General features: G+C 48.2%; 3 protein-coding genes across 14 annotated transcripts; 2 read left to right on the top strand and 1 right to left on the bottom strand.

Moving 5' to 3' along the window:
- Positions 1–15314: 15314 nt before the first annotated feature.
- On the top strand, positions 15315–41566 carry TPH1 (tryptophan hydroxylase 1). Of its 3 annotated transcripts, none has more exons than XM_053672946.1 (11): positions 15315–15352; positions 25272–25408; positions 29941–30124; positions 32273–32373; positions 33534–33601; positions 33749–33945; positions 36059–36194; positions 36969–37095; positions 38770–38865; positions 39652–39785; positions 41277–41566. In XM_053672946.1, exons 2-11 carry the CDS (start codon positions 25292–25294, stop codon positions 41449–41451), a joined length of 1335 nt encoding a protein of 444 aa, XP_053528921.1. In that variant the 5' UTR covers positions 15315–15352; positions 25272–25291; the 3' UTR covers positions 41452–41566. The 3 variants fall into 3 exon arrangements, with proteins under 3 accessions (XP_053528921.1, XP_053528920.1, XP_053528919.1); XM_053672945.1 differs by lacking the exon at positions 15315–15352 and adding an exon at positions 20444–20458; XM_053672944.1 differs by lacking the exon at positions 15315–15352 and adding an exon at positions 20448–20553.
- A 7413-nt stretch (positions 41567–48979) lies between these two features.
- On the top strand, positions 48980–231063 carry SERGEF (secretion regulating guanine nucleotide exchange factor). Of its 10 annotated transcripts, none has more exons than XM_037150508.2 (11): positions 48980–49077; positions 52781–52916; positions 54802–54957; positions 57124–57218; positions 61811–61871; positions 65956–66069; positions 68025–68087; positions 72678–72836; positions 97226–97392; positions 168794–168830; positions 230757–231063. In XM_037150508.2, exons 1-11 carry the CDS (start codon positions 49018–49020, stop codon positions 231044–231046), a joined length of 1338 nt encoding a protein of 445 aa, XP_037006403.2. In that variant the 5' UTR covers positions 48980–49017; the 3' UTR covers positions 231047–231063. The 10 variants fall into 10 exon arrangements, with proteins under 10 accessions (XP_037006403.2, XP_053529004.1, XP_053529003.1 ...); XM_053673029.1 differs by lacking the exon at positions 230757–231063 and adding an exon at positions 214736–216693; XM_053673028.1 differs by lacking the exon at positions 230757–231063 and adding an exon at positions 211044–214724.
- A 5823-nt stretch (positions 231064–236886) lies between these two features.
- On the bottom strand, positions 236887–277631 carry KCNC1 (potassium voltage-gated channel subfamily C member 1). The gene is made up of 4 exons (XM_037150600.2): positions 276804–277631; positions 246142–247075; positions 239124–239312; positions 236887–237107 (listed from the first exon to the last, which is right to left on the bottom strand). The coding sequence occupies exons 1-4, from the start codon at positions 277371–277373 to the stop codon at positions 237043–237045; spliced, it is 1758 nt and encodes a 585-aa protein (XP_037006495.1). The 5' UTR covers positions 277374–277631; the 3' UTR covers positions 236887–237042.
- Positions 277632–285242: the final 7611 nt, after the last annotated feature.

Genomic DNA, 285242 nt, shown 5'->3' with positions numbered 1-285242 from the left:
CACCCTATGTACTTTCTTTGATGAAGTGCGTGCAGAAACCAACCATATACATTAAGATGCAACCTTTATTTAGGGGTCAAAAAATCTTAAGTGAATGAAATGTTGAACCATTTTGTTTTCTGCTGGATTGACAGACTGTAATGATTCTGTGTCTGAGAGTTAACTGCATTTGAGTAAATCGAAAAACAAATATTGAGGTTATAATTATCTTGCCTGTTTTAACTATTATTTATTTATTTTTTATTATTATTATTTTTTAATTTATTTATCTTTAGAGGGGAAGGAGAGAGAGAGAGAAACATCAATGTATGGTTGCCTCTAGTGCTTCCCCTGCTGGGAAATGGCCTGCAGGGAACTGGCCTGCAACCCAGGCATGTGCCCTGACTGGGAATTGAACCACGATCCTCTGGTTCACAGGCCTGCGCTCCATCCACTGAGCTACACCAGCCAGGGCTTAACTATTATTTTAAAAACTCATCAGTAAACTATTTTTTAAAGAAATGGGACCATATTAATAGAGAACTGAACTGTGTACTCTACTTGAGCATATGTTCTGTTTTACCATTTTGCAACTCCAATCTCTGCTCTTGGCATAAGTTTTAAGAGAGAATATAGGTGAACACTCTCTGGCTGACTCCGGCCAGCAGAGTCCACCTGTTGTGACTGAAGGCGAGAAGAAATGCACAGGCTACAGTGATCCTGTGGAGAAAAAGGACGGCACGGCCACTCAAGAGGAGAGCACCCTGACCCTTGCCTAGATTTATTGTTTTTCTTGGGTCTTACATCACAGAAGGATTTATTATCTATTATATGGAATATTATTGTCTACACTTTAGGTATAATCAAGGAAATGAAAATAACATGTAGAAGGGAAAGGGTGAACTGGTTAGCTCTGTCCTTGGGAAAATTCACACAGGCTTTGGATATTACCTTGTAGGCAATATACATTTACTGTTTTAGACCAGGATGATGGAGTTTTAGCAAGAGCAAATCATAACAGTCTGTATGCATTTTCTAGGCCTGATTCCCATGGGAAAGCTCTCTTTGAAAGTCAGGCTCCTGCTCACCACTTCGCTTCTGTAGGTTTTCCATACAGAGCTGAGTCACATTTGCCAGACCAGAACAAACTGGTCCCCTACGACACACCTCTTGAATTAGTACATACTAATATTTTTATTGTCTGTGAGGTTTAATACAAGAACCACTATTAAAAGGTCATGTATTTAGAGTGAAATGGTATGATATTTTGAATTGTCTGGGGTGAGGGCAAAGAAGTGGGTTAAGAGAGTAGATGAAACAAGATTGGCCTTGAACTGGAATTGCTGCAGCTGGATGATGATTACATGGGGGTTTGTTATACTCTTCTCTTTATTGTAGTATATATCCTGTTGAGGTTTCCTGTTAATATTTTTCAAAGCAAGTAAATTATACACACAATTTCAAGCCTGAATTTAATTATAAATGATGCTGCTCATTTAATTATAAATGAGACTGTTTGTTCTTTTTGTCTAAATAAAATTCACACTTGTATTAGCCTTAAATACTATGAAATTTAGTACATTTGAAACCAACACAAATACATGATAGAAAAGATTATCATTAGTATATAACCAATTGCATAAAAGTTACTGTATAGACTTCAGTGTTTTAGCTGACTTGACAAGGAAATTTATTTGTTATGAGGAATGTTGGTGACTACTAACCGGGTAGGGTATGTTTTAGCATCATAGTGGGATACTTTTACTAACAGAAGTTCTTACTGGTGATCTTTAATGGTGTATTTTATGGGTGGTGGAGACTAAGGGAGAGAATTAGGATCATGGAGTTTTAGAGACAGATTATTAGAGCTCACCTATGCCCAGTGTTCATTCCTTGGGCTAGTCAAACCTGCAAGAGCCTGGGCCAGTGTAGCCCTAAGGGTCAGGCCAGACCCAGAACAGCGACCAAGGGCACCTGTGGTAGATGCTTCCAGTCTTCCACTCCCACTTCATGGCTTGTGTTCCTCACCCTGACTGCTCTGTGTCTCTGTGGAGAACACAAAGTCTGCATTGGTAAAATATGATGTACCTTAGGTTAATGGGCATAAAGTCAAATTTGCTTAAATCCAATTTCATGCAACTCACAGAACATCTGTAATATAAAGGCTAAAGAGCCTCCATAGGTTCCAAGTTAGTTTTTCAAAGCAAGTGGCTTGGACTGTTCGGCTACTCCTTCCACTGTGATTACTGTGCACATGTGACTACCTCTCTTTGACAGCTGCATTTCCCCTGGAAACCCATGCCCACGAGACATAATTTGGCAGCATCACGGAGTAGGTTATTCTCATTTTACTCTTAATTTTCCATTTCTCAGGGCCTTGGCAGGGAACAGAATTCTAGGGAAGGGCCATGCTGCTCTGAAATCAGACCTGGAAGAGGGAACACCTGTTTACCAGGCAATGTCGGTCACTGATCAGCCTGTGGGTTGGCTACATTGGGCTCAGTGTGCACCCCTAACTAAATTACAATTAACAAAAGTTGAAATTAAGATGAATGTGGTATAAAATTTATCTAAGGATACAGCATGGTGTAGTAGACACCAGACTTACATGCCAGGTAGAAATGGCCACTATATATTGAGGGTTTACTGTGTACCAGGAACTCTATAAAGATCTTTATATATATTATCTTATTTAATTGTGCAGTGGTGTCATAAGGTACTTGTACCATTTTACAGATGAGGAAGATTCAGAGTGGTTAAGTAACTTGGCCAAAGTTACATATACAGTAAGTAGCTGGCCCAGGGTTCGAATTCAGTCCTGCCTGGCTCTATAGCATGTCCTTTTAATAACTATACTGTTCTTACATTCTGTAGGTAGACATAGGTCAGATCCTGAAGGGTCTTCTGTATCATGGGGACTAGACACCTGGATATCTTTGTATCCTTTCCCCTTTCTCTGAGAATTGTCCCAGACCTACCCAGTACCTTCTTCCTCTGGTTACAGTGTATAGTTGAACAAGGGATTGATTCTGACCCAAACTGAGCAAGTAACACTGATCCAGGAGCATTGGACTTTAAAGATCACGTAACTTGCAGGACGAAGGATTGTATTTGCGGGTGGCCAGTCATGTTTATTGTCTACTATGTGCCAGGCATTGTTCTAAACACTAGACAGCAGTGAACAAAAGTGCACACCGTAAATATTGTGTTAGATGAAGGCAAAAGTCTTACCAAATGAAACTTGCATTCTAGAGAGCATGGGTAAGAGGAACAGAGGAAGAAGCTGGTCTGCGTAGCAGGACAGACAGAGGAGGTCATAAAGCCTGTTGCAGGTTAGATCATTGTTCTCAGTTCTTTACCTCTGTACCCATTCTTTTGCCATAGTTTCTTGATGGGTGGCCTTTGAGCTTGGCCAAGTCCCTTTGCTTTGACCAATAGACTGTTAATGGATCCGATCTAAGCAGAGTACTTAAACGTACCATTCTGTTGAAAAACTGAATAATGCTATTTTGTATGTATATCCCACATTTTCTTGATCTGTGTGTTGGACACTGGGTTGCTCTCACAGCTTGGCTATTGTGAATAGTGCTGCACTGACTATGTGAGGGCAGATGTGAGATTGCTGGTTCATATGGTAGTTTTATTTTTAATTTTAGAGGGACCTCCATAGTATTTCCCATAGCAACTGTACCAGTTTACATTCCCACCAACTGTGTACAGGAGTTCCCTTTTCTCCAGCTCCACACCAACGCTTGGTATTATCTTTTGTGTGTATTTTTTATATAATAGCCATCCTAACTGCTGTGAGGTGGTAACTCTTTTTTCATTGAATTTATTGGGATGACATTGGTTCACAAAAACCATACAGATTTCAAGTGTACAACTCAATAAAACATCATCTGCACACTGCATTGAGCTCATTTTGGTTTTGATTTGCATTTCCCTGATGATTAGAGATGTTGAGCACCTTTTCACCTACCCGGTGGTCATTTGTATGTCTTCCTTGAAGAATAGTGTAATCGCTTTTAAATCAGGTTATTTGTTTTTTTGGTTTTTTTTTTGAGTTCCTGTTACAGAGATAGGATAGAGTATTTGGGCGTTAACTCCATCAGATACATGGTTTGGAAATACTTTCCCCATTCCATAGATTGCTTTTTTATTTTGTTCATTATCTATGTTTGCTTTTGTTGCCTGTGCTTATCCTGTCATTGCCAAGACGATGTCAAGAAGCTTTTCCTCCATATTCTTGGGGTTTTACCATTTTAGGTCTCCCATTGATGTTTTTATTAATTTTGAATTAATTTTTATGTATGATGTAAGACAAAGGTCCAATTTCATTCATTTGCCTTTGGACATTCAGTTTTCCCCAACACCATTTATTGAAGAGACTGTCCTTTCCTTATGGTGTATGAGGGTGGGCCCCTTGTAGTACAGGCTTCCCCATCTAGGTGAGTGTTCTAGGAACCCATGTATATCAGGGTACCAGCTGGTGTTGTTGTGAGAAGCTGTGTTTGGCTTCAGTGAATTTTTTTTTTTTGAGGCTGTCAATGGGTTTACCCATTTCTTATTTTTTAAATTATATTTTACTGATGATGCTATTACAGTTGTCCTAATTTTTCCCCCTTTTCCCCTCTTCACCCAGCACCCCTGACTCCCTCAGGCAGTTCCCACACCATTGTTCATACCCATGGGTTATGCATGTAAATTCTTTGGCTACTCCATTCCCTATACATCCCCATGGCTATTCTGTAACTACCTATTTATACTTCTTAATCCCCTCACCTCTTTACCCATTCCTCCACACCCCTCCCATCTGGTAACCATAAAAATCTATGTAGCTATGATTCTGTCTCTGTTCTTGTTTGCTTGTTTATTTTTAGATTCAGTTGTTGATAGATACGTATTTATTGCCATTTCATTGTTCATAGTTTTGATCATCTTTTTCTTAAATAAGTCCCTTTCACATTTCATATAATAATCGTTTGGTGATGAAATCCTTTATTTTTTTCTTGTCTGGGAAACTCTTTATCTGACCTTCTATTCTAAATGATAGCTTTGCTGGGTAGAGCAATCTTGGCTGTAGGTCCCTGCTTTTTATGACTTTAAATATGTCTTGCCAGTCCCTTCTAGACTGCAAAGTTTCTATTGAGAAATCAGCTGACAGTCTTATGGGAACTTCCCTGAAGGTAACTAACTGTTTTTAAGAGTCTCTCTTTATCTTTAACCTTTGGCATTTTAATCGTGTTGTGTCTTGGAGTGGGCCTGTATGCATCCATATTGTTTGGGACTCTCTGTGCTTCCTAGACTTGCATGTCTATTTCCTTCACCAAATTAGGGAATTTATTTTATTATTTTTTCAACTGGATCCCTAATTTCTTGTTATTTCTCTTCTTCTGGCACCCCTATGATGCAAATGTTGGAATGCTTGAAGTTTTCCCTGAGGCTGCTTATACTATCCTCATTTTTTTGGATTCTTTTTTCTTGTTGTTCTGATTGTTTTTTGGGTTTTTTTTTTTTTTTTTGCCTTTTTATGTTCCACTTCTCAGTGTCATCTATTCTACTGTTGTTTGCCTATAAATTGCTTTTTATTTCAGTTAGTGTGTCTTTCATTTTTGGCTGGATCTGTTTTATGCTGTTGAGATCCTCACTAAGTTCCTTGAGCATCCTTATAACCAGTGTTTTGAACTCTGCACCTGCTAGATTGCTTATCTCCATTTTGTTGAGTTCTTTTTCTGGAATTTTGATCTCTTCTTTCATTTGGGCCATGTTTCTTTGTCTCCTCATTTTGGCAGCCTCCCTGTGTTTGTTTCTATGTATTGGGTAGAACTGCTATGACTCCCTGTCTTGGTAGTGTGGTCTAATATAGTATTTGTCCTGTAGGGTCCAATGTCACAGCCTTCCCTAACACCCAAGCTGGGTACTTGAGATATATCCTTGGTGTGAACTGAGTACACTTTCTTCTTGTCATTGAGCCTTGATTGTTGTTGGTAGGTCAATGGGAGGGATTTACCCAGGCCAGTCAGCTTCAAGGACTGGCTGTGACCACTGACCACCAACCTCTACCCTCCACAGAGAATCAGTTTTGCAGGGTCAGGGTGGTGGTGCTCCAGTTTGGTCTATAACTGTCCACGGGGTGCACAGGCTCTGGAGTTTCCTGAGAGGTTCAGGCCTAGGTCAGCCCCAACCTGTGTTCAATCCCAGCCAGTGCCTGGGGCCACCCTGCATGAGCTATAAAGCCATCTGACATGGTTGCTACTTGTGCTGGGCTTGGAGATTCCCTGGTGAAGCCAAGCTGTGAACCTAGGCTGGCTGCTCCTGATTCAAGGCCTTGGGCCACTTAGCAAGAGGTCTGGTGGTAGCGAGCTTACTGAGGCCAGCTGTTGCTTGTTTGATAGGATTTAGGAAGTTTTGAAGCATGAGCCAAGGCCACACATTCATGTAAAAAAGTCCTGGTTAACAGTTTGGGTCTGTAGTTAGGTGGGACGGAGTCTCAGGGGATCTCCAGGGCAGGGCAAACAGTGTTCGCCAGGTTGGTGGGGTCTCAGATAAGGCACCTGCATGCTAGTTCTGTGGCTCCGTTGGGGGAGAGTTCAGAAAGGGGACAATGGCTTCTGCCTGCCTTCCTGTCCGGGAGAAGGCTTCCCCCAGCTATTACTACCTTGATGCCAGACACTTCAGATCCTCCTTGTATGACACTGGTTCCCTTCAATCTGCTACTCAGGTGCTGGAGCTCAGAGGGAGTGAGTCTGAGTAGATGCATCTGTGTGTGGCTTCTTTAAGGGGAACTGCTTGGGACTCCAGAAATTTCTTCCACCAACTGAATCCCCATCAGTTTTTGCAGAAGCTGTGGGGACTTATCTTCCTGTCACTGGCACCCTGGGCTGGTGGGGTGCCTGGTGTGGGGCTGGGACTCCTCACTCCTGAGATACCCCTCCTGAATTGTTATCCACCACACATGGATGTGGGACCAGCCTGCTCCATATTTTCACCCCTCCCACCAGTCTGAATGGCTGTGGTTTCTTTAATTCTGTAGTTGTCGGACTTCATTGAACTCGATTTCAGATGGTTCTGAGTGATGCTTGTTTAAATTTTAGTTGTAGTATTGATGTGATTTGCAAGGAGGTGAGCCATGTTTACTATGCCACCGTCTTCACCTTTGCCCATTTCATGATGGGTGATTTATGAGTGTGACCTGCCCACACTGGGAGGAGTGTGCAGCAGTTTTTGACCAAAAACTGCATGACCTTTGTGCCCTACCCTTCCTATTGACCCAGTCTCTCCCCAAGCAACTGTTTGTTTGTTTGTTTGTTTGTTTCTGGATGAAAAAAGTCCTCAAAAAGAAATGTTTTACCAATGGGGAAGAGGTGAAACAAAAAATGGCATAATAGCACTAAAAAGCATCAAAATCAACAAGTTCAAAACTGTTCTGAGCAGTGGAAAAAGCATCTTGATACATGTACTGCATCAAATGGAGAGCACTTTGAAGGTGACTGAAGTTTAAACAGGTAAGTAAACACAATATTTCATAAATAAATTTTTGAGGGTCCCCCCTTGTGTTCTTGGCATCTTTGCTGCAGACCGTGTGACTGTACGTGGGGTTTATATCTGGGTGCTCTGCTCTGTTCCAGGGGTCCAAGTCTGTCTTAAAACAATCTCATTTATAATAGATTTAAAAAAATGAAATACAAATAAGCTTGACCAGGGAGGAGAAAGCCTTAAAGACTTACACACTAAAAACTGTGAAACGCTGACAAAAGAAATTAAGGGAGAAGAAATAGAAAGACATCTCAAGATTATGAATTGGAAGAATTAATATCATTAAAATATTTATGCTACCCAAATTAATCTACAGATTTAATAATCACTATCAAAATCCCAGTGGCATTTTTTAACAGAAATAGAACACAATTCTAAAGTTCATATGGAACCATAAAAGACTCCAAATAGCCAAAGCAATTGGAATAAAAAGAACAAAGCTGGATGCAATACACTTTATGATTTTAAAGTACGGGGTGGGGCGAAAGTAGGTTTAAAAGTTGTGAGTACGTGAAACAAAGTTTATTCTTGTATTATTTGTTAATTATTCTATGACTTTCCATACAAACAACTATAAACCTACTTTTGCCCTACCCCTGAATATTACGGAGCATTTTAGGGATTCTTGGGTGTGATCTGAAAAGTCTTAAAAATCTGAAAATTCTACAACCGCCTTTATTTTTCACTAGAGATAAATTACATGAAGATATATATACCTTATGTGGTACTTATATTACGAACACGATTTTGACTTCAGAACAGGAGAAGCTCTAGCTCCAGTCTTTCTGTGCACCTCTGGTTGCCTCTAAATACCTTTTCTTGTGCAATGGTCTGAAATTACTTCTAAACACCAGCTTTCTGTGTTCCATTACTAAGGCTACAGCATATATTTGTAAAAACTTTCCTGCTTGCCAGGACACCTCATCGATTGCAGACTGAGTGTATATCAATATTGGGCATGTTGACTTACAGGCTGTTTTGAAGTGAAACCTTACCAGACCATCTGTCAAAAGCCTGTTATTGGGAATGCTTTTCTCTATTACTGTAATGAAATCACTAAAATCATTTCCTGTTCCCAGTCCTTGTTCAGATCTTCTATCTATTGTCAATAAGAGGATATTAAAATACTCCGCAAAGTCCACATACCCTTTTCATGGGGGTTCGCAATGTAGCGCGTGGCTTTGTGTTTTAGTGTTGGAAATAAATAATGACGTCAAGCCTATCGTAATAAAAGAAGTCTGCTTATTATTAAAAACTAAAGCTGTTTTCCCTTTGATATCATGGAATCTGTTTATAATGATTTTCCTCCTTACAGGTCAGGGTTTATATGATTACATTAGAAATTGAGACATTTTGGGAAACAGTTTCTTCCTAAAAACTGACCCTTTCCTGCTTAGTCAGACCCTTGCAGACTCCAACAGTGAGACTGTGGGAAGAGGGGTGAAGGGGCTTTCTGTGGTCCCTGGGAGGAGCCTGACTTCCTGAAGTGTGAGTTTGCTTCCAGGGAGGAGTGTATGTTGAAAGCAAGGTGGATGGCTGGGTGGGGGGATGTGTATTTATCATAGTCCACAATTCAAGAGAACGTGTATACATAGCTTTATTTTAAGTGACTTAATGTAGGAGCATGTAGTTTTGCTTTGAATGGTTTCTGTTCACCCCTTACCATTTGGCATCTCTGGAAATTCACTCTTCTTTGGGACTGAATTTGGGGAGGCTGGTGGCATTTGTCTTTCTTCAAAACGCACTCGATGTTGGACTTTTCTTCCCTGTACCCAGCAGCAAAGAGTCACTTGGCCAGTCAGCAAGCACTTCTGGAGGAAACTTAAGTCCTTTAACTTCCCCATCACAGAGAAGTCTGTACCCTGTCACGATTGGTAGAAAAAAATTCTGCTGATGTGGTGGACCCTGGAACAGAGTCCCAAAACTGAGCTCTCTAATTTCTTTTTATATGCGTTTTAGGTTTAGACAAATCAGGCAACTGTCTCATTTGTCCTAAATAACTTCCCGAAGTTACTTAGGTTTTTATGACTGTAGCTTTATGACTAAAGCGATCTGGAGACTTCCTGCTCTAAATGCAGCCTTTTGCTTCTTGGTCACATCAAGTGATCTCTGGTCTTTAAAGATCCACATTTTTAGATGAGCCTTGAGTCATCTGAAAAATCTTACATTTTTCTGTTCCATTCTATTTGGTTGTGTTTTAATGTGGGTTGGCTATTTTCTTTAGAGCAATTGTAGAAAAAGCAACTCACAAAGCACTCGCGGACTACTGTGTCCTTGAGAAACTGCCCCGGGCTGTGCCCTGAGCACTTGCAGCTGCACAGGACCCTGGAGGGTCACCCTGCAGAAGCCCTTTGTCACCACAAGCTGGCTCTCCTTTGATGGAGAGATTAATAGTTTCCATAATCATATCATCCTGGTTGCTCTGTGCCCAGAGTTTACTCGGACTTGAAAGAAAGGGAAGCTAATTGAAAAAAAAATTTTTTTTCTTTCTTGTCTCCCCTCCAAATCTCTCATCTGGAAAAGTGATGAAAAAGAGATTCAAGAGTTTGTTGCCAGAGGGGAGCCTAAATGTTTATTTTCTTTTGCGATTCTGAATAAAAGTCGGATGGTGGGGATGGGACGGGAACGGGAGGAACGGTGTCGCTCTGCTGCCTGAATAACTAAACAGGGCAGGACACTGGGAAGTGGATCCAGCACACACTGGAAGGTGGTCCTGTGAGGCCACGAGTATCTGGTCCTGGGAGTAAGTACAGGGGGCACAGAAAAGGGGTTTTGTAATCGATAACGATTGTGATCAGATGGGTTCAGTGATTTTATATGTGTCTACTACTACTGAGGGGCTGTGAGTTTATTCCCCACATCCTGGAGTTGGGGAAATTCTTACCTTAAGTTCAATTCTTTTTGAGCCCCTCCCGTCATTCTTGTCCAGTTCTCACCCTACATAGTGAGAACAAACTAGTGCTGGTTTCTGCAGTGTTGCTGTGGAGCCTTGGAAGATTTCGGTGGGCACAGGACTTGGTCTCTGGGAGAACTGGGTTATGTTAATAGAACACGGGTCTCTTGTCATATCTTCCGTCAGAGATCCACTTCCAATATGTGATCAGTATGTGCTTTGTTGGAGTTGACTGAACCAGTAAGAGAGAAACTGAATTGTAGACACCTGTCACTCATTCATGCCACAGTCTGTTGTCATTTGTTGAATTTGCCGTGTGTTAAGCACTGCGCTCAGTCAGTAGGATCCAGAGGTGGCATTCAAGGAAGGAAAATAAGAGCTAATGGCCGTTCATTCCATCAGTTTCTGAAAGTCAAGATCCACGTCCCTTCCTCTGAAGGGATGTGCTTTCACTCCTCCAAGTTTCATGCTAGTTGGAGACCTGGGGCTCTCTTGAGGCTTACATAGTTATAGGAGATAGGCAGGTTCTTTTGTGGGTGACTCTCTCCCTGCACTTCATATGCAGCCCAACAGTAAGGTGACCTTCCACTATCACCCACCGTACATGACAGTTAAGGGCAGCAGATGAGCGTTTGCCCTCATTTTTCTTGTGGAACCTCACAAGGAAATCACCTCTCAAGCTGCTCCTATTCCAGCCTAGGGATTGGCCATTTCTTGCCTGCGAAGGGAAGCTCTGACTTTTAGCTTCCCCAAGCTGTCTGAATATCCCACGTAATATTGGTGCTCAGTCAAGAGCTAGTGGATGTGCAAACAGGCCTGCCACAGCAGGGCACAGCGGTCCACAACAGAGCCCAGAGGGGAGGAGAGGCCCTGGTCCAGAGGGCTGGGGGAACGGCGTGTGTGTAAGACACTCAAGGGTTTGTGGCCAGTGGGAGCTAAGGTGAGGCCTGGTCACTCGGGGGCAGTGTGGAGCCTGACCCAAGCCAAAAGAGGCAAAATTGTGAATTTACATTAACTGTAGGGCACAGCCTCAAAGATAGGCGAGGCAGCCAGCAATCTGGAAGCTCAGAGGTCAGAGTCGGAAAGAGCACAGTTCTCTTCACATCTGCTGCGAAGTCTCATGGCTAGGCCCCTCCTCTCTACCCCTTGATAACTTCTTAGGAAGAAGCCAGTTCAGACACTGAAACTTCTTAATTTTTTTAAAAATTAAGGGCTGTGTAGTTCTTAAGGGTCTATTTAAATAATTGGACCAGAATAAATTTAAACTGAATTGGATCTTTGGTTTATTAGTTTTCCTGCTACTAACAGGTGGGGGGTGGGTTCCAGAGAAACACCAGCTTTGTTACGGTGGCAAAGGGAAGCTGGTAACCTTTTCTTTCCACATCAGTAACAGTGTGCCTTGCCTTTTGAGATCCTGTAACAAGGGAAAGAGTCAGAGGTGATGGAGTTGCCCGAGTTGTAGCAGATAAAATTCTCACAGACTTCTGGAATTTCTATAGGTGGATATACTCGGTATTCTTCCACATAGACTCATTTCCAAGAAAAGAAAGAGGACAATCGACAAAAAAGATACGTTGTGACATTTCAGGAGGCTGACTGACTCAGTAGTGACCACCTGATGTTACAGAGTGTTCCTATAAAAGCTAGAACATCTAAAGGAAAAGCTAAACTGAAGAACTCCAAATTCAGTTTACAGCCGGTCTCCCGTGTGAAACTGGAGGGACTGCCTAACTCGTGCTCATTTATATTCAACAGGCTTTTACTGATTACTAGCCACGTGCCAGGCACAGTGCTAAGTGCTGGGGACACAGTGCTTGGAATATGGCAATTGTTGTTCCACAAATGTTACTTACATGAACCAAATGTTACTTAAATGAGAGAAAACTATGTTTCCTATCTAGAAACAGACTTATGTGAAGCTAATGAAACTTAAGCTTAAAGCAGTGGTTTCCAGATTCTGATGCAGGTAGGACTCACCCAGGAACCTTTTAAAAAATACTGATGCCTGGGTTCCATTCCTGGACATTCCGATTTAACTGGTGTGGGGTACAAATTGGGTATGAGGATTTTTAAAGCTCCCCAATGGTTCTTACGTACCACTGGGAACCACTGCATTATGGGACCCCCAATTGTTGAGGCCCTTTTGAAGATCCTAGAAGGTGCCTTGTGTTAGGCCTGGAATTAGATAAAAGTAGCCAAGAGGAACCCGAGGCAGGCTCCAGACTGACTCAGCAGGGAAGATAGAAAGTACAGAAAGTACAAAGAGTGCTGAACAAGATAACCGCCTTGTGCATGACCTTGTCTTTGCAGAAAAGTATCCATTGTTGCAAGCAGAGAACATAGCCATGTGTGTTCTGTCGAGATAGCCAATTGCTAACAGCTTCGTCTACTTCTGTATTTGCTTGCTTGCTCACCCCAATAAAAACCCTAGGCTGTAAGCGCCAGGCGCAACTCTCATTTGCAGCCATTTCTGGGCACCGTGTCTCCGGACTCCTCGAGAGTTCGCCCCTGCGCAGGTAAAGCTTTGGCCAATAAAGTTCCATCTTAAACTCCTGAAAGCTTCCGACCATTTGTTGCTCGCGTTGGTGGATGCCACACTAGCACTTTTTTGTTTTCTTTACTTTTTTTATTAAAAAAAATTTATTTATTTATCTTTAGAGGGGAAGGAAAGGAGAGAGGGAGGGAAATATCAGTGTATGGTTGCTTCTCATGGGTCCCTTGCTGGGAACTGGCCTGCAACCCAGGCATGTGCCCTGACTAGGAATCGAACCACAAACCTCTGGTTCACAGGCCCTTGCTCAATCCACTGAGCTACACCAGCCAGGACACTTTTTTGTATTTTTTTCATTACTATTTAACCCCCTTATACTCTCTTCCCTCGTGTTATCCGAGTCTGTAAGTCCTTTTTCCTTTTGCTCAATCCTCTACCCACTAACCAACCCCCCACCCCAAATAGCTGTCATCCTAAGAGTGTCTCTCTCTTGCTTGTTAGTTCAATTTGTTCATTAGATTCCACGTATGAGTGAAATTGTATGCTGTTTGTCTTTCTCTGGCTGGTTTATTTCACTTAGCATAATTTTCTCCAGGTCTATCCATGCTGTTGCAAAGAGTGGAATTTTCTTTTTTACATATGAGCAGTGTTCCACCGTGTAGATGTCCCATAGTTGTTTTATCCACTCATCTGCTGATGGAAACTTGGGTTGCTGCCACATCTTGGTGATGGGAATAATGCCTAGCACTTCTGAATTTGAAATTTTATGTTCTTTTTTTTTTTTTTAACAGGGCCCCTACATTGAATAAGCTTCAGGTGCCACAAAACCTGAATCTGATTTTCTCTATCCGTGAGATGGTCTTAGTCCAAATCAGTGGGCTCCTTAGCTAGCACAAGCTATTTTCAGAAGCATAACTTGGCCAAAAGTTGCTGATTAGCAGTCCTCTTATGGCTACTACCACGTGAAAGCTAAGCCATTACAAGCAACAGATGCCACTTTGTGTGGTCTCGTCCCTCTTCTTATTTTTTTTTGGGTCCATGACAGAGAGCGATTTTTGCAATGCTTCTAGAAGGAAGTCGCTTTTGGTGGAAGAACTGGCCACTGCAAGTGGCAGGGTACTGTAGTGTTACTGGCTTCTGCACCATATTGATTGGATTTCATGGTCAGCTAAGTTTATGACTTTGTAGCATTTCCGGTGCAAGGCCTTTACAAGAGACACACTGGTCCTCTCGAGTGTCCCTGGAGCTCTGTACTCCAGCATCCCTGCTGCCTTTCCCAGAGGAGTTGCCTGGTGATGCTTGTAAGGCTGGTTTAAAGCTCTACAAAATTTATTCAGTGATTTTATTACCGAGACAAACAATAGCCATTTCCACTGCACTTGTGGGCCAGGTGCGCACCTGGGAGCGTGTCTCCGTGGCTCTCCCTCAATGGGGGCACGGACCCAGCCCAAAGAGGGCAGAATGAGCAGCTCGCTGTGCAGGAGCTGCTGGGAGGCCCTCCCCGATGTTTGGAAGTGGCTCTGAACTTGCTAAATGGCCAGGTATTTACCGTATTTTGCCATATATAATATGCTCCCATGTATACTATGCACCCATGTTTTTGGCCCAAACTTTCAGGAAAAAGAATCTTTCATTTTAATTCAATTTTTAAAATTTATTTACATTTAGAAACAAAACTGATGATCATATTCCAGGGTATTATTTTGCATATGGATATTGTCATTGCTTTCTAGAGTTACACTTTTAATGCATAAGCATAAATAAAAGAATTAAAAAACCTTATGTAGATACAGAATTAGTACTAACCACGCATCATGCACATCCTTATTTTTTTCCTTCAAAAATTTGGGCAAAAAATTGTGCATTATACGAAGCAAAACATGGTGCCCACATCATCTACAGGGTACAAAGGCTGTTCCCAGGTTCCCTGAGGCTTCCTTTCCTGGACATGCTTTATTGTCAGTCCTCTTGGCCCCTTCCCTGTATCAAATACCTACTTAGCAGGTCACATTCAGGCTATTTACAATCTGATTATCATTGGCCTTGTTGCCCTCTGAGGAAAAGTTACGTAATATATAAGCCAGAGCCCTCAGCAGATTTAAGGCATAGCTGCTTCTCTAAAAGGAAAGGCTGGGGCTTTAAAAAAATTATTAATTTCTGCCACAATACACCCTGTAACATCTAATATCTGGCACCTAAGGAAAACTAACTTCTGGGGTGAGGTTTGGGGTATTGACATGTAGATGGGATTTTCCTGAAGATGGAAGGACAGTCGCTCCAGATTTCTGTCCATTTGGACTTCCAGGAAGGGCGTCTGCTGTCTGTCCACTTGGTGTGGTTTCCTCCTGCGACCCTTCCAGATGGTCACATTTAGAGCCTTGCAGAGTCGTCCCGATTACTCTGAGAGCTTGACTGCCCCACCTTGAGCACAGTTGGAGATACAAAGAAGGGAGGTTAGTCATCAAGTTTGCTCATTCTCCCTGATGTAGACTTAGTGATACCCTTTCATAAAAGCTTCAGAGATCGTTAATTAGACAAATGGTACCGGCTTTGCTTTCCCCAGCCTCAACAAATGCTGTTTGACTTGCAGCATAAACGACTGGTTACACTGAATGAGAAGGGTGATCATGCCTCTTTCAACAGTGCAGAACAAACACTAGGACCTCCGCACTGGGGGAACCAAGTGTGCCCACGAAATAGGCCCCTTTCCCCCCAGCACAACTGTCTCCTGTGCTCCAAGTCGCCCTCTCTCTCCAGACCTGAATAGCCAGCCCTTCCTAATGATTCAGACCTCTCTGTATTTCCAAAGTTGGGGGCATTTTCTCACACTGTTTGCTTTATTAACTTGAGCAGGAATGCAGTGTTGAAGAACTCCAGGGAACAAAATTCCCAGTATCTTTTATGGAAATTATGTTCTGGACCTAGAAGTCTTGGTTTTCTAGGTCCAAAGAACACATGGCATTGGGTGCTTTCATAATTCTCTTTTTAAAAAAAATGTAATTGACTTTATTGGAGTGATAGTGATTAATAAAATCATATAGGTTTCAGGTGTACAATTCTGTAATATTTCATCTATATTGTATGGTTACCACCCCAATATATATTTCTCTTTTTAAAAAAAGATTTCATTTATTTACTTTTAGAGAGAGGGGAAGGGAGGAAGAAAGGGAGAGAAACATCAATGTGTGGCTGTCTCTTGCACACCCCCAACTGGCGACCTGGCCCACACCCCAGGCGTGTGCCCTGACTGGGAATCCTATTGGCAACCCTGTGCGTCTCAGGCCGGTACTCAATCCACTGAGTGACACCAGCCAGGGCCCCATAACCAGTTCTTAATAATGGATTAGGAACTTTCCCTATGTCTAAAAATCTGAAGAACTTACAAAAGAAAGGAATCTTTTCAGTTCCTTAACCCATTTTCTTTTTTTGAAATTTTGTGGTACATTGAGGTGAAAATTCCCTGGGATAAGTGAGGTCTTGGATTTTGGTCCCCGTCTGCCACTAACTGTCTGACTTCACACGAGCTATATGTACAGCAGATGGAAGGCTTTGTCACGACGGATACTAATTGGGCTATTTTGCTCACTGTGTCCAAAATGACCACAAGCCAACATTTTTTGGAGTAATGTGTTCAAGCAAAAATGCTTCCCAGTCGTAACTGTTAAAAGTGTAATGGGGAATTGGAGCAGATTTGGAATGTAACTTGCATAAAGTCTTGTGTAAACAGACCCTTCCACAGCCCTTCCCATACACATTCAGGAGCTCTCACTGAGGAGCGCTCACTGCAGGCATCAGGGTGTAAAGGTTACTGTGCTTTTGGAAAGAGAGTGAGTGGATTTGGATCTTGAGGACTCAAGAGAATTTGCCCTGGCCTGATCAGGCTCCTTCATCCCTTTGTCTCAGCAAATTACTTTCCATTTGAACATGGACACAGATGGAGTCCCATATGGCCTCTGACATTTGAGGTCTTGTAGAAATAGCCCGATTCATACTCAGATACATACATGAGTTTTGATCTTTCTGATTAAGGATTACAGAGAGCAGCGTGTTTTATTATCGCGTCTTTCATTTCTCTCACACGACCTTGCTCGTTTTTGTATTCATTCATTCCTTCTCAGCAAACATGTACCGAATAATTATTTATCGAGCACCTTCTCTGTCACAGGCCCTGTGCTGGATTCTGGGCTGCAGAGATGAATGGCACAGTTCTCATGCTCAGGGGGTTTGTGGTAAAGGAGGTAAAGAAGGACAGAAATAATTACGGTGCCGTAGACTGGTAAGCTCAGGGAGCAGGCCCACTGCAGCGGTGCTTTCTGGAGGATGCCTGTAGCTGGTTTCAGAGATCCCCTTCCATTAAATTCAAATAAAGGACCCCTAAACTAAACCCACTCATTCACTGGAATTCAAGCCAAGTTTCTGCTTAAAAATGGTACCGTGATGGATAAACAATAGCACAGAGCTGAGAGAACATCTTGTTTCAAGTACTATATATGTCATTTACGAGGTTTGGACAAGTCTCTGAACCATTCTGAATCTCATTTACTTTAAGGACCAAAGTAAACGATATAAATATAAGTTCTTTGAAAACACTATACAAATTTAAGAGGAAAAAAAAACCCCAGTTTTTAAATAAGCACGACTTTTACTTAGGGCCTATTTTTATTTCCTGAAAGAATTTTTTTTTTACCCTCAAAAGGAATTTTTTCTTAATCATATGTATAAATCATGTTGTGATATCCAAACCAATTATTCCTTTTACTTACACCTTCAGCAATGAACAACACCTGTTACTTTCCCAATTTCCCTTTTGAATATGCTAAGAAGCCAATGTGTCATGGAGGTAGAGACATAAAATAAGTCATTGGATATAAAGGTCTGAATCTGAAGTTCAGATTTGGGTGTGAAATACATGTTTTGGATTGTTAGCACAGGAAAGGGGATGACATTCACAGAGAAAAGGGCATAGACTGAGAAGAGAAGAAGGCCGGGGTCCTTGCCCAGAGGAACCCTGAGTATCTAGAGGGCAGGAAAGGAGGAGCTGGCAACAAAGAGTAGGGAGAACCAATCCAAAGCCAGTTTAGCAAGGAAAACTGGAGACTGGGATGGGTCCCCTCTCACATATGTTCTGGTGAAAGTCTGGGGGTACCGTGAGGTGTCCTTCTCTACCATCCATGAAGGCAGCACTTTGAAAATCTCAAAAACCATGTCACAGGGTCAGAAAACTCCTTTGCCATAGATTCCACCAATGAAGAGGGTAAGACAAACGGAAGGGGAAAGCCCATTTCCCATCTGGGCTCCATCCAAAGCTTCTAATTTTGGTTCAGTGATGTCTGTGTCCTAATCCCTGGAACCTGTGAATAGGTTATCTTACTTGGTGAAGGCACTTTGCAGATATGATTAAGGATTCTGAGGTGAGAAGATTATCCTGGATTATCTGGTAGGCACAAAGTAATCACAAAGGTCCTTACACGTGACAGAAGAAGCAGGAGAGTCCAAGGCAGACTCAAAGATGCTATGTTGCTTTTTTTGAAAATGGACAAAGGGTCACGAGCATGCAGGTGGCCTCTAGACGCCAGAAAAGGCAAAGGAACATTCTCTCCTGGAGTTTCCGAAAGGAACACAGCCTTCTGACCTTTAGATTTTAGATTAGTGAACTCGTTTCAGACTTCTGACCTCCAGCACTATGTGATAATAAATTTGTGTTATTTTAAAACAGTAAACTTGTGGTAATTTGTTATGGCAGTAGTGAGAAGCCAATTAAACACTTCTGATTAGGCAAATATATGAGTATATTTTCTCCAACCGACAGTCTTTTCTCTGAACCTTCTCAGAGTATGTGAATTTTAAATTGTATAGTTGAGCCCAGTGAGATTCTTGATTGGTGGAATTCCAGGCACAATGCTGGAGATGTTTTCGAAAGGGTCACAGTCATCTCAGAATTCTGTCAGAGAAGTGGGAAAGTCTAGATGCCTGCAGTCCCCGGGTTGTGGGGTCGAGGCATGTTCAGAGAGGCTCAGAGAGGCCTCCCGCTCTTCTCAGGCCTTCACGGTAACCTTTAATGGGCTTCAGAGATATCAACCACTCAGGCCTCTCCACCTCAGAGCCCATGTCCCACCCATTATGATCTCCATGGGGATGGGCCTACTGAATGACTTGGCCCCATCTCTCTTCAACAGAGCCATGTGGTTCAAGCCCTCCCATAGACCAAACTTGAGAAAAGCTGTCTTTGAACGCAGCCTGGTTCTGAGCAGTGTTTTGCAGTGAGAATACCAGATTAAAAGTCAGAATGTCTTTGCTTGATTCTTGAGTCTACTTACTAGCTAGCCCCTGCCAGAAGGGGGTCATAGAGCCTCCCTGTGCTGAGTTCCATTACCTGTAAAGCAAGATAGTATTTATTTATCTTATTAGAATTATTGTTCAGATAAAAGAAAATATGCATGTAAAGGCTGTAAGTGCCCTGCATTTTAAAGTACACTCATACTCAGCAACAAAAAGGAACAAATTACGGATAAGTACAATGAAATGGATGAAGTTCAAAGGCATTATGTTAAGTGCCAGGAGTCAAAAACACTATGCATTCTGTATGATTCCATTATGTGACATTCTGGAAAAGACAACACTAGAGGGACATAAACAACATCAGTGGTTTCCAGAGGCTGTAAGTTGGGGGACAACACTGGGACAAGGGAACAGTTTTGAGACGATGGAAATTTCTGTATGCTGATTGGTGGTTGCCCAAGTGTATGTGTCTGTCAGAACTCACAGAGATGCATGTACATCTCAAAAGGATGAATTTCACTGTAAGTTATACCTCAACAAACTTGACTTTTTAAAGATGAAAGGGGAAAAAAAGCCCTACAATATAATGTGTTGCATAAATAGCCCTTTGGGGCAGGATCTAGTGCACTGAGCACCCAATCAATAAACAGCCTGTCCAAATGTTTGGTTTCTGGGCCACGTTGTTCATATAGCATATAACAAGATTTTCTTCTAATAGGCTCATCTGCTCGGGGTTTGAAAATTTAAGTGGCAGGATACTGAACACTTCCCTTCTAAAAAGTTCAATGATTGCCTTGCCTCAAGGAACAAGGGAAACCACCAAAAGAATGATGAGGCAGGACTGGACTATCCAATAACCTAGAAACGGAGAAAACATGCTTTAGTCACCATCCCGGAAAAGCAGCTCAAGGCCATTGGAGGTCATTATGCTGATAATAGACCTTGTCTTGGTTTGGAGGCAATTTCCAGCTCTGGGTATTAGTCAGACTTCGGTAGTTCAGGATGGCCTAACAGTTTAATAAAAACACCTGTCAGAAAACACCTAAAGGCTAAGGCGTGCGAGTCTCAGCGTAGGCTGGCGCACAAGGTCAGCACCTGCCCAAGAAATCCCCCGCTACCCCGCCCCCTTCCTCCACTGCTGCCCGCAGGAGAACTCCCTTCTTATTGGCCACTTCCCGGCTGCCTCCGGCGCCCATTGGTCCGCTCTGACGCCCGCTTCTATAAAAGGCGGGCTAATTCCACCCGCGGGCTAATCCAGCTCACCCCTAGCAGCGCCACAGGTAAGTAGGGTGACCCCATCCTTTCCGGACAAGGGACCGTCGTCGCGAATTTGGGGACGCGGCGTGGGTCGGAAGCGAGATGACCCTCCAGGGAGGTAAATACCCATGGAGAACTGGGTCTGGGAAGTGGGAGTTTTACCCTAATGGGCACTCTTCTTTCCTCCTATTCCATTTGGGGGAGAAGACTATTTTTGAAGGTCTCTTTTGTGTGCCAGAAGCAGGCTCTTCACACTCATCTCCCTGTCAAGTAGATAACTCTTGCATTTTACATATGGGGAAACTGAGGTTCAGAATGAAGCCAATTCTGTGTAACTCCTCTGTGTTAGCAGAAGCAGACCACCATTCCCTCCCTTCCTCTCTGTCAAAATGCAACCCCCGTTTTTCCTTCTCCTCTGCTAAATGAAAGCCTCCCGAAGGAAAGAGAGCCTCAGATGCAAAACCTCTTAGCATCTCACCTTAGCATCTCATTTTTCACCGCAACACAGGGCTAAGAGCTTAGGTACAAGGTTATACAACTGACAGAGGCATAGTGCAGGTAAACTTAACCTTGTCTATGACCATTTGGTTATCAGAGGTTTAAAATTAACTCCCTGACTCTGGTTGTCTCGGGGAAAAAAGACTACAGTCGAACTTTCTGACCCATTAAAGTTTGTGCCTGTGTACTAATTCTCAAAGAAGAGTGAAATTCACTTATTTGGTTTGAAAGTAGCCATGAGCACAGCTTAAAACAGCTATAAATGTTTTTGCGAAGCTGTGACCTGTGGTCTGTGAACTTTGCCACTGGAGTTCATTTGCATATGTGGGTATCCGTCATGTTAGGTTATCTTCAAGTAGGGATATGCCTTCCATGTCCATTTTCTTTGCCAGTGCCTTTATTTGCTGCATTACTGTTTTTCAGGGGCAGTGTGTTCTTCTGTATTTCATCATCACTTTCACCCTCTTTCTCTTCCCCCCTTTAGAAAAGAAAATCAAGATTCTCTGGAGAATTCTCTCCTTTCACACCAATCTTCCCCACAGCGTCTGGTTCTGTCTTCAAACAGCATCCGTGCTTTCAAAATACTTTAATTTGGTAGTTATTCGTGCTTCCTGGATCAGATAAATCTAAATTATACTTGGTGCTGATTTAGCTAAGGGGAGAGAAAAGTTAGTCAGTGTATGCACTTCGACCTCTACCAAAGAGCCGTTGAGCTTCTGCCCTCCTCTTTGGTTTGTCTTCCTTATTCCCAGTGGCGTGTCCGCACACCAGTGCACCTCCAGGCAGACCCGGAAATGCAGTGGGAGAGTGACTCCACCTCTCACAGAAAATGGGGGAATACCAGTTTTTATTGGCCTGTTGAAGTTTTGCTTTAAAAAGAAAATATATACTTCTCGATGAGCCATGGATGGAACAGGTGTGACCCACTGACACTTGATAGACTTTCATCTTCCCAGACTAGTACTGTGGGTGCAAACCCTGATGAGTAGGAGTTAGCAGGTAGGTTGAAGGGGGAAAGGACAAGTGTGACAAGGGAAAATGTAGAGGTTCTGAAAGGGGTCAGGCGTAGTTAAATAAAGAAGAAAAGGACTGATGCCTCAGTCAACCAGGCAAAGTTATAGCCAAATTTTAGTAAAGATCAAAGCTCTGTAATCTTATTTTGGAGGTGGGGGAGATGTGAGAATTCTACTATTGAGCACTTCATGTTTATATTGACTAAAACAAGAGGGATATGAGTGTTTCCAAATCTCAATATAAAATGCCTTACACATTACAAATATGCAATGAATGTATCCTTCGCTCTCCTCTGCCCCCACCCACTGGAGAGATGCTGGTGGCAAATCTAGGTCCATCCCAGAACCAGGGAAAGGAGAGAGAATATGAAGCCCAAAGGGTTTTCTTGGACTTGGACCAGCCATGAGTGTTAGTGCCCTCTTATCATGGCTTCTGCCAGGGCAGCTTAGGGGATGGTTTTGAAATGTAAAAGAAAATCTTTGGATAGTGTTATATGAAGAGTCGCACTCTAAGTGCTGAGAGATCGTTGAAGGATGTAGCTCTGAAACTCTATCGTTGTTATCACTGACTGGCAAAAACCCCTTTATTGTTCTCTGATCCTTGCTTTCCATTGTTAAAGTTTACTTACACCATGAAAACAGTGTAAGCTTATATGTGCAGAACCTCTTCCTTTAGCATGTCATGGTGACAATGCCAGAGGGACTTGGTGACTCCCCCGACTCAGTGATTGTGCTTTGGGGTCTTCTCTAGCTGTGTGACTGTGGACAGGTTAATTTCTCTATGCTTCAGTTTTCTCATTTATAAAATGGGTATAATTCCTATCTCCTCCTGCTAAGATTTTAAGATTAGATGAGATAATATTAATGCATGTTATTTATAGACACTTGACAAATGCTAGTTCCCTTCCCCACCTGTTATATTGCCAAGAATGGATGGAACCTGCCATCACAGAGTGGGGAGTTTCTCTCTTTCTTATCTCCATACTCTGAACTTATATGCAGGAGTCCTTCAACTTAGTACATACCTGATAAATATTTGTTAAATGAAGTTCCAAAAGAATCATAAGGACTGAACAGAAAGTTCTATCTGTTCTGTTCCAGAATTCTGGAACAGAAAGATGTATCTCTTTGGAAAGTTCAGTAGCAGACCATAGTTTATGACCCTATGATTGAAAGCCATACTTGGCATTTTATACCCTCTGCCAAACCAGATGAGTCTCTTGGGGCTGCCTTTTATAAGGGGCCCCAAAATGTTATACGGTTTGTATGTGTTAAGAAAAAGGCTTTATGGAAGGAGGAGAAAATGCCCAAGAGCTTTCTGGTCAGAAAGACAAAAATGCATCAAGCCCCTCATTTTGCATCATCCTGTAGAGAAGCATTTCAAATCCAGGACTTTGGCCTCCAATTAGACAGGCCATGGTCCATAGATGGGTATTGGATGGGCACCAAAGATCAAATCCAAACTCCCCTGCATTACCTACGTGCACACAGCCTCTTAAAGGATCTACCCACTTGCCTAAATGATTCCGCAGTGCTCTGTATTGGTTGGTCATGGCCTCATCTTTACTTTAACCTCCTCACCTACTGCTTCCCCCTTTTTCTTTAAGATCTATTTCAAACGCATCTTCAGTAAAACGTCTCTGAACATGTACCAGAATAATCTATTCACTGCCATCACTTACTTCTCTGCATTGCCACTCTCTCTCTACCAGACTTTCAGTTCCCTGAGGTGGGGACCTTGTCCTTAAGAAATCTTTTATTCCTTTGTTGATTTAATGACATCTGTCCAGTGCCTATTAGGTACAGAGATGGTGCTGGGTGCTGGAGATATAATGGTGAGTGAAAGCATACACATTCTCTGCCCCCAGCGGAGCTCACGGTCTTGCTAGAAAGGCACACCTAACCAATAGTCATTGGAGCAGAGCTACAACCACACCTGCCACTGCTGTTATGAATGGGAGTTATATGGTGCGATGACAATCAGCATTAAGGGGAGGTGACTTGGGGAAGACAGCGGAGGCTTCCATGAACCAGTGGAGTGTAGGGCGGGGCATTGGACACAGTGTATTTGGCTTCAAGCCCACACTGTCACCCCTGTACCTGCTCTGAGTGGTCGTGCCATGGGCTTGGATCCATGAGTGAGAGGCCAGGAGGGGCAGTGGAACCAGCTGCCTTCATTTAAATTGTTAAAGATTAATTGCACTAAAACTGCAATATGGAACTGGGTAATTAGGAAGGATTAATAACCAAATGAAAACCAATCGGAAAAAATCCTGAATATGCTGTTTCGATTTAATCCAAATCTTATTTCTGAAATGTGTATTTCTCAATTGAAAGCCACCAATCTGAGGTTTTTATGCCCTATTTCTATCCCCCACAATAGTTTCATCTCTCCCTACACACACACACGCACATGCACATGCACGCACCCCACTGGGATTTATAATCGTATAGCTCTTGTAGGCCAATACTGAAAAGACTTCACGGCCCATGTCCTAGAGGATTCCATAGGCAGAGAGGAAAGGAATAATGTGGAATAATATGGAATCAGAATTCTCTAAGCTAGGGGTTATCCTTCCAGTTCACTTGTGTCCACGGCTGCTCAGGCTCGTGAATTTACAAAAGAAATAGAAGGCCTTGTCCCTGTTCTGAGGGAGCTTGCTGCCTTGTTAAAAGACAGGCTTGTGTGAATAAAACATTTGGGGAAGCCATTCAAGACCCAGTACAACAAAGAGCTGAAACTGTAGGGAGGAGAGCAGGTAGGCTTTCTTAAAGGGGGGGCGCTCAGTTCAGTCTACAAGTCAGGAAGACTGCAAGAAGCTTCAGGCATGCTCCGAAAGAAGGATTCGGAGAGAAAAAAGGAAACTACTAACATGTATTGTATGCTTATTGCATTCTAGGCACTGTGTCTGACAATGTTTTATCTTATTTTGGTCTCATAATAGTCTCGTATTTAAAAAAATTTTTACTTATTTGTAAAGAGGGGAAGGGATGGAGAAAGACAGGGAGAGAAACATCAGTGTGTGGTTGCCCCTCACACATCCCCAACTGGGGACCTGGCCCACAACCCAGGCGTGTTGCCTGACTGGGAATCAAACTAGCAACCCTTTGGTTCTCAGGCCAGTGCTCAATCCACTGAGCCACACCAGCCAAGGCTGGCCTCATTATAGTCTTGCAAAGCATATAAGCATATCCATGTTTTATAGATGAGGAAACTAAAGCTTGGTTAGTGTTACTGAATGTTGTCTCAGTTTCAAAAATTATAAAATATTGTCTACACTGTACTTTTTAGAACTTTTCTTATATTTTCATACTTTATTTTTAGAGAAGTACACCAAATTCACCATGATTGAAGACAATAAGGAAAACAAAGACCATGCTTCAGAAAGAGGAAGAGCAACTCTGGTTTTTTCCTTAAAGAATGAAGTTGGAGGACTTCTGAAAGCACTGAAAATCTTCCAGGTACCCGCTCTCCATACTGCTACATCAAACTCCCTAAAACAAGTCTCTAAAATTATATTTAAAGTATAGAATACTGTAAATTCTTCAGAGATAGGCTACAGAAATTTCTTAAGCACTTACATTTCTAACTTACTGCCTCATTCTAACAAATGGGCAAGAGATAAAAACAGTTTACAGAGGAGGAGATACAAATAGCCAATAAAAAAAGGGGGGAAGAAAGTCTTAATAGATTTTGGAAAAGCAAATTTTAACTTGAAAATATTAACATTTTAATGACATCTAATGATGTCTTAATAATATAGTTAATGATATTTCTATATAGCAAAATAGCAACTATTTTTGTAATTATATCATTCCCCATTGGCAAAGCTTCAATGCACTTGGCACTTAAACACACCTTTGGTGTGAGGGCAAATGAGTGCGCTGTGTAGAAAATCAGTCTGGTAATATATATTGTGGACCTTAAAATGTTTACACTTTTGGACTCACTAATTCCACTTCCATTAATCTATCTTAAGGAAGCAGGGATCTGTGCGGTAGACCGTAGCATTTACTGAGTGCTTAGCATGTGCCAGGCACCCTGCTAGATTCCAAAGATGCAGACCCGAGCAAAGGAGGCCCAGGGCCTGCCCTCCCAGCGTGTGCAGTCTGTGGACACACAGACACCAGCAAGTAACTATAGGAAGCAAATAATTACATGTGTGTAAAGGGACCTGAAAGCGAAGCACCAGGTTCTGTAATAGCATTGAACTGGGGGGCTGAACTTACCTTAAGGGTTTAGGGACACAAAGATTTATTTATAAGAACTAAATATTATAAACAAACTACTTATCCTAAGGTAGGGGACAGGCTAACTGTGCTACTCAAATATCTTTGGGGTTAAGCTTGTAGCTCTGGGAGCTCAAATCCTTGCTTTGTCACGTACTAGCTGGGTGATTGTGAGCAAACTAATGTCTCTTTGAGATAAAATGAGAACCCTACCTATCTATCTCATAGGATCATTGTGAAAATTAATAGAGTTAATATATGTAAGTGGTTAGGATAGTTCAAAGCACCTTATTGGTAAATGTTAGTTATTTTGAAAAATGAAGTTTAGATCTGTATGGCATACTATTATGCAGACATTTGAAATAATATTTCAAATAATTAAAAATTAAAAATACAGCCCTGGCTGGTGTAGCTCAGTGGATTGAGCTTGGGCCTGCGAACCAAAAGATCGAGGTTCGATTCCCAGTCAGGGCACATGCCTGGGTTGCAGGCCAGTTCCCAGCAAGGGACACACGAGAGGCAACCATACATTGATATTTCTCTCCCTCTCTCCTTCCCTTCCCTTCTAAAGACAAATAAATAAAGTATAAAAAATTAAAACAAATTTTTAAATAAAAAATACAGACAGATAATCTAGAAGAGTTTGAAAAGCATCATTTTTCCTACCCTACACATTATATCTTCAGTCCCACTCCCTCTTAATTGCTCTTTTGATGATGAGTTTATAAAATATAAATAGTGTGCTCTCATATCTCTGTATTATCAACTTTACATAATGTTAATTTACTCTCTATTGTAAATGATACCGATAGCTCCTCCCTCCTACTCCTCCCTAGATTTGATAATTATATAATTATTTTAAGCTAGCCAATCAATTACCCTGGGCCTTTAAATATTGTATTTATGTTGCTTCTTTCAGCTTTCTTTTTAATTTTATTTTCTGTCAAAGAATACTTGTGCATGTCAAGCATGACTTAAAAAGTCAAGTCACACTATAGAACTTGTAAGGTAGGAGCAGTCTCTTGCTTCTCCTCTCTTCCTTCCTCAGTTCCACTTGAATTTTTGTTAACCTTGGGTGCAGAGGGTTGAGTTCATCTTTCTCTTTAAATCGCAGGTACGCCGCCCTCCTTGATTTACACAGCCTCCTGGTTGATGTCATTGCTCCATTGCCCCTCACTTCTCTCTTCTGATAAGCAGCTACTTTGTTTGATATGTGCATTGAATTATTTTAATGTACACTTTAGACTATGTGGAGTTTGGTGGATGTGTTGGTAATTTACATAAATGTTGTTACACACTTTTTCTTTCACTCAACACTGTGCTTTTAGGACCTCCCTCTGCTGCTCTGTGTCCCTCTGACTTCTGTGTGGTGTTCTGGGTGCAGATCCAACCGTTTTGCTTATCCTCAGCCTGCAGGGGGTAACCAGTTTCAACTCTTTCAACTATATTTTCTAGTCTTTACTTTCATAATTCATATTTATAAATAATCTGCTTACTGTGCTCCTATTTCTTAATTTTTTTCAGTCGTAGTTACTATCTATTTCTTACCATGGAAGTTAAGATTCAGTTTTCTTGCCACAAACTCCTTTTCAGTGGTGCCCTCAAGTCCCCTTTTCTCCATCTTCCCCATGTAGCATGTCCCAGTGTTTGGCTATGTCGGTCTTCAGTGTTTTCATTAGTAAGATGATGTAAATCTTGTCCAGAGACGATCCGTACTACCCGTGACCCTGACTCTCCGTTTCTCGTGGAGCAGAATTGCAACACAGTGGTTGGGAGCATGGACGGTGCGGCCGGACTGCCTGGGTTTGAGCTCCAGCTCTCACACGTATCGGCTGTGCGCCTGTGGGAAAAACTGCTGACCTCTCTGTGCCTGTGTGTGTACCCGACACATCTGATCGAGACTGTCTCACTAATCCTGCTTCATCTGAATTTTCCAAGGTCTTCTTGCCTTAGTTTTTCTTCCAGATGGACTTTGAAATCATTTAGTTTCATTCCCTCACCAAACTCCATCAAGGTGTTGATTGGATAGCATTAAATTTGTAGATTAATTTAGGAAGAATTAACATCTTTTTCTCAAGAAATATAGCTTAGCTTTATATTTATTCAAGTTGCCCTTCAGAAAGTATTGGAGAATATAGTCTTACTGTAAAAACCCATAAGAAATACATTTAATAAAATTCTTCTTCACTTCTAGCCAATGCCAGTGTAATTCGTAACTGGCTTTCTTCTGTGGCTTCCGTGGTAAATGCCCCGCCCCGGGATAAACCCCGCCCACTTCAGTTTCCCAGCATCCCCGACACTCACTTTTTCTTTTCAGTTCGTATCCCCTGATGATTCTCATCTCATCCCTGCTTTTGCTCACACAGTTCTCCTGTTTGGAGGCCTCCTTCTTCCCTGGGCCTTCCTGTGCTGTCTCCACTTTAAGACTCCTGTCAGCTCCTATCTGCTCACGGAGCCTTCTACTCTCTCTAACCCATGATGCTTTTTCGGTTTGCCAAACATTTTTGGCACCTGAATGCTTACCACTTGTGTTCTCTCTTAGTCTTTTGTGTGTTAGAAAACAGCGTTATAAACTCCTTCTGTGTCTACTCCTTCATGGGATGCTCCACAGCCCGTACCTGGCTACATATATGTCCACTATGTTGATTTAGATGGAAGTAGTTAGTATTGGAGATCACCTACTCCAATCTTCTCATGTTTTAGAGGAAAAACTGTTGGGTGACTGGTTATTGTGTTTCATTATATCCCGACACCGGTGCTTTTCCTCAGCTACTCACACCGGTAAGAGAAGATCCCCTCCTACAGGTTTACACATTCGTTGTCCACGGCCCAGGCCGGGCGGGCAGGAGGAGACCAGAAGCAGCGATCTGGCTTAGCTGGTTACCTTGTTGCTTAAGAGCTTTGAGGTGCTCAAAGTGTTCACCTAATTTATTGGATGCATTTGCAAAGGAAACTTTTCTAAAAGACTAACAGTAGCATCACTTTTCAAAAACTGGCTTTAATTGGTAAGAACTTTCAAAAGATTCTTTTTATCTAGGAGACTTGCTATTTTCGTTTGAAGGTCAAATCAAACGAATTGAGCAATTCATTTGATTGCTCAATTATGGCAATCTGAGAAACTTCCAGTGGGTGTTGTTTTATTAGTTTCTGGAGGGTGTGATGAATTTTTAAAATTTTCTTGAATAGTGCCTAATACTGCCCTGACCGGTGTAGCTTGGTTGGGAGTTGTCCCACAAAGCGAAAGGTGGCCAGGTTGACTCTCGGTCAGGGCACATGTCCAGGCTGTGAGCTCGGTCCTGGAGTCCCAGGCAAGGCATGCACCAGAGGCAATCAATTGAGGTGTCTCTCACACATCAGTGTTTCTCTCCCTTTCTTCCTCCCTCTCTTCTCCTCTCTCTAAAAGTAAATAAATAAAGTCTTAAAAAATAGCAAGGAGAGAGGGTTTGGGGGAGGGATTGAGCAAGAAAGAAAAAGGACTCATGGACCTGGACAACAGTGGGGTGACTGAGGGGGGTGTGGTGGTGGGAGGGGACGGGTGGAGGTGGAAGAACGTATAAGGGGGATAAATGGTAATAGGAAAAATATTAGTACCTAATATTTAGGGGGATTTACTTAGCTATTGGCAGCACTAAAAACATCCTTTTCTCCCTCTGGCCATTATGACAAGTGTGAAATTGATTTTTGGGGGTAATGAAAGTCATCTGCTCAGAGACTGTCACCATTTGAGGCAGTCACACAGAAGCATCACCCTCTGCTTTGCACAGGAGAAGCGCGTGAACCTGCTACATATCGAGTCCCGAAAATCAAAGAGAAGAAACTCAGAGTTTGAGATTTTTGTTGACTGTGATATCAACAGAGAACAACTGAATGATATTTTTCATCTTTTGAAGTCTCACACTAACGTTCTGTCTGTGAACCCGTCTGATCATTTTACTGCGAAGGAGGATGGTGAGTTTGAAAAGTAAAAATAATGTACTTAGAAGAATAAGTATGTAATGTGTGTCTTATCTTTTTTTAGAATGGTACATTGTATTTATTTTCTTTTTAAAATGTCTATCCTTCAATTAAAGTTGACAATAAATAATACTTTGTATTAGTTTCACGTGTACAGCATAGTGGTTAGACAATCACATAGTTTATCTGGTGTCCCTTGATATTTCCAGTACGCACCTGGCATGATACAGAGTTATTACAGTATTATTGACTGTATTCCCTATTCTGTACCTTCCATCCCTGGGACTATTGTGTGACTGCCAATTTGTACCTCTTAATCCCTTCATCTTTTCACTCAGTCCCTGCCCAATCTTATCTTTATCTTGAAGGATGAAAGTAAAAATAAAACACTGTCTCTTCAAATTGCTTACAGTCTGTTAGTGAAGGGAACACAAAATAGAATTTCTCAAAATTCTAAGTAAAAATGACAGAGCAACAGTTTATCAGGTGAGAGAAGTGAAAAGGAAACCTTGAGTATACAAAAGAATTCAGAAGAGTTAGAAATCTATTGCTATCTTCGTTTCCAAATCATCAAGCATTTCTGGATTTCACAAACCTCCGAGTCCCCGAGTGCTTACTTGGTAGCTCCCACAGGGCTTGGCTCCTGCAGATACTGAATGCATTTGTTGAGGATGTTGACAGTGGCTGGCAGCCATGATGTGAAATACACTGCATACAACATTCCTCTCTACCTGCCCTCCTACAAAAGCAGATGAAAAAGCAGTGAAGCCTTCTGAGGCTGCAGATACTCAGAGAGCAAAGACATAGGCTAAAATCTTCCTTTGTGAAAAAAAAAAAAAAAATCCGGTAGTTTACTTGGGGCAAAAGAAGAATAGATAATTCAGCCACGTTTTATAGATGGCACTCAGTTTAAAATACTCCCTTCAGATTATGCCGCAATATTTGGGGTTTAATCAGGGCCAATATCCATTTGTATCTGTATGGCTGTATACATTATTAACATACTGATACATTTTCGTCTTTGGCTGCTTCCCAGCAGGTGTGAAGCCCGTGTGCCCCAGACCCTTCCTAGGGGCCCCTCACCTGCCACAAACAGCAGTGGGGGGTGGGGTTAACGCCTGGCAGGCAGGAGCCTAGGGTTCTGCTTGGGTCTATTTCCAGTGATGTGATTGGTGGCCCTGTTGTATTTGTTGTTAAATCCCTTGAGTATCACTTCTGGGCCTGTTTGAAAGGGTGTTAGACTAAGGTGAGGAGGTTCAAGTTCTAGTGCTCTCTTTTCCATTAGGGAGGATGAGGTACGTTAGTAAATTACTTTTCTGGACTTGGATTACCTTATGTATAAAATTCAGAGTTTTATAGAGGCTAAATGGTTCAGTTGATATTTAGGGAATACCAACTTATGTCAAATATTTCTACTGAGAAATGGGGATACAAATAGATAGTCCCTACCCGAGAGTAGGTCCCATTTTTTTCTGTAAGTCACATGTCACAGACATTATAGGGAAACACAGAGAAAGCTTTTAGAAAATTAGAAACGGTGTTCAGGGAACCTGGATGACAGGGGTCGGGGAAGGCTCCTCCAATGTGGGCCTTGAGGGAGGAGAAAGACTCTCTCAGGAAAACAGAAGGATGGGTGGAGGGGAGGGCGGGGCAGGAGTTTCAGATGGAAGAACAGCTTGTGCAAACCCAGAGTCCTATGAGGGACGGCATGTCTGGGGGATGGCGAGAAGGTCGAAGTGGGAAAGGCATGAATGACCTTTAAGATCCTTTTCATCATCAAAAGTAAACATTCAAATTTCTTATTAAATTTGCACCTTGGTCTGTACATCCCTATTCTTTTTTTAGGGTAGTTAAATAGGTAGCTTAAAAATGTGGTTTTTGGGGAACTTTTGGTCTATTAATAAAGTATAGCATTTCTCCAACACTTAAGAAATCAAGGTTTATACATTTGAAGCTAAAAAAATTTTGCATAATATTTACTTATTAGAAATAGAAAAGTTTACTTGTATAAATTTTGCCTCAATGTACAAGTTGAAATTAGAAATCTCGCCTAAGTGCCTTTATGACTTTCCTGATTTCTTCTTCCTTACTGCCTTGTTTAAGGTTGTCTCTCCCGCTGTTGGTGGCTCTTGTGTTTTGCAGACATGGACATGGTTCCTTGGTTCCCGAGGAAGGTCTCCGACCTGGACCAGTGCGCCAACAGGGTTCTGATGTACGGCTCTGAACTAGATGCCGACCACCCGGTAAGTATTTTTAATGAATATTTTCATGAACATAATTCACAGGGAACAAAAAATTACGGTTAACTTTTTCATTTTTGGAGAAAGTGCTTATTCTAGACTAAATAGGATCTTGTTTTAATTTGGATTTCAGGGAGTTTAGTAGACTCCACGTTGGTAGAATCGAGATTAACTGCCTGAAGAAAACTAACTTCGCTGGATCCAAAACATCTGTTCAGTGCCTGGCACTCCTGTTATTAAGAGCTATTCTAAGAGTTACACTAAAATAAAGACAGTATCTGCTGTCAGTTTTTATTAAAAGGGGCATGGGTTATTGGAAAGGGGAGTAAGAGTAGGATGAATAAGTCTTATCACCCATGCTGCCCACCCTAATTGGGTTATTAGGCTGTTGATGAACTACGAGGTGTTTCCTTGGGGAACCATATGGGATACAGTACGGGCATGAGTCGGAGTATTTAGTGAGGCCGGGGTGTCAGGATTGCTTATGGAGCTCTAGGATCTTGCAAGGGGAGGAGCCAAGACAGGGCGGTGTGAAGTTACACAGACCAGGGCTTTAATGAAGCTTCCCTGAGCGCTGTGAGAGTGACCGCAGGCTGCCGTAGACAGCCCCAGACAGTCCATCCTTGCCTCCTATAATATCTTATTGAGGAGCTGTTGCAATTTATGAGTTATTATACCTGCCAGGGAAGCTTGCAGTCCATTTGAAAAGATAAAGCCTGCATATGAATAAACACAATCAAGATTAAAATGTGGAAAGTGTACTAAGTGGCAGGAACAGATTGTTTTGTAAGATATACACAAGATAGCCAACACTTCCAGCTGAAGAGATCAGTTGAGTGATTAAGAAAAAAAAATCTTACCCTTGGCAAAGAGCCTGTATTTAACTAGGACAGTGCTCATATTATTCAAACCATTTTATTTTTGGAAGGCATTATACTATTTTTGCACCTTGGTATCTATAGTATCTTGTGTTTTTGTAGCTACTATAGTATAAAGCTATCATGTAACACTGACGTTAAAATAAAAATGATCATAAATTGCTAAATAATACTTGCTCAAAATAACAATTATGTAGCTCTTTAATATAATAAAAATGTTTCCCAAATATCATTTGTCAAGTACATTTTACTATGAATATTCATAACCTTTTCTTTAATTATCAGGGCTTCAAAGACAATGTCTACCGTGAAAGACGGAAGTATTTTGCAGACTTGGCTATGAACTATAAACAGTAAGTGTGTTAGAAAAACAACTTACCTTCAAAATAGTAAAATCAATAAAGAGAGTAAATTATGCTCATTTAGTAAATAGAGAAAAAGAGAAATGCTACTGTTTACTGAATGCTAATTCAAGTAACTTCTTCCCTTTATCTTGCTAGTGGAGACCCCATCCCTAAGGTCGAATTCACTGAGGAGGAGGTTAAGACCTGGGGCACCGTGTTCCGAGAGCTGAACAAACTCTACCCCACCCATGCCTGCAGAGAGTATCTCAAAAACTTACCTTTGCTTTCTAAGTATTGTGGCTACCGGGAAGATAACATCCCACAGTTGGAAGATGTTTCAAACTTTCTAAAAGGTAATAAGCTAGTTCCTTTGTTGTAAGGGGAATGTTAAACTCTGTGGATCAGGACAGAATTTTTAACAAAGGAATAAAGTCCAGCAATGGGAGATCAGAGTTCTGGGTGCCCTGTCCTGGAGTTTTGGATTCTGTGTCGGGTGTCACATTTGAAAAGGGACAGCCATAATCAGGACAAGTGTAGAAGAAAGTGGGCAGAATTATTAGGGGATTGGAAAATGTATCATATGAGTAAAATCTGAAAGACTCTTAGGTGTGTTTACCCTGGAGATTAAAAAGACATCATAGCTTTATTTAACTATTTGAAGGTCATCTAACATAACGGATTACTCTGTGGCCCTAAAGTAGAGAACTGTGGAGTAGAAACTGCAAGGTTTTGGCTCAAAATGGAAATGGAACAGGCTCATGAGGCAGTTGGTGCCCCCTCCAAGGAGGCGCTGACGCGAAAGCTCCACACCTGTTTGTCAGGGACGCGGTGGGAGGGTCCGGCTCTCGGGGAGGACTGGAGTCGCTGGGCCGAAGCCCTTTCCACATTGGGATTCTACTGTTCCCCACAGAGGCAGATGTGCTAGCGGAGGCATAAATAAAGGGTGAGCAGAGTTTTGTTCCTTTAGATCTTCACTCTCGCTTTGTCCGGGCCTTCTTATTTTTTTTCTAGTTTGTATAGAAAATAAAATGATCAGTGATCTCCAGGGCTTTCAATAGCTAAAAAACAGAAATACCTTCTTTAGTCTCAATAGATTAGGAACTTGGGAGAAAAAGAGAAATTAAGTCTTTGACTCAAAGTGAGTTTAGTTTATTTCCATTATGGTCTGAAATTACTATCTTTGAATTTTTAACATAGATTGTCATAGAAATCTGCATGTTTATTCAACTCTACAATTCTCATACCTCTATATACAAAGGAAGAACTAAGCAGGAAAGGACAATATTATTTTTTCATGGGATAAACTCATGTAAGTGGTTCCATAGACACTAGATTTAAGAAAACATAGTGATTACAGATGACAGAGAACCGATGCACATGGTCTCACGAGACTTACAGAGACAGACAAGCGTGTGCCAGCAAAGCTGTCATCAATCAAACTTGGGTGAGATTTGGAGCAAGTATTTGTTACAGACACAAAACTGAGAGCTGTTCACTTGGGGTCCAGGGCTGGAGCTGGCAGCAGAGCGTGGCACTGAAGGTGTTTCAAGGGAAAGTGTCAAAGAGAAACCAACATTCAATGATATTTTGAACAAAACATCCTTTGTGAGAGGATGTCCTGTCAAATAGGGTAGCCGTCAGATACCTGTGATTGTTTAAATAATTAAAATGGATTTAATTTGAAATGTTAGTTCTGCAGTCACACTAGCCCCGTTTCAAGTGCAATAGTCACACATGGCTAGCGGCTACCTTATTGGGTAGCCTCAATTTTAAATGTTTCCATCACTGTGGAAGGTTCATTCGGACCATGAAGTCTGCCTGTCCAAGTGGGAGAATCCGAGTACAGAGCAACCAGGTGTAACTAGAACACAGGAGTGCGAGGGCTTGAAATGAAGGGTGAAATGGGGGCGTTGGCTGCCTACTGGAGGCACTGGTACTATGGGCATGACGTCTTGGCTGTTGGGGTTATGGTCGACCCCCGTCCAGTGTAGATGAAGTAAAGAACCTGCTTTATGAGAGGTAGTACTGGCTAAGCAATGACATAGATTTGAAAATGGCTCTAACCTAAATTAATAGGTTCTGTCCAGGGGGATATTCTAAACTCTTCAGGGAGACAACAAGTTGTAGAATAAGGAGACCTGGGTTCTCATCCTGCCTGTACCCTCCACAGTGTGGCCTCAGGCACATTATGAGTCTCTGATCCTCAGTTTTATAGCTGTTACAACAAGGAGAAACCAACTCATACAGTAAATATAAAGGGAGGTGTGGTATGTAAAAGGTGTAATTCATTGCCTGGTCATACTAAGTGCTTAATCACTATTACTTCCCCCTAGTACACCTAGGATATGTTTTAGTTTTCTGTTCTCTCTCAGTGTGTAACTTTGTGCCACTGACAGAATTAAAATGCTGCAGTATGTGGTCTGTTCTGGTGAAGGTTTACTGTGGGTTCTCTCCCTTGCTTTGCAGAACGCACAGGTTTTGTTATCCGTCCTGTGGCTGGTTACTTATCACCAAGGGATTTCTTATCCGGTTTAGCCTTTCGAGTTTTCCACTGCACACAGTATGTGCGACACAGTTCAGATCCCTTGTATACCCCGGAGCCGTAAGTACTACATTGATTGATTGATTGATTCATTCATTCAATACCTGTTTGTAATATAGAACCCACCTCATGATATTTTTGGGAAGATTAAATACATTAGCACAAGCAAAACATTTACAATGGACCCTGGCATATAATAACATGCTTCATGCTCTCTATAAGTTAGCCATTATTATTATTATTATTATTATTATTATTATTGTTATTGTTATTGTTATTGTTATTATTCAACCTGTTAGGTGACAGGTGCTATTCTAAGCATAGAGGATGAATGAATGTATAAACACTGAAAAAAATCAGACAAAAATTTCTGCCTTCATAGAGCTTCTATTCCAGTGGGGGGGGTACAGATAATAAACACAGATATATATTCAGCTAGTGATTCGTGCCATGGAGAAACATGAAGCAGGGAAAGAAGGAGGGGTGTGCATGCGTGTGTGTGTGTGTGTGTGTGTGTGTGTGTGTGTGTGCGTGTGTTATTGCTATTTTAAAAAGAGTGTTCAGGGAAGGTAGCTTTGGAGCAGAGACCTGATTTGGGGAAGGGGCATGTCTGTGGGCATCTGCATGTACTTATACGTGCGAGTTTGTGAGTGGCCAGCGTTTGGAACCAAAGCTGTTTCTTTATTTGGTTAGTGTCCTTTGTGATCCTTTTCCAAAGTAATACCACTTGATCGATTTCAATGAAAGTAAGATCAGACTTTAACTTGATGGAATGGCTGATTCACGTGCTAATGTTAAGCATCACAGTGTGACAGGCATGCACCTCTTTTTCAGCGATACCTGCCATGAACTCTTAGGTCACGTTCCCCTTTTGGCTGAACCTAGTTTTGCACAATTCTCCCAAGAAATTGGCCTGGCATCCCTTGGAGCGTCGGAGGAGGCTGTTCAAAAACTGGCAACGGTATAAGTCTGGAAATAACTGTACAGATCAGTAATTCTTAACTGGGGTGGGATGTGGGCACTTGCACAGTTTAAAAGTGCATATTCAAGATGACCATTAGAAAATATGGCTTGGTTCATACTTAATTTAATTTAAATCACTTATATAGCATTAAAAGAGGATGTAGAGATTTAAGGTTTATCAAAAGGAGACATGAGCTTAAAAAGACAGGGAAACACTAGAGTACAATCATGTTAATAGTTGATGTATCTTCTTCTTCCAGTAAAAATGACAGGTTCCCCCCAAATGATGCTATCAGTATTTCTGAGTAGTAGGTACAAGACATCATGCTGCGAATACAAAGATGAGGAAGGCCTGGTTCCTGCCTTCCAGGAACTTCAATGCTACTTTAGGAAACAGTTATGTTAGGATGGGAGGAAGGTGCAGAGAAGTTCAGAGGAGCGCTCTGGGTGTGCAGGGCACTGCTCGGGGAAGGTTTCATGGAAGAGGAACATCTGAACCAGCTCAGGGAAGATGAGTAACATTTCCATGTGCCAAGAAAGGAAGGAAGAGCCTCTAGGGATGAGGGCACACGAGGAAAGGCAAGGAGGTGCTTGGTGTGTCTGGGGAAATGACAGGAAGCTGGGGTGGAGAGTGCGGGGTGGGGGGGGCTGGGGGGGGAGGGGTGTGAAACAGGCTCGATGGTTAGACAGTGCTTCCCAGATTGTGGTTGGCGGTCCCTGAGGCCCTTTCAAAATCATGTACAGGTAACAGATCCATTCAAAGCTCAAAGTGGATTTTAATGTAACAGACAGAGTTCGCTGATGTGGTTTCAGATTCCACAATGCAGCTGAACTTTAAGAAACTGCGGCTTTTTGAGTTTTGACGTAATATCAAATAATAACATCCACAGTTCCCTGAAAAGACTGTTACAATATTCAGCCTCTTCCAACTACTTATCTGTGTGAGGCTGAATTTTCTTCATATACTTTAATCATATATGTTAGCCATTATTATTACTATTATTAATTGTTAGCTTGTTAAGTGATGGGTACTGTTCTAAGCATAGGGAATATAACATGGAAAAAATGGATAAAATTTTTGTCTTCATACAGCCTAACTCTAATGTGGCATACAGATAATAAACAAATGAATATATATTAATATATTTAAACCAAAACAACATATTGCTACAGGTTAAATACAGAGGCAGATATGAGAATCTATTTGTTTTCCAGCCACACATTAAATAATATCTATCCAGACATTAAAAAGGTTTGTAGTAATGTAAAACAGTGTTATTTATTACCTTTTTGCTTTATAAGATGTTGTTATTTTTCAGTAAAGTGTTATTTGTTACCATAAAATTGTTTATATTTTACAATTAATTAATAAACTTTAAATATTTTCTCAGTTTTAATTTTTAATATGGCAAGTATAGCTAGCTATAGCCCACAAAAATAGGTCTGAGTGACTCAGTGACAACTCGGTGACTTTGATGAGTATGTGAGGGCCCTGGGAACAAAGTTTGGGAAGTGTAGGCTTAGAATGAGGCCAGATTGTACACATACTGGTGAGTGAGTCTGGGGGTCTTCGGCTTCACTCCAGGATACTTTGGGTCAGGGGCAAAGAGTTACAATTTGTTTTAAATCGAGCCACTCAGGATATGGAAGTAATACGGATATGCGTTTGCAGTGCTACTTTTTCACCGTGGAGTTTGGGCTGTGCAAACAAGATGGGCAGCTGAGAGTCTTCGGTGCTGGCTTGCTGTCTTCTATCAGTGAACTCCAAGTAAGAGCTGCACATCTTTGCACGTCACCACATTTGCTTAATATCACCCATGTGATCTAAAATAGTTGGCAGATTTGGACGAGAGCTTGCTATGGAAGGCACTTAGGGTGACGGTAAACGTTATTTAAGGGGAATTTTTCTCTGTTTCCTAAATATTCTGATATATATATATATATATATATTGATATATTGATATATATATAATCACACACACATAAGTGTGTGTTCATATATCTTTAAAATAAAAAGTTTAAAGTTTTTGCTTATAAAGTCTTGCTGTTGTTTAATCACCATTTTTTATGTGCTAGCAATAACTTCTGTGATTTTCAGGGAGTTCTTTTGAGATTTATTATTCAGCCAGTAAGGGAATAAACAGGCTTGTTGAATGATGGATGTGTATGGCACAAATCCAAGGCACTATCTTGTTCCCAAGGAGCCTGTCACCTGGTGGTGGGTTTGGGTCATGCACATGAATAACTAATGCAGGGAGAAAGTAGGTGCCGTAATGCAAAAACATGTAAGGATCCTTCCATGCCTCCTACATGGAGAAGAGTTTTAGAACAATAGAGATGATCTTGAGGCATTTATAGAGAGAGGCAAATCACTCGTTTTGCTGGATAACAGTGTGGGTCAAATAGAGCTGTAGGAAATTAGCCTGGAATTGTAGGTCAGGGCCATTGCATTAGCAGTGAAAATCAGATGTGTGCTGTTTCTAGCAATTATGTGTAAAATGTGATATGTGGAAATAGATAGTATTCTTAGATTCACTAGCTCTTTGTCTTCTAGCATGCACTTTCTGGACATGCCAAAGTAAAGCCCTTTGACCCCAAGATTACCTGCAAACAGGAGTGTCTCATCACAACTTTTCAAGATGTCTACTTTGTATCTGAAAGCTTTGAAGATGCAAAGGAAAAGATGAGGTAGGGTATATCTTCCCCATGCCTTAATTTTCCTCTGCAATACATAGGTCCAATAATGGTAACAACTCATAGACGTAAGCAAACAGATCATTAGAAGCCTACTAGGTGCCTTCTGCCTGTAACATATCTCCCTTTCCCAACAAATATTCAGAGTACGTTGTTTAAATGAGTTGTAAATTATGAGTCAGATATACCAAGAAATTGTTTCTTCCCATTTCTTCTAATCGGAGATTTATAATGTCATAGGAAAGACAAACTTTACACAAGTGACTATACAACAACATAGAAAGCCTTCGTGGAAATACAGATGAAACACTGTTTGCATTTTATTCAGGAGCGATTCATTTCAGCCAGGGGAACAGGGAAAGCGAATGGCCATTTAGAAAGGACACGAAGGAAAGAGAAGATTTAGATATGCTAAGCTGTAGGCTTAGGGACAACATAAAAAAGGTAAGGAGGTGAAAAAAATATAAAAAATGTGGGATGAAATCAAAGCTATGTTTCAACTATTAATTAGCTAAGTGTGGTGTTAAGAAAGGTGGATACTGCAGGCAGAGCAACTGCTTCGATTCTCACAGTACTTCACGTGAAAATAAAGCCTGAACTAAGATAAAAGGTTGGAGGGAAGAAAAGGACCATCCAGGCAGAATCAACAAAATATTGGTGGAAGGGGTCATGAGATCATATTGTGACGGTGGAGATAGACTGGGGTTGAAGACATGGCCCTTGTCTTCCAGGAAGTTTCTTCTAGTTGGGGGTTTAAGCCACTCACAGAACCAAATAACAATAGCAGAAGGGCTTCCTCTAACCCCCGTGGCACCTTTTCGCAACTAGAGGAGGGGGCCCCTCTGGGCTGACCAGGTGGATTCAAGCTGGATTTCATCCCCTGCTGGTGTATAATTGTCCTGAGCTGCGCAATGGTCCTGAACACGATCGTTCTTGGGAGTGCCCAGTGAGAGGTTCAGATTTTGGCTTGATAGAGCGGAACTTTCATGCTTGAAGAAAGGGTAGAGTTTAGGTCATTTTAGAGAAGGCTAGAGGTAAACATTCTAAGCAGAAAGAATGTACATGTGCAGGAGACAGGACTGTTCTCGGCCTGTGTCAGAGAGTGTGTGTGCGCCCTTACATAAATCACAATGGAGGGGTCTGTTACAACGGTACGTGGCCAGTGTTGTCATTCTCCACTGATAAAGCTGCTGTTCTCGGTCTCCATTCTGTAGTTAAGAGGTGCATAAAGTAGTAAGTTGTTAATAAAGCCATCCACAGGACCTTTCCCTAGTAACGCAGGGGCGGATGTATCCATGACGACTTTAGGGTTTCTACTTGTGTGGGGCTCCAGGCGCCTCTGCACACGCACTGCAGGGAAGCAGGTCGGACTGGCGGCATGAACACCTAGATTTGTCTTTTGCCTCTTGTGTGAAATAGGCTTGCTGTTAGTTTTCACCGTTTTCCCTTTAGAAATTGATTGCCTTTTATTTGTTTCTTAAATAGAGAATTTACCAAAACGATTAAGCGCCCCTTTGGAGTCAAGTATAATCCATACACGCGGAGTATTCAGATCCTGAAAGATGCGGAGAGCATCACCAGCGCCATGAAGGAGCTGCGGCATGACCTCGATGTCGTCAGTGGTGCCCTGGCTAACATCAGCCGGCTGCCGAGCATCTGACCACATCCGGTCCTAATCCTGAGAGCATCTGAGCATCTGTGCAGAGGACTAGGGGCCAGCTCTTGCTTTTCTTGAAGACTTGGTCATGGGGGCATAGCAGCCAAACAATGTTTCCCACACCATTTCTTTTTAGTATATTATCTAGATTATCTTTTTTAAAAGATTATTTTATTGTTGTTCAATTACAGTTGTCTGCATCCCCCCCCCCCACTCCCTCACCCCAGACAAACCCACCTCCCTCCCTTGCTTCTCCCTCCACCCCCTTGGTTTTCTCCATGTGTCCTTTATATCTACTCATCTCTTAGTGGTCCATTAATGTTTGAAAATTTGTACCTGGAAACTCTAGCCACCACCTATTTTGGGGGGTAACAATTTTAGTGAAGTATGGTTGATATACCATACAATTTACTGACTACCTATTTTTTTAAATAGAGGTTATTTGTCCCAATGGATATATCTATTCCCAGCCTGATTCTATTTTTTGCAATCCTTCTTCAGTAAAATAACCCTTATGATCACTTAACATACTTTCAGAGGTATTATGGAGCTGGTTCATATTGTTACCTAAATCCTCTTATTCCTAAACCAGCTTACTTATCAATAAATTTGTGCCAAGCTTGATCACACCCACACACCTAAATTTAATAGGAGACCAGCTGCAGGCATGAACAAAATAAGAGAGGACCTTGCCCATGAAGCTTACCTGGTAGAGAACAAGCAATCTGGCTTCAAGTGTAGTGTCTTGTAGGGAAAGAGGAGTAGCTACGTCTGACAAGGTCAATTAGGACCAGACTAAGAATATGGGGCTTTATTTTGTAGGCACTTGGCTGCCCCTTCCCAAATGACAATCCTCCTTAAGGAACTTGGTTGGGGTACCACTTGCAAAGCCCTGCACTCAGACACGTGGCCCCAGGTATTGTGATGGATCGTCCTCAGGTTAATAGGAGGCCACGCTGTCAAAGAGAGAGTGCCAGCTGACATGGACAAGAGCAGCACCAAGTTAAAGTTGGAGTAGTGCCAGGCACGTTATTTGTAAAGTATTGGGTGAGACCATACAGAGGAAGGTGAGCCATGAGGGTAGAGCGTGGGGCGATATGGAGGAAATGGAATGTAAGGTCAGGAAGAGCGTTTGGGGACCTACATGGTCACAATGCAAGGGCTGGCTTTTGTGTGGTGTGTGTGGTGTAGGACAGGGAGTAGGCCTGCTATTGTATAAACAGACAGAGCTGGGCTCCCAAATACACGCTGTTTTTTAAAAAAATTTGCTCCTTTTCTCTCCTCCCTTCCCCAAAGGAAGACTTTCCTCAAGTGTCTGTCTTTGGCCCTCTCCTCTCTCTGTTGTCTTCTCATGGGAAATGGCATCCAAGTCCCTGACTTCAGTTCTTATTTTGTATGATTTTTATACTTGCAATCCTATCCCTGACATCGTTCTCGGAGTTTTGCCTCTTAGTTCCAGCTGTCTGCTGGATATTTCCGTCTAGGTGCCCCATAAATCAGGCCAGCGCTGTACAATGTTCTGTGGCACCGTCACAGAATGTAACAGAACCGTGCAGTGCGGCAGCCCTGCCCAGTGTCTCAAACTCAACAGGATCCAAACGAAACTCAGAATAATCTGAATGTTACGTCCCATCGGCTCCTTCTCCCAGGGATCTCGTTTTTACTGATGGTATATCAGGGGTCATATTTTCAGCCAGTTTTCCATTTCTAAGAAACTGTCCTTATATTTCACATTAATAGTCAAATTAAATATCATTTAACACGTTTTATTTCAACGGGTCACTTGATCTTTTAATCCTTATTAGACCTCAAAAGAAATTGTAAAAATCTTCTTTAAAAGTCCTTTCACTTTATGTTATGTTAGGAAATAGAATTAGGAAAGGTAATTCATGCTATTTCTTGTTTTTACCTTACTTACAAATTTTAATAGCCAATTAACTGTTAAATATAGTTTTGATAGCAGATAGATGTTAACTCAGCTAATCTGAAATCATTTAAAATATTCATTATCTAGTTTATAGTTAGTGTAGTTGGTTGCAAGGAAATGTGTCATAAGATGTTGGTCGGTGGTCAACACCAGCAAATTGCGCATCCTGTGTCTGGTTATTTTCACATGGCTTTGACCATGACGAAGACTCATAGTTATTGAATTTTAAATGATGGTATTTAGAATCACTCTAAAGCACACTAAAATCAATATCTAAAGGCACAACCATTATAATTAACAACTTCAGAATAACAGAAATATTTAAGGATTGATTTCAGTTCTTCTAATCTCTGGATTTGTGATATTTGATAGGTCAGGATTCCTGCAAGTCTTAGAATTTTCATACATTCAAAAAATATATATCTTCAAAGCATCTAGGAATAGAATTGAGCCAAATGTTTGGTTCATAATTCTTCTTTTCTCTCTTTTTCTTTTTTTCTTGCTGTGTTTGTGGTTGAAAGAACATATAATAGAGTTCATATACTAATTTCTAGGAAATATATAAAGAAAATAATGTGGTCTATTTCAGTCCAGTCTTTGTTTTATGATGTGCCATGCATTTATAATTTGCAAGTTTGTTATTCAACTGGATAATAAACGGATGCAAAGTTCATGTTCTCAACGAGCATTTATTTTCTGTCAAACATGTTAAAAACTGATTAAAATATATTCTCAATTGTATTAGTTTAAGAAATCTATCACATCTTTGTACTTCTTTAAAAGCCTATGACTGTATGAGATAAAGGAAGCCAAACACACGTGGAACCTAGTAACCACTTTTTGGAATTCTTGGTGAAGTCTCAGTCTGGTGATCCTTATCTATAAAGTGAGCCGGGTCTACTTCACTGGGTTATTGGGGGAATTATGTTGTGAGAGGACTTCATAGAGAGAAATGTACTATCCTTAACCATATGTAAAGAATAATCAGTAGCATCACCCTCCTAATTGGAGATCCTCCATACCTTCTGGATGGTTTTATCTTCCTCCAGAGGGAATTGACTTTTACCTGTAGTAGGCGGTAAGTTTAATGGCATGGAGGGATCTTCTTAGCCCAATTAGGGATTATAGCAATTTGAAACTGAACTTCAGTCTTTGTGGGCCCAGTCTATTTCCAGTTAGCCTCTACTCTTAGGGTGCAGCCCTTTAGGGAGCCCAAAGCAAAGTTCTAGGTATGTCCTGGGGCTTCCCCTGGGGAACCCTGGACTCCTAGTTTTGTCTCCTCCCTCCCTCGCATTTCCCCCACCTCCATAAGATTACTAAAGTACTGTTCAGTTTGTCAGCTTCTCAGTTCTTGCTTTCAGCTGCCCAGTTTCTTAGCCTCCAAGTCACTGCTAGCTAATTAGCAAATGCTTCAAGCGGAAAAGTGCCAAATACAATCTCTCATCTTCCAGATATTAATCCTTTAAGTTTTGGCTGCTTCGATAGTTCTCCAATGACTTGAAACAGATTTGAAACTATTTCCCCTAGCTTTTCTAGTTGATGAGAGAATTGGCCTGGTGTCAGTTAATCTGCCTTTATCTGACCCTGAAGTAAATCACTTAACTTCTTTGGGCCTAAGTTTTCTCATCTGCAAAATAATTATGATGCTAATAATACTTATCATACCAGTAATAGTGAGAGGGTCAAATAAGATAATCTAATGAAAAAAATTTCCTAACATGATGCAGAGATATAGTCTGCATGGCCCCAAATGCTTTATCTTTCCCTCTTCTGGGGAGTCAGGCGTGTGAAAGTTCTGCCATCAGAGTTTAAGTCTAGCCCCATTCAACAACTGCTACTCAACCAGGCTGTCACTAGTCAGTGGCATGTACACAGCTGAAACAGTTGCAACATCCGAACACTTCCAGGAAATTGTATTAAGGGATATAACATAACATTAGAACTGCAAGTTAGCTCAAGTATCGATGCATGTGCATTCAAGGGGTGAAAAGAGAAAACAGCTGTATCCTCCCAGGCCCTCTCTGTATTAAAACTGGCTCTGTGAGTAGTTCCTCTTTGCCCATTTGAATGAAATCTCAGGTCCTGGCCTTGAATTTTCTGCGCATGCGCAGTCTTTAGTTTCTAATCAATCTCTCTTTCTCTTTCTACACAATTCAAAACATTAAACTTTACCTGAGTTTAATGTTTTTCTTCTTTACAGCTGAGAAAGAAAGGGGTGTGCTTAGCTTCTTAATCTTCTTTTTCCTCCTCCCTCGCTCACTAGGATGCCTCTGGCTCCTCCAGGGAATGGTGGTGGGAAGGAGCAGATTTGTGTGTGTGTGTCTAATACTGTTGTGAGTTGGCATCAGTGCTTTTGTACTTGGTAAGTATTTAGTGCTGGCTCATTCTCCGTGGGCATTGTGGAAGACCTTTCCACCTTCTAATTTTTCGTGATGTGGGTAAATGCACCTCTCTGACTGGGCTGTTGAATTCCCCTCCCTCAGCCTCCAAGAATCTGCTGGTCAGCTCTCCTGGAGTGTCACTCCAGCCCTCCAGGATTCCCTTGGACGGGGTCGAGTCAATCCCTTGGCTAAATTGTTCATGCATGGGGAACACTTACATGGCAGACACTCAGACATTCTTTGTCATGGAAAATCAGACACGAAAGACCTCTCTGAAGCATCAGTGTCTCCTCACTCAACTATCAGAACAGTGATCCAGCCACAAGCCATTGGGTTCCTCAGCATGACTTGTACAGCAGCCTGTTTGGGTCCCAGTCTGGAGGGAGACATACCATGTGTTCTAAGTAGCCCTGTTGAAGTTCACCTTTAGGCATGAGATGGGTGTGGACTCACAGTACCTTTGTTACAGAACAAACCTGGAGGGTGCGAATGATATACTATTACCGAACAGTGCCCCACCCTTGTGCTCTGGGGGCTCCCCACCCTTCACTATGCCCGCTGCCAGGGAAAGATAGCTCTCCAAGCCAGAGGTTGGTGAAAAGGAAAGGGATTATTTATTTAAAGAGTTATACAAATTAAGAGTAATAAATTAATGTCTTCATCCCATTAAGGGATGAGATCCCATTAAGGGATCTTCATCCCATTAAGATCCCCTTTTGGGATCATCCCTAGATCCCAAAGTCCTTTAGAATGATGCCCACAAATACACAGTCCTTCCTTCCCTCTCTGCCCAGTCCAGGGTACTGTATCTCAGAAAAAGAGATAGAAGTCCGTGGTTCTTCTCTGCCCAAGCTACGTGGTCCCAAAAAGACACCGCATGGATGCTGCACCTGGCTTTAAATCCCAGTACCAGTCTTCCTCTGCTGCACCATTTCTGACTCCTCCCACAACTGGCCACAACTGCCAGAGTTCCCATATTTTTCCAGCTTTTCTGGGCTGCCATAGTAAGTTTGGGCAGGTGTGGCCCTGTGGTGTGGAGCCAATCATCTCTAAGCTCTTACGCAGGCTCTGCAACCAGGGGCAGTTGCCTCCCAGTTACATGGGTTGAAGTCACACCCCCCCCCCTCAAAGAATGGCCACAGCTATTTAAAATATCTATGAAACCAGTTAAAGGTTATAGATATGTTAAAGACCATTCTAGAGGTTATCTGCAAAACTGTTGTTATGCAAAACAACTCTCAATGGCTCTGCTCTAGGCATCCCATCCCCAGCGCAGACTTGTGGGGGTGAGGACATCCTATATATATATTTTTTTTCTAATATCTCCTGGACACTGTGTTCTGGACATCATTACAAATCCCTATTTGGGCCCCCTGCCCTCCTTGGCTGCACCACGTTACACACTGACAACTATTTTTTTTAAAGATCTTATTTATTTTTTTCAAGAGAGTGGAAAGGAAGGAGAAAGAGGAAGAAAACATCAATGTGTGAGGTTGCCTCTCATATACCCCTACCTGGGGACCTGGCCCGAAACCCAGGCATGTGCCCAGACTTGGAATTGAACAAGCCACCTTTTGGTTTGGAGGCCAGTGATCAAGCCACTGATCCACATTCCCCCAAGGCACACTGACAGCTATCACCACACTGCTTATCAGAATTCCTTCTCAGACTCTCCAACCTTTTCCACAGACTAGATGGCATAGGCTGGTTTCTAGACACCTCCTTCACAAGTTATGCTTGGTGGTCTTGTACCTCACTTTGTGAGAGTAATTGGCATTTATTGCCTTGGGGGGGTCTCAGCCAAAACTGAGACAGAAAGGGTCCCCTTTCTACATCCTATTACACATGCTTGAAAGGAATTGTCAGGAGAAAAAGTCCGATCTTATAAAACAACCATCAAACATGGCATAGTTTTTGCACATCAAGGTCCCCGGAGAACAAAGAGCTGCTTTGCCTCTCTAAAGTTTTTATTTTTACTTTTTTTAGTATGGTTTTCTTCGCATGGCCATAGTCTGGAGAGGTAAAGGTGAAGTGCTGCCCTCTAGTGGTCCTACAGCCAGAAACAACGAGGAGTTTTGGCGTGAAAGAAGAGGGTAAGAGCTCAGCCCAGCCACTCCCCAGGACTCCCAGGCCAACCGGCTCCTCCGGGTGATGAGTTCAGGAGGCCTGTGTCACCACAGGGGTCAAGAACTAGTGAATATGAATTATTAGCCTTAATGTGACCCCATTTGTACCCACAAAGTAAAGTGGGTATGCACAAAAAAAGGAAAAAAAAATCACCCCTGATTCACCAACCTGAGTGTGTGTGTAAAATTGACATAACACTTCCACAATATATCAAGAATATTTCCCTTATTTCATACCTTAAAAACATTTTAAAGGGGCAGCATAATATTCTGTTGCATGGTTATGCCATAATGTAATCAATTTATTTTTGGACTTCCAGGTAATAACGTCTTTCCTAATTTTATGTAATCCTATAATGAATAACTTGCAGTTTAAGACTTTATGTATAGCTGTGATTATTTTCTTGTGATAAGTGAACAGATGTGGAATTACTGAATAAATATCTATCTTCATATTACTAATATAAATAACCACATTTTCCTTCAGGAAAATTGTGCTTATTTAGATTCCACAAAAAGGGTATGAAGGTGTCTTATAAAAGCCATTTTATATGAAAATCTTTGTTGGGTGAAAATTACCCAGTACTGATGACTGGAATCGGGGCTGGGGCATGCTCGGAGCACTGAGTCGGAAGGCTGCCCCAGCAGGAATTCACGAGAACCAGCCTTCTCCGTGTAAATTCCTGCGCCATGCTAGGCGCTGAGGGCGACACTAACGATAATAAGACACTATCCTCATCTCTCAAGAAGCTCCCTCAGATTTTACAAATGCACACCGAAGCAGGCCCAACGACAAGTTCTTACCCATCAAATGGTGAAGCTCTGTAGTGGGACTCCCAGGAGATAAAAATGTGAAGGAGCGTGGTGCACCTTCTCGTCTAGAATTAATGCTAAAAATAAAGGCAAAGAGACACAGCTACCCTGCAAAACAGGAGGCCAGGGGCAGAGACGCCCCGAGCACCCGGACCACAGGGTGGCAGCGGCCAGGCTCTCGCACGTTCCTGATTCGCGGTGGCAAGAGGGAGGCCCGCCGGCCCCGCCCCTGAAGCCAACCCCGTCTTCCGCGCCGGCTCCGCCCCCTCTGGCCCCGCCCACCGCGTTGGCCACTCCCGGAAGCGTCGGTGGAGGGTCCCCCATGGAGCGGGATCCCGGCGCCTCGAATGCTACCCCAGCTCCGACCGCGCTCTTCGCCTGGGTACGTGACTCCGCCCCCGCGCCGGGGCGGCTGGGACCGAGGGGCGCACAGACGCTGGAGCTCCCGGCCTCCGCGTGGGCAGTTCTGGGTTGGACCGCGGAGATCCGAGCCCCGCTCCCGCTCTGGGTTGGAGGATCCTGGGCTGGTGGCGGAAGAGGAGAAGGCGGTAGGGAAGGGTCTTCATGGGGTGACTTAAGGGGTCTGCTGGTTGATGGGGTCCGGACCGGAGGGGCTGTGGCTTTGTGGGAAGAACCTGCTTCCAGGGCAGAGCGTCTGGTTCCGCGAGAGCTCCGGGAAGGACAGCGTGGATGGCTCTGTAGAGAGAGGATCGCCCCATCTCAGAGCCCTGTGGGTCACCTGTGATCCGCACCCTCCCATTGCCCGGAGGATGGGGCCTTTCCCGGGCTCCACCCCAGCGTGGAGGGAGCATCCTTTCTTGTGAGGCCTGCAGTGTTTGGCAGTGTGTGCACAAGGCAGAGACCCTGCATAGTTGCTGCTATTCTGCTGTGACCAGGATCTTGCCCGTATTGGGAAAGTGGGAGTCTGCGTATCGGTTTGACAGGAGCCCCGAGATACAGGGTCATCTTTTTGTGTCGGGGCTGGGAGAGAGGAGGGTCTGGGCCCAGGCGTGTGTGGCAGGCACCTGACCAGATGCGCGGGAACAAGCAGACGTTGTTTCTTAATTCTTCATAGCACATATCCCAATGGGAATGAAATGCATAATTGTTAATGCCAGTTTCCTTGGCTGGACTGCAAGTATCATAACAGTGGGTAGTGTGCCTGTTTTGTTCACGGTGCCTGTCACATGACAAGGTAAGGTGCTCAGTCAATATTTGTTGACTGACGACTGAATGAGTACCTGTTGTGTGTGAGCTATGTGCTAGCTTTTTGGGAAAAACACGGGTTGGGATGGGGGTGGGCTGGGCTGGGCTGGGCTGGGAAGATACATATATTGCTGTTCACTTATTAACAAAGGTAATTATCAGCACGAGGAAGCACTTGTTGGCTCTAAGGCTGCAGACAGAATGAAGAGTGGTGTGGCTTCAGCTAGTCTGGCTGTCAGTATTTTGGAGGTGGTCTGGCTGTCAGTGTCTTGGAGGTGGTACCTGAGCTGGTGATGGAGGTGGGGATTGAATGTGTGCCCGGGATGAGTGGTGTTTTAGGCCTTTCCCAGGCCAGAGACTGGGGTCTGTGTGGATAGAGAAAACATCTGACAGAAAAAACCTTTCAGATGGGCCTTGTCCCTTACCCCCCACTGTGCTTGGTGACCTGTGGTGTGTTCTGCGAGCTACGTTATCTGTGTGGAGGGGTGTATTAGTTTGCTAGGACTCCCATGACAATGTCCAACAGACTGGGGGGGTCTTAAACAATGGGCATTTATTTTCTCACAGTTCTGGAGGTCAGAAGTCCAAGATCATGGTGTCAGTAGGAGCTTCTTCTGAGGCCTCTGTCTTTTGCTTAGAGACGGCAGCCTTCTTGCTGTGCCCTCAGATGTAATTCTCTACTTGTGAGGGCAGCCCTATGTTTCTTCTTGTAAGGACATCAGTCATATTGGCTTAGGGCTGCATCGTTATGACCTCATTTAACATTAATTACCCCTCTGAAGGCCCTGTCTTCAAGCACTGTCACATTTTGAGCTACAGGATGTTAGGGTTTAAACAAATGAATTTTAGGGGGACACAATTCAGTCTATCACAAGGGAATTTACCTTCTTGGAGTTGTGTGTGTATCTGGAGTGTGTATAAGGAGGAGAGGCAAATAGAGGTATGATAGGTTGTATTAAAATTTCCTTTTGCTCTGTCATGGATTTAGGGCTACATCAAAAAAATTTGGTATCATACTTTGAATCCCACAATGCCAGTGCATGGCTTTCTGTTCAGTGGCCTGTAGTCCTGGTAATGGGACAGCCACGAGATCTCAGGACTGACGGAGAGATCCTGTGTGTGTGCCCTCCACTTCATATTCGGCAAGCTTTCCATTTTTTCTTTCAGAGGGAGGGGCTCATAGGGTCTTACATTCATTCACTGTAAAATATACGCACACCTTTTCTGGGCCAGCACAGTTTCAGATGTAGGGGAAATAGCAGTGAGCAAAACAGAGTTCCTGCCCTGATGTTTACTTTTTAGGAGGTAGACAGTAAATAAGTAAACATATATTACATAATGTCAGGGAGTGCTATAAAGAAAAATAAAGCAGAAAAAAGTGATGGGAGTGCTATTTTTGATAGGGTCATATAGTCAGCCTTCAGCCAGGTAAGTTCTAGGCTGGTTCACCATATATATATGTATATATATATATTTTTTTCTTTATTCTTGGAGACAAAGTATGGTATAATGAAAGGAGTGGGCATCTGACTTGTTGCCTGCCTGGCTATGTGATGATGGAAAGTTACTTAACCTCTCTGAGCCTTAGTCTTCCTCTGTACAACGAAAGCGACAGTCCCTATCTCCTCTGTTGTTCTGAGAGTTAACGGTGAATGCCATTCACTACAGGGAGGAGTACTCAGTCACTGGCAGCTGATACTGCTCATGAGGGCCTCTGGGGGGGGGCAGTCTGTGTCCCTGCCATGGCTTGCTCTTCCAGCATGGAGTCCTTGCAGTTGCAGATAACTGTCGTAGAGGCCACTAGGGGCAGGAATTTACATGTAATACATTATTTTTTGTAGTTGTTTTAAATCAGGCATTTTAAAAACAAGCACATTTTAAAGCTTTTATTACTCATCTCTGAGAAGAACCAGCAAGAAGCCGATATTTGGAGAAATTATAAGGATTTCTGAAATCTTAATTAGGTTCTCTCTGCAGGTTCCCAAGTCCTTATCTTCATGTTGAAAACAAAAAGCGCTGAATACCCCAAACAGACCTGACACAGGCTGTGTACAGTCTTTGCCCACTTACTGTGAAGCTGTTGTCATCAGTGTGAATCTGCATACTGTTTACTGCAGGAATGATACTGTTTTGCTTATGGGGCTCTGCTCCCAGACCTTACAAAAGAGCATATGATTTTTATACTGTATTACTTTTCATACCTGGCTACGAGGGTTTCAGATTAGGGATTATGGACCTTTATTGTATAATAATGAATGATAGACATATTGCTCACCAAAGGGAAATCAGTTCGCTTACAGGGATCTCACCACGTGAATCTTAGAGCCACAAAACATAGTGCTTGGAAAGGCCCTTAGTGATCGTTGCCAACCTCTTTCACTTACAGATGAAACAACAGTGATGTGCCCTGCTTGAGGGCACAAAACCCTAGCTAACTTTGATTACAGAAAGTCATTGCCATCATCCCTGTGGAGTGTGGGGAGAAGGGATAAGAACTAGTCCTAGCATATTTCACACCCACTTGTTCCCATTTCCCCTCATTATTTCTTTTCTTAGCCACTCCAGGAAATTAACTTTTATTAGAAGAACTCCCCTGTTGTCCCCAAAAGCAACATACAGGGGGCTTGGGGCACTGGAAGGGGAAGGTGCAAAATATCATCGGATAAGCCGTGGATGCTAAGGCTCCTACAGTGTGGTGGTGTCCTGGGGTGAGGCTGCCATCTAAGTGTCGGTTGCATATAACAGCCTCTAAACAATGAGTTTATGAAACCTCAGAGAGGCTCAGATACTGTTGGGGTGAGGAAGATAGGGCCCGGGAAATAAACATTGACAGTTGGGATTCTCATACTTTTTTCATCCTTGCTTTATTTTATCCCTAGGGGGCAAATAGCTACGGGCAACTTGGCCTTGGCCATAAGGAAGACGTACTCTTGCCCCAACGGCTGAATGACTTCTGTAAACCTGTGTGTGTTAGGAGGATCACGGGAGGAGGGGGCCACTCTGCTGTTGTCACAGGTAACTTTCCTTCAAGAGTAAATAGCCCCTCATTTTCTTACTTAGACATTTCTCTCTAGGATGTCATATTGCCATCTTCCAGCCTTTTGTATTTTGCAGAGGAAGACATTTCTGTGAAAGAGCCATGTTATCACCAGAGAATCCTAGATTGTCAGAGCTGAAAGGATTTCGGAGCTCTTCTAGGCTCTCCTCAGGCCCTCACCCCCAGTCTGGTGACACAAGTGAGGCATGGAGTGGAAAACGAATTGCGTAAGGGTGCAAGACAAATTAGTGGCAGAGCTGCAATGCATATCACATTTGATACCATACGAGGTCTGTCCAGTCGGTATCCAGCCATGTAACATGGAAAATAGAGACATTTATTGAAGAAGATACAAGGTACAAGAAACATTGTACATAGAACAATGATGCCTCAGCCCCTTCGAAGTAGGCACCTTGGGATCTCACATAGTCCTCCCAGTCACCATCAGCTGCCCTGTCATGTTTTCCTGAATCTTACCAATGGTCTGAAATCTCTTCCTTTTCAAAGGTGATTTTAGTTTTAGGAAAAGCCAGAAGTTGAAGGGTGCCAAATCTAAACTGTAGGGTGGCTTAGTCACCTGGATGATTTGATGTGTTGCCAAAAAACTTTGCATGAGATGTGATGCATGAGCAGGTGCATTGTCCTGATGAAGCTGCCAATCACCAGTTGCCCACAGCTGCAGCCTTCTGAATCATCCACATAGTTTCTGTGGAGGAATTAATGCAAAATTCAATGCAGATTCGTTGCTGTACTCATTCAGTCATTTGAATGTGATGGCCACACAGTGTAGGTGCTCACTCAACGGCGTGCACTCCCTGCCCTCGCCCCCCACTGACCAGTACAGTGACGTCATCATTGTTCACACATGCACATTCCAGTCCACTCTCCGTGGCTGCCAGGTTGTATGGATGTTGCACAAACCATTCTCCTTATATTAACCATGGCTGGACTTTTTCCAGACAGACCTTAGATATTGCTATTTAACTTTAACATATTAATTAGAAGTCTTCAATTAGATTGAATATTCCTTGAGAGCTAGAGTTTTGTATTTTCCTAGCAATCCCTAGGATAGGACTTAACACATGTTACAAGTGCTACAGTATTGTGAAAGAGAGCATATTGCACCCTGGTTAAGAACGTTAATTCTGGAGTGAATCTGCCTGGGTTCCAGTCCTGGTTCTGTTATTTATTAGCTGTGTGACCTTGGGCAAGTTACTTCATTCCCCTGTGTCTGTTTCCCTTTGTTACATGGGGACAGTAACTGTGGATGAGAAGAATTCTTGGATTGGTGGCCACGTAATAACTCGTATGGGTCCTTGGCACTTTTCCCTTTGTAGACTCCTTTCTCCATAAAGAAGTATGAAAAATTGTACTTTATTAACTGCATTGATATAAAGATTAATCCAGGCTAGACTTAGTATTATATATTCATTATTATTACATTTCCTTTTCTTATTTTAAAAGAATTGAAAATGGAAACATTTCTGTGGGCCTCTAAAAGTACTGTGGGGCCCAGGCATGGCACGTAAGGAAAAGCTGGCCCCGCCCCCCACACTCTGGGGACAACACTTGGCACGGTCTGAGTACAGAGTAGGTGTTGGCTGCATTGTTACAGTGGGTGCCTGACTCGGCGATTGGCCGGCCACCACCATAGCACTTGCAGTTTCCATTTAGATATTAGACTTGAGCCCCTTGGCCCAAATGCCCTGGGGTTCAGTGCACATTAACATTCATGGCTTATAAAGGTGAGTGGGGAAAAAGTTGTTGGGTTTGTAACTCCAAATAAATAGTGAGATCCTTCTGCTTACTTTGGGAATTATAATTTCTCCTGCACAGTATCACCAAAGCCTTTGTATATTGCAGATGGAGGAAGTCTTTTCGTTTGTGGCCTGAACAAAGACGGGCAGTTGGGGCTTGGTCACACGGAGGATGTTCTGTGTTTTACACCCTGCAAATCCCTCCTTCGCTGTCCCATCCGACAGGTGGCCTGTGGCTGGGACTTTACCATTATTCTCACGGGTGAGTTCACTCCTAGGCCAGTCTTTATCCCCACAAAGGCTTTGAGTGGGAAGAGTATGGTAGTGGTGGTACTTGTTAAAACAGAGCCCCCGTATGTTTAAAAACACACACAGATGTTCTCTCTGGTTGTCAAGGAAAGTTGCGAGGTGTCTTCTGCAAGAAGTTTAAACAGTAAAACTTTGGGCTGGAGCCCTGACTAGCGTGGTTGGTTGGGTATAGTCCTGCAAAGCGAAAGGTTGCCAGTTGGATTCCCAGTCAGAGCACATGCCTGGGTAGTGGGTTTGGTTTGGTCCCTGGTTGGGGCATGTACAAGAGGCAACCGATTGATGTTGCTCACATTGATGTTTCTTGCCCTCTTTTTTCCCCTTCCTTCCCTTTTCTCTAAAAATAAATGACTAAAATCTTTAAAACTTTGGGCTAGAAAACTCTTGCCAGAGACTGGGGAATGAATTGAATTGTCTTTGTGGCCACTTCCAGTCCCAGAAGTTCATGGTAGCTGAGTGACTGGGTTTGCTGGCCCCAAGTGCCGTCTAAGGGTCACTCACAGGGGAGCGTGGCTGGGAGTGTGAGGAAATCAGAGGTTGACACAACAGTGATGGTAGTTTTTTCCCAATGAGGGATGTAACAAAAATACATAAAAGCGGTTGGACAGAACCGTTCCTTCTCTGCGAAGCCAGGTAGCAGAACAGGATGTAGAGGAGTGTGGGTAAAGGGTTAATAGGATACAGTTGGCCCTCTGTGTCTGCAGGTTTCACATCTGTGGATTCAACCAAGTGCTGATCAAAAACACTAGTACATACAGTCATTTCCAGCCACGGTTGGGAATTGGCAGCTGCAGAGGGCAAACTGTATGCTTTGTCCCACACTATTTTATATAAGGAACTTGAGCATCCTCAGGTTTCTGGAACTGACCCCTGGCAAATACTGAGGGACCACTGTAATGCTCTTGGGAATCAGACGATAGACCCTTTGTCAGCTCACTTCTCCCCAGAAGGAATTTTGCCCCATCTGGCTTGCCATTCTGGATTCAAAGGGCCATCTATGATTTCTGACTAAGGTCCCTCTTTGTCACAGCCCTCTGGCAAGGGCATCTTCTGACCATGTAACCCTGCCCATCCTCCAGCCCCACCTCAAAGCCCTGTGGATTCTCACATGCACAGCTCATCCCAAGTTTCTTAGCACATGGCCTTGAATGACTGTTCCCCACCTACTCCTGTTGTTGCCTTGGCTCTCCGTCTCCTCACTCCCTGTTCTTTTCTTTCTGGTAGTACCAAACAGTGTATGCTGTTCCCTGCCTGGAACAGCCCCTCTCTTATCTGTCTGGCAAACTCTTGTCCTGCCTTTAAAACCCTGCAAGGGTGTCACCATCTCTCTCTGGGAGGGGCCCTCTACTGTGTGCTGCATTTGGTAGTATTTATTAGGGTCTAAGTAATAGCTGTCACTTATGAAGTGCTCACTGTGGGCCAGTGTTGGGCTTGTAGGGAGTCAGTAGGCAGCATTGTTTCCTGTTCACGTTCAGAACTGGTTGTGAAAAAGGTGGAGAGCCGTCAGGTAGGCGGAGCGCACACTCCCGGCTTTTTACCGATAGAGGCTAAGTGGGAGGCCAGGGTTAATTGTCAAGCCAAGGGGTTCTGTTAACATTCCTCTGATCCAAACTCATCCCCTGAACTCTAGGCCTTCCCCACAGGGGAAATCCTTACTATGTGTCAGTCCAGAATGCCTGAGAGGAAGGGACCAAGCCACATGTGTCCTGTTCCTTCCTTGTCCCAAACTCACCCCCTGGTTAGCTTATCCCTCCTCTCCTAGAAAGCAGTGAGAATGGGAAGGGCAGGGAGAAGGGCCTGAAGTGTTAAATAATGGAAATTGTGTTACATGGAAACATGAAAAGTGGAGAACAAGCCTCCTCCTGTTCCAGCCCCGAGCACTGGGCTGGGTGATCCGCACAGCTCACCCGTCATGAGCTGGCGTGATGGACAGTCCGTGAAACAGCCCAGGGCCCAGTGTTTTCATCCCCAGGAAACACTGAAGGCAGGGAACGGGGTGCGAGTGTGCTAAAGCACGGGGCGCACGCTCCCTCCTCTCACTTCCGTCGCTCCTTCAGCATTTACCCACTGGTCACGGGTATCTTAGTACTTGGATTGTAATTTAAGCATTTGTATTTTGCAGAACATGGTCAAGTTCTATCATGTGGATCCAACTCCTTTGGCCAATTAGGGATTCCTCATGGGCCTCAAAGGTGCCTGGTTCCCCGGGCCATTGAGGTAAGGACAGCACCTAGAATTCATCTTCCCCTGTCCTGTTAAAGACTTTCCCGGGTATGACAGTTACTCCTCCCCAGACTGGCAGGGTCCCTGAAAGCCCAGGGGGTAGTTAAAATTTAACTTGAAAAACTTAGATTTTTTTTTTTCCAGAAAAAATTAGGTTGGGGGTGGGAATGAAGGTTGTTAGTGAAAAAAATCTCTGTTTAGTCCTCATACACCTTATACATTTTTCTGAAGTAGAACGATAAAGGTGACGTATCTTTTAAAGACATTAATGACTTTTCACAATTCTGAGACCAGTAATAATGGTCACCATGTTAGAAACAGGGCCAGACAGAAGGGACTCTGTCCCTGGGCAGACGGTATAAGCCAGTGTCATCTAACAGAAATAGAATGAGAGCCACGTATGTGATTTAAAGATTTCCAGTAGCACCGTTTACAAAAGCAAAGAGGAACAGGTGAGATTAATTTAAAAAATAACATCTATATTGAGATGTAAGGCACATACCATAATATCTACCTTTCAAAACCATGTAATTTAGTGGTTTTTAGTATGTTTACAGAGAAGGGCAGCCTTCACCATGGTCTGATTTGGAACATTTTCACCGCCAGGAAAGAAGCTGTGTACCCTGTAGCAGACGCTTCCTATTCTCCCCTCCCCAGGGCCCTCGGCAACCACCCATCTATCTCTATGCATTTGCCGATTCTGGGCATTTTATATGAGCGGAGTTACACAGCATGTGGTCTTCTGTCTGCCTTTTTCATTTCACCTGATGTTTTTAAGTTCCATCCATGTTGTGGCATGTAGATGAAATTTTAGTGAGTTTTAAATTGATCCAGTATATCCAAATTATTATTTCATTTTATATGCCATTAATATGTTAAATTCATTCATGAGATATTCTGTATTTTGTATTTTATGCTAAGCTGACCGCGGGTATACACTTTTTACTGACAGTGTGTCTCGGTTCCATCCACACTTCAGTTGTTAGGCAGCCAGTGTTCAGCAGTCACGTGTTCAGCAGTCACGTGTTCAGCAGTCACGTGTAGCCAGTGGCTACCGTGTTGGACAGCATGAGTGTACAACAGGACTCTCGGCCCTAGTTCCGGGCTCTTTCCACTGCATCATACTTCGAAGTGCACATTTTGGTGAAGTTTATATTGTCAGTGATCATAACAGGACTGAGGAATATTTTTAAAGGAATATGCTTGGATCAAAAATGAGTGTTACTACCTAAGCTGCTCCACTCTTATCTAATCTCCTAAAAGTCCACCTGGAGAGTGGGAGATCTGTTTTCACTGATGGAGCTTGGTCTGCTCTTATGATCCTGTTGAATTTACCGTTGCTGGTCTGTGGGGCTATTATTTGAGCTCATGGCTTCCACAGTGTTTTTGTCTGTTTGAGCTGCAATAACAGAAGTACCACAGCCTAGGTGGCTTAAATAACAAGCATTCATTGTTCACATTTCTGGAGGTTGGGAAGTACAAGATCAGGGAGCCGGCAGATTTGGTGTCTGGCGGGGGCTTGCTTTCTGGTTCACGGGTGGCCGCGTTCTTGCTGCGTGGCTTCATGGTGGGAGAGGCAAAGGCGCTCTCGGGGAGCTTTCTTAAAACAGCACTAACCCCATTCGTCGGTGTCTGCCCTCATGACCTGATCACCTCCTGAAGACCCCACCCCAAAGGCCGTCATGTGGGGTAATAGGTCATCGTAGACGAATTTCGGGAGAACACAAACATTTAGTCTGCACCACGTTATACAAGGAAGTCTAGATTCTGTAGTCTGTGTTGTAGGAAGTGTTACCACTTCTAATTCCATTAATGAATAGATGGCATTTATTTATGAATAAATAGATGGCTTTTAAGGAACCTGTATGTAAATTGTAATGAATTTCATTTCAGTCACACAACTGAGGAAGACAGAGGAGAGCAATGGTTAAAATACATCGGTTGACAGAACCAGGAGGTGAAGCGTTCTGACAGGCTCTACCCTATGGAACAATGGGAGGAAAGTGCCAAAGTAGAATGATATAGAAAGTCATTTATTAGTTTAATAGTATATGTGCTGTGTTGAGACCGTGGGGACAAAGGTGATAAGATCCGATCCTAGTGCGTGAGGGCATAGAAACATCTAAATGCGTTGCCGTGTTAGAACCATGGTGAGTGTTTGAACCATGGTGAGTGTTAGAACCATGGTGAGTGTTTGGATCGCCTCAAAGGAGGGAGTAGTGGACTCTTCCTGGGGCCGGGGGGGCTGGGGTGAGAACAGGCTGTGCTGACTCTTGGAAATTGAGTAGAAGTTTTCCTGGCTTGAGACAGGATGCGCAGAGTGGGTGCAGAAGAAGAGCATTGCAGACGAAGGAACCATGTAAGCACAGAACCGGAGGGGTCTCAAACCATGGAGGGTTTGAAATAGTGCAGGCAGTTTCGCTGGGCTGGAGTATCAGGAAGGGGTGGAAGTGCCGGTGGGAAGGGGCTGTGGGGGGAGGTAGCGTGTGACCAATGGTAAGAACAGTGTGGCAGGGAGGGGCCTGATGGGGTATTGCGGAGGACAGATTGAAGGAAGATTACTCAGGAAACTCTTGCTGATAATTGAGACAAGAGATGACCATGGTCCAAACCAAAGCAGTGGCAGTGGGACTGGAGGGGAAGGAATAGTGGTGAGTTGAAGATGCTGAAGAGATTGAATCCACATTAAAGCCTGTTAGTTAATTTTTAAAGAAAAAAAATTTTAGAGGACAATGTGTTCAAAGTATATTAGCAGTACAATTTTGTCTTTCGTAAAACTGATGTGATTGTAGGCTACATTAATGAAAATAGAATCTCTAGAAAAAGGGAGGCCAGAGCCCTGTTCTTTGTGCTAGTCAGCTGCATCCAGAGTCTTGGGTTCTCCCATCCAAGTACTAACCAGGCCCGACCCTGCTTAGCTTCTGAGATCGGGCGCGTTCAGGGTGGTATGGCTGTAGACCAGGGTCTTGTGTTCTGTTGTGGGTTTGGTGTGCAGGCCCTGGACATAAAGCTGAGTAAGACTCAGATGCTGTCCTGAGAGTCCTGGTTTAGAAAGACACAGTGGGTCTGTAAGTAAAGAAATGTAAAACACCATTGGGCCTGTGAGTGATGCATATACAGAACCTTTAGAAAAGAGAGACTGAGTAATCAGAGCTGATTGAGAGGAGCAGAACCAAGAGTGGGAGGGAGTTTCAAATTGGGTGATGGCTGACGGAATTGGGATGTTTAGTCTAAAAAAGAGAATTGTATTAGTTATCTAGTGCTTGAAATAAATTAGCTTCAAATTTAGCAGTTTAAAACAACAAACATTTGTTATCTCCTAGTTTCTGAGAGTCAGGAACCTGGGAACAGGTTAGAGGGTCTCTCATGAGGTTATGGTCCGGATGTCAGCCCGGGGCCCGCTGAAGGCAAGACTGGGCTGACCGGTCCAGTGCTACCTCTTTCGCCTGGTAGGAGGCCTCAGTTCCTTGCCACACGGGCTTCTCCCCACACGGGTTCTCTGTAGGACTGTTCAGACCTGGCCTCTGGCTTTCTTCCCCCTAGAGGCCAAACAAGAAGCCGCAGTCCCTTTTATCACCTCGTCTCGGAGCCCCTCATTGCCTCCTTATTCTGTTTCCTGGAAACAAGTCAGTAAGTCTAGCCTATACTCAGCCAGAGGGGAGTTAAACTGTGCACCTGGAGGGAAGGGGTCTCTAGGAATGTGAGGACCTATATTTAAAGCCACCACATGGCATGCCAGGACGTGACAACTGTCTTCACATACTTTTAAAAAAGATTTTATTTATTTTTAGACAGGGGAAGGGAGGAAGAGAGTTAAGAGAAACATCAATGTGTGGTTGCCCCACTGGGGACCTGGCCTGCAACCCAGGCATGTGCCCTGACTGGGGATGGAACTGGTGACCCTTTTGTTCGTAGCCCGCACTCAATCCACCGAGCTACACCAGCCAGGCTTGTCTTCACATATTTGAAAGCATTGTCAGAAGCTATAGGCAGAGAGGTTTGGCTTTTACCTAAGGAGATAAATGGAACAGGTACCTGGGGAGGCAGTGAGCCTGTGTCACCGGAAGCAGGTGTTTGGCAGGGGTTGATGGCCACTTGGTGGGGTGCTGTGGAGCGATTTCTAGTGTTGGTTGGGGATTGGACTAGATCAAACATCTGCAAACTAGAACCCTTGGTAAATAAAGTTTTACTGGACCACAGCCACACCCATTCATTCATGTATCGTCTCTGGCGGTTTTTATGTTACATTGGCAGAGTATAGTAGTGTGACCGAAACCACACGGCCTGCAGAGTCTAAAATATTTACTGTCTGTCTCATGATAGAAAACGCTCATCAGCCCTTGGACTGGGTGAACTTGCAGGTCTCCCCATCCCTGAGAGGCATTGTGATATGGTATTTTTAAGAGATTTTTGTCTTTTAGGGATGCATGTGGAGGTATTTATGAATGGGAATGTTGCTGGCTGGGAGCTCTAAACCAGTCAGACACATAAATGAGCGCCCTGCTGCAGTGCATTTGGGCAGCAATCACGTAACATTTTGTAGATGGATGACTCTGAGATTTCAATCCTTTTCTCTGTTTTGACAGCTCCTGCGAGAGAAGGTTGTTAGCATTGCTGCTGGACTGAGGCATGCCTTAGCCGCTACAGGTGATCATTTTGCTTTTATTTTTCTAATTAGTTGTGTGTGATAAGGAGAAACAGAGCTTTAGGAGAAATAAACTTCAAGGAGTAATTCAGAATGTCCTGCTCTGCTGCACTGCTGATTAAAAGGAGGGGACACAAGGCCAAAGGCATGTGGGAAAGCCTTCAGCAGGAAGGGAGGAAGGAAATGAAAATTTTCAGCTCTTCATTATGTTCTGGGCATGAGGCTGCATGTTCTTGATTTAGTCAGTACCTCATTTAATCCTCACAACCGTGCAGTGATGTGAGTTACATTTTCATATATGAAGAAAACGAGGTCTGGAGAAGCCAATGTGCTCATCTAAGCTTGCACAGGGAACAAGGAAGCAAAAGGTGGAGCTGGGGTCAGAGTCTAGGATGGTCTGGATTCCAAGGCCCACTTTCTTTGCTGTGACTGCACTAGTGGGATTTTAATGGTTACTGATTTAAAGGCTTCAAATGAGCTTGTCTCCTGGACCACGAGGGGGCAGTGGAGGTAGGGCTGACAATGCATGTGCAGTTGAGGATGATGAGTAGAGAGGGACAGTGGCTGGTGGAGGAGCAGTGACCCTTTTCTCTCTCCCTTGCTCATTTTTCTGCTCCCACTCCTGGGCTGAAGGACAGCCCTAACCAGCTGTGGCCGCTGAGGCTCAAGCATTTGGTGAGTCCAGTTGCAGAGTGGGGAGAGGAGAGGAGAGGAAGAGCGTGGTGCTGCGCTGTGCTGATGGGGGCTTAGTATTGACCATGGTTAAAAAAATGAACTTTGTTTGAGGGAGTTGTAGACTCACATGCAGGTGTAAGAAGTCAGATGGCGCTCGTGCACTCTTTCCCCGGCTTGTCCCAGTGGTAACCTCAGGGCAACAGCACAGCTGTCCTGGTATCACCGTCAAGACACAAAACAGTTCCATTGCCACAGGGAGCCACTTGCCACCCTTTATAGCCACAGTCACTTCTACCGGCCCCACTCCCTTCTTAGCTCCCGACAACTGCTCTCCTGTTCTCCATCTCTACGACACTGGCATTTCAAGAATGTTATATAAATGGTATCATAGAATATACAGCCTTTCGGGGTTGGTTTTTTTTTTTTTTTTTTTTTGCTCAGCATGATTCCCTGTAGATTCACCCAAATTTTGAGTATCAGTAATGTAGTCCTTTTTACTGATGTCATGGCATAGCGGTCCCACTGGGTTGGCTCAGGCTGCCATAACAAAATGCCACAGACTGTGGGGCTCAAACATCAGGAAGGTATTTCCTCATAGTGATGGAGACTAGAAGTCCAAGATCACGGTGCTATGAAAATTGGTTTCGGGGAGACCTCTCTTCCTGACTTGTAGATGGCTGCTTTCTCACTGCCCTCATGTGGCCTTTCCTTTACATACACAAGGGCAGAGACAGGCCTCTGGTTATTTCTCTTCTTATAAGGGCACCAGCTCTGTCAGGTTAAGGCCTCACTCCTGTGACCCATTTGATCTTTGTGGCCTCCTTATAGGCCCTGTCTCCAAATGCAGCCACCTCATGGGTTGGGGATTCAACGTGAGTTTTCGGGGGACATAATTCAGTCAGTAACAACCAGACTTTGCTTAGCCAGTCACCCATCAAAGAACATCTGCTTGTTTCCAGTTTTAGGCGATTAAGAATAAAGCTATAAACATTTGTGGACGAGTTTTTATGTGAACATAAATTTTCATTTCTCTGGGATAAATGCCCAGGAGTGTGATTGCCGAGTTGTATGGCAGTAATTACACTTTTACAAAGCTGCACAGTTTCCGTGATGTGTTTGATTAAGTTAATTGTTAAATCCTCCCCTCCCCCATTCATTTTGTAACTATTTCTGCACGCGTGTCTGAAAGATGGGGACTCTTTCTGAAAATATTACCAAAATAGCATCATCAGCCCTGCAAAAATAATTCTGTAATTCTATCAAACTGTATCCAATCAGCATTTACATTTCCCTGATTGTCTCAAAAAATATATATATTTTTTCATTTGTTTGAATCAAGGTCTGAATTAGGTGTGTACATTGCGATTGATATGTATTTCAGGTTTCTCTCTTTTAAAAGATATTTATGCCTTTAAAATTTTTTATTATGCTAAAATACATAACAAAATATACCATCTTAACCATTTTTTAAGTGCACAGCCGAGTGGTTTTAAGTGCGTTCGCATTATTGTGCAAGTGTTACCACCACATCTCCGGAGCTTTTTCCATCTTGCAAAACTGAAACTGTGCCCGCTAAGCCATTATTCCCATTTCCCTCTCGCCCAGGCCTGGCTACCACCACTCTGCTTTCTGCCTCCGTGACTCCGACTGCTCATACAGGCACCTCATGTAAACGGAATCGCACAGTACCAGTCTCTGTGTGGCTTCTCTCACTCAGCGTGATGTCCCTGACGTCTCTCTGTGTTGTAGCAGGTGTCTGAATTGCCTTCCTTTTTAAGGCTGAATGGTATCACTGTGTGTGTACCACATTCTCCTGTTCCCTTTCTCTGTGGATGGCCACCTGGGTTGCTTTCACCAAATAAGGCAGCTACGCACATGGTTATATAGTATCACTCGGAGACCCTGCTTTCAATTTTTTAGGATATGTACCCAGACATAGAAATGTCCAATCAATAGTAATTCTGTTTTTAATTTTTTGAGGAACTGCCATACTGTTTTCCATAATTGCTGTACCATTTTTGAAGAAAATTAATTTTTAATTACAGTTTATATTCAGTATGATTTTGTGTGAGTTTCAGGTGTGCAGCATAGTGGCGAGACAGTCACATAGACCTTCCCACCAACAGCGTACAAGGATTCCCAGATTCCTTTACAGCCTTACCAACACTGGTTATTTTCCGGTTTTGTTCCGGAAAGAAAGAGTGTACACCCTCGTGCATGTGAAGCGGATACATCATGGTGGTTTTGATTTGCATTTCCCTAATGATGACTGACATTGAGTATCTTTTCATGTGCTTATTGGCCATTTGTGGATTTTCTTTGGAAAATGTTTGTTCAAGTCCTTTACTCATTTTTAAATAAGGTCATTTGTTTTTGTGTGGAGTTTTAGGAGTTCTCGATGTATTCTGAATAGTAATCCTCTGTCAGATATATCAAGTTACTTTTAGTCTATAAATATAAATTCCTTTTCCTATCTTTTTTCCCCTTGCAATTGATTTGTTAAAAACATGTTAACTTTTGTTTTATTTCAACACCACGTTTTGCTTATACTGTGCTTGGTCATCATTACTTACATTTCACAGAGTAGGCTTGTCTGTTTACACCTTAAGGAACATAGGTCATAGGGTATTTCCAGAGGAACAACCTTGATGAAAGCAACCTTTCCAAAAGCAACCTTGATGTTGCTTTTGGGTGATGGATCCCAGGTACACACATCTGACTGTAGGCCAAATGTGTAAAATTTCATATGTGCATTTGTATGAGGTGCAGAACATGGGTACATGAGTTAGATTCAGCAGACAGGGAAATAAAAGCCCATCCCTCTGAAATAGTGGCTATTTATTAAGAAGCTGTCTTGCACTCATACATGTATTTAGCAGAGGAATCTTTGAATTCATCTTGGTGTAGTAGAAAGAGCACTACATTAGGTGTTAGGAGAGCTGAGTTCTAGCATTTTCTCTGCCACCAGCTCCTTATATGCCAGATCACACCCCCTCTTCAGGGTCTCAGTTTTCTCGTCTAGTAAATAAACGTCAGGAATGGACTTGATCATCTTCTAGGTTCTTTCCTGCTCCGTCTGGAGTCTGAGTGACCTTTTCAGGTCAGTCATGAACGAGGCGTCATCATCAGGAATTTGACTGTGTGGGATTGTCCTGGCACTTTTTGGGGGGAGTTTTACTATGTTGGAGTTTTCTCTGGTGGTCTAAGATTGCTGTAAAAATTGGATTTGTGATTGGCTTGGTGGTGAACCCTGTGACCAGTCACAGGGCCCTCGAATTGCGGAGCTTCTCCGTAATACAGGTGTTATTGGAGACTGAATTGGGAATCTCCCAGGGCAGTGAGGTTCAAAGACCCATCTGGTCTTATCCAAATACACATTTTCTTCTTTTTTCCTCCTGCTCGATCGGGAAGTGAGTGGCATCGTGTTCCAGTGGGGAACGGGTTTGGCATCTTCTGGACGGCGGTTGTGCCCTGGGCAGACTCTCCCACTGTTTTTGACAGCAAAGGAACCCAGCAGAGTGACAGGTAAGGCCCTTTATATAGTCCAGACTTTATAAGGCCCTGTGTGTGACCCTGATGGTTGTCTGTGATGAAATCTTTATAGCAAATCTCTAACTGCTCTCCTGGAGCTGAGAACAGAGGTGGGATTTTGGAGGGTGGTAGAAAGCGGTGGGAAAAAGAGAAGGGTAAGCCATAGTGGGAGCGATGTCCAAGACATTGGGATCATTCTGATTTTTCTAAGTCCTGCTAGCCCTCCCCTTCCTCTGGGCTGCAGGGTAGAGGTCATGGTCACCTGGTCTAGAGACATTCCGTCATTCTGTAACACTTTTTCCCCGACATGTCTGCTTAATTAACTAGTGTATTAATAAAATGCCCCTCAACCTTAAAGTATCCTGTGGAATGAGAAAGGGAAAAGGCAGGCGTTTCTGCCACATTCCCGAGAGAGAAAGCGCTGGGCCCCAGCAGCCAGGTGAGGAGGGACACCCAGGGTTCAGCTCCGGGACCTGGGGTGGCGAGGTGAGATGGCAGAACGAAAAATGAAAGACTTTGAGGGCAGGCAGTCGATGATCTGTTAGCTGTCCTGCAGTCCAGGGGTTGAGTCGGGGAGGGTATTTGTAGAGGGGGACGGGGCACTGGATGCGGGGCAGGAAGTCCACTTCATGTGACATTGAAAACACCTGTAACATTTTTTCCTGCCTCACCAAGATAGTCACTGCCCGCTGGGCGTACCCCGCTTTCTCATTCCTCTGTGCTTGTGGGCAAACTGTTATCTCTGCCTTTTCCTTCTTGTTCTCTGGGGAAAATCCTGATCATCTTTTAGGGCCTGGCTCAGGTGTGGCTTTCTCTGTGAACACTCTTCCCCTCTCTCGCTTCTGTTGCCTTTTCTCACACGTGTGAGCAGCACAGTATATCGTGTTGTTATGAGTTGTTTACACGTTTTCCCACATGCCAAAGATTCTGAGTTTTTTCAGGGCAGGAACTGTGTCTGTTTTCTATTTTAGCACAGAACTGTAACTAGAAGGAATTTAGAAGTGTTTTGATTTGATTTGATTTGAACAACCTGTTTGAGATCTGCTCAGGGCACAGCTTAGATTCAGAATTGAATTAGGGGAGTTTTCTGAGGAGACATTAGAATAGATCATCAACTGCCTGCCCTCAAAGTCTTTCATTTTTCGTTTTTATTTTTTAAATTTATTTAATTGTTGTTCAAGTACAGTTTTCTGTCTTTTACTCTCATCCCAGTCCACCCAAAGTCTTTCATTTTTCGTTCTGCCATCTCACCTCGCCACCCTAGGTCCCGGAGCTGAACCCTGGGCGTCCGTCCTCACCTGGCTGCTGGGGCCCAGCGCTTTCTCTCTCGGGAATGTGCCAGAAACACCTGCCTTTTCCCTTTCTCATTCCACAGGATACTTTAAGGTTGAGGGGCATTTTATTAATACACTAGTTAATTGAGCAGACCTGTCGGGAAAAAAGTGTTACAGAATGACGGAATTTCTCTAGACCAGGTGACCATGACCTCTACCCAAGCTGACTGGGATTATACCTTGTCAGTTAAGACAGTGTAATTAAGGGGAAAAGGTACTGGGTTTGGAGATGGAAGGCAGCTAGTTCTGCCTGTGTGTTGTTCGGGAGCCTGGGTGTGTATTTCAGTGTCTGCATGTTATAGCAGCTGAATGTATGAGATAATGTTTTTGTAGGCACTGTCTGTGGACAGAGCTAGGGAATATGCATATTTATATTCACACACACCTGTGTGTCTATCTGTCCTATGAGAAACCATGAGTCTACGCTGATTTCTCCAATTGCAATCCAATATCACATGGTCGATGCTAGCCTTCCTCTCCTCTCTGATAGTGAGCTCCTTTATCCTTGATGGATTTACTTGCTTGTTCATTCCCCTGGTAGGTAACCACATTACCCTCTTCTCTGTCCAGTTTGCTCTGGTATAAGTATAGTTCCTAAAGAATTTTTTCTTGTAGGCCTAGAGAATTCTAAAGCAATATGTGTTGCTGCTGGCTCCGCACACTCGGCTTCACTGACAGGTGGGTACCGGCTCTCAGGTTAACAGGCCACTGACAGTTCTGTGTCCCTTCTTCAGGCCGTGATGCAGGAGGCAGAGGGCAGGGCGCAGGCTTTGGAGGCAGAGTTTGCGTGTTGCCCCTGTGTGGTCTTAGACGACTACTCACTTTGCCCTCCCGAGACTGTTTCCTTGTCTGTAAAATACTTCGTGGGTAGTTCTAAGGACTAAATATGGCCATACATGTAAACACTCATGTGGGCTTACTTCCTCTTCTCTGATTTTGTTTTCTCAACTGCACAAGAGGGATGAGAATATCTCCTTCTCAGGGTAGTTGTGATTACCAAATCATGTAAGCAACAGTAACTTTATATGTAACATGTTGTTCTCATCCATTTAATCTGTGTAAGTGTCTAATGGAACTGTCTGAGCTCCCTAGCTCCCCTAGTTCTTTCGGTTTCGTCTCAAATTAACCTTTCTGATCCATTTATCTCCCTGTTTGCTCTGTCTATATTTACCTCCTCTATTTTATTTATGTAACTGTATATTTCTATTTCTATTGATCTTTCATCTTTGTATTTTTCTCTCTAATCTCTGTATCCATATATCTATCTAAATTGAATTATGTATGTTTTCCTATTGTATTTTGTATTTTTATTTATTTCTCTAGTCCATATCTTTGATCTGTTCTTTTATATAACCTTTTTTCTTTCTTGTACTCTATCTGCCTGGCTGTGCATCTACCCACACCCTTGACACACCAGCTACTACAGTATAAACTCTGGTGACAATGTGGCATTTTCTTGAAAGTGAAGGTTATCTCTTCCAAAGATTGTATCTCTCAGAGCCCAGATGGTTTGTCCCCCTGCCGGTAGGCTGGAGACTGTAGCTCTGGGAAATTTATTTTGGTTAAGACCTCACACAGATAAATACAAATTTCTTAAAACATTTTGTTTATTTAGAGAGAAGGGAGAGAGAAAGAGAGGGAGAGGAACATCTGTGTGGGAAAGAAACATCGATCACTTGCCTGTCATACCCACAACTCAGACGTGTGCCCTGTGCAGGGCTGGAATCAGTGACCTTTTACCTTGCGGAACTCTGCCCAACTCCGCCCACCCAACTGAGCCACACCAGTCCGGGCTGCATTGCATTTTAAGCAAAGGGCAATGACTTTCATGCGTAGTGTTTTATGTGGAAATTAAGGTGTATACATAGTACATGTAAACTAGTTCATATTAATTTTTCAACATCAAATTTGAAGTGCAGTCCAGCTGAATAGCTGTTATTGTTTCTAAATGAGTACAGAGACATAATGTAAGAGTTTAAATACTTTACAAACTGAGCTCCATATAATTTGTTATTTAGTGAATTTAAAACAGCCAACAAAAGAAATACCTACTTTTAGCCTAAATCTTGTGTTAGGTAGATTTATACATGTGTGTTGAGAGTTGAGTGGAAATCAATGCCTCTTACATAGGAAGGACTGGAGCCCCAGGTGAGGAATGACTAGTTCATGCCCCACAGTAGGTGAGGGTTGGGGAGGGCGTTATTTTCTGAGAATCATAGGAGGCTGAGATGTTTCTACTGTTTTAATTAATTTGAAATAGTTGGCATTATATAAACCTAGAGATTCTCTCATTGCTAACATCAGCTCCTTAAAAAATAAATTCCTCCCCGGCTGGTGTAGCTCAGTGGATTGAGCACGGGCCTGTGAACCAGACAATCGCGGTTCGATTCCCAGTCAGGGTACATGCCTGGGTTGCAGGTTGGTTCCCTGCAGGCCAGTTCCCAGCAGGGGACCCACGAAGGCAACCGTACATTGATGTTTCTCTCCTTCTCCCCTTCCCTTGTCCTCTAAAGATAAACAAATAAAATCTTAAAAAAAAATAAATTCCTTACTAATTACTAATGTAGTTAGTAAGGCTACTTATTTTACATGTGGAGCACTTTTATTTTGGTGTTTTCAAAACATGTTGAATTTTTATTTTATGGAGGTGTAATTCATATATAAAATTACAATCTAGTGATTTTCAGTATATTCACAAAGTGAGTTTTGGATATTTTTAATGTCAGTTAAAAGTTGTCAACATTAATATTCCCCTTTCCGCTCTAGTTTAAGCTGTTGACACACTGGGTCTTGTTCCTTGTGCTTTTTAGACCTTTCCCCTGGAGTTGTACGTTATGTAACTGTTCGGCACTGCAGCAGAATTTAATTTTGCAACAGTGTATGATCCGCATGTGGAAGGCAGTTCGTGTTTGCAAAAAGATGGTTTAGATTTACTAAGGTAAATTGAAGCTTATTACAGACACAGGCTCATGGTCAGTGGCATCTTGGTAGCTAACCAGGCCATGCAATGGGTTGAGACTTGGCTGAGGGTCTCTTCTGCCTTCTTGTACAGGATCCTCATATTTTGCACACCCTGGTGAAGTCCAGGAAGGATGCATGAAACACACCACAGAACTGCAGAATGTCAGTGCTGCAAGGTCACCCGGGTGACAAAAAAGCTCCACCTATTACGCTCCCTCAGTTTAGACTTGATGCAACGAGGCCCAGGATGTGAAGTGATGTGCCCAATGTCCGAGTGACAGAGCAGCAGATCTGGGACTTGAACCCTGTGTCTTGGTGATACCGTTCGGCATTTGATCAGTTTTTGACAATATACCAGACTGCTCCCAGGCAAGCAGTACCATAAAGCTTTATTGGGAGGTCACAAAGTACGGTGGAAATGGAAGACCCGGCTTCTTATCCTGCTTGATTCCTTATTAGCCATGTGATCTTAAAAGTAATTTAACATCTCCTGGCCTTGATTAATTGATATTCTAGAAGTGTGCTGTCTAGTAGAAATACAATGTGAGCTGCGTTTTGAAAAGTAAAAAGAAGCCCTGGATGGTGTAGCTCAGTGGATTGAGCATTGGCTGCGAGCCAAAAGGTTGCCGGTTCTATTCCCAGTCAGGGCACATGCCTGGGTTGTGGGCCAGGTCCCTAGTAGGGGCCACATGAGAGGCAACCACACGTTGATGTTTCTTTCCCTCCCTTCTCCTCTCTCTAAAAATAAATAAATAAAATCTTTAAAAATGCAAAAAGAAATAGGTGAAGTATTTTTAAAAATATATTTTTCTTAACCCCACATATCCCAAATATTATTTCAATTTCTAATCAATACGAATGTTATTAATGAGCTGTGGTTTATTTATTGATTGATTTTTAGTAAGGCTTTGCAATCCTTTGTGCTTCTTTGGTCTTATAACGCATTTTAGTTTGGACTAACCACATTTCCAGTCTTTAGTAGCCACATGTGAAGAAATTATAGAACCTTAGAATATTGGAGTTGGAAAAGTGCTTAGAGATCATTGAAGGAGCCACAAATTGCAGATTCATAGGCCCAGTTATGGCCCATGGCCCCGTTTTGTTTGGTTTCCAGTTAAGCTTTTTGGATCTGAATGCCTTTTAAAGAAGCATGTGCCCACTGGTTTGCCAGTTGCCCACCTGTCTCTTTCTTTACCAGTGTCATCAGTCATATTGTTTGCCCTTTTAAACTAGCCTCCAATTTTCAGCTGGTGAAACTAAGGCTTGGAGAGGAAGTGATTGTCCAAGGTCAATAGTTAGTTAGCAGATCCGAGAATAGAAGCCAGTCACTTGGCTCTGAATGTGCTGTTTCTGTTAAATTACAGTGCCAGTCAGTTGCATCCCTGCTTCTATCCCAGGATTATTGCGAGGTCCAAGTGAGCTGAAGTGCTGCACAGATGTGACGTGGCCGCGAGATAGTGTCTGCCGGGCAGGGCATGTAGCGAAATGTCACATGTAACAAGTTTAAGCTTCACGAGTGAACTGTGTCAGACAAAGACAAACACCGTAGGATTTCACTTACGTGTGGAATCTAAAACACAAAACAAACACACAAGACAGAAACAGACTCACAGAGAACAAACTGATGGTTGCCAGGTGGGCTGCGGTGGGGGGCTGGGTGGAAAGGTGAAGGGATTAAGAACACAAACCGGCAGTTACGAGCACAGTCACTGGCATGTGAAGTACGGCATCGGGAACGCAGTCAGTGACCTTGTAGTGACTGTGTGTGGTGTCAGGTGGGCGCTGGGCTCTCGGGGGATCACGTAGGAAGTTGTATACACGTCTGACCGCCGTGCCGGCACCCCCGGAACTCAACAAACGTTGAATGTCAACTGCAACTGAAAAAAAATTAAAACAAAAGTTTATGCTTGAATCATATATTTTTAACCTGTTACTTAAAAAAGTTAATATATTTTTCCTAACAGGAAGTAATGCAAGCATATATTTTATAAGCTATGGAATATAGAGAAAGGTATCTTTCACAAGGTAGATGTTGAATAAATATTTGTTGAATGAATTAGTGGAAAAACCAATTCACATATTCCTATTCCTTGACAAACTACTAAGAGTATTTGGCCCTGTTTCCTATTTATAGAACTAAAAAATCTAGTATTATGCTATATATGAATTTTGTGTCTTACCTTGCTCTACTCTGCACTATAGCATAAACACTTTCAGTAACCACTTGTTTTTCAGACTTGCGTTCTTTCCCATCATTCGGGACTAATGTTCCCTCACCTCTCTTGTTCCCCTTTCTGCTTGCTTAAGATGCTGGAGAGCTGTATGTTTGGGGAAGCAACAAGCATGGACAGCTGGCTTCCCAGGCTGCTTTCCTTCCTATGCCCCAGGAAATAGAAGCTCACTGTTTTCAGAGTGAAAAGGTCACCGCTGTCTGGAGTGGGTGGACACACCTGGTCGCCCAGACAGGTAAGGAAGCAGCGGAGAACTGGTCGGCGAGAGCAGCTGTGGGGGCAACTGTGTAAACAGCTATGGATGCTCGGGATGAAGTAGTTTGGATTCTACCAATGAGAAGTTTGTAGGGCTGGGAAGGGGAGTACCTCGGATCTGGTTCTGCAGGCGGCCAGATAGATGGCTTTTCCTCTCTGAATCACAGGTTTGCACCCGAAAAGGCAAGACTGGGTTAGGTTATTGCCTTCTGGTCCTAAGAGTCCACGAGGTTTCGAAAAGGAACCCGTTGCAGCAAGCCCCACCCAGAAATGTGTGCAGGCTGCCGGGGAGGCTGCCTGGTCGCAGCTGAAGAGATGACGCTGTTCGCATGTCCACCCGAGTCTAAATCAAAGGCAGCAGAAACTGTCACCTTAACGGTAAATACCGGGGTGGGCAAAAGTAGGTTTACAGTTGTGAGTATGCGCAACAGTTTATTTTGTATTATTATTTATTAACTATTGTATTTCCCATATGAACAAATGTAAGCCTACTTTTGCCAGCTGTTGTGTCTCATGACTGAGGCAGGAGCATCACCTTGAACCATAGCGGGCCTGGCGTTTTGGGTACAATGTTTGTTGACCCTAATGAGCCATGAACACCGACTCAGACACCCCGTCCGTCCCCTGAGTTGTCATCTTCTCCTGCCATGCCACCTGCTGTGTCTTTCCTTGAGTCCTCATTTATTTCTCACCCTTCCCTTGCAGCATTTCTTTCCTGGTCTTCATGTCCCTGACTTTGTTCTTGTGGTTTGTGTCTTCACCGTCTTTCTTTCCCGCCTTCCTAGTGCTCCTGCAGGCTCACCAAGCTTTCCAGGCAGGTAATTTGTGATTCTTAAGATCTGTAATCTTGTCAAGGCCTTCTGAACTCCAGGGCGTCTCTCACGAGTCCCTGTGCCTGCTCTTGGCCTGCTTAGTAGCCAAACCTGGCTTTCTGTGCTCCCAAATATCTGGTGGCTGTTATTCCAGTACTTTCTGGCTTTTGTAGGTTTTCAGGTCAGCTTCTCTTGTCCTTGGTAAGTCACGCCTACTACGCAGTGGAACACACAGACGTGGTCTTAGGAGTATTTGTAGTTACGATGCTTTTAATCGGTCTTTTAAAGCCATTCACAACCACTTTGGAACAGAGGCCTGTATTACAAAGGTGTTTAATAAACTTTTCATGTAAAAAAACTTCAGAGGCCGCTGTAAGGAACGTGTGTTAATTTATTGGGAGGACTCTCCAGAAGGTTCTGACTGCTGAAGGATGGGCAACGTCCACATAAGTTTTTCTTAAAAAAGACTCCCCGAGCACGCTCACTGCTTATTTGTGTAATTGTTCGTGCCTGTCTTTTCCTGTAGACAACGAGCTCTGTGAGAGAAGGCACCACATGATCTCTGCTGTGCAGCAGCGAAGGTATTCAGTTCCTGCACCCGACTGGATCTGGTTAAGAGACAAAACACATTTGCGTGCACAGGAAGTGGGGTAGATGGCTGGGATTTCTGACCTCTTTCCTCGGACTCACTAGTTCACGATCAGAAGGCCTCAGTTTGTCTCTTTTGGTTGGACTCAAAAGCCCAACCAAATCAGTCATTGTTTTTAGGAACCTATTCAGTAATAGCCTTATAAACCTTGGAGAAACTGGAGAGGAGACACGGGCCATGCTCTTCCACTAGGATGGGTAGACAAGCTTAAGTGTAAGAATGTAGAGAAGGAAGACTTGGCCATTCATCCGTCCATCCACCCATCATACATATGGAGGACTGTTTATATACCATCACTGCACTAGATATAAACCCTGCACTCAGGGAGCCCACTGTCCACCAGGGGGACACATCTGTTGTGAAAATTCAGTACATTGCAGTATGAGATGTGCAACAGTAGAGCTAATACAGCGTGCAGAAGCAGCATAGGAACTAGCAGTCATATGAGTAATTGGGTATTAACAGGTAGGTGTTTTATGGTTAGTCAGTCTTCAAAGAGTTGCAGTGCAGTGAAATACACTTACTACCAAATGGTAGTGAGTTTGGTTGAGTCTGCCAGCAAACCCTTTAACCAGTTTGACTAAATGAAAGACGTGAAGATGCCGCTTCTTCGATTCTGGCTTTGAAGCGTTGTAACTGATGCTGGTTTCCACCTCTGGGCCAGCAGCCCAGCCCTCGGGTGGGGGGTCGGAACCCACGCATGCCACACTGAGTCACCCCAGCTGCGCCGGAGCTCAGCTCCAGGTCTCCGCCTCCACTTGAGAGCGTGATTTTTTTGGTAATGTTTCAGCTGTTTAATTAACTTGTTAATTCAGATCGCTTGTTTATATACTTGTCACTTCCCCCTTTCTCCCAAGTTCATAATGGCTAGGAGCTGGGATGTTTGCGTGTCCTGGTTGCTGCGCTGAGTGCGGGTAAATGGGAGCGTGCTGCCCTTTCCCTTACCGGTGTTGCGCTCCATCTGGCAGCACTGGAAGCCTTTGACCGGGCTTGGTGTCATTGAGAAGGAACACCCAGGGCCTCCGGTTTAATCAGACTCAGCTGCTCACGTTAATGGGAACAAGATTTGCTCACAGGGTCAGATGCAGCTCATTAGTGGAACAAGGAGTTATTTGACTCCAGTAGTTTTCACAAGTGCTGGTGGTGAATTGTTCCCAGGACCTAACGGCAGGCCACGTTAGCACAGAGGCTGTTCCCAGTCTCCTTCGGGAAGGCCGGGTGTGATGCTGATTTAAAAAGAGTTTCTGCACTGTGACCATGTATCTGTCCAGTAAGATGGGGTGGGGTGGGATGGGTTAGGATGAGAGGAAGGGAATGGATTTTGCTTTCCTTTCTCCATAGGCCCTAGACCAGTGATTCTCAACCCTGGGGGACATTTGCAATCTCTGAAGACATATATTTGGTTGTCACAACTAGGGGGTGCTATTACCATCCAGTTGGTAGAGGCCAGGGTTGCTGCTAAACAATCCTACAATGCAAGGGCATCCCTCGCAACAAAGAAACGCCCAGCCTGAAATGAATGTTGTTAGTTGTGACAAGATTGAGAAACCCTGCCCAAGACTCCCACCCCCAGGGGTAGGTGTTCAGCTGGGTGGTTCACAGGGTATCGGGATAACCTGACGGTGTGTCTGTATAGGAATCTGGACCCGGTCTCTGCCCTTCCCTTTCAGGAGTCTGGTGCCTGCCTGCAGTGTTTGCGATGGAAAAATACTTTTCTCTGTTAGTCAGAGGCACTTGGAAAGAGTCCAGGCGAACCTGTTCTAATCTGGGAAAGTTGGCAAGGGTACCTGTATCTCAGTCTGGGGAAGCTGCATTCTAGAAACCTTTCTCAAGCTGCTTGATGTCCCTGATCATTGTTCTTGGGAACTTCATGGGACTCCTGGGTGACTTTATCCAGGCTCAGAGACCTGCAGCTGCCTTATCTGAGAGTCACGATTTCCTGGCCCAAGGTGCTTCTAGTGAGAGCTGGATGGCAGATCTGGGTGCCTTCCTAGCTTGGTGACGTTGGCTAAGTCACCTTACCTGTCGAGGCTTCAATTTCTTCATCTCTCAAGCAGGACATTCTAACCTGCATTCTACATAGCTCTGCAATGAGGTTCAACTGAATGAATCTGGGTGAAAGATCTCAACTATTTGTAAAATGCTATGTGCACACATAAGTGAGAGGTGCCTCAGGTTGGGATATGTGGGTATGTTAAGGAGTCAGCAGTTGCTTTTAGAAAGGCTTCTATTTCCACAAGGTCTGTGCAGAGCTTGAGGTACCAGCTTCTCCCCTGGGGGCTCATGAGCTGGCCGGGAATGTGATGCTCCATATCCAGCTCTGACAGGCAAAGCTTTCTAAAACCTTTCACTTACAAGCAGCAGGCAAGTGGCTCTTTGATTTTATCAACAGTTTGGAAGGGCTTTGTGGCCTTGTAGGTAATTTTCCTTGTTGAAGTCTCTGAGCACACTATTGTTCCTTCATGGTACCCATCCCACTGTGTAACTCTGTACATCGATTTGATTTCGTATTTGTTTAATGTCCAGCCTGTAAATTCTATGCCAGCATTGTCTGTTTTATTCATGGCTATATCCTCAGCATCTGGCCCAGGCCCGGCACTTAGCAGATGATCAGTAACTAGTTGCTGAATGAATGCATAAATGGCAGAGACACACGGGCTTTGAAGCCACACAGGCCTAAGTTGGAACCCCAGCTCCGTGTGGCTGTGGGCGGTACCCCCTCTGCCCGTCTCTGTCGCCACCCTAGCGCAAGCCGCTGCCGCCTCTTGCCTGGATCCTGCAGCGGCCCCTGACCGGTGTCCTCATCTTCCCACACCCACTTCCTCTCCCTTCCAGTCTGTCTTCTTATCTCACCTGGAATATCCTTTCCAGCCCATTGTGACACTCTCCAATAGCTTCCCATGGCTCCTGTGAGAAAAAGTCCTCGGTGCTCTGCCCTCTGCTGCCCCTTCCACCTCCAGGGCTTCCCGTGCTGACTCTTGACGCCAGCTGGTCTCCACTCCCGCCTTCCTCGCTCCCTCGAACACATCGTGTATTTCCCACTGCAGTGCCTTTGCACCTGCCATCTTCTCTGTTTGGCACATGTATCCCTGCACTCCTTCATTTTAACGTCATTACATCCTTTTTTTTTTTTTCCTTCGGGCTTCAGCCTGGTCGTCACCTCCTCAGGGAGGACTTTCCTTGGCAGGCTGACTAGTCACTTTTCCCTTTGATCTGTTCTCAGATCACTACACCCTGCCCTTTGTACTGTCTTTTTTCATATTCCATGACTAGTTCCCCCACCTCCTGAGGGCAGGGGCTGCCATGTTTGTTTTGCTCAGCCTTGTATTCTCAGTGCTCAGCGAAATAATTTGGCACATGCGAGGTAGGTGCGCAGTAAATGTTGGACAAATAAATAAACCTAACTTCTCTGAGCTTATTTTTTTCATTAGGAAAATGGAGTTTTGCCGACCTTGGCTGAGAACTAAATGAGATGCTTCCAGCACCCAGTGCAGGGACTGAGTTCCCCGCTGTGGGTTCAGTGCACAGCAGCTTCCTCTTCCTTTTGAGACTCTGGAGCCCTCTGGAGGTCAGATGCCCCATAGCGCCTCTTTCTGGCAGAGGTCTCTTGAGGGGCTGGATAGGAATGTCTCTGGATCGGTCACAGGTTGATTCAGAGCTCTCCTGGAGAGTGCAGAAAGACCAGCGCTTAAACATGCCGAGTGCTGGCTGCTGGTGATTAATTAGACTTTCAAGAGGAATGATTTATTCAAGATCTGAACCTTAAAGGGGGGTTGGCCAGAATGTCCAGGATCCGGTTGCTTTTGGGATGCTGGACGCTTTCCCTGAGCCATGCGGTATCCCAAAGTAGTCTTGTGGTCTCATGGTGGCTGTGGGTGGAAAAAGTACATACCGAGTGCTTGACATTCTTCGGTTTCTTCAGTGTCACCTGAGAAAGTCCTAGAATGTTAGACCTTTCAGAGAATCAGAGATGGAATAAGAAACTTCCTCACTTTGCAAGAGAAAAAGACTGAATCAAAGAGGAGAGAAGGTGACTTTATGGCAGCATTTAAGCTAGGAATCCAATTCTGCTTTTCAGTAAATTCTTTCCCTTCCCGTCACTGTCCTCCCGGTTCTTGGTTATATTCTTTAATTGTGACATTTTTTTTACCTTTTTTCTCTAATGTGGGTAATTGCATGACATATGCGGAAGGGATTACTCTCCTTTCTTCACGTGTCACAGACCAAGAAATATTTTATTGCATTTGATATCTAAGCATTAGTGAAATCTAAGCCGAGCCATTGATTCATACTGAACCGAGTTTATAAATATACCTAATGCTGATTTTTCTGTTTTGGGGCCAAGATCCCTGCCAGAATAGGGTGACAGTGTATATTACATCTTCTTTGGGACCATATATCATGAAACCTCAACCGAGCTCAGGGAGACTCTGACCTCATGGGCTCTATTTAAAGCAGATGCTTTGGAATGAGGTTTGTGCTTTAGAACTTTGAAAACCCAGTGGCTGAAAGTCAAACCGAGCTCAAAGAACTATTATGAAATGGACAGTTTTTGCTTATTATTAAAGTCATTAGTTTTTATCCTAGAGTCCTCAGAACGTCAGGAATGGAACTGAGAGCTCAACTGGCCTGACTCCTCATTTACAGATGGGGAAACCGAGGACCGCAGAGGGAGGAGCACAGGGGGTCGGAAAAGGAGCTGGGACAGAACACAGGTCTCATGGCTCTTGGTCCAGTGCTCTATTGACCTTGTCACGGTCTCTCTAGAGAAGAGGAGAAAGTGGGGGTGACTTAAACTAATCACACCCAAGGACCTGAAGCAGGAACAATAGTTTCTTCTGTACATGAGGTTCTGCTTCAAGAAAACATCGAAATGCATTACCTGAAACGCGCAGCTGTATAGTCCCTTAATGGGTTTGTGCGTGGAATAGAAACCAGGAGATGGTGTTCTGGGAGCGAGGTTCAAAGGCTGTTCCAGGATTCATGGAAGCAGCTGCATTTCCATTTATGATGATACAATAGCAATTGGAGCTCTCACGGCCCACTTTTATCACTATCAAGTGCTTTCACATCCATTTTCTTCTATGAAGTTGGCAAGGTGGGTGTTGCTATCCTTGCTTTCACAGAGAAGGCCCTCATTTGGTTAACTGCATTGTCCTGGTTCACAGAGATGGGCAGAGCTAACACTTGAACCTGATTTATTTGTCCCCATGCTTGCTGCTCTGATTCCAAGTTGTGTGTGTCTCCGAATGCTCTAACTCATTAACTGAGCTCTTGTCAGTGGCTTTTCCAAACGATAAGGAAGGTAATTCATAGCTATCCTCGATCCTTCAGCAGGTATTTGTGGAATACTCACCTGCATGTATATAGCACTACACTTCAGACTACAAGGGGATATAAAATCTGGAACTACCTTCTGGAAGCTTATTGGGTGAAAAGCTGAAATATTTCGTAGAAGAATAAAAAAGAATGTAGCCAAAAGCTGGAGGAGTGGCCCAGACACTGCAAGGTCACGTTTGAATGGGCGGAGAGTTTGGGATTTGGTTCTGTTGCTGTCTTTTTGTCCTCTGGCAAGACACAAAACTCTCTGGTGTCCTTTTTCCCAGTTGGACAATAGAGGTTTTGGACATAATGATTTCTAAGGGCCATTCCAGCTCTGAGATTCTATCTTATTAAAAAAAACTGGCCTAAGGAAATAATTATGGATGTTAGAATATTTAGAATATTGCCATTCATTGTTGCCTGATTTATAATGACAAAAACATATACATGGACACAAATGAAACTATAGGGGGAGGGGTTAAATGTACTTTATTATTTTGGAATATATAGCCATTAACTAGAATGTTTTAGACAACATTTAATGACAGAAGGCTGTGCTTATGATATAGTGAGTGGAAAGAGTACATTACAATACATTACTACACTGTAACTTCTATTTCTTTAAAATTGGATGTTTGTATAGAAAAGACTATAAAGAAATATGCCAGGATATTATCTCTAATTGGGGGGATTATGAATGAATTTTATTTTCTTTTATATTTTTTATGCTCATCGGTAATTTCCGGTTTGACTCTGTCCCCCATAAGTGTTAAAGCTATTGAATAAAGTTCCTTGCCCCTCAGTGCAGGGATGGCGGCTTTGCCACCCATTCCTGTGTATAAGTCCTTGATAAATCACTTCCACGGGCCTCAGTTGGGAGGTCGAGTGGTAAAGAGTCAAGAGACTATAGAAGGAGGCAGGAAAGGGGGGGATCTATTTTTGGCACTGTGGTGAGTCAGTTTTGTGACCTCAGGCAAGTCCCTTCAGAATGTCCCTGAGCCTTGGTTTCCTTATCTGAATGGAGTTGGGAGGTCACAAAATGTCCTTTGAGCTCCAAGATACAGTTGTTCCTAAGGATGGATAATTTCTCCAATAGTGTGGAACCTGCTCAGAGGCCTCTTTGGTTTCTGGAGGCTGGCATCCTTGCCTTTTCTCCCCCCCTTTGCACCTGGGCAAGTCCATTTCTGTTGAGTTCAGGGTGGGATTAAATGGAGTTCGGTGGTAGGGCTGAGAGAGTGTAGTGACAGGACTTAGCCACTAGAGGGAAGCATTGTTTGATTACTTCCTCCTTTCTCATATCTGCTCTGCAGGTGAAGAGTAGCCTTGATTTGGTTTCAAATTCTAGAATTAAAAGGACTTTGAAGATCATCCAGGAGAGCCCCATTATGCCGCAGGTGTGAGGTAATAGAGTCCAGAAAAGGCAAGTGACCTACAGTATGTTTTATTCAGGGTGTGCACTGTAGGGTTCCGGTCTAGGCTGCAGACAGAGCAAGAGGGTGGTCAGCTGAGTCCACAGGCAGTCTCCATGATTACATAAGAATCCAAGGGATCTGCCTGTATACACCTTTACTGAGCTCCTCTGGCCAGGTGCTGAGAGGCCTGGAGGTAGAGAATCTCCTGTGGAGGGGGAAGCCCATGCAGACACATGCTGCTACACCAGTGTCTTTCATATCCTCTGGTGGGCTGCCTAGCCTACAGTCCAGGCTGCAGGGGTGGCTTGGGAGCTGGTTTACGGCAGATCTGCAGGTTTCCTTGTGATTGAGGTCCTCCAAAGTCAGGAGATACCCTGGGCACCTCTTCTTTGTTATTTCCAGTGGATTTCTGCAGGCATTGCTCACATATTCACATGCCCGATCTTACCATTTCTTGAGATTTGCAAGGAATCCTGACAGTTTATTTCCCACCTTTCAAAGGCTTTTTTTTTGGCTGGGCTGACTTTACTTTTGGTTTCTAGGGTGCCCACCATCCCTAAGCATTGTGCTAAAGTGGAATTGTGCACTGATCTGGAAGCCAGGCAGCTGTGTGACCTTGGGCAGGTCACTTCCTCTCTTTGGATAGGGAGGTCAGACTCTCAGCTGCAGTGTGTCATCTCCGCTAGAGAGATAAAGTTCTGGTGTTATTTTTGGTTTGTTTGGCAATGAATACCCATTGATCTGTGGTGCAGAGAGGTGCAGTGTGTGTCAGGCTGAAGCAGAAGCAGGATTCACTCTTAGAAATAGGTGCATTCGAGTAAGGGGGCTTGACAGGGGCCTGGCTAAAGCCAAGTGCAGCTGGCCGCAAAGGGCCACTAGATGGCAGCAATGGGCAGGCAGACAGCCTTGAGGGTGAGGTGGGTAGGGCCAGCATCCAGAGTCAGAATTAGCAAGGTCAGAGCTGAGAGGACCCCTTAGGCGTCACCTAGGTCCTCCTCTCTTTTTATGGATGGGCCAACTCAGGCCCAGAGAGGGAAGGGGGCTACCGAAGGTATCACCATGAGTTAAGACCCAGCTATCTCCTCGTTCGTGGGAAGAACTGAGACTGGTTTGGCCTCTAGCTGGCTGCCCTATGAGTCAGGAGACAGGGGCCTGGGCCAGGGAGCCAGAGGTAAGAAGGCAAGGGGACAGGAGTTAACTTTCTGCGTCACCCCTGTTTTTTTCAAGTGTCTGGTCCTAATGATTTCCACCCTCCCACCTGCAGGAAGGGCAGTGTCCACTGTCTTTGCTGCTCCCCCCATCTTCCCTGCTCTGCTTCAGGCCAAGGTCCTGTCGGGCTGTGCTGTGATGGAACCTTTGCCAGGGGCCTTCTCACAGCCCCCACGCCCCACATATGGGCATCCCAGGGCCTCGTCAGAGGCCCACTGTAATGAGACATGAGTTAGCACAATTGGTTGAACAAAAATTTTAAAAACATTTCCCTGGGGTGAGAGTAGGGCAGGGAACCAGTCTTTGCCCAGCATTTGCCACAGGCCGGGTGCCCTGCCAGGTGTGGCCACTTGCATTCCCCTCACAACCCTGTGACGGGGGCTTATATCTGAGGGTGAGGTACCTGTTCTCTGGCAGTCCCCTCTGCTGGGAGCGCTCGTCTCTCTGGTCCCCACGAGCTATTGCCACACTCCATTGCTTGCTGCCCATCCGTCCCCTCTCACAGAGGCCCGCCTTGTCCACCCCGTTGGACATAGCCACTGTTGCTCTGTCCCAGCCTCACTCTTCTCCCGCCTGCTTTATTTTTCACTATATCAGTTTTCATGGCCTGAAACCATAGTGTCGTCATTGTTTACTTCCTTGCTGTCCCTGTCTCCTCGCCGCATGTGAGGCTCATGGGATTAGGAACTTGCTATGCTGTGTTTCCCCCCGGCTCTCCCCAGGGTGGGGCAGAGGCTCAGTGAGGGCCAGGGCCAGGGGATGGCTCGCACTTTTGCGTGCGGACGCTGTGCTGTTTTCAGTGGCTGTGTTGAAGAGACCCAGCCTGGGGCCCTGCCCACTTCCCACCTTCTTGGAGCAGCCCCAGGCTGAGAGCCTCATTCCCTGGGGCTGACAGCCACGTCTGGTGCCCCAGGGCTTAGGGGCCAGCTTTGCCCCTGCAAGTCTACTAGGCCGTGCCATGGGTGCCCCCTCCCGCCCCCCCACTTCCCTGTCTGTCCACGGTGGTTGGGGGCAGCAGGCGTGCTGAGAGCTCACCAGATGGTCTGGGGAGGGCTCAGGTCCCTGGCAGAGAGCTCTGTCTCCATCCAAGGATCCTCTTCCTCTTTCCTGGTCGGATTGATTTGTTCCAGGAACTCTATGAAAGTGAGCTTTAAGTGACCAGGCTGTAACTTCACCATCATTTTAGGTTCCTGACAGATGGCACCGTGCTTGTCCTTTCTCAGGGGACCTTGCCCGTCTCAAGGGAACTCTCAGTAACCATAGTGACAGCCAGGGCCGGCAAGTGCTCTCAGATGTGTGCCAAGATGGAAGTGGTCCATTTTGAGGAATCTTGGGTCAGCTTTTTCCTAATAGGACAGTGACTTTCTACCTTAAAAGAAAGTCTGACATGGCAAAGTAGCCCTGAAGAGACAGGTTCAAGTTCTAATTTGGCTTTGGCTGTGCAATCTTGGGCAAGTCATTTAGCCTCTGTGGGCCTGAATACCGTCATCCATTCAATGAGAGTCTTACTCCCTAATTTGCATGCCTCACAGGGATATGTTATGTCATCCACTCATTTATACATTACTTCTTTCATTCCTTCGCTCTGTTACTGAACAAATATTTGTGGACTAGGCAGAGGTCGGGGGAGGACCTTCCAGGCATAGAAGTGGGAAGTGCGCCCTGGTGCAGTTTGCTCAACACGGGGCCAGACAGAATGAGAAGAGGCTGAAAACATGCAAGTGTGACAGGCGAGGGTCCTTATTCAGGCTTTGCTCCGGGAGCAGTGAACGAACAGTGAGGTTTCTCTGGGGAGGGGCGGGTGATAGACATGAACAGGGAGGGAGAGGCCTGCCTTGGTTGGCTCTCGAAGGCTCCCCTGTGGAGGCTGCAGGCTTGTGTTTTGCTTCAGTTCTCATCTTTGGCTGATTTTGAGGTGCTCTGGTTCTCGGGAGCCCCATCCCCCACGAGCTGGGGTAGTTACTAGAGTCCACGAGATTGGTAGGGACCAGCGTTAACTGGCTCACGGGGCTGCCTTCTGGGAAGTTGTCTTGGGCCACACGGAAGGTCACCTAGGAAGCCACCCCGAGGCCTTCCATCTTACAGCACTTCTCAGGGGCCTGGGATGAGCTGCCCTGGGGCTCCCCCCGCACCGCCCTGGGGAGATGGAGGGGCTCGGGAATGGTCACTCGCATTTATCAAGGACGAGCTCTGTGCCAGGCATTTCGCCAGGCCTTTACAGAATCCTCCGTGTCATCCTTACCCAGTTTGCCCAGTACGACTCACTCCCATTTTATCTCCACGGAGAATAGTAAAGAGCAGCTAAGGGACGTGGACTTAACTCTACCTCGTTTCTTAGCCTTGCTTTGCTCCATGAGCAGCGGAGGTCAGCGACGTCGCCCTGCCAGCGTGGAGGGTGTTGTGAGGCGCGAGGGAGGTCCTGGGTGTGCAAGCACTTTGTAAACTGCAGACGCATGTGCGAGGCAGTGCGTGCGAGGCAGGGCGGCACTGCCACTGCTTCCGGGGAGGTGATTGGACACTGGCTGGGGCCTTCCCCGCCTGGGCTGACGGAAGCTTCTAACCCTTGGTTTCTCCTTTGTGCGCTTCCTCCTGCCGGTCCCGGCGTCCGTGGCTCCATCTGCCACTTCTCTCCTTTAAGCCCACAGATATGAAGGCTTTGCTTTAAAAAAAAAAAAACCAAAACAAAATTAACTCTACAGAACAAAACTAATACCAAAGTAAGCCTACTTTTTTTTTTTTTTTTGCCATTTTGGTGAAAACAATACTAAATCATGGAATTAAAGTGCTGAAAAGGACTATTTCATCCTTATTTGTAACTTGAGAACACAGAAGCTCAGGGAGATGGTCCCACAGCTACCAGATGCATGGCTGGGATCCGGGCGCCTGCATTGCCCCACATGGCCCCTCCCGAGAGACACTTCAAGGACTTTGTCTAGAGGAAGAATCCGGTTTAATAAATTTCATTACACCAGCCCCTTTATGTAACAGGGCTGTTTCCGGGTCCTGGCAGATGGTCCATAGTAACGGTGCTCTGCTGATTGGGTTGGAGCTGTTCCTATGAAATGAAAAATCCTGTGCAGCAGATGCCTTTCCCAGTCCCTGGCCGTGGAGAAGTCAGCTTCTCCAGGGAAGGCTCTGTGGCTTTGGTCCTCTCTGTGTCTGGTGTGACTGAAGGTGAAGGCTGTCACAGGTAGTCTTAAAGTGTGTTAGGTTTGTACAGAAGGCGGGTGCCGATAAAGGGTGCTTCTTCTGGTGCGCGAGGAACAGATGGGAGCAGGGAGCAAAGTGGGAGGGAAATTAGCAGATGTGGAAGGAAAGACAGGCTGTGCCACCATGGGTCTGGACTGGTGGTCCTTCAGACCACAAGCTGTGGCCCCCCAGTGAGCAATTGGAATAGCACTTCAGCGCCTGCCACACGGCCCCCCACCTTTGACAGTGGACTTCGATCCCAAGCCTCCCCCAGTCTCTAACATCGGAATTATTGGGACTCCAAGTCTCCTGAGTGTCTTTCTTCTCCACTGGATGCTTGATCGTAATGGTTCTTCCTGGTGGCCTCCTTCCCCTGTGCTCGTTGCTGCCCCTGCTTGATACAAGGGGCAAAGCCCCAAACCACTCTGGAGTGGAGTAGGACACCGTCACTTCTGTGGGCTCTTCCTGACCTTGTCCTGCGGCTCAGTTCTCTCCTTTGAAGCGTCCTGGTATGTGGGGGTGGGAGAATGTTCCCTTATTCCTGAGCGCAGGTCTGTTAGAACTCCCACAGGCCTTTTATACCCACCTCTCAGGAGGAACCTGGGAGCGTTCCCAAGGGTGGGGTTAGAAGAAATTTGAGAAGCACCATCCGAAGTCACGTCCCAAAGCATTGTCCCTGGTTGACCATGAACTGGCACCCCAGGAAAGGCTCCCTCCCCTCCTTGCTGCTGCACCTAGGTGAATTATTTACACCAAAAGATTGGGGCCAACCTTTGTCTCCCCTGCTTGAAGATCCTGATTTGGGCCTCCCATTAATCAAAAACCAGTTTCTCTTTGGAAGCTGAGGATGCAAATAGTATTTCCGGGGGGTTTTAGGATCCCTTGGCTTGTTAACATGGTGGGCTTTGCAGGAAATCTGGCCCCATTATATCCTTTGCCTCTGGTCTTGCTCCTGCAGGGCCTCATGGTGGTCTGCAGGGGGCGCTGTGTTCCCACAGCCAGGTACTGGGGTTGCACTGAAGGAACTCAAGCAAGCATTCCTCTGCAGGCCCAGGCTTGCTTGTGAACCGCGGCTTTCCCTTGCTAAGTCTCATTTCCAGCTCCTGCCTCCAGCTCGGGCGCCGTGAGTCATCATCATCAGTAGGAAACACGGCCTCTCCAACAGCTGGGTGCAGTGCTTGGCCTTTTTTTTTTTAACTTCTTTTTTTGTAACTTCACAGAGATAGAAACTGCTGATGATCTTTCGCAATGGACCGTAACTGAAGTCTGGGTTGGGGACAGCAGTTCTAGGTGGGGAGAGGAGAACCCTGAGAAGATGGGGTAGAAGTGTGTGTCTTTTAGTCGCTGAGCCCGTGGCCTTCCAAAAAGCCACCCTGGGGAGATTGGCAGTGAGGGACCATGTGGACCTCATCCGTCTCTTGTTTTTCCCGGCCAAGGAGCCCAGGACACCTTTGGTAAATTGCAGGTAGCAATGGAAACTTGGGGGGTTAACTGGCATTTTTCCAAGAAGCTGTGGACAGGATGTACTAGAAGTCAGGGTGGCCTGGGACCTAGTGTTGCTTGGCTTCTTACTCACTATTTGACCTTGGGTAAATAAGTCACCTTACTTACTGGGCCTCACTTCTCCCGTCTAGAAGCAGACAGTAGGGTTAGGGTGCCCCGAGGTCCCTTCTTGTTGTCACTGTCTGTGCGTCTAAATGGAGTATAAAGAACTTTGAACCTTGTTCCCATAATTCCCTTGAACACCTGAAACTCATGGCTGTTTCTCCAGGTGAACAGTGCTCACTGCAGGGAGAATCATGTAGGGAAGAGGCCTGTCCTCCGAGAACCGACAGTCTGCCTTCCCCCTTTCTTCTCTCCCCGAGGGGCAGTCGTCAGAGTCTGCTGGGGGCAGGGAACCGGGATTCTGGCTCTGGCTTTGCCGAAATACACGTGTGTCCTTGGGCACATCATTTCCTTCCTTCCTTCCTTTCATTTTTCTCTAAAATCAAGGGATTAGACTGGCTTCCTGGCTTCAACTCCCCCCACTCTCCCTTCCCTTCTTGAGCCTCCTACTGGCTTTTCTGCAGGATGTGATTCTTAGCTGCAGAAGCCTTGAGGTATATAGTTTCCTTTCTTGCCTGGAGGGAGAACAGCAGGATTATTTTTTTTAATTACACAGCTAACATTAGGCAGCAATCTACATTTTAAAATGTTATTAATAAGAGTCTAAAAGTGTGTGCAAAGATGCTTTGGCGTTTGCATGTGAAATGACTTGGGAAACATCTGCAGAGGCACTGGCCTCAATCAGGAGTTTTCCTCGGGTGCTAAGTGGCTGCTGGGTGTGAGCGGCAGCCTGATGTGTTGCTGGGCCCTGGCAGGAGCAGGAAGCCCAAGCAACCAGCTCAGCCAGAGCAGCGCCCCCAGAGCTGGGCTCACGGTCCAGCCTCTTAGGACGGCCCCCTGCAGACTGACTTCAGAGAAGAGTGATGCTCATAGCATGTGAGTTTGCAGAGTGCACTCATGTGTGTTGGATCCCTTTTCATCACAGTCCTGAGAGGTTGTGAGAGTTGGCCCAGGTCTCTACAACGTAAGATTCTTCCTTTAAAAAAGATCAAGTACTGGGGGAAAGGCTCCAGACAGGAAGTGGTGAGCTGGGCATGGGTGCTGGGCTTGCCCTCCCTCCCCCGCTTCACCTTTCTGTTTCCCTACGTTGTATTTCTCTGTAACACCTACAGTCATTTGCCAGGGGATGTGGTCTATGAGTTTTTTGTCTGTTGCCTGTCTTCCATGTGCTAGACTCTCAGTTCTGTGAAGGAAGGGAGTTTTGTCTGTTTGTTCACTGCTGTGGCCCTGAGCACCTGGGACAGCACCTGATGGTTTGTTGAATATGGTGGGTGCCCAGCTTTGCTTCTGAGTAGCCCGTGTGACTTGGACAAATTATTTATTTTCCTCAGTTTTGTTTTCTCTTTGGGGAGTAGGATGGGATGGTCCTTGGTGGCATGGTAAGAGCAATGCCTGTAACTCCTTTTTCTTTCAGCAAATCCTGAGCAGCTGGCCCGGGTCAGGCCCTGTGCTCGGTGCAGTGAGGATACAGAGAGAAAGGATCCCAGTTCATCACTTTTTAATGGGCGTGATGGTTAATTCCATATGTCAACTTGACTGGGCCACAGGGTACCCAGATATTTGGTAAACAATATTGTGAGTGTTTCCGTGAGGGTGTTTTTGGGTGAGATTAACATTTACAAGGTAGGCTGAGTAAAGCTGATTGCCCTCCCTACTGTGGGTGGGCCTCATCCAATCAGTTGAAGACCTGCATAGAACAAAAGGCTGACCCTTCCTGAGTAAGAGCAGATTCTCTTGCTTTCCAGGTGATACGTCATCTCTTCCTGCTTGAGAGCCTTTGAACTGAGACATTGGCTCTGTAGGTTTTCGACTTGCCAGCCTCCACAGTCATGTGAGTCTGGTCCCTCTGGGTCTCTCTGTATACCCCACTGGTTCTGTTTCTCTGGAGAACCTTGACGAATACAGAGGGCAACAGAAGACATGTTGTCAAATAATCTTACATTCGGTGGCGTAGAATAGTTGTTGGAACAGAGATACAAGTACCATGCCAGTGGCTTCTATAGGAAGGGGTGGCTCATTACGACACGGGGACGATGGGAGGCAGTGACGTTGGAGTCAGGCCCCGCAGGGTCAGGAGGAGCTCTGTAGGTGGAACAAGCAAGCCTGCCAGCATTGCAGGCTGACCAGCACTGCGGGCTGGGGCGCAGCGTGACCCTAAGGCCGGGAGCGGGGGAGCGGAGTGTGCCCTTGACAGTAGGGCAGCCGTCCAGCATTGAAGAACATAGGTATTTGGAGGGAGGCACTGTGTGGAAGGCAAGGGAGTTACTAAACGAACTAGGACTGGGGCTTCTTGAGATCTTCTCAACCGGTTTGGGAGAAGAAAGCATTCATTTGTTTCTGGGAAGCCCCACCCCTGTGGGTACAGACAGTCCGGTGTGCAGCTGGTCTGGGAGCTCCTTGGGATGCGGACTGACTTGACTTCTATCGCTGATGCCCTGATTTGACAGCTAATAAAGTCAGTGGTGAAAATGGAGCAGCTGTGTGGAATGCTCGGCATACTTTGGGGCTCTGATCTTTGCCAAGCAGGTTCTCTTTGTGCCCCTGGCCTGCACGTGCATTCCCGTGACCTTGGACAACCTCTAGAAGTCCTTGGAAGTGTTCACTTGTGAAGAAGCACTGTGACTCAGTGAGAGGTGATGTGTCCTCTGCAGTGTAGAACTGGGGGTCTTGACTCTGGTGCCGGGCTGCTGGTTTCCCTGCGAGCTCTGCCACTCACAGCTGTGGACTCGGAGCCTGAGACTTAACCTTGCTTGTGCTTTGATTCCCTCACCTGTAATTTCAGGGTCATAATAATCCGTACTCAATGGGTGTTTTCGTGGACTAATGCAACAATCCATGTAATAAGAGTTTAGCATGAAACAAGTGCCCTCAAAATACCAGCTATTTGTGTTAGCATTGCCATTATTGTTGCGGCTTTGCCACTCACTAGCTTTGTGATCTTGAGTGAGTCATTTAACCTATGTGATCTCTTTCTTTTTCTACAAAATTGGGCTCACACCAATAATTAAAGGTTGATTAAATTATATGACTTAATAGCAGTGCCATAAGTAGAGTGTTAACGTCACCTCTCAAAAAATAAATTCTCTGCTGTTCCGTACCTTTTTGTTCATTCTCTTTGCAGGCTGCTGCTTCCCCCCTTTGTCAGTCAAGAGAGCCCTTGTTTGGCAATTTTATTCCTGTGTTAATTTTTAAAAATATTCCAAACTTTTTGTTATGTCATAATATGACTTTGGAGACTAGGGAAATTTTACTGAAAATGTTTACATATGCAGTCATATCCCAATTTTTATTTAAATTGTGAACTGTGTGTGTGGTCTTTGAGTTTAAAGTCCATGTTTTATTTCAGGACACTGGTCAGACTAAATTTTCCAAGGGTGCCAGAAACATTATATTATACACTGCTCATTTTGACACTGAAGTTCTGTAGACACCATTTATCACAGTTTAGATCAGGAAGCTGTCTCAGGGGCCATCTATTCCAGCGCTTTAATTTTATGGGCAGGGAAATCTCGGCCCTTAGAGCAGAAGGGACGTACGTGCCCAAGGTCATGAAGCCCAGGAGAAGCCAGCATCAGGATCCGGGTCTTCGGAGTCTTGGGTTAAAGGTTCCTCCCTTTCCAGCTCCCCTCGCTTTGCCTCACTGTTCCACTGCTCTCCTCTTCTCCTGTTTTTTTTTTCCCCCTAGCTTTAATTCATTTTCATCGTGCAGTACTGCAGCGGCCTCTGATGTGCCAGAGAACCCTAACATAAATCCAGAACTTCATGGCCCAGCCTTCAGTGCTCTTTCCTTTCTTGGATTATCAGTAGAGCGTTGACCATAAGACGTCGGTGGATGGGAGCTGCCTGAGAAGATTTGATGATTGGTGGGCACTGTGGGTGGAACTACAGAAAGCCTTGATAACCAGGCTGTGGTGTTCAGTTGGGGAGAGTAACGGTAATAGTGACTAACGTTTATTATCACATGTCACACACTTTCTGCAACAGTGTCCTTGTAGCAACCCCACAAGGTCCGTGTTACAATTTCCCTTTTACGGATACGGGATAATGTGCTCCAGATGGAGCCAGTGAATGATACAGATCAGCAGCAGTGAGCAAGAAGCAGGTAGATTCATTTGTTCATTCAGGCAACAAACGTTTAGTGAGCACCTGCTTTGTGCTGGGCATTATTTTTGGAGATAGGGCTGAGCAAAAGCAGAGAGCTCCTGTCATTGTAGAGCTGACTGTGTGGAGGGGGAGACCCACATTAGTCAGTCTTTCTGATCATAAACTGATATTAGAGCCCCCGAGGTAAGGAACGTGGGTCTCTGGGGTGGCTGCACAGGGACTCTGCTCAGGGGTTAGGGCTCAGCAAAGCTGAAGAGTGACAGTGATGACGAGGTGAGCAGGGTCGGGGTAGTGGAGACAGCGGGGGACTGAGGGAGGCAGGACAGAGGCCTTGGGGAAGAGTGGCCTGGTGCTGCCGCTTCCAGTGCCCGAGCTCCCGGCTCCTTCCTCCTTGCACGGAAGGTTAGCTGGGTGGCTCCAGCAGTTTGTACTGTGTGACCTAGGTGCCTTTTCCCAACATCTCTGTCTATATGGCAGAAGAAAGGGTGAGTTACAGAAACAAGGTTCTTAGACTCAAAGGCAGTGATTTTCAAACCTTTACATCTCACGGCACATCCAAAAAATCTTTCTTTTTGCTTATCTTACCAGCAAATAGGTATAATTTCGATTCATTCACACCAGACGGCTATTGTGTTGGCTGTTGTCATTTTTTTTAATTGGACTATCTAAGAGAAAAGAGGTCAGTGCCCCTGACTAAATTAGTCAGGTATCGCATGTTTTAAAAATTCTTGCAGCACGCTGGTTGGAAAATCACTGCTGTAAGGACTCAGAACTAGTCACCCTGAGAGTAACTGGTGTTTGTAAACAGGAATTATAATGAACGCACAGGTAGCGAGCAGTGTCCTCCGTAGTGTGTGCTCCAGAGGCCTCGTCCTGGGAGGGACAGAGCATTACCTGGGAGGGACAGAGAGGTCGCATGGCCCTTTCTCCGCCTCACCTGTGGGGGTTCCTTTGCTAACATCCACTTCTATTTGCTACCAACATCGTGATATCTTCCGTGACATTCTGTTCCCTTTTGGGTCAAATCTGTTAAGAAAATGTGGATCATTCCTTATATTACAATGTAATCTATCTTTTTGGTTTCTTTTTTAAAATTGTATTTTTCAACTACAATTGACATTCAATATTATTTTATATTAGTTTTAGGTGTACAACATGGGCGTTAGACAATTAGGTAATTTACAAAGTGTTCCCCCAATAATTCAAGGACCCACCTGGCACCGCACGTAGTTGTTACAGTAGTACTGACTGTATTCCCTGTGCTGAATCTGTCCTCCTGACACCTTTGGGATCCCTTTCCCTGGAACAGGGTGGAAATTCCTTACGGTTCATGTGCTCAGTTACTCGCTGTGCTTGTAGCTGTGGCTCTTCACCTGCTTTTACCTCCAGTCCAGGCCGCCTGCCCATGGAGAATAAAGGACAGGATTGCTGCCCCCTTGAGTATTCACCACCCGCCCACCTTCCTGAGTGTCCTCTGACCTCAGGGTACAGCCCCCACTTCCTTCCCTAGGGCCTTGTGCCAACCTGTCTTTCTCCTCGTCTACCTCTTTGTGTTGACCATTTGATAAGATGTTTGCCAAAGGTCTCAGAAGTGTTCGGTCGTTTGGTTTGAAGGAACATTCCATGATTCTCATTGCTGGGAACCCTGATCAAGCTCCTCTGCCCGTTTGTCTAGTTCTTTTAACGGCGCCACCGCCTTCCCACTGAGCGGGAAACCCCGAAGTCTCAGTGCGGTTTATCTCCTCCTCTCCTTCCTCTCACATCTACCTGGGTGCCACGCCTTGCAGAGTTTGACTTCTTCTCCATGTGATCCCAGCCCTTCTTTCGGTCCTGATGCATCTTAGACTTATTGTAGAGAATGTCCCCTACGTCCTTCCTGTTTCACTTACTACCACTGAGAACGAGGTGAGTGCCTTGTTCCTTGTCGGTAAAACGAGGCAGGTAAGAGTACCTGTCTCGTGGGGTTGTTGGGAGGGATAAACAGGAGACTATACAGAGAATGTTTAAACAGTGCCTGGCACGGAGTAGGCGCTGCAGAAGTGCTGGCTGTGAGTATTATTATTATGGGAGCCCTCCAATCCTTTGCCAGGTGCACCATTCCAGAACGTTCCTTTTATTGGGCTCCACCCCTGCTCAAAAATCTGCAGTCTGTCTGTCTAGCATGCCAGACCAAATTGCCATGGTATGGGAAGAGAAAATGGACTTCTTTTACATATTTTTTTTAATCTCATTTTTAAAAATTTTTGACTTTTTGAGTATGCTTTACACTGTATATTTTTTGAGTAAGGGTATATTTATAATTTATAAATGCGTGCAATACACATTTATATTTAAAGTATACTAAATAAATATACAAAAAATAAATGCATACGAACAAACAAACAAATAAGTATACATATGTTGGTGGTGGTTACACATGTGTTGCTGACAGGAGGGGGGTGCAGGCGGGGGAGTTCGGAGGTCCTGGTCCAGGAGCTGAGGTCCAGACTCCGAGCCTGGCAGTGCCCTGGGGCTGGCCCCAGCCTGGCGGTGCTGAGCCTGCTGCCGGTCCCTCCTCCTCATGGACCTCCCTCTCTCTCCGCCTGCCCCACCTTGTGCCTTTGATGTCCATCACTGCTCAGCCCCTGTTCCTGTTCCTAGAGCGTTTGCTCATTTTCTCAGGCGCAAGTTCACCTCACACGCCACTTGCTCCATCAAGCCTGCCAGGATCGTTCTAGCCTGAAGCGCTTCCTCAGGCTCCTGGGCACTCACTGTCCATTCTGCTCATTCGGCCCCTGCCGTTCTCTGCCTGGGGTTGGGATCTTTGGCTGTGTGCATTTCTTGGCTCTGTAGTCCTGTTAATTCTCGCATGGACTTGCCTTTAAATTAGGTCTTGCTCACTGGCTTTCTTTTGACCTGTTTGTCATTTATCATTTGTCTGGAGACACATACCTATACTTTTTGAATGACATTAATGTATCTCTTTTATCATAGTAATATATAATTCTTTAAGGAAAAGATGCATGTGTGACATTTGTGATCTGAATCTTCCTAGATTTGACGGTGTGCTTCAGCCTGAGGCAGACATTTATCTGCAGTACGGGAGTGAGCATCTTTCGTGTGTGGATTTATTATTTCCTTTTACCCCAGGTGACCTAGAATCCTAATCCTTGTGTTTAATGTTTGTCGTTTAGTACTTATAGTCCCAAGTTCTGCGTGTCCTCCTGGAAAGTGTGGGAAGCTGGGTGGTACACAGAACGTATCCATCTAATCTGGGTTCCCCCTCCTCAAACACTGTGCGAACGTGTCCCGTCGGCCGGGTTTTGCCGGTGTGTGATGGCGGCTGCGCTAGCGTTGGAGCGCCGGCCGGCCCCGTAGTCAGGAGGCGCAGGCTTAAGTCTTGATTCCACGGCTGGTCAGGTGTTCCCACTCGACCAAGTAAGTCATTTCACCTCTCAAGTCATTTAACCTCATCTGGAAAATAAGCTTAATAATGTATACATCACAGAATTATTAGGAGGATTACTTGAGAGAGTGCCTATGAATGTGCCAGCACCTTGGAGGTGGTCAATAAGCGTCTGTTCAAAAGAAAAAATAAGAGTTTCCTCCATCCTCTGTGTGTGAGCTCTCTGGTGCGGAATATACTTTGGGGGGAAATGGCTTCAGAAAATGCAGCCATCTGACCGAGCAAACAGCCTGGAGACTGAAGGCTGGACATCGGGCCGGCCTGGTTTCTGGGTTTGTCTCTAATAGAACGTGTATGGTCTCCCCAGGGAGCATGAGGATTAATTAGTTAATCTTGGTAAAGCACTTTGCAAGTGAAAAGTGCTATGTAAGTGGAATGGCTGAACTGCTATTGGAGATGTAATAATGGTGGCACCATATTCTGGCAGCCTTGCCTGTCTTGGAAATCAATAATCAATAGCAGAGAAGGCTCTAAGATGTTTTACTTGATAAGAAAGGATTCATTGTGGGATTTGTGATAGCACAAGTCCTTCCACAGAATTGCAGATAGCACCTTGCCAGTTTTTTCCAGCAGAGGATTCTAGGGTCACTAAAGAAATCAGTCTCCTTGTCTGGCTGCTTGGGCAGCTCTGTGCTAGGGCAGTCTGGTTGTAAATCTCAGCCAGCTCAGGCAAACCAAAAACTTCCCATTTTTGGATGCTTTTGGGGTCCTGGGCACATGGGATTTTTGGGAGTCTAACCCTACAGAAGTGAAGGCGGAGTGTTGAGTGGTTACCTAGTGATGTGGACCAGTATGAATAAGCAGTGTAGAGAGGTGCCATGGGTTCGCAGAAGGAGAGGTGGCCTAGCTGTGTGACCCTGGGCTGCTCGCTTCTCTGAACCTTAATTTTCTCAGTTGTTGAACGGGAACATAGTCGATGAGTGCAATAATCATGGGAGGGTGAGTTTCACCCTTTCTGCGGAGAACGAAGGAGTCAGGAGAGGTTTCACAGAACTGGTGGTACACGAACTGGACTGTAAAGGTTGAGCCATTGTTTCTCAGATGAGTCACGTCAGGGAAGGACATCCATGGCAAAGAGGAACAGGCACGTCAGCTGTGAAGTGGGACATCTGAGTGAACCCACTCGCAGTTCTTAAAATAGGCCTGCTACCACACACATTGCCCAGACTTCGCCCCCTTTTTTGAAGCTCAGAAGCGGGGTCCCCGAGAACTCCCCGGTGTCTGTGTTGGTGTCCGGGAGGAGACCGAGCCCGAGAACCGCGCCCTGCAGAGCCCTGTGTGTCTGCGATGCTGACATTTCCCCTGCGCGTCTGCGGCTGCTTTTCAGCTGACACTATGAGCCATATGTTGAGTGTGGGGCCAGATGAAGCTTTGATGCTAAACACAGAGTATGTAGTAGATTTGTCTAGAATTTAATATGCATTACTTGGTGTTTTGTCTCTTAAGCAAAGTTTTTCTTTGTTAAAATAAACATGTATAAAGACTTTATACAGCGCACATGGTTATGCATATTTATTGCAGAGAATCTGTTAATAATCTATGCCTCATCGGATTTTGCATTTCTGTTGAAATAACAAGTGTGGCACTTGGTACAACTGAATGAATTTGGTGAAATTTCTCTTATCTGGGAGAAGAAAGGCTATTTCTCTCTTTCCAAACTTCATTTTCTTCAATCATCTTCAGCACTGGCCGGCTTCCCAGGTGGTGCATCTGGGGAACTGAATGCTTTTCTGGCTGTAAATGACTTTGTCTTTTTTCCTTCTCTCACTCCCTTCCCTGGCACACAGAGACACTTGCCTGGGGACTGTTAGAATTGCTCCTTTGAGTAAGAGCATAGACTCTGGAAGGGCCCCTGATGTTGCACCGAGGGGAGAACACAGGAAACTGGCCATTAATTGGGCTTAGAGGAAGGCCCTAAGAGGTTGTGCCACAGGGCAAGTCAGGAGCCTGGGGACTTCAGGGTGGCTGGTGGGGGGCCTGCGGGAGTGAGAGAGGTAGAGGAGAGAGGAGAGCCTGAGAACAGACATCAGGGCAACGCGCCATGAGGCGTGGGGAGAGAGAGGTGGGTAGGTCACAGAGCGTGGGCCGGCTTTCCCAGCGTCGTGGCCGGATCTGCAAAGTGCAGGAGCGTGGGCTTTAGAGTCAGTCTCTGTTGGGGTCCAGCTCTGCCGCTCACCGCTTATTCGGTCTCGAGCGAGTTATTTCACCTTGGTTTCCCACCCCTGTAAAATGTGGATACGTGCACATTTTATTTAAAATCCTCACCTGAGGATACTTTATTACTGATTTTAGAAAGAGGAAGGGGGGAAAGAGAAAGACAGACAGACAGAGACAGACATCGATTGGGTGCCTCACAGACACACTCCAGCCAGGGACTGAACCTGCAGCCTTGGTATGTGCCCGGATTGGGGGTCAAACCCGCAACCTTTCAGCGTACAAGACGATGCTCCAAACAAGCCACCTGGCCAGGGCTACTCGTTCTTTCCTTGTAGGCAGATAGAAAGGCTCCTGGTACGTAGTAGTTGGTACTAAAATAAATGTTCACACTCTCTCTCGAAATGACAAGAGTGCCTATTCATGAGAGCTGTGGAATGCAGCCTTAACTCAAATGTTTGTTTTTAGAAACTGGCAAGGTGTTTACTTGGGGCCGAGCAGACTACGGTCAACTAGGGAGGAAGCTGGAGTCTCCTGAAGGCTGGAAACCAGAAGAGCAGGGCTCACACCTGCGTTGCTCAAGACCACAGAAAAGCACGCCTTCGTCTCTGCACTGCTTGACAGGAGCGACTGAGGTAGGAAGTGACTCTCCAAAGATGCGACGCATCCCTTTTCCTTGTCTTTCAGCAAAGTGTTTACTGAGCGCCTCCTCTGTGCATATATTCCAGACATTATGGTAGGTTCCACGTGGAAATCTGAAAAGGGTCCTTGCCTCAAGTTGTTTGTGGTTTAAATGGTAGAAAAGGCAGTTACCCCAATAATTACACTGCAGGGCAGGTTGTGTGTAAGGCCTCTGGGGAGGTTCCAGGTACGCTGGGTCCACTTCAGGAGTGAGAAATGAGTTTGGGGTGCAGGGATTAGGTTAGGCTTCGAGGAGGACATGGCTTTACGCTCTGTCTTGAGGATGGGTCAGATGTGAGTGGGCAGCTGTAGACGAGGACTTTTCGGGTGGGCATAACGGCTCAAACAGAGTCACGAAGGTAGGAGAGTAAAGAAAGTGTTTGGGGGACCCCTGGAGCATGGGTGTCCGTGGGGGTGAATGCAGGGTGATGTCAGAAAGATGGGGTGGAACCTGACCTGGGGCCTCTGTACTACTGAGCTGAGTATTTTGTGCTTCTGTTTCTATTTTCCAGTGTAGAAAACATTGTGGTTCATTTGCTTATTCAAGCCCCTGTGCTTCCCTGAATTGTCTTGAATTTCTACATTTAAGGCAGGAGCCTTAATTTCTCCAGGGTGTGTGCTTGCTTCTGTTACTAAATTTTACTTTACTGCTGCTCTTAAAAAAAAAGAAAAGAAAAAGAAAAGCCTTGGTTTGGGAGAAGAATGAGGATGGCCACAAAGGAAATGTGCCTCTGAACCCAAGCTGACTTGATAAAGGAATTCAGTTTTCATTCAGAGTCTGTCAAAAAAAATTAATAAGCTAGTGAGACTTCTGTAATTAGCATCAGACTAATTACAACCCTGCCCGTACCTACAGGGCCTCCCTTCCCCCAGGGCCTGCCTGGTCTCCTCCTTCTGGGTATGTAGGACGGTCTCCATTTCTGCCTCGCCTCTCAGCCCTGGTCCTCTTGGGCCTTCTCTCAGTGCTGCGCAGGGTCTGTCTGTCTTTTCTCTCTTTTTCTTTAATTGAAAGGCACTAAACAACACTGCAGAGACAGCTTGGACATGGCAATAATGATAATAATGATAATAAAAAGCCATCCATAATCTTACCACCTCACCCAATTACATTTCATATGTGTGTGTGTGTGTGTATATATATATATATACACACACACACATGTATATACACACATGAAATGTAATATATATATTCTTTACAAAATTATTTATAATATTTTGTATTGCCTTCATTATTTTACCACAACTGCTTGTTTTCCTTGGTCTTTGAGATCATTTCAAATGGCTGTTACATGGTTGGAAGGTTCTGGTATTTCCTGAGTCATTCTTTGAGTGTTGGACATTGAGATCGTTCCCTTTTTACTTTTATTTTTTTGGGCACTGGGGTGGACTCTACAGTGAATACCCTGCTGAGTTGTTTCTTGAAGATACAGTCCTGGGGATGAAATTGCAGGAGCAAAGGCCGCAAGCACCTTTACGACTTCCGCTCTGTTTCTCCGGATGCCGTTTGAAAGACGTCGCCTCCGCCAGCAGTGAATGGGGGCGTGTGGTATCGAAGCCGGTTTTGTCTGCTTAGTACGTTCAGGAGCTGAGACTGGGAACATAAAGGCTTTAGGCTCTTTTTGCTGAGACTTCGTGGTCAGGTAGTGAGCGTAGCAGAGGCACAGAGGCTTCGTGGATTTTTTTTGAGTCTCTGGTTTTACTGGCAAGACGAGGATAATAATATCTGCCACAGAAGGTCATTAATGAGAATTACTTGCAAGGTTCTTCGCATGTGGAAGGAACTCACTCAGTTATTGTTGGGCCCTTTGTCTTCTTCCCCTTTGAAGCCATTTAACGCCCTGTGGTGGCCACAACTGCAGTGCTGTGACAGACATGGCCGGTGCAAACATATAGCCTAAGAGTCTGACAGTGATGCGACTCTCATTTAGCTTCTTAGCAGGGCAATCTGAAGCCTGTAGCGGCTTCATTCAGAGCTCCCCTCCATCTCCGCTCCAGCCTTTGGGGTGCTGTTGTGTATACTCGCTGGTCTCACTGCAGGTTCAGACTCCAGGCTGTTTCTGTAGGTAAGCTGGGGCTGGGAATGATCTCCGAGGTTGATGTCCAGGTCTGACATCTATTTGCCTGAGGCCCACAGCCAAACCAATGTGAGCAGCTATAAGCTGTTAGGAGCAATTGTCAAGCCCAAGTGCCATTCCCAGCCCCATTCCCCTTGGACATGACAGGGTATTACCCTGGCAGGAGCTTGGCTAGGGAATTGTGGACACCTGGGGAGTCAGGAACAGCCTTGAACTGAAGTGATGATTCCTGATCTTCAAGGACCTGAGTGTGGCCCTTAGCTGACCAATTGCCTTCTTTATGTCTAAGGGATAAACTGGGGGAGGAGTGAGCTGTCTGGGCTGGACCCTCAGGTTGGATGTCTGCCCCGAAGGGTCCAGAGGGACAGCCAGGCAGGAGGGGAAAGCACAGATAGGTAGAGTTGGACTGTGATGTAAGCATCTCTTCCTGTGAACACAAGAAAGCAGATAAACGCAATGTTGCCCGGCGGTTGTTAGGGGCCAGGCAGTGTGCGAAATGCTTTCTGTATATCATTTCATCTTCTCAGTAAAGCCCGGGCACAGGTTATACTCGCAGCTTTACCACTAAGGAGGCAAAGGCTCAGAATGGGAAGTCACTGGCCTGGGATCACGCCGTAGGAAAACAGAGGGGCTGGGACTTGGACTTGAAGTACCAGAAGCTCACAATTTTTTGTGTGTAGATGAAGTAAAATTGCACATGTCCTTTTATATGTGTATCTTCACCTGAATGAAAGTTCTGGAAGTCTGAGATTCAGGGTTTCTGATTCCCTGAGGGTCTCATTATTTTTCTTTTGAGCTGTGTTTCATCTCCGGCCTGAGAAAGACTTTGAGATTTTGGACCCGATGCACCTTCCTTTAATGTTCTCACAGCGGTGAAACTGTGTTTCATGCATTGTCAACTTTGCCTCGGATGCTGGGCCTCCCAGCTGCCCTTGGAAAAGTCCAGGGGTAGCACAGCGATTGGGACTGACCCCCCACATACGTCAGAGTGTGCGGGGACAGGTCGGCGTGCTCCTTGACGGCAAATCCACTCCACAGCAGCTTTCCGCTTCCCAAGCCCTAAGTGGGGCTGCTGCCTGCATATTTCCTGTGGAATAGTGGCTCTAAATTCCACCCAGTGGTGGGAGCCTGCATTTTACAGTTTGGCAGAAGTGTTTGTGCTCACTTAGTGGGCACGTTGGGGCTCCTCCAAGGTTCTGAAGCAGGCAGAGCCAGGTACCTGGTATGTTCGTGGATCCATCGGGAGACCTGCTCGATTGAGGGTGAACAGCCTCAGAGGGACAAGGGCTAAATTGGGAGTCAGGAGATCTGGGTTCTAGGTCTGGTTTCGCCTTGACCCAGTGCATTTGGGCAATCCCCCTTTCCTCCTGCACCTCAGTTCCGCGATATGTAGGTCGGGGACGTTAGACCAGGTGATTCCTAATGTTTCTTATAGATCAAAGAGTCCCTTCCACCTGTGACTCTTATTTCATATAATAATCGTGACTTAAGTTTGTAACGACTCCGGCTGCTGGAGCCCCTCCGTGTCGTAGCCAACATCACTTAACCCCGAGCTGCTGGCTCATCTTTGGCATGTGAACCAATGATAACGTTTGAGAGTGTTAACCAATCTAGAAGTTCCAGGCTTCAGTCTCACTTGAGCTTTTTGCTCTGCCTTTTCGCCTTGACTCTGTTCTCTGCCCTTGTTCCTTGTCCCCAGGGCCTCCCGTTCCAGTTTAGGTCATTGAAACTTAGTCTGGTGCTCCCACCTGGTCCTCCCAGGACTTGCAGTTTGGTTTTGACTCCCATTTCTGTGGCTCTGCCCTTACTACCAGGGGCAGGCAGGCCTTGGGGACACTACCTTCCTGGCTTCCCCACCCACCACCACCTTCAGGCTCTGTGTGCGCTGATGCACCTTTCCTGCTCACCTGCGCTGGCCACACATGGTGGTGGGCGGGGAGGTAGATATGAAGATAAAGAATACACGTCTCTGCTCTATAAGAGCTTCTAGGAACATAAATAAATCCTTACTGTACAGAGTGAAAAGTGTTATTAGAGGTATGTTAGGCCAAGGGAGCAGTGAAGAAAGAATGATTTATTCTGAGGATACTAACAAAAAGAAGTATTGTTTGAACTGGGCTCTTAACAATGAGCAGGAGTTTAGAAAAGGTAGGAAGACATTCCAGGCAGAGGAGACGACGTGAACTAACACCGTGAATCTGACTCTGCCACAGGATCCTGCCCGTTCCTGGGGTCCCGCCTGGTTTTGCAGTCTGGCCACCTGTCTAGCCTACCTCTTCACTGCCATCCAGTCTTCTGCTAGGACTACCTGTTTGAAGGAAAATAACTTTCCCATATGTGATCTCGTTCGATCCCTGTGCGATGCTGTGCAATAGGCCTGTTGGGAACCCTCTGCCTGGTTTCAGGAGTTGTAACTGCCCCCCATGGCTAAGACTGAGTGAGTGACCTACAGAATGCAAGCCACTAAGGAGACAAAGCTTGTCTCTGGCAGCAAGCGCTGCTTCTGCTTCTTCCCCTTGACCCCAACGCTTGGTCGGTTAGTGTATGACGGGTAAGACCCCTCAGAGAGGGGGCAACCTAAGCCAGACACGATCACTTGGGAGGCCATCAAGGAGGGACTCAGGGGCTGCAACAAAGAGGGGGTGATGAACCCTCGCCGTCTGGCTATTCTGACATAACCTGAGTCCCCATGTCCTCTGGGAGAAGCGCTTCCTGGCTCTAATCCACTGAAGCCTAAAATCTATGATGGGGGAGGTGGTGCAGCCCCTTGCTGGCTAGAGTGGGGTCCAGGGTGATCAGGCATAAGAAAGAATTCCTAAAAGTTCTGTGAAGGCTGCTTTGCTAAGAGTGCTTTCATTCATATGATAAGGGTCCGAGCAGGAAATGAGTATGTCTCCCAGTTTCTGCAACCCTCTTACCTGACAGACACTGACTCAGACTAAGCCCTCAGATTTCTTTGAAATGTTATCTACTGTTTGATCCTTGCTGCCTGACATTGATTGATGAGCTTACAGCCTATGTGAAACATAATAAAAGCCATTGAGGCTTTTATTACAACCTAATAAAAGCCGTTGAGGAAGGGGCTCTTGGCTTTTCTCCTCTGAGGGATTGGCCACCTCTCCTCCCCAAGCAGATCATGTCTTGGTAGTTTCACTTTCATCCGTGGCAGATGGGGGGACTTTTTGAGCAAAGTTGCCCCCACATAGGCCAGAATAGGAATGATTATCCTAATTTCATGACTGAGGAATCTGAGGTCCAGAGAGGCTAGCTAGGACTTGAGAAGACCCGAGGCAAGCAGCCCGATTCTCAGTGTTTCTGAGGGCCTTGCTCTGGGCTCAGGCTGCAGCCACGGCCCTGAGTCATGTTGCTGGTTTAAATTCTGCCCACGTTTGGTTGAGGAGCACCAAATCCCAGGGAGGGAGCTCAGTGTACACGTGCACGTGTGCGCACACGCGCAGCCATTGGCGCAGGAGCAGGAAATGAGGAAATAAACAAGAGTTGAACCAGGGATTGGGTAATTGTCAAGCAGCCCAAATGCCATCAGCCCTCATTTTGCTGAGGGACTAAAACTGTTTGTTGGAGGATCAACCTGTGCACAGGGTCTAAGTGAAATCTGTCAGAACGAGTGGGAAAGGAGCTATTTTTAGTCTGCAGAGTCACTCACTCAGCTGTGTTAGCTGAGGTTTGAGCCAGTCCCCTACGCTTTCCACAGTGTTATTTCTGAAGGAGAAATACCACTTGAATGCTGTGTAAAACCCATTAATGAACCTGGAAGTTTCCAGGGCGTCTTTGTCCTGCAGCTCCTCCGGAAGGCTGCCTTTCCTGAATGACCTTCCTCCTTTCCTATATTTAATGCATTTCTAATTTTAAGTTTGTGTCAAGACCGTGGGACTTTGGTGCCCTAAATAACACAGAAACCTACCACCAGCAATCAGCTGAGTCCAGAGGGCTCTCACAGAATTGAAAACAGCCTGATAAAGCATTTCCAAGCCGCTCCCTGTAAGCGATTGCAGCATCATGGCCGTCCTTCGAGGAGCAGCAGGTCCCCGAGACCACGGGCCCGGGCAGCCCAAGCCTTCCCCGTGCAGCCCAAGCCGTCCCCGTGCAGCCCAAGCCGTCCCCGTGCAGCAGGTGTTAGAGGCCTCCGTAAACTCGGGAGCAGGGTTCACCCAGAGACCGGTTCGTCGGAGATTAGAAAGGCTAACACCTGTGTGCTGTAGCTGCTGACCGAACGGGAGAAATAACCCAAAACAGACCTCAAGCAGTGGACTGGATTTGTCTGTGAGGACACTCCAAAGAGAGAAAGAGCCACCAAACAGCACAACAGGGCTGTGCTGTTTGAAAGAGGTGGTAAAAGGATATGACACAAAAGCACTTATTTACTGTCTGCTGTTTTTCTCATTTATTTGTATTTATCATCTCTTCTCACTGAAATACAAGATCCAGGAAGGCCAGGTCCTCTCTCTCTTGCCCAAGGCTGTGTTCCCAGTGTCTAGCATGATTCCCGGCACCTCGTAGGTGCTTAGTAGATGTTTCCTGACTGAATAAATGAACAGTGGATGAAAGGAATGGTATTGGAGGTATGGGCCCTCTTCCCCTCTTTCTCTCTCTCCTCACTGTCTGTACTCCGCAGTCCCAGGCCAGTTTGCAGACGGGCGTTTCTGTTTTCAGGCATTGGGGCACCAGCCATCCTGCAGAGCCAGAGAACGGACCCTGTGATGTGCTCAGGCAGCCCAGACGGTTCTTACGAAGTCTGTGGATGACGAGGCTTTTATGGTCTGTCCTTTAGCACTTCACAATTTACCGAGCACTTTCACGCATATTCATCTTTGGCTTTTCTTCTTTTACTCAACAGATGCTTATGTGTGCCTGTCTGTCCTGGGGGTGCGTGAGCCGAACGGGGGAGCAGAGAAGAGCAGTGCAGTTCCCGTCTCAGGGGCTCGTGCGCTAGCGGCAGGGCCCAGATAAATTCGTGCGGGACAAGCAGACTGTGCCGAAGGCTGTAAGGGAGATCCTCACAATGAAAAGATGTTGACCCCATCCCTTCCTTGTGTCCTTGGGGACTTTTTCTCTCTTATATTCAGTCCCTCTCATTCTGTTGGATTCAGCAAGGTGGGGTAGGGGGTGGTTGGGTTGGGAGGTGGTGACTGGAAAGGCTTCCTAAATTGGAAGTGTTGACATTAAATTAGTTCTCAAGGGAACTAATGTGAAGTAACAGGGGAGACTTGGCAAGAACTTGCATTAAGAGGAAAGCAGAGGAAGAGCAGCCAGAGAGAGCACTGTCATGTCAACTGAGTATTGACAAGAGAGGGAGCAAGCAAGGCAGGAGCAGCGGTGTCTCAGGAGCCAAGGAGATTTCAACAGGAGGTCAGGGAGGTCAAGGACAGAACAGACCATGGGATTGGGTGTTGGGGGGTGCAGTGTCGCTTCAGAGAGAAGCTGAGGTGGAAGCTGAGGCAGGGGCGCAGGGAACAGAAGGGTGATGGAGATGCGGGCTGCAGGTGTGAAGACTCTGCCAGGAGATTCGTGGTCAAAGGCGGATGAGAACAACTCAGGAACTTGAAAGGAGAGCCTGGTCTGAGTTTTGTCAGCTTGGGCAGCGGCTGGAGTGTGCAGGAAAGGATTAGAGAGAGAAAGAGAAAAAGCTTGAATAAAGATGCAGAAGGGAGCGGAGTAGCTGGAGCGAGGCCCCCAAGGAGACGAGAGACGGGGTTAAAACCACTGGGAATGGTTTTGACAAGAAGGAAGGACACCTTTTCTTTCAGCACAGGAATAAAGTAGAAAGAGGACAGGCGAAGACAGACGTTCGTGGTGGAGGAGGGAAATGCCTTCACTGAAGTGTGTGTTCTTTGTCCTCATGTTACATCTTAGTTTTATTTACTTATTCAGTAAGTGTTTACCACATCCTACTCTGGGCCATGCATAGCGCAAGGTGCCCAGAATTCACAAAGACCAAGTTGCTGCCCACTACTGTAACACAGCAATAATTAGTTAAGTGGTAATTATTAATATGTGCATCTCTGGATCAAACTTGGAGTTCTTTGGGAGCAGTCACTGTCTCGTTGATCTTTGCATAATTAGGGCCGGAGGTGGTGCAAAGGGAATGATCAGTAGAGCTATGTTGGAAATAGTGCGAGAGCTCCTGTTAGGTGGTTTCAGTCTTCCTGGTTAGGGTGGAAGCCAGGTTGCCTGCCGGCCTGGTGAGGTTAGTGTGGGGAGGCCTCCAGCACGGCCTGGTGACTGCCTGGAGTAGAGAAGACACTGTTATTGGCTCTGACCTCTGAGTGGTGGGTAGGGCAGATGCGGCCTCTGTCATTCTAGAGGGGAGGAAACTGAAGTTCAAAGAGAAAGCTGTCAGAAGTTCAGTGCTACATAGCACATGGTGAAACAAGGACTTGACCCTGCTTTGCAGAGCCCTTGTTTTTCTCATTGCTGGCTCTGTACACCAACAGCTTCCTCTCTGGACAGTCCGGATGAGAATGTGAGCCTGGCTGTGGTGTTGGTTGTCACTAGGGGGTAGTTGGGTCTGTTGGAGACCCGGTGGTCCTCTCCAGACTCAGTCTGGGTCAGTATCTCATGAAGAAAAGCAGGAGGAAAGGAATCGCCTCCATGGGACGGTGATGGTGAAGTTAACTCGCGCTTGTGGTAGACCACAGTGCTTGCCAGAGTGCGAGGTCTGATGGATGCCGTCTGGAATGTGGGGTGACTCCTGGGTTGGATTTTCTGCTCCGTCACCTACAATCCGCACGGCTTTGGGACAGTGAAAACGTCTCCAAGCCTTACTTTTCTCATCTACCAAGTGGGAGTAATAATTTCTGCTTTACCTTGCCTAACCCTTGCATAACAGGGTTATGCAAATAAGGTGCAAGTGAGGTAAATAATGGATTTTGTAAACTCTCAGGTACTGTACCAAAGAGTTATTATAATTGGGTTCATAGCATATAAGCCATTCTAGGTTTCCAACTGAGAATTTGTTGTAAGTGTGGACCAGACCTACTCTTCTGTTTTAATCACTTGACATCTTAGGAGCTGCATAGAACCAACTTGGATCTTGTGGTAAATGCTTCTTAGAATCAGAACCACTGAACACAGTGGAGGCCAGTTGCTTGGTAATCCATAGCCAATCTCCACGCAGTGCTAGGGAGCATGAATTCTTGTCAACACTGAGGGCAAGGGTGTTTCTGGCTTGCTTTCTCTCTGCAGCAGAGGAAATTCGTCAGCACTGATTTAAAGTCCCGGTGACCTCTTGTGCCTGACCACTCTCTGCAGCATTACAACTGCCCCAGGCTGCACCCTGGGTCACCCAGGAGCTGTCCAGCTGTCTTTTGTTGCATTCGACCTTGACAACTGAGCATTCCAGGGTGGAAGTAAATCACACAGAGGTTGAGAGCTAGCGAACTGAAGTCAGTGAGGGTATGAAGGAGGCTGCAGTGGTTGAATGAAATGCAAGGTCTGCGAAGGTTGAGTTGTGCCAGAATCCGCGGGCTGGGGAACTAAAACTACCTCCATCTCTACCCCTTTTCCTCTGGCTTGGACCCCCATATCTGTTGCCTAGTTATAGTGACACCTCTGAGTTGAAGATTCCCTGTTTCTAGTCTGGCCTTATTCTAGCTGCCAAAATGATGTACTAAAATATAAATCTGATCGTGCTATGCTCTTAGGTTTTTTTTTTTAAAGATTCTTAGAAAATGCAGGAGGAAACCTTTATTCCCACAATAAACACTATTGGAAATCTACTGTATGGAAGAAACTTAGCCATGCCTTTAGCATATATTGGGGAATAAGGCCCAGCCTCTGCCCACAAGGGATAGGTGAAACTCAAAGCCCATAATCCTTGCAGCCAATAAGCGAAGAATGTGTTACTCCTAGAGTGTAAGTTCAGGATTGTTGCTGGCCTTGTTCACCACTGTATCCCCATCACCTTGATTAATGCCCAACACACAGTAGGTACTCAGTAAGTAAGTGTTACAGGGTTGAATGTATGCCCTTATGTTTTAATGGCTTCACATCCAGGATGAAGTCCAAAGTCTCTGGCTTGTCGTAAGAAGCTCTTTCTGATGCTGCCCAGTCATGATCTCCAGCCTCACCTTGCACCAGTCTCTCTCTGGCATTGTGCAGCTCATCCATACGAAGCCATCGAAATCGTCGTGTTGTTTGACACTTCTGCGCCTTTGCACATGCTGGTTCTTCTGCTTCCCTTTGCCCTTGGCTCCACAGACAACTACTGCCCATCCCCCAGGGGACAACAAGGATGATGTCTTATATTCATCTCAGTGTTCCTGCCACTCAGCCTGACAAACCTGCCAGTTTTTTTCCTCTATGTTGTGTTTTTATTGGCTTGGTGCCATTATCCACCTTCCTTGACTCTGTTGAGCCACTGTCCCTGAAGCCCTTTTCTACCTTCCCTCTATTCTTGTCCCCGAGCCTCTTGAGAGTCCAGATCTGGACTTTGTTGGCCTGACTCCTTGGCTGTGATGAATCCTGGCCTTCCTTTTGCCTTTCTTAAACATCTCCCCACATGGCCCCCATCTGGGCAGTGGGACCTCTCTGCCAGTCCTCCTTGCACAAGAACTCTACCCAGAACAGAGAGTGGGTTTTGCCAGGGACAGTTTCTGGGGCCTGGACTCTGTGTCCTGGACCTGCAGCCACTGTTTGGACCTTATTTGAATGGCTGCTTTCCCCATAGAACACACCTGCTTCCTTCTGAGGGTCATTGCTGCTCAGAGCATCTTGCTCAGAGCCCCACTTTGATATTGGCGCTGGCCTGAGTCAGACCAGGCCCCTTTGGCACTTTGTAGTAGAGGGCTGCCTTAGGGGCCAGCCTTCTCGTCGCCCCTCTCCCCCAAAGGTCATTCCCCTCTAGTTCCAGCCTTTTTCTGGACTGTAGTATTCTGAGCCACTGCAGCCTTGCCTGGTAGGTACCCCTTGAAGCAGATAAAGAGGAAACATTGCTGTTGTCACCCGTAAGTAAGCAAAACCAGCCCATTTTGTCAGAATGCGGCCTTTAGAACACCCAGACCCCAGGCTGGCTGGTGGAGGGACCACCAAATTATGACTAGGAGAAGTTAGTGTTGTATGATGACGTAATTCCCTTCTGTGATGCAGTGGTTCTCTCCGCGGGAACGCTGCAGGTTGCTTTTTGAAAGGGAGTACTTTTTACTGGGTGCCTGGTATCATCCAAGATTGGGGAGGCTGGCTCCGAGTAGCACAAATGGAAGGAATCAGAGATGGCTTTGCAAAAAGGGCAGCTGCCATGATAGTCAGTTGTGAAGCGCCTGGCTTTTCAGAGGGGCCAGAAGTGCAAGGGAAAGGGAAGCAGCGAGCGTGGTGGAAGCTCACTAACAGGTGCTGGGAGGTTGTATGGAGCTCCCACGAGGACCTTCCCACGTGCCAGTTCAGAAGACCCAGTTGGCTGGGGACGGTTGCTCGTGGCTGCTGAATGACGTGCAAGGGCCATTGCAGCCAGCAGTCTCAGGGCTGAGGGAGGAAAGTTCCTCAGTCCAGAAAGGTCATTCAGTCATTCTCGGGTATCTTCTCTGTGGTTTCAGTTCCGTGTGGTCCCTTTTGGGTAAGATTTCTTATTAATAGCCTGGAGCAGGCACATTATTTGAGTGTAGAGTCTGCATGAAGGAGCAGCAAATAGGAGAAGGACTTGGAAGAATCAAAAGACTTTTACATTGTGGCTTTGATTCTTGGACAAACTATTACTTTTTGAAGCCTCAGATTTTGTATCTGTCATATATAATAATACTTATTAGGCCTTCCTCTCCAAGAGGTTGTCAGATTGATGTTATGGATGTGAAAGCACTTTGTAAACTATGAGGCAATAAACAAATGTAAGTTATGTCAGGAGATTTCTTTGTCATATCCAACTTTCTATGGGTGTTCAGGTCTTGTAGCTCTTTGGAAATCATTGTCAGCTATCGTGGAGCTGGAGTTTGATATGAATCATTTTTATGATCTTTGTGTTCCTCTTTACCCATTAGTACTTACCAAATACCCAGAATGCATTCAAGCTGTGCACTTGGAATGTGACAACGGGGAGGACACAGAGTCCTTCAGCTTTTGAAAAGGGATGTGAGTGATGGTATAAATCTGCAGGTAAGACCCGAGGACTTGAGAACAGAGAGATCTAGAAGCAGTGTCGGGAAGAGCATTGCTGGCCAGATCTCTGGAGTCTTTTGGGAGATCTTCTTAGAGGAGATGAAATTTGAAGACTGAGGAGACTGAGTTTTGGTGGTTGAGAAGATCAAGCCTCTTCAGGCTTCTAAAGGACCTCTGTGGTTCCTTCTGAGTCGATAAACCTGGGGGTGGCGGCAGGCTTAGGTTTGAGCTGCGGTTGGCAGTTAGGGACTTGACTGGAAACAGTAGGGTTTTTTAGAAATAACGACGATAGCGTCTATTTATTGAACGTGGACTGTGCAGCACATATTGTGCCCAGCACTCTACAGACATGGCTTTCGGTTCTTACCGCATTCCCGTGCATCGGTGTACTCTTCTACCACCATTTCGTAGATCAGGAAACCAAACTCAGGGAGGTTCACCTGGGTACGGACACAGCTAAGGAACAGCAGAGCGCACACCGTGGCATGTAGTAGACCAGAGGACACGGGCTGACACAGCGACGGCAAGGATGAGTTTCTGAGCATCTCAACCCCGGCCCTCTGACCTGCAAACCTGACTCGTACCACTTTACCAGGCTCGGATTAGGTTTGCCCAGCTGAATCTTTTTTGAACAACTCCAGCTGCCATTTCAAGCATAAGCTGCTTGAGGATGGGTACCTCGTCTTGGTTGCAGATATGTCTTTAGGACATGGCACGGTGCCTTTCAGAAAGCAAGCGGTTAGAATTTCTTACGGAGTTGAATGGAAACCTTTCCTCACTTAGAGTCTGAGCCATAAGTTACTGTGCAATTTGACTCTAACATCTGATCATCTCGTGTGTGGTCTTCCAGGGGAGAGCAGATGGTGTTACTGAATGGGCACTGTATTTTAGGGTTTTTAAAAAATCTCATACCCTGTTGGACAGGGAGCGAGCAGCTAGGTCACATAGCGGGCACTTGTAAAAGCTGGGGTAGAGGTGGGGTTGAGCTCCACCCACCCTGAAGCAGGCGTGGAGAGGTCTGCCATGGGGTAGCTGCGGTGGTGGCTAACACATTGTGCTACATGGGTTTGGAGGGAGAAGAGCGCAACAGAATGCTGACTCCTCTAGTGTCTCAGCATGAGGGCCGTAGGAATAAAAGCATCTCTCACAGTCTGCAGTGCTCCGTTCCTCAGACGCCAATTTAAGGGCAAGAGCACAGAGGCATGCAAATGGCACCTTTCTCTTTGCACCCCCAAGGTGAAATTTCTGCTGCTGCGTGGGGACTTGTGGCAGCAGTTCCGTGGTTACTGCTGTACAATGCATTTATCATTCTGCTCCCCTGGCACGTTTTCCCAAGATTTTTTTGCTCTGGTTAGTGTGGCTCTGTTGTTTGGAGCATCATCCCAAACACCAGAATTTGGCGGTTTGATTACTAGTCAGAGCAAATACCAAGGTTTGTAGGTTTGATCCCCAGTCTGGGCATGTACGAGGCAATCAATCGATGTCTCTCTCACATCAATGTCTCTCTCCCTCTTCCTTCCTCCTTCCTCTCTCTCTTTTCCTGCCCCTCCCTCCCTCCTCTCTCTCTAACATTAATAAACATATGAACAAAATTTTTTAAATAGGATTTTTAAAAACCTCATCCTGAACAATAATGAAAGTAGAACACACCAACATTTGTGGGGTGCAGCTAACGCAGCACTGTGAGGGAAACTTGTGTCTTTAAGTACATACATTAAAAAAGAAGAAAGGACTAGATTCAGTGACTGAAGGTTCTACTCTAAAAGCTGGAAAAACAAAGTAAACCCAAAAATAAGTAGAAAGAAGGAAATAAAGGTAAGAGCAGAAATTAATGACTGAGAAAACAAACAAAAGGAGGCAGAAATAATAAAGCCGAAAGCAATTCTTTAGAAACATCAATGAAACTGATAAAGCCACGCTGGACTGAACAAGAAGACGGAAAGAGACTGCAAACTACCAGTGTCAGGAACGAGAGTAGGTGTGTCACTGCAGTGGCTCCAGACATGCAACGGTACTGAGAAAAGATTAGGAACAACTTTGTGCCAATAAATTCAGCAGCTTAGATAAAATAAATGAATTATCTGAAAAAAGACAGTTTACCAAAATGGACACAAGATGAAATTAAAAATTCTGATATCAATAGATCTATTAAAAAATCAGTTTATTATTTTTTTTACAAAGAATCATCTAGGCTACGATAGTATAACTGATAAGTTTTATCAAATATTTAAGGGGGAAACAGCACATTTTTTTATACAAAATCTGTCAGAAAATATAGGAGGGGTCACTTTCCAACTCACTTTATGAAGTCAGCATAGTTCTTATACCAAAATCCCACAAAGATGTATAAACAAACAAAAATTATAGGCTAGTATCCCTCACAAACACAGATACAGAAGTTTTTAACAAAATATTACCAAGTCAAATTGGCCAATATGTCATGATCAAACTGTGTGATCCCAGGAATCAAGCTTGCTTTCTTCCTGGGATGACACAGTTTGCTTTAACATTTGAAAAACAGTGAATGCAATTCACCATGTTAACAAAATAAAGGAGGAAAACCATGTGGTCATGTCTTCAGATGTGGTGGTGAAAGCATTGACGGAGCTGCAGTGAGCTCTCACCTCAGGCCTGTTAGGGTGACTGTCACCAAAAAGCCAAAGCCGTCACAAGTGTTGGCAAAGTTGTGGGGGAAAAGGGCCCATGGGCACTGCTGATGGGAATGTGAGTTGGTACAGACATTATGGAAGACAAAATGGAGGTTCCTGAGAAATTAAAAATTAAAAATAGAACTACCAGGTGATCCAGCAATCCCACTTCTGGCTGTACCACCCACAGGAAGTGAAATTGGTAGCTTTTAGAGATGTCTGTACTCCCATGTTCATTGCAGCAATATTCATAGTAGCCAAGATATGGAAACAACCATTGGTGGATACTGATGGATGAATGCATAAGAAAATACAATGCACACACACACGGAATGTTATTCAGCCTTAAAAGAGAAAGAAGTCTTGCTAATTGTGACAACATGGATAAAACCTGGAGCACATCATGCTAAGTGAAATAAGCCAGACACAAAAAGACAAACATTGCATGAGCTCACTTATATGTGGAATCTAAAATAATTGAACTCATAACATCAGAGTAGGACAGTGGCTGCCAGTGGCTAGGATGAGGAGGAAGCAGAGATGTTGGTCTGAGGGTACAAAGATTCCATTATGTGAGATGATGAGCCTGGAGATTGATGTGCATTCTCCATCATTAACTGCAGTATGGTTACTGCAATTAATAATTTTGTATACTTGAAATTTGCAATCTTAAGTGTTCTTATTACACACACACACACACAAATAGTAACTATGAGGTGATGGATGTGTTAATTAGCTGATTATGGTAATCACTTTACAATGTATATTCAATTATATTGTATATCTTATGTACATTTTTAAATTTGTCAACAATACCTCAAAGCTGAAAAAAATTAACACCTATTTGTGATTTAAAACTCTTGGTAGATTAGAAATAGAAGGGAACTTCTGCAGGCTGATAAAGGGCAAATGTCATACTCAGTGGTGAGAATGGTGTTCCTCCCAATATCAAAATAAAACAAGTATGTCCTCTCTCACCGTTAAATTAGATGGAGGTTGTAACCAGTGCCATAAAGCAAGAAAAGGCAATAAAAGTCTTCAAAATCAGAAAGGAATAAATAGATCTGTTTTGATTCACAGATAACATGATTGTTGATGAAGAAAATTCTAAGGAACCTATAAGATAACCTTTACAACCAAGAAGTGAATTTTGCAGGGTACGAAGTCAATATTCAGAAATCAATTATATTTTGTACATAGCAGCAGCAAAGAATTGTAATGTCTTTAAAAAGCAGTTTCTTTTTCAATTACATCAAAAAGCCAGAACTGTTTAGGTATAAACTTAACAAAAAATGTGAAAGACCCACACATAAAATGACAAAACAGTGCTGTGAGAAGTTGGAGACTTAAGTAAGTGGAGAGCCGTATCGCACACACGCATCGGAAGACTCGTGTTGTTTGTTCTCCCTAAATTGGTTCGTAGGTTTGAGGTAATCCCAGTCAAAATCCCAAGAGGCTTAGGGGCGGAAATTGACAAACATTCTAACGTTTACACGGAAACATGAAGGACCTTTTTTAAAGCAATCTTGAAGGAGAATAAAGTTGGAGGGTTCACTTTACATGACTTCAAGATTTGCTAAACAAATCTTCAAAGATGTGTTTGTATGTCAATAACAAAAATACAAATAACTTTAAAAATAGGTAAAGGACTTGAGTAGACATTTCTCCAAAGATGACATACAAATGGTCAATAAGCTTAAGAAAAGGTATGCAACATCACTAATTAGGAAAATGCAAATCAAAACAACATGAGTCTACACTTTACACACATTAAGATGGTGCCTATATATGCGTGTATATACGTAATATGTGTGTATATATGTAATAACCAGAAACCTGTTGAACAAGATGTAGAGAAATTGGAACTGTTGTGCATTATTGGTGGAAATGTAAAATGGTGCAGCCGCTATGGGAAACAGTATGGCGATTCCTTAAAATATTAGAAATAGAATTATCATATGATTCACCAGTTCCACTTTTGGATATGTAGTCAGAGAATTGAAAGCAGGATTTTGACAGGTGTTCACAGCAGCATTATTCACAATAGCCAAAAGGGTGGAAGCAACCCGGCGTGCACTGGATGAGCGGGGAGGCAAAACGCGTACATACGATGGAGTATTGTTCAGCCTCAGGAAGGAAGGAAATTCCGGCACATGCCACAGTGTGGATGAACCTTGAGGACATCATGCTGAGTGAAAGAAAGTCACAGAAAAGACAAATACTGTATGATTCCATCTATGTGAGGTACCTAGAATAGTCAAATTTATAAAAATAGAAAGTGGGATCTGTGTTCATAATCTGTATTCATAGTGGCCCCAATTGGAACAGCCCAAGTATCCCTTTATGGAGAATGGATACAAAACTGTAGTATGTTCATATGATTCCAAAGGAGTGAAGGGGATGCATCCAACAACACGGATGAAATCTCAGAAACATTATTCTGAGTGAAAGACGCCTTACACAAAGGAGCAAAGGAGTACAACTGCATGATTCCATGCGTATGAATTCTAACAGGTCAAGTCAAACCAATACTGTTCATCTCTGTTGTACCGATGGGGTTGCCAGAACCCACAGAGGCTGAGCCCCAGGCCCAAGGCTGTGCAGCAGGTCCATGGCAGAGCTGGCCTGCCACCCACATGTCCCTACTGCCAGGGCACTGTCCTTTCCCTCTGTAGCCCAGGCGGCCTTTTTAGCATTTTTGGACATTAGTACATTGTTCTTGAGGAGAGCTGCGCTGAGGGTACAGCTGGCTTGGGTTTCATTTTGGTCTGAAAAGTGCCCTTCCAGCTTCCCTGTGGAGCCTAGGAGATTGGATTCAGTTGTTTTTTCTAGATCCCTTCAGCTTTCCTCCTCTTGGCTGGACTGGAAGAGGAAAGGAGCAGCCAGGCTGGAGAGTGCACTGACTGTGTCATTAGAAAGGTTTTTCTGGTGCTCTTTCCTCTGCGAGAACACCTCTAATTAAAAATAAAATGAGTGGCCCTGGCTGGTGTGGCTCAGTTGGTTGGAGCATCGTCCTGTAAAATGAAAGGTTGCAGGTTCGATCCCCAGTCAGGGTGCATACCCAGGTTGTGGGTTTGATTCCTGTTTGGGGTATGTGCGGGAGGCAACCAATCAGTGTTTCTCTCTGACATCAGTGTTTTTCTATTTCTCTCTTTTTCTCTCTTTCCTTTCTGCTCTCTCTAAAAGCAATGAAAAAATGTCCCTGGATGAGGATAAAAACAAAACGAAAAACAAGCAAGCAAATAACTGTGTTCCTTCTCCTTTCAAATGTTACTAAGACTCTTTTTTGGCATTATTCTTGGTCCCATGTCCCCGTGATGTCTGAGCATTAACTGCACGTTGAGAAAGGGACTGACGACACTCCTACCAAGGAGAGTTCTCAAGGGGAGTGACCAAGTCTAGACTAGAACCGCCATCTGCTGCCAGATGGCCAGGGTTCCACTCAGCTCTGAACCTGACCTAGAGGCGGGCCTTTTCTGTGTGTTTGCACTTTTGGGATACCCCTCGTGTGTTTGCTCCCTGCTGGCTCATCAACTTTCCCGTCCTGGCCCCAGACTGTCTGGACGGTCACACTGCCTCTGATGTCTGGGGACACCCGAAGACCCAGCGGAAGCCAGCAGCACAATTTATTTATGCAGCGAGGTGGCATCTTAACGTGTCTGCAGTGAAATGGCCAAATTAATTCACCGTTGTTAGCAGCCCTCCCAGCTGAGAAGGCTCGGGGCAGTTCAGAGAGTTCTAGCACAAGGGGTGGGGCTGAGGAGAGCTGGGTTTTAGCGCCCACACTCGAGTGTCCTTGCGTGGTCTACCTTGATATTTAATTACCTTGAAAGCCAGCGGGCTAAGGAGGGAGGTGGAGACAGGTGGTCGGAGAGAAATCAGAATAGTGAAGTCCACCTTCCTTTCTAAGTTAGAAAAAACTCTTGTCTCCTGGCTTACCATCTAACTGGTTTACTATAAAAGTATGCTTTTCTACTAAAACTTCTTTCTTCTCCCCTAATCTTCCATTCTTTTTCTTCTCTCCCTGCCCCACCTTCTACTCTTTTATTCATTTGTTTTTCGAGAACATGAAAATAGGGTATGGTAAGAAAAATACAGCACATCACCAGATTTCTGCCCCTTTTCCAGGTAATTGAGTCGCTATCTAAAGAGGGCACCAGTCCCGACCGCTGTGGCTCAGTTGGTTGGGCGTCGCTATCCTGCAAAGTGAAAGGCCACCAGTTTGATTCCTGGTCAGGCACATGCCTAGGCTGTGGGTTCAGTCCCCAGGTGGACCACGTAAGAGGCAAGTGATCTATGTTTCTCTCTCATGTTGATGTTTCTCCCTCTTTCTCCCTTCCTTCCCCTCTCTCTAAAAGCAAACAAATAAAATAAAATGAAAATAAAATAGGGCATTCAGAATGTAGCATTCACTCATTCAGAATTTATCACACTTGTTATGCTTCGCCCCACACAGTTTGCTGTCTGATGCGAGCAAGGCTACAGCCAAGCTAAGGAGGACCAAGACACCAAGGCAGAAATGGATTAGCTTCCCTAACTCTCTTTCATTCTATCAGTTTGGCCTCCTCGGATTCCCACGAATGTCCCTGCCTATCTTCTGTGGTCAGCATTGTGAGGGATTACAGCCTTGCTCATGCATCTACTTAGCGCTAAGATGCCATTTCTTCACTTCGTAAAAACTTGGTTCTCATCACCCATCCCGAGAAAGCTGGGGTTCTTCTGTCTCCTCAGCTCCTCGTTCCCAGCAGGTCCTGTCTTTTCCTGTTTGCCCACTGTCAGTTACTCCTGAGTTTCAGTTGTGGACTTCCATATTTCCTTGTGTTTGCGTCCCTAACAGTTTAATAACTAACGCCTCCTGTGACCCTGAGCCAAGGGACCACAGGAGGTGCAAGAGTCTGGGGCCCTTCCTGGTACTTGAATGACAGCATGGAACTTCAGAGAATGTTTTTCTGGACCCCTTCTTTCACAGATAAGGAAACTGAGGCTCAGAACTTAATCACCTATCCACTGTCACACAGCAGGATAAGCCTGGCTGCCAGGTCTCCTCACTTGTAACTTTTTTCCCCTCACATTCTTGGCTTCCTCTAGAGCCAAGTGCAATAATTAATATCATGCTCCTCTGTGCTTCTAAAGTACTGGTTGACATTTTTACCAAAGAATTTAAAAACCCTGCTTGTTGTATTATTTGCTTTGTATGCTATTAAAAACACACAGACTTGCCATTAGGTTATCTTCTCTTCTGCATTAGTCAGCCCGAGTTAATGAGTTACAGCACATATGCACATATTTTTACTAGGTGTATAAAGACCTGATGGTGATGATCTTTGAGGAAACTCACCAGTCGTAACCTCTACCCCATCACCCTGCCGTCCCCACTGCCTTCTTTGCTTTTTACCTTCCGATAGCCTATATATCTGACTCACTTGTGTTTATTGTCTTTCCTCCCTACTACACTGTATGTGCCATGTCGGCAGGGTTTCGTCATCCCTCTTAACTTCTCTGTGGTTGAAGCAGTGCCTGGTACGTAGTAGCATTTGATAAATATTTATTGACAGTGAACGAAGACTAGGATCCTTGAGTTGGGGATGGAGGCCTGGGACCCAATTCAAGTTCATATTGCCTGTATGAGCTTGGGCAAGCCTTTCTTTTCTTTGGGTCTCCTGTTAGCCTCTGTAACATAAAAGTGTTGGATCTCTAAGGTTCTTTTTAGCTCTGAAATGTCATGATTCTATATACTTGTAATTTTTAAATGCCTCATAGTAGTAGAACTAGTTTTGTTTCATTTTCAAATAAAACTTTGGGCAGAATCTCAAAACGTAAAATAGATAAACACGGAAATGTTCTGACTGAGTTGAAACAGGGCTAGGGGTGTGAGGATGGGGAGATTGAAGCCTTGGAGCGTGGCTGCTGGCTGGCGGGCCCTCTCTCTGTGATAGCTTCTGAGGCTCAGCCAAGGAGCACTAGGGTTCCACAGGCCACCTTGTGAGCGCCCTTCCTTTAGATCAAGTGAGAGACGGGAACTGGTCCATAACTCAGCAAACTTCGGTTTGCGCTCAGCTATGGACTGACAGGGAATGCTGAATCGTGGAAAAAACGTGTGGCGTTAGGTGGGGGAGTTATAAAGTTTTCTTTCAACGAATAATTTATTTTTTACAAAAATAAAATGAGATAAAATTATTTGGTAATGTGTTTTTATTGGAAATGCTTTGGTTGAGATTACCCAATGATCTTTGTTTCTAGGTCCTTTTTTTTTTTTTTTTTTAATGGCGACAAATGTCCTGTAGCTTGAGGCCTAGAGATCTGCTTGTTTTGGAATGGCCAGAGGATTGAAGGTCTTGATGAGGTTCTTACGTTAAGATTGCCCCGACCGTGGCCCCACCACTGGTCCCCTCATATTGAAGCGAGCCATTGTTAGCTAATAGCAGAACTAATATCTGAGCTGTGGGTTTTACCTGGAGGAGAGCTGTCAGGTAAGTGGGTTCAATAGGACAGTGAATTAAAGGTAAATGACAAAGGCAGTTTCTTTTCTCCTGTATCAAGTAGTAATGGATTAAATCTGTCTGGGCTACCAGCTGGGAGGCAAGCTAAGCTAATATTTGTCTAGCTCTGGGATCTGAATTGTTTGAGGGATGGTTTGGCTTGTTTGAATTTGGGTATACACTAACAGAGAGACGGAAAGCTCTTGTTTTAGTGAGTACATATTTATCATGTATTCGGTTACCTTTTGTAATATAACAGCTAGAGAAACATTCAGAGTAAATTGTTGGTAGACTCACTTGATTATTATCTCTTTCTGGATAATAGCAGTGATATAAGTAACCAGACTTTTCATTCAAGGATCTCAACACTTAAAAAAATATCCTACTATTTTTATTATTCACTTTATTCTAAAAATCACTTGAGTCTTGTTAATTCCATGAGCATTTCAAAACTGTGTTTCAGAGACGTGTGAGCACATGGGGGCTACCTTTAGTGGGAAATTGCAGGTGGCAAGAAAAGCAGAGCCACTTGTTGAAAGCTGCTTTTTTTTTTTTACATAAAAAAGACATAATTGGATTCATTTCTAAAGTATGACAAAAATTAAGATGAAAGTTTAAATCATTTAAGTTTATGAGAATAGTATTGGAGAGTATAGGGATGGGCAAAAGTCGGTTAAATTGGCAGCTATCATTACCTAAAAGATAAATCATAAGTAAGACTACTGTCAAGAATGAGTAGGCAAAGCAGGAAAGGGAAGCTGCCGTCATGGTGGGTCAAGGGAGTGTGGGATCAGATACGGGCCTTGGGGCCCGGGCTTGGGGGTGTAAGACACACTCAGAAACGAAGGGTCACACGGGACACAGGCCCATGTCACAGGGGTACAGTAACCAAGGGAACGTACGCGTCACAGGGATATAGAATCTTTGTGCTCTAGTATTCTGCTGTATAATTACACCAAAGTTTATCTGCCATTTCTCCAGTTCATAGATACATGGGTTATTCCCAGTCTTTGTGAACAGGTGCTGCTGCTGTGTCGTCTATACAAGGCGTGGTGTGCACACAAGGCACTTCCTCAGGGTCTGTGTCTAGGAGAAGAATTGATGGGTTTTCAGGTATAAGATATTTACAAATGTGATATTTTCAGATGTTTTAATTTTAACTAACTGGTGGATATGAAATCGTGGTGGTTTTTTATTTGCAATTGTTTGATTGCTAGTGAGGATGCTCATTTTCATGCTCTTAGGCCATTTCGAGTTCTTCTGTGATGTATCAGTTTGTCTTTTGTTGATTTTTCTATTGAATTTTTGAGAATTATTATTTATATATTCTAGATAGTAAGTCTTTGTCAAGAATATGTGTTGCAAATACATTTTTTTATTTTCTAGGTGTTTTTATATTATGGCAGTTTTTGGTAAACAAATTTTTAAATTTTGCTGACGAATATAACAATCTTTCCTTTGTAGTTAGAATTTTTGCCACCATCTTTAAAAATTATTTTCCAACCCCAGGCTATATTACACAGGGGTTGGTAAAAGTAGGCTTACAGTTGTATGTGAAACAGAGTTTATTTTTGTATTATTACTTTTATTACTGTATTATTTATATTTGTATTATTTTCTTATTATTGTTATTATTTTTTATCTGTATTATAATTGATGGCTGTTATTAATTGTTCCAACTGAATGGTGCCATCTGTTGCTATGGTAACTCTAGCATCATTTGGGAGTATTCAGACTCAAAATTTTCAAAGACACTTATTTTGATTATAACAAAATTTGAGGATCTAACAACCCAGAAAACTATTTTCCAGTTTTTCTTTCTGCCCACCCTTGATATCTGTGACCCTTAAAGCAGCATATTTTTCTTTGCCAAATTTTAAAAGTTCTTAAAAGTAGTTTGTTCTTTCGTTGAGGGATTGTTTAATTGTTTGACCTGAATTTGGGGAAATCTAGATACTCTATCGTAGTCACTTCTTATATTCTTATCTGCTCATTATACTAATTTGGTGAATTATGGTAAAGGTTGCTGCATCATTTCATATGTGAAGAACTGAAGCCTAGAGAGATAAGAGAACTTACCCCAGGGGTGATAGCGAGTGTGCCTGAGCAAGAACTAAAACCCAGGGCTCTCGAGTCCCAGTTCAGTGCTGTTCCTAGTACGGGCTGACTTGGTGCATATAATCTTCTTCCTCAGTTTGCCATTTGAATGTCAGGAGATGACATTGATCAATCAATACAGATTAAAATGAGAGAAAATCAATCGGAACCAGTAGTGTATGGGAACGACATTATTAAATTTACAGCCTTTCTATCCCAGAGAATTGTTTAAGCTTCCGTTTAAAATGGGAAATGATAGAAATGAACTGTCTTTAGATGGATTTATGATTAACCATGTGTGTCTTTTCCTCTGTGACCTGTAGAGCCCCAAATCATCTCTTCAGGAAATTTGTTGTTACAGCCCAGCTGACTTTTCATTATTACTGTCTTCCTCAGTATTTAACATTTTTGTGGTGTGCTGGAGGAAAATTGCATTTGGACTAATACATTAGATCTAACTTGATACTGAGTTTTGTTCCAGGGAAATAGGTATTTTAAAACCAGATGTATTATCTTAAAAACTTAGTTGCAGTAAAAATATTCATGGATAATTCAGCATAGCCTTTATCATGAAGGGCACTTTTCACAGTCGTTCCCACATTGTGAAATATGATGATAGTCCTTAATTAAAGTCACTGACTGAATTAACAAGCATAAAAACAATCCATTGCTCAGTATGCTCTCCCTGGCCCCAGCCACCCAACTTGAAATTGCGTGTATCTCCATCCCCACCCCAAAACAATCAGGCAACAAGAAAGGACAAGTCAACCCAAAAGCTCTGGGACAGTGACTCAGCTGTGCTGGGTTGATTTCACCACCTGGTGGCGGAGGCCACGGACCATCTTAATATTCCTTCACGACTTCTTTCCTCCCTCTTGGGTTATCCTCTCCTCCTCCTCTTTTGTTATTCATCTTTGCACATCTCTTGCAAACCTACTTAAAAAAATCTCAGCCTCATATGTACTCATATTTCTTTCTCCCTTTCACTTTTAATTCTCCCGTCATTTTCATATTCGGTGACCTCGCAACACTTATTGCTCCTTCCTTTTTTTACTTTCCATCCTCCTTCTATTTATGAGTCAAAAAAATTTTTTTAAGTGACCTTAATTGTCGTTGGTGAGGCTGCGAGCCCTGCTACTGAATGTGTGGGAACACCCTCTGAAGTGGTGAGCTCTCAGCCGAAGGGACAGACAAGGCCTATATTTGGACATGAAGTGCCACCCTGGAAAGGCCTGGGGCCTTGAGCTTCAGAGGCTCCTCAGTCTGTGCAGACATTTCCTTCTCCATCAAAACCAGTGTTTTTGTCTCTTTCTTCCTTCTCCAATAAACCTGCTTTTCCAAAATATCAGCATTTAAGACAATCTAAACCTCTTTCTTACCCAGTTTTCTTGTTTCTCTCCTAGGTTTAGTAGACAGTTTAGTTTTCTACCATTTTTATTGCAAATATGCAGCAGTTGGAATGCTCTGAGGCAGTGATCCTCAAACTTGAGGACCAGAGCACCTGGAGGGCTTGTTAAAACAGTGGTGGCTGCCCCGCCCCCCTCCCCGCAACCCCAGGAGTTTCTGATTGAGAGTAGGTGTGGGCAGAGCCTGAGAATTTGATTTCTAACGAGTTCCCAGAAGGTGTTGGTGCTGATGGCCTGAGACCACACTTTATGAAAAGTGCTGGCCCAGGATTATGGGGCTTCTATGATGTGGATGTTGGGCCATGTTTTCTAGTTCATTCTTTGACCTAAATACTTGCAGAGGCCATTTTTTTTGGCATGTGGACTGGCTCCAGTCTGCCACTGTTTCTCCATGGCTGGGGCCATGTGACCTGTAGTGTCGGATTTTAAGGACAGGAATTGTGTTTTATCGCTGTGTTCTCCAGCCCTCTGCAGAGTGGCTAGGACACATTAAAGGGGATTTAGTCGGGTTTGTGTCTGGGGGTGTGGGTGGATGTTGTTGCAAGGCGGCAGGCCCTGGCTATTGAGTGTTATTTATAGGACTGTTTCCATAAGGAAAAAGCTCTGGGTTATGAAGGGTCACAGTGCTCTCTGTGGCATCACTTGTTTGGGAAGGAGCATTATGTGTTTGTCCTCATCTCCCTTCTACTAGTTGTCTGATTATCAGTACAGGTTAGCAGTTCGTTAAAGGTATTGCTATTCTTAATGGAAACAAAGGAAGGACAAAATCATTTGGGGGGTAAATTTTGGCAATTTATTGGCTATTTTACTGATTAGTCTTTATAATACTCTCGTTAGTCTTAAAAAAAGAAGACCTAAAATCCCCAAGCCAGTGATAAATGGCAGCTGTTGAAGGGAGTGCCTGTGATATTATCTAGCAAATTGCACATGCAAAAGGAACTGGTGCGGCGTTGGATCAGGAGACTAAACAGGATCAGGAAATATACTGTATGAGCTCTTTGGACCATTTCATCGGCTGCGTAGTTGAGAGTGCAGCTGAATGCCAGATCATTGGCATGCGCTATTGAAGAGTCTCCCTCTGCCCATTTGCTTATAGCCAGTCGACATGCATCTTTAGTGCTCTAAGGGTCCTAAGGCATTATCCTAGCCAATCCCTTCCATTTGCAGATGGTGAAATGAGACCTAGATAAGGGCTCTGAAGCACACGCCTGATAGGTGGCAAAGTTTGACCTTGAGCCTTGTCCCGTGAATCTACACCCACACTGCCCCACCTGTCTCCTCACTGGTCTTCCTCAGTGACTGTAAGCAATTTGTAGACCTTTGGGTTCCCTTTAGTTACCTTTGAACAGTATAGTTGGTCTGAATGCTTCGAAGGCAATTTTCCATGTTGAGGAAAAGGCTTAGTCTCTGCCATCTTCTCCCGTAGCTGCAGCCATTTGATTTCCAACTGTAGGCTTGGACCCAGACCCAGTGTTACATCTTGGTCAGGGAGATTGAAGAAGCTGAAGTTCAAAGCCTGGGAGTCAGTAAGATGTCATCCAGGCTGCTACCCCTGTCCTGACCTGCCCCCATTTTTGTCTTGCTAACCTGTCTGGTTTCTGTCTTGATAAACTAATAGGTTCCTATAGGGTCGGGGCAGTATCTTGCTGTCATCAATTATTTCTTCATTGTAGAAGATTTGGGAGGGGGGTAAGGGGTAATAATTTGTTGAGAATATATTTCGTACCATTTTACTCACATCATATTATTTAATCTTCACCACATTTTTAAGTACTATCTCCATTTTACAGATGAGGAAACTGAGGCTCAAAGAGATCATGGGACTTTCTTAAGGTGACATAGCTACAGAGTGATGGTACTGGAGTTCAAGTTTGAGTCTGTTGAGTTCCAAACCCCACACTTTCCCCACTGTGCATTTCAGGGCCGGTAGTTTGCCCATAAACCCTGGTTCATTCATTTGTTCAGTGCCTATTGGAGTCCTACTATATTCTAGCCACTATGCTAGTCCCTGGAAAGGCAGTCTTTGCCCACGTGGAGTTGGTCATCTATTGGGGAAGACGGTGTAATGTTGAGTGGAAAGGAGATACTATGGGAGTGTATAACAGGTAAACCTAATCTAATCTGGGGTTGGGTGAGGCTACAAATCAGGCAAGACCTCCTGGAGGAGGAACATTTAAGCTGAGACTTGTGCCAAAGTATGACACGACCTCTTACAAAGATCTGAAGGAAGGCTAGTGTGGCAGGAACATTGAGGGCAGTTGTGGACTGATGTTCTGCTGCTCGCAAGAATCTTATTCTTCCTGCCTGCCCAGCACAGTGCCAGGCATGTAATGGGTACCCGGGGAATGTTTGCTGAATGAACGTATGAATGGATGAAACAAGAAGTGAATGGCAATTCTGAAAGCTCATTTTGTTTCTTACATAATAACCTAATAAGTTACCTTGGAGTGATTCATAGTTCCAAACAGCTCTTTCCTCTGGCTCCTCATCTTTCTGTGGTTTTGGGTTTCCTCACTATATTTTGAATGTCCTCACACGTGTCCTGCCTTTCCTTCACAGCTGTGGGGTGTCTTCCTGCCTCACAGAGAGCAAAAGCTGAGCCGCCCTATTATCCTGTAAGTGGCCGCCTTGAGCATGAAGTTCGAAATAGCGTCAGTGATTTGATTTTTTCCTCTGGGGATCTGGCAATAGAAAATAAATGTAGAAAGAGCCCCAAAGGAGGTTTTTCTTGGGGGCATGAGAGATGACAGCACCAGTTATTGGTGCACTTGGACAATGCAGAGTTATATAAGTGGATGAAAAATAGAGGCTATTTCACCAAAGTCAGCCTGCCTTACTTAAGTGCTTTTATATTCCCAAAAGTGGGTGGCCCAGAGTGCTTCTGTAACTCCACTATTTGCAAATTCTCAGTTCATGACATAGAGAAATAGAATTCTATAGGCAGGTTCAGCAGATGTTAATGTAAACAATGAATATGTGCTGGGTACCTTCCCATTGCCTTTAATAACTGTAATATAACCAGTATCCAGTTTCTAAAGAATAAATTTCTGACCTAACAATTTTGGTAAAAGGCACATTGCAGAACCTGAAGTAGGTGAGAATAGCCTGCTTGTTAGTATATACCTTGGTCCAGAAAAAACTCCAAGCCAATCTGAGTCCCAATTTTTTTCCAACTTTAACCTCTCAGGTCTTTTCTTTCTATTCTTGCTTCTGGACTAAGGAGTAGGCCTAACTCACAATGAGTTTAAAGGACTGTCTCTACTGACACTGATAAAACCAGTGATCTTTGGGTCTTGCTTGTTCATTTTTCACTGGTTGGTCCCTTCGTTCATTCACTCATAAACCATCTATTGAATGACCCCTAGGGGCAGGCCACTGTACATGCACAGACAGGTTCTACTGTCCTGCCCTCACAAAGGTTACAATACACGGGTGAGACGGAGGCCATGTCAGATGAGGGAGGGAGTCTTGGGATGGGCACGACGGGTGATGGTGATGGTCAGAGAAGGATCCTAGGAGACGGTGCATCTTAGAGGTCCACCAGGGCTCAGCTCTCAGTGAGGACTCACAAAGGCAGGCCTCATCCCTTATGACGAGAGGACTGGGGCAAGCCATCGTCCATTTACTAAGCACTTGGAGTAATCTGGCCCGTGTCCCCCACCACAGTAACAGTGGGGTTATTGAAGAAGGATAATCAGGAGGTAATCAGGAATCCGGTCACCTTGCTCCTTTAGATTCTGTGTGAGCTTTGGAAGTTTTGAAGATTGATTTTAGGAGACTGAGTATAGTTATAGCTAATGGCTTATGGAGAGCTTTATAGTCAGATATGCACTTGAGATTTCTATCAGAGTTGGTAGGGAAATCAGGTGGTCAGAAATCCTGACAATGTATATGGTTATTGTGTGATACTGAAATATAAGGTGGACGAAGAGCCCTTGGCAGGTGCAACGAGGAGTTTCGGAGCCAGGCTCTGAGGGTTATCAGTTATTTTTTCACAGTGTGCTCAGGATGAAAAATGGGCACTGTGACATTGAGAATGCCCCACGAAAGGGCTTCCTTTTCGACTTGCCGATGCCCTGCAAAGTCATTGAGTCCAAGCCTCCCCTCCTGTCCTCCCTCCCTCCCTCCCTCCTCCTTCCCGTTCCCTCCATTGCTAAGGAAACAGGCAGTTGAGATATAGCCCTTGCATAGTGGGTGATGGGACTTTGCAAACAAAGATGAATAATTCTACAGTGTGTAGTAGAATCCCAAAGCAGAGAAGCAAGTGGTGACTCTTCATCTGGAGGGGAGGGGGAGAGGCAGGAGGCTGCTTCCCAGGGACACACAACACAGCAGTGTAAGGCCAGGATGAGGATCCAGGGCTCAGGGTGATTTCTCTGCTTGTCTCAAAGCCTAATTGGCTGAATAAGACTTTTTCAGCTGGATGGTCCCCAAGCCAGAACCTGTATTCTCCCTGGATTTGGAAGCAAGGACAAGATTTGTTTACTCTGTGCTGCTTCCGGTCTCTGCTTCTTTCGTTTCTGACTCTGTGGGTCGGTGACCTCAGAGGCTGTGGCCAGCACCCACCTCTGCCCTGCTCTGCGGTTCTAGGCAGCAAACCTCTAAGTGTGGTCTTGTCTGTGAGATGCCAAGGGGCCTGAAGTTCTGGGTGGCCGGGGCCACCAGGAGATTGGCGGGGTGGGAGGAGGGTGGTGGTGTTGGAAGCGACCCCTGTACTGATCCGAGAGCTCCGTGCAGTGCCTGCTGGCAGCACGCCAGCACAGCAGGAGCTCCGCATTCGCTAATGCCTGGTTCATGGTTAGACTTCCGTGCATAATTAGTGTTTTTAAGTCATTTTAACTAAAGACTTCAAATTTAGAAGGCTCCAAGCACTTGAGAGATATTTTATGGATCACAGCTGAGTTCAGAAGGATCTTGCAGCATTTCTCCCCGGCCCTTACCCCTGGCCAGCTGCTTCTAGTCACACTTAGTCAAGTCCTGTGACAGACTCATCCTTCTTCCAGCTTCTTGCAGAAGATTCAGGTTGGCCTGGCTCCTTCTGAGGGGCTGTAGAACAGCATCTCTCAAGCTTTCATGTGCATGCAAGTCATTTAGGGATCTTAACAAATGCAGGTTGGATTCTGCACGCTGGACTTAGTAGGTCTGCTCTGCATTTCCTCTGCGGTTTGAGAGCCACACTTTGAGTAGCAAGGATATTGCCAAATGTCAGGCATAGAAAGGTCCTCAGAAATGATCACCCCGGCTAAGTCTGTGCCTGTTCAAAGAAGGAGAAAGAGACCCAGGTAAGGACAGTCACTTGCCTGAGGTCACGCCAGTGACCAGAAGAGACCAGGACTAAATTTTGGGTCATCACTTTCCATTGGTGTTGTATATACTCTGCTGATCTGGAAAGAAATAGAAATCAAGAAGTAGAAATAAGGTTTTCTATTATCAGGTTTAGAGCAACATCATAAAGGCAAAATCTGATATGTTGGAGCCCAGACCTACCCAGAGCCCTTCTTTCCTAGGTCATAGTGAGACATTTTCTGTGTCAGCCTCGGCAGCTTACAGAGAGCCTCCCTCTCGTGGGTTTTGGTATTCAGCAGTGCTTGTTGAACAGATCATGAGTCCTCTCTACTACACTGGTGCCAGAAGGAGCCAGATGGCCCAGACTGAGTGTTCAGACTCTTAGAGTCTGGGAGTGAAAGGTGGGTTTGGGACACTGAGCCCACTACTAGACTTCAGAACTTGCTTAGCACTTTGGCCCTTAGAAGGCACTAGATGACAAAGGGGACATACTGGGAATGGGGTAGGTAGGTTTGACCCCGAGACCACGCCTGGGGCCTGGAGTTGTGGGAGCAGCACAGGAGCCCTCGAACATGGCATCAAGGAGGCCCTGTGAGTGGGAAGGGGCTTAGGAGCAGGCACTTCATGGTCATCTAGGCAAGTGCATAAGCTTTGGTCTCCTTCAGTATATATCATGTACCTACAGCACACCAGAGGCTGAGCTGCGCCCTGGGGGATGTGGAGATGAATTTCTAGGACTTCTGGTCCCAGGAGGCTCCGGGGTAGATTCTGCATCAAGATGATTTCTTAGAGTCATCGTAAGGCAGGACTGTGGTCTTGGTGGAACAGTTCACTAGGTGGAGATTCAGATAGAAGAAAGAGTTCAGGGTTGTAGTTGCTAGACCCCTGGCATGAAGCAGGGCATGGTTTCTGGAATAAGGCAGATGCTTAGGGGTGAAAACCAAGGAACAAGGTCAGGGCATGGATGGCTACACACCGAGCTGGCTTCTGAGCTGCTGACCTCATATGCTTTCCTAACTGAGGGCAGGACTGACTGGTCAGGGCTGGAGCTGAGCCTGCAGGTAAAAGTCACCTGGTGAGGACAAGGAGCTAAGCACTCTGGTCCCAGAAGGGCACAGCCATGCAGGCTTACCATCTGCTCACCTACTTTGACCCTGGTTGTAAGAATCATCTCATTTTGTGGTCATGGAGAAGAAGGTTCTGGAAGCTTCTCAGGTGTAGGCCCTTTGGGGTAGCAGAGGCAGCAGGAGGTCCTTGTCCTCATCATCATTTCTACTGACATGTCCCAGGGCCTGCCAGGGCTGAGATGTCATTAAGTATCTCCCGATGGAGGCAAGTGACTAATGCTTCAATGGGGAAAAAGCTGGGTGAACGGGTGGGTGGCTTGGGACCATAGACTGGGCTGCGTTTGAAACTGCCACCCAGTGATTAGCTGAAGAGGTGCAGTGCTGGGAATGATGGTAGCAGTCGAGGAGGAACAGTGCCTGGCGCATAATAGGCCCTCAGTAAATATTTGTTGACTGAGTAGGTGTTGACAAAGTGCTTTATAGTTTGCAAAACACTTCCAATTACATCCTTTCCCCCAGACTCTGTGAGACAGGCATTTGATACTGAGGAAGCTGAGGCTCAGGGAGCTACATATTTCATCCAAGATTACATGGCTGGTAAATGGCAGAGCTGGCACTAGAACTCAGGTCTTCTGAGTTTCTCTCTAATGTCCTTTGAAGTCACCTCTGAAAATGCTCACAGATGCTGCCAGGGAACTTGCCATTGTACATTTGATTTTTGGTACTATTAAACAGATATCTTTTTTAATGCAAAACATTTTTTTTAAAAGGAAATGTGCTTCTCTGTGTACATTTTTTACCAAATTGAGCCCTTGGGTGTTTTTATTTTTAATAAGTAAAAAACACTTGTGTCTGGAACAGCTGAACCAAGCACCATTGCTGCCTACTCATTAGCTCTGTCTAATTAGTTTGAAACCAAGGTAGGAAGCGGCCAAGGCAACCATTTTTGTTTAGCAGAAATGATCATGTATGGCCCTGAATCCCACTTTCCCCCCTTCCTGTCCACCCCACCAAGGCCATTAGATTGCAGCTCCATTCACAGGACAGTGGAATATTCTTACTGCAGAGAGAGAGAGGTATGTGTGTGAGTTGAGGGGAGCAAGTGTGTGTGTTTGTGACAAACAGACTGACTGACAGACTTCGGGGACCTAGAGATTTGGTGAGTCACCGCGTCCTTTTTTTGCTGGCACCCAGACATGTCAGCCGGAGAAACGAATGTTTTTTCTTCAAGAACCAGTGAGATGAGATAGAGCCATTTCTCTGAAGTACTTGGAGGACCTCGAATGCCTGTAAATGACATTAAAAAAGTACACCTAAAAGGTTTAGTTGCTGAAACTTGGGCACCAGGTTTGCATGTGAGTGGAAAGGCTGACCTTGGCCCCAGGCCTATTATGGGTGGTTTTGTCCAGTCATCAGTGGTGACCGTGACCTCTGAGCCTGCTCACTCTGGTCAAAGCTTTCAGCTGAAATTTTCCATATTCATGCTCCTCTGTAGTTGCACAAATTGTAAGGCACCAAATGTGGAGAGAGGGTGATTCATCTGACTCACAGACCCATGCTTCATGTGATGGAGTCTTGGGGAGTGCCAAGGGCCACACAGTTTTCCTGAGGCTCAGACTGTGCGTGGCTCCTTGAGCGAGCTTCATCTGCCCCTCTCTTCCCCCCCCCCCCGCCTCTGTTCCCTCCCCCAACCCAAATCACTGCCTTGCGTTCCCTCCAGTCTTGTCTCCTTTATCCACCTTCTGTGTATTCGTCAGAGTGCCTGTGCCATTCATTTTCTGCTCAGAGCAGCTCTCCAGTGCCTCCTTGGCCAAGCTCTCAGGGAATTGTTGGCTCTTACTGATCTCCTTAGCCCGTATGTCACCACTGCTCCTTTGCACACTCCTTCCATTGCTTATAGCCAGATTCTCTGTCCTGCCCATGGGCCTTTGCACATGCCATTCCTCGGACCTGATTTTAATCCCAGTGTTACATACCTCCTCTGTGAAAGTTTCTGTGTCTGGTCAGGCAGAATTAGGTGCTTTCTTTCCTTTCTGCTCTTATGGCAATTCAGATGTTTTTTAGTACAGTTTTTTATTACATAATTTTGTCACCATCTGTTTGAATGTTTATCCCTCTCTTATCCCCAGTTCATCAAGCATTTGCTTGGTGTTGGCTTTATAGTGCTACCACTACCTAATCATTGTTGAGTACTGGCTCTACATCAGGCACTAGGCTAAGTAAGGCCTCATTTCCTCCCCCTTGGTTGTAGAGATTATTATTGTCTCCACTCTACAGACTAGGAAATAGAGGTTTAGAGAGTTTAAGTGACTTGTCAGGATCACAGAGCTAGTAATCAGTAGATCTGGGTTTGTGCTAGTCACTGTGCTTGATGTGCATTCAGTATGACATAGGCTCTTCCCTCAAGGGGCTCGTGGTCTAGGAGATGACAAGTAAGTCAGAGTGTCAGTCCAGGACACTGGGACCAGTGATGGGGTTCAGGGTTGGGGCAGGCGGGGGCTGTGCACACACCCACTTCTGTATCCCTAGCACCCAGCACTGGGTTAAATTAAGTTGTTCTCCCCTGTGGCCAGGACTCCACATCCCAGTCACCTTTGGTTCCACTTTCGCTTTCTCCGTATCCTCATCAGTCCTTGCGCAGCACTTCCTTCCATTGAGTCTTGAGTCCGCACTGTCTGCGCCCCGTCCAGGCCCATTCACACAAATTGCTCCAAGTGCGAACTGTGCGGAAGAGTGGGAAGGCTCCAGGAGTCCCAGGAGTCTTAGAGATTGCCTGTGCTCAGCTCATTTGTCATTGCCTGGGCTTCCTGGAGTGCTTCCATCCTAGGAAATTTTTTCTTGGCCTCAAGACAGAACTTCTAAGAACATGTCCCGGGATTGGGCCCTCTGGCACAGTGTCCCTCTCGCCCCACCAGCCCTGGCCAGCCTCTGCTGTGTGCTGGATTCTGTGCTGCTTGTGGAACAGAGAGCACTGATTGCGGGCCCTGCTCTTCGCGGGCTCCGGATCCAGTAGCTAAACCAGGTGAGGGCCAGAAGGCTGGCGAGGCCTGGAGGGTACTCGCTGGGCCTGGGGCAGGGCTGGTCCACAGACAGGGAGAAAGCAGCTGTGAGGGAAAAGAAAGTTGCAGGGGCAGGGAAAGAGGTCGACCTCATGGGTGAATCAGTGAGGGAGCAACATGATCAGAGGTATATCCACGTCGGGTGGACTGTCGAGGTCAGAATCATTACCAAGATTTCTTCCTATAAGGTCAACCCCCAGGGGAAGTTAAAGTCAAAGCAAGCAGAGGCCCCAAAGAATAACAATTCTGATTTAAAATAAAAAAAGGGGGAACCCAGTGCCCAGACAGGAAAACAGTCTAATTTTTCCAGGACACAAAGAAAAGGAGTAGGGGAGCAGGGAGCAAAATGTAAGGGTCCCCCCTTTGCCACATTATTATTTAATAACGTGTGTTATTTCATTTTCACAACAACCCCATGAATCTACATTTATAATTAGGGAAACAGACTGTAAGCCATGCAGCTAGTAAACAGGAGAGCAGGCTTTGAAGCCAGCTGTGATCCCCAGAGTGTCACCTCAGGGTTCTGCTGGTCTTAGGGGACAGAAACATACCCCCGGGGGAGACAGCAGAGTAACTGCCTAAGTGCCACACAGGAAGCCAATGGCTGGTGGCTGTGGAAATGCCAAGGATTAAAAAGTTGTTAGCACAGTCTTCGCCAATGTGGCTGTCACACCGAGGGAGAAAACCACATTTTCCAGAGAGCTGGGTCCTCACTGCGCTCTCTACCCTGCTCTGGATGTGACTGTCTCTTCCTAGGATTCTCCAGAAGCTCTGGGTACCACATGGCCCCGTGATCTATGAGCGAGCCCTCGATCTTGCCCTGGCTGCTGGGGCCTTGATGAATAACCCCAACACCACTTAGGCTGGCCAGCCAGGGCCCTCTCTGTGCATGTGTGTGATCCGTCTTCCTGCCAGAGCTCATTTGGGCTCGTTTAATAATTGAAGGCCAACTTTAAACGTTTCACAGTTTGTCCTTCGTGAACAGGAGCGATTATCTCTATGAAAGTGATATGCCCCCGTCTCCCAAGGATGCTGTGTTTCCTGAAGTGCAGCTGATTCAGCACATTCCGATGTCGCCACTGGGTAGCTTAGATTTCGTCAAGTCCTCTTTTTAAGAGAGATCTGTCCTGTCATCTTTGAGAGCAAGCACGGGAGGCTCCGTGGTGGGGGCCAGAGATCACCTTCCTCCAGAAATTTGGACTGGGGAGGGCGGGCTGCAGGAGACACGCATCCACTTCCCATCGTGCTGAGGAGTCAGTGCATTCTGTCATTTAACACAAAGAGAGGGGCCACTGCAGGTCCGTGTGTATCTATTCTCCTTGCATTGCTCATTCTACGCTGTTTTATTTATTTTATTTTATTTTTTAAAGATTTTATTTATTTATTTTTAGACCGAGGGGAAGGGAGGGAGAAAGAGAGGGAGAGAAACATCAATATGTGGTTGCCTCTCATGTGGCCCCCACTGGGAACCTGGCCTGCAACCCAGGCATGTGCCCTGACTGGGAATTGAACCAGCGACCCTTTGCTTCACAGGCCCGTGCTCAATCCACTGAACTGCACCAGCCAGGGCAATTCTACGCTGTTTTAATTGCCATTTCTCCAAATCATCTGCTCTTTCTGCCTTCTAGGCCTTGCTGTCCTTCATGCCTTTCTCCACACTCTGTTGACCTCTGTTCTGCTTTCCAGCTCAGTTCAGGTCTTGCTCCCCTGAAGGGGGAGGGGCTCTCTCTCTGCACCCCCACGGCCCTTTGTGTCTCCCTCTTCCCTAGCATTCATCCCCCTTGTGGGAATTACCTGTTCACTTGCCTTTCCCTGGTGGGGATGATGGAGTCATGACTGAATGGACAAATTGAGGTGGCTTTTAAATTCCACTGCTGGGACAATAACAGTAACAATTAGGGACGAAAACTGACATTTACTGTGGACCTGTTAGGACCCAGGTGCGGGGCTAGGTGTGCTATCTCACTTAACTTTCACAATGGCCTTGGATCTGACAGTGGAGGTTATACAAAGAAGTCAAGCTTCCTGCAGTCTCTCATTGTTACCCTTCTGGTTTGGGCTGACTCATCATAATGACCTGCTTTATAATTTAATAATGAGGACTGTTGAAACTTAAAAAAAATGCTTTCTTTTATTTTTGCAGTTTCACAGTGTAGCATCAAGTACGGTAATATATCAGATGACTGTCAAAATGCAGCACCAACTCTTTTGCTGGAAATAATTACACTTTGCCAGCCCTGTTTATTTTGAGCAGCTCCAGTGCGTTAATGTACTGCGCTGTAAAATGAGCCTGTGCTCTGTGGATTATGCGAAGGGATGAGGTGGCAAGCCAACTGCAGATCCACCGGATGGGTGGTAAAAAGGGAAATAGAACATGCCCCTTTGTTAAATACATTCCCTTGAAGATAAGTTTTTAATTTGACAATTTGGACAGCTGGAAAAATTAGGAGCTGCCTTGCTGGAGAAGCTGGCCTGATTCTTTAAGTTCGCAGTTGGAAAATGAAGCCGTTGGTTCTCTTGGCGTGGCCGTGGTGAGGGTGCTCGTTTCCGAGACCGTAGGCAGTTCAGGCTCCGCACACCTGGACTTGCTCCGAGCGGAGCCCACTCCCATCTGTAAGAATGGCTGCCGTTGGCTCGAATCTCACATTTCTCACTGTCTGCTCACCATCGCCCCCCAGATGGGCCCTGTCCCCTCAAAGTTGACCTGTCTAACACAAGACAGCCTGGCAGAGTGGAAGATGAAATTGGACAGATTGACTGGCAACTGTGTGACTTCAGGAAGGTTGCATTATCACTGTGAGTCTCGGTTTCCTCATCTATAAAAGAAAATGGAGATAATTAATCGAACAATTGCTTACTGAGCACCCGTTTTGTGCCGGCCACTGTTCAAGGCATTTGGGAAGTAGCAATCCTTGTCCTCATGGATTTACATTTTAATGAGGGAAGATGGACCTTAAACCATAGACATAATAAGAAAATCATAGTATATGTCAGAATGTAATGAGTACAATAAAAAGAAGAAAACAGAACAGGCAAGGGACTTTGGGAATTCTGGAGGGGAGCTGGGATAAGAGTAGGTTGTAGTTTTATTTTTTTTCTTCGAAGAGAGGAAAGGAAGGAGAAAAGAGGGAGAGAAACATCGATGTGAGAGAGAAGCATCAATTGGTTGCCTCTCTCATATCACCCCAACTGGGAACTGAACCTGCAACCTAGGCATGTGCCCTGACCAGGAATCAAACTGGTGACATTCACTTTGCAGGATGATGTCCAACCAGCTGAGCTTCTCCAGTCAGGGCCTAATGTGAATTTTTATTATTTTTTTTAAAGACTTTATTTACTTTATTTATTAAAGATTTTATTTATTTTCAGAGAGAGGGGAAGGGAGGGAAAAAGAGAGGTAGGGAAACATCAGTGTGTGCTGGCCTCTCACATGGCCCCTACCAGGGACCCGGCCTGCAACCCAGGCATGTGCCCGGACCGGGAATCGAACTTGCAACCTTTCAGTTCGCAGGCCAGCACCCAATCCACTGAGCCATGCCAGCCAGGGCATGTTGTAGTTTTTAATCGGTCTCACTGAGTTGGTGACATTTGAGCAAAGAGATAGAGCTGGCGAGGGCCTTAACCTTGCAGGTATATGGTGAAGAGTGACCCAGGGCAAAGCCCAGCCTATCTGAGAAACAACAAGGCAGCTAGTGTGGCTCAAGCAGAGTGAGCATGGACAAAAAGCAGAGATGAAGTCAGTGCGGGGACGGTGATAACACCCCCGGGGGTGTAAGGGTTAAATGAAGCACTATCTGCACAGCACCTCACTCTCCTATTCGACCTCCCCTTTCCAGTGGCACTGTCATCCCCACAGCCACCCCGGCTCCTCCGAACTTCACTGAGACTTTGTTATCTTCCTTCTCTTTGTCCCCATTGCCAGTTGCCTGTCAGGTCCTGTAGCTGTGTCTCCCTCTTCTGCCCTTTTCTCTCTGTCCCCATTTCATCTTGTTGGTGGCCTCTCACCTGTCTAGTCACAGTAGTTTCCTAACCGTTGGATCTGCCGCCAGTCTGTCCATCACCATCCCTCCCCTTGTCCTTTCCCTTCCACACCTCAGTGCAATGTTGAGCCACCTCTCCTGCTCGTGACCCCTCGGAGCTGCTCATTAGTGCACTTACTCAGTCACGCCTTTGTTCATACGTTCAGCGTCTTTTGAACATGTACTAATGCTCAGAGCCAATTGAATCGAGTCTAATGGAGGAAGCGGACTTGAAAATAATACCAATTGAGCAATGTTTGTTTTTACCTGAGCTTCTTTCAAAAAGGATTTGGAGTTCAATGAGTTATTATGTAATATGATGAGTAATGTGAAGCAGCTTGCTATATATGTACAAAGCAAAGTTTCCGTCTCTCACCCTGGCACTTAGAATCTGCCCTGGTTGGCACAGACCTGCCCTGACCGTTTCATCTTCCACATCCGAGTTAAGGGAACCTTTTGCTTCAGCCCAGGGGAGTTCTACAGCACGACCCCTATCACACCTTTGTGCCTCTGTGCACACTCTTCCTTTTGCCCTCAGAATGTGAGCTCCATGAGGCAAGAACAAGCAATGGGGCAAAGACAGTCTATTCAGTAAATGGTGCTGGGAAAATTGGACAGGTGCATTGCAAATCAGTGAAACGAGACCACCTTCTTTCATCATATACAAGAATAAACTCCAAATGTATTAAAGACTTAAATGTAAGCCTTGAAATTATAAAACTTCTAGAAGAAAACATAGGCAGTAAAGTCTCTGACATCTCTTTTAACAATGTTTTTTTCTGATTTTTCTCCTCAGGCAAGGGAAACAAAAGGAATTTTAAAAAATGGGACTACATCAAAGTAAAAAGTTTTTGCACAACAAAGGAAACAATAAAATGAAAATATAACCTACTGAATGGGAGAACATATTCACCAATCATACATCTGATAAGGGGTTAAATTCCAAAATTTATAAAGAACTTTACTACTCAACACCAAAAAGCCTCCAAACAATCTGATTAAAAATGGGAAAAGGACCTGAATAGACAGTTCTCCAAAGAGAACATTTGGATGGCCAGTAGATATATGAAAAGATGCTCAACATCACTAATTATCAGAGAGATGCAAATTAAAACCACAGTGAGATATCACCTCACACCTATCAGAATGGCTATTATCAATAAATCCACAAATGACCAGTGTTGGTGAGGATGTGGAGAAAGGGGAGCCCTTGTGCACTGTGGGTGGGGGTGAAAGACAATATGGAGGTTCCTCAGGAGATTAAAAATGGAACTGCTTCGTGACCCAGCAATTCCACTTCGGGAGATTTAGCTGAAGAAACCCAAAACACTAATTCAGAAGAAATAGGAACCCCTATGTTCCTTTCAGCGTTATTTACAATGGCCAAGATGTGGAAGCAGCCCAAGTGCCCATCAGTAGATGAGGGGATAAAGAGGCAGTGGTACATACCTACAGTGGGCTATTGCTCAGCCATAAAAAGAATGAGGTCTTGACCATTTGTGACAGCATGGCTGGGCAGTGAAGTCAGTCAGATAAAGACAAATACCATATGACTTCACTTATATGTGGAATCTAAAGAACATAATAAGCAAACAAGCAAAAATCAGAGAGCAGACTAGTGGTTGTCAGAGGGGCAGGAGGTTGGGAGACGGGGTGAAAGAGGTGAAGGGATTAAGAAGTACACATTGGCGGTTCCAAAACAGTCACAGGGACGTAAAGCACAGCAGAGGGACTATAGCCAATAATATTGCAGTAACTGTGTACTGTGCCAGGTGGGTACTGGAAATATCAGGGGGGACACTTCGTAAAGTATGTGATTGTCTAACCACTATGCTGTATGCCTAAAACCAATACAAAATAATGTTGGAAGTAAACTGTAATCAAAAAATAAATAAGAAAGAAAGAAAAAAAGAATATAAGCTCCATGAGGACAAGAGTTTTCATTCAGTCGCTGTTGTATTCCAATATCTAGAACAGTGCCTGACACAAAGTAAACTCAATTCCTTTTGAAATAAAATATCTATAAAAGAAGCTAGCAAAATGACATGTCATAAAAGATATTTAGATAAAGTGCTATGGGAGCTCAGCGAAGGGAGAGATCACTTTGGACTACGGTGCTGGTTTTTAAATGCAGTTGCAAATTAGAAACACCTTAGGAACTTCAAAAAGAAAATCAGTTGTGCCTCGATGCTGCCCCATATTGATTAGGTCAGAACCTCTGGGTGATGCTTTGGACATCAGTATTTTATAAGCTCTCCCCTGGTAATGATAATAGGTAGCTTAAAACAATGGGAACTAGAATAGCCAGGGAAAGCTTTATGCAGGAGGTGGGGTTTGATAGCTTGAAAATCAGGATTTGGATAAGAAGGGAGCGTTCCAAATGGAGCGTGCAGCACGAGCCAAGTACAGAGGCAGGCACCACAGGCTGAGTTTAGGGATCAGAAGTTGTTCACTTTGCTTGGAGCCTAAAGAACACAAAAGGGAATAATTGAAGCAACATTATGAAGGTTGACTGGGGACAGTTTGAGATGGTCTTTGGATGCTAGGCCATGAGATTTGGGCTTCATTTGGTTTTGCAGTCGGTGAGAATCATGAATGATTTTTAAATAGAAGTGACGCAATCAGAGCTTGCCCTGGCCGCCCTTGGAGACTGGCTAGGAAACAGGAAGAGCAGTTACGGGCTGTACATGGTCCACATAATGTGGGCTTCACATAGGGCTGTACCAGTGTTGTTAGAGAGAAGGGCTGAGATGGAGCCAGGCTGCCAGGCCTGCCCACCCTTCAGCTGTGGGTCTCCTTTGAGGGCTCTTGGTGGAATCACTGGTGTTGCAATGATCAGTGCCTTTGGATCAAGCCGGGGGATCAGGCTGCACTGGCATCCCTACTCCAGTGCTGTGCCTGGCTAACTAACCAGTAGTGCAGGTTGGCTGCCTTCCCGAGACGATAGGCCATTTAATCCCGAGAAACATTTCCACAGGCAGAACTCGGTATCAGGCCAAGCTGCCTTTGAGATGGGTCTCTCTTGCTTTAACACAACAGTGTGTGTCTTTCCTTCACCTTTACCTAGCTCTAGCACCATGGACACCATGGGCGTGACTGGTAGAGGTCAGTTCCATCAGCATCTAGACCTTATTTCTTAAGCTCTGGGTGTACTGAGGACAGCCTGGCTTCAGTAATAATAGCTTGAGCAAGGGCTGGGGACTGTGGGCCAGGGGGTTATGTTTCCAGTAGCCTCCTAGCATAGTGCTTATCTACAAAGAGCTGAAACTTCTGGGGGCATAAGACATCTGCATAGACAAGGACACCATATGTGCGTGGGGCTGGGGAAGAGTGGAGTTGGTGGGGGAGGATGGTGATTGGGTCTAGTTTGCTGATACAGGCTTGTGCAGAGAGGACTGCCTGCCCTTGGCCAGATGCTGCCAGTAGCTGGTGCATCCCCAGGGTCAGACACTATCCAAAAGGACAGGCCAGCAGGAGTTGCCAGTGCAGACTTTTTTCTCCCCTCTGTTTTGCCAGGGCTGACCTCATTCGCAGTCCGTTTCAGGATGTCAGTCCCTCAGACATACACTGACTTCACGGTTTGCAAGGGGCTTTCACACCCTTTATCTCCTTGGAATCCCACTACAATCCTGTGAGTTTATTAGGATAGCAGTTACTGATCCATTTTTCTGATGAGAAAACTGGGGCTAGAATGGGCTTAGGTAGCTTATTCTAAAGTCATGCAGATATAAAGCATAAAGGCTGGGGCTTGTTCATGCAGAAGCCAAGAGGCGACTTGTCAGGGCTGCTTTAGATGGACTTTATGTTCGTGGTTGTTGAAGAAGTTAACGTTTTAGTGGCTTCATCACCTGGGTGGGTGACGTTGGGCAAGTCCTTTATTGTGCATCTCAGCGTTGTCAGCTGTACAATGGGAATAATAATGCTTACTTAGTAGGGTCATTTGAAGGTTAGAATGATCATTTATTTTAAAAATGTCCAGTACAATGCCTGGCATATATAAGATGTTCCTCTTAAAAAAACAAGGACAAAAACTAAAAAACTTTTTCTTGAGATAATGATCATCTCAGAGAAAGTTGCAAAAACAGAATAGAGAATTCTGTGTGCCCCTCCCCCAGCTTCCCCCAGTGGTAGAATCTCATGTAGCTCTACAGGTTAGTCTCCGACCTTCGATGGTTTGATTTACTATTTTTTGACTTTATGATGAGAAGCAATTCACATTCAATAAAAATCATAGTTTGAATTTTGCATTTTGATCTTTTCCTGGAGTTTGTTACTCTCTTATGATGTGGGCAGCAGCAGCGAGATGGTTTTGCCCAGCTGTCGGGTAATTAAGTGTTGTGAACGCACAAGGTAGGCCAGGGTCAGCTTTGATGTTCAGTAAGTTAGGTATGTTAAATGTATTTTTGATTTATGGTATTTTCAACCTATAATGGGTTTGTTGGGTCATAACTCTGTCATAAATTGAGGAGCATCTGTATGTCCCTATGAAAACTAGGAAATTGACATTGGTACAGTACCTACTGTTAACTAGACTATAACCTTATCCAGATTCCCTTTATCTTTTCAGAGAAAAATTAGTCTAGATTATTTCTGAGGTTTTTTTCCTAGCTCTGAATTGCTATATGCATTGTTTTGATTGTCCTTGACTTTTCTGTGGCATCTGACTTTCTGCAAACTTCCTTCTTCATTGGTTTTCATAGCATGGTGCGTCTCTATCTTCTCACATTTTCTGCATCTCTTTTACTGCCTTCCTGTCCTCTATCCTGTGCACCTCTCCAGGTCCAGTTCTTAGCCCCTGCTCTTTCCCTCAGGGATTTTTCCCCAGGTGGAATCGTACTTTTATCTTTACTCGAAGATTCTAAATTCATTGTTTCCACGTCCAGGGCCAGGCCCCTCTCTGGTTCCCTGTTTCTGGGTACTTGCTGAATATAAGCTTTAACTCATCAACTCTAAAACTAAGCTTGTCATTTATACAATGGCATACTACTTAGCTGTAAAAAAGAAGAAAAGTTTACCCTTTGCGACAGTATCGATGGACCTGAAGAACATTATGCTAAGTGAAATAAGCCAGTCAAAGACTATACCATATGACTTCACTCATATGTGGAATCTAATGAACAAATGAACTAACAGGCAAAATAGAGACAGACTCATAGATAGAGAGCAGGAGGACAGCTAAGCAGGGGCGGGTAGGGGGTGGAGAGATTGAACATAACGAACAGTGTGGTGATTGTAGGGGCAGGAGGGTGTATAAGGAGAACTAAATGGTAATGGAAAAAATACAACAACAAAAAAAGTTTAGTCCTAGCTGGTGTGGCTCAGTGGATTGAGTGCCGGCCTGCAAACCAAAGGGTAGCTGGGTCGATTCCTAGTCAGGGCACGAGCCTGGGTTACAGGCCAGGTCCCTGGTAGGGGGTGCACGAGAGGCAACCACACATTGATGTTTCCCTCTCTTCCCCTCTCTAGAAATAAATAAATAAAATCTTTTAAAAAATGTTTAGGTTCACGTTTTGATTAGGAAGAATTTATTCCAAGTAAAACAAAATTAGCTAATAATAGCAAGGAGAAACTTAATTAATTTTCTAGAAAGGTTAGAGAAACTCCTCTCACTGTTACAATGGTTGAATAAAGCTGATATGGATTCTAGGTCCCTATTTTTCTAGGAAAAAAAATCACACTTTCTGACCCAGAAGCTGCATAACTATACCCAGTAGAACTAGAAATGCAGAAATAAATTAAGACACAAGCCCTGACCTCACAAAGCTGAAAGTAAAGGCTCACATCATAGTATAAAAAAATAAAAATAAACTTGTCTTTATTTAAACCTCAAACTAGTGACCTTCAACCTCTCCACCTGACTTCCCCTTTCTGTCAGTGAGTCAATGTTAAAGCTGCCCCTGCTGCCTGAGGGAACTTTTGGGTGTTTTATAACAAATTTTTTTTATCCGAGGACATTTTTCTTCATTGCTTTTAGCGAAGAGAGGAAGGGAGATAGAGAAAGAGAGAGAGAAACATCGAGCAGTTGCCTTCTCATACGTGCCCCAACTGGGGATTGAGCCTGTGGCCTTTCAGTCTACAAGGCGACGCTCCAACCAACTGAGCCACAGCAGCCAGGGCTTTGCTGGCTTCATCCACAGGTCAGAGCCTATCACATTGTACACATCAATGGGCATGTCAGCCATACCTCAGTAAATATGCAGAGGGAAGGAAGGAAGGCTGCTCAGAGCCGGACAGCCTAGGCCCGAATGAATCCTGGCTCTAGCACTCAGTCAGGTCACTCAGCTTTTCTGGGCTTAATTTTCCTCATCTGTAAAATGAGGATCATAATGGTAACTTGTTATATGGGGGTTCTGGGAAGATTAAGTGAATTAATTCAGGTAAAGTGCTTACAACAATACCCGCCACACGTTTAGCTCTCCTGGTGTTTGCTGTTGTATCTTATTCATCTCAGGTTCATAGCGTCTGCACACAGTAGGTGTTCTATCAATGTTTGTGTAATGAATGAATGAGTAAATCAGTGCTGCCATAATCTTCAAGTACTATTTTCCTTCCCCAATTTTAATCCAAATACTACTTTTTTCCTTAAGGTTTAGCTTAGACTGCACCTGCTCAGTGAGGTCTTCACATACCTGAGCTTGTGAAGCCCTCCTGGTCCTGCCCCTCCCTCTTCATGCCGATATTTTATATTAATTTTATATTAGCACTTTTGGTGCTGATTCACAGCTAGATTTTTGTTCTTTTTTTTAAGTGGCTTCATATCTTTCCTCTCCATCTACATTGGACATCTGTAAGCATGTGTTATTTTCTCATTTTTCCCATTGTCCCCTTTCTCTATGTTGGGCATGCAGTAGGTGCTCAGTAAAAGTGGAATGAGTAGATGACTGGTATATGATTCATAAGGTGTTATGAAGATTTCATGCAATAACACAAATTTCTATCAGTTAGCTCTTTATTAAAACAAACCAGAACTTAACAAAATTTAGCCCTGGAGGGAAATTTTCAAAGTATGCGTAGGTGACAAGTGGTCCCAATTCTGCCCCCATCATCCTACCTTCCTTTTTGGGTCTTGAGGGATCTGTAGGCCTCCTTTAACATGTTGGCCCAGTGTTTGGACCCCAAGTCTGCTGAGCACAGCTGAGGCAGGCTGGCACTGTTGAGAGGACTCGTGCGAGGGACAGTGAAGGAACAGTGGGGAACTAAGCACAGGGCTGGAGAAGCGAGACTCACTGGTCTCTGGGGCTGAGATACCGAGTCTCTTGCTCCAGATGTTGGGCACAACTCCCCTGCCTCTGGCCTCGTCCTGTTTTCTAGCTGCACCGTCTTGCCTAAGTGGAGAGCCCAGTGTAAAATCTTATTTCTCAGGAGATACTTCTTGGAACATCCTGACATTTTTGTGTCCAAGGCCAAAGGAACCTGGCTTCCATTCCTCTTGATACTCATTTCCTTTTTCCAGTTTGAGAGCTACACCCAGGATTATCACCATTCAGGTGACACTTCATTTCCCACAGATGTGGTTCTGCCTTATCCTCTGTATTGGTCTAATAGGGAAATGATGCCCCAGCCATCTCGTTAATATGACATCCATACTGTGACAATTACACAAAAGAATGCATGATTCTGTGCCATCCCCACTGGGCCATGACCTAGTGTTCAAGTTCATCATTATTAGTGCCGTTCCTTTGGATTAAGCATTGCCCTTCCCAGTCGTATCCCCTACAGGAAATGGTAACATACCATGTCCCTCCTATCTTGGAGGATATTTATTCATCAATCAATATGCATTCTTCCACTTCACAAGGAGTCTGGAACAACTTATAAGCACTAGATGCTTTGGGACCAAAGAGTCCCCTTGTGGGTGAACACCCACAAGAACAGGTGCCGATTACCTTGTTCCTTCTGTTTACAAAGTATAATGTGTCTCACATGTTCCTTAAACAGTCCTGTGAAATGGATGCTATATTCCCACTTACTAGTGAAGAATCTAAGATTCCTATTGAAAAAAGGCTTGGTTTCTCCAGGGTCACTGAGCCGGTAACTGGTGGAGCCACCTGACTCCAAACCTGTTCTCCCCGCCAGTATCTTCCCTTCCATCTGCCTTGGCTTGTTCTGGCTTTAGCTCTGGGTTTCTTCTGTGAGTCCAAGCTAAACCGTTTATTACTTTTCTCTGCTGCTTCTCTATCCTTTTAGTCTTGGGAGAGTACCATAGACTCCAGGAGGAAGAAATTTATTTCTCTCACACCCTAAGATTCTTCTGTAGCTATTGAACAGCAATAAAGTAATTAAAAAAATTTTTTTTTCTGTAGCTTCTCATGCTGACTGTGGAATGACATCTATCTCCCTCAGCAGAGCTCCCATGGTGTCTGCCTTTCTTTTTCCCCACTGTCAAGTTTATCCTTGGTCTGACCCGTAGACCCTGCTTTGTCCCTTGACTTGTTTTCTCCCGTCTCACATTTCTCCTGGTCCTTGCTTCTTTGATAGACGGGGTGTCCTCCTGTGAAGTAGGGTTGGTTTCCCACATTTATTTATCATTTACTCATTCATTCATCAACCATTTTCTGAATTCCATTGTCAAGCACTGTACTTAGGCATTGGGAGTTTCAGGATGTTAAAACGTGGTTGAGGAGACTGAAGAATCAGGAGCCCGTTACCATTCAATATGGGGATGGTTGTGAAGACATAAACAAAAGATGTTTGTGGGAACATAGGAGGAAGGACCTGTGATCCAGATTTCGGGGGGTCAGAGAAGTCTCTTAGAAGACATCGTGTCCGAACTGAACCCTAAAGTATACGTTGAGGTTGGTGTAGAGTGAGTGGTGGTGGTGGTTGGGGAAGTCGTGGGCAGGGCAGAATGCCAGGCAGAAAGAGCTGCCATAGGAAGACCCAAAGCTGGACATTTTGGGAACTGCACAGACTTCAGCCTGACGGGAGCAGCAGTTGTGGGGGTGGTGAGGGGTGAGACAGGAGAGGTCATCTGGAACCAGGCTGTGCAGGGCTCTTACGTTGTTCTGAGGGTGATGAAGGTTGTAGGAAGACCTTGTGGAGAGGAGCGGCTTGCTGAGAATAACATTTTAGAGAGATCACTGTGGCGTTGGGGTGAAGGATGGACTGGGGAGAGAGGGAGGCAGGAGGTGAGTCTGAAGCCTATGGCAGTGATTGAAGCCCGGGTTGGTGAGAACTTGAACAAAGATTATGGCAGTGAAGAAGGAGAGAAGCAAATGGATTGGGAATCTGAGGGAGGTGGAATTGCTAGGGTTGGTAGCTGAGTTTAGAGGAGGCACGCTGTTTCATCTTACCCTGACATTTGTCTCCTGTGCCTCCTCCGACACGCAGTCCTTGTTTGCTATCAAAAGAGAAACCCGATGTTTGATTCCTGGTTGGCTCTGTTTACCTGTCCCCTGCCCCTGCAAGGTCCTTCTCCTTTTGGCTCACCCAGCCTTTATCATCTATCTGATCAATATCTAGGACATTCCTTTGACTTCAGAAGTTAACCAAGAGGTGTCACTGAGGTTTTCCTCTAGGTAACCCCCACCCCCCCTCTGCGTGGATAGTGCCGTCCTCTTCCACGGGTGGTACTGGGGTGGGGGGATGAAACAAAAGGTGACCTTATTTGCAGAGTTACTTTTAAAGGAGGAAGAGGCAAGTATCCCTCTTATATTTTTAGAATAGGAGGTCTTTGAACACAGTGGGAAAGAACACGTAACTGAATCCCACCAGGAGAAGAAGCGGCCCAGTGCCGGCAGATTGGAGTGCTCCAGGCTGGTGACATTCGGAACTGTCCTCTCCATGGTCGGGCTGACTGATTCGATCTTTAGTGCAGTGAAGCGAGCGTTAACATTGAACGGGACCTTAGAGGTCATCTAGTTCATCACCCTCACTTTGCAGATGAGGTCTCTGAAGTCACGAGGGCTGGTGTGGTCTGCCCAAGGCCACAATTAGCTGGTAGCAGAACTGGGACTAGAATCGGGGCCTCTGGTTCAGTTCTTGTCTCACTAGTCCCATGAAAGTACATGATGTTTTTTTTTTTTTTGGTCATAAGTTTGACAGTCTAGAGAATAAGATACGAACAGTCAGTTTTAATGACAGTTTTGTTTGGTAGTCCCCCTGACCTGAAAGAGCCTGTTGGAGGTCATAGGGTGAGTGAGGGTCTGGAGAGGAGCCTGCAGACCTGTAATCTAGAGCTCTTTCTGGCACCATCTAGGGTCTTGCCCAGGACCCACAACTTGGACAGCTTGGCTCCAAGGACAGCGAACGGAATTGTTCTTCAAATGTACTGCAACCACAGGTGATTTCATAAGATCCCGAAGACACGATTTCCTTCTTTTTTCCTGAGTGTTTTTTTTCCTTATTTGATAAAAGTGTATGGCTATGGAAATTACGTCAGTTTAATTAGGCTGCTCAACACAGTACTTTTCCACTGAATTTACTAGGAACTGTGAATTTGTTGTAGTGAACTGCACTGCAGGCTGCAGTATCTGATTGGCATGCCGGGAACATCACTAGCGAACAGCTAAATAGAGATTGGGAAGAAAACTGGGTCAGAAAGCAGGCCTTGAGTACCTGCAGCTGCTGCGGAAGGTGGTGCAGCGGCGGCAGGTGGCCACAGCACGGCACTGTCCCCCAGAGCCTGAGCTGTGAACACCGTCCCCGCCCCCCCCCCCCCCAGGTTCCAGTGGCAGGTCCCCCTCCCCCTGCTTTTCTGTTGCAGGTAATTGTTCCTGTGGCAATTTTGCCTTCTGTTCCTCTACAGACCACAAAGCTTTTATAACTAGCAGCTCAGGAATAGCTTTTTCTCAATAAAAAAGCCAAAGATTGGTTCAGACAGAATCATCATTAGCCACTGGTACTAAACCATTGAGCAAGCCTTTGGGCTTTCCAGAGCCGGGTCTGTCAGGGGGCTGGAAATGGGTTTGAGAGTTCTACACAGTGATGACAAAAGGGTTGTGATGTTTCCGTTTGCCTCTCTCTGCTCTGCACGCCCCGCCATTATATCACACCCATGTCCAACAGTCTCCATGCTGAGCTCTAAGACAAATCAGGGACCTTAAGGGAGAAGTGACTGATTAAGAGAAGAGTCAGGAAAACTTCTTGAAGGCAGTGACATTTGTGTTAGGCTTTAAGCAATGAATTGGGTGGAGACAGGAAGAAATGTGGAGAAGACCCAGGTGGCTTGCCCATGCTGGTCTCAGGACTGCTGTGTACAGGCTGGACACCTGCCCGGTCGTCTGGGGCTAGAATCTAGCCTGTTGGAGCTGACTGCGACCCTCAGGATCTGTTTGTCAAGCTCCTTATTTTACAGATTGGCAAACAAAGGCCCAAGAAAGGAAGGGGCTGAACATAAGCTGGCCCGGTGCTGTTATAACCAGTCATGCACTTGTCCTTATTTCTAACGTGGCTCCAAGAACGTCCACTTTCTCCTCCTGATTTCACTCCTGTATCACCTTTCTGACCCCTGTCAGGTGAACTCAGAGCTACCCAGCAGTCTCCACCTGTGAATCACACAGTAGGGAGGGAACTGGGTCTAGCTGGCCTTGGCTTCCTAGGTTGTGTGAAGCCCTGCTAGACAACGGTATCCCTTTCCTTCCTGGGGCCAGGCCTGGTTTACCAGGCGCCTCCCCAAGAATGCTTGGTGGGAACGGGTCTTCCCTCAGAGCAAGGGCCTAAATTCTCCAAGTCAGAGAAGTTGAGTGTGGCAGGAATCCGGGCTGCTGCACTTTTATGTGCTTCTGTGAGAAAATTGGGCTTCTCTGACTAAAAATTGTTTTCAATACAGCTACTGAAATCTGCTTTAAAGACAGTTTTTGTTGGACCATTTTAATTCTGTACAGCATTTCTTTCTCTTTTGAGGAGAAACCAGAGGGTGGGAATAAAACAGTCTCCCTGGTAATTTTCCCTGAATCTTTTGGATGGACTCACTTCAAGGGATTCTGTCTTTGGACCAAGCACGGATGTTATCATTGAAATGCAGAAATGTGTGCCCATTTTCTGATAAATATAGAAAAGTTTGCTAATCAAGTGAGCCATTTGCACAGGATCTTTCAAAGCCAACTTTAAGGGCAACATGTTTTGTAAGGCAGTTTGTGATTCAACAGGCAAGTAGTCTCTGGCTTGAGCTAAGTGAAGTGAAGAGAATGAGCCCATTGGGGTAGCTTTCAGGTATTCCAGTGTTGGAAATCGGGCTTTAACGGCCGTGGTAGTCAGGTGGTCCCAGCAGAGGTTTCATTTCATTTTATTTTATTTTACTTTATTTTATCATAGGTTAGAGCAGGTGGTTTTAAATGCCTCTAAGTAATTTCTCCGGTCTTGGAAGTATTTATTTATTTGCAATTAGTAGGCCTTGCAGGCACTGGGTATTTGGTGAAAGAAAGAAAGGGACGTGGGGAAGGGAGGGAAGGAAAGAAATGCTTCTTCACACTTAGGCAGGTTTCCACCCAGACGCTGACACATTCATAGAAATTTCTATATATTCTCACTTTGGGGTCATACTAGGACTTGTCACTAGAGTGAACATCATCTGAACAGTTCATAGAAGTGATTGGAATAGACAGAGAGAAGCTGAAGAGAGATTGTAATTTGAAGTTTCTCAAGAGTCACCTGTCTTCCTTGCAGGGTTACATAAAGGGGAGTGAAAGGCAGGGCTGCAGTTACAGCGGAATGCCCCGGCCAGGTTCAGCCTGGTGTGACAGCGACCTTCTGAAGTCTTTCCTGAACTTGTGCACCCCTGGCCACAGCCTTTTCTTTCCATCATGGATACTTAAGAGTGGTCCTAAGTCCTCGATCACTCATGCTAGCTATTGCCAGGGGCAGCTGGGAGAGCCCAGACTCTTCTCCGCTTTGCTCCACCAGTTCAGGCCATGGCCCATGCTGTCATTTGCAGCCTCGGAAAGGCTTTTCTGGTTTTTAGAGCCTTCATTAGCCCCCTCTAAGAAAGAAAATACATGCGGCACACAACTAGCACAGGATCTAATGCAGTGGGCTTCTTACATTTCCTCCTCTCCCCTCTACTTTGTTACTCTCCCAGTTCTTGTGTACTTCCCTAAATGTACTCCCTGGGCCCTAGACACCCACCCCTCTGTTTGGGGCATACAGCAGATGTGGGCTGACTGCACTGGCACTTTGTGGTCATGCCTTCAAGGCCTGCAAGTCCAAGGTAAGGCGGGGATTGTTGTGCTCACTGATAATGGCTTCTGTCTCGTCCATTAAGACCATCCATGGGACACAGAGACCCCCATTTCCTATTCTCTCCATGCCTGTTCTCTCGTCTCCTTTGGTGACTCCTCAGTTCTGATGCTGGAGAGGAAGCTCAAGGAGCTCCTGTGCGCCTCTTCCTTCCTTTCCTATCTATCAATTCAACAATCAAATCCTATGATTTCACCCCTTATATCCATCCCCATCTTCTCATTTTGTTGTCACCAGAATGATTGCAAATAAGCTTTTCTTCCCAAAGCTCTGCTCTGGAAATGGCTGCCCTCACTGCAGCCTTCACAGTGTCAGCTTCCACTGCTCGCTGCCCAGACCCTCATCATTTACCTGTTTGCATCTCAGGCGCTTATATTAAATGTTCATTACACGTTCTACGATCCATCCAGAGCAACCTTGTCAGAACAGAGAGAGAAAAAGCAAATATCTATCTTCCCCCTTGTCATTTCACTCAGATGAATGAATTAAATATTTTTATTGCCTTGAAGATTAATTATCTTCTGTCCCTGGGCCAGCTTTAATATTTTAGCTGTAGCTTCTTGTGACTGGGACCTGACAGTTGGAATTTCTGTCCTCATTCTCAGCGTGTGCCCTGCCAGGTGTCTCAACATCTCCATATCACGTAGGCTTCTGCAGTGAGCCACAGTCCAGGGGTGCAGAGACGGTGGAGTCTGACCTGCAGCATTTAGAGTGAGTCCTGAATCGTAGATCTTAGGACTGAGAGGCCTCTTGACATCTTCTGGTCCTTTCTGGTGCATGAAATACTGTTACAGCTCTTAACAAATAAAATACGCGAGACCCAGAGAGTTTAAGTGACTAACCCAAGGTCATTCAGCTCATAAATTTGGTGCACTAATGCCAGACTAGATTTTAGGCTGTAGTTAGACTTTATCTATGTACACTAGCTCTTCGTCTGAGGAAGGTACCAACTCTCTGAATTTCTCTTTGAGAATAAAACAAGTGGGGATCCTGTTGTGTGGTATTACGCCTTATCGGTAAAGAAGGAAAGGCAGCCTAGAAGTCACCTCCTCCCAGACAGGTGCTGTCTGATAGGCAGACCTCCCCTGATCCTCGAAGGGTCACGGGGCAGCATGCGGGACACTTTGTCCTGCACGACTGTCGTTCAGTGAGTCCGTGTAGGCCGTCGTATACAGAAGGAGATGCGTGTCTGTTTCTCGAGGGGTTTCTCGGCCCCTCAGGACCACCGAGCATGAATTCCTCATTTCTGCCCGTGCTCCACCTCACACTGAAAGAAGAAAATGTGTTCTTCCTACATGTGCTGCTCCCCGCAAGCCCTCCCCACCTGCCAGCTGTCCCTCTGTTCTCCCGGGGGTTCTTCTGTTCTCCTGAGTACCCAGCTCGGAGTCCTGTGACTCAGCGTGATAAGAGTTCTCTGGTCATTCAGTCCGTCAGCATGCACCCACCCTGTCTCTCTTCTTTTTTTTTTTTTTTTTTTTTGCTGGATATACTTGCAAATCTAACCATTCCTCTCTGCTCCCTGTGGCTGCCACAGCCACAGCCAGGTGTTTTTGCCCTGTTTTCGGGACCACCACAGCAGCCTCTTAGTGATCTGGTCCAGCCTCCATCCATCATGCAGACTGGTGGGCTCTAAACACCGCCTACTTTCTAATGTGAAACTCCCTGAAGCTGTCGGGTGAACGTTCTGGCTCTTGCACCGTCTTACCCTCCGTCCCCAGTGTGCGTTGTTCGCCCCAGCTGGACCAGCGTACTTGTGTCTTCCATATACTTAGTGATTTTTTTTTTTTTTTTTTTGCTCATCGGTTCCCTCCATCCTTCAGTGAAGGAAATATGACATTTCTTTGCAATCCATAAAGCATGCAAGGTTTCATTTGTTTCATAAGTACTCTGCTCTGTGAAAAGGAAGAAGTGGAGTTTTGGATTTGGCGACTACTGGGATAATTTGCATATATTATCTTATTTAATCCTCTCAGTAGTCCTGAGGGTTAGGTTATGTTCATATTAGAGATGCAGAAACTGAGACCCTGAGGAAACAAATGTATTTTCTTCTGCTGGGCTGTGGGCCTGGTGCCAGAGGCGAATGCAGGAACTAGACGGTCTCCTGGTTGGCAGGAGGGGAGGGCATGCGCACAAACAGCTGTGGTGGCAGAAAGAGCCTATTGTCCTGAGAACTGTGGATCCAATTCTGTAGAAATTCTGAGGATTGTGAAATTTCTTCTAGCTGGGGGATTAGGGAAGACTTCATGGAGAAGGCAGATTTCCACTGGGTATGAAGAATGAGTAATATTTTGACAGAAGGAGCTGGCAGGCTAGGACAGGAGAAGAGGGACTGTCGTAGACAGAGGTGCAGCGAGGACCGTCAGCAAATGCCCACCTTGGCTGAACACAAGGTTCCTGTGGGGGAAGACGTGGTGGGGATGCAGGCTTAGCAATGTGCGCTGTAGCCTGCTCACAGATGGACAAATGTCCGGTTAAAAGATTCATGGTCTGTTCTGAAGGCACAGGAGAGCCATTGGTACATTTTGAGCAGGGGAACTGGTAGAGCGGAGACTTAGAAAGGTTACCTTAGGCACCCAATGAGTTGGAGAGAAGCGGAAACAGCAGAGAGGGGAAATAATCAGAAACTGTTACAATTGTCCAGTACAGATGTTCTGAGAGCCTGAAATAGCACAGCGACAGTGGGGATGGAGAAGAGGGACAACAGGAGAGCAGAACCAGGGAGGCAGAATTATAGGCCTTGGTGACTGGCTGGACTTGGGGACTCAGAAATGATTCCCCGGTGACTGCAGGATGGTGAGGGCAGCACAAACAGAAAGGGGCGGAGCGTCAGTAGGAAAACCCTCTGATGGTTCATTCTGCTTTGTGCAGGCGGAATATTCGCTGCTGGTGAATTGCTTATTCACATTTGTGCTCAGTGCGCTTTACCACTAGTGCTGCTACCATTCCTGATCCCCTCTGTCCTGCCTGTTTATTAGGCGAAGTTTTGGCTGCCTTTTACCATGCAGCTGAATGGAGCCCTCAATGGACCCTGTCTGTCTTTGAATCTCTGATGTACCGTCCGTGCCACTTGATATTTCCTGAGTCCAGTCTCCGCAGCATGTGCCCCCATGTGTAGCTGGTGTACACGGGACGAACGCCTCGTGGTTTTAATGGACATAATCAGGACAGTAGTGGTTCATGTTGTTGACGGAGCACATAGAGTGGTCAGAAGTGTGTTGCATTTCCCTGCCAGTCCCTCCAGGTAGGGTCACTGATTCAATACATTGTAGAGGTTATTGGGGAATAAATGGTACATTTTAGTTTCATAATAAATGCAGTTGAAGACCTTAGCATATATCAGATGGGAAAGTTGGGGTGACTTTTAGCTGTCATAAGTAGGTAGACTCTTAGAAAGAGCAGTCAAGAGTTAAAAATATATTCCAGGTGATAGCAATGCTAAGATTGATGGTTTGTGTGTGTTCAGGATAGAGACTCTTAGCATTGTACTTGGCACATAGCACTCAATAAGTTTGGATTATATTATTATAGATGGAAGTTTTGAAATCATAAAGGGAAAAATGCCATTTTTTTAAAGATAGCACCAACATTTTGATTAATACGGAAATATAGACAGTGCTTTTAAAGTGCCCTTTTAGAGGTCTAAAATCACTGGTAGTTGGTGAATATAAAAATGTTTTGTTTGCCCATAAAATTATCATTGCTCATACATTTAGATAGAATCAAATTTAGAAGTGAATTTTTTAAGAGTGTTTATCTTTCCTAACTTTAAAAAAGTGAAAGATAAAAGAGGTATGGGGGGAAGGACCCCTTCCCCTCCTGTCAATAATTTCCCACTTCCCCTTGTGCTCAGGGCCATCGGCGCACCAGTGGACAAGCGGGCAGGTGAATTAGCATGCAGGTGTCTACTTTGTCCAAGATACAAAATGTAGGTAATTAATCCAATGCTCACGACAGTGCTGTGAAGTTATTGCTGTAATTCCAGCTCTGCAGATAAAGATTCGAGGTGTGGGAAGCCTTAATAACCTGGCCGCATTAATGAAACTTATAGGTGCTAGAACCAGAAATCAAACCTGCGTGCGCCCTGGACTGTTGCGGCAGCTTCTGGGCAGTCTGTGGTTGCAGAGCGCGTGCCCTTTACCCCCTGCCATGGAGCCTTCGTGTGGGGCAGAAGGTGGCAGCTTATGTTTGTAGCTTCACCTTAGAGCCGCTAGAACAAATCATTGTGTTAAAAAATATTTGACCTCTGTTTTGAAGGCAGGGCCAGATTCCTGACTTCCTCCGTCACCATTGCGAGTTGCCACTGTTTTAAAATACGACTTTTAAAAAAAGTGTTAAATGATTATGAATACTCAACCCTCCAAGTGTGACACCTATCAATGGAACATGACGTTAAAAAGAACTTGAAAAGAGAAATCTGTGTAACATAGCTTTTTGAAGACTTATTACTTCCCTTTGGAAAACGTGTCTTAAGGACTTTGATGGAGTGTGCTGTTTGCCCACCTCTGGGGCTACTGGGGCCCTCAGTCTTGTTAGAGTGGGCAGAGAGAAAGAAATGAGTGCACGGCAGTGTGTTTGGTGAGTGGGCCTCCCCAGCTGCAGTGCTTGGCTGAGGGTGCAGACAGGAAGGGGGTTGGACCAGGCAACCCACTTGCCCCCACTCCAGCCTTTCTGTCACTGTGAAGTTAGATTTGTCATTCTGTTTCCTGTCAGTAAAAATCAGATTTGTTTTTCCTAGAGTTTCACATTAACGAAATCATACACGATGTACTTTTTGTACTTCGCTTCATTCAGCACCCTGTTTGTGAGGTTCATCCATGTTGTGCATATCTGTAGATTATTCCTTTTTATTGATAAGTAATATTTCATTATATATTGTGCCATAGTTTGTTTATCCATTTACTCATATTAGTTTTTTTGTGTGTGTGGTCACAATTGCTCTTATTGAACATCCAAGATGAACAGGTTCTTTAAAATAATTAAACATCATCATCATCAGAAATAGGAATAAAGGCCCAGTCTTCTATTTCAGAGCATTGATACCCCAAGGTGTTTTAAGCAGCATGTATTAGTTTTTTCTTGCTGCACAAATTAGCACAAACTTAGGGGCTTACAACATTATTCTTAAAATATTAGCTCATAGCTCTGTAGCTCAAAAGTCTGTGTGGGCTCAGGTGGGTTTTCTGCTTAGAATTCACAAAGCCAAACTCAAGCTGGGCTGGGCTCGTATCGGTGGCTCCAGGAAAGACTCTGCTTCTAAGCCTATTCAGCTTGTTGCATATTTCAGTTCCTGGTTGTAGTTAAAGGGCTGATGTCCCGTTTTCTTGCTGGTGACTCAAGGTAAACTCAGAAATTAGATGATGCTCTCCAGTCCTTGAACCTGGCCCCTGCATCTTCAAAGCCAGCAGTGGTTTCTCAGGTTCTGAAACCTGTGCTTCAGATCTTTCTGAATCCTCCTTCTGCCAGCAGCCAGAGAAAACGCTCCTCTTCTAAAGAGTTTCTAGAGCAATTAGATTAGTCTCACCTGGAGACAGCCCTTACATTTTTGGTAAACTCATTTTTAGAATGGCCTTTGTGTTGTTAAGCTGAACTTTGATGCTTTAAACATTTCTATCCACCAAAACTTATGCCATTTCATTCTGAAACCTGGTGATTCCCCTTCTTCCTGTGGCCTGTGCACTATGCAAGTTTTTCTCTTTAGACTGAAATACCCATTTCCCCCTTAACTTTTGACATAACATGTTATAGCATAGCATTAAGCACTTACTAGAATCATACATAACTGGATTTAAAATCAGCTATGCCACCTACTAACTGTGATATTGGACAAGATAGCTTCTTCGAACCTTGGTTTCAAGGCATACACATAGATACATACAAATCTGTGTATGTATACCTTGCAGGATTAATTCATAGATTAAATGAACCAGTGCATGCAAAACTCTTAAGCACCTTCCCGTCACATTAGATATACACCCAGTATACATTAGTCAGTGTTATTATTCCAGTATTATTATCCTGTCCCCGTTTTGTTCTGGATGTGATCTGTGACCTGATCACGTCCAGTGACCCGATCACATCCAGTGACCCGATTAAAATGTACTGTCTGAATTGTACAAGTGCCTGAAAGAGGTTCATAGTCCTTTATTCAATAATTCTACTTTGGAAAATTTATCCTAAGGATATAGTCAGAAATGTAGGAAACTATTTTTTCAAAAGCATTCACCATGGTGCACCTTGGCAGGTTTGGCTCAGTTGGTTGGATCATCGTCCCATACACCAAAAGCTTGCGGGTTCGATTCCTGGTCAGGGCACCTGCCTAGGTTGTGGGTTTGGTCCCTAGTTGGGTCAAATACGGGAGACAACTGGTCAATGTTTCTCACCCTCCCTCCTTAAAATCAATGAACATGTCTTTGGGTGAGGATTAAAAACAATGTTCATCACAATGCAGTTTATAATGGCAAAATATTGAAGGCAATCTAGGAACCCAACAGTAAGGAAATAATGAAATTAGGGCATATTCCTATGATGCTGTAGAGCATAAGCTAAAAATCACATTTTCAATGAGAGTAATGACATGGGAAACATAACATTAAGTGCAAAAGTCATGATATAAAATGGAACATATAGCATAACCCATATACAGCATGAGCTATGCATGTGAAATTATATATATTTTATTCATGCACAGACAAATATTGACTGGGAAAAAATTGGATGGGACTATACCACGTGGGCAATGGGATTATAGAGGTTTTCAAATTTTCCTTATTATTTTGCAATGACTGTATATAACTTTTATAATCTGAAAAAGAGAACAAACTGCATTTAAAATCTCTTCTGCGTGCGTAGCCCAGAACAGAACATGATAGTCCACAACTTAGTCTTGAACCAGAAAAGTTTCAGAGTCACGGCAGTAGATCCAGAAGGTAACCTCTCAGCTGGGAACTGGACTGAAGGCGCTGGGACTCTGGCAAGCTGCCTCTGGGGTCAGGGTGGCGGTGCTCTCTGGACTGTGGGCGCGGGGCTGTGCCGAGGAAGGAAGTCTGTCCGGCCGGGCATGGGGCGCACCAGTCAGCTGTAGCAGATACAGTCATTGTTCTTAGCGTTCTGCTCATTGTTCCACTGCACCTGCTTGTTGATAAGCTTTGATCTCTCTGTCACATCTCATCTGCATTCTTGACTTTTTAATTGCAGGAAGAATAAAGCTTCGGGATCTGGCACTTTAGATTTTGTTTTGTTCTAAACAAAAAAGCCAAATTGAGGGGTGCAAGGCACCAGAGAACCTCTTGCCCAGAGGTGGTGTTCAGGGGCTCCTGTCCCTTCCTGGTGGTGGCCCAGCCAAGCTCTCTGCTGCAGCAAAGGCAAAGGTTCTCACGCTTCACACACAGATGGATCAGAGTCACTCTGCCAGCTCGTTTTTGGGGTTACTGTTCTTGGGGGTAGGATTGAGACGGAGGGGGCCATGCTGTCTCCCTCCACTGCCAGGGGTCCAATTTCTGTGTGTTCCCACCCTGGGGCATCACCCAGTGGCTCTTCCTCAGGCCTTGTGGAATCGACGTGTCCTGCCCAGGGAGGCCGTTCTGTTTATCTCCTGACTCAGATTCTGAACATTTGAGGGATCATATAATCTCTGAATTCAGCCACTACTTACGGAGCTCAGAGCATTTATGAGACCCTGGAAAGGAGCTGAGGAAATTTGTAGATAAATCCTGTGTCATTCAAGTAACATTTCCTGAATACCTACTCTGTGCTGGGCTCTGAGCCAGGAGCTGTGTGAGGTACACAGATAAGTGACTTCAAAAAACATCTGATCAGGACCTACTGTGTGCTGAACTCTGCAATGCACTGAGGAAGGAGAGTAGTTAGATGTAGTTTTCATACTTACGAAAGTTATAATTTATGTAATCTGGGAAGAGATAGACATGTAAGTCACTTAATAAGTGGAATAAATATCATTTCTATAGCAGGGCCCATAGGAGTGAGCAATTACTTCTGAAGTGGCCTGGCCACTTATTAGCTGTGTGCTTTTAGTCAAGGTATTTAACCACTCTGTTCCTCAGTTAATCTATCAAATGAAGATATAATGAGTTAATTCACGTAAAGTACTAAAGTGGGATTTAGTAGTTCATACATGTTAACGATTCTTTTCCTTCTCCCTCCCTCCTCCCCAGGGTGAGTGGTGAAGGTTTCTCTGAACTGAGGGGACAGGGCGAGCCAGGCGTGGTGAAAGTTGGGCAGGGGGGCGGCTGTGTAAGGGGTCTGATGAGGCTGGAATGCAAGGGTTGGCGGACAGTTCTACTGGGGAAACTGGAGAGCTGCCCTAGGTCCGGACCATAGCAGATCTTCAATACCAGACAGAAGAATTTGGGCTTGGGCAATGGGGGGCAAAATAGTCCACGTGGACTTTAGGAAGAGTGTTTTGGCAGAGCAGGGAGAGGTTGGGAGGGAGAGGGGCACCAAGGAAGCTGCTGCAGAATTCCAGGCAAGACCTGAGGCCAGCATAAGCCTCACCGTTTGTCTGACAGCCTCAGTGTGGCAAAGGCTGAGGAAGAGATTTAGTTCTCTTTCTGCAAGCCTGTGGGTTTCTTGAGGAACATTGGTTTGAGTGACAGATTATCCCATGTAGCCCATAAATTTTAACATCCTGAGATTATGTTCAGCCTTCTGACCTCAAGGCTGAGCCACCCATACCTCCCTGCCCACTTAGCTGCACTCACTGCATGCCATGTGGCCATGCGAGCTGGGCATACATGCAAGACCCACTGCGCATGCACTGCGCATCCACTGTGGAGCCTGCTGAAGTCTGAAATAGCCTCATTGCATGGTAGCCTTTTTGAAGAGAGGCCCAGTATTTAAAACCACAGCAATGAAAATTACCTTGATATTGATCACACGTGAAGACATTTTTCAGCGGCTTTATGATACAAAAGGAGTGGGGACATCAAGGGAGACAGAAGTAACACTGAACTCCCTAAGCACTAGGAGCTGGGTTGGGGTCTTTGGCAGACCGAATCTCGGTGACCCTTCACAATCCCGTGAGGCAAGTGTATAGAACCCACTTTACAATGAAGGCTCAGGAAAGCACAGACCTCTCACTCAAGGTCAAACGACTTAACAAGCGTCGGACTTTGGGCCAGACTCAGAGAATTTTACTCTTGCATACAGCTGGGTAATCACCCAAATTGGGCACCCCAGCAAGCCTCCCCGCTGCCTCTTCTCCAATACACCGCCCCCCCAAAGCTAGCCACTGTTCTGCACTCTCACCTTGGATTAGTTGTGCTTGTTTAAAATTTTTAAGCTTGTTTTGAAATAACTTCAAATTTATGGAAGAGTTACAAGAATAATATGAAAAACTCTCCAAGTTCTTCACCTAGGCACAGTGTTATGTTAACATTTTGCCATGTTTGTGTCCTTTCTCTCTTTTCTGAAAGTTTAACATTGAGAGACTACTGTTCTTTAATCCACAGAGCATCTTCGTATTTCTCCAGTTGCCTCAGAGATGTCTTTCCTAGAAGTTATTCACTTTGATCCAGGTGCCAGTCCAGGATCATACATTGCATTTAGTTGTCATGTCTTTTTGCTTCCTTTTACCTGGAATAGCTTTTTAAAATCTTTTATGACATTGATATTTTTTGAGAGTACAAAGAGTTGTTCTGTAGTCGTTTTGGTTACAAAACGTAACCTCAGTTTGGTTATATCTGATTTTTCCCCATGGTTAGGTTTCACTTAGGTGCTTTTGGCAGGAGAACTAAATAAGTGATATGGTGTCATTATCAGTGATGCTAATTTAGATCACTCGGGTAAGATGATGTTGCCTCCTTTCTTTGCTATAAGGTCACCATTTCTCCTTTGTAATTAAGGAGTAACCTGTGGAGAGATCTTTTGAGACTATGTAAATATCTTGTTCCTTTGCACGCTTGCCCAGTAGTTCTACCATCCATTAGTAATTCTTCCCTGAATGAACTGTTACTATTGAGAAATTATTTTCTTGTCCAACTTTTCATTTTACATTCATTATCCTTGATATCATACTATAAGGAACAGCTTCTCCTGCTTCCTATTTATTATTCAGTGTGTACTCATGAATTTTTATTTTATTCATTGAGTTATAATCTACAATTGTCATTACTCATTTTGATGCTCAAATTCTTCCTGATTTAGCCAGTGGGAGACCCTTCAAGCTGGTTCCTGTATCCTTTTGACAGGTCCCTATCACTCTTCAATCGCTTCCTTTGTTCCTGGCACAGATAGATATTTCAGGCTCAGGTTGTTCTTTCCTCACCCCAACCCTAGAATCAACCATTTCTGCAAGGAGCTCTGATTCCCCTTAGCTGAATGGCATTTAAAAGCCAAAATCCATGTACCAAGTAAACTAATTGATTCTGGGATGTCATTTCTTTTAGGCAATTTCATATTGGTTTAATGTGTGTGTATATGTGTATAAAACTTCGAGTTCATCCTGATGCTTCTGTTTTTGATCCAGTGTCCACAGGTTGCCTTTTAGCCATCGCTCATACCTGTGTCCTTAGTTCACGGTGAGAACTCCAGCTCCCAGCAACTTCGTATATTTCCTCATTTGCTGATTCCTACAATACATAGTTAATGCTTTCAGAATTGATACATACTTGCTACTATGATTTTTTAAAAATCCACTAAGTAAGGTTAAAGACTTTTTTTTTGCAGCTTTTTGTTTTTAAACAAACAAAGAAGTTTTTCCAAGAAAACCAGTTTTTAGTCAAAGTACCATATTTAAAAGGTACCAGGATTAATTCTTTTCATCTCTTCAGAAGTTACATTATTTACTTAAAATAAGTTTTGCCTACTTTTGAGCTTCATGTAAGTAGAGGCATACAATATTTATTCTTCTATGCCTGGTTTCTGTGGTTTACTGTTGTTCTTGAAGATTTATCCATGTTGTGAATAGCTGTACGGTTTTTCCCGCTTGTTGTAATGTTTTCTGAACATACCACCCTTTATCCATTCTACTGATGATGAATACTTGGGTGGTTTTATGTTTTCATTATAAATAAAGCTGCTGTGAACATTCTCGGACATGCCCTTTGATGGACGTAATGATTCATTGTGAGCACTGGGGTCTCCTGGCCCGAGTATGTGTATTTAGCTTTAGCATATACTGACGGTTTTTCAGAGCGGTTGTTGAACTTCCGTTCCTGCCAGCTATGGAAAAGAGTTCCGTTTGTTCCACATCCTTCCCAGCACTTGGTATTGGCAGTCTTTTTTAACTTCAGCCTTTCTTGGCTATTAAGGCAGCTGTTAAATTTTTTTGAGAAATGTGCTGTAGTGTGTTTGGCTGAACTGAATCTACTCATTGCCTGTCTTTGGGTTCGGTTGTTCAGCTCACATGGTTCCATCCTGCTCCCAGGAATATAAGTAACCTAAAGGTGTGTTTTAGCTGAAACCCGAACGCATGGTTGTGTTAGGCACTTTTAGTCTGCAGGGATCGGAGGGACTCTCGGGTGAATTTAGTGTTGTAAGGATGGATGTAAGCAGGGGAAATGGGCAAAGCCTCATAAAATAACAACCGACAGGCCATTCAGAACAAGGCAGCTAAAGCCTCTGGGGCTGTCCAGCCTGTGGCCTGTGAGCCACATGTGGTCCAGGATGGCTATGAGGGCAGCCTGACCCAAAATCGTAAATTTACTCAAAACCTTGTTTTTTTGCTCATCAGTTTTCATTAGTGTTTGTGTATTTAACGTGTGACCCAAGACGACTCTTCTTCTTCCAGTGTGGCCCAGAAATGCCAAAAGGTTGGGCACCCCTTTCAGACCTTAGTAAACCCCAGAACTCTCACATTTGGCAACTTAGCCACTCATCCCTTCTTTGACTGTTTCTGCTGCTTCTGACTTCTGCCTGTAGCTCCTTCTTACACTCATCTTCCTTGTGTCTATTTCTTCCAGCTAATACACTAGCTACCAACTAGACTAGAGGACTCACAGCCTACAACCACTTTCGGGCAGGATTTTCACATTAAATCACTTCAAAGCCTGGGCCGATTCATGCATTAACCCACTGGGACAGATGTCCTACCACAGGCGCAGGGAGCGGGAGCACGCAGCATCAGTGTGGCAACGCAGGAAAGAGGAGTGGCCCTAGAAGCCCACTGAGGGGAAAGCAAGCAATCTGAGTGCCCGGCAAGTTCAGCTGCCCGTGCTGTATCCTACTTACTGTGTTTGTTACATTCTGATTTGGTAGATACTTCCGAAACCCTCTCCTTATCTGCCTGTCGAGTAACTGTTGAAAAATGAAATGAACTGTTCATAGTCAACCTAAGCCAGTTCCTAATGCTTGTAGTTTTTAAAAATAACTTATAGGTTCTGGAAATGTATCTGTAGAACAGGGTTAAATTCAAAGTGAGTTTTATTTTGTAGATTTGTGGGGGGAGGGTAGGGAGGCCACAAAAGGGTTTTAGAATGTATGATATGCTGGGAGGAGAGAGGTTGAGGGGACTAAATGATATTGGGAAAAAAATACAATAAAGATTAAATTCAAAAAAAGATGAGGGAACTGCGGGCTGCAGAAGCAAAGAGGTTTGCCCAAGGTTATACAACCAGGAAGGGCCGGGGCCAGGATGCAAATCCAGGTCCCCTGGTTCCACAGCCAGACCTTCCCACTGCCTCGCACTGCCTGGGGAGACACGGCCTGCACCCCCTACGTCCCCCAGTTACTGACACCACAAAGCAGACTTGACAAAAGCAAACTGCAGCCAAGGCAGGTGGTGGGATGTGAGATAAGGCAGATCTCCTTGGGGCTGCAGCAGTCTGGGAGGCTTCCTCAAGGTGATGGGCTTTGACCTGGGCCTTGTGAGGTTGGTCAGGTAGTCAGGTTTAGAATGGTATGGAGAAGGAAGAGTGGTGACAAGAACTGTGCAAAGGTGAGGCGGCAGGTTTTCCAGGGACTGAGAAGAGACTTGTGTTGCTGGATGAGGAGGTTCCTGTAGGAAAGGAATGAGTGCAGTGGGAAGTGAGGAGGCTCTGAGGCTCTAACAACTTAAAAATGAGATCATGGCGTGACAAGAGAAGAAAGCTCGATGTTACCTAAGTGTCTTTTAAAAGAATCGGGCTAGAGTGAAAAGGACTGAACTAAGATGGTGGCAGCTGGAGATCAAGTCAGACTTGAGAAAACAGAATTGACAGGCCGGAGACAGCGTGGGAGGGAGGTGAGGAGTCAGAGATCTGCCTGTCACTGAGAGTTTGGGCCTCCTGACGGGCAGTCTGGCAGCAGCAGCAGAAGCGGAAGGCGGTGTGTGGAGTGCGTCAGCTCAGCCCTCAGATCAAGGCCAGCCTGGTGTATTCCCCAGTGTTACCTGGGGCCAGTGCCTCGACTCCTCTGGGTGAGCTTGCTGACTCGCTGGGTAGGGAGGCAGAGTCCCGGTTCTCAGAGCAGCGGAGGGTGTGAGGCTGTGCGGGTAAAGTAAAATAAATTCTCCAATGTCGCATGGCTGGCATCCAGGTACTTACCAAATGTTAGCTCTCTCCCTCCCCACCCCAGCCTCTCTATTTGTGGAGGTAGTACCTAGTGTTAGCCTCATTTGTTTTTAAGGTATATAATGTGCTTTGAAAAAAAGGAATCCAGGATTTTGAGGTAGAGGACAGATGGAGCCACTGGGCTTGGAGGTCTCATTTTTTTGACCTCCTTTGGCATCTAGGCTTCAGAAATTCAAGCCCTCACACTTGGAGTTGAAGGTATCTTTCCAAGGTTAGTGCTTCCAGAAGCAAGCGATGGGGCTGCCTTCCTACTGTCATCACGATGCGCTCTCCATTTGGGGTTATTTCTGAGCCAGGCATAAAATTCCGTTGGCTAGCAGGATTGCATTTTGCCTGTGAAACATGCCCAGCCCCCCAGCCTTGCTTTTATAACAGGTTTGGAAATTCTGGTTGTCTCCCCAGAGCTCTACACACATGGCAACTGGGTTGAGGCGGAGTTCTAGCAAAGACAGAGCAGAGGCGCCCATTCCCGTCCCTGTAAACCCCAACGGAGGCTGCCATTCTGGAGCTGCTCCCAGCACGCTTCTCCTTCCTGGGGGCTGTGCCTGCCAAGCACTCTCGGAGAGGCAGGCAGAGCGCAGGCTTGGAGTCCCTCCTCCTAGTCCTCCGCTCTGGAATGGCCGCCCCTCCCCCACTCCGGCATCACGTGCCTCTGCACTTGCTCCTTGTTGTCATAGCATCTGAGGGCGCTGGGCCCATTGGCACCAGCAGGAACCAATCAGCAGTCCCCGCCCTGCTCGCTTTCCAAGATGGTCCCTGGACTGTTACTATCTGCTTAGCAGAAGGTGAGGGTGGTCCCTGGTCCCGCTTCCGTCCTTGGCATCTTAGTGCTTCTTCCCCTGAGTCCTGTTTGTACCCTGCCCCACTGTTTCCCACGTCCCCCCCCCCCCCCCCGCCTTGATTTCCCCATGCTCAGAGAAAAATCTAGTGGAGGTCCCCGTGAGGTGACAGTTTCCACGGGAAGGGCAGGGGACAAAGCCTTATTGCCACTTAACAGCCTTTTCCCCCAAGAAAAAGTCCTAGAACAGCTTCTTGGTGGATCCAGAGAAGGACCCTCTAGTCCCAGGATGATGTTTCCGCCGTGTGAGTGAGCGAGTCTAGGACTCTCCTCCTGTGGATCTCTGGTAATTGACACAGGGTTCCCAGAAGTAAGGAACTGGGTGAGCTGTGGATTTCCATTTACTTCTTGCAGACAAGAAGGGTTAATAAACAGTTGGGAAGACAGAAAGGTTGAATCAGAACGATCACAGAATCCTGCATCTCCATTAGCTGTAAGATACTGGGTAAGTTCCTTTACCTCTCTGAATCCCAGTCCAGAGCAGTTGTAACAAAAGAGTCCATCCATCTCTCAGGTGTATGTTTAAATGAGATAAAACAGGCAGAGCAGTTAGCCAGGTGCCTGGCCATAAGCACTCAAAAGGGCCAGCCAGCTGTTTGGGTCCAAGTGTACTGCTGAGATCTAAAGTGCTCACATTCAACATTTGGCAAACATTTTCATGTTAGTCTAATTTTTGCCTATTCATTTAGTTATTCTTTTAACTCATTAATGCCTTTAGCATATATTCACTGGGCACCTACTACCAGTCAATTCTTGCGCCCTCTCCTCTGCCCCCTCTCCTCCAGCTGCGGAATGAAGCCTGGGGGAGGTCCCCACGCAACTCCCTCAGAGGAACCGGTCGAGTCTAGCGTGGCAGGAGGGCTGCCGGGAGAGCGCTGCCTTCTGGTAGCTGGGGGTTTGGAAGTTGTTTTCTGCAGTGCTGCCTCCTCAGGCTGAGATACCTGAACAGAGAAGATCCCTCTAGCATTTGAGCAGCACTGAGTCTCGACAGCTTTCCACAGCTACCTTTGTCCCACTCCTCACTCTTGGGGAGGTGTGCCCCCCATTACTTGAAGGCCCCGTCCAGCAAGCTGGAACCTACTTTCTGTGTAGTGGGACTGTGTCTCCCAGGGCCAAGCTCCGCGGCTGGTCTACTGTGCTTTGCTGTGCTAGAGTTCCTGGAAGTCTGCTCTGCTACTGATACCCTGTCATCTCCGTACTATTCTTGCAGTGCGGTTCCCTTCCTGCCCTCACCGTGCATCTCACTACCTGTCTCCAGTGGGGTTGGAGTGGCCACATTACTACTAACACTTGTTTTGGGGTTGTCTAACTGCTCTGGGCCCCTTGTATATATATCTCCCCCCCCCACCCCCGCTGCCCTTCATCCCGTACACTTGGGCTGTTTGTCAGAGACGCTCCTGGGCAGGCACTGGGCTGAGTGTCCGAGAGACAGAGACACCCAACTCGTGCACAGTTCATGAAAAGAGCATCTCATGTGTGATAGGGCCGTGGTGCTTCATGCTGCGGGACTTGCCAGAGTGGAGCATCTGCCTTTGCCATGCACAATCAGGGACAGCTTTACAAGGAGGTGATATTTGAGCAGTCTTGAAGGATTTAGCTATGTAGGCAGTGGGAGAATGGGAATTCCAGTCAAGGAGAATAATAGCATGCATACAAGCCTGAAATTGCATAGTGTTCTTTAGAGAAATATGGTGTGAATGGAACAAAGGGAATACGTTATTTGGGGTGGAGGGTTCATGGGTAGCCAAGGGAGGGAATGAGGCCAGAAAGGTAAACAGGGGACTCCTGCTCGGGGCCTTGTAAGCCTCACTGTGTGCGTTATACTACCCTCCAAGTGCTGGGAGCCTGCGAAGGCTTCTGTATAGGGACATGTCACGGTCAGGTTCATCTGTGAGAAAGCTGAGACACATGGGTGGGAGGTCATGGGTTATTGTCTCACTTGTCCTCTAGCAGTTCCGTGAGGCAGACGGGACAGACACTCTCCTGTGCTTTTTTACACCTGAGAACACTGAGGCCCGAGGGGATAAATACCTGGCTAGAGGTCTCAGAGCCAGGAAGCAGAGGACCGAGGATTCACCTGGCTTCCTGGCTCTGAATCTCTCTCTCCTGGGCACACTGCCATTGTTAACAGAGTCTTCTAGAAAGCTGTCTGCAGCTGGGTGGTAGGCAGATGCTGACAGGAGTAATACAAAGCAAATGGTCATTGATACAATCTTGTTGAAGGAGTGTAGCACTGGGATTTTGTGGCCTGTGGTGTTCAATCTCCTGACCTCAGTGCCAATGCACAGACAGCAAGAAGCAGGGGAGCTTTGAGCTTCAAGTGCTACTTTGCCTTGACAAAGTCCATTCATCACTATCTCGCTCATTAAGTCAGAGCAGCACCTGCTGCCTGATACGGGCATTTGTCAGTGGCTTGTTTCTGGAAGCCTCCGGTCCTCTCGGTTGGTCAGTTCTGCAGTCTGCAGCCCCAGGTTTCACCCTGGCAGCCGGAGGCAGGCCCTTTCTCTGTCTGCATTTTGTGAAATGAAATGAGTTTATTTTTTAAAAACAAAGTAACGTGATCTAGCAGTACGGAACAGGAGCTTGGAGATCAGGCAGACCCGGGTTTTAGTTCTGCTACTGCCACTTCAGCTGGCTAGGAAAGCTATTTCGTATGGATGTGCTCAGCTTCTTATCTCTAAAATGAGCAAAGTCACACCTACCTGAAAAAGATCACTGTGATGATTAAGATGTGATAATGTTTAGGAAGTGCCTTGGCTTGATGCCTGCCACATGAGTCCTCATTGTACGGGGGCTATAATTCCTGCTTTTATCGCTGCCATCATCACCACTACTGCCACCACCACCATTAAAGAATATTCAGAAAAGAGGGACTATAAGCTGCCCTTATAATTTACTCACGTGTCCTTCAAATCTTTTCCCTCCCCTGCTTTAGAACATACCAGAGTTTATAGCAGGCAGGGTGTTTTTTTCCCTCGGTGGTAGAACCTGCATTATATTTATTTTTCTTATTTTTAATAGATTATTTTCCAATTATAAGAATACATAGCGTTGAAAAAGCGAAAGGAGTTGTGGTATCTGTCTAACCCTAGTCCGGAGGCAGTCGCCGTTGCCACGTTGAGGTGCCCTCCAGTCTTTCACTCGCATTTTACCGTAGAGTTGGGATCAGATTGCTGTAAGTATTCCAGTTTTTAGGAGATTTTTCAGTTCACAGGATATCATGAGAATTTTCCTTTATTGTAAATATCATTTTCCAGGTCTATATAATAGTTCGGCAGGTGACTTGATCATAATTTTCATAAGCATTCCCCTAAAGTTAGATATCTAAGTTCCAGTTTTTCAACCTAAACATCTTCCTATGACAACCCAGGCAGCCAGCCTCAGTATACCAGGAGACATAGAATGAACTTGTGCTCTGTGTGTGGTCCTGGGTAAGTCACTGTGGGAACCTCTCAAATAAATGAAGCACAGAGCCTGTCTCCAAGGATCTCAGAGACCGGACAGCCTGGGAATTTTCACTGGGATAAAAAATACAGGTGTGTCTTTGCCAGACGCTGTCAGGGAGGCCACCTAAGCATGGGTAGCCCTCTTCCCTGTAGAAGCTGGGATCTGGGAAGCATAGATTTTATAAGGAAAAGAGCCTCAGACACCTTGCTGCCCTTTCTCACCTACCAATGTGTTCTTTGGCCTTTGGTGCTCAGTGCCTTCGGCCCTGTTACTGTCAGGGGCCTACACTGGTTACCTTTGAGTATCACTTCCGAGTGGTTTTCACTGGCTATAACATCAGGAAAGGAACTTGCAAGAGAATCAGAGTGGTTCTAGTATTAGTGTTGTTGTTTTTAATCCTCATCCAAGGACACGCTTATTGATTTTAGAGAGATGGAGGGAGAAACAGAGGGAGGGAAACATCAGTGTGAGAGAGAAACACTAATTGGTTGCCTTGCGTACGCGCCCAGACTGGGGACTGAGCCCACAGCCTAGGCAGGTGCCCTGACCAAGAATCAAGTCCTCGACCTTCCAGTTTGTGGGATGACACCCAGCCAACTGAACCAGACTGGCCAGGGCTAGTCTTAGCTACGTACTTGTTCTGGCACGCAAGGCAAGTTCTGTCCTCTTCCCAGGCCTTGGTTTTCTCTTCATAGTGTAGAAAGATTGGACTGGAAGATGCTCAAGGCCCTTCCTGCATTAACATTCCTGGAGCACCTGAAGACTTTCTCTCGCCAGGAGCTGAAGGGAGCATCCTGATAAAGGGCACAGGATGCTTCTCCGGAGTCTTGAGTTCCTTTTAATTAGTAGTTGGAGAACGGTTTCTGCTTTTACATTCCCAGTCACTTCCCCCTGGTAGCGGGAGGGATGTGCAGAGACTGAAAGGCACAAGGCGTCTGTCACTGGGTGGACACTGGATTCAGAACCCGAAATGGCTGTGCTTTGTAAATTAGGTATTTGTTCTTTTATGTATTTTGTTCTTTCATTCCTTTTCTCTTTTTTTAAAGAACATTTTCTTTTTTAAAAAAAGTTTTATTTATTTATCTTTAGAGGGGGAGGGAAGGAGAGAAGGAGAGAATATCAGTGTATGGTTGCCTCTTATAGGTCCCCTGCTGGGAACTAGCCTGCAACTCAGGCATGTGACCCGACTGGGAATCGAACCATGATTCTCTGGTTTGCAGGCCCGTGCTCAATCCACTGACTGAGCTACATCAGCCAGGGCTTTATTCCTTTTCTTACTTAGCAGATGTTAGCCGAGTCCCTGGCCTTGTACAGTTCAACTGTGCAATACAGAGGTGGAGACTTAGTCCTGTTCTCAAGACACATGCAGTCTAGTGAGGAAACAGGAAAAAATGTAAAAGGGCACAAGATAATCGCCACAGTGGGGGTGGATGTAAATTGTGCAGTGGAAGGAGAGGTTGAGGCTGCCCGGAAGCCACTGCAGAGGAGTCTCAGTGGACGCTCTGAGATTTTAAAGGACAAGTGGGAGATTCCTAGGTAGGCATTGAGGAGAGATCATTCCGAGCAGAGGAACAGCACGTGCAAAGGCCCAGAGGTGTGAGCGAACGTGTTGCGTTTGGGGAACTACAGGAGTTCGTGTGACTGGAAAGTAAAAGGGAGAGTGAACAAATGACAGAAGTCAAACATTTGTCTTTGGACGAGTCTGTTTCCACCACATTTTCTGCTCATTTTTTCAGTCCCCATGAGGATGATGGTCTTCTTAGTTCAGCTTTCAAAAAGTGTCATTTGTATTGCCTTCTAGCTCTATTTTTATAGTAACACGTGCTCATTATAGAAAGCCTGAAAATTGCTAAAAACTAGAAAGGAGAAAGGATTTTTGAAAAAAATCACTCATGGTCTCACTGCCTAAAAACAAACACATTAACATCTTGGTGTATTTCATTCAATTTTTATATCATTTTTTAAAATGTAGTTGTGAGTATGTTGTAATTACAGTCAGTTTTTGTATATGGTGTCCCTTTCTACTTACTTCCTAAATTTGCCAAAAATAAATGTTAGTATTATTAAAAAATAGCTGTGATCATAAAATATGAAAGCTGAAATATCTGTACATTTTTCTTTAATATAACTTACTTTCTTTTTATAGGTCTCTTGTGGCTCAGAACATAATCTGGCCGTGGTTGGTGAGTAGCTTGTATACTAGTAACTGTTTATTCTGAAACTCATGCAGCAAAATTGGAGAAGACTCTTGCTTAACCGGAGACCAGGGTGTCTTTGTGTGTGTGTGTGTGTGTGTGTGTGTGTGTGTGTGTGTGTGTGAGAGAGAGAGAGAGAGAGAGAGAGAGAGAGAGAAGAGGTTCTGGGAAATGGAAGTCTTTGGCTGACCAAAGCTTTATTAGAACCTTCTTTTCTAAAAATTGCAGTTCGCATCACTGGGCATCTTTTTAAGGTGTCTGAGCTGGTCTCCCTACCTTAAGAAGTGACATTTGAGGATATTAAAGATCTTACCGGTTGGGGGCAGCATGTGTGGAAAGCCAGACATAAAAGGGGAAGAGGACTGAGCTGCTACTCCTTCCTTGAATAAGTCCCCTCCATCAAGCTCGTTCCTCTTGGTTGACTCTTTCTTTGGAAAGAGAGGGCTCTGTTCACTCACTGCTTTGTATGTTGTGGTGTTTGGGAACTCTCAGTTGAAGCCTCTGATTAATTAAGGTTTCCTCTTAGTTGACTCTGGATAACCAAAGGTTCACTGTTTTTTATAACCAGGCCTATGAGTTACTCCTGCAAGAAGCTTATTATTACTTCCACAGGTAGACTCTGTCTATTTCACAGTACATTAGAAAGACAACAATGTAGGGCCCGACTGCCTAAGTTCAATACAGGTTGCCACTTACGAGCCATGGGAACTTGGACAAGGTACTTAACCCCTCGGTGCCTCATTGTCTTCATGTTTAAATGAGGAGCGCGATGGAGCCTTTCTCAGAGTGCCGCCGAGGGCGTTGAGTTCACACAGGTAAAGCGTGTGGAACAGTACTTAGTTCCTAGTAAGGGTTTTAGAAGTGCTGGTTGTTATTACATGACATCTGTTCGTGTAATTGCCTTCCTGTGGGCTCCTGTTCCCCCATCTATAAATGGAGGGGTTCAAACAGGAAAGCGAGCCGCCCTGCAGCTCTGATACTTGAGGACTCCATGGCAGCGCCCTCGTTGCCTGGCCTGTGCCCGTGTGTCTGTTCCTGTCTGCTTCTCTCCCAGCCTCTGACCCTGAGCTTCTGAGAGGCCAGGCCCCTGTGTTTTCCTTTTGCTTCTTGCCTGTTTGTGGCACCCAGAGCAGTGCCTGGCACTCAGCAGAGACTCAAGCACTCTTTTCTGAGTCGAGCGAGACTGGCTTGGCTGCCTGGGGTGGCAGCAGTTTGAAGCACTCCTTTGCTGGCCCGAGCATGATGTGCAAGGAGGCAGAACCAAGGGTGGCAGAGGGGTGGGCTGTTGGCAAGCCTTGGGGGTGCAGAACAAAAGGAGCCAGGGTCAGGGAAGGAGTGAGAAAATAGATCAGCAAGCCTGCATACTTTGCAGCAGTCCCGGAACTGCTCCAGCCAGGGCGTAATGAAGACAAAGTCATCACAGAGTCAGAGGTGGTGCCTGGGATGTTGCTGCTGCTGCCGTCCCTGGTCTGGGAGAGGCTGGCCTCCTCTGGGACCACACAAGCAAGAAGATTGCAGGGAATCTAGACATGGGAGAGGACAAGATCCAGATGAAGGAGGGGGCCAGAGGCAGCCCGGGGCTGCAGAAAGTGCACAGACTCTGCAGGCACACGGCCTTGGTTCAAACCAGCTCTGTCTCGGCGTGAGCTTTCATGTTCCCCTCATCCGTGTAATGGGGAGAATTCCACCTTGCAGGATTGTCGTTGTGTGTGAAATACCTGGTAAAAAATACATACATATATACATACATATTTATAACTGTTTCTCATTTCTCTTCGTCAGGGTGAGACGGGGGCATGGGGGGAAGACTCGCATGTTAGGTGACTGTTCTAGTGAAGTAATTCTTCATTGGAAGAGAGAAACGATAATGTTCTGGAAAGATGTGTCCTGTGTTACCCAAGTGAGGAGAACATCAGAGACAGCAGAGGTCAGGGGTGCTGGTGAACTCCCTGAGGGCAGACCTGTCATCTTCCATTTTGTCCCCACTGCCTGGGGTATGGCTCACAGTCCCCTGAATGAACGGTTCCAGATTCCGGAAAGGGGGACCAGTCCCAGGGCTCTGAACTTGTCTGTGTGCCTACACGTGAGCTGGGAGCAGAGGCTCCCACCACAGGAGAGGGGGAGGGGGCGGTCGGGGGCTGTCCTGCAGAGTGCAAGCTGTGCACTGGGAAGTGACGAGAAGTGCCTGTTAGTCCTGGCAGGGGGCCAAGCTGGAGGAGGAGCTTAAAGCCTGGTTCTCACAGCTTCTGCCATTACCTGCTCGAGATGGATGTCCCCACCTTCAGTCTCATTCCCCAAGACCCAGCCCCACATTGCCTGGTGCTGGGTCCCACACTTTATAGGCTCAAAGTAGTCACAGAATAGACTAGAACAGAATGTGAAGAAGGCAACACTTGCTTAATGTCTGATGAAAGGGTGATAGTCAAAATTGGAAGGGGAGGTGGAGTAGAGACGGGTGAAGGACATAATTGAGGACCTGCTTTGTCTTAGATTGGACAGAACTCCACAAAGTATATTTATTGCATCTGCTTCATAGAGGAGAGCGCTGAGACTCGGAGAGTAGACAGGTTAACCAGCTTGCCCAGGGATAAGTAGGGTGGATGTCGAGTTGTCTGCCTGACTTCCCAGAGTTTGCACTCTGTCAGATCCTCAGGCCAGAGGCACCGTGGGGGGTGCTGAAGGAGTGCATGGGCACTGGGTTCGAACTCTGCCTCCTCCACTGGAGAGCTGTGTAACCTGTGTAAGTGGCTTGACCTCTGTGCTGATTGCTTCATCTGTAATATATTATTGACCTCATAGAGTTGTAAAGTACTAACTGCCTGGCACAAAAGTAAAGGCTCAGTAAATGTTATCTGATTTTTTAATTATTTATTAAGACTTCAAGGAAGGCGTTAATTTTGAGATGACTGTGAGAAGGTCTGAGACCCAGGGTAGGAGTCTCAGAAGATAGGGAGGAGTGTCTCCTTCCACCCCCACCCCCGAGATGGGAGGGTCCAGGGCAGCTGTGCAGCACAGCTGCAGAACGGATTTTCACACTGGCGCCTGGTGACCCCAGCCCGGGGCCTGGAAATCCCAATGGCCCTGGAAACACTGCGAGCTCTCATGTGTCCCCGGTCAGGGTTCTGCTACCACTGCCCCAGACGGGACACAGGACCTGCGTGTCCAGCCTGGAGGCTGCTTCATTTGCTTCCAGGTTTCTTTTTTTTTACTCTTCTTTTGCAATTTGCTTTGGCTCTTAGTTTTCCAAAAAAGCATCTCTTGATATGCTCTGTGTTTGCCTCCAGACACCCCTGTGGCTAGAAAGGATGGTGAGTTATTGCTTTAGACAAAGGAATTGCTGGAGCTGGGCAGAAACAACCTCAAGTGACAAGCAAGAAGGAGAGAGCTGAGGCCACCAGCCATGGCTGGCCTGGCCGCTTTCCAGTTCTGTGCCTTGTACAGTCACTCTTCCTCACGGAGCCTGATTCGTCATCGGTAAAATCACCATCACAGTCCCCACCCCTACAAGTGGTTTTTCCAAATGGCACAGGTATGTCTGGTGCCTGCTCAGCACCTGCCACATAAAAGGTGCCCAGCAGGTGCTCACTCACTTGGCAGGTTCACTAGTTGGCTTCCTTTCTTTCTGCCTTTCCACTCAGGATTTCCCTTCACATCTGACAAAGCTGGCTGCCTGGCTCCCATTTGTGGGCACAGACTGAGGTCAGCAGAGGTGAAAGGAGGGCAAGTGGCCACCACTTGCTCAGAAGATCCCTGCCTGGCAGAGGCTGGCTCCCCAGGCCTGGCCCTGTCTTCGGGGCCCTCACCTCTGTGTATGGCTGAATCGACTCCAGCTGTTTTACTCCCCCCAGGAGCGGCTTATTTTGGCTTGAATGGGCAATTTGTTTGCCTTCTCTCCTGATGTGCAGTTGTTCAGCCTTCCCTTCCTGCAGAGAAAAAAGAGCTGACTGCATTTCCTCTCTCCCCGCTCTGCACAGACCCTTGGAAAGGATTTTACTGATGGCTTTTTCCTGGAGTGCTTGGGCTCAGCAGACAGGCATGGTTAAAAGGTAGATGTGTGGTAGGAAAGTATGGGGCCTCCTCCCTGCCTCCTCCAAGCAAAGCAGTTCTTTTATCAAGTTGGAGCAATAATCTGTGCAAGGGTTTGGGGTTATTTTTTTCATTTCACAGATGAGTTCCAGTCATTGTGCCTTTGTAATATGTGTGGCAGAATGTCTGATCTTGGCCTGGAACCCATGGTGGTTTCATGTATGAATTTAATAGACAGAACTCCTCTCCTTTTTCTGACATGGGTTGCTCCTCTGAGAGGCAGTCCCTGCAAACCCCGGGGCCTTGTAGAGAGCATAGACATAAGTGCAAACGTGTGGTTCTGTGCGTGGTGTGATGGGCAGAGTGTAGTATCCATTTAATCTTCACAGCAACTCGGTGAGTTGGCTGCATTATCAGCCCTATTTTCTAGGTGAGGGAAACTGAGCTTAGGCTGGGCAGTTTGCTCCACCCAGGTCATAGGGTGGTCAGGAGGCATCTGCCTGTTGGGGCTTTAACCCGAGCCCCTAACCTCAGAGGTGGTACCCAGTGCGCCTTCCTGCACAGCAGTGACAGTCTGGCTTGCTTCTAAGGCCACCAGATAACATCATTTCATCCACACATGTCAATGGTTAGTTTCTCTTCATGTTGGCCAGTTCTTCTGTGTATCCAGCCTAATCTATTTTGCTTCAGATTAAGCAATTCTCTGCATAGTAACCAGAAAAAAATCACAAAACTGATGGAACTGTTTTGGAAAACCACCTCTTTTAGGATTCTTCTCCCCCCTCCATTATCCTTTACTACTTTTTTAAAAAATGATTTACTTATATAGTTTTAAAAATAATACATGTACATGATTCAAAACTTTAAAAAAGCACAGAAAGATTTAGAACGTAAAACCTCCCTCCCTCCATATCCCGAACCTGCCCGGTGTCTCCAAACCCTCCTACCACATGCGGAGCTGATGCCTGTTGTTAGTTCCTTCTTGTATCCTTCTAGATTCCTTTTGCATATGTAAGTGAGTACTAAGACACACCCCTAGGGCCCCTTTTATATATGCGGTAGGACTTTACCATACACACTTTCTAGTGTCTGATTTCTTTCTTTCAGCAGTTTACTCATATCTGGAAAATCTGTCCCTGTCAGTATAAAAGCATCCCTAGTTCTTTCCTGTGGCTACATAATGTTCCAGGGTACCTGTGTGCCATGGTGTATTTAACCAGCGCCTTGTTGATGGACACTTAGGTCATTTTCAGCCTTTTGCTATTACAAGTAATGATGTAGTGAATAACTTCATATATTTTATTTCATGTGTGGGAGAGAGTACTTGTGGCATAAATTTCTACAAGTGAAGTTATTGTATCAAAGACTAAGTTTATTTATTTTGCAAGATACTACAAAATTGTCCTCCATAGGAGTGACACCGTTCTTCACTCCCCCAGCCATGTAAGAGTGCCCGCTTTTGATGTCTAACATCTCCCGAACAGAAAATGGTAACAAACTTTTGGATTTTTGCCCATCTGGTAGGTGATCAACTACTTAGGGTGGTTTTGTGTGTGTGTGTGTGTGTGTGTGTGTGTGTGTGTGTGTGTGTGTGTGTACGAATCTTAAAGGCTCAGTTTGCAGGCTTTACAGATGTACATATCTAAGAAACCACACACCACCACAAGATACAGACGTTTTTAGCCTTGAAGGCCACCTCATACCCTTTGCAGTCAGGACCCCGCCCCAGATGGGATCAGGATTCTGACTCCTGTCTCCGGAGATGAGTTTCAAGTGAACTTCATATAAATGGGGCCATACAGTGTGTACTCTTTTGTTCAACACTTTGTGTCTGTTAGAATCTTCCGTTCTGTGTGTGGCAGTAGTCTTTTCTTATTTATCAGTCATATTCCACTGTATGAACACACCACAGCTTACCCATTTCACTGCCGACGGACATTTGGTTTGTTTCCAGTTTAGGGTTGTGAATAGAACTGCTATGAACGTTCTTATACATGCCTTATGGTGAATATATACGTTGATTTCTCTTGGGTGTGTAACTAGGGGTAGGATATCTGGGTCATAAGTATAGCATTAGTAGGCACTGCTCAATAGTTTTCAAAAAGAGTGCACCCATTTGCACTCCCACCAGGGATATATGAGAGTTCCAGCTGTGCCACCTCCTTGCCAGGCATTTTCAGTCTTTCTGAGTGAGGCTGTTCTGCGGCGTGTGTGATTCCGGGCAGTTGCTCTTTCTCTTGGGGCCTTAGCATCCCCATCTGAGGAATGTTTCCACTCGTCTGTCCGCATGTTCACAGACTGTGTTGTACGTCTTGATAGACCTTTAACTGTCTACACTTGCCTTGCACGCAGTAGGTGCTTCACATGTTTGTTAAACACTGAATGAATCTTACAGTACTTGCCTCCTTCCCTCTCCTTAGCTTGCTAGCCGCTGATAATGTAGCATTACGGATGCCCTGGAGGCCTACGGCAAACCACATTTAGTCACCTCATGGCGCTGACATTTAGTGGGAAAGAGGGCTGTGAATTAAGCTTGGATCATAATATGCACTTAATAAATGATGACTGACTACAAAGCAGAGTGATAAGAATTAGGAGAAAGTGAAGAGGAAGGAGTGATCAATCATGGAAATCCTCACAAAAGAGGTAGTTCCTGAGTGGAGGAAGGGTAAAGACAATTATGTGCTGAGGGATCAAAATGAACAAAAAGAAGGAACGTTTTGCCCTGGCTGGTGTAGCTCAGTGGATTGAGTGTGGCCTATGAACCAAAGGGTTGCTGGTTTGACTCCCGGTCAGGGCACATGCCTGAGTTGTAGGCCAAGTCCCCAGTAGGGGGCGTGCAAGAGGCAACCACACACTGATGTTTCTCTCCGCCTTTTTCTCCCTCCCTTCCCCTGTTCCTAAAAATAAATAAATAAAACCTGTTTTTTTTTAAAAAAAGAAGGAGGAAGGTTTTAAAGTGTGAATCATGGTTGAGGGACAAATGGTTGACCAGCATGACAGCTGAGGGTCAGCTGGGCCCAGTCTCCAATGGCGTGCTGAGGGACACTGACTTTATTGTGTGTCAGTGTGGATCTGTGATGAATTATGTAGCAAGACACTTTCATTGACAATTACAGAAGATAAAAGGTTTTTAAAAAAGATAACACTTTTTTACAGAATAAAAGAGAACTGACAGTAGTTGGGTACCTACTAAGTGCTGGCAGCAGCCTGAGCATTTTGCCTTTATTATTTCATTTAATCATCACCGTGCAAGGTAGAAGTGTATAGATAATTGTCCCTGTTTTCTCAATGGAAAACTGGAAACTCAAAGAGCTGGGCCCCAGGATTCAGAGTAGCATCGGCTGACCCTGAGGTTTGCATCATACTGCCTCCCTGCACAGGTCGGGCTCTGGCTTAGTTAGTATATCAAGCAGCAGCACCTGAGCTTGTAGCCTGCAGTGACTTCAGAAGACTGGAAAGACCAATAGCAGAGCTAGTACTAATAGTACTTGTCTGGGGGGCGGAGGCCAGCCCCATCTCTCCTCAAAGCAAAGCATGTAGGGGACCATGTGCAGCATAGGGCAGCTTTGACAGCGACCAAATAGTCAAGCCCATGTGCCTGCTCTGCTATTTCTTAGGAGCGAGCGTCCTGAGCCTGGGCGGCACCATGGTATCTCCCCTAGACTCACGGTGTTGCCCCTGAGCACCCGCAGGCCTCAGGTTGCGTGGGGCCTTCAATACCCCTTACTCGATGGCTGCCGTCTCTGCCGCCTCCCTTTCTGCGGATCTCCTGTTCCTCCCGGGTGCACCGAATGCCCTTAAGTGCAGAACAGCTGTGACGGTTTAGTCCATAGTGTGTTCTCTGTGCAGGGCTTCAGCAATATTCTATCCCCGTTTGTCCATTCATGAATTTATTCATTCATTAAGAGGCTTTACCAGGTTATAGAAAGGGCCCTGGGCCAAAGGATCAGAGTATAAGACTAGCAGCTGCCACTTTGGGCAGGTCACTTTCCTTCTGTGGGCCTCCTTTTCTTTTGGGATAAAATAAAAAAAATTGTTTAAGGCAGTCATGGAGGTCTCAAGCAGCTTTGACACTTTCTGAGACTGTTTCATTCATCCATAAACTCAGGCCTTCACCCTACCATGGGGTTAGGGAATGCTTCTCAAAAGAGGTGATTGAGGTGGGTCTTAAAGGATGAGCAGCAGGAAGAGAAAGGCATTCCCAGCAACAACAACAACATGAACAAAGGCATGGAGAAGGACTGGCAAGTTGGGGGGTGGGGGAATGGATTGGGAGAAGGACAGAGTGTGGGAGACGAGGCTGCAGGGCTCCCTGGGGCCATGTCCCGAAGGCCTAGAATGCCAGGATAAGGAGCTGGGACTTCATCCTGTCGGGTCATAGGGACCAAGAAATGTTTTAAAGTAGACAATGACTTGATCTGGTTTGTTTTCAGAAGCTAGTGACTGCTCAGTAGAGGAATCTGGAATGACTAGCAGTGGATTTGGATCTTGTCACTTTGTAAGATATTAATTCACTAGGTTAGTGCTTTTCAGTTTGAGACAAAAAAGATGCTGCTCACCTTTTGGCCCTCAGCACACTGGAGGTCTGCTTGCTCTGACCAGGCACTGCGGCTCCAGAATCCCCATCAGACTCCTTGGCCCGGCCTCTGCCTGGTCCTAGTTGCAACTACAGGCCCAGCCCAGGCCAGTCCCTCCCTCTTCCCATGGCAGCCAAGAGGCCAAACTTGGTCATGAAGCTGCACAGTGTAGGCCCTGTGTGGCATGTTGCACATGCCAGTAGCCTCTTATGTGTGCACACTGCTTCACAGTGCACAAGGCACTTCTACCCATTTATCTCCTTTTGTTCTTGCACTAACTCTAGAGTTCTCAGGGAAAGTTCAGTTCCTATTGTACAGAAGAGGAAAGGAATCTCAGGAAGGTTGTGTGATTTGCCCAAGTAGCATAACACAGAGTAAGGAACTGAGGCCTCAGAGTTAGGAAGTCATGGATTCCACTACCAGCTTCACTGCTTAATATTTGTATGACTGTGGGCAAGGCCGCTACCCTCTCTCAGCCTGTGAGTTCCTCATCTGTAAGGATTGAGATAATAATAGCTTCTGTGAGTGGTTGTCATCGGAATGAATTTTGTGGCTTATGGAAAAGCTCTTGGCACAGAGTAGGTGCTCCGCAGCTCTGTTTCTGACTCATTTCAGTGCTCTTTCTGGTGTTTCTTCTTGCTTTCCACATGCCCCTCTTTGTCATCTCTCTTGCTCCTTTATTCTTAAGTCAACTCCAGGTGTGTATTAATGAAAACATTCTTCCTTTGTGCCCAGCACAAATCTAGACCTTGGAGAGGGGCGGTGAGAGGATGTGGGGAATGGCCCCTGTCCTCATGTATTGCCTGGTTGGTGTGCCTTGGAGCAGAGTGTCTACCTTACTCTAGGCTGCACGGCCATCACCCTGCGATTACTCTTTTCCTTGTTTCATCTGCTCCCCACCTTCCTCCTTATAGTTAATCTCTCATTTTGATGGAGCACCTGTGCTAGTAGCTTCCTGACAAAGATTAGTTGGAGATAACATTTTTTTGATTCCTTGAATTTCTGAAAATATATGTACTGTTTTCACACTTGATTGATAGTTTAGCTGTGTGTAGGATTCCAAGTTGGAAATCCTTTTCCTTCTGATTGTTGGAGGCATTTTTCCATTGTCCTCTGGCTTCTAGTGTTACTATTGAGAAGTCTGCTGTTTTTTTTTTCTAATTCTTGTTCCTTTGTGACCAGGTTATTTTCCCTCTTTGAAACTTTTAAGAACTTCTCTTTATCATCGCTGTTTTGAAATTTGGTGTTGATGTGCCTGGGTGCAGGTCTTTTTTATTCATTGTCCTGGTACAATAATTCACTGAGCCTTCTCAATCCAGAGGCTTATGCCCTTCAGTTCTGGACATTTTTCTTGAAGTATTTCTTTGATAATTATTCTTCTTATTTTTGTTTTTCTGGAACTAACATTAGTCATATATCAAATCTCCTGGACTTAATCATCAAATGTTCTTAGCTTCCTTTTCTCTTGGACATTTTTACTTTGATTATTTTTTGGGAAAGTCAAGGGACTGGGCCCTTCAGGTGTGCCCCTGCCCTTTTCCACCCTGCTGTCCCCCTCCCCCACCCACCTCTGGCTTCCGGTACAGCAGGAGACTTGAGGACTGGAAAAGAGTGAGGTCAGGGTATTTATCCCCCAGCTCCCTCCCTGCTCAGTTGCCAGTGCTCCATCCCTCTATTAAGGGCCACAGCTCCGGTCTGGCATCCCTCTGCACAACCCACTGTCTCTTCTAAGTTTTGTGACTCTAAGTAGTTTGCTTGCTCTAATTGCACAACTATAAAAACAAAGATAATAATCTGGTCTCCCGCCTTGCTTTATAGAGGCTTTGTGATGTTGTAAAAAGTATAAGCACACTTATAAAAGAAAGATAACAATTTTCCAAAGAAAGCAAGATAGAATATCATAGATTTAATATTGTTTTGTTTTAATTCTCAAATAAATTTGATGTGATCTGCGGGGAACACTAAATCTGTCAAAGAAACCTGACTGATAGGGTTTCACATCTCAGCTCCGCCATTTTCTAGCTCTGTTCCCCTGAGTGAGTTGCGGCCTCCCTGAGCCTCAGTGTTCCTGTGTAGATAAAGATAATGAGAATACTCAGAGAGCTATTATGACGATTTAATGGGATAATGTATGTAAAGGGCCCAGCTTAATGCCTGACACATGGCAGCAGTACATGAAGATTTGTGTAGCTCCGCATCCTTACCAAACCTCGGAATGGCCCAGCCATCAATTTTTGACCAGGCTAATAGGTTCTATCAAAACAATAATTTTGTTTCAGAGGCAGAGTATATCATCCCGGGTTCAACCAGAGAGCTGACTCTGCAGGAGACGTATACAGGGTCCAGCAGAAGTAACACCTGCTTGTGTGTGGTTGGTAGGGTTGTAGTATGGGTGTAATGATTTATGGTTCTAATCTGAACATTTCACCTAAAATGTTATATGGTGTGCTTGAAATAACAACATATTGTTATGTTAAAGAATGACATCCTAATGATTTTATAATAAAAGATTTGTGATAAAAAGGGACATTATTTGTGCCAGACCCTGTGTTAAGAGATTTAATGCAAAGAATCAGCTTATACAAGGATGGAGGATGGCTAGGCAAGTCTGAAATCCATAGGGAAGATCAGTCATCAGGAAGGGCAGGCTGATGCTGCAGTTGATAGGCAGAAACTTTTTCCTCTGAAAAACCCTGGTTTTCTTCTTGAGGCCTTTCAACTGAGTGGATCAGACCCACCAAGATTATCCAGAATAATCTCCTTTATGTAAAGTCACCTGATTGTGGATGACCATCACACCTACAGAATACCTTCACCGTGTCCTAGCTGGGTGCCTCAGTTGGTTGGAGCGTCATTCCATGTACCAGAAGGATGGGGGTTTGAGTCCCAGTCAGGGCACATACTGAGTTGCAGGTTGGATTCCTAGTTGGGGTGCATGTAGGACGCAACCAGTCCATGTTTCTCTCTCACATGGATGTTTATCCCCCCTTCTTCTTTCTCTAAAACCAATAAACATATTTTAACAAATACCTTCACAGCAACACCTAGATTAGTGTTTGATTGGGTATGGATTGGCACGAAAAAGTGACCATCACATGGTTCAATGTGTATTTTAAGAAAATCATTCCGGGAACAGGCTGAGTGGAAAGAGAGAAAGTCCAGAAGCAGAGAGCAAGTAGAGAAACCAGAGCACCGCCTCAAGGGAGGGGTCTGATGGGGACCTGAATTAAGTAGTGGCAACTGAGATGGAAGGCGAGCAGCAGGGTCTGAGCTGTAAGTCAGGGCTGCTGACGTTTCACCAGAAGTCTCTGGAAAACTGGAATAAATGCCCCAAGCCCATTAATATCTGACCCCTGGTGGTGGAGTCTTAGCCCAGCCTCCTTTGCACTGAATCCTGCTTTCTAGCAACAGGCTGCTGGTATACAGTGTGCACTTACAGCCACCAGTGACGGAGTCGGAGGAGGGCCTGGGAAACCATGATTCCCCAGAGTGCCCTGGGAGTGCAGTATTTGGTTAATGCATTTTGCTCAGAGTATTAACCTCTTGGTTTCTGGTCTCACTGAGGGTTATTATAAAATGCATTGCAGCCATTCACTTTTTGATATCAGAAGGGGCTGTCTAGTGAGTGTAATTGAATCTTTCTGAAGCAACAGGGGATATTGGTAGGGTCTCTAGTCATCATTGGAATGACCAGTTGTGATGTGCAGGACTCTAATACAATCTGCATGTCCATTTGGGTCTCTTATGCTTACTGTATCATTTAATCATGGCAATAGCTGTGTGTGTGTGTGTGTGTGTGTGTGTGTGTGTGTTGAGAGTGAAGAGCAGGATGGGGAGAGAATTATCCCCAGCTCTCAGGTGAGAAGGCTAAGATGCCTCCTTGGGGATCATATAGCTCGCTAACAGCAGAGAGAACTGAAATGACATTTGCTGAGACTGTGTGTATGTATTACATACTACTGAGTCAGCTCTGACTCCCGGCGACCTTATGAATGAGCGATGTCCACAGTGTCCTGTCCTCCGCGGCCCTGCTCAGCTCCTGTAGACTCATGTCTGTGGCTTCTTTTCTGGAGTTAATCCCTCTCATGTTTGGTCTTTCTCTTTTCCTGCTGTCTTCTATAGTTCCCAGCATTATGGTCTATTCCAAAGAACCCTGCCTTCTCATGGTGTGCCTGAAGTAGGACAGCTTCAGCTTTGAGACAGTGTACTAATGCAGCAAAAAATTCGTTTCTGAGTCAGACATACCTGAGTTTAAAAATCCTAGTTTTGACACTTATTAACGAACGGTGTTGATTTCGAGCAAGTCACTCAGTCTCTCAGATCATAACATTTCTCCTCTATATAATGGGGAGAATAACATTTCCCTTGCCGGGATTATTGAAGATCGTTTTAAATAATTTATGTAAAGCAACTTGCATGGTGCTGGTCAGAGTAGATCCCCAGCACATGGAGGATTATTCTGTCTCCTGGACTAGCGCTCTTTCCAATATACCAACATGTTCACTCCTGTGATATGGGCGGTACAGGGGGCTGGAGTGACCTATGTGGGGCCCATCAAACTCTAGAAGTGTCTTTTTGAAGTAAATCTGTTCTTATTAGCTTTAGGAGGAGTACCAGGGGTGGCTGTCGTTTTTTTTCTCTAATAGCAGAGGCCTGGAACCAACTTTTATTTTGTCAGTAAACTTACATAATTTTGCATTTATACAAGAGATGCTGCAAAACAATAAAATAAGTATCACATATGGATGTTATTGGTAGTAGATGCCCACAGTCTGGAAATGCTGTTTGGATCATGCAGGTCTGTCTTTTTAAAATAGGCATAGAATTTGAATCGGAGAACAGGAGACATTGCATGCGGGATCATAGTGTGGAGGGACGACAGAGTAAGATATGCTTGGCATGGCTGGAACAGAAATTGTAACCATTGGGAACAGACATGATAAGGTTGGAAAAATAGATTCATAGATAGAGTTTCACGTGTACATGTAAGCAAACACATATTGTTCTCCTCTCCTACCAATGTACATTGCTGAGCTAAAATTCTTAGTTAGAAGTGATCGGAGGTGCTGGCTGAGCAGGTCTGTTGCTTGCCCTTAGCCTTGGTCTGTAGGAAGGCGATGTGAGGTGGAAGGAAGACCTGGAGTCAGGAGACCGAGGTGCCACCCTTGGTCGCACACCCTGCAGCAGTGTGGCCTGGACAAGACCCACAGCCTCTTTGGGCCTTAACTCTTCATTCATAAAAACAGTCCAGTCCCTTTTAGAGAGACTTCGAAACTGTTTGTCAAGAGCTTTGAGGATATCTGTTCACTTTCACTTATTGTCTCCTGAGCGAAGATCTTTTAGAAAAGCTTTATGGTTAAAGATGTTCATTGTGGTGTTTTTATAATTTAGTAAAAGTAGATGCTGCTTAAATGTGCAGCAATTGGGATTAGATAAATTATGGCCCATCTGCTTGACTAAGTTGCAGTGGACATATAAAAAGGAAAACAGAAAGGCATATATTTAAAAATACTGGGGAAAATGGTACTTGCTGATGTAGGCAACATTGTGGATGTCATCCAAGACCCTTCATGATCTGGTTCACACGCGCTACCCCTGCACCACCATTTACCGTGTATGGTGACCTTAGGACATTTTCTAACCAACACCTTTCTCCCTTATCTGCTTTCTTAAGTCTTGTTCATTCCTCCGGAAATGCCCTTCCTTCCTTGCCCGGCAGGTGAACAGCCACTCTCCTTCCAGTCCTGACCTCGAGAAGGATGCTCCATCATCTCCGTTAGGAGGTGACTGGCCTAACACAAAGGTTCTCAAACCTGGCAGTGCATGAGAATCACATGGAGAGCTATGAAAATGCAGATCCCCACGCCCGAGATAGGTCTCCTGATTCCCAGTCTCCAAGGCAAGGACCTGGAGTCAGTATTGGTAACAAGCCACCTTGGTTCTTGTGTTGCTTAGCCCTGTGTGGGAACCCTTGACCTTAGTAACTACAAGGTGCTTCCAGCTTAAAATCTTCCTAGTTCTGGGAGTGGTCACCTGTCTCTTGCTACCCCCACCTGAAAGGCTTTTACCAGGAGAGCATTGTGGAATAACAGACCCAACAAAGAGGAATGACCCTAGTGGCTTCACTATGGAGGACCTGTTCTATGCCAGCAACTGCTTTACATACAACATATTTTATCTCTACGATACCTTAAGGTCAGTCTTATTATCTCCATTTTACAGATGAGAAAACTAAGGCAAAAAGAAAAGTGTCTTGCCCAAGTTTAAAACACAAGAAAGCAGTGGAGCTCATATTTGAATTCAGTTCTAGCAGACTTCAGAGCCCAGGAACTAGAATCTCCCTCACTGACACCTTTCCCACTCCCCCAGCCCTCCACCAAAAGGCATCCTAGCAGGAACAGGGGCAGCTCTGCTAGGTGCAGACCTGCCTTGTGTAGGGTGGGTGGGCCCTGCAGCCCTCTGCCCTCTGAGCGTGCTTGGTGGTTGGGCAGCCAGGCGCCACATAGGCAGAGGCGCCTGCTCACCAAATGTGTTCTGACGCCCACCCACCTGCTTACCCGGTGCAGGGAAGCAGCAGAATTCAATTTGCGGCAGTGACCTAAGAGGGGCTATTTTTAGTAAGAAAGTAGGTCAGGGGCTGCAGCGGTGCTGCTGGAGAAATGAGCAGCCTCCCCTCTCAATGGGAGGCTTGCTCACTTTGCTCTGCAGCATGGGTGGAGGTGAAGAAGGCGGCTCTGACGTCCTCACGTGACTGCCACTGTAATCGTCACTGTGGGGCCCCTGAGGGGGAAACACACACACATCTAACACATGGAGGCTCTTGTCTGGGTTTGCCTAGGGCCCTGGCCCCAATCTTCTTCGAGAGATGGGAATCCCTTCAGGAAATATCTCAAACATGGTGGGAGGCTCATGTATTTTATACCCACTATATGCCAGCTCCTCTCCTTGGCTTGACCTGTGTTATCTCGAGTAATCCTTGCAAATACCTCTGCAAAGTAGGTATTGTTATCCCCATTTTGCAGATGTGGAAACCAAGCCACAGAGAAAGAGACTTACTCAGAGACCACACAGCTCGTGTTTAGTGCAGCCATCATTTGAATTCTGCGGGAGACTTCAGAGCTAAGGACCAGACGACCAGGCAGTTCATCAAGCCATGCGGCAGGTGGTTTTTAATTCCACTCTATCCCTGCCCCGTGTTGTTTTGTACTTCAGAGAAAACAGCGCAGTGATGGCTTTTTCCTGCTGGATTTATCTGAGCCTGACCGTGTACTCCTACCAGGACAGGACAGGACAAGACAGGACAGATCGCTTCCGCAGAGAGGACAAAGGACATCCCTACATACTGCTGCCTGATCATTGAGACCAGTAGTTGCCTAAAACAAAGTGATCACCTGATTTCCCTGGGCCCAGAGTATCTCAAAATCCTCTGCCCCTCTTGCCTTGCCACATATTAACTGCAGATCTGGACAAATCGCAGGGCACTCACTGGCGGTGCACAGGCAGACATGGGCTTGTTAACCGAATGCAGTAATTGACGTTGTGTGATTCATTATGCAAAGCATGGAGGACTCCAGCAGAAGCCCACTTGGTGGCCAGCCCGCTGCTGGCACCACCAGCCTTGAGAATTTGTTCCTGGCTGTGTTCCGGCTCTCCATCTGGAGAGTGCCGTACCTACAGGGGCCAGAAGCAGCCCGCGGCTTCTGCCTTATCCTGCTCCCTCCTTCCAGGCAAGCAGTCAGGATTTTGCCCCCACCCCCAGGCTGCATGACCTTTTGGGGAGCTTATTCATTAATTCATTTGTTCAACAGGTATTTTTTTTAAAATATTTTATTTATTTAATTTTTAGAGAGAGGGGATGGGAAGGAGATAGAGAGGGAGAGAAACATTAATCTGTGGTTGCCTCTCATGTGTCCCCCACTGGGGACCTGGCCTGCAACCCAGGCATGTGCCCTGACTGGGAATCGAACCGGCAACTCTTTGCTTCACAGGCCCGCGCTCAGTCCACTGAGCTACACCAGCCAGGGCTCAACAGGTATTTTAAAAAATGTATCAGGCATGCAGTAGAGAGCGAGACAGTTTCTGCCCTCACAGAATTTACCGCCCCTCCCTGGGCCTTAGTTTTCTTATCATCAAATGGGTGGAAAGAGGGAACTGGATTCATCAACCTCTTCTAGCTCTATGATTTCAGAATCTGATTCTGGATTATAAACACTTCTCATTGAGTCACAATGTCAATCTTAGTCATGTGTATCTAATGCCAAGGAGAACAAAAATGAAAATCCACATTTCAGGATCTGGATGGGAACCCTGGACACAAGTTACTTCGATTAAAGATGGGAAAAAGGCTAAAAGAAGGACATGGTCTGCCAGGCATATCAGGGATGGAGCCAGGATGGGGGTGCTGGTCCGTAAGGTCCCTGTCTCACCTCCAGGCTTCCAGCAGCTGCTCCCCACTCAGCCCTGCTGCTGAGCCCTCCGTGGAGTCTTTTCTGCATTTTATCTTCTCAGACACTGAGCTCTCCTGTGTCTCCCTGACCTACCTCTCTAACCACTGCCTCTGCTCTCCCTTCCCAGCCTCAGAGCCTGTGGTCTTCGAGTGGGAGAGGAAGGGGTAGCTCTGGTCCCTGAGCCTTAGAAGGCCAACAGAACTGGAATTCACTCTGCCAGCACTGCCACAAAGGTGCACGTAAAGAAGCTAGAGCAGAACATGTAGAGTTTGCTCTCAGAGTTTTCAAGCAGAGGCAGGCAAGCCCCAGGGACACTGTCAAAGAAGGGAACCCGGTGAGGGTAGCCAGTGAGGTGCTCCCAGTGAGGTGCTCACAGAGGACCTGCAGAAGAGCGCACCTCCCCGCACCTCAGAGCCTCTGGGTGCCTCTGGCCTTTGCCTGTCTCCTACATTTAGCCAGCGGGAAGAATCTGAGGCTGGAACAGAGGATAGTCCTGTTGTTCTGGTGAGGACAGGGGACTGAGCCGACTGCAGGGAAGTCAGCAGCAGGAGGCTTAGCACTTTATCAGTGACCAGAACGTCTCCATCTGGGCGGAGGAAGATGCCGTGGAAGGGTGTCGCCAGCTACCGTAGTTCCTGTTTGTCTGTTGCTTTTCCCTGGTATCGCTCCATCCTAGTTCTGGAACCAGCACCTCGAAGCACTGTCCTTCATTAATTAATAAAGTTTTCTGCTCTGTGGAGATCCTTTAGGATGGAGGTGGTCAGGGGTAGGAGAGGGTGAGAAAACTGATCTTGGTTAGGAAAACATACATGCATTCTGTGTGTTCCTATATAATTTTAGTCCCTTTGTTCTTTTATACACTGTATTTTTGTAGAAAATAATTTTCTAGGAGGCCATTACATTGCCCTTAAAGAACTAACTAATCCATGCACATAAGATATGTTATGTGTGCTTTTAATGCTTCAAATAAATCATTCTGAATTTTTGAAGAAGACAAGTCAGTTGGCAGTGAGCTGGAAACTCGAGTCTGAAGCATCTCGTGTGTGCTCAGTCGAGGCACGTTCCCTTTCTGCCCCGCCACCCTCCTGTCTGCAGAGTGAAGGGAATGGGCCAGGGGTGCTTTTGTTCATCTGGCCTGTGAACCAGTTCTGTTGAACCACGGGGATAATTGTTAAATGTACAGATTCCTAGGCCCAACTGCATATCTGTAGAACCTGGGAATTGAGGTCATGGATGTTTTTGGTTCTTATGATACTCCAGATGATTCCAGGTGATGCAGCCAAGTTTTGAGTATCTGTCTTTCAAGAGCCCCTTGGTTCTGATGTGTTAGAATCCTTTGCCTTCTCTCTTGTTCAGGGTCCTGATCTTCTCTTATCCTGTTTTTCCTAGAGAGCTCCCCTCACCAGCCTGGGCACCTCTCCAGAGCAGGGGCCCTACCTTGTCCGTCTCTGTGTCTGGACTCCAGCAGCGCTGGGCGCACGGAAGTGCTCAGCAATGGGCTCTCTCGGCCTCACTACCAGCTGTGCACATCCAAGTCGTTTCCATAAGTTTCCCCGGTAGACTCAGTCATTATAAATCTTCTGATGTGATAAGTGGAATGAACACAGATTTTGGAAACTAGCAAAACTGGATCTGAATTTCAGTTCCACTTCTTACTGGGAAGTGATTTATCCCAAGTCATTTAATCTCTTCAAACCACAGTTTCCTTGATTGTAAAATAAGGATAATAAGCCCTGTTGCTCAACTCTGTGGTGAGGATTAACTTCCTACCTGAGAATATGCGGGTGAAAGTATTTGAATGCTTTGGCTGCTCTTCTTTCCGTGGCCTGAGGTGAGTGACAGGAGAAGGAAGGGAGTCTCAGAAGATTGGATTAACACAGAGGTGACACATGGTCCTTTGTCATCTGCTGGCTTCCCTGGACCCTGAGGCCCTGATTGAGGACCAGGCACCTTGGTGGGTCCTTATTTGCTCATCCCTTGGCACATTAGAATTCAGACTTAGATGCCAAATGCATTGTGTTCTCTAAGGAGCAAAAGAAATGCAAGGAACTATTGCAGGCCTGATTTCTGGGTTTGCAAAAAGAAACCCAAGTTCATTCAGAATGGTAAGTTCCCAGGGCCAGAGACCTTTGGCTTGGTTTTGTTGGCATAAAGCCTCTTCTCTCCACACACTCTGTGTTGGAACTGCCACAGCATGCCGCTTTTCACGAAAGTCTCTTTTCCAAATCGGATCCAGCTGTTCCATCCAGCCAGACTAGCTCTCTTCTGGGCAAAACGGTAAATGGTTCTCCCCCACAGCAATGTCTCCTGCACCACAGCAGTAATAATAGCCGCCCTTTACCAGATGCCTCTGTGCTTGAGTCCTTATGATATCACTATGGGTGGGTATTATTAGCCCCTTTTCCCAGGGCTCCAGGTTGTAATTAAGACTGTAGCCTGCAGAGTTAGACCAAGATTCAAAACCTCGCCCCACCAAGTTTGGGAAAACCCTCTCTGAGTCTCAGTTTTTTTCATCAGCAAAATGGGGTTAAGTCATGTATACCTCATAGTACTGGAAGACCACATGAATACCACGTGCGTGGTACTTGACAGTGTCTAACCCGTGGTAGGTGAAATCTCCACAAATGTAACTGTGATGACAATCTGACGATATGATCTCTTCCCCTGTGGAAGGGGGGTCCCTAGAGTGGACACGAGAGGGAGGGGGAGAGAAGACAGAACATCAGCACTTCCAGGTAGCTCAAGGCAAACTCAAGAGCACCTCAGGAACAGCGTTAAACAAGGACCTGGTGGCATTGGCTGCAATAAACTCAGCAAGATCTGCATTTTATTTATTTATTCAGTGGATTCTTATTGACTACCTACTAGTCAGCCCTGGCACTAGAAGCTGGAGATACAATGACAATAAAACCAACATGACCCATGTGACCCCTGCCCTCAGGTATCGGGTGGGCCAGAAAGTCCGTTACATCTTCTCCATAAAAATAACAGACACGTTTTTCATTTTCACCAATAACTTTATTGATTTGGGTGTTTTGAGTATGTCAGCTCTCTCCCATGTGGTATAACATTGATTGTTCTCAGTGAATGTCTCAATGTGATTGCTGTCAACTTCAACTGCTCTACCCAACCATGGAGTGTCATCCAGCGAGGAATCTCCAGCACGAAACTTCACAACTTTTGACATGTTTGATCAGTCACAGCACCTTCTCCATACACTGCACAAATCTTTTTGCGTTTCAGTTGCATTTTTATCTTTCTTAAAATAATAAAGCATAATAAGCCAAAAATGTTGCTTATTTTCTTCCACTTTCAATAGTAAAATGGCCACACAAAAATTTACCAATCTTGGTATCTATTTTTAAATGCACACCGATGTGACAGCTGTCACAATACAATGTAACAAAATTGTTTCAAATGAAGTTAAAGACAGCTAAGTGCTGTTAGAGCTATCTTATGGAAAAAAAAAAAACAACAAATGAACTTAATGGCCAACCCAATAGCTTACAATCTCTTGGGGGAGTCTGACTCCCCCAAGACTATTGAAAAAATTGCAATAAATGTAAAATTACAAATTAGGATCAATACTATGAAAGAAAGGGACAAGTTGCCATGAGATCATATAATAGGGGTTCTGATCTATTTTAGCTAATCAGGGATAACTTTGCTGAGAGAGTGACATCTTAGCTGAGATCTGAAGGATCATTAGGAGCATTAAGTAAGGGAGTGGGTGGGGTTGGGGAAAAGCTTTCTAGGTACTTGGACCAATATGGCCTCTAAGGTAGGTGGTAGCTCGGTGCTTTTGGAGAACTAAGAGGGTCGGTATGACTGGAGCGTAAGAGTGGGGAAGACAAGAGGCCGGAGAGAGAGATCAGGGCCCTGTCGGCCTTGTTAAGGACTTTTGTTTCTCGTTATTCTAAGAGCAGGGGGACCATTGGAGGGTTTGGGGCAAAGGCTGATATTATATGTGTGTTGTACCTATAGAGAGTGATATGACCCATTTGGTACTTACAAGAGACCTCTTTGGCAGCTGTCTTGAGAATGGGTTGGAGGGTGCAAGAGTGCGTGTAGGGAAACCAGTCAAGAAGGAGCTTTTGCATTAGTCTCAGTAAGAAACAATGCTGGGTAGGCTTAGAGTAATGACAGCAGAGACAGGAAGGAAGAGGAGCTTTGAGATATTTAGGAGATAAAATTGGCAGGACTTGACGATGGGTTAAATATAGCTGTGAGGAAGGAGAAAGTAGGAAGGACAACCTCCAGGTTTCTGGATGCATAAGTGGATCATGGCCCTGCCATTCTAAGCTAAAAGGAAAAAGGAAGAAGGAGGGGGAAAAAGTGGGAAAAGACCAGGTTTGAGTAGAAAGATCTTGATCTGAATTTGAACACACTGCACTTGGTTGAGGTGCCTTTTGGACAGCCAAGGGCAGGCGCCCCATGCCCAGGGCCACCTGTAACAGTAGGACAAAGGCCTTGGAATCTTTTTGGGCATGACCCAGAGAGGCTGGCCCCCAGAGAGGCTGACCCAGATCCAGCCTCTCTGGGGGGCAGGTGGTTTAGTCCAATCGGTCTGAAGACTCATGGTTTGCTTCCATCCCTTGTGGTTCTGTTTACTTATCAGAATATTCTGGAAAAGGTGCCATGAAAAAACTCACCATACGGAGAGGAGTGTGAACAGTCTGGGGAGAGAGTCTGCTTCTTCAGGGGAAATAATTCCAGTCCTGATGCTTGTTGATTGAGCATTTTTTCCCAAATCTGTGGGTGAGATAGTTGTGTTCGATATGTGTTCTTTTATTCATTTCATTATTCATTTATTAATTAAAATACTTGCTATTAATATATATCTACAAGGAGGCAGGTGCAATGCCACGTCAGAGAGAGGACCCCTGGTTCTTTGGGAAGTGACATCCCTAGCACCCATCTGGCATTGCTTTGTGTTCTTACGATCACAGAGACATTAAACAGGCCCTAGACAGATAGCTCAGGTGCTTACAGCATCGTCCCAATACACCAAGGTCGAGGGTCCGATCCCCCACCAGGGCACATACAAGAAGCAAACGATGAATGCATAGATGGGTGCAACAACAAATCAATGTTTCTGTCTCTCTGTCCCCCTCATCCTCTTTTTCTAAAATCAATAAATAAAAATGAAAAATAAATTAAGCAAGATGCTGCCCTTTCTCTGAATGCTAAATCTCCAGGGGGTATGTCCTTGAGTTCAGAGGGTCCGTGTTTCAGGAGCTCCCTTTGCAGCTGTGACCCCCCAGGGCTGTCTCTGGGCACCCTCTTTCGTAGTCTCCCCACATAGCAACTGTAGAGGACCAGTACAGTGCTGGTTCTTGACTTGGAATGGGGCTTCGCTGGGCATTCTGAGCCCCCGCCTCCCATCCCCCAGCCCAGTTCTGTACCAGGTGTTCTGGTTTGTTGTCCGAGAGCATCTTTGTGTTCTGGTGAGGGTGAGACAAGCGGCAGAGGAGGCCTGTGTCCTCCTGTGGAGTGGCCGAGGAGGGTGCACTGAGCGCAGGGAGGGGTGTGGGCAGAGGAGTGGCTCATCCAGCCCTGGGACCATGTGATAGGATCTGTGGATACCCACGTGGGAGAGATACATGCTCTAAGAACATGTTTGCCTGTGAAAATCTAAACACGTGAGCCACATGAATTCAGGCCAGTGGTTACCGTGAAGGTTAGCATGGTATTCTTTTAAAAGCCCTCTGGTATATGTAACACGAACTGCAGAGAGAAAGGGGGAAATCTCCGTGAATTTTGGTGCTCAAGGGAAGCTGGTATTCCCTGTGTCCCAGGAACAGAGAACTTCTTACAAGTGGAACAGGTGGTGAGCCCCTGTTAGGGAAGGTGTTCCTGCAGGGGTGACCGCGTGTCACGTGAACAGAGAAACCCCTCCTGGGGGGCTTGGGGGCTCCACTGAGAATTATATCTGTAGGGTTCTCTGATTCCTTGTTTTGCCTTTTATTTTAAAAGTAAGTTGACCAGAGGGGAGAGGGGAGGGAATTTCAGGGGAAAAGGGGAAGGGTTTACAGGAACAAGTATAAAGGGCACATGGACAAAAACTAGGGGGGAGGGTAGATATGGGAGGGTGGTAGGGAGCACTGGGGGGGTGGGCTGGGATAGAAGTAAAAGACAGAAAACTGTACTTGAACAACAGTTAAAATTTTTTAAACAGTAAGTCGCTTAGGCAAGTCTGTCAAGGACTGAAGTGTCCTTGAAGTCAGAAGGACTTTGGCTAAATCCAAGCTCCACCTCTTCTGACAGTGTGACTTGGGCGAGTTGTTCTCTGAACCTCCTCTGTCAGTCTGCAAAACCAGGCTCAAAAATACCTCACAGAGCTTTGTGTATGTGGGTCTGATGAGTGAAGCTTAGCAGCCAGCACCTCAGGAGGCAAGAAGGGGAGAAGCCTGTGGGGCCTCTGATCAGCTGCCTCTGATCAGCTGTCAGCTCTGTGGCATGTGCGCGGGGCCTGCGTCCTCGGCTCTGCTCGGGGAGCACCGTCATTGCTCCTCAGGCACAAATGCAGGGCATGTGTCAGCTTGCTGGCAGCCAGGGGTGGGCCAGGACACACTGTCCTGTTTCTGTCCAAGGAGGACACCCGCTCAGCAAGCAGTTAGCCCACCCAGCTTAAGTTTCCCCAAAGAACTCAGTCCTCATTACAGAGAAATCCTTTCAGGTGCCAAGGGTGATGTGTAGCTTGTAATCCGCCCCTGCTGGAATTCTGGCTATGTCCCTTTCTCATGCCAGCCCTTTCCTAAAGCTGATTTCATGAGGAGTTATTTCCCAAATGTGTTGGATAAAATCTTGAAGCATGTTTCTGGTGATGTGTTAGGAGTTTTACGCTTCTTTAATTCTCCAGGGGGGCGTTAACAAGATACAGATCAGCTTTCAGATGGAGCTAACATGGTCACTATAGACTCAAAGCCGCCTACTCTCTGCAAAACTCTTGGCACTCCAGGCCTGACTTTGGCTTCATAGACCACCATCTAGCATACTTGAATCATGCCGACCTGAAGCACTTGTCCCTGTTCGTGGTGCCATCTTCACACACAAGGTGGATTCATGTTCACTGGTCATTTTCTCCTCTGGCATTTCTGCAGGCCCAGTAGGGTGGAGTTCTTGGCCTCTGTATTCCAAGTAAGAGAGCATGGCTCTTGGAAGTAGTTTGTAGGAGGTTGTGCAGCTCATCATTGGCAGGTCTTTGTTTCAAATCTTGATCTGTCGGGGCAGCCCAACATGGTAAAAACACCACCCTATGTTTGCATCTCACCTACGACATCCATGAGCTGTGTGACCTTGCATATGCTGGTTATTAATATCGTAAGTGGTTCTTAATACTAACAGTAAAATTTATAAAGCCCTGGCATGGTGTAGGTACACTACACCATATCATACTGCATTCTCACACAAGACCTGTGAAATGGGTTTCATTTATTCATTTTTATATTATATTATGTTATGTTATGTTATGTTATGTTATGTTATGTTATATTCATTTTATAGGTAAGCAACCTGAAGTTCAGAGAACTAAAGCAGATGGTGTGAGCCTCAGTGTCTCAGTGAGAATATGACTACCTCCACGGGGGGATCGGGGGGTGGTAATGAGGACTGAGTGAGGTGATGTGGGGAAACTGCACAGCACAGACCCTTCAGGGGAGGAGGGGCTCAGTCAGTGCATCTTTCCTCACTCTCGTTCCCATTCTGACTCCTAATCCATTGGTCTTTCTGCTGCCCCCGTTTGGAAGCTGAGGTCATGTTCAAGGCCTTCTCCATCACATTCCCTCCCCCTCCCCCTAGTGGCCATTGGAGGCTCTGACCTGAGCTCCCAGTCAGAGGGCGCCTGTTCAGTCGTATGCCAGTTCAGGAAACACCATCCTTCCCTGGCATGCCGCATCGTCACACTGCTGACATTTGCCCAGGACTCTGTTCTGGACTGCTGACGGCTACCCTGGCCTCTTCAGCCACAGGGCTGTCTCCTTCTCTGACTTTCTCTAAGGCAAATACAGGTTGTTTTCCTTATTTTGTCATCTTGCCTGGATCTTTGATGATGTTACGTTGTGCTTTATGAGGGGCCACCTATGGAAGTGACCTGGAACCCAGGTCTCCTGCCCTCCAGTGTCATGTTCTGCAGCTTGTTACTATTTAGTGGTTAAGAGGAGTGTGCAATAGGTCATGGGAAAAAATAGGAGCCCTGTCTGTGGGAGTCTTCAGAAATTTCCACATTTGGCTTAGACTAAATATTTAGCACCTACTCTCAGCCAGACCCTGTGTTAGACATTGGATGTGGCAGGGAAGAAGACAGGTGTCTCTTTCATGGAGCTCACGTTCTAGCAGGAGAAGGAGATAATACAAACATGAACCAGTAAATCAGCGAGATGATTTAAATGCCATGAAAGAAGAAATAGGGCTCTGGGACAGAGAGTAGTGGGGAGCTGTCTTGTGCACTTCGGGTAGGATGGTCAGGACAGGACTCGAGGAGCTGACCTTTTGAGCTGAGATCTCAAATGAAAAGCTGGGGCAGGAGCATTCCAGGCCACGGGAGCACCGAGAACAAGACCCAGAGGTGCAGAGGGCTTGGCCACGCGAGGACTGAAACAGAGATCTGGGTGGCCGGGACGCAGTGTGCCGGAGGGAGAAGAGACAAGGTCGGAGGGCGGCAGGAGCTCGGTCATACTGGCCGCTGGCAGCCACAGAGGAGCTTGGATTTTTTTCCCCTAGAATCAATGGGAAGCCACTGAAGGGCTTAATGCAAGGGAGTGGTGGGACCTTAAAGAAAACGGAGGCAGCTAAGTGGAAAATGGATTGTAAAATGAGAACAGGGATGCAGAAATACCAGTTAGGGGGCTGCTAGAGTAGCCCGGGAGAGTTGACAGTGGCCTGGACTGGGCTATGACAGTGGGGATGGAAGCAGATAAGTTTGCAATTATGATGAAGTTAGGACACCAGGTCTTCATGAAGGATTTGATGAAATAATCTATTCTGCTTGGTCTACTCAGTACACAATTAGTGTAGATCAAAGCAATATCTAGTTTTAATTCCTAAACTGTGGGGCAGGGCAGAGGAAGGGGGCGATATCTGTTGATGGGCAGACTCGAGAGGCAACAGGCCCTGCAGCCAGGTAGCACCTCTGCAGGTCTGAGAGACTGTAGGTAGGGGGTTAATTCTTACGTCTTTAAAAGGCAGCTGAGAGAAGTGAAAGGGGAGAGATTTGCAGAGTTCCTTCACTCAGCAGTCCTACAGCACATGCCTTATCTGTGGCTGGTGTTCTGCTGGTGGTGAATTAGGCAGGGCCCTGCTAATGAGGAGCTCACGTGTCTTAGGGGAGGTGGACATGTAAATAGATGAATCTCCACAAGGCAGTGTCATGGCAAAGGGATGAATGGGAGGGTGTGGGAACATAGAGGAGGGGACTTTTCATAGGGGAAGTGAGGGAGGGCTTCACAGAGAAACCGGGCATCAAAAGGGGTAAAGACAGAGTATTCCTGAAAATGGGAATAGCATTTGCAAAGACCCAGAATCCTAAAGCGAGGGGCATATTCAGCAACACCTCAGCGTGGCTGGATTATAGAGTGCATGGTGGGAGGCATGTCAGGCTGTTGGCTACACTGTGAAGGGCCTGGTAGGGCACGTGGAGGGTGTCGGCCATGACCCTTTAGGCACTCAGGGACCAGCAGAGGTCTCCAAGCCAGGGTCTGGCTGATGGAAAGGAAGTAGCTGTCCCATACACGGCTGATCAATCAAACGCTCATTTCCTCCTGCGTCTGGATGCAGCCTCGGAAGCGTTCTCAACATAGCACTCCAGGCAGTCACTTCCAGTCAACCAGAATTGGCAGAGGATGAGGCCTGTTTGCCATTCCCGAAAGGAGATGAGTCTGTGGATGAGTTTAAAGAGAAAAGTGTTCTAGAACCAAAAACTACCTTTCATAGTTGTCTCCTCAGCCACAAGTATAAATTGCCTATATTGTACCAGCCCCGGTGGAGGACAGCGAGGGAGGACGCAGTGTTCCCGCTATTGAAGAGAGGGTGGCCATTAGGCTGAAGGGAGAGAGAGCAGCCTGGTCTGAAGGGACCTATTTCTGAATGCAGCCCTGATTGTGTGGCTTCCAAGGGGGCCGTGGTGGAGCACAAAGTACCAGGCTTTCAGGGAATTTGGGTCCACCTGCCCTGGAATGGATGCTCTTGACCTGTAGGGAAGTGTGGTGCTCCAGTAAGTGCAAGGCTGCTTTGTCCAGCTGACATTGGTTCTTTTCCCAGAAAACTCTTCTAAAGGCCATAGAGCCTCTTTGAAGAAGGTAAAATGCCCTTGGCCAAGGAACCAGGAGGTGACCGTTAGTCTGAGAACTCAGTGTTGGTTGTGATTGTCTCTGCCGTGTCCTTGTCCCTGGCACCCAGCACAGGACCTGGTGCACAGTGTGTGCTCAGTGTTCTTCCATGACTAAATGAAGCAGGAAAAGAAATGAACAACTAACCATGCAGCCAACCGTCCAAGATGGGTGCTCATCCCAGCGCTCGCATTTCAGTTCTCAGCTACAGAAGCCCCTCGCTGGCCTCTAGGGCTCCTCACATCCACCTGCCCTAGGATTCTAGGACGATGAATAGAATGGTTCAGAGCAGGCCAAGCCATCGCTCTAGATAACTGATATGCCTCGGATCTAATCAGAATAAAATATCAAAATCAAGCTGTACTTCACAGCAACTCAGATATGCCTTCTAAAAACAGAAACTGCGTCTGTCTCTGAGTGGCGAAGAAAATGTATTAGGTTATTTTAAACAGCAAGATTGTCCTTTTTGTAGGGAAGAAATGAATTAAATGTAGTCTTTCTGACTAGGGATTTTAATTGGGATTTGAGTCAATTTGATCTAAATTTAAGTACCCATCCAGAGAACACTTATTGGCATCTGCTAGGAGCAGGGCTCTGTGCTGGGCGTGTGGGAGATGGGAGGATGAGCACCACGCGAGATGCTCAAGATCCTTCCAGGCAGGAACTGACAGTCTAGTCAGGAGGATAAAACTCGCACACTTGACTGTGACCACAGGTTCGCAGAGAACAAGCTGGGATAGGCCTGGTCCAGGGAGAGGAGGTCAGAGGAGGAAACCCCTTCAACCACGTCACACAGGCAGGAAGTCTGCCTCTGACCACGCTGTGCAGGGTGCAGAACTCGCTGAGCCCCGCGGCCACGTGGATGTGCCGTGTAGATGTGCCGAGAGCTCCCGGTCAGCCTGCAGCCGCCAAGCCGAGGACTTCAGCCCAAGCTGTTATTGGCAGGGAAACCATCTCAGGTGTTCGGCCCCTGGCGTTGTGAGCAGTGGGGACACTGCAGCTCAGTGGCCCCTTCGGATGGCTCACATCCTTGCAGGTGATTTTAAGAAACAATTGTCCACTGGAACAGGAACAGGAACTCAACCTTTTGCAAGACTGGAAACTGTTTGCCCACGTGACCCTTTCTGCTTTGGCTGCCACTGAAACCCAGGGTCTGACTAACATGAGAGCATCTGCTTTCTGCCACTTACCCAGCAGTCCCTTCTCTGTGCGGGCCCTGCACTAAGTGGGTAGGAGACTCACACGGGCCCTGCACTCCTGGAGCTGGTAACAGTATGTGAGTGAGTGAGGCCCGGGGAGGACGTAACACCAGCTGTGAGAGGGGAGAAATGAAGCAGTAGCAGTCAGAGGAGGAAGAGTTGACTTTCTGGCTAGCAGCATGAAGGGAAAACCTGAAAGAAATCCGTGTGATTTGGACCTCAACAAACATAGGAATTGCACACCTTGAAACAGGTGTATTAAATAGGTGCAGGTCTTCTGAAATAAAATAATGACGAAAGCACTGAGGAAGCAGAGACTCTCCTGGCATGTCAGGGCACTGGGAATGCTTCAGTCGGATTCTAACAAAGGGAACATGGAGGGGAACAGTGCTCAAGCTGTCTGGGCCTTTCTCAGTCAGTTCAAGCTGCTATGACCAGCTGCCATAGACCGGGTGGCTTAAACAACACGTTTATTGCTCACGGTTCTGGAGCTTGGAAGTTTGAGATCAGGGGCCAGTGTGGTCAGTTCTTGTTGCGAACCCTCCCTCTCTCTTGTGGGTGGCCCTCGTCTTACGAAGTTCTTGCATGGGGGACAGCAGACAGAGAGGAAGTGATCTCCTTCCTGCCTCTTTGCAAGGCACCGAGTTCATCATGAGGGCTCCACCTTCATCACCCATCCATCTCCCAGAGGCCCCGTCTGCAAACACCGCCACGTGGGCATTAGAGTTGCAGCGTATGTATTTTGGGGACACAAACACATTCAGTCCGTAGCAGGGCCAGACCGCAAAGGGCCTCCAGGGTAAGGCACTTCCTCGTACGTCTTTAATTTTATAGGGAGTAATAGTTTTTAAGTAGGAATGTGCATAAAATCCTAGGGTTGGAAGGGACTTTGGAGATGACCCAGTCCAGCTCCCACCTCAGTCATAAAGACTGAATCCCAAAAGGGGATTCCCAGGACAGACAGCTACTTAATAATGGAGCCAGGGCCAGCACCAGAGCCAGAGCCAGAACCAGAACCAGAACCGGAACCAGACCTTCTGGCTTCAAATACCTGGTCTTTCACACTCTGGTGTGATCTGTGCTCTGGGAAGATCAGTGAGGCTTTCTAGTAGAAATAGACAGAGGGACAGTTTCTGGTGGGAGCAAAAGGAGAGGCTAACGGCAGACAGAGCCTTGGGAGGCTTTTATGTAAGGGTTGGGGGAAGGTAACCCCTGAGGTCTTCAATCAGGGCCTCGGCAGTGGGGGAAGGGGAGGGGCTGGCAGACAAAACTCAGGTGCAGTCAGTGGGGCGTGGATGTGGAAGACAGGTGGGAGGGAGAAGTCTGCTTGTACTTCCTCTGTTTGCCGTTCTTCACTAAATTGCGTCTCTCTCTCTCTCTCTTTCTCGCTCTCTTTTTCGCTCTCTCAGTCCCTCTTGCCTAGAGGGCCTGGTCCTTTTACAGAACCCCGGGCTTTCAGGTCTTAAGTCTTCAGAAATGTGATCCGTTTTCCAGCCACCACTCTGGCTTCATGGTTACGCACGGGACACTGGAACTGCCTGCATCATCTGAGTGTCTCAGGTTTTCGGTTTCCTGCCAGGCCCTGGGAAGGTGCTGTCTGTGTGACCGGCCTCCCATCCCATGACTCTAGGTGTGGAACCGAAGCCCTGAGACGACCTCCAGCAGATCCCGAGCTCCAGAACGGGCCAGGCGCCTGGCCTAGGAGGGCACTGGGCTGACTTGGACCCTCCGGGGGCCTCGCCTCAGGTCCGCTGACTGCCCGCCTCGGAACCCGGGGAGCCCCGACATGGAGATTCCTGGGCTCAGTCTTATACCCACTGAACCAGAATCTCTGGGGGTGGGGGCCAGGAATCTGCATTTTTGACAAGATCAAGTGTTTCTCATGTACCTAAAATTTGAGACTTTGCCTTAGAGCACTTAATTTTTTTCATCTGGTCCTTAGTTTCCTGGTCCTCCCCATTTGAAAATGGGGAAATTGTGTACACAGTTTACAGTGAAAAGAGAAAAACACTTTGAAAAAAATGTTAAAAGTTTTACATATATTTATAAAACCAACATATATCATTCTTATCTATGTTACTAAGTGTACAATTTTGGGGTCATGAAAGCCCGAAACATATCTTGGATTGAAATACGCTGAGATCCGGTGACAGGCCCGAGGGCCCACCCTGAGAACAGGCGTGCGTCCCAGCACGGGAACACATGAATGAACACGCCAGGGAAGACGAGCCCTGGGGCAAGGCCATTAGAGCTCTCTCTTCAATATCCTCCACCTCATGTGTTCAGTCAGCATCACTCACCGAGTGCCCAGTACGTGCCAGGGCGTGGTGCCAGGCTGAAAATATAGAGATGAGTAAGACATGGTCCCTGACCCCAAGGGGTCGGAGATCAATAGGGAAATGAGTGTTCCGTCCACTTTGATGAGCACCGTCTCTGGGGCGGGCAGAGGGGTGGGCATCGGTGCTTTGGCAGCATGAGCATGGAGCCAGCCGTCGGGGGAAGTGTCGCCATGGCGGTGACCCTGGAGCTGCGTCTTGAACACAAGCACGGTTATTTCTAGAAGGAAAGCCCCTCTCGCGGCCCCTTCCTCGGCTTCCGTCTTTCATGCCTCAGACTCCCTCTTCTGTTCCCGCCCCTCCTGCCCCGCCGAGCCGTCTCAGAGGGCCAGCGTTCTCGGCTTTTCCCTGGCGCGCCCTACCGAAGCCTGCTGGCACCGAAGTCAGTCCTGAGGTTTAGTCGTCAACACCGGGGTTTGAAACAGTGCTTCTGGGAAGCTGTGGTTTACATTGTTACCCCCAAAAGTTTCATCTGAAGTGGTTTTAAGGTCTGTTGGACATTGTTTGTTCGTAGTTTGCCTCTGTCATCACCTGGCTGGCAGAGGTGTTGTGCTGTGTTGGGGGAAGAGAGTTGGTGACAAATGGTTTTCTCCAGTCCTTGTTATTTTACTAGATAAATATTCACTATTTTGCTTACCTGTAAAGAATCAAGGATTAACGCATGCTCTAAGTTGAGTTGTAGAATGGCCTTCTTTGTGTTTAAGGTTAATTAACAGTGGTTAATGAATCAGACCTTGAGCTGACAAAGCCTTTCACAATTTACAGTACATGCATGTCTTCACCATGCATGTCCTTCCTACTCAAAAAGAGCTCCACAGACCAGTGGCCTTGGCCTTGGCCAGTGCTAAGTAGACGTGAAGAACCTCAGGCCCTACCTGAGATGTGCTGAATCAGAATCTGGACTTTAAAAAAAATTAATCTTTACTGTATTTTTTTCCATTACCATTTAGTCCTCCTATACCCTGTTACCCCCGCAATCACCACACTGTTGTCCATGAGTCCTTTTTCCTTTTTGCTCAATCCCTCCAGCCCCTAACCTCTCCCCCTCACTAGCGGTCATCCTGCTGTCCATCTATGAGTCTGTTCCCATTTTCCTTGTTAGTTCAGTTTGTTCATTAGATTCCACATACGAGTGAATCCCATGGTATTTGTCTTTCTCTGACTGGCTTATTTCACTTGGCATAATGCTGTCACAAAGGGTAAAATTTTCTTTTTTACAACTGAGTAGTGTTCCATTGTGTAAATGCCCCATAGTTGTTTAATCTGCTTCTATTGATGGACACTTGGGCTGCTTCCATATCTTGGCAATGGTAAATAATGCTGCAATGAACATAGGGGTGCTTATGTTCTTTCAAATTAGTGTTTTGGGTTCCTTCAAATATATTCCCAGAAGTGGGATCACTGGGTCAAAAGGCAGATTCATTTTTAATTTTTAAAGATATTTCCATACTGCTTTCCACTGTGGCTGCACCAATCTACATTCCCAATAACAGTGCAATAGGGTTCCCCTTTCTCCACGTCCTCTCCAACACTTGTCAGTTGACTTATTGTTTGATGGCCATTCTGACAGGTGTGAGATGGTATCTCATTGTGGGTTTTTTTTTTTTTTTAAGATTTTATTTATTTATTTTTAGAGGGGAAGGGAAGGAGAGAGGGAGAGAAATATCATTGTGTGGTCGCCTTTCATGTGTCCCCTGATGGAAACTGGCCTGCAACCCAGGCATGTGCCCTGATCAGGCATCAAACCACAATCCTTTGATTCGCAGGCCCGCACTCAATCCACTGAGCTACACCAGCCAGGGCTATCATTGTGGTTTTAATTGGCATTTCTCTGATAATTAGTGACATTGAGCATCTTTTCTTATGTTTATTGTCCATCTGTATGTCCTTCTTGGAGAAGTGTCTATTCAGGTCCTTTGCCCATTTTTTAATTGGGTTGTTTGTGTTTTTGGTGTTGAGTTTTGTAAGTAGTTTATAAATTTTGAATATTAACCCTTTATCAGATATATCAGGAAAATGTTCTCCCATTCTGTGGATTATCTTTTTATTTTGTTGATGATTTCCTTTGCTGGAATCTGTACTTTAACAAGCTTCCCCGGCAGGTCATTAAGGTTTGAAAGAGACTATGAAGTTAGTGTTTTATCACCATTTTTTGATTAGGACACTAATGTCCGGGAAGATTAAAGAACTTGCCCAAGATCCCATAACACGTAGCAGAGTGAGGAGTCAAGCCCTGGTCTCTTCAACTCCAGTTTCAGTGTTCTGTGCACTGTACAAGCGTGATAATTAAAGAATACGTTTTCAAGCCCTGGCTGGTGTAGCTCAGTGGACTGAGCGCAGGTCTGCGAACCAGAAGAATACGTTTTCAGTGGTTCCTGGTCAGTGCAGGGTGTGGCAGGGGAATGACACTTCTTCAGGTACAAATGCATCTTCTTGGGAGCTGCAGGGTGTCAAGCAGAGTTCAAGGGGAACTCTTAGAAATAGTTGGGTTCAAATCCCATCTCCACCACTTTCTAGCTATGATCCTGGGGCAGTCACTTGGATCCTCTAAGTGAGAATGCCTTCTAGAGACATACTGGAAAATAAAGGTAATGTTAAAGGGAACTCACAAACTGAGCTTCAACTTTATGCCAAGTGCTTGGTTAAATCTACATGGAAGGTAGACATCTCCATTTTACAGATGGTAAAGACCCTCAGCATTTTACTGAGTGTGATCAACCAGTAGGGAATTAGAGAGTCAGGGGTTGAAGGTGGTATTTAAAGGTTTGGTAATAGGCCCTGGCCAGTATGGCTCAGTTGGTTGGAGCCTTATCCCTTAAATTGAAAGAATGTGGGCTCAATTTCTGGTCAGGGCGCATACCTAGGTTGCAGGTTCAATCCCTCATTGGGTACGTATGAGAGGCAACCAATTCATGTTTTTCTCTCACATCGATGTTTCTCTCCATCTCTCCCTCCCTCCCTCCCTTCCCCTCTCTCTAAAATTGATAAGCATGTCCTCAGGTGAGGATTAAAAGAATAAATACATAAAATAAAGTTCTGATAGTAGGACTTGCTGGGTCAGAGGTCAAGGAATCAAACATGTTGTAAACATTTTTTTCAGGCTTGAAGTAAGATTCTCCTCCTGTACGAGGCCAGCTTCTTCCTTGACCAATCAGGTTCGATGGCTGCCCACTCCTTCTGAAGTCAGGAATACAGGCTCGGGTCACTTGGAGTTCCTCTTGATTTATGAACGACTGTCTCATAGAATAAAAGTGGTTTTCCCAAAGAGAAAAAAATAGCTTAAAAGAAGAATCAAGATGGCAAAATGTATTATTTATAAGGTCCTAAAATAAGTGCCGGATCCTCCACTTGAAGTGAGCAGGCAACAGCCAAGTGCTGTGCGGAGTGGAGCCCAGCAGACCCCGGCTAGGCCCACGTGGCAGGCCGGGCAGCCGCGGCTCTGCTCGGTGCTCCCAGGGTCCTTTTCAGGAAGCGGGTCCAGCTGCCACTCATATACGTGGGTCCCAACTTACAAATAAGTGCAATGGGACCAGCTGAACAAGAAGTTCTTGAAGGATCGTGGAGGAATGCAGTGAGAGTCCGTGGATTGGTGCCAAGACACACACACACACATCCTGTTTGTAAGATTGTATCACATCCCTGACTTAATAATTCAAGGGTACAGGTACACCCTGGGAGCAGAAGCCAGGCATGACAGGGGTAGCCACGGGGTATGTCTCTCTCGCCTTCTCTGGGCCCTGGTCCTGTAATGGAGCCTGCAGTGGAGCCTGCAGCTCTTGGTGACACTGTCCGTCACGCAGAGTAGGTCCTACCGCATCCAGGAAACAGCCACTTCTTGCGGCATCACAGGTCTTGTACTCAAGGTTTAGCTCGTTATTCTTGAAGAACTCACAGCAGTTTCTGTGTTTTCTTTGAAAAGAATGTTTGCAGCACCACAAACTCAGGACCAGCAAGTCTGCATTTAGTCCAGTGGGGAAGAAGCAGAGCCGTGCCCAGGGGTCTCCGATCAACATTACAGAAAACCTATTTCCCTGGCACTCACCCCTTGACTCTGTCACAATACCTTTATTATCTGGGTGCTCAAGATACTGACTTAGACCTGAGGACAACTTCCCAGATTCATTTTCCATACAGGACAAGACTCAGTGACAGGAGGGACGTTACTGAAAAAGAGGAAGTGATGCCACGGGACTTACGGGGACACGCAAGGCAGTTGTGAATATTGTGCTCTGGCTTCAGAGGCTTGCTAGTCCGCTCTTGCCAACAGATCAATAGGCTGAGATCTGAACAGAGGCTGTAGCCTTTAGGACCCTCTCCCCTAGCTCTGATCTTTCCTCTGCTTCGTCCTCTTCCTTCCTCTCCAGAATTTCCCTCCTGGGATGGGGTGACGGCACCATGGGGGAGAAATGCTTCCGGTGGCTCTTGCTGTATTTGGAGCTTGCTCTGTGTTTCCTGTTGGCTGATGGCCCTCCCCCGAGCCCGTGGGAGCTAGTAGTGGTCCAAGGGCCCTGATGCAGGCCCCCGCCACCGTGAACCTGATGTTGCTTCTGGTTCTAATCTCAAAGGTCTTCCCTCTGATCAGAGTGGTCACCTCTGGAGTGCACAGCACCTGTTCAGCAGGCTCGGGTGTGCCTCTGTGCCCTGGCAGTGCAGGGAGCCTTCAAGAACTTGAATGTCTCACCTTCCCATTCTCCACACCCCAATTCAGAATAATAAAATCTTAAGGTTAAAATAAATCTTCAGCGTTTTTAACATCTAGGTATCTACTCAATATTTGAATGAGAAGCAACATGGTATAGAAGGACACAGTCTGTTGAAAGTAGTTGGGTTCAAATCCCATCTCCAGCACTTTCTAGCTGTGTGATCCTAGGCTGGTCACTTGGTTCCTCCAAGTGAGAAACGCCTTGTAGAGACATATTGGAAAAGAAAGGTAATGTTAAAAAAAAGTGCCAACATATATGATGTGCTTGTTGAGTAGTGGGTGTATCATTATTTTGAAAACCAGAGGCTTTCAAACTTTGGCCTGCAGAATGCCTGAGTTATTCAGGTATTCTCTGTCACTTATGGTTTTTAGACCCCCTTCCACCCTGGTTACTCTACTTTTATTATTGTTACTACTACTGTTGCTCTTTTATTGCAGTGAAACCTGCATAACAAAACTTACCGTTGTAACCAGGTAGTGTTACTGTGCAGCCGTCCCCACATCCGTCTCCAGAACTTCTCCGTCTTCCCACACTGAAGCTCTGTAACCGTTAACAATAACCCCAGACCCCGCCCCCACCCGAGCCTGGTCACTCTCTCTGGAGCAGCAAGGTCAGTGTTTGTCTTCCCACCGGAAAGCCGGGCTGGAAAGGGCCTCTTGGCAGGTTTCCTTTGAGTTCTGCAAATTCTCACTGGGGATCCCAAGAGTTAAAGGCCTGTGTCAGTTGGAGCAAATTTGGGGAATTGCAGATGGTAGGTGGTAGATTCCTTCCAGAAATATCCAAGGGTGTGGCTCGGCATAGCTTTGGGGTGAAACTTCTTTAATTCTTCGGTAACATCTATATCATGGTGAAGATTAATGAGATAATTCATGTCAGGTGTGTAATACAGTGCCTGGTACAGATCAGGCCTGTATATGAGCTGTGGTTACTATTTTTGCAGTGCAGTAGGGATATTATATATAATGTTTGGTATTTAATCCCCATAATAGGCAAATGACATCTAAATTTTACATGAGGAAACTGAGGCTTTGGGCTGTTAACACTCCCAAAATTACAGAGCTAGTAGGAGGCAGAGTAGTAGACCTGGGATTCCGACTCATCCGCTTGCTGTCATAAGATGCCACTTGTGATGTGCCAAGAAAGGAGCTCCACAGGGAGTCAGATTGACTTCATTCTTGGGATTTTGCTCCCGTCTACCCTGGCCTTTCTCTGGGGTCCTGTCTTCTTGTTATTCCTTTTTCTTAAAATCATCCCCTAGTATCCAAGTTTCAGAGCTTTCTGGACTTAGCAGCCCTTCTTCTCTACACCATGCATGGAATTTAGAACAATTGTTGGGGTTTGGGTCAGAAAATGGTGCTTTCTGGGACGTCCAGGTCACCCAGAAGTATTGGGTAGTGTTCTTTCAGAAAGGAAAACGCTTACGTTTGACTTCCATGCATGACTAGGATGCATTCTCCTTTCAGAAAATAGGACGAAGTCACTCTGTTATGCTCTCTGTCGTGGCTTCTGGGAAGCTCAGAGTCAGTGTGAATGCCGATACTCACACATGGCGTGCATGTCAGTTCCCAGAGCTGGCGTGTTCGGATATTCCTCCTTTTCAAGGTTTTGAAATTCTATTTCTATTTCACTTGCCATGACAGGGGTGCTTTTTAAGTAGAGATGAGTTAGAACAGGTGGATCACTAAAGACTGTAAGTGCCTAGGGCTCAAGGACAATGTTTGTTTATCGTAGTGTCCCCAGAACGTGGCCCGGTATCGGCCTGTTGTAGGTGCTGGATAAATGTTTGTCAGTTGAATGAATGACAGACATTAATGAATCAGCATCCAAAATTACTTCAAGGGTGATGTCTTTGGTAGGTTTTTTTTTTTGACTTTTAGCTCACAAGGTCATCAAGGTAAGTTTAGAAGATGTTCTTTAAACATTGAAGGTCTACCAGTAAGGAATTATGTGCCATGCTAGCAACAGACTCCAGAAATAATAATGGTGTAAGCAAGAGAGCTCAGTCTTCTCTCACTGCATAGTATCTGCCCAGAATTCATAGGCTGAAGCCTTTACCCCCAATGTGACTATATAGGAAGACAGGGCTTATAAGGAGATAGCAAAGGTTAACTGAGGTCAGAAAGATGGAGTTTTAATCCAGTCGAAGGTGTCTTTGTAGAGGAAGGAGAGACCCCAGAGATCACTCTGCCTTCTTGGGGGCCCAGAGGGAAGGCCGTCTGCAAGCAGGAAGGGATGTCTCACAGGAACCAACCCCGGCAGCATCTTCCCTGTGCTCCCCACACAGAATTCCAAATAAGTTATGTAGACACCCGTTAGGGGCTGGAACTTAACTTCCCATCCATCCCCTGAGTTGGCCTCTGCTTAGTGACTTGCTTCCAAAGAGTAGGGGACAGGGAGGGGGCAGTGAAAACGAGGGAAACTTTACAGTGAAGGCACCTGGCGAACTTGACCGTGGCCACGTCGTCAAGGTTAACCTCATCAGCAGTAAATTGTATTCGACAGTGCGTACCTTTGATATGATGTGATGAGGAGGGCATTCCAGCTCTGTGGTCTTCCTCCCTCGAACCCACAGTGCCACTCTAACCATGAGTAAAACATCAGAAAAGCCCAGCCTGGGGGGCATTGTACGAAACACCTGACCATTTCCTCAAACTGTCACAGTCAACCAAAGCAAGGAAAGTTGGAGAAACTACCAGACCAGGGGTGCCTAGGAGACGTGACAGTGGAAAGTACTGTGGTGTCCTGGAGGGCATCCTTGGGGAGGAAGGGGACATTAGGGGAAAACAGAATCTAAACAGAGCGTGGCGTTTAGTTAGTCATAATGTACCAGTGGTAGACGGTCCCTTTGTTGTGACAAATACACTGTAGTCAATTGTTCACAATAGGGGACTGAGGGGAGGGGTATATGGGAACTGTACTGCCTTTTCAACTTTTCTGTAAATCTCTTCCTAAATTAAAATCATTCAGACCCAAATAATAAGAACCATATGATCTCACTCATGCGGGATATGAAACTGAAAGCAATAAATGACGAAACAAGAAATATAAACAGAAGGACACGGACACAGTACAGTGGTTACCAGGGGGACTGGGGGTGGCAGGTGGGGGTAAAGTGTAAAGGGGTCATATATACGGTGACGGAAGGTTTAACTTCGAATGGTGGGCACCCAACGCGGTGTACAGATAGATGTATGATAGAATCGTGCCCCTGAAACCTGTATAATCCTGTTAACCATTGCCATCTCAGTCCATTTAATTTAAAACTTCATGAAAACTGCCCTGGCTGGTGTAGCTCAGTGGATTGAGTGCGGGCCTGCGAACCAAAAGATCGTGGTTCGATTCCCAGTCAGGGCACATGCCTGGGTTGCAGGCCAGTTCCCAGCAGGGGACGCACAAGGGGCAACCATACATTGATGTTTCTCTCCCTTTCTCCCCCCTTTCTCTCTAAAGATAAATAAATAAAATCTTAAAAAAAAAACTTTATGAAAATCACGCCCGGCTCTCCTGCTCACTGTGACTTGGGCAAGTCACTTCCCCTGTCTAAGCGCTGTTCCTCAACTCTGTGATGGGGTGACAGTCCCTTCACTGCAGGGCCGCGACAGCGTGTGACAGCGCTTTGGAAACAGTGTTCCCACGGTATTACTCAGCACTCAGAGTCCCCTCCTGCCCCAGCAGCTCTGCAGCGGGAGGCACCGCAGAGGTTCCCCAGGGGCCGCTGCGCCCGGAGGGCCCTGCCCCCACCGCTCTGCGAGTCTGCGGAGCACAGCTCTGCGCAGGAAGCCTCTCCCTCCCCTCTCTTGACAGCTTGCTCCAAGGGACCAGGGTTACATTTTTATTTTTATATGTCACTTGGTTTTTTTTTCCCCCTTGAATTTAGTTTTTCTCTTCAGGAATCAGCATATGACTCAACCTGCCAGGTCTAAATTTAGCATCGCCTGCGATACCAAGGATGCAGTTACTGCTGCCTGGGCTGTGTATTTGGAAATAATAGTTTTATTTATCCACATTCAGTAATTCTGACTGCCTGCTGGGCGCTTTCAGGAAAGAGTTTGTCATCTCCTTTCCTCCTGATGATGAAATGTTGCCTGCTCAGGTCCCGGAGGCCCAGCCCGAGCCAGACGCGGGTGGCTCGAGTCTCTGTTTAATTAAACAGTACCATCCCCAGGATTGTGCAGTCATGGGTTCTCTCCAAGGCTTCTGGTTGTTGCTGTTTTTTTTTAATTCTCACCCAAGGATATGTTTATTGATTTTAGAGAGAGAGGGAGGGAGAGAGACATCGATGTGAGAGAGATACATCGATTGGTTGCCTCTCACACACCCCCCAACTGGGGATCGAACCTGAAACTGGAAACCTAGGTATGTGCCCTGACCAGGAATCCAACCAACTGAGCTGCCTGGCCAGGACTCCAAGGCTTCTGTGTAGAGGGAGTTTGGAAACAAGGCTATGGACTGTGTGGACTGTGGAAGTTTTTCTCTGGGCTCAAGGATGATAAGATTTTTGCCCCCCTTTCTTTTGGAGAGTTGCCCCTTCAGTGCTGGATTGGATGGGAGAAGGAGGAAGTTCGCGTGTGTGGAGCCTGGGCCCTGCACTCTGGGTGCTGGGGATGTAGAAGCCAATCACAAAAGGCCGCTGCGCTCTGAAGCTACAACTCATTCATCTGCTCAAAGTAATATATGGAACATCTGTCAAGTATCTGACATCATGCTAATTGTTAGGGTTATAATAGTGACCCAATCAAAGCTCTGTTCCCCCGCAGCTGACTTTCTTTACGCGTGGTTTGCATGGCTCTAGCATAAAGCAGGGCAAAGGGGTGGTATGTAAGAAACTGGGGAGACACTGCACGCGCGTTTCCTAGGGCCACAGTAATCCGGCACCACAGCCTGAGTGGCTCCCAGCAGAAATTTGTCCTGTCACAGTTCTGGAGTCCAGATGTCTGAAATGAAGGTGTCAGCAGGGCCATGCCCCTCTGGGGACTCCAGGGGCCCGTCCTTCCTTGCCTCTTCTGTCTTTGGGGCTCCAGGTGTTCCTTGGCTTGAGGCTGCAAAACTTCAGCCTCTGCCTCCGTCATCGAGTTGCTTTCTCCTCTGTGTGTCTGTTTTTTCTCATCTGTCACTTACAAGGACACTCGTGATTGTGTTTAGGGCCCACCTGGATCATCCAAGATGATCTCCGACTTCTGGACATCTGCATAGGCTCTTGGGGAGCACGTGTCCCTGGCTCCTTCTGGCTCTGGTAGCGGCTGGTGTCCCTTGACTTGCGGCCACCTCACTCTAGTCACTGCCTCTGTGGTCACATTGCCCCTGTCTGTGCGTGTCCAGCGCCCCTCTGCCTTTCTCTGAAAAGGACACTTGTGATGGCACTTAAGGCCTGCACATAATCGGGGCCAATCTTCTCGTTTCAGAACCCTTAATGTGGTCATGTCTGTAAAGGCTCTGTTTCCGAATAAGGGCACAGTCCTGGGTTCTAGGGGCTAAGACTTGGATGCGTCTTTTGGAGGGCCACCGTTCAACCCAGAGCACAGTGCAAGACTGTCAGACCTTTGTATATTCACCCTATGACGTAGGTTTTATTGTCATTTTCCACAAAAGGACACTAAGGTCAGAGAAAGTAAGTGATTTACCCAAAGTCATTCAAAAAGAAAGTAGCAGAACGAGGGCCGGAAACCTGGAGTGGCCTGACTTTAAAGCTCGTTCTTTTCCTCCTGTGGCCTCCCCGTCAACCCGAATTTTTGAGGTGTCTCTCCTTCGGTTTAAAACACAAATGGCCGTGGGAAGACCATGCCTAGCTTTACCAGGTATTACGATCTAGTGGGAACTGGGCCGAGAGAACTGTGGACTGAGACGTGGACAGGAAGTTTGTGGGGAGGAGGGAAGTGTGGGGGCTTAGAGCCCAGGGGTCAGGCAGGGATACCTACTACGGAAGAGAAATAGCACTTAAAGGAGAAGCGGGCCATGCTTTGCCATCTTCGACTTTTCCAGCACCTTCTGTGGTGTGAGGGCTCTGGGCTTGCCTGCAGCTGGGGAAGGAGGTCTCCGCCACCAGATGGAGGACCGAGAACGCGGAGGGAAGGGCTCCCTGGGTTTCTGCTGTTTTGGGTTCTGCCGTCTCTGGGTTTCTGAGCACGGCCATGGATGAGGCACTGGAAACTCAGGGCCGGACACCTTGAGGTCCTTGTCCCGGGAGCAGAGTAGAAAAAGGACAACAGCCAAATCACCTTCTGCCTCTTGCACCGTGTGACCTCGGGCGAGGTACTTGACCTTTCCAAGCTCCGTTTTGGGCTAGTGGGCTGCAGGAAGGCCCATTTACCCTCTCTGTCCCCGGTGTGCCGAACGTTAATCGTTTCTTGTGTGTGCCTTCACGTGCCAGGCACTGCTGCTCTGGGAGGCCCTAAGCAAGAGAGCGACCCAGTGGAAACCGCTGGAAGTTTGGATGGCAGGAAGCTGAGCAGACAGAGGCTGCTGCAGGTGCATGTCCCAGCCCTCTGGACTGAGAGGGGGAATTTAAATGAAGAGTCAGAAACCTCACGTTGGCAGCCCGGATGCCTGTAGATGTATTTGGATCGCTGTGATTTGTTTCCTTTCCAGGGCCTCCTCACACTGATGTACTAACTTCCTCCTGCAAAGCCCACCCTGTCTCAGCTACATGGAGGGGAACTAAGGAAAGAGAGAGGCTTCATCCATCCTTGGCGTAAAGCTGCCCAGGGAAGAATGCTCCCTTCCCTAGGAGACGCTGGCAGTGAGAGACTGTGGGGCCGGGAAAGGGCAGCCTGAGCAGGCAGAGCGAGGGCAGCCTGCTCGGTCACCGCCCCCAAGAAGGCAGCCCCTATAGTGCTCATTATTGGGCTCCTCTTCCCGCTTCCCTGCAGGAGCCAAATGGAAACAGTCTGCAGCCTGGGTTTGCCTTCGGGAGGAGGACCACCCAGGGACTGACAGCACCCTCGTCTCTTCCTGACACGCAGGCTCAGATGTAGACGGGATGAGACCCTGAGGCATCTGTGCAGACCCAAACCCTGCATCCAAATGCTGATCCCAGGGAAGGAGGGGGATCCGAAAGAGTGCACTGAACAGAAGCAGGTCGTGATACTGAGGGAGCGGACCTACTCAGGCCCCAGGCGCTGTCGGCACTGGCTGTAGCCCCGTGAGAAGGAGAGCTCAGAGGGATCGGCAACACCCCGCCCCGGCCGGGAGTTCTAGTTCCAGCGTGGTCAGAGACCGTCTGCTTCCTGCTGCTACAGCACGGGCTCTGAGGGCTCCCTTCCCACGTGACTTGATTGTCCAGGCCTCAGCTTCCTCTTCCGTGAGCAACACCAGGATAGCAAAACCTACCTCTCGGGTCTTTAGGAGGATCGTATGAGGCTAAGTTAGAGGGAAACACCTAGCCCCTATATATTAGTCAGGGTCTCCAGAGAAACAGAACCAATGGGATCTGTCTGTCTGTCTGTCTGTCTAGATTTATCTTAAAGAATTCTCACGTGGTTATAGGGACTGAGAAGTCCAAAATCCTTGGAGTAAGCCAGCAGACTGGGGAGACAGGTAAGAGCTGAGTGGACATTGCATTCCAGAGCAGGGTTCTGTGTTGTAGCCTTGAGGCAGAATTCTTCTTTCTTCAGGAAACCTCAGTCTCTGCCCTGGAGGCCTTCAACTGATCGGATGAGGCCCACCAGAACATGAGTACAAATGTTAATCACATCTAAAAACAAAAAATACCTTTATGGCAACATCTAGACTAGTGTTTGACCCAGCCACTGGTCACCATAAGCTAGCCAAGGTGACACAAAATTAACCACCATGCCGTGAAAGGGTTGTGGTTCTTAACAAAGACATTGCCTTCCCTCTCTCCTGCCCTCTCTCCATTTCCAAGTCATTGCTGAGGTCAAAAGAGGCTTCACTCAGTGGCATCTCTGGCATGTGGGCGCAGAAGCTGCTAGGCTCTGGCAGTGGGGCCTCTGTGCTCCTCCTGTCTCTCCGAGATCTATTTCTGCTGACTTCACCCCCCAGGGAATCAGTGTCCCTACTTCCTAAGGCAAGCCCTGGAGTGCCCATGGTGGCTTCCCACAGAGGCCTGCACTCTGGGCCGTGCCCGGAGTCCTCTGTGTCCTCTCTGAGTTCCTTTCCGGTCTGCTTCTCGAACATTCGCAGCGCCGAGTTTCTGACTTTCGGTTCTGAGGACAGGCGTGAAGACCTGAGCTCTGCCTCAGCCAGACCGTGTGGTGAGCCACCAGGATGGCCTTCCTGCTGCGGCGTGCAAGCTAGAAGGAAAGTCCTCGGGCGAGTAAGAGTTAACTCCCTGCCTAGAATGTTGCAGGTGGCATTCTGCCTGGAAGTGGAGAGCTGGACTCCATTCCATTTTAGAGATTGATACTCCACAGGTGATCCAAAATGCTTCTCATTTTAATGGAATGTGGAGTTGCTTTTGCCAGAGTTGCAGAATGCCTAGATGGGATCTCTAAGGTAGCATAAGGTCAGGGAAAGCGCTCTGGACCAGGAATCAGGAGACCTGGGCCCTCAGTCACTGCCTCCCCCGTGTGATCACATGCACGGTACTTGTGAGTTTAGGCTCTGGCTACGTCTCTCATAAGATCCCGGAAACAACAGTCACCTTCCCTTTGCACAGACACCACCTTCCAGCTTGCAGAGCATCTTCATGATTCATCATCTGTGTTCCTTACACCAGCCTCACAAGGTGGGCAGGACACAAGAGTGGGAATGGATTGTCCCCATTTTGCAGACAAGGTTCAAAGAGATTAAGTATCTAAGTTCCTGCAGATGGGAGGTGACCAAGCTAGACTTGAACGCAGGGTCCTTGGTGCAGCCTCTTTGGGGCACCCTTTCAAATGTGGTGACACCTATAAAACTATGAGATCACACACTGGAGTTGGCAGATGGCTCTTGGGGGACCCAGCAGGAAGGACCGCTGCAGAGGAAAGCGGGGAACACCGCCTTCCTGCTCCCCAAGCACCCGAGGCTTTGGAGGGAAATGATGGTCTGAGTGGACCCGCGTAAACCAAAGGAGGGTTGGTCTCTAGCTGCTCAAATGAAAATGTTTTCTCACACTGCTGATTCAATTCAGAAAACATTTATTGAGGCTTTATCACAGACCAGGTTCTCTACTGGGGAGCAGAATAAGTAAGCAAAAGCAGAATGCAAAGCAGGCTGTCTATCTACTTCTGTAAGCAGAAGTATAATGAAAAGTTTTATATTCGAAATGTAAACAGAGGGCTTTGGATTTACAGGGGGAGGTGTGTGCGATTAAGTCATCCCAGGGAGAGGAAGGCAAACACAGCTGAGCCCTGAAGGATGAAGCAGGATTTGACCCCTGGAGACAGGAGGGAAAGGGCCCCTGCCTGCTCTCCTCGGCCGCCCTGCCGCAGCCTGTTTGCTGTGGGGCCTGGCCAGCCCCCACCCCCGTGGAGCCTCTGCCCTCGTGGGTCACATTTGATGCAGTGCCCTGAAGTATCTACTGCAAAGCAAGAGAGATTCTGCCTGGCAGCTCTCGGGAGAGTAGACAGTAGGAGGGGCCGACAGGCCCTTGGCAGGGGAATGGCAGGACGGAAGGAGGTACAGTTCTGGTGGCTGTGTCTCCCCTCCTAAGGGGCTAAGAGGCAGGAGCTGTTGCTCTGCATATGTGGTTTCAGGCAGAGAGTGTTTTGTGTCTTACTTAAAAACTGGATTCTCAGTCTCCTGTGCAGCTTTCTGTCAGCTTGTTGCCATGGAGAAGTCGGTTGGGGCTGGAAGCTCTGTCCCTCTCTGTGTCAGCATTTCTGGACCTGCCAGCTGCCTCCTGCCCCTTCTCCAGATGGAGGGCTCACAGGGACCCACATGGTGGGCAGACCCTTTCTCTGCCAGCATTGGAGCCGCATCTCAGTTCTCTTGGGGACAGGAATGTCCTTTGTCCAAGCACTGACTCAGCGACTCGACACTGAGTGCATCGATGTGCTAGGCAGCGTCCTGTGCTCTGTGAGAACAAAGATAACTGTGGCCGGGGACACCCCCATCACCAGGCAGGACCCTGCTGGCTCGTGAAAGTCGCTCTCACTGGAGAAAAGGCGGCCGGCAGTGAGACCTGGCTGCGCCCCGAGACCCAGCACTGAGCCCCGAGACCCAGCACTGAGCCCTGGCTGCGCTCCCGTGTGCTGCATGGCCCGATCAGGCCTCTTTCCTGACACAGACCTCAGTTTCCCCATGTGAAAAATTCGGGAATTAGGTCGGGTGATCGTGAAGAGTACTTTTGCCCTAAAAATCTGAAGATTTTACTTGAAAAAAAAATCTCTCCTCAGCTGCTGCCACCACCATCACCCATGTCCCTCGGCTGGAGGCTGACCTCAGCATGACCCCTGCTGCCAATCTTGCCAAGCTGCTCTTCCAGGAAGCTGTGGGGTAGAACACTGGCATTGGACGTGGAAGTCTCTTTTGGATGCGAAGTCTCTTTGACGGCATCATCTCAGTTCCCCAGTCCAGCGGCTGGCTTGGCCCACACCCAGGAGAGTGGAGAATTGCTGGAAGCAGCGGTTTTTCTTACCCTTCTTCACCTGCGTCTTGCTTTTCCTCAGGACCTGTTGTCTCCCTGAGCCTCAGGCTGCTGACCGAGGGTTCTAGTCCCAGAGCCGCCTGCATCCGGGGCTCTGTGCTAGGCACAGAGTGTAGAGATAGGAAGGCACTGTCCCCGTGGACAGTCTCAAGTCTGTGACATGGTCATGTGAAACAGAGACGAGCTCTAAGTTCACGGGAGGTCGTTCAGGGAACCCACGGACTTGGACCATCCTCACTGCCCTTCTCCTGTCCTGGGCACATTTGTTCCCTCCCCGGGCCCCATTCGTTCCTTTTATGTCGAGTCAAGATGCTTCCGGTGACCTGGAAGCATCCTGTTTGCCATGAAACTTCAATTCTGAGTGCTGTCGTTCAGTGAAGGAGTGATTGCTGTAGAGTTTTTAAAGGAATGAGGACTGGAGCTGAGCCTTGAAGGCTCGAGTAGGATTTGGATGAGCCCAAGAGAAATGGGTAGGGGTCTTTCTGGGGGAGGGGGCAGTGCATGAGCATAGGCAGAGTCCCTAGAGCACAGGTGAGGGCAGAGCAGGGTGGGAAGCCCTCCTGACTGGAACAGAGGGTCCATGTGGCTCTGAGGAATGAGAGCAGTCTCGGAGGAGGCAGCTCTTGCCTTCCATCTGGAGGCCCTCATCCCCAGGGGTGGAGCACCAGTGGTACCTGCAAGACAGGCAGGCAGATGAGGCAGGTCAAACCAGGGCCCTCTTCCTCTCTGGGGGCCCCAGTGTGATGCAGACCATGAGAGAAAGACCTCCACCAAGAAGGCACAAGCGTCAACACTGGGAGAGGCCTCTCGTGGTCTGTTCCTGCCCAAGTGTTTTCCTGAACTCAGGGCAGCAAGAGCAGTATTTTGACTGTGTTCTTGGGATTGGATTCTAGATTCATCTACCAGGCCTATGAATCAGAGAATCACCCCTCCCAGACCTGCCTGCAACCTCCTGCCAGTCTCTTGGCCTAGGTCGTCTGACTTCTCACAGTCTCTGTACCCACTGCTTACCCGATGCCACGTCATCTTGGTCCTGCCTCCTTGCTTTCTCTCCAGACATCTCTCGTGCATCCCACCGCCTCTGAGGTAGTGCAGGCTTCCCTCATCCTCTGTCTCCTGGACTCTGCCCCAGCCTCCAAACATCATCCTGTGGTCCCTCCTCCGTATTCAGTCTAAAGTTCAGAAAGTGCCGGGTATAGGCCAGGAGCCCTGCGAATGTTGTTAGAGTGATGGCAACACAGTGATGATGATTGTTATTGTCCGGATTTACTTCCGAAGTACAGCGCCGATTCTGTTAGTCCCTTACTCAAAAGCCTTAGTGGCTTCCAGTGGCTGCTGAGTAAAGCCCAAACTCTCAGCCAGGCATTTGGAGGACTGTATTCCTGAGCCCTCCGCAATGATACGCTCTCTGCCTATCATCTCAGATTTATCTCCTTCTACAACTTTTTGGACTTCCCCTTCTTCTCCCAGATTGTACGACCACCACTAGCTCTACAAGTTCCATCTACTCTTAGCACGGCCCTTGTTTGCATTGTTCTTCCTACTTAAAATGCCCTTCCTCCCTCTTTCATGACTTTATTTTCCACTGGGAAGTCTCTACTGATCACCTGGATTATATATCACTTGATGTCAGTTGCAATGAATGGCCCACTCTGTATCCCTGATTTCAGCTACCAAGTGAAACTCAATAAATGTTTTATGAGTGGCTGGAAGGACCAAGTTCAGCCCATTTTCAAGCAAGCTGGAGTTAGAATTAGGGAAGCTTAGTCATCAAGGCCTTCCAGCCAGGCCTCGGTGTCTGTGAATTTCCTTGCCGGGATCTGGAGGTTCCCTAGTGTCTGCGGGCATGCATTAAGTTAGCCAGCTGCACATGGTCACGTGTGCTGTGTACAAGCAAACTGGCAGGAGAGTGGGGAACCCTCTAGCTATTGAGGTAATTCCTGCTGGGCCCAGGTGGGGATCAGCCATCAAGGTACAGGGGCCTGTGTGACCCTGGGAACGTCAGCATCCTGGAGGCCCCATCTGGGTTCGTCCAGCAGGAGTGTGCAGGGTCTGACAGCAGGAATCTTTAGGTCATTACTACGGGGCATTCAGGCTTAAGGCTCCAGCCAGAGGGCAACTTGGCGGACAGACAAAGATTCAGGCCCTTAGGGGTTGGGATGTAAGAGAATAGGCAGAGTGTCAGGGTCTTGTCCAGACAGCAAGGGAGTGTCTTGGGCTTCCAGCCTCAAAATGTCCCAGTTTAGGGCTCGCGAGTCCTGTGGCTGGGCATTCCCAGTGGGTATCATCAGGGAGGCTGACCAAGGGATCTGGGCTCCCTTTCTGGTTGGTATCAGCTTAGAAATAGGCATGGCCTCGATGAGGACAGACATTCTGGTCTTCCAGTCCTTGAGGTGGGCAGGACCGGGGGAGGCCATGGCTGACACAGAGCCAGGTGCAGAGGCGCGTCCGGTGCCCCTCCTGGTTCCTTCTGCCTCACCGTGTGCTCACCTCCACTTTGAACTCAGGCCGTGTTCACGCCACCCTCTGGGCCACCGTTTGGGAAAGCCAACCGCAGGCTGACACTCACTGCCTGTGAATGGCGTGGAATTAAGCTAATCAGTGGCTCTTAATTCCCCAACAAATGCGGGTGCTGTGCTAATTGCCAGGGTCCACGGCGGCAGATCCCTGGTTGGTGGCATCAAACAAGAGAAGTGATCATTTGGGGGCTGGGTTGGGGGAGGGCCTGCTTTGTCGGCTGAGCCAGTTAAAAACCATACTACCCCCCCAAGGGAGCCGCAGTGCAGAGAGCCAGGGCCTGGCCTCCTTATCAGCCAAGGGGCTGAATGAGCGGCCACACATGTGTTTGCAGGAGCTAAACCGTAGCACCATGGAGCAGTTTCTTGTTCATGAATGGATTTTTTTTTTTGGGGGGGGGGCGGGTCTTCAGGGAAGATTCCACTAGTAACCTGGCATGGCACTGCCAGGGCAGCTCATCAGGGATAAAGCATCTGAACTCTGGTCTGCTGTTACCATGGCAACATGGCAATTCCAGACTCTCCAGGCAACCTTACTGGCATCTGCTGCTGTGAAAGATTCAGATGGAGAAGGGCCACTGTTCCTTCTCCTTTAGAGACAGAGCAAATTGTAAAGACAGGGAGCCATGCACCGAGGACCAGGATCTCACAGGAAAATGCTGTCCCGTTGACATAAAAGCTTCTTGATGAAATGACATTTAAGTGACTGTTAAAGCTGTCGTGCGTGAGGTAGTCTGTTGGAGAGAACTGCAGGATCCGAGTGGACTCCCTGAAGGAGAAAAGTCAGAGGAGATGAGGAAGCGTAGGGGGAACAGCACGCTCAGAGGCCCATCTGGGGAAAGAGCTGAGTGTGTAGACAGGGTGGGGGGTCAGCTTCGTCTGGTCGGGGTGGGCAGGTGTCCACTATGTTTCTCTGAAACCTGCTGGTTCAAGCCATGTGTGGCAAAGGCCTGCCCTTGGCCTTACACCCCCCAGATGCTGCCCTACACCCTCCCCTCCTGAAGTATGGGCACCCATCTCCACACCTCCCACCCAGCCCTCACTCCAGGGTGGCATTTCCTGCTTTCTGTTTCAGCTCACAGTTACTTGCAACATCTCTGTACCCACTGGAATTATTGAACTTCTACATTTCATAGGGGAATGGAGACCCAGCGGGGAAGATGCTTGCCTGAGACCACCAGCAAGGCAGAGGCAGTAGTACCTAGGGGTGAAGAACTTATGATCTGGAGACAGACTGACCTTGGTTTGAGTCCTGGCTCCACCACTGAGTTGTCAGGTGAGCCTGAGCCTCAGCTTCCTCAGGCGTAAAGTAGGGATCATGAGCATTCCACCCTGCTGTGTGTTAGGGGTGTGAAATGAGACACGAAAGTAGTGCAAGGCAGTTCCTGGTATGTAGTAAGAGCTCAGGGAACGTTAGCTATCAGACATTGGTAGTTCCTTGAAAACAGCGACTGTCTTGCTCATCCTTGCTCTCTGCCTCCTCTGGTACACGAGGCACCCAAGTAGTACTTTATCCGGAATGCGTATTCGAGTCAGACGGATGTTTGCTAATAGGGTGAATGCATGATGTTTGGAATGGCAAACTGTCCGCACTGACGGGCTCTCCACACCTGCCGAGTGTTTGTAGCTTTGGTGCCATTTGGTCTTCATAGGAGTGGAGCCAGGCCAGGCCCAGAGTCTGTCCTTGAAGCTCAGCCTGCACAGTAAAGTGACCTACCCGTTCGGGCTCCAGACCCAGCTGCCTGTGGCCCAGGGCTGTGGGTTCCTTCAGAGGGAGAGGGAGTAGACTCCCCTGCCCATTGGGAACCATGTGTGGTATTAATGCTGACTGATGCGGAGCTTTCTAGTACACCGAACGTTCCCACTCACTCTCACACAAGCCTCACCATAGCACTGGGGTTGTTGGGAGTCACAGCCCCACATTGTGGATGAAGACGCCGAGACTCAGTATCAGGCGGCTGGCCCAGAAGCCCTCGGCGCCAAGAGCTGGAGCAGGGGCGCGGGATCACCTTCTGACTCTGACTCTGGTTGGGGCTGTAGTTCTCCTAAGATATGGTCCCAGTAAGAGGCACAGGGCTTGGAGTCAAATGCCATGTCGGTCACAAGTCCATCACTTACCAAGGTACAGCTCTTCAGTAAACTCACTCTTCTAGACGTGCTTGCTCCCCAACCTTCCTGCCCCAGGTTTGTGGTGAGGCTTTGGGAAGTGTGAATCTCCAGTGGAGTGACTGGGGACAGGGGCCTTGTTGTCAGCAAATGGTGTCTCTGTGAGCCACCTCGAGCTCAGCAGGGCTGCAGCGCCGGTGGGTTCAGGCATGTGCTGGAATGGCAGCCTGTGAATGTTGGCAGGTGCTCTCCGTTGTCCTGACACGTTAGCCACCGGGCCTGGAAGGGCCCTTGGAGGTCGGTAAAGCGGCTGCCTCCAGCTTCCGGGTACAGAAACGGAGGCTCTGGGAGAGACGGTGACTCACCCGAGACCGTGTCTGGGTTAGTTAGTGGCCCCGCACTCCCCCAGGGGAGGGTCCTGCCGTGACAGGGCTGGTCCCAGAGCTGGAAGTGGGATCTGTCCAGTCTGTGGCTCCATCTGCCTTCCCCCCACTGAGGCTGCAGGTTCTGTAAACCTGCAGTGCCTCTGGCAGGGCCCCGCACCCCCTCAACATTGTTCCTTTGCGTAGGTGACCCCTGTGCATGGCCTGCCCCACCTTTTGGGGAAGACCATCCTCAGCTTCCTCTCAAGGGAATAAGCTCCCCTTGGGGCAAGTGACACGTTCATTCCTGAAACAAATGTTAATTGAGCACCTTTTGTATACCCAAAACTTTCTTAGTGCCAGGTACAGCAGGGGAACAAAAGGAAATGGTTCCCAGGGAGCGGTTCTGTCTAGCGGGGAGGCAAGTAAGTGTACAATGCTGGGCTGGGGGGGTGGGGAGGAGGGTCGGGGGGCAGGGTCCATGCTGGGAAGGACACTGAAGCCGTGTGGGCTGATGGAAGGATGGAGGTCAGTGATCAGGGAAAGGCTCTCTGAGGACATAACTTTGAACTAAGACCCACGTGAAGAGAGAGAGGGAGCCGTGTGGAGACCTGGAGAGGAACGTTCCAGGCGGAGGAAACAGCGGGTACAAAGTCCAAAGCCACAAGCATGACTGGCCAGTGGGAGGAGCAGCGAAGAGGTCAGTGTGGCTAGCGGGGGGGATGTGGAACTGATTGAATGGAGCTGGGTGCACCGCCAAAGGCAGAGCAGACGCTCGGCAGGTATTTATTAGGTGATTGGAAGCCCTGTGGAGAGCTCCCCCTCAGGTCTGTATCCTCAGTGCTTTCTCAGTGAACTGTAGACCTTGCCTTTCTAATCTGCGTCTGGACTCTTCTGGACCCACTGCTGGCTTCCAGAACAGGCCTTCTTACTCCTCCTGCCTGCCTGCACATTGCTCTAACCCCCAGCCTCCTCTCCACACTGGTGATGCCCAGACGGGCGTGGGAAGGACAATGGACAGAGGCCCTGTGGGTGACTGGGCCCCGGGAATGACAGCAGGCCTGACGCTCCTGGCCACAGAGCCACTTCTGTGCCCCTGCCCCTCTGCTGGGCCCCTTGGAGATGTCTGTGTTCATTTAATAAGATGGCATTTAATGGGAGCATTGAACGTTCCGGCCAGGTCCCACGCACCAGCATCCGGCCAGGCCAGGGAGCAGCTCACATGGAAACACGGGCTGTGGGCTCCACAGGAGTCAGTGGACTTGGACTTCAGCGCAGCTAAAGTGACCCCAGGCTCACCCGATAGAGGCAGTATCTGGGAGAAGGTGCAGGTCAGGATGGGCTTGGTTGGCTCCAAGGAGCACACTTAGGGAGGGATGATGACTACCTGGAGCCTGCTGAGAGAAGGGGACCTGATGGGCTGTGGGCACAGGCCACCGGGTCATACAGAGAGAGGATAATGTCACCGGAGTGAAGAAATCTTAGAGGAAAGGAGAGCTACCTGCAAACACTTAGAGGGAATAGACCCCAGAGGCGCCATGCTCTGCTCTTGCTGCTCTGTCCTGGGGGCCAGGCCTCTGCGGGCAGCCCCTGACTCTGCGTCAGGCTAACTCGTCCCAGGGTGTGCTCACGTGGCCGCCTCCCAGCCTCTGTTTCTTCTTCTGCAGAGCGAGGTCAGTACCTTCTTCCCGGAGCTGCTCTGCTAAATGGGATGGGTCATGCAAAAGAGCACCGTGCCCGGTCACGGTAGGCCCTTGAGAGCGTTAGCTGCCTCTTCCGTCCCTCTCAGAAAAGCCAGCAGTTCTGACAGAGAACGCAGAATTCAGAAAGACAGCCTGTGGGGAGGGTTTCAGTTGTTTATAACACAGGCCATCATGTTTCCACCTCGTAAGTTCTAAATCCATCATCCTTAGCTCCCTAGATCTAAGAATAGTCACCCAGTGGAGCCAGTGTGCACGCTCCCTTTGCAGGTGACTGAGGAAATGCAGCCACAGCACCTCCTACTCCTGGGGGTGGGGTGGGGCGCCGGCCTTGGCCTCTGCCGGCTTGGCCGTTGCCGAACCTCTCCGACTCAGTTCTCTCTTCCGCACCGAGCTGATCCAGACGCCCTGCTCACCAGCCGCTCTGACCATCGAAACTGTGCTGCCTGCAGTGAAGCAGGGGAGGTGGGGAGCAGTGGGAAGGTGTGCAGACGCGGCCTTTGGCGAAACTCCACCCACTCGGGGCCTCCGTCTCCTCTTACGTAAAGGGGTAGAGAGTGATGAAGAGAACTGAACGACGTTTTGAGCTGTGGGGTTCTAAAAGAGGTTCTAGAGCCCTCTGCACCTTGAAGCCTCAGATTAAGACCTCTGAGGGGAAACTCAGAAATTCAGGCCATTTTTCTTTACCATCTGACCCAAGGCCGCTCCCCTTTCACGTCTGCGGGAGCCAGCCTGAGGACCAGGGGGTGTGTTCTACTCAGCTCTTCGGCCACCTGCCGCCTGCCTTCCCTCTCTCACACACGTTCACACCCACCCGCTCCACCACGCAAGTTCCCGGGCTCGGGGGCACTGTGCTTCTCTCAGCCCGGACTCCGCACACTGTGGGAATGCGCCGGCCAGCCAGGGGCAGGGCAGCTGCTGCTGTCCAGGGCAGCCTTCCCTCATTACAACATTCTTCCTGATGCTGAGCGGAAATCGGCCTTCCACGGTGTCTGCACCCCACATCCGTGGGCAATGTTTGGCCCTCTTGGGGAGAGTAAATAAGGCAGTTTCATTCTCTTACTAGCCATTTATTCATTTGTTCGATCATTCGTTTGCACACTTGACAACAGGTATTTATTGAGCACTAGTACATGCCAAGCAGTGTTTTGGGTGCTGGGACACAGCAGCAATGGAAAGAGCCTGCTCTCGAAAGAGCTTGTGTTCTGGTCAAAAGAGATAGGCAATAAACAAACAGTAAAGCATACATAAAGAAATAAAGCAGGTGAAGAGATGGAGATGAGGAGGGGTGTAGATTCCTGCTTTCTATGGCATTGTCAGGGACAGTCTCTCATGTTCGGTGACATTCGAACAAATACCTGAATGACATGAGAGAGTGAATGACATGTGAGTTGCAGGGGCAAGAGCATGCCAGGCAGCAGAAACGGCACATGCAAAGGTCCTGGGGTGAGGATTGCTTGAGGAGCAGGGAGTCAGTGTAGCCATGGTGATGTCAACAAGGTGGAACATGATAGGATGTGAGGTCAGGAGGCAGCTGGGGACCAATCAGCTGTTGTTTGAGGAAGAGGATTCTGAGCAGAGCAGTGTCACGTCTAACTTAGGTTTTATGGGACCACTCAGGCTCTGTGTGGAGAATAGACCATGGCGGTGGAGGCAGCCAAGAACGCCCAGTTGAAGCCCTTTGCAGGAGGACCAGGTGAGGCAGTGCGGCTGGTGGGAAGAGGCTAGGTTGGCTGTATTTGTGGGTCTCATCGATGGCAGGGAGGTAGGAAACTGTCGGTGGGAAGACCTAGATCATGTTCCTTCAGCCTGATTTTCTTCATCCAGGCCAGCTGCCTCGGCATGAAAGGTAGGGTAGCTGTCCGTTTTGCAGCAGAGCGGGTGAGGGCTGGAACCGCCTTCTCTCCTGAAGTTGCCTCCCGGACCCAGAACAGCTCAGGAGGCCTACATTGTTTGATCACTGCAGAACCCTAGGGACCGTCCTACCAATTACTGCCAAAAGGGTGGGATCCCCATGAGTTTAGGTGGCTGGACATTCAGAAGTTTGTCTCAGATTTGCAGGCTCCCAGGGCGGCTGTAGCCACAGTGGCATTAGCAGCTTCCTGAATTTGGAGCCTTCCTCTCCGTGAGGTGCTCAAACCTCACCCCTCCCCTCTCTGTGTGGAGAGCTCTAAACCTTTGAGAGGTCCTTGACAGGAGGAGACAAGGTGAGCCATTAGCTGCCTGACTTCTCCACCCCTGAACCTCCCTCCCTCCTCTTCCCACCCCGCCCGGTGCAGGAGGAAGCAGGGCCTTCTTCGGCCTCCTCGGCCTTGGCCTTGGCCACAGTGCTCCCAGGGCTCGGTGAGGCTTCTGCCCCTCCATGGAGTGCAGCTCCCAACAGCTACGGCCTTGCCTTCCCTCACTGACCTTGTCTCCGTGCAGGTGGGTCCTATGCCCCGCGCAGGTGTACCTCTTCCTTCACCAGAAAGTGGGGTGTTTACTGGAGAGGACAGTCTATTAACAGAAGAGGCCCTGGAGCCCGGCTGCCTGGGTCCGACACCAGCTCGGCTTCTCCCGGGCCGTGTGACCTTGCACAGCGCTCACCGCCTCCCTGGGAAGTGGGAGTGATGCTAGATTGTACCAACAGGCTTGTTTAGGGGGTTCAGTGAGGTAGTACTGGGCTGGCCAAAAGGTCCATGTGTTTTTTTCCATAAAATAAAAGACATACTTTTCATTTAAACTAATAACTTTATTGATCTGGGTGTTTTGAGTATGTCGGCTATCTCCCACATGGTATAACATCGATTGTTCTCAGTTAACGTCTCAATTTTATCTCTATCAACTACAACTGGTCTACCCGATTGTGGACCATCGTCCAGGGAGAAATTTCCAGCATGAAACTTCACAAACCACTTTTGACACATTCAGTCAGTCACAGCACCTTCTCCACACACTGCGCAAATCTTTTGGGGGGATTTTAGTTGCATTTCTACCTTTCTTGAAATAATATGCCAAAACATAATATGCCAATAAAACATAATATTCTGAAAATGTTACATATTTTCTTCTATCTTCAATATTAAAATGGCTACACAAAAATTTACTAATTTTGATGTTTATTTTTAATGCACACTGATATGACAGCTGTCACAATACAGTCTAACAAAATTGCTCTGAATGAAGTTAAAGACAACTAAGCCATCTTAGTTGTATGGAAAAAACCAAACAAACTTTTTGACTAATCCAATACTTACAAGTGCTTATCACAGGGCCTGGCACACACTAAATATTCAGTGATTGTATTACCATCTTCACATGGTTTGGAACTAGTGAAGGAACCTAAGACTTGGGGGTCCTGGATTCTAATCTTGACTAGAATGGCCCTGTGACCATGGACAAGTTACGTCACTGCTCTGAGCCTAGTTACCTCATCTGCAAAATGAAGATAATGACACCCCCTAGGGTTGTCGTAGGAATTAAGGGTACATTTATATGAACCTGAGAAGCACCATCCCTACATGGTAGCCCTCATCCTCATGGTGTGAGGTGGCAGCTGGAGCTCCAGCTATCACACCCACATTCCCCATGACAAGAGGAAAGAAAGGACAAAGAAGAAGGGGCAAAAGGTACCTGCCATCTGTCTTTGAAGGCAGGTTACCGTAACCTATTACAGAACCTTTCAGCTTCCATCTCACTGGCCACACCCCACTGCCAGAGAGGTTGGGGAGTCTTCATTCTGTGGTCAGGGACAATCAGGCAGCTCTACCACACATGCTCAGGTGTTTGCCCCTCCTTGGCAAGGCCCTCAGCAGAAATGGGCTGGAGTCCCAGCGCCATAAGGCCCTATGAGGACCCAGGATGCCAAGAAGCTCGGGCAGGTGCCACAAGGCCTGAATGGATTTGGGTATTGTGTCTAGCCTATGCCAGGGACCCTGCCAGTCCCGAGGTTCTGCTGCCTGCAGGGCTCCTAGGCTGACGCAAGTGTGGTGGGCCATGCGCTCCATCACTTATCACATCCTGGTCAGGCCAGATCTGTTGAGCCCCATGAACAGGGGACTTGAACCCTGGAGGCTAGGAAATCCCTCTGTAACCACAGGCTCTCCGAGAGAGGCTCAGCTGCAGGCCCCAGGATCCGGAAAGCAGCTCTGGCTCAGTCCGGTGGGATTTCAGCGTCCTTGGTGCAGAGAGCCCTCTGTAAAGCCAGGGGTCCTCCTGTAACTCAGTTGCTCAGAAAACTGGGCGTTCTGTAGTCCGATTAGCCGAGGGAGGCGCTTACTGTGGCACAGTCTCCTCCCTCTCCCTTCCACGTGAGAACAGCCCAGGCAGGAGCCTCCTGCTGAGTCCAGAGTTCCTTCCCATCTTCACTGTGCTCCTGAGAAGGCAGCCCTAAGTGAAAAGGGGGAGGGGAGGCCCTAAGTGAAAAGGGGGCAGCCAGTCTTTTGCTTTGCGAGGTTTGTGTGAAGTGTTCAGGACCTCAGACTCCACATCATTCTACCCCTTGACTTCTCATCCAGTGGTGTCCCACCCTCTCTTCTCTGCCACTTGCCTCTTCCTCTCCTCTCCCATGAGTGTGAGCCTCTTCCTCCTCTGCCTCATATGTGAGTGTGAGCTGTCACTCTGCTGGGTGTTATGCTAGGGATATATATATATGGTCATGCAGTCCTCCTGGCAACCGTGTGATGCAGGTGGGGAGCTCAGTACCATCATCACACAGCCGTGTGTTGATGTGGGCCCAGGACAGCATTGCACAGCCCATAGGAAATAGTATTACCTGTATACCAGGGGCCGGCAAAGTATGACTCACAGGCCAAGTTTGACTGGTGGCGTGTTTTGTATGGTCTTGCGAGCTTAGAATGATTTTTAAATGGTTATGGTAAAGGAGAAGAATATGTGACAGAAACCAAATGACGCCCTCAAACCTCAAATATTTACTATCTGCCTTTATGGAATAATTTTGGCAAGCCCGATATATAGTATGCACAGTTCAGTGCAGCTTCTGCAGCCATTATGCCTCAGTTTTAGACCTCAGTTTCTTCATCTATGAAGTGAGAACAATCTATAAAACATGGCTGCCTCATAGGGTCGTTGGAATTAAGATAAAGACTATAAAGTGCCTAACCTCAAGGAGCATCTTTGGAATTGTTGGGGGGAGATACTTCTGGGGTTCTGCCAGGCCTCTCGACCCAGTGGGCACGAAAGCCCTGGCTCAGGGCCACGGCTGCCCCGGCCCGCAATGTGGCTTCCTCGGAGCGTGTTTCCTTTGGCAGGACGAGAGGGGCCTGCCAGCTGCCCATGGTGCCGAGTCCCGCTGGTAGGTCAGCTCTGCCTTCCTCCTGCCCCCATTCCTGCTGACTGTCAGCTGGTGCCACTCACCAGGGCTGGGCACAAAGCCCACGCCAGGTGCCAGGCTCGGTCTGAAGGTACCAGGCCTCCTCCACTCTCCCGCCTCGGGCCCGGATCCACCTGGCTGAGACTCCTGCTTCCCTGCAGGAGCTGCAGCCTGGGGCGCAGCCTCGCTGTGGCCACTTCCTCACTCGGGGACCAAACGGGCAGACATCTGTGTTCCCTCAAACCCGAGCTCTTGGCCAGTTATTGCCCTCCCATGAGGGAAAAGCTAGGGGAAGGGGTGTCCCGGGCCAGCCAGCCTCCCTGTATTGGAGGCGTGGTCCGTAGAGCAGTGTCCGTGTGCAGTGCGTGAGACGTGAGCAGCGTGAACCACTGAAAGGGCAGAAGGGATATTTTTGATCTAGGCGGGGATGGGCCTTCAGTTCTTACAAACAGTGGGAAAAAAGTTTAAAGATCAGTTTTAATACTTAGAACCATAAAACTTGTATTTTACATCAAAGACCCAAAACAAAATTTGAAGTCAAACAGAGAAAATATTTATGCCAGATATGACAGAGAAAGATTAGTCTTAAAAATATGGAAGACAACAAAGCTCTTCATGACAACAGCAGTAGCCAATACCTACGTCACCATTCTAACCACGTCATACCTTACTTAATCCTTATAAACAACTTTTTGATAAAGGTACTGTTATTATCCCCATTTACCAGATTAGTGAACTGAAGGGAGACTAATTAACTTGCCCAAGGTTACTCAGCTGATAAATGGAGGAGCTGGGATTTGAACCCAGGCCATCTGGCTCTTGGGTCTGAACACGTACATTTTTCTATACTAAATGGAGAAAAGATAAGAGGCCGACAATACACAAAAGAGGAAATACAAATACCTAAGAAACATAAGAATTAATTTTTAATTTCAGTGGTGTTCAAAGAATACAAATCAAATGAACAAAATACTGTTTTTGTTTTCAAATCAGGAAAGATTCTTAAACACTATAATAATTAATAAATGCCGGCAATTGCGGAGTGAAACAGACTCCCCACAGATGGTCGTAGGTACATCGAGTGACCTTTTCCGAACAGAATTCTGGCGGGACTCACCGCAGTACTCAGGAACCCTGAGGTGCCCGCAACCTCCGACCAGGAATTCCCATTCTAAGAATCTAACCTGAGAAAATAATTAGAGAGACAGACAAAGATTCGTGCATAAAGATGTTCATAAGAATGTTATACAAAATATGAAAAACTAGAAACAACTTACTTACCGACAGCGGTATACAGGTTAAGGAAGTTGAGTTCCCTAATGGACAATTAGGCAGTCATTTCAAAAGAATCTGGAACAAAAGACGCCGTGAACGAAACGAAGAGACACAGCACACACTTCTGGGGGGAGACACTGGCAACACGTGTAACAACCAAGAGTTCTGTAAACAAAAGATACACAAAGAAAACTTACAGAGCATGAGCACGGGCCTGTGAACCAGAGGATTGCGGTTCGATTCCCAGTCAGGGCACATGCCTGGGTTGCAAGCGAGGTCCCTGCAGGCCAGTTCCCAGCAGGGGACGCACTAGAGGCAACCATACATTGATATTTCTCTCCCTCTCTCCTTCCCTTCCCCTCTAAAGATAAATAAAAATAACTCTTTAAAAAAAAAAGAAAACTTACAGAGCAATAAGAAAAAGGCAGATAACCAAAGGGTAAAATAGGGAAAGAATGGACATCAGCAATTCATAGGAGAGGCACCCGAGGGCTAATGAACATGAAGAAATGCCCATCTCAGTGGTAGTCAGAGAAAGCACATGAATGAACTGTACTTACCAGAATAGCAAGAGTCTGAAGGCAGAGACAGAGGGGAAACAAATTCATATCCGTTGCTGATGGGACTGGACTGCAGCCTCTGGGGAGAGCTGTTTGGTCATACCCAGTACCATTAGATGCAGCCCCGCTCCGCTCGCTTGTGGGGACCAGCACGACACAAACAGCAGTTTGTACGAGGAGACATGTTCCAGGAAGTTCGTTGCAGTGTGCTGTTTATAATAGCAACGATGTTAGTGTTGTTGCACTGTAATATTGTATATTATATACTCTATTGTCTGAACAATAGCAACAATTATTATCATTAAAGGCCTGGAAATGGCTAAGTAAAATATGATTAATATGATTTATACATAATTGGATACTATACACAGTTAAAATAAATGAACCGGGTATGTAACTCTCAGATCAGGTAAATTTCAAAACCAATGCTATGAAAACAAGTCATAAAAATGATACATATTTGAATGATACTATTTATATACATCTTTAAAACAAACCAAAACTATTACATAGTACTTAAGGACATGTGGGAAGATATTAAACAAGCACACAGATAGTGTATACCAGCTTGATTGATTTTTCTTTGTTAAAGGAAGGGTTGAAGCAAAAATGGCAAAATGTCAACTAATATTCTAAATCTGAATGAGGATATTGTGTCTTTCTGTTAAGTTATTTTTCAGACCTTTCTGCACATTGAGCTATTTCAAAATTTCAAATTATTTTTAATTTACTTTTTGAATAATTTGCAATTCCACAGAGAAATGTTTGTGTTACAGTGTTAAGGTATAAAAGCAGGACAAATATACACAAATATTTACAAATTTCACAGATTAAAATTTTGAGAGAGATATTTAAAATATTTATAGTAGTGGGCAAAATTCTGGAAGTCTGCTTTTCCTCACGCTCATCCATATTTCCCACTTATTCCTCTTTTGTCATGAAAATGTATTACATCTAGAAGGAATTCTTAAGCAACTGTGGGAAATGTGAGTCTCGACCCTAGGAAAGGGTCCAAAACCTCGGGAGAGGTGCCACGTGGGGCGGGGGCGTGTTGGCTGCAGGAGAGGCTGCGCTGCACAGCCGCTTCTGGGGTCCTCACTCTCCGACCCGGTCGGCAAACCCGCTGTGAGTCCCAGCTGCGCACGGGTGGGTGCTGGGGTGTGGCAGCGAACAGAATGTGCAGGTGCTTGCCTCACCGTAGAGAGGAAGGTCTGGTGTGGAGGGGACGGAGAGCACGTCACCACGCAGGTCACCTCTCCACGGCCTGTGCTGGCTTAGTCCCAGGGCCATGAGAGGACCCGAAGGTGGACTGGGCCCCTGGGGAATCTGGCCTCTGGACAACACTTAACTGGAACCCAGAGGACGAGGAGCAGGCCTGGGGCCCAGTACAGCAGGGACGTGGGGAGAAAGGAAGGCCCGCAGGGCGCAGTGGGGGAGCTGGACGGGGGGCAGGGGCGTGGAGGTCGTTGGAGGGTTTAAGCTGGACAGTGACAGGATTAGACTGGCTGTCTCGGAGGCCCGATGACGCTCTTTGAGGACCCGAGTGGATGCTGAGCAGCCCCATTGGAGAGAAAATGGCGCGGGATCGGGGTGGAGGCAGTGGAGACGGAGAGATGGGGGAGCATGTGAGATATTTTGGGAGATGGGGTTTCAGGCCTTAGATCACGTGTTGGGGGCAGACACTGGGGGAGATGCCGGGCAGGGGGGCGGGGAGCCAGGTTCAGGGCAGCAGCAAAGTCCAGGTCGGTGGGAGTGGGGAGCAGTGGACCAAGGGCCGACTCGGGAGGGCAGGGGTGGAAGCGGGGACGGCGAGCAGCCCCTGGTGTCACTGAGCTTCGGTTTCTCTTGGGGTTTGTGACGATGCCTGTGCTCCCAGGGTGACAGTTCAGCCCTTACCCAGACCCAGGCCACCCCTGCAGCAGCCGCTCTCTCCTCCACAGGCGGGACCTGCTGCTCCTGGGGCTGGAACGAGCACGGCATGTGCGGCGATGGTGGCGAAGCCCACGTCTGGGCCCCGAAGCCCGTGCAGGCTCTGCGGTCGGCATCGGTGGTCCTCGTGGGCTGCGGGGCCGGCCACTCCCTGGCCCTCTGCCAGCTGCCTGCCCTCCCGCCCCCGGCAGCCAGTGAGGACGCCAGATCTCAGGAAGCCATGGAAAGACAACCAGTACTGCCTACCCCAAGCCAATCCCACAGGTGCAGAAATGGGGGGCTCGTGACAGAGACCCTTTAATAAAGCAGCTTTTCCCACTCAGCGTGTTCCTGGAGAACTGCATTGTTGGGGCGCGGAGCTGGCCGAGGAGGGCTCAGGAGGCACAGTGCTTGGGCTGAGCGCCGGCCAGAGGGGTCTGGGGCACAAGGAGGCAGACATCCTTTCCACCCGGCAGAGGGGAATGAGGGTCAGGTCCTGGCCCAGGGCCGTGGGAAGCAGCAGGCTCTCCCTGCCTGGTGGGGACAGAAAGGCCGGGCCCATGCGGTGGTTCTGGCTCAGCGACCAGCGATTCAGCAGGACTGAGAGCTCCTAGGTCATGCTCAGAGCAGCCATGTGCCTCTCCTGGGCCTTGTTCTCAGGGTCCAGGGATGTCAGGGTCCCCTGGTCAAGTGGCTGGACACCTGGGCAGGAGGGAGTTCTTGTCTTGGCGACTAGGACCACGCGACAAGGCTCTGCAGTCGGCGTGGATGGAAGTGGAGGCAGGTGAGTGGGGGATGAGATAAAAGTTCTGGGAAGACCCAGCAGAGGAGGCCCCAGGGACGGACAAAGAAATCTCTAATCCAGAGCTCACCACTCAGAAGCTCTCAGAAGACCGATGTCTTCTGAGCCAGGCGACCTCTGGAGCTAATCTGTGTGACTCAATTGTTGTGTTGTTTCGGGTGAGGGACGGCCACCATGCACAGAAAAAGGGTCTGGTCTGCAGGGACAGCTGCACCAAGACCCTAAGCCTCTGCCCCGCACAGAGGCCTGCATCTCTGCAGGAAGGGGGCCCTTACGTGAAATGGGAACAAGGCCAGAGCCTGGGCCCCAGGCTTCCTCTGTGGCACCTGTGGCTCCGGGGGACAGAGTTCCTTTCTCTCTGCTGTGACTGACAGCAGGCCTTTGGCCACAGGGTGTCAGAGGGCAGTGCCTCCTGGGGGCTAAGTGGCAGGGCCCCGGCTCACCTGCCACTTGCCAGCCACTCACCAGCCACTCTGTGCTCCTCCAACACGGCCTCCCTTGGTGACCTGGAGAGGGCTGGGGTCTGGGAGGACCAGGCTCCAATGGCTTTAGGAAGCTGTGAAATGCCAGGACATCAAAGCAGAAGGACCCGTAATGACCCTCTAGCCTCCTGGCCTCAAGCTGCCTTCATCAGAGCCCTAGAAGTCTCCTGAGAGCTCAGTGGCCAGCTGGTGGACTGTGGGTAATGAAAGGCCAGGAGGACTGAGGTCCACACCCTCTGCCTGATTCAGAGTTGCTTTATTTTAATCTGTTATGTATTTGACTTCACAGAAGACTTCACTTGACACAGGGTCTTCAAGAAAGGTTTGGAACCACTGGTCTCACCCAGGACTTTCATCGTTCATGTGGGAAAATGGGGGCCGATAGAGAGGAGTGGGTGCCATCTCAATACCACACCCCTCACTCCTGGCCCCAGGTCCTGACTGGGAGATGGCCCATTCCAAGCCCAGCCAAGGGGAGTAGGCAAGGGGGAGCCCCAGGACCAGCAGCAGGTTCAGCCCAGGTGAGTGGGGATGAAGACAGCCCTGAGCTCCCCACCCTGACCCTGGAGACCGCCCACAGCCATCAGCTGACCTTGAACGCCAACCCACAAGGTCCCACTCCCAATCCTGTTCCCTAGAAACATGCCTCCCCGGCCCGCCAAGTCCTTGGTCCCTCACCTCCTAGAACCAGGAGGCCGTTGCAGCCCCGAGACCTTTCAGAACGGGGGACGGGCTTCTCCGTGCGCTCTCAGCTGGTTTTGCCAGGTGACTGCGCCCTAAGAGTGACCCATGCTGCAGCAAGCCCACCGTCAGCAGCCACCACCCCCAGGCTGAGGGTCTGCCCAGGACGCCGGCCAGCGAGCAGCCCCACGTGGGACAGTGCGCAGGCCCATGCCTCCCAGCCAGGCTTTCCACTCACAAGGGGCCGCCACACCGGCTCCCGGCCGGGCGGTGCCGAGCTCCCCCCACCTCTTGCAGCACCTGCTGGAGAAACCCAGTCGCACGTCCTCCGAGGCTGAGTGCAGAGCCTCCACTGAGGCCTTGGGGGCACAGGAGAGCAGTGACTCCAGGCTCCTTTCCAGCCTGGAACAGGGTCAGCCCCACGCTCAGAACCTGAGTCGGGACCTTCCTGGAAGTGCACAGGTGCAGATAATTCACGCGTGGGGGAACGGATGGCTTGTGGCAGTCAAAGACACCAGACTGTCCGGTCACCTCGAGTCCCCGTGTTGCACCCTTCCTGACAGCGGTGGACAGGCTTTCCTTAAGGCACTTTGTGGGCCGGGTCAGATGAGTGACCGAAAGCTCCGGGGCCAGGGGCAAGGGGCTGTTGACATTGTCCCAGACTGTCCTCTGGGCCCTCCAGTCCCTGGTGTGCTGTCTCAGGCTTGCAGAAGTTCGAGCCCATCACTCCTAACAGACCCGAGCTCTTGGAGAGCCAGGACCAGGTCTAAGTCGATGCTGGAAACTGCCCCTGAGGACGGGTCCCGCTACAGAGGAAGTACCTGGTGAAGGTTAGTGGATGAACTCGTCACTACTCGGTAGGGTCGCCGTGGTGTGCGGAGGTTGATGGTGGGCGCTGTGATGCCCCCATCCTCTGCTTTTCTCTCCCACAGCGTTCCATGGCTGCGCCGGGAGGGGCATAACCATCGACAAGGTCACACTCATCCGCCTGGTTCGCCGGTGAACCACCGGAGCCAGCTAGAGAAAATGCCCACTTGTCTTTAAAACAGACTGGCTATAAATTGGCCTTCAGAGCCCTCCTGTGTGGGAGGAGGAAAGGGAAATGAAGAGGCGGGTGGACCCCGCTCGCCTGGGGGGATGGTCGCCCACTCCAGGTCGTGGGCCTCGCCCCGGAGGGGTGGTCGACAGCCCGCCGGGCACCGAGTGTTAGTGGGGCGTTCACCTCCTGATGGTGCTCACCCGTCCTGACACACCCTGCTGCTGCCACCCCAGGGGGCCGCCAGAGCAAAGGGAGGTGAGGCCGTGCTCAGGACGGCGAGTCCGGCCTGGCGCTCACGGGAGAGCCCTCCACCAGGCCCCCAACGGCCACCACCGTTTCTGAGTGAGACGGCTGAGTGATGAACCAAACGGGGTTGGGGGCTTGGCGGGCAGGGTGGGGAGTGGTGCCAGGTCCTGAGGCACACCCGTGTGACTGCTCCAAGCTCCGAATCGCAGGGTGACTGGAAGTGGGAGCCAGGAGAGGAGGGGCCTTGGTAGCCAATTTAAGGAGAGTCAGCTCCATTTTTAGGGCAACAGGGTGTTTAAGCGGGAGAGTGCGGTGGTCAAATGTGGGTGTGCAGAGCTCACAGCAGCCAGTGAAGTGGCCCTCGGTCTCACCCACGGCACTTCTGGAAGGAGGTCAGGAGGCCGGGTCCTGAGGGCCTGGCAACTCGGGACCAGCAACTTCAGTGTTCCTGTGAAGTGCCCCCAGCCCCAGGAAGACCTTGGGACAGCTTCACCAAGCTCTGGAGGCAGACCTCCTGGGTTTAAAACCTCAGCTTCATCACTGATTGACTGTGGCTTTGGGCCAGTCACTTTTGTGCCTTGTTCTTCTTGCCTCTGCAACAGGCGCGTTGAATTACTGTGGACGCCCATTAGACAGCTTCACAGATGCCCCCCCACACACACAGCAGAGGGTTGGTGCCCACTAATCCCCTTTTTCCACGAGCTGCTGTGCCCCTGAAAACCCACATCCCAAACAGCTTAGTGTCGAGGTTCCACCTGGAGACACTTCCTCCAGGTGGCGCCCGGGCAGAGGGCTCGTGACCTGCCCTGAGGCAGCTGAGGCTGCTTGGCATCTCCATCCTGATGCTTATGAATGGCCGTTCTGTACCTGGTCTAGATCTGGCAGCCTTTCGGGCAGAGCCCTGGGCAGAGGCTTTGCTGTACTCACTACCCTACCAACCCCCACCTCTTGGTTCCCAGACCTCACTGGGCACCAGGAAGTTGAGGCAGATGCCTAGAAGGGATGTGAAACCGTTAGATGCAAACTGGGCCCCCACCTTCAGCTGCCCCTCCTCTGACTGATGACTCAGGACGGGCTGGGAGGCATCGAGGAGACAGAAATCAAGGGGAGACCGGTGCCCACTTGTCTGTGGCCCTGGGCAGTCACCATCCCCCATCCCCACCCCCGCCTCGTGTGGGTCTCTGTTCTGGTCTGTAAAGTGCTCCGACTACAGGAACTCTTCTGCTTGAACGCTCCTGAATTCCCTCATGGCTAAGAGAAGAATTGGAACCCCAGTCCCCCATTGCACCCCCAACCAAAACCAAGTGAACAAACAACCCAGGCGAGTCAAGATCCCTAGGAGAGGGCCCCACCCCTCCCAAGATGCCTCCAGACTGAGTGAAGGGTGCGTGGAAGGTGCTCCACCAGACTGGGTCCAGCCAGGGTGCCGCTGGGGAGGGCCCCAGACCTGCCCTAGCGGGGGAGGGACTCTGTCTGCCCAGAGAAGGGCAGGGCGGGCTCCGGCCTGGCCAGGTTCAGGGAGTCAGGGCTGCGGCACGACTCCGTGATGAAGCTGCGGTGTCTGTAGAGGACTTGCCTGTCTTAGGTCAGGTCCCCAGGTGCCCCGTCCTTCCCGAGAGCTGGCACCCTCCAGCCAACAGGATCTGCAGGGTCCTGGCTAGGGAGCAACTTCTTCCTCAGGGCTTGACCGGAGGCCCAGAACCAAACTGCGACACTGACTGAGGCAATAAAAACCCAGATCCGTGCTTCATCTCAAAAGTCAGCTTTTTATTATCAAGAGCCAGGGCCCGGGGAGGGGAGGGTGTGGAGCTAAAGCAGCATTGCTCTCTTTCCAGGAAACGTTGCGAGCTGCAGGGAAAGCTCGAGATGTTGCATTTTTTTTTCAACCCAAGCATGTGTTTTTCAAAAATATCATCCTTCCCCACCCCCACCCCCCTGCCACTAATTTTAGACTCAGACCAAAGCCAAGCTACTGTCCTCTGTTTCTTTTGGGAAAATACTATATTTATTCGAGATGCAGACGTGTGTCTCTGAAAACCTCCGATTGCTTCAGCAAAACAAATCTGCTTTAAGACTATACAGAAACCATGATACAAAATTTATTTCATGCTAGAGTCGCTTTGCATAACATTGGGCATGCAGTTTTTACTCGGAAGTACTAGGTTGCATACAATGCCAGGTTGTGCCTCAGTAAAGGTGGGGGAGGGCCGCCCCTCCCGCGGTCCTGATCTTTTGGTGCTCTAAAGAAACACGTGGAAAATCTGTACGGTGTGAATTATTTACTATGAACAATTTGTTATGAAAATTGGTCACACTGGATCTACACGTCGGAAAAGATGGTAGAATCAACCTAGGCTAACTGCTGCCGGGGGTCTCGGGGTGACGTCCGCTGGGTCTCAAGCGTGCCAGGCCGAGGGGGAAAGGTGGCCATGCGAGTTTCCACAGTTCTGTTTGCAGCGAAGTTCTCAGTTTCCACGTGAGAGATGAATTATGAAGGTGAGGTCAATATGACCGATGACTGACCGACTGCCCTTTTGGGAACCTCTCCTCTCGATCTCGTGTATGAAAAAGGGGAGCAGTTTGTTCCCCATCCCCACCCCTCTCCCAGCCCCTCCCCCTCTCCCAGAAATACACAGTTTTCTACCAAACACCCTCACAGTCCGGCTCCACTGCGTGTGAAAGTAAAGAGCTTTGAAAGAAAATAGACTTCTGCTTTTTTTTTCATTGTTGTTGTTTGGGGTAATCATACAGTTGCAGAGGGTGGGTGGGTTTGGTTTGCTGGGTTTTCTGTTTAACTTCATGCAAGTCATGCTAAGGGACCCTTCCACCCACCCCTCCCCGAATAAAATAAAATTTAAAAAAAATGAAAAGAAGAAAAAGAAATCCTCTACGGTCAGTTACCATTTGGCCGTAGAAAAAGCTACGTCCGTCCTAGCACAATGCCTGGGCCACTCGGACTCGTCCGGCAAACCTGCGTGGCGTGAATTTACTCTGTCCGAGGGTGAGGAGGGGCTGCAGGTCCACCCAGATGCTTATTAGCCACCAGTGTCCTCGGCCAAGCCGCCTGGTCAAGTCACTCTCACAGCCTCTGTCGGCATATACTTAGCAATGACAGGGCTTTCTTTGCAAAGATCTGTATGTAAAGAATACAATTAACACTTGAGCGTCTCTTCTTGGCTTTCCCATCCCGCCTGGTACTTAGTTTTTAAGGAAGGAGGAGGAAAGACAGAACAGCCGCATGCAGAGGCAGGCAGATTCTTCTCCAGCTGGCTTGGCTTTCCCATGCAGTGAGCCAGCCTAGCACGCCTCTTTCTCTCCCTCCTGCGGGGGACCGGGTAGAGTCCCTGACTCCTCTGCTAGTCTGCACATGGCTTATGGCCTGGAATTATCCCGAGAAAAGCAAGTCCTTGGCAGCTGTCATGGCTCCGTGAGAGTGGGGCTGAGTGGGTGTGGGCAGGGCACTTCACCCTTGGCGCCTCCCAAAGACTCTGGCCGCCACACCTGGCCTCCGTGGGATTGGGCAGTGGGCACCACCTGTGGACGGTGGCGGCCGCTGGGCAACTGCAGGGAGAGCGGACTTCGCCTGTCTCCCACTCCCTGGGCTTCTGGAAGCACAGTAAAGAGACTCTCCTTTCTGCTCTCGGAGGCCACACAGATTGGTCCAACACTCAAGGAGGAGGAGGCAGGCAGCCCACAGACGCCGGGAATGGTGTGCCTGCTTTCCCCTCCCTCCCCCGGGCTGCCTCTGCTCCTGGCATTCTAGGGCCTCCACTGGGGGGAAAGCCAGTTGCATTAGGCCCATCCATGGAAGGTGCCAAGGATGAGGCCCACCCCCCCACCAGGCCAGCAGCCCTCCGCCATGCAGCACCATGCGGGGAGCACTGTGCCGCGCTGGGGTCCAAGGGACCTCCAGGCAGGGCACGGAAGCAGGGACCAGCCTGGATCAGGTGGGCACACTAAGCACCGTGACAAAAAGGACTTCCCCCGTCTCAGCGTAGGCTGCCTCTCCTGGTTTTGCCCTTGATTTTGAACTCAGCATTTTCTCCTTGTGTATTATCGAACCACTTCAAATACTGGAGCGGTTGTAAATGGCTACAGGCTACACCAACTGTTGCTCTAAAAAGCCAGCTATCGCTGGGGCCCAGCCTGCTCCCCGCCCCCCCACCCCCCGGTCAGCATGCACCCCGTGTGGGCATGGGAGATGCTCCCAGACATGCATGAGCGGCCCAGCCAGTCCACTGTACTGAGGGTGGCTTTCTCTGCCTTCTGGGCCCTGGACCAATGCCTGGAGCTTGGAGCTAGGGTGCTCTGGGCTCCTGCCTCAAGCCTGTCCCCAGCCCATGCTCAATCTAGCTCTAGTAGAAGCCTTTTCCCCAGGGTGTCAGCCTAAGATAAGGGTCCGGTAGAAGGAGTCCTGGAGCAGAGACCACCACGTCCTTCCTTCACCAACCACAAGGGGGCGCTGACCACACCCAGGGCAGGGCTAATGGGCGCTGGGGAGGGAACGGGCTGCAGAGTCTTGTGTTAACTTTCTCTCGGCAAATTCTCTTCTCTGTCACTAGCAATGTTCTGACTGACACACATCTTCCCTAGCAAGGACACTGGCCTCACCCCCTGGCCTGAAGCCACCTTTTTCTTCATGGCTCCCCTCCCAATGGGCTGTGGCTTCTCATAAAAGGATGCTTCTTCCAGAGCATGGATTTGGGGCGGCTAAGCCTACAGGGCCTGCCCTGTTGCCTTCCTCAACCACTGGATGGAAAGATCACTTTGCCTTTTGGGTCTGACCCTGCCGTCTGCCAGAGCCGCCTGGAGCACTCGAGGCTCCTCCTGCGTCCCTGGACATCCCTCTGCCTTGGGTCACAGCCTGCCATCAGCCTGTCCCAAGCCCTTCCTACCCCTTTGATACTAACTCTGAATACCAACCCATGGCTGCCTGGACCTCAGGTTCTCCCTGCTGGCCTGACACTGCACTTGGGAGAGAGGGACTCGGATCTCAGTGGGGGGCCAACCCCAGGGGCTCCCTCTGCTCCCTGCCCCCCATCAGTGTGCCTGCCTGCCCCTCAGCATCCCTCGCCCGCCACCCCGCCCACCCGTCTGCAGGAGCGCGAGGCGGCCAGGCTGATGCAGCGCCCCAGCCTCCTCTACGTACCCTTTCTCATTCCTCCACCAGGTGGGCACGCGTACTCCCCGGTTGATAAGAGGAAGCAGGGTCCGTATCTCTCGCGGGTGCCCGAGCGCGTAAAGGGCAGGCCCTCATCGGGAGTGAGGGCCTGGTCTATGTGGGGGCAGTCTTCGTTCGCCAGCGCGGCCTTCGCCACCTCCCCATTCAGTTTGGAATCTTCAAACATAAGCAGAAGCTATTGAGACACTGAAAACTGTTTAGTGGGGGGGGGAGACAGGCCAGAGGTGGGGCATTGGCAAAGGGCAGCCTGTCCCTGCAGATGGAAGAGTGAGGGGCCATGAAGGGAGCCTTGAGGCTGGGGGTTCCGGCTCACTGAGGCAGCCTACGAGCTGTCCCTGGTGCTGTGAAGGAGGGGCTCCTGGGTTTGCTCAAAGTTTGCAAAAAGATGAGTCGGGGGCCCAGCAAGCGTGGTGCTGGGGGCTGGGCCCAGGGCCCAAAGCTGGGCCGATGAGACACGATGGTGTGGATGCAGACATGGGTAGAGGGCCAGACACAGAGCTCAGGGGGAAGACAGACAGACACACAGAAACACTCCAGTCCAGAGAGGCAGCCTTTTCTGACCCCTCTGCTGCTGACCAGAGCTCGGCTGCCCCCATCCCTACCAGTTCAGGCTTCCCCGGCCCCACCCGGACCCCACCTGTGGACTCTGCCCCACCCCTGTCAAATCACTCACTCCCCGCTGACCACCGCACACACCACCTCTGATTGCACAGCCTGCCCCTCCCCCCCGGGGCTCTGCTCTGGTCACTCTGTATGCTCTGCCCCCCACGAAGACTCGGCCCTGTCTCACAGGCTCCTCTATCCCCCACACAGACCCAGCCGGACCACGCAGCCTGCCCCATGCACCACGCAGACCAGTGCTGGTCACTCGGTCTGCTCTAACCCCCACTCAGACCGAGCTGGTGGCCTCTGCCCTGCTCCGCTCCAAGCAGGCCCGGTCAGCTCGCACAGGCATGACAGGGATGTTTGCATGAGGCGGTGACAGCGAGCCATGGGCTGGGCGGGGTCCCACTCCTCGGTCTCCTTTCAGCAGCCTCCCCCGAGAAGCAGAGCGAATGGATGTGTGAGCACAGCAGCAGCAATGGGTGCAGGTGGGGAAGGCGAGTCTTGGCCTCTGTGGCAGCCTGAGAAGGAGCCTGGGAGGAGGTCTGGGGGCACCTGGGGAGCGGGGCAGGTGCAGCCACAGTGGGGAGCTCGCCCTCTCCCAGGCCCAGGAGCAGCGTGGTGGGAGCCCCTGGAGCTGGCAGAGGGGCTCTGCTGGTCTCGGCCCTGCCCATCACCGCTGGGGACTGAGCCTGCCCCACTCTCTGGGCTCTCAAAGCAGACTGTCCCTGGCCAGGGCGGAGCCGACTCGGGCCCCACAGTGGGCACCTGGGCTTTCTCAAAGACTTCACCTAGGGTGCGAGCCTCCAGGGAAGGCGGGGCACCAACACGAGTGGGACCACGGGAGGGGGGGGGTCTCCGAAAGGCTAAAAGGGGAAAAAAGCTAAAAAGCTGGAAACAGTCTCCTCCTGGTTTGACCCTCTTCCGTGACCCTGTTCACATCGTGGAACTACACGCAGGGGTGACCCTTCTCCGCGGGCACATGCTCGGTGTGCCCGCGGGCAGGGCCACGGCCGTGTGCACGTTGTGTCACTACAAAGAGGCAGTCAGTCAAAAGAGAAATGGACCAATCAGGTTTATTCGTAAAGCAAATCCAAAAAAAAATCCCATCATAATTTTGGAACTTAAAAAAAAAGTCTGTCGTACAAGATGGCAAAGCATTTCACGTACAGTGTGTTTCTCAACAAAACCCAGGGGCTTCACTCCCGGATGTACTCTGAACCAGAAAGGCCAGTCACCAAGGTAACTGTGACAACACATAACTGGGGCTGGGGGCTGCCTAGCACTGGGGGCGTGTCTGCGGGCACACACCTGGGCGCACAGACCCGCCCAGGCCTGCCTCCCACTCTGGCTGGTGCCTGGCTTCCCTCCCTCTCTGGGCTGAGGGAGGAGGCCGGTTGGGGAGAGGGGAGGGAAGTATGAGAAGGAGAACGTGCATGGGGGTGTGGAAGCGGGGCCCATAGCACCTGCACAGATGTTCCTCAAGGGGAAAACAGCAAGCCCTACCAGGCAGCGTCTCCATCCGGGAGGGGCGCCAGGACCTGCTGTCTCTCTGATGGCTGTCGTCTGTCAATAGAGGTAGCTACAGCCTACGGTTCTTGCCCAGGGGTGGGTCAGAGGTAGGTGGTGGAGCCTGAGACCTCTCCTGGGGCTCTGAGTGCTGAGTCCCCACCAATAGCTCTGCCCCACCCCCGTGCCACGCTCCTGGAGCATCCAGCTCCCGCAGCCTTTAAAGGGTCTGATGTTGGGGCTGGTTTTCCCTGCAGGGGACGGGAGCTGGGATCAACCATCAGGGATCCCTAGGTGGATGAGAGCTTCGTACCTTTGCTTCCTAAAGAGACCCTCCCCTGACACACCTGGGCCTGTTTCTTCTACCGACCACGATTTCGAGAGGGCTATCATTTGGAAAGAGTTTAGGTCTTGTTCTGTGAAGAAGCCAGCCTCCCTGGGTCGTTGGCTTATCTGTGCTTTGGGGTGCTGTCAGAAACTGGGAGCATTCTCCCTCCCCAACTTGAGGGGTGGCTGGAAGAGAGAGAAACGGAGGAGGGGCTGACTCTCTAGACCTGTGGAATGCATGAAAAGGGCCAGAGAGCCGGCTCACCCAAGACTCCCCATGCTCCTGCCGTTACCCCGTCCTGTGGATGAGATGGCCCCCAGCAGCCTTGGTTCCCACCTGCTCCCAGACCGCGGGAGCCCTGCCTCCCCGGCCCAGGGCCCCTCCGCCCACTAGGCCTGAGGATTGGCGACGATGAGATGGCAGATGGGCAGTGGCTCACGGAGATGGTTTCCAGGCTTTGAAATGGGCTGAGAGAAATGAGCGTCCGCGAGAGGGTCATTTTTTTTTAAACTTTGGAGCAAGGCGAACCCGGAGTCAGGGCCCTCAGCCAGCAGGGCTGGCTTTTCTGCCCTGGTCTCCAGGCACCACGGATGTACTTACTGTTCAGACCAGCGGCGGCCACCAGGGGCGCACACAGGGCTGGGGCGGGGTGGGGGGTTGCTGGGCATTTCCTTGGGTTTAGCTCCAAGGGGTCTGCCCAGCTGGGGGTTTGGGGGAAAGTCCCAGGATAACTGGGGACAGTCTGGGAGAGACACGAGCAGAGTACAGTCACAAGAACCGGCACAAGTCATGCAACAAAACGAGGAGAGAAAGAGAGAGAAACATGATTAGTGAAGAGAGAGAAAAAGAGAGAATATGAACAACACAGAAAAAGAACACCAGGCCTGGCCCTCAGGGCTGCGCCGTGTTCCCGATGCCTCCCCCTTAGACTACTTGGGGGCCACCAGACCCCACTCGGACCCCAGCTGCCCACCCTGGCCCTGTATCCAGCACGAACTTGGTCAGCTCATGCAGAGGGGCCCTGCCCACACCCGCCCAGTACCCTCTCCCCCCATGGTGTCACTCCCTGCCCCGGGCTAGCGCCGCTCCTGGCACTCTCTCTGCAGCAGCCCAGCAGGCAAAAGGCAAGGGGCCTGGGAGAGGAGCACTTGGGACTCATCTGCTCAGGGCAGAACCTCCCGCCCCCACCCCAAAGCTGCCCAGGAGGCTGCCGTGGCAGCCCCCAGAGTCCGGGGCAGGGTCTTCTCTGGGGCCTCACTGCCGCTCTATGTGCCTGTGGGCAGAAAAGGGGACTTGGCTACCACCCCTCGCCCAGGCCAGCCTCCTGCCTGCCTATGGTGGGACCCCATAGCCCCGCACGTGGCACCCACAGAGGAACGACCCACAGCACAGGAGCAGAGATGGACGAGACACACGGGAATGGACATGGCAGGACAGAGGGTGCACTCGGAGCTGTCCAGAACAGGTGGTCTGGCCCCGCCCCCACCGCCCCTGACTGCAGATGGGACAGGAGCAACTTCTCGTGGGCCATCGGCCTCAGGCAGCCCTCCCCCTGTGAGGTCCTACAACCCCCCAGGGCAGATCCCCCCACATGGAGGCCAGGCCAGCCACGGCACAGCAGAACAGACCAGATCGTCCTCACAGAAAGCATGGACCTGCAGCTGCAGGAGAGAGCAGAGGTAATGGGGATGGGGGGGGGGGCTGCTGGCCTTGCCGGGGTGGGGGCGGTGCCCTCAGAGCCCAGCATGCTGTGCTTGGCCCCAATCCAGGTTCTAAGAGGAAATGGAGAGCCCCAGCTTTCTTCGCTGAGGCCACCTGACTGCCCTGTGGGTGGAGTGAGGCTGGAAGGGGCCTGGGTGCTGCATCTCACCTCCCTCGATCCCTGCAGGGCTGGGTCTCCACCCACATTCGCCTTCCTTGCCTCTGGCCTCCCCCACTCACTCACTGATGCTCCCCAGCCCCACGCCCATCTAGGTGCACAGCTATAAGCAGAAAGGAGGTGGATGGGAAGGGACTCGGGAGGCAGAGATGGGGGATCACACACTCCTCTCAGTAACAGTTAATCCTGGTCTCACACAACCAGCATTTGGTGGAAGGAGTGTTCTGGTGAGGGGTGAAGCTCAGAGAGGGTCTCAGAGCCAAGGTGGATTGGTATGGGCATTAAAACAGCACCAGCAGGGCAAGTGGGTACTTGGGAAGGGAGTGGAGATACAATGTGGGGGCAAGAGGGGGCAGCAGGAGGAGGATCTTGGCATCTGGGCTCCAGGGGAAAGGCTTGGGAGGGCCCAGAATACCTTCTCAGCCATGGAGGCTGCTTGTGCCAGAGCTTTGGGTTCCTGAGACCTGGGGCCAGGCTAAGGAGGCCCCCCCGGGGCAGGGCTGCCGTGGCCCTGGGCCCAGGGGATCCAACAGGAGTGCGTGGGCTTTACAGGCCTGCTGCAGCATGGGAAGAGGGCTTCTGTCCCTGGGACTAGCTGGTGTACATGTCAGAACACACAGGTCTGCACTCCGTGTGTGCGTGCATGTGTGCACGTGCGTGCACACCCTTAGCACATGGAGAATACTGGCTTTGTCTAAGAGTGCAGGCAATCTGTGCCTGACTGGAGTGACCTGGAATCCCTGACAGGCTGGCCTGAGGCACCCAAGCTCGGGCATTAATCCTGAAAGATACAGTGTTGGGGAGGATGTGACAGAACGGCCAAGCGGCACCATGGCGATGCCACGCGGGCTCAGCTTTTTCTGCTGGGGCCTGGAGTAGAGCTGGGGTAGAGTCAGGGCCAGCCCAGACCCTCCCCTGGAGCCCTGGGAACTTTCCTGGCCACGATGGTGGCTCATGAGGTCAAAGAGCTGGCTAATCCACAGCAGAGAGGTGGGACAGGAGCTTTCCACCAGCCAATGCCCAGCTTCCTAAACAGGAGCCATGCCTTGGCCGGCGGAGCCCAGCCCCACCTCAGGCCCCCTATATTCCAGCTTCTGAGACCCCTGCCCACCCCCTGGCCCAGCCTAGGACACTCACCAACTTCCTCTCAGGTGCTTACAGGAATCCCAGGAAAGAGAGGGTATGGGGCCGGGAGAAAGGGCTGGAGAGCCCCCATATGGGCAGAGAGGTGGGCCTTGGGGGTACTGTTTCAGGCAGCGCAGCTGCGGGATGAAGCCAGATCTGGAGTGGGGTGGGGGTGGTTTGGCAGGGAGTGCATCAGCAGGGAGGGTCAGTCACACGCTGGGGGAGGCCACCCAAACCGAGGGAAACTTGCTCATCTGGGGCTGATGTCCTTCACAGACTGAACGCCAGCACTCACTCAGCCTCCCTCACCCCACGCTCCTTCTGAGCTCACTGTGTATCCTTCCCTGGGTCATCTGTTCCCTTGCAATCCCTGTGTCCACAGAATAAGTCGATGGTATTCCATGGGTAGAGGTAGACTATGGGCTTTATATCTTCGGACCAGAGCCCCATGATCAACTTTATGTGCTATGTGCAGGCTCTCATAAAACTGAGAGAGTCCCATAACAAACCACTAGCCATGGAATATTAGAATATATCCCATGGTGACTAGTATTGTTCGCGCCCCCCTCCCCTCCCCCCACCCACCCCCACTGAAGTCACAGGGAAGTGGTTGTACACTGGTTGGGGTGTCATGTATTGCTGCTGCAGTCCCTACCATCAGAAGTGGGGAGAACCCTCGGTGGGTGGTGGTTGCTGGTCTGTAGTGCTTTTGTCTGAGCTGCGGGGGGTGGGGGCCCCGCCCCTAGTCCTTCGCTCACCAGCTGCTTCCATCAGAAGGCCATTGGAAACTCCCACTCAACCATTAACCCAAACAGACAACGTGAAAGCTAGAGTCACTCCAACAGGTTCTAAAGATAAATGCTAAACTCTAGAGTGGTGGCAGAAGATGAGTTGGTTTGGCATGCTATGGGGGAAGTAAGCTTGTTACGGAGGGCGAGAGGCGTCTCCTAGGACGCACCTGGAGCTAGGCAGCCGGAATCAGAGCACGAATTCTACTCAGCTATGGAGACAGGCTCTGCCGGGGGTGAGAATCCTTGCTACTGCCTTTGCAGGGACCCTCCTGCCAGATCCCATGCACCATTTGTGCCGTCTGCACAGCCTGAAGGGAGCCGTGTAAAGACCAAATCAGAAGCTGTCTGCCGGTTTCCAAATCACACCCACCCCCGCCGGGCCGGACACCAGGTCAGCGGCCTGAGTCAGAGACTCACGCTGGACTCCTGCCCACGGAGCTTCAGCTCCCCGGGCTCCTGCTAAGAGTCCTCAGCAACCTCGAGGGCCTTGTCTTCTCTTCAGAACCTCGCGAGACCAGCACGTCAACCGCCTTACCCAGAGCCACCAGTGAGGTTCCTCTAGTGGGCTCTCGCCTGGTGAATTTGGCTGCCCAGCATCTCCCTGGGCCCCCAGGCTCCACGCCTCAAGATTGAGTGCGGGTTCCGGGGTCACCCACGGAACTAAGGAAGCAGTCTGACTGAATCTGGAATCATCGCTACAGGGGGCAAAGGTGAAAGGTCAGATTGACATGCCTCTAAGAGGTTTCCTACCTGCTCTGTTAATTTCTAAAATCTCTTCCTGGGCCAGCGGGCATGTGTCACTCTGAGTACTGTGGTGTGGAGAGTTTACGACAGATTTACAATAATTGGGAGATCCCAGCTGCGGTGGCCGTGGAATATGCTTCTTTTTTTTCTTTGGTAGTTTCTGCTTAGCCATGGCTAAGGAGTAATACATCCCAAAATTGTTCACGATGACGGGCACGGGCATGGCGATGGTCAGCACCCCGGCCAGCGCACACAGCGCTCCCACCAGCATCCCGGACCACGTCTGCGGGTACATGTCTCCGTAGCCCAGTGTTGTCATGGTGACCACGGCCCACCAGAAGCCAATGGGGATGTTCTTAAAGTGGGTGTGCTCACTGGCACTGGGGTCATTGGGCTGCGCCCCTATCCTCTCGGCGTAGTAGATCATGGTGGCGAAGATCAGGACGCCCAGGGCCAGGAAGATGATCAGCAGTAAGAACTCGTTGGTGCTGGCGCGGAGGGTGTGGCCAAGGACACGCAGGCCCACGAAATGGCGGGTCAGCTTGAAGATGCGCAGGATGCGCACGAAGCGGACCACGCGCAGGAAGCCCAGGACGTCCTTGGCCGCCTTCGAGGACAGGCCACTTAGGCCCACCTCCAGGTAGAAGGGGAGGATGGCCACAAAGTCAATGATGTTGAGCGAGTTCTTGATGAACTCGACCTTGTTGGGGCAGAAGACGACACGCATGAGGAACTCGAAGGTGAACCAGACCACGCAGACGCCCTCGATGTAGGTGAGGAAGGCCTCCGTCTCCGCCTCCCGGTAGTAGCGCACCTGCGTGCCGTTCCGGACGTTCTCGATCTCCGTCTTGTTCACGATGGGGTTGAAGCGCTCATGGGTCTCCAGGCAGAAGGTGGTGATGGAGACCAGGATGAAGAAGAGGGAGGCGAAGGCCACATACTGCGGGGCAGAAACACAGAGTGTCAGAGGGGAGGCCCTCCCACCCAGAGCAGAGAAACCTGGGGTACCCTCGTATTGGGTCTAGGCAGAGACCAGGTCAGGGGAAGACATACAGTGACCCCTCCTCCAACACTGGCGCAGCTGACAGGCCACCGTTAAGGAAGCTCGAGGAGTTGAAAGGGATGTGGAATGGACTGCTTTGTTTTCATGAACATGGTTCCATTCTTCCTGGATGTGCAGCTAGACTACATTTCCCAGCCTCCCTTGCGCGAGGGGGGGTCACTCGACCAAATTCGGGCCTGTGGACGTGGTACGAAAGGGGCCTGGTCTGGCTCATAAAACCTTCCTGCTCAGTCTTCCATGCTGTTTCTTTCCCCCACTCTCAGGCAAATGCTGAAGTCCTGCGGCAGGCCCTCGGGGGATGGGGGTGGGGGGTGCACAGAACCACCTGAAAAGAAGAGCCTGCGATTTAATGGTCTTTCTGAAAAGAAAGACCATTAAATACCCTCCTTGAGCTATTGCTTGAGTGGGAAAGACTTTCATTGTGTTAAGTTGCTGTGGTTTGGGGAGCGGTATTGGTTAAAGCATTTAGCCACCCTGACCAATGACTAGCTTGCCGGGGCTGAAGTTGGCAAAGAAACGAGAGGGGGCAGCTATGGTGGAATCAAGCCACATCTCCCCTCTTGCTTCCTTCCTACTCCAGCCTCTTCGCTCTCATTTTTATGAAGCTGTACCTCATTCACGGATTCTTTCAGGTTCTATACTATCTAAACCTACAGAGGACGTTTATCTGCCTCAGGGACTTAGATGACTTTTTTTTTTTTTTTTTTACCTGTTTTCTCTATCCTCCTAGGAACTCATATATCCAGTCTACAAGTGAGTTCCCCAACCTTGGGAATATTTAAGTAGAGATACAGTGTTGCTGGTTTGGGCACCAGGAGGAGAACTGGACCAGATATCCTCCCAAGCACCATGAATTGTAGGGTCTGCTTTTCTTCTCCCGCTGCCTGCCAGCCCCAGGACAGAGGTGCAAGTGGGAGGCAGAAGAAGCTATTGCGGTTCTGGGGCTTTCCGACCTATGTGAGCACCTGCTTCCCTCGGACCCCATCGGCGAGAAGGAAATAACCCAGAATAGCCCAGTCTGTCTAGAACCACCAGCTCTGGCCCTGAGACCCCAGGAAAAGGTTCAGGAGACCTCTGATTTGGTGGCCCCATATGATGACCGCTTGGGCGTCTCGAGCCCCTAGCAACAATGGAAACTCAGGGAAAGAGAATCGAGCAGCTGTCTGAGTTTCAAACCCTCCTGCTCAGACTGAATTCCAGGCAAGCTCTCTCCGTACAGCCTCCAGCTGGGTCCCCTGGAGCTCTAACATACCATGGCCTCCTTTGGCACCGCCCTGTGCAAATGGAACCTGGCTAACCAGCTCTCCTCCAGTGGCCCACCTGGTCATACTTGCCTGCATGGTCCTGCTGCTCCCTTTCCCTCTGGACCCTCCTTCTCTCAGCTTGACCAAGACACCCCATGGCTAGAACAGGGCCATCTTCCTGGAGGCAGCCCTAAGGTACAGTTTGGAACAGGTGGCACCTTCAGTGCACAGAGCTGCTGTCACAGATGACTTTAAGGAGTGCCGCAGTCTCGCCCTGTATCTTCAGCAGGAGGCAGCCGGGTCGCTTCTATCAATTCCTTTAGTTTGCATCAATGCTCCTCCCCACTTGGTTGGGTTGGGGGGAGCAGCATTGGAAGTCCCAGAATAGCCCTGTCTGGGTTGACCATGGCCATGGGACCTGGCATCCAATCTGGAAGGGATCTAGAAAGCAAGAACTCTGTGGACCTTTCAAGTCACATTCTGGGTTGAGGAAAGGGCAGAGGTAAGGGGAAGGGACAAAGTCACCAGCATTTCAGAATGTCGACATAAGAGCAGCTTCTAGGGATTATCAGGTCTAAGACGTTAGGCTACACACTACGGAAGCCTGAGGACTAGAAGCAGGAAGAGAACTGCCCGAGCAACCACTATGGCCTGCTGACAGTCCTGTAGGCTTCAGAGCACTGCGCGATTCTCAAAATGCTATTCTACACTGACAGTCGTGATCCCTATGCATCCTTCTTTCCGTCCACTTATCCCTCCTTTCTTTTATCCATCCATCATCCAGCTACCCATCATCCATCCTTCCTGCCTTCTATCCTCTCGAACCGCCCTTTCATCCACGCATCCATTCGTCCTTTCCCCCTCCCTCCTTCCTTCTTTCCTTCCTTTGTTCCTTCCTCCTTCCCTCCCTCTCTTCCATCCAACATGCGTGCATCCATTCTTTCCTCCCCTCCTCTCCTCTTTTTTCCTCCCTCCCTCCCTTCCTTCCTTCCATCCATCCTTTCTTCCTCTCATTTCTCATCAAGCATCAGGCTATGCCTAGCGCAGAGGGGGTAAGGCCTCAGCCGAGTCCTCAAGGAGCCCCTTGCCCAGCTGAGGGTAAAGGACACACAAAGAGATGAGTCCAGTGCAGTGGACTGAAAAGGTGACCCCCACAGCCCTGAAGTGGGTGAGGTTTGGGCCAGGTGGGGCAGGGTAGAAACTTAAACCAGGTCTTTCAACTCTAGAAACAGGTCTGTAAGGGTCCAGACCGTGCCAGCCTGGGTCACCCCAGAGGCAGACCAGGAAAGCAAAGTGGACTGAAAGAGGCTACCACTTGTGACCCAATTTTATCTGGTGCTTCCCATCACCGAAGCTGCGAGAGCTCTTGGAGGTGAAACGTCCCTGTCCCCTGGGTATTTGTCCCCAGATTCCCTCTGGAGAGCCCCATCTTGCAGGCTGGCATTCACAGCCCACACTCCCAGTGGGAAGGTCGTGCCCCCAGCCATACTCCCTTCTCTGGCCTTTGTGACAGGGAGCCAAGAGCAGGGCCATTGCACCCCTGGGCTCTCAGCCCTGGGCAATGGTGGAAAGCCAGAGGCTGCTTTCCTCCTTGCTGCCCCATCAGCCATGGATGGTATCACCCTCCTAATCTGTCCCACATCTATCCTTGGTCCCCTTTGCTTGTACTGACTCTCCCAACAGGGCCATGGCCATCAAAGCTAACAAGTTTTAGGCTTCAGTCTCAGCCCCCAGTCCAGCCTCCACACCAGAGGGAGCAGCCGGCTGGAGCCCTGGCTCTGCATGCCACCCGACCGTGCCACCCCCAGAGGGAAGCCCCGACTCCTCGGCCTGGCGGTCTCTGTGCCCTGGCCTCGCTGGCTTCCTTACGTGAGCCCACCGTTCCTGCCACACGCAACTCTCTGCCATCTCTGACGCCCCACCTCCGTGCCCCTCACTGCCACGTCCTCCCACCTGTTGCTCCTTCCATCGGAGAGTGTTCCTGCCCATCTTTCTCTGGAAGAGCACAGCACCCTTCGGCACCCCACTAAGTAGCCCTTCTTCTCGAACATGTTCTCCAGGGGAGGCTCCTCTTGGCAGCAAATGAAGGCCTGCTCAAGAAGCCTCTAACTTCATCCTGGGAGGCAGCGAGCCTCTGGCTCATTAGTGCTCAGGGGAGGCTCATGGGAACAGCCTAGACAGGGCACCGATGTCCCAGGGGCCTTCTCGCTCCCTGGTGGCCCCACAGGCCCCAAGAGCTTTCATCCCATGTGCCCTCCTCACGGGATAGGCCTTGATGGGGAAATGAGGCTCAGAAAGAGGTCAGGTCTTATAAAAATTAGGGTAGAAAAAAGTCCTTAGTTCTCAGCCACCAGTGGGGATCCTGTCTAGATTCTCTCCTCTCTGGGCCTCAGAGCCAAAGGAGTGAGGGTGGGGGTGGGCAGCAGCAGCCGGGCCTCAGGTCAGACACTAGGACTTTTTCCCCAGGGAAGCCAGAGAGGTGGAAGCCGGGCCTCCTGCCCTGTCCAGCTTCCAGGTGCTTTCTTTCTGACCTTTGCTGCCAGCAGCTTGGTCCTTTGTCACAGGCAGAGCCCCAGCAACACTTGGGTCCAAGTGGGCCCTCGGGAGGACTGTGGAGAAAGGTGTCCCTGGCTTGCTCAGACTGCCACATTCTCTTAAGTCTGGAGACTAGCAGGTCAGCCACGGTGCACAGTCAAAGCCAGAGCTCACATCCAGATGAGTCTGAGGCTCCCTTCTGTCCGGCCTCAGGGCATGTAAGCACAGGAAGGAGAGAACAGGAAGCTACTCAAGCTAAGGACCCATTCTGTACCCTTAATCCTCATACCCCCTGGTCAGACAGGTGGTTGTAACCCCACTGTGCCAAAATACCCAGGTACGGACACGTTCAAGGACTAAACCAAGGGTTGAAAGCTAGTGATGAAGCAGAGGCTTGGACCTAAATCTGTGTAGTTCTAGAGCCTGAGCTCTTTCCACCACTAGAGCAGCCACAGCACGTGGGGGAAGAAACACCACTCTGAGCCTTGGGGGGCCGCCCCTGATTGTGTCTGAATGCTTCGTCTTGGAGCTCGACACCTTCAGCCCGGACGAGCTGAGAGCAGGCTACGCCTGTACCCAGTGAGGGAAAGAGCTGGGATGCCTAAATCCATGGGCTGGAGCCCAGCCAATGCCTCAATGGTTCTGGGGCCTCTCGGCCCAGGACTTGGTAGTGCCTGGGCCACAGCAGCCCAGGGTGTGCGGCCGCGCCTTGCTCGGGGAGTCAGTGCTAATGGTACAGCCTGCATCCCTACCTGGCCCAGTTCCTTGAACGCCCAGAGAGGGTGGGGTTGGAAGATGATCTCCACTTGTTCAAGAAGCTCAGGCAGAGGGAAGCGGGGGACATGTGTGAGGAGGGGAGGACCTGGGGTCAGCCGGATGCGGACAGGTAGGGCATCCCTACTGTGGGAAGGGCAGGAGCTGTGCTCCGTGGGAGCTGCCTGCCTCCCAATCCCCAGTCACCAGAGGACATGGACCTCAGAGGCCGCAGACACACAACTACCCAGAGTACACACCTCACCCATTACCTAAGCACGTACATGTGCATGCATGTGGCCACACGAACTACAGCACAGTGTCCCGACCACACACAGAGAACACGGGGGCCCACAGAGCATGCGGAAATGTATCGCCATGCACCACACGTGATGCTCAGGCGCTGCACTGCAGGGCACACGCCCTGCAGACCCCACACGGCACTCACACATGTACACTCGGAGCATGCGGGCAATGCCGAAGAGGCACCACACGGCACACCCACTAGGAATACGGTGGACCCCAGGCACGGCCGCTCAGCTGGCCCCTCCCCGACCCACTTCGCCCCCGTGGAGTATGACTGGCTCAGTGTCTGTCTCTCCAGCCCAGCTTGCCTCTGCCTCCTGCCTCCCTGCTGGGATGGAGCCAGCCCCCGGGTTTCCCACCCCTAAGGCCCATCATCCGCACGCTCCCTGATTTCCTGCCACCCAAAAGACCTTGTCTCCTTTCTCTAGCCCACCTGGCAGCATCTGTGCCCCACGGCCAGGATCCAGGCCAGCTGGGAAGCCAGTCCCTCCTGGGCTGCTAGCTGGCGAGGGGGCACAAAGGGAGCTTTGTCCAGCAGCCCAGTGGTAACCCTCACCCAGCCTGGTCACCTCAGCAACCACCCCGTGAAATTTTAAGACGACACAGGCAAGATCTCTTGATAACGCAGTATAAACTGAAGCTGGTAGTTTCTGGCTTTTTTTCCCCCAGAACTAAATCACAAACCATGAGAGACCCACCAATTGCGTTCTAGAAAGGGGTAGCCATGGCAACAGAGCAAGGCATCCCATTTCTATAGTAACCGGGGTGGTGAGGCTGTTGGCTGTAAAGTCAGACAAACCTACTAACGATCTGTTGACTTAAGAAGATATTTTATAAATCGCCAAGTTATTTTTACCATAACCCCACCCCTGAAACCATAAATCAGAAAGGCAATTTACTACCTTATCTATTAAAATGACCAATATGTGTTATGACTTTCATTTCTAAATTATTTATGCCACAGTCATCTTTAGAAAATTGTTCTTGCTCTTCAGAACCGTTCAGGGCTTTGCCGTAGGGACCTGTGTTCTCACAATTTGGTGTTCTAGGACGAAGACGATGGTCGTGACATGGGGCACAGACCAACACTCTGGTCCGGCCAAGCTCTCGCTGTGTGACTTTGGCAAGTTATTTCCCCTCTCTGGGCCTCAGTGTCAACACTGGCGAAGTGAGGGTTGGACGTGGTCCCTTCCGAGTGAGGATGTTGAGACTCGGTGAGGGTTCAAGCAGTGGGGCTAATCAGGGGAGCCTTGGCTGGCGGCCAGGCCCCAGGCCCCCAGAGGCTTCCGGTCAGTGTTTCTGTCTAATTAAATCTGCCCAGCGGGGGTGTGCGGCGTTTGAGTCAATCCACTCGGAGTCGGTGATGCAGAGCAGGCGGGACGGCCAACTGGCCTAAATAAATTGTCAGTTGAGTGGAGTTTGGAAACTGAATTCGGCTCGCCTGCAGTTCCTTGGGCTGGGTGTGCCCACATGTCTGAGGCTGGCCGAGGGCTTGGAGGAGAGGAGAAGGCGAAGGGTCCCTCTGGGGTCCACTCCCTGCTCTGGTCTATCAATACCTGCCCCCACCGTCAGTCCCGAGAAGCCCGGCCGTGTCCTTAGCGCTCCATCCAGGCGTCCAGGCCCTGGCCCCCACCCCTCCTCACGAATCCTCCCTTCTTGGCACCCGGCCCGGGGAGCAGTGGGTGGAGGGCTCCCCACGGTGCTGCCTGGAGGGTGGGAGCTGGAGGGTGTGAGTGTGTGCGGGGAGCATGGCCGTGTGGGTGCCTGTTTGGGAAAGTCTGTGTGCTGGGGAGAGTGCTGGTGGGAAGGGGGAGGCAGTGTGTAAACGCGGAGCAGGTGGGCACATGGTGACAGTATGTCACCTGCTTATGTGACCTGACTCCAGGCATGCGTACAAGGCTTGTGTGAATGGTCGCGGTGTGTACTGTGGTATTTCACGCAGGTGGTAGAAGTGTGTGTGTGTTTATAAGGACATACATGGGTGTGGTGTAAGGACATGCATGGGTGTGAGGTACATTTATGAGGACATGTGTGCGGTGTGGGGGTGTGCATGCAGGCACATGCATGGGCTCTCTCCTGGTGGACCTGCGCTCTCTGAGCTGAGACCCAGCCCTGGGCCCCGGCCCTTTCCCATGCCAGACGCGATCACCCACACAGTAGCCTGGGGTGTGCGCCTCTCCCCTGGTCTGTGCCTGACTGAGAGAAAGAGGTCAGGTGGGGTGGGGACGGAGGAAAGGCCGCTGAGCCAGCCCAGGGGAAGCCACAGGGAGGCAGGACGGTGCCACCGCACTGCCCGTCTCAGTCCCGAGATCCAGTGTGGGCAGTGGGGGCCTGAGGCCAGAAAGGCAGTTCCCAGGTCTCAGGGAGCGCAGACTCCCCAGGAGATAAGAACCCACTTGACTGCACTCATGAATTCCTGCTCAGGACCCTGGACCTTGGTCCCACCCAGAGAGGGCTGCCCTGCCGCAGGCAGCTTTGGAGGTGGCAGAGGTTCTCATGGTGCTTTTTCATTCCCAGATACACATTTTTTCACACATTGGAAATGAAAATATGTCATAAACTGCACAAATCCTTAAAACAGTATTACTTCCCATTTCCCCAGTACGCTCTTATTTAATTCATGGCATGTCTTAAGTCGGTGGTAACTTGGACTTGTGAACACATGGTCAGTAGAAACCTAGAACACACACACACACACACAGAGAAAAGGCCCTCAGAGGTTTCTGGTCCAAATGCCACTCCTTGTGGCAGAGACAGAGAAAGGGAGTCATGGTGAGGGAAGGGACCCGCCCGAGGCCACAGAACTCGCAGGTGGGGCAGGGATGAGAACCAGGTTGTCCTGAAACATCGGTACTGGCCTCTTGCATGGGGCCTTCATCACCGTGGCCTCTGAGCCTTTGTGTAGAACGCCCTCCTGCCCTCTCCACTCCCCAGGTCCTGCCCACCTTCTACATCCCAGGTCAAAAGCAGCCCGAGTCCTTCTTGTCAAAGGAGGCAGCAGCTGCAGCAGAAAATGGCAGGGCCTTGAGGCCAGGCCAACCTGAGTTTTGGGCCTGGCTCAGTTAGTGACCTTGGACAAGTCACTGTCCCCTTCTGAGCCTTTGTTCCTGGATAGAAGGAAGGTAGTATAAAATGCCCTGCCTCCCGGCTGGCCATGACGACCAAATGTGACACACAGAAAGCAAGAAGGTGGCATCCAAACACGCTGTTTCAGTCCCCACACAGACCTCCCACTCTGACCCTCCCACTCCGGACCCTCCCATCAAAACATAGCTCTTGGTGTCCGAGTGTCTCAGATGCACAAAAGCCTAGAATCTTACAGTCATGGAATGGGAGCTGCTGAGCTGGGAGGCACCCAGGACAGGGGTGCAGATGTGCCCCCAAATCACAAAACAGTGTGACTGTCCTTCAGAGCGCCCCCACTCAGCCCATGTGGCATGAGCGAGCCTGAGTCCTGTGGGCTCCTGGGTGGGCCTGGCTGGGCAGCACAGTGACCAGTCTGCCCCGAGGCCAGCACTGCCCCTAAGAGTGAGGGGAGGGGTGTTCCCCGAGGGACAGCCTCCGGAAGACCCGGCGGGATAAGGTCAAAGGAAAAGTCTCTAGATCTAGCAACAAGGAGACCTTGGTGAGGGCCAAGCCCCCGGGAAGGGTGGAGGGGGAAGCAGGGAGCTTGAAGCCCTCCCTGGAGGAGTGGGGGGGGGCATGAAGGGGGCAGGAGCAGACAGAGGCTCTTGTGGAGGGTGCTGGGAGAGAGAGACTGGGTGGGGATACCAACCAGATTCCTCGGTCCCACACCCAGAGACTGGGCTCTGGCAGTGGTGGGTGGGACCAGAGTTTGCCTTTAACTTGCACCCCCAGTGGCTTGCGTGCCGCCAGCCCCATCCTGGCACTGGGGTCCGGGAGGGCAGATGAGACCCAGCGCCAGGCAGCTCTGATGCACGATGAACCTCAGCCTGAGACAACGTTAGGGGCTGGGGAGCAGGCAGCACAGTGGAAAAGGGGAAGAGTCCTGGACTTAGCCTCAGAGAACTGAGTTCCAATCCCAGCTCTGCCGCTGGCTTATGGCTGCAGGAAAGTAATACCTCGGCGACTCAGTCCCTTTATGCTAACATGTGGACAATAATAGTAACCAACTCCAGGAAGGAAGACATTTTTGAGAGGCCTAGAGGAAAAAGTGGAATGTCTAGGGCTTCTCCAGATCTAGGGCAGAATTCTGGGGCAGGGAGAAACCCCACGCCTGCCAGTTCCCGTGTGCGCCGGTCTTCCAGGAGCTGGGCCAAGGCTTCTCTCTACAAAAGTCCAAAGGCAGCATTTTTGTTTTTTCCCCGAAATTGTGGGGCTGGGGAGTGCAAGGAGCGGCAGCAACAGCTGAAGGGAGAAATGTGCTTCTTTTCGGTTTTTCCCCTCTAACCCGTCCTGCTCCTGCACTTGCTAACCACAGACCAGGAGCAACTGCTGCCTCGTGAGAGCCAATGGCCTGGTCCTCAGAGCCTGTCCTGGTGCCACAGCCCCGGGCAAGGCCATGTCCAAGACCCAGCACTGCAGCCTCCAGCCGTGAAGGACACTCTCCTCGGGGTGACAGGGAGGACCGCTCATTCCCACTTCTGCAGGGCTTCCCATGGGAGCCCCTGCTTGTGGCTGGGTAGGAAAGGACACCCAAGGTCACCCAGTGAGGCAGCGGGGTGCGAGCCGGAGCGCCCGGCTTTCCAGCCTGACGGGTAACAAGATGGAGGATTAGCGCCAGCAGCTGCCTGGTCCCGAGCAGGCCCTGCAGCCTGTGCTCTCCACGCGTCCGTCGCATTTAAACCTCACAGCAGCCCAGTGAGGTAAGTTCTATTATTGTCACTGCTTTTCAGACGCCAGTCTGAGGTTCGGGGAGGTGAAAAATCTTGCCCCAGGCCCCAGAGGCCCCCAGTGACCGAGCAGCCCTGCCCTGCCCCGGAGCCGTGCGCCCGAGGCCTCCGGCAGCACAGACCGTCCACAGCGGGATCCGCCTGGCTGTGCCCTGGGATCCGGACTTGGCCGCTCCAACTGGGTTTCAACCTTAGCCACAGGAAGGACGGGACGCCCAGGTCACCTTAGGGATGTGGGGCTGTGCTGTCCCAGAGTGTCCCTATAGTCCCCTGGGCCAGGAAGGTCCCATCAGGCACCAGCACCCACTCCCTCCTGGAGTCCAGACTGCGAACACCGTCTCCCGTTAGCACTTTAAACTCGGAGAAACACTGGTGTTCCACACGGGACACCGCTCTTCTAGTTGAAGACTTAGAACTGCGTGTGCCTCCGAGGCGCTTGTCCTTTGGGCTACGGTAGCCGCTACATCCCCTCCTGTGCTCTGACCGCCAGGGAGCTCAGCTGAACTGGGTGCTCCATTCAGGGCCAGCCCTTTACCTGGGCATGGGGTGTCGCTAGTTCTTCTCTTCATTATGCTCATTTTCTTTTCTTCATTATGTCTAAGGGTTCTGTTATAGCTGTGTCTCACGTGCCTCAAACCTTTTTGAGCCACAGTTTGGAATGAGAAATACTGGACTGAGATTCCCAGGTCATGAAGTGAGTCAAAGGCATCCCACACTGGGGATGTAGGCTGCCCCCCGGGGGCAGATCAGCGATCTCCCTGTGGTAACCCTGAGGCAGATGTCTCTGTTGGTGGCCACCAGTGTCAGGAAGCTTCCAAAGCCACTCATTCCATCTTTGGACAGCTCTAGAGACATGCTCGTGTCTCTTGCTGAAGTCAACCTCCTTGCCCCTATCTCCTGGGGGGCAGATCCCGGTTCTGCCCTCTGGAGTCACCAGAACACACTGCTTCTTCTCTTCTTCTCTGTAAAGGCCCTGCCTATCCCTGCAGGTGGGCCTCAGGGCCCACCCTGAGCCGTCCCCCCAGCAGGCCAGGCCTCCTCCAGCCTCCCTCCTGTCGTGGGCCAGCTCCCCCGGCCTGGTTCAGAGCCTGCTTTCCTTAAACTCTCACTGGGCGTGGCTGAATGGACCGCATGCTTCACCCTTGGCGATCCTCAAAATCCCCTGGGTGGCGAGAGTATTTGGTTTTGCTGAGCCTCACTGTCCTCAGCTGTCGAGTAACAGTGACCACTGCTACAAACATGATCTCACTCTTTAGAAACCTCTCTAAGGAAGCTCGCATGACCTCTATCTTGCAGACAAGAAAACTGAGGTTCAGAGCGATCAAGAACTGCGAAAATCTCAAAACCCCACACAGTTCAGGAGTAAGAGGCAGAGTCCGAAAGCTGGTCACTCTCTCGGACCACCGTGCTCTGGGGCTCCCATTTGCAAACCTCTTTCACACCTGCCCAGGGAGCCCTGGGAGGAAGATGTCAGTGTTCCCTGGTGATGACCCTGGTTACCTCTGTTTGCAGTTTACAACACACCTCCACATTCTGAATCCTATGCAAGTAACACACACACACACACACATACACACTAGCAGGGCCATCAGCAGGACGGTCTTGATTCTCACCATTTGGCAGGTGAGAAAACAGACTCCAAATTTCATGGTGTGTCCACTAGAAACCCACGGAGAGATATCCCCCAGTGCCCACCTGTGTTTTTGCGTCGGGTCCTGACTCCCAATAGGTTGCACATGTGTATGTACATATGGTATGTACATGTGTATGTACATAGGTTGCACATGTGTATGTATCCATTGGGGGAAGGGAACAGAGAGATGACCCCCCCAAGAGAGACAGCTCAGGGAGGGCGGTGGGCCCAGCCCGGGCAGGACCACAGCTGACTGCTCGCCTGTTGTCTCTCTGACACAGATTTACTCTCCACCCCAAGCCTGTGCAGCACTGAGTAGAGAGTGAGCAGAACAGCCACCTGGCAGAGGAGACTGATATTTACCGAATAACCACGCATGCAAATCTTTACCTTATCCGAGACCGGGGCTCTGAGCACACACGAGGCATTTGGTGGGTCTTTAACAAGCCTTGGGGTTAGAGTAGCCCCAGGAGGAAGTGACAAGTGCGGAGATGGAAAGAATGGGTAGGAATCAACTAGGAAAATACAGGCTACAAGGAAGAGCGATCTAGGCAGAAAGGACAAGAACGATTCGTGGTCCACATGTCCCCTGACCATCGGCAGCACCTGAGACAGCTGGTCACCCCTCCTTTTTGTCACACTTGCCAGGGCCCCATGGTCTTTTGATTTTCTTCCCATCTCACTGGCTGCTCCTCTCAATGTCCTTTGCCAACCTCTCCGCCCAGCCTCTAGCCGCTGGGCGCTGTAGGGCACAGTCCTTGGTTCTCGTCTCTTCCACACTCATTCACTTTAGCGATTCACCCAGGTTCGAGGCTGGAACGCCATCTCCCACGCCAAGCCCACTAACAGCACACTCCCACAGGTCTTCTGCAGCTGAGCCCTTCTCTTGAGTTCAGGATTTCAGCATCCAGGTTCTTTTTTGTTTTGTTTTTAAAAGATTGTATTTATTTTTAGAGAGAAGGGAAGGGAAAGAGAAAACGAGGGAGAGAAACATCAATGTGTGGTTGCCTCTCTGGTGCCCCCTACTGGGGACCTGGCCCACAACCCAGGCATGTGCCCTGACTGGGAATGGACCCAGAGATCCTTAGGTTTGCAGGCCAGCACTCCATCCACTAAGCCACAGCAGCCATGTCCTTAGCATCTCTAGGTGGAGGTCTAGGTTGGGCTCTCCCCACAACCTGACCTGTCACCTGAACTGGGCCACCCCCACCGCCTGCAGCCTCTCCATCTCATGAAAGTGACTCCATCCTTAATAAAAACTGTGCACTCATCCTGACACCTCTCTCTGTCACACCTCACACTTAATCTATAAGGAAATCCTGTTGGCCAGCCTGCCATAAATGCAGAAGCTGACCATTCCCGCCGCCACTGTTACCACCCTGTCCCAGCCATCACCATCTGCCGCTAGATTACGGTGAGTGCCTCTTAACTGGTCTCTCGGCTTCCAATATTCCTGGTGTTCTGGGGCTGTTTTCAACACAGCAGCCAGATAATCCTTTCAAAACATAAATCCATGTCATTTCTCTGCCCAACCCTGCACGGGCTCACCATGTCTTTCAGAGGGAAAAGCCAAGGTGTTCACAGTCCCCTGTAGGTCCCCATGGGAGTTGGCCCTCCATTGTCCCTCTAAGCTCCTCTCTTGCCGCTGTCCCCTACGTTTGTTCCAGCCACACCCTCCTCCTCAAAGGCTCCTTCAACTTGCCAGACACAGGCCTGCCCCAGGGCCCTCACACTGGCTGTTCCCTCTGCCCAGTCGCACCCCCTTGGGTATCCTCACGACTCCTTCCCTCCCCGGCTCCCAGAAATGCCGGCCTGCTCTGACCGCTCCATTTAAAATCTCAACCGGCACCCTCAGCCACTTGGGTTTTCCTTACTCCACACCCCCCTCCACTGCATGTACCATCTTTGAACAGAAACTTCCCCCAGCTTTGCTGAGGTATAATATACATTCACTAACGTTCACCATTCTTCGTGTCCAGTCGGATGAGTGTGGGCACCTTCGCCATCTAATTTGCTGTGTGTCCGTATTTCTTGCCCATGAGGTGGCTAGATCTGGGGGCTAGGGCTGGCCCCGCCACCAGGCCTGGCCACATGCCAAACACTAGTAGGGGAAGGGAGCCCCTCCCTCAGGAGCCAGAAGCACAGCTAAGCAAGAGCACAGCGTCCATCTGCAGGAGGATTATGGATACACATCCCGTGTCTGCTGGCCTCAAGCCTTCTATCTACACAATGGGCATAACAAGTTTACTGCGTTCAGCCTTCTCAGGAAGTGAACCCCTCCTGCAGAACCCACTTCCCTTCATCCGCATGGGCGGTACTCAGACACCGTCTCTGCATCTGCACTGGCAACGCACAGGGTCACTGACCTCAGACTCGTGTTTATACCTGCGCTGACCACGCTTCCATGGGGTCTCCATAGACCCCCAGGAAAGGACAACCTCTCCCCACGAGCCTGTGACTGAACTGACCCCAGAATCACTCAGTTATGTTCTCATCAACTCAGTCTCCAGAGTGTTTGTTACCCTGGCAATAGGCACAGAGACTGAGAGCAGACCCACGTCCACCCTGGCAATGGGCCCACTCACTGACGGCAGACTCAAGGACGCACAGGCAGTGGACACACTCACGTGCACCTGTTGGCAATGGGGACACTCAGTGAACAAAGACCTGAGTCCCCGCCAGCCATGGGCATGAACGCCTGAGAAGACAGGCCACCAGAACAAAAGCTCCTATTCCAAGAGGAGCAGACATATCCTTCCCTGGCAGCAGGCTGCCAGCTAAAGGTGCTGGTTATGAAGTTCAACACCCCAACTACTGCCTGGGTAGGGCGGGGCGGTGCAGAACTTGGCATGGGAACATGGAATTCAATACCTACATGTGGGCACTGGAGTGTGGAATCTGGAATCTGGGCATCAGAACTGTTATCTGGGAAACGGTGAGGAGATGAGACCATGTCTATTCCCAGCATCTTGAGATCACTCAAGGTGAGGAGAGACTTAGGCTGTGTGACTTCCAGCACCACCTGCCCCCTCCCCACCCCACACCCAGGCCTGGCCCAGCCAGCCCAGGCTTAAAAAAGCACCAGGAAATGTCACTTTCTTTTTGAGGAGGTGCAATGGGAGGAGATGGCCTGGCCAGTTTAGCAGCCGGCCTATTCAAAGGTTGGGAACAGTGACAGCACCTTCGAATCCTGCAGCCTGTTCCCTACCCAGGCTGGGCAGAATGAGCCCTGCCTCGCACCAGCCCAGAACTCCATGCTCCCACTGGGCTGCATTTCCCCATCTGCAAAATGAGGGGTGGCCTGGACCTCCTCAAACTCCAGCTCTATTTCTAGGACCCCTGTGTTAGCCACAAGAATATCTAGATCCTACCAGAGATGGCCTGAACAAGAGACAAGTGCAGGTGGATTCCTCCCGAGGAAGAAAGCCTCAAGGACATCTGGCCATCCATTGATGCAGCTTTCTCTCAATTGTTCGTTGATGCAACCACTGAGTATTTCCCGAGTGCCTCTAATGCACCAGGCACTACTTTTCACAACTACCTCCACAAAAAACAGCTTTCAGTAAAAGCTGTTTCAATGTGCCCATCAGAGAGTTGGGCACATAGTAGGTATTAACCACGACAGTAAAGACACCTACTGTGTGTTGTCACTTATCCTGAGCTCAACCCGTTCCTGAGCACCCTCATATGCCCATCTCCTTACCCCCACACCATCTCTGAGGTCCATACTGCGGTTACCATCCCAATTTTACAAAGAAGGAAAGTGAGGCTTGGAAAGGTTAAGTCGCCCGTGATCGTGACACACCTGGGAGGTGAAAGAGTCAGAATTTGGAATCCAGCTTTGTTTGATTCCAGAGCACAGGCTCTCACCCACTCTCCTACTCCCTCTACAGCCCTTCATAGAGTGGGTGTGTGAGTGAGCAAAAGTTTGTGTTGGTGCAAGGATGGGTTCATGAGTGTCCGAGGCCATTGCTATGCACAAGTGAGGGGAGCACGGTGTGTGGCTGTTTGTGTGCTTGCGTGTGGAGCTCTTTTATGGAAAGACTTTCCCTTGTTGTCTTGGTCCTGTGTGTGCTGGAGCTATACTTAGCTGTAGACATGACTGTAATGAGCAGTTAGCAGCATACCAGGCCCTCTCATTGGGACCTGGTTTCCCTGGGAGATTGCTGGGGCCAGTGTATGTGTGTAGGGGGTGCAGCCTCATGCTGGGGAATGCTGGAGTGGGGCTTTGTGTCTGTGCGCACAGACGCTCCCAGCACTGTGCCTTGTGCAGATGGAGATCCTTAGCTCCAGCTGGAGGAATCTGCTCTAAGTTAGTAGCATCTAAACCTCCTGGCCCTGCTGAGCTCAATGATTGGCCACCTATGTCTGTGGCCCCTTTACCGGCCCTTGCTGGGCCATTAGAATGAATGAAAGCCTTGGCGCTCATATCTAGAACCTGGGGATTGATGGTGAAAAGCAGTGGGAAGATGGTGGATCTCTGTATACCTGAGCCAGGGTCATCCAGAGCCTCGGAAGGCATGCTCCTCAGGCTTGCTCAGAATGCCCTGGGGTTCAGAGGCCAATCCCCCACTCACTGTCTTCCCTCCCGTGGCTTCCAGGAATCTGGAAAACTCTGGGCCCTAAAGCCTCCCTTGTCACAGGGCACTGCCTGCCGCTTCCTTCCAGCCTGTCCTGGTTCTGATCCATCGTAGCCTCTAACCTTTGAGAGTGGACCAGTTCCCTGGGCCGGTCCCTGCCTCCAGCTTCCTCACTCCACAAACCATCCCCCGCCTGCATCTGGTAGACCTACTTTCTCTGCACATGCGCCGGGTGGCTCCACCTGGCCTTCCCCCCTGAAGTCCTCAGCTTCCACACCCCATTCTCTAGGATGTTTTCATTTAATGAGAGGCAGGACTTCCTCTCCTGCCTTGAAGCCAAGAGGCTAGATATTATCCATCCATCCTCATATTCATCCACGTGTTGACCCACCACTAAGCCTCCCACCCAGCAGAGGGTCTACTCATACATCCTTCCCTCCATCCATTCATCCACACTCACCCACTTACCCATCTTTTTATTCGTTCTTGCGTCCACTTGTCCACCATTCATCTGTCCATCTCATTCTTGATCAGAGAATTATTGAATAACAGGGCAGGAAGGACACTGGCACTGCTAGTTTATCTTCTTAATTCCCCCAAGAAGATCTGTGGCTGAATCCTTCTACCAGTTACTAACTGTGTGGTCTTCTATACACATATTTAATCTCTCTGGGCCACTTTTTCCTTTATCAATACAATGAGGACAATGTTGAACCCTACCTCTCAGGGCTATTGGGAGGTACGTTGCTTCAGCACAGATTGATTGGTTCCATGTTACGCACCAGGTGCACACTAGCATTGCTGAAGTTGGTCCTTGACCTCTAAGAGGCTGGAGCTGAGTCAGGGAGACGTGTAACCTCAATAGGTCAGCTGGATCAAGGGCAGGAAGAGTTCTCTGGGAGAGCAGTCTCTTCAGAAGGGGGATCAGGAAAGGCTCCAGACAGAAGGGGCCATCAAGCCAGCCTTGAAGGGCGGTTCCATTTCAGACACACAGAGATGGAAGAAAGGGCATTCCTGGTGGAGGGAAGAGTCTAAGCAAGAGCAGGAGGCGGAGGAGCTGGCACACACTGGGGGCACGGCGGCGTGCCTGGAGACCAAGGGCAGGGGCCTGCAGAGACAGGGCCGGCGCGGTTTCCAAGGGCAGCACAACAGGGTGTGAGAACGCCATGGAAAGTCTCAGTAGCCAGTTGCAAACCACAGCGATTCCTTACTCTGAGGCTTTTACCCAGATCCCGACTGCCAGACAGGAAAAAAATATCTCCTCGGTGACAGCCAGGCCTCGGGAGACACAATTCCTGCTGCCTAGAAGGAAGCCAGTTCCTGGCATTTCTGACCTTTGAGCTGCTAAATATATCATTAGTGACAGTGGTTCATACCCCTGAGGCTGTTGGGCCATCGCCCGAGGCTTCCACGGCAGCCTCCCAGTCTCTGCGGCTCAGCTAGGGCCTTGTTACACCAACGCCCCAAGAGGAATCTGAAACCAGGAGCAAGGTGGTGATGGTGCCTCAGGTAACCAGAGCTACCCTCCCAGTCGGTGCCAGGGGCCATATGGGGGCCGTGCCCCTCTGAGACTCACCCCCTCTCACACACGATGAAACAGGCTCAGCCAGGCAACACCTGTCCCTGCCCACACTGAGGCAGGGCCGAGACCAAAACCCAGGCCCAGCCAAGTCCAAGGCCTGTGCTCCCACCTTGACCATGTCCCTTCCCAACACTCCCTCTGCCCTTGAGATGGTTACTTCCTCCCGTGCACGGCTCTGCTATGAGCCACATTTTCTCCCTCACAAACTATCTTTCTTTTTCTGGTCTTAGTGGATTCTCCCAACACTGCTGAGAGGCCAGGGACATCATTATGCACAGTTACAGATGGGGAAACTAAGGCCCAGGGATACCAGGGCCATGCTCCTGGTGTGTGCACTGGTCAGGGGACGAGTTAGGAGCACCGTGGCAACAGGGGAGAAGCAAGCTGCCCGGGGCCAGCCCTGAGCAGACAGATGACAGCCTCATGGGCTTCTAAGAGCTCAGCCTTCGGTCCTCCACCCAGGGCTCTTGATGGCTCCAGGTGGCCCAGCAGGTGACTGTGTTCCTCGTAGCCTCTCAGAGAGCCCCTGAAGTGGAGCATAAAACAACCACTCAGTGGTAAGACGCTGGCCCTGGTGGGAGGCTGAGGGCTAAGGCTGGTTCACAGTCCCGCTCTGAGGACAAGGTCCAAGGGAGTCGCGTGTCCCCACTCTACCTCCTGCAGGGGCGGAGAAACTCCCTGGGGAATCACCGAACCTCCCGGTCACAGCAACCCCCTTGCAGACATTCGGTTCCTGTTCCCGGACCTCCCACAGGGAGGCGAGTGCCTGCAGAGCCCCCCAGGAAAAGACCGCCATGCGCCAAACAGTGGGAGCGCCGCAGTGCCGGACGGCACCCCTGGGCAGAGCCACGTCCGTGCTGGGGGCTTTCCGGAGCTCACTTCACTTGGTCTCATGGCAGCCCCTTGAAGTGGGGGCTCTTGTGATTCCCCCCTCACAGCTGAGGTGGCTGAAGCCCACAGAGGTCACACAGCTAACAATCAGCAGAGCCAGGTCTGGACTGAGGCGGTGTGGCTCCAGTCTGCCCCGCAGCCACGGCGCTAACCGTCTTCCCTCAGCACACCTGGAGTGAGCCAGGTGAGCAGCCGTCCAGGGCTATGTGAATGGAAATTGCTGACAGGACATTGTCTGGAAGAGCCACTCACCTCCAGCTCCCTCACCAACTTCTCTCCAGCTCCACACCACCACCCTTGCTTCTGGAGCAGCCCCTGGCAGGGGAACTACACAGGCTGTCCTTGTGTGCAGAGTAGGGGTGCAGGGAGAGAAGTCCCGTCCTGCACTGTGGATGGGGAAGGAAACAGGTAAGGCGGGGGCAGCGGGCCAGAGTCTGTGGGCTGGAGCCAGAGCCAGGGTGCAGCAGGATCAGAGCTGCCAGGCCAGCAGGGTCTGGGTCTAGCAGGCTTGAAGGGGCATCTGAGGCCCTGCACAGGCTTGAGAAGGCTTCCTTTGGTTGCCACGGGCCAGGCCAAAGGAGCATCCGAGCCTGGGCTCGGTGAGGCTGGCTCCTGCAGCTCCCTGAGCTCAGCTGTCTGGGGCTGCCCAGCTAACATTAGCTTGTCCCCATGCAGCCCGGTGACAGTGTGGCAGGACAGCCCAGCCCCAGAGTGGGTACTACCCACTGGCACTAAGAGAAGCCCCAGGCCCTAGCCCCTGGCCTCCAACAGCTCCTGGAGCCTGGCCCCTGCTGCCACTGCTCCCTGTGACTGAGTGTCCCCTGCTTTAATCCTGCATTGTGCTGCACACCCCCCACCTGCCAGCCCCACCATGCTGGTATACTTGTCAGTGTCTCAGGTCCCCAGGCCGACCAGTCTGGTGTCAGTGGCCCTCCCTCCCTCTCCACCTGCAGGTGAATGAAGTTCCATTGTTCACCTCTCATTCCCCCAGTGCAGCTGGGTGGGGGGGCAGGGCACTGCTGAGTGGCCCATTACAACAGATGGGGAGACTGAGGCTCTAACGGAGCCATGACCTGTCCATGCCATGCAGCAGGTCTGCAGCAGAACAAAGACAGAATTCAGGCCTGTTTCCCAGGGGGACACCCCTGAAAGCTGACCCCTGGGAGGCAGACTCTGGAAAGAGGCATCCTCAGGGCCAACACGGGTGAGGTGACCCCTAGAGAGGCATCTGAGGGAGAATTGCTTGATGAAAGAAGGAAGCAGACAGGGAACAGGTGAGGGTGTGTTTGTATCTTTTAGAGCCAAGCGCTGGTAAAAAGACAATAATGGAACCCATGGTAATTAAGCACTTATTATGTTCAGGGTTCTGGGCTAAGTGCTTAACACATTCAATCCTCACCACTTCCTTATGAGTCAGGTGCTATTTATATCCCTCTCTTGAGGCACAGACAGGTTAGGGAACTTGTCCAAGGTCACACAGCTTGAAAGTGATTGAGCTGGGATTCGAACATAGGCCTCCTGGCTCAAGAGACTATGTTCTTGGGAGAGAACAAGGCTCCAGGTCGTATTGCCAAGGTCAGGTAGCCAGGAGGTGGGGGCCGGCCAAGAAACCCGCCCACTTTCTACTAAAGACTTAACCAAGGTTCAAAGGAGAGGGATTGGGTCGAAAAGTATGCCGGGCCCTTGTTGGGTAGAATCTGTGGTGAAAGCCAGTAATTAATGCCTCCATGCAGGGTGTCCAACCTTTTGGTGTCTCTGGGCCACAGTGGAAGAAGAGTTGTCCTGGGCCACACGTTCAATACATAAACACTAATGAAAACCGATGAGCAAAAAAAAAAAAAAAGGTTTTAAGTAAATGTATGATTTTGTGTTGGGCTACATTCATGGCCTTCCTGGGCCGCATGTGGCCCATGGCCTGCAGGCTGGACACCCCCAGTAGTTCGTCCCACCCACACAACCGATAGACGAAAAAGGCCAAGGGGAGAGAAGGCAGAGAAGTGCACGGGGAAGGAGACAGGAGGGAAGGAGGGAAAACCCGGCTGGCCATCAGGCGAAACAGAGGCCCAAGAAGTTAGACCTGGGCATCGGGCTGGACCGAGTGGACCCGGGAATTCAGTGTCCCTGCAATGTCACCATCCTAAAAGTTTGCGCATCCTGGTTTTAGAAAATAGCCTCTGAGCTGCATTTGTGGGTAGCAGTTGGGCTGACGCCACGTGACGGAGGACTTTGGAGATATGGAGGGGCCGGCGTGTGCAGAGCCTCGCCTGGCCCCGGGCGGCGACAGTGGCAGGCGGGGCCCTCCTCCTGCCTCAGTCTCTGCATCCCCATCGTGGCTGGAGGCCTATAGGATGGAGGGCCAGCCAGGAGCAGGCTCAGGGCTGTTACACCAAGTCTGGCTTCTCTTGGACTGTGGCCTCCTTATCCTCTCTTTCAATCAGTGCTTATTTAGCACCTGCCACATGCCAGACCCTGTTCTAGGTTCCACGCACAGAACAGTGGGTAAAAGAGACAAAAGTCCCTGACCTTGTGGAACTTACATTCCAGCGGGGGAAAGACACAGGAAACTAGGTGAATAAGTATAACAGATGGCAGTGAACGCCAAAGAGAATACAGGAAAGCATGAAAGGAGAGGAGGGAAGGGCAGGGTGCAATCTGAGACAATGGCCTCTGAGCGCAGACCTGGAGGAAGTGAGGGCGCAGCACTCGGGCAGAAGCACAAGCAGTGCGCTGGTGGGAGCCCAGGAGGCCGGAGGGACAGCTGGGCTGCAGGAGTTCCTGTGGACATGGTGAAGAGCTCCTTATAACCCTTCTGAGGACCTGGGCTCCTCCCCTGAGTGAAACAGAGCGGGAAGGCTCGGACTGACTAGCATTGCACCAGAACGGCCCTGACTGCAGTGTGGAGAGGAGCTGGCAGGGACCGAAACAGGGAGGACAGTGTGCAGCAATCCAGGGGACAGGATGTGGCTTCACCCAGGAAGGTGGCAGTGAAGGTGATGAGACATGGTTGGGTTGGTTCTGGGTGAGTTTTCAACGTGCAGACAACAAGATTTGCTGACGCGTGACAGAAAAAGAGGAGTCCAGGAAGGCGACAGGTTTTTGGTCTGAGCAACCGGATGCAGTTGCCATCGACTGAGCTGGGCCTCACCTCCAGGCCCAGCCCCCTGACACCAACGTCGTGGGCACCAGCAGAGCTCAGAATCACCCATGAAGCTCCACCATCCTGAATGCACCCGTTCATGCCTCTCCGCATCCTGACACTTCCCCTCGACTGGGAACTGTTGCCTCATCAGCACTTCTCAGAACCTAAATGTGTGTGTGATTCATCTGGGACTCTTGTTAAAAATGCAGATTCTGAATCAGTAGGTCTGGCAGGAGGTTGTGGGGGGGGGCAGGGGTGGTGCTAAAGTCGTCTCTTCTAACAATTGCCCAGGTGATGTTGGTGCTCTGATCAGAGGACCACAATGAGTAGCAAGAGCACCCATGTCCCCCACTGCAGACGCTTCCTCCCTGAGCATTAGCATCACCTGGGACTGGGAACATCCTGGTGTGACCCTAAGATCTAAGAGTCGAACTGTTGCTGGAATGAGGGCTGACCTCTTTGAAACATCCCAATAGTCTGAGAGGTAGCCATGAGTGGGGGGCCCTCCAGCAGCCACCCCTGCAGCCCCCGTAGCATCCACCACAGCAGCCGCTTGCTGCTCCCCTCTCCACAGTGCCCTGCACCATCAAGGCTGCCCTCCCCGCTGCTGCTCCAGCCCCTACAGCCCGGCACAGCATCTCCTCTCTGGGTGTACCTTCCCACAGCTCTCAGAGGGCGGGCAGCCAAGAGAAGGGCCTGTGAAAGAGGGTAACAGGTGCCTCCCACAGGGCTGAGCAAGCACATCCTGAAGAGATGGGACTCCCAGGTCTGTGCCTACAAAGACCTGGGTGAGTCTAACACGCCACTGACGGCTCACAGGACCCAGCACCAGAATGAGCCCCGAGCAGAGTGTGATTACTATACCTTGAATGAATGAATGAATGAATGAATGAATGAGAGGAGGTGAGGAAGACTGAAGGAATGTAGGAGGAAGGTCTGCAGAGCTCCCCGCCCTGGGTGCCTACCACTTGGTACCAGCGCTCTTGCCAGGAGAGTTCACTTGTGCCCGAGAGAAGACCTGGGCCGAGGACGAGAAAGGAGAGTTGGGAAAGGACTAACTCGGCTCCCACAGCACCTCTGGGAAGCTGAAGCCCCAAATTCTTTGACTCCTGAAATGTTGGACCTGGAAAGGAACTTGGTAGGCATTTAGAATGATCTCTGTATTTTACGGGTGGAGAAATTACAGCCTGAGAGGACAAAGGCACTTGCCTAAGAGAACCTGCTGGGTTTAATGGCCTGGCTATAGATCTTGCTCTGGCCCAGTTGCATGATACCCGCAACTGGGGTCTTGTCTGTAGCTTCCTCTCTCTTTATACCTGGGCAGGTTCCTAATCCTGAAGACTTGCCTGTCCCCAGCCACAAGCCTCCACAGCTGACCCATGGACCTCCAGCTCAAATCATGTAAGCCTGGTGACACTGTGCCCAGCCCAGACCCCTCACTCTCAAAAGAGGTCATCAGGGGCTGGAGCAACCAGGCTAAGCATTAGGGTCCTTGAGGGATGGTTTTTCATGTTCAGCGGAAACTAGAAAGTACACTGATGGAGGGGAAGAGATGAGCAAAAACTTGGAGGTTAGAACAAGGGCTGAAGATGAGGCGGCCAGGGAGGAGCCTGGCAGAGGGAGCAGCTGGAGCAGAGGGCCTCAAATGCCGAGCTGAGGAGGAGCCAGCATTCCCACCGCCTCACCTCATGCAGGAGAAGCCGGGATCCTTCCCCAGCTCTCTGCCATCTCCCTGCAGGCAGATGGAGTCCGTAGGTGCGGGCAGTTGAGACACCTTCTGAAAACCCTCTTCCTGGGGGCCACCAGAACATTCTCTTAGCCCCTCCAGGCCAAACCCTCACTTGTCACTGTTTGGGGGCCAGAAATGGCTGAGCAGGATTCCCCAATGAGTCGATGGGAAAGAGTGTTTTGTTTGGTGGGGGAGGGAGGGGACCAGGTAAGCACGCACGCCCAGGCCACAGCAAGCCACAGACCCAGCCATCCCTGGGAGCGCCAGGAGGCAGTACGAGCCAATGTTATGGACAGAGGCCCAGTTGGGCAGATTCAGGTCTGAATGCTGGCTCTACAAAGTGACCTTGGATAAGTTACTAAACTTCTCTGAGACTCAGCAGCCTCACTTGTGTCATTGGCAAGCGAATAGTAATACAATTTCACAGGAGTTTTGGGAGAATTAAATGAGAACATGTGAATCAAACCCTTAAGACTTCTGACACATAGCAAGTGCTTCAGTAAAGAGTAGCCGTTAGCACTGTGATTCAAAAAAGGAAGGGGGTGCTGGAAAATCCTGCTGGGGGATGATGAGAACAAGATTTTGGTCAATCTGGGTGGACAGACCTGCAGGGGTCTCAACTAGCTGTGCTGGGCCCTGTGGGTGGGGGGCAGGTAACTGCTTATTCTCCCTCCCTGCGGGGGTAAGTGAAGGGAGTGGTAAGAGACCAGCACAGGTCTGCTTGGTGTTCTTTGAAAACTGAGAACAAAAGGAAATGCAAACAGCCAGAGCCTGTGCCAAGAGGCGTGGGCTGTGATTTTGAGTCTCGCTGATTCCCTGTGTGGTCTTGGGCAGGTGTCTTTCCCTCTCTGAACCTGTTTCTCCTCCACCAGATGGGACAGTGGCTAGAGGTGGCTTGGGAACACCCATCTGCTCCAATAGTCCCGTGTATGTGGAAGATGGTCCCCTACTGAATAAGGACTGGGCAGCCGACAGTCCCTGGAACTCCTTAGGCCCCCCTTTTCCTCTGAGCCTGCACCCAGGGAAGGGAAGCTCAGGCCAGGGGGGTGGCCAGGCTGGCCTTGGGGGCTGACAGGAGGCGGAGGCTTGAGGCCCTGACCTTTTGGTCCAGAGCAAATACTCTGGTCATGGGACTGCTCAGAATAGCCGGAGCACTATATTCAGCTGTCTGGGAAGTGCCTGAGCTCTCTGGCCCAGGCCTGGGCCCTGAAATGAGCACCCCCCAGCCCCCTCCCCCACGACTGAGACACCCCGCCTCTCTCATTGGGAGGCTCAAGCTAATCTCCAAAGCTTCTGGCAGATGCAGGACCTCCTGCTGAGGAGCATAAATGCCTGCTCCCAGAGCAGGCTCCGAACATTCCCTGAGGTGTCTTAAGGTGGATGAGGGCTTGCAGGCTACCGAGTAGGGGTTTAGAGACCTGAGTTTCTGAACCAGTCCCTCAAATAACCTGCTGACTGTGACCTTGGGTAAAGCACTCCTTTCTGGGCCTCAGCTTCCTCACCTCTCATAATAATAGCTCCTATTATACTGTATGTGTAAGAAGCTTAGAGTCAGAGTAGGGACAAACCTGAACAGAGCAAGGCTGCTAATGAACATTTTATTACAAACCAGACAGCTTCTCTGAAGGGAAGGACTGTGGTTCTGAATCCTGACCCAGCCTGTGGAGTCTGGGAAGGCATCTCAGAGGCACTGATGTTTGAGGCAGGGTGTGAAGAGGAGAGTGCTCCAGAAGGACCAGCACATGCAAAGGCCCTGGGGCAGGCAGGCAGACCTGGCACATGCAAGGGACTGAAATGAAGCCAGGGTGGCTGGAGCTCAGTGAGGGAGGAGGAGAGCCAGGCCAGAAGAGACTGGAAAGGCTGGCAGTTATGGGCCAGGGAAGCACTGAAGGGTTTTAAGCAGGTAAGGAGGTGATCTGACAGATTTGTGAGTTGAGAGACCTCTCAAGTGGAGAAAGAACTAGAGGTGCAGGGACAGGGGTGGGGGGTGAGCAGTCAGGAAGCTGGTGGAGAGGCTGGCCCGAGGGAAACGGCCAGAGGCGGGATGGTGGGCGTGGAGACAGAGCTCCAAGGATGGAGTCTAGAGAGTCATGGAGTAAAATGACCCTGCAACCAACGGGAGCAATAACAGCAGCCAACATTTATTGAGCACTTACTGCATGCCAGGCCCTGTGACTCTGGACTCTCCACACATCGCTCGGTTCATCTTTCCATCAGCCCTTGGGGTGGGTTCTATCATTACGCCCATCTTAGAGGTGAAGCGGCTGAGAGACCGGGACTGGGAGATGCTGGGTTTGTGCCTTTCTTTACCAGGAGGGGAGCTGGGGGGTGGGTTGGAGGGACCACTCAAACACACGAGGACACTTGTAAAGCATCATGGGAAATACGATGAATGGGTTATGCACTGTGGCAGGGAGCACTTGGGGTGGGGACACACCCAGACCCTTTGCTGCTGCTCACAGGTCTCCATCACATGTCACTGTGACACACCCGGGGCCCTGGCCTGGGGAAGTGGGCTCTGAGCTGAGGGGGCAAGCTGCTTAGAAAGGCCCTGGTAGCAGCCCTGTCCCCACCCCTCTGCACACCAAAGCAAAGCTCAAGAGCCCTGTGTCCCCTGGTGCCAAAGGCAGAAACAGAAGTCTCTGGGTGACCTCGTCATCCCTGCTGCGAGGAGAATTCCTTCCCGGGGGGTTGCGAAGGCATCGCACTACATCAGGTCCTGTGGAGGTGGGACAGTGGGACAAAGCACGGTGACAAAGACCTGGGGCTGGAGGAGAGGTGGGTAGTGGGGGCAGATGGAGGTGGGGCTTCCATGGACATTTTGGAATATCAAGTGACTCTGGGAGACAGATGTCACCACACACACATACAGAGGACACTCTAGCACAGGGACCTCCGCTGGCCTGACACAGAATGAGGTTCCCAATGACAACATGCAAATCACCAACAACAGCCAAGGGCCTCAGACCTGCACTGGCCCCCAGGGGAGGGAGGAGGGCAGGTTTCAAGTCGGGGCTGCCCAGCCGCCCCAACACGGCCCTGCCTGCTCCCTCACCTCTATGACTTTGCACGCAAGGACTTCTATTGCCCTGGCCTGGCTGGCTAATTCCTCCTCGCCCCTCAGTGCCCGGCCCAGCATCACCTCCCCTGGGACAGTTCTTACCCTCAGAGCCCCAGAGAGCCCCTTCACAGCCCTCACCACACAGCACCATTGTCCTCTTCTGGTCACGGTCACGTGTGTCTGGGGCGCCACCCTGCACCCAGAGTACAAGCAGGGCTCATCCTGTCACAGCTCATCTCCCCACCCTGTGTCCTCTTAGCCCGGGTACCCTGGAACCCCAGGAGAGAGGGGCCAGGGGACCGGCTGCTCCGGCTGGCACTGTCGCCCCTGAAGAGTTCAGATGGGACCTCCCGCCCAGCCAAGTGGCCCCTGTCTCCCAGAGCCAACGCTGAGGCCTGGGTGAGGTGGCCCGCCGCCGGGCCCACGCACCAACAGCAGGCCGGGCTCCAGAGCCCTCCTGCTGAGGACGGGAAACGAGGAGCCACACCGCTCACTAGGGCAGCTCGGCAGCCCCAGGAGGACGAGGCAGCAGGCAGGAAGCCGGTCCGGAGCTTCGTCCTCCTTAAGGGACACTCACGCCCAGGCCGTGCAAGGTCTCTGTCACATGTCACATGCGTGCCCACACAGCAACACAGGGTTCCCTGCCCCCCACACAGCGTCACATACGGTCTCCCATTTGCCACACACGTCGATGCACTCACACCTCGTTCGAGGATCTCTTACACACACACACGGGCACACGCAGTATTTCTCTCACACATGTAGTCTCCTTTTCTTACATATGCGCTCTCCCCGCTACAGTCCCGTTCTCACACGGGGTCCATCTCTCAGAGCACGCAGTCTCTCTCACACTCACGGAATTCTGACAGACACAGAACCTCACACAGTCTCACCACACACACACACACACACACACACACCACCACACTCAGAGTATCACACAGTTTTATTCTCATATAGTCTTTCTCACACACTTGAAGAGTCTCTTACACACTCTCTCATACACACAGCTTTCCTTTCACACATACAATGTCACACACACACACACACACACACACACACACACAGGACTATGGTCTAGAATCTACAATAAAAATGTAAATCTTGGCCCACCAGACTGAGGAGGCTTGGGGCCTGTGGGGGAGGGGTAGACGAAGGTGACGGCGGCAGCGGCAGAGCAAAGATGGAGGGGGAGGGAGGGCGGGCAGCCGGCTGGTCGCTGCGCAGATGAGCCGCAGAGAGGCAGCGCAATGCAGCTAGGCCTGCCAGAGGGCGGCAGGCAGCCTGGGTTCTAATCCAGGCTCTGCCCTCACTTCCTGTGTGCCCTTGGGCAGGTCCCTCCCCCTGGGGGCCTCAGTGTCCTCATCTGTCACCCAAGGGTGTTGGAACGTCTCTGTGGGGCTCCTGGGGAAAGAAGGCAGCACAGACAGGCTTGGGAGGGGTCACCTTCTAACTCACCCCACCCCCTCTACTGCCCAGCTTTTCCCTCCAAGTCTGCTCTTGTGTGGACACTCAGTGGGATCGGGACTTTTCTACAAGGTGTGTACACCAACAGGACTGCAAACCACGCCAGCCAGCCCATGTACCTGCACCGGGTGACGGCCACCCAGGCGCCTAGGAATGTCCAGTGGGAGCAGATGGACAGGGCAGGGGGCTGGAATGTGCCCCATGTGACCCCTGCCAATTCTGAAACTCAGGGACAAAGGTCAGAGCCCTGAGGCTGAGCCCAGGGTGGCCACCTCTAAGGAGGATGAGGTTCCAGGGGACTTTGTTCTGGTACTGCTTAGCCTGTAGCTCCCTTGTGACCTTGGGCAGGATCCTCAGTGGCAAAATGAGGGGGTCAGCTCTCTTCCTATTAGCCCTCCATACACATCTTATTCTAGGATTTACTATATAACACTTTGACCTGCTGCTCTCTCCTTAAAAGATGCTTAAACATTGAGTGTTTTATTTCAGTAACACATCTACCAGTCCTGTGCCTAAACACAGCTTTTTTTTTTTTCTGACTATGGGGAACCTCAGTGGCCCCAAGGCCCCTTCCCACACTGATCCTCAGCAACTGGGCAGACGCTCTTGCCCCAGCCTTCCCTCCCAGTTCTAGTGGGCAGGAGGGAAGGCGTGTGGAACAGAGCAGCAAGGAGAGTGGGCAGAGGCAGAGGTCTGCGGGGGTGAAGGGTTTGGATGAGGGAGGGGCTCTCCTTTAAATTCCTATCTCTGACCCTCCCTTCATGCCTTAGGCTCCATGCAGGCCTGAGGACAGAGTCCAGTGAAGGCAAGGGGTATGTCTTCCGAAGTAGGTGGCTGCTACCACTGCCTCCCTTTTGGGCTTAAGTAGCAAAAAACCCTCAGAATTTGCCAGACCTCCCTCTCCTATTTTGCAGAGGAGAAAACTGATCCAAAGAGGCCACCTGAGGGGCCAAGGTCAGCAGCTGGGTGCCCTTCCTCCCGTGTAAGGAGCACAGGAGGCTATCAGGAAAGGGGAGTGGCCGATGAAGACACACCCACTTCTCACAGACCCTCTCCTTGTTGGTGCCCCCTTTCCGCCCCCCCTCACTCCTGACAGGCCCCAGAGGCATAAGTCCTGAGGCCCCTCCAATATTCTGCCCTTTTGACAAGAAAGAAGAACAGGCTCCCTCCCAGGAGCCGGCTTCAGAGGAATCACACCCACAGCCCCACCGCCCAGTCCTGCACCACCTACCAAGCTATTGTAGTGACTAGCCATTAAGACTCCCCCTGACCACCTCCTCCCAGTGGCCGGAGGCTGCTTCCTGAGGATAGGGGTCTGCCTCCAGTAGCAGAGCCAGGCCTCAAGTCGTTGTCTGTGGGCCCTGGCAGCTCCAGATGCCCTTACCTGGGGAGAAGAAAGGTGCCCAGCCTCCCTCCCCACACCAAAATCCAAAGGGCCAATCAGACCTTCACAATGCACATCTGCAGAGACACAAACATGAGGCACAAGCACTCTTGCACACTCAAACATATACACATGCTCACTAATCCTCACTACATTCTTTACGCAGCCATATATACACAGCCACACTTACATGAATAGGCACACACAATCTACTTACACACACAAACACACCCATTTATACTTGCTCATACATATTAAATCTGGAAACGCAGACCTTACATACGTACAGAACTAGTCACCCTGGAAAGAAATCATCCCCTCTCTTACACACAAACACGTATGTGTACACAAACACACGCTGCACGCACCCCTTTCAGTTCTGACTCCCTAGGTGCCAGGTCTCGAATACACCCCCGCCCCATCTTCTGATGGGTAAGTTGTCACTTACCCTCGCGTAGCGGGATGAGTAGGGGTCCTCAAAGAGCGCCCAGATGCGAGGCTGCCAGCGGCGCCAGAAGCCACCAGGCCGGCCGTCAGGGGAGTCACTGAGCGCCAGGCGCTTGGTCATCTCCAGCTCGTCCTCGCCGTCGCCCGAGTCTCCAGGACCGTCGGCGTCCGCGTCGTCAGCGCTGTTGTCCAGGGGTGCACCGCCAAAGCTGTCGAGCGCCTCCTCAGCGTCCCGGTGCTGGCGGTAGGTCATCCAGCAGCAGGGCTCCACGTCCGTCTCGTCGATGCCCCAGAAGGCCAGCTCCTCTTCGTAGAGCGGCCCGCACACGTCTGCGGGGCAGTGCAGCTTGCCCGTGCGGTAGTAGTTCAAAATGTGCGCGAAGACGCCCGGGTGGCGGTCGAAAAAGAACTCGTCGGCACGCGGGTCATAGTCGAAATGGCTGTGGGCGTCGGGCTCTGCCAGCCAGGCGAGCCGCGTGCCGGGCAGCGTGCGCAGCGTCGAGCGGTACGTCTGGTGGCGCGTGCCGCCCACGTTGATCACGATGCGCTCGCTCTCGTCCCCTTGGCCCATCGCGGCGCCCCCTTAGGCATGGCGCGGCCCAGCGACACCCATGGGAGCAGCCGCCAGGGGGAGTTGGTGCCGGGGAGGGGGGCGCGCAGCCTCCTCCCCCCTCCCCCCAGCCGTCGGGGGGTACAGAGGACCGCGGCTCTAGCAACCGCAAGAGCAACGCAAGCCCCTCAGGGTGCTTTCTGTCGGGTGCTGGTCCAGGGGAGTGTGCTCGGGATCCCAAGGGTCTCTAGGCGCCAGATGTAGGAGAGAGCTGGTCCGGCTGCGGAGGAGGCAGAGGAGGAAAGAAGGGCGGGAGAGAGGGGAGGGAGGGAGGGAGGGGGGCGGCGCTCAGCGGCGAGACCTTGGCGGAGGGAAAAGAGGGTGGGGGGACCGAGCTCCCATCCCCATCTCAGCGGGGAAATGTAGAAATCGACACAAAGCTTTGGTAGGTAAGGTCAGCTGCACCCAGGGCCGGACAGATAGATCAGTCCCCGGAAGGGGGAGGAGGGAGAGGGGCCAGGAAATTCGAGCTCTGTTGTGCGGTGGTCGCTGCAGCGCGCTCTCGACGCGGGGGAGATGGATGCCCGCTGCCTCCCTCCCTACGTGGCCGGGCTGCAGCTAGGGGCGCAGGGCGGGCTCCGGCCCCCTCCCTCTTTCCTTGCCTGGCTGCCTGCTCCCCCCGGCGGCGGGCGCGCCTGCCCGCCTGCCCGCCCTCCTCGCTCCTTCTCCCCGCCTCTTGAAGGAGATGGCGGGCCCCCTGGACAGGGGCGCCGGGAACGCTGCTCCGTGCGGCTGCCGTGCAGCGCTGCGCCCCGTGCGCTCGGGCTCAAGCTGCGGTTCCGCTGGGCTGCGCTCGGACTCGGGCTCGGGCTCCGGCTGCAGTGCTGAAGGGACAGCTCCCGGACTGCTGTGGAGCTGTGTGGGGCCCGGCAGGGGTTCTCCAGGCTGGATACGGTCTGCTGGGTCAGCGGGCACTGGCTCCGGTGCCTCTGCGCCCCGCACTCCGCGCCCCGCTTCAGACAGGAGGTTGGCGCTGCCGGTCGAAGCGAGGGGGGCTGCGGTGGTCGGGCCTGGGAGGCGGGGGTGGTGGGTCGGGGCGCGGCTAGGCGAGGCCGGGGAAGCGAGGCGCGGAGCGGCCCCCGCCGCCGCGCCGCTGCTGCCGCCCGGGCTGCTGCTTGGCTGGCTTGCTCTCTTGCTGGTTTGCTCGCTCGCGCGGTCCGCGTCCAGCCCGCTGCTCTCCGGACACGGGCACACGGCGCGCGCAGCCGCACTCGCCCCCGGAGGGAGGTGCCGCGCTGGGTCCTAAAAAGCCCTGATTCCGCGCCCCCCTCCCAGTCCCGCGCACAGCCGGGCCTCCCTCAACCCCGGCGCTGGGGGCGCCCGCCCCACGGGGCTCGTGCAGCTCCAGGGGGACCCGCCGACGCTCCGCCCCAGGGGAGTGCCACTCGCTGCGCGAGGGCCCTGGGAGATGTCTAGGCCAGCGTCCCCGAGTCAGACCGAGGTGAAAAGGCGTCTGCCCACACCCCTCTCTTTTGAAACTAGGGATTCTTTTATCCTCTAGTGAACCGAAACCGGTACGAGAGACACCTTGACCCTGACCTGTATTGGCCGCTGCAAGCAGTCCTTTAACACTGACTCTTGTCATGGAATCTGGAGCCTTTCAAAGGTACCCTCTCACACAGACCCACAAATAAGTTTCCCTCCACCCCCATACATACAACACACATGCCGTCCTCTAAGCTCTCTACTAACAATCCAATGATCCTGGGTGTTTATTAACCTCTTTCCACCCCTTATTGACCCCGGGACCTTTAAACTCCAGCCTGACCCTAGTCTTCTGTGAGTGCCACACATTCTACCACGTGGATCCCGCCCACTGATCCTCCCACACTAGCGCTGGATCCTTAAATGGAGATCCCTTAAGGGAAGGGCATTCTGCCCTTAGAGGTCAGAAGATGGTTCTGAATGTGGACAATTGCCCCTCGCCCTGTAGAACTTCAGCTACCTGGTTGGTAAGCTGATCCCGTTCCTGAGGGCTGGATGGGAGCAGCTCTCTGCTGTAATCGCCACAGCTTCAAAGATGACGGTTGGTCAGGGTGGGGCTTACAGCTGGGGTCTCCAAGCCTTCCTGACCTGTGTTTGCCTCAGTTTACTCAATTGAGCAATCACTTCTTTCCTGGTTCCAGGCTCTGTCCCAGGCACAGGAGCACAAGAGACCCTGCCCTGGAGGGTCTCACGGGCTGGGGTGGGGTAGGGGGTGGGATGGTGGGCAGGTGGGCCTGGACAGAGCTGAGAAGGTCAGGACCAGCTCCAGGGGTGGCTGTGCCGGGAGAGAGACTTATCGATCTAAGCCTAGCTCAATCGAACACAAGACTGCCTGAGCAAAGGGCGATTTAATTAAGAAGACACGAGGCTCTTATTTACCTGTCGGCAGTTGCTAACTGTGCAGACAGCTGTCCCTCGACACTGACCTGTGGACACTGTTGTGAGCCTGGGGACACAGGCTGTTCTGCAGGCATCTCTCTCCTCGCTTGGCCAGGGGAATCCCAGCCCGGCCCCAGGGAAATCTGTGTGTGGTGGGAGGGAGATTTGGAGGAGTAGAGATGGTTGAGAAAGGCCAAGGGCAGAGCAAGAGATGAGAGAGAGAAGGACAAGAGGCAGGACAGAGAGAGGCAGAGTCAGGGCAGAAACAAGGTGGTGATGGGCAGAGTTAAAGAGAAGGCTGGAATGTGGGGCCAGTCCTCACTCCAGTGATTGGTCTGTGTTATTCCTCTAAATGGGAGCTATTTCCCCTGCTGTCTCAGAGTAATGCAAGGGTGAGAGTGCTTTTGAGTTTTCCTCTCACTCTGACCGGTAAGCACTAACCCCTAATCATAAAGAGGCCTCAGCCTGGCCCAAATTCAGACCTCCTGGGCCCAGGCTCTAGGAGAACTCTGCCCCAATCCAAGAAAGTGATAAAGCAGAGAAATGAGTACCCCAGAGGGAAGAGAATAAGATAGACAGAGAGATGGAGACATACACACATACACCTGGCTGGGAGAAATCAAGATGGGAAGAGACAAGAAAGAGGCCTTTCCAAACATTCCCTTCCTTCCAGCCAGATGTTCACGGCTCTTCAGCCCCCAGGAAGCCTTTTGTGATTCTGCCAGCCACAGGGTTCCAGGGCTCCATCCCTTCCCTCTCCTGTAGAGCCACATGGCATTGAAGTACGACTCCCCATCCTTCTCCAGCTCATCTCCAAAAAGTGACTATCGGTTCCTCCAGGAATGCTCCTCGTTTGCTTCCCTCCACAGTGCCCAGAACACAGGAGCTCCTCATTAAAGGCTGGGTGGTTTGAGAAAGGCCAGGAGAGGGGTCAGGGTCCTAACATCCCAGTATCAGAGGCCATAGGAGTCTGGAGCCCTTAGCTGAGGTGAGTCAGGGGTAGGGCCTTAACCGGGGTCTCTCAGGGAGTAAGTACAGAGCCCACTCAAGTCCCCACCCCATGGTGAGTCACAATGGGGATCTGAAGTGTGCCCCAGATGGTGGAGAGAAGAAGGGGGAGAGACAGAGAGAGGAGACAAGCACCTAATGTGGGAAGGAGCTCTGGCCATGCCTGGCCCCAGAGGATGTGCTGGAAAGAGGCGGGTCGTGGTTAGAGGGAAGCGGAGTGTCAGAGGGCATCCATCACACCCCAGAGCCTGCTGTGAGGCTGGCAGAGAAGGCTCACTGAGAAGAGCCTCCCGGGTGGGAGAGGGTCACTGCCTCTCAGGTGCTCCACACTGTCCCACTTTAGGATTCTCACCTTCGTCCTTCATGACGCTCCCAGCCCAGACCTCAAAGAATGTCCCCCACCCTCTCTATCCCAAGCAGGGATGTAAAAGTCTCTTTTCTCACTTCCTCTTCACACTGTAAGAAGGCTGGCATTTGCAGAAAGCCCAGAAAAACCAAGAAGGCATCACATTAAAAGAAGGGCAAAGGCCCCAGAGAAACGAGAGTGAGAGGAGGACTTGCTGACGGAGCCCTAGCTCCTCAGCCACAACCGCTAACCACAGACCCGCAGCCCAGCTGAGAACCTCACTCCTTTCCATTTTTGAGCAGTGCTGCCCTTCCTCGTAGCCATTTCCCTCCTGCTCTGCAGGGAGGAGGTCCTGCGGTCCCATACGGTGGTCTTTGGGATCAGTAGCCTGGGCGGGGGGCAGCGCACTACCAAACAGGTTGTGGTGTTCAGCGGCTAGGAGCATAGAACCAGGCCGTCTGGGTTCAAATCCCAGCTTCACCAATGACTAGCTGTGACCCTGGGCAAATTACTCAGTTCCTCTAAGCCTCGATTTCTTTATTGTTGTATATGAATAGTAATAATCCTTATATCCTTAACACCTCAGCTCTGGAATTTCTTTTGTTCAAACTAGAGGGGAGGGTTTGCTGGGCTACAGTAAGATCGGTGGTGGGGCTGTCTGAGAGGATGAACCTGGGCTACACTAGAAAAAGGGGGAGTCCTGAAGCCAAGTTTGGCCTATGTCCTCACACCTGGCACTTGCAGGCCTTTGATCTAGTCCTGCTAGGTTCTGGAACTGGCCCAAGGCCAGCCGCCAGGCCTTCATCCAGGCTGGTGCAAAGCATATGGTGCTCTCCCAGGCTCCGAGCTGTAGCATTCTCGATGGGTTAGAGTGCCATCTTGTGGCCACATCTGGAAGCTAACCTAACCTGGGCACTGACGGTAGGCTTTGGGTTACAGTAAGCAGTAGGACAGGCATTTTCTCCTCACACAGCAAAGCCTCCCTTTGATGGGCAGGGGAGACTGACCCTAAAGGTGCCAGAGGGGGAACCTGGGGGCTGTGGCTGCTAGATCCGTAGCTTGAACACTGACCCTGGTACCTAACCTGGAAGCGGGTAGGTGTAGAGCTGCCTCTTCCTGAAACCACTGGGCAAGTGGATCCCAGATCTCTTAGATCCGGGGGAGTCGAGAAGGGGGCCACGGTGAAGAATGCTCAGGGGAAGTGCTAGGCCAGGGTTTCTCATTCTGCAGTGTTGGCGTTTGGACCAGATAGTCCTTGGTCCTCGGGGGCGTCCTGTGCATGGTGAGGTGTTCGGCAGCCTTCCTGACCTCTGCCCACTAGATGTCAGTAGGACCCCTTCCCCGGTCACGACAACCAAGTTCTCCGGTCACTGCCAAATGTCCTCTGGGGTGTGTGTGTGTGTGTGTGTGTGTGTGTGTGTAAAATGTCCTCCAGTGAGAAGGCCTCTGACTAGACAGATTTGGTGACAGACATCGTTTTGTTGCTTACTAGCTGTGTGACCTAGCCACTTTTAATCTCTAGGCTTCTCTTTCCTCAGCTGCATAAAGGCAATAATATTTTGTGAGGATTAAATGAGACAGTGTCTCTCACTGAACTTCCCCTCCTTCCCTTGTTTCTCTTCCTTCGGACTGCCCGCCCCTCCAAACGTTGTGATCAGCCCTTCACCTCTTGAGCTCCTGCTGTTCCTCGAAGCGTCAGTGTGGCCCAAGGGGCGGAGTGTCTCCCTGCCTAGGTTTGGTTTGGGGGAAATGGGAGTAGTGGGCGAGTGGGAAAGGATGGCTGTGATGAAGGATGCGTGAGGATGTCAGCGGCGCGGATGTGCCAGGAAGGGAGGAGGGCACGGGCATTTCTGCAAGGGTGTCCCAGGACAGGACGGGGACCACTGAGTCCTCCTAGAAGCGGCTGGAGATGTGAGGCTCTTCCTCCCTTTAGGACTCTCCTTCGATAGCAGGCTTGTAGGTTCTCCCATGTGGTGCGCCTCCTGGTGGTCACCTGGTGCGAGTCAGGCTGCCGGTAAGCACGGTCAGCAGTGGGCACCGGCGGGTCCAGGTTTTGTGGGGCCTGAAGTTTAAACGTTTGGGAATCACTTTCTTTTTTGATTCTTGCCCGAGGATATGTTTATTGATTTTAGAGAGAGAGTAAGGGAGAGAGAAAGAGAGAGGGAGAGACATGGATCAGTTGCTTCCTGTGTGTGCCCCAACTGGGGATTGAACCCACGACAGGTATGTGTCCTGGCCAGTGCTCTAACCCACAACCCTTTGGCGTGTGGGACGATGCTTCAACCAACCGGGGCACCCAGCAGGATGGGAGTCGCTTAAAGAAAAAAAGAATAGAAAATTGTGTACAAAAGTGAATATTTGTTTAGACTTAGAAAAGAAATCAGGATCAGATGCAAATATCAAAAAGCTGATAAATATTATAGACATGAAAAGTCCAGGGAAACTAGCCTAATATTTTTATTAACCTCCTGACATACCTACATAATGCTTTAAATCAGTTATAGTTACTCAGAAGTATTCATATGCTAACAAAGACATTTGCAACTTTTTTGGCAATTACAGAACGATGTTCAGTGGACAAAACAACATTTATTCAATAAAAGCTGCATCAAATATAAGTAAAAATAAAAACGTCATCTTATCTGGGCACCTGCTTTACATTTCCATGCCGATTTACAGCTTCAATATTTCAAGGTTTGCGGTTCTTGAAGTTGCCACCAGGACAGGCTGCCTGAAGATACACCGTGACCTGCATGGGGTCCAGAATGGCCGCAACAGTCATGAAGAAGAAAAAGCTGAAGGACTTATGCTTCCTGATTTCAAAACTTACTACAAAGCTATAGTAACTGGGATGATATGTTTGGAGTATGGATGGACATATAGATCAACAGAATAAAATTGAGAGCCCAGAAACAAACCCAGACATTTATGGCCAATTAATTTTTGACAAGGGTGCCCAGACAACTCGATGGGGAAAATTTTGTCAGCATCAGTAATGTGGGGACAACTGAATATCCACGTACAAAAGAACGCAGTCGGATGCATTCGTCATCCCATGTACAAAAAATGGATCAAATACCTAAAACTATAAAAATCTTAGAAGAATTTGGATTAGATAATGGTTTTTTAGATATGATGCCCAAAACACAAGCGACAGAAGAAAAATATAGGTGTATTAGACTTTCGGAAAACAAAATACGGAAAACAAGCTCTTGTGCTTCCAAAGACATGCTCAAGAAAGCGAAAAGACAACCCAGAGAACAGGAGAAAATACTTGCAAATCATATGTCTGGTAAGGGTCTATCTCTAGAATTTATAAAGAATCTATAACCCAACAATAAGAAGGCAAATGACCTAATTTTAAAATGGACAAAGGGTTTTTAAACATTTTCCAAAGAAGGTATATAAATGGCCCACAAGCACAGGGAAAAAGTGCTCAAGGCCATTACTCATTCGGGGAAATGCAAATCAAACCCCAGTGAGATACCACTTCACACCCACCCGGATGGGTAGACTAACAGGACAGTAACAGTGCAGTTGGAGGTGGGGAAATTAGCATCCTCATACACACTACTGATGGGAATGCAAAGTGGTGTAGCTGCTTTGGGGAAAACTTTGGCAGTTACTCAAAAATGTAAACACAGAGTTATTATATACCCAGCAATTTCACTTTTAGGTATATACCCCTCAAGATCAAAAGCATATGTTTACACAAAAACTTGTAGGTCAGTGTTCATAGCAGCATAATTTATAATAGCTAAAAAATGGAAACAACCCAAATATCTATCAATTGATGAATGGATAAAGTGTGATTTGTCTATACGATGGAGTATTATTCAGCTGCATAAAGGAATGAGGTACCGATAAACACTACAACATGGATGAACCTTGAAAACATTGTGTTAAGTGAAAGAAGCCAGACTCGAAAAGCCACACAGTGTGTAATTCCACGGTCCGAGTGAGAAATCCAGAGAGATGAAATAGATCCGTGGTTCCCCGGGGCTGCGGGGAGGAGGGACAGGGAGGACCGGCCGCGAGTGGGAATGGGTTTCCTAGGCCATGATGCAAGTGTCCTGGAATGACCGTGGTGATGGTTGCACAAGGTCAGGAAT

The sequence above is a fragment of the Artibeus jamaicensis genome, unplaced genomic scaffold, assembly GCF_021234435.1.
Source record: "Artibeus jamaicensis isolate MK-2021 breed Jamaican fruit bat unplaced genomic scaffold, CSHL_Jam_final contig_797, whole genome shotgun sequence".
NCBI lineage: Eukaryota > Metazoa > Chordata > Mammalia > Chiroptera > Phyllostomidae > Artibeus > Artibeus jamaicensis.
This window is presented reverse-complemented; position numbering and strand designations above follow the sequence as displayed.

What these genes read in the sequence shown, in the direction of transcription:
- TPH1 (XM_053672944.1), top strand. An exon ending in TTTTACTGCGAAGGAGGATG is followed by an intron (nt 30,125 to 32,272) that starts GTGAGTTTGAAA and finishes TGTGTTTTGCAG; the next exon opens with ACATGGACATGGTTCCTTGG. An exon ending in CTTCTATCAGTGAACTCCAA is followed by an intron (nt 38,866 to 39,651) that starts GTAAGAGCTGCA and finishes TTTGTCTTCTAG; the next exon opens with CATGCACTTTCTGGACATGC.
- SERGEF (XM_037150508.2), top strand. Translation starts at nt 49,018, where the DNA reads ATGGAGCGGGATCCCGGCGCCTCGAATGCTACCCCAGCTCCGACCGCG. An exon ending in CTTTACCATTATTCTCACGG is followed by an intron (nt 54,958 to 57,123) that starts GTGAGTTCACTC and finishes TGTATTTTGCAG; the next exon opens with AACATGGTCAAGTTCTATCA. An exon ending in GCTTGACAGGAGCGACTGAG is followed by an intron (nt 97,393 to 168,793) that starts GTAGGAAGTGAC and finishes TTCTTTTTATAG; the next exon opens with GTCTCTTGTGGCTCAGAACA.
- KCNC1 (XM_037150600.2), bottom strand. Translation starts at nt 277,373, where the DNA reads ATGGGCCAAGGGGACGAGAGCGAGCGCATCGTGATCAACGTGGGCGGC. An exon ending in TTTAGAAATTAACAGAGCAG is followed by an intron (nt 239,313 to 246,141) that starts GTAGGAAACCTC and finishes TTATGTTTGAAG; the next exon opens with ATTCCAAACTGAATGGGGAG. An exon ending in TGGTGGAGGAATGAGAAAGG is followed by an intron (nt 237,108 to 239,123) that starts GTACGTAGAGGA and finishes CTTTACATACAG; the next exon opens with ATCTTTGCAAAGAAAGCCCT.